This window comes from Paroedura picta, chromosome 4, assembly GCF_049243985.1.
Source record: "Paroedura picta isolate Pp20150507F chromosome 4, Ppicta_v3.0, whole genome shotgun sequence".
NCBI classification, from domain to species: Eukaryota; Metazoa; Chordata; class Lepidosauria; order Squamata; family Gekkonidae; genus Paroedura; species Paroedura picta.
Window position 1 is genome coordinate 86,436,648 of NC_135372.1, and position 288,358 is coordinate 86,725,005.

The 288,358-nt window shown below is 43.7% G+C and overlaps 8 protein-coding genes, 1 long non-coding RNA gene and 1 pseudogene across 13 annotated transcripts; 2 read left to right on the plus strand and 8 right to left on the minus strand.

Annotated features, from left to right (window-relative positions):
* Positions 1-15,411: 15,411 nt before the first annotated feature.
* Positions 15,412-44,647, minus strand: LOC143835737 (vitamin D3 hydroxylase-associated protein-like). Its single transcript, XM_077333877.1, has 16 exons — positions 44,550-44,647; positions 40,066-40,330; positions 39,495-39,608; positions 39,243-39,386; positions 38,371-38,504; positions 36,970-37,176; positions 35,847-35,887; positions 34,934-35,058; positions 33,758-33,883; positions 32,885-32,982; positions 28,596-28,695; positions 27,769-27,812; positions 27,153-27,192; positions 24,472-24,580; positions 21,704-21,849; positions 15,412-20,431 (listed from the first exon to the last, which is right to left on the minus strand). Exons 2-16 carry the CDS (start codon positions 40,288-40,290, stop codon positions 20,297-20,299), a joined length of 1,788 nt encoding a protein of 595 aa, XP_077189992.1. The 5' UTR covers positions 40,291-40,330; positions 44,550-44,647; the 3' UTR covers positions 15,412-20,296.
* A 1,781-nt stretch (positions 44,648-46,428) lies between these two features.
* LOC143835738 (vitamin D3 hydroxylase-associated protein-like) lies at positions 46,429-85,777 on the minus strand. Its single transcript, XM_077333879.1, has 15 exons — positions 85,489-85,777; positions 82,834-82,947; positions 78,275-78,415; positions 65,301-65,434; positions 63,104-63,310; positions 60,664-60,704; positions 60,039-60,163; positions 58,843-58,968; positions 56,631-56,728; positions 55,219-55,318; positions 51,947-51,990; positions 50,221-50,260; positions 48,918-49,026; positions 47,582-47,727; positions 46,429-46,627 (listed from the first exon to the last, which is right to left on the minus strand). The coding sequence occupies exons 1-15, from the start codon at positions 85,696-85,698 to the stop codon at positions 46,493-46,495; spliced, it is 1,770 nt and encodes a 589-aa protein (XP_077189994.1). The 5' UTR covers positions 85,699-85,777; the 3' UTR covers positions 46,429-46,492.
* A 436-nt stretch (positions 85,778-86,213) lies between these two features.
* Positions 86,214-100,031, minus strand: LOC143836664 (fatty-acid amide hydrolase 1-like; annotated as a pseudogene). Its single transcript, XR_013230661.1, has 11 exons — positions 99,646-100,031; positions 96,646-96,874; positions 93,658-93,822; positions 92,906-92,946; positions 92,199-92,323; positions 91,767-91,889; positions 91,576-91,673; positions 91,264-91,300; positions 90,963-91,071; positions 89,308-89,453; positions 86,214-89,221 (listed from the first exon to the last, which is right to left on the minus strand). The product of XR_013230661.1 is annotated as a fatty-acid amide hydrolase 1-like (transcript).
* A 90-nt stretch (positions 100,032-100,121) lies between these two features.
* Positions 100,122-115,367, minus strand: LOC143835739 (fatty-acid amide hydrolase 1-like). The gene is made up of 15 exons (XM_077333880.1): positions 115,045-115,367; positions 112,765-112,878; positions 112,203-112,346; positions 111,106-111,239; positions 110,329-110,535; positions 109,936-109,976; positions 108,877-109,001; positions 107,478-107,603; positions 107,140-107,237; positions 106,618-106,717; positions 105,678-105,718; positions 104,931-104,970; positions 104,223-104,331; positions 100,918-101,063; positions 100,122-100,822 (listed from the first exon to the last, which is right to left on the minus strand). The coding sequence occupies exons 1-15, from the start codon at positions 115,255-115,257 to the stop codon at positions 100,694-100,696; spliced, it is 1,767 nt and encodes a 588-aa protein (XP_077189995.1). The 5' UTR covers positions 115,258-115,367; the 3' UTR covers positions 100,122-100,693.
* Positions 115,368-116,349: 982 nt separating this feature from the next.
* Positions 116,350-124,475, minus strand: NSUN4 (NOP2/Sun RNA methyltransferase 4). 2 transcript variants are annotated; one of them, XM_077333884.1, is made up of 6 exons: positions 124,278-124,475; positions 122,558-122,961; positions 122,007-122,161; positions 120,308-120,462; positions 118,368-118,492; positions 116,350-118,197 (listed from the first exon to the last, which is right to left on the minus strand). In XM_077333884.1, exons 1-6 carry the CDS (start codon positions 124,386-124,388, stop codon positions 117,921-117,923), a joined length of 1,227 nt encoding a protein of 408 aa, XP_077189999.1. In that variant the 5' UTR covers positions 124,389-124,475; the 3' UTR covers positions 116,350-117,920. The 2 variants fall into 2 exon arrangements, with proteins under 2 accessions (XP_077189999.1, XP_077190000.1); XM_077333885.1 differs by having other exon boundaries at positions 122,558-122,957; positions 124,278-124,426.
* Positions 124,476-127,983: 3,508 nt separating this feature from the next.
* On the minus strand, positions 127,984-131,754 carry UQCRH (ubiquinol-cytochrome c reductase hinge protein). Its single transcript, XM_077333887.1, has 4 exons — positions 131,549-131,754; positions 130,270-130,296; positions 129,398-129,559; positions 127,984-128,295 (listed from the first exon to the last, which is right to left on the minus strand). The coding sequence occupies exons 1-4, from the start codon at positions 131,597-131,599 to the stop codon at positions 128,263-128,265; spliced, it is 273 nt and encodes a 90-aa protein (XP_077190002.1). The 5' UTR covers positions 131,600-131,754; the 3' UTR covers positions 127,984-128,262.
* A 105-nt stretch (positions 131,755-131,859) lies between these two features.
* Positions 131,860-143,742, plus strand: LRRC41 (leucine rich repeat containing 41). Of its 2 annotated transcripts, XM_077333881.1 has the most exons (10): positions 131,860-132,063; positions 136,454-136,540; positions 137,411-137,481; positions 138,105-139,263; positions 139,566-139,817; positions 141,133-141,297; positions 141,526-141,624; positions 141,960-142,082; positions 142,215-142,290; positions 143,460-143,742. In XM_077333881.1, exons 1-10 carry the CDS (start codon positions 131,952-131,954, stop codon positions 143,692-143,694), a joined length of 2,379 nt encoding a protein of 792 aa, XP_077189996.1. In that variant the 5' UTR covers positions 131,860-131,951; the 3' UTR covers positions 143,695-143,742. The 2 variants fall into 2 exon arrangements, with proteins under 2 accessions (XP_077189996.1, XP_077189997.1); XM_077333882.1 differs by lacking the exon at positions 131,860-132,063 and having other exon boundaries at positions 136,448-136,540; positions 138,088-139,263.
* An 811-nt stretch (positions 143,743-144,553) lies between these two features.
* RAD54L (RAD54 like) lies at positions 144,554-166,356 on the minus strand. Its single transcript, XM_077333883.1, has 18 exons — positions 165,876-166,356; positions 165,705-165,791; positions 164,655-164,774; positions 163,992-164,052; positions 163,066-163,201; positions 162,320-162,389; positions 160,008-160,296; positions 159,472-159,596; positions 157,236-157,386; positions 156,085-156,211; positions 155,697-155,771; positions 151,490-151,620; positions 149,506-149,616; positions 149,265-149,388; positions 148,493-148,571; positions 147,434-147,613; positions 146,397-146,560; positions 144,554-145,763 (listed from the first exon to the last, which is right to left on the minus strand). Exons 1-18 carry the CDS (start codon positions 165,876-165,878, stop codon positions 145,562-145,564), a joined length of 2,235 nt encoding a protein of 744 aa, XP_077189998.1. The 5' UTR covers positions 165,879-166,356; the 3' UTR covers positions 144,554-145,561.
* Positions 166,357-241,808: 75,452 nt separating this feature from the next.
* LOC143835744 (uncharacterized) lies at positions 241,809-270,633 on the plus strand. 2 transcript variants are annotated; one of them, XM_077333888.1, is made up of 3 exons: positions 241,809-242,180; positions 242,598-243,376; positions 269,502-270,633. In XM_077333888.1, exons 2-3 carry the CDS (start codon positions 242,986-242,988, stop codon positions 269,687-269,689), a joined length of 579 nt encoding a protein of 192 aa, XP_077190003.1. In that variant the 5' UTR covers positions 241,809-242,180; positions 242,598-242,985; the 3' UTR covers positions 269,690-270,633. The 2 variants fall into 2 exon arrangements, with proteins under 2 accessions (XP_077190003.1, XP_077190004.1); XM_077333889.1 differs by having other exon boundaries at positions 242,696-243,376.
* Positions 260,176-271,328, minus strand: LOC143835745 (uncharacterized). Its single transcript, XR_013230333.1, has 4 exons — positions 271,246-271,328; positions 268,780-268,870; positions 264,132-264,233; positions 260,176-260,489 (listed from the first exon to the last, which is right to left on the minus strand). It is a non-coding gene; the product is annotated as an uncharacterized LOC143835745 (long non-coding RNA).
* Positions 271,329-288,358: the final 17,030 nt, after the last annotated feature.

A 288,358-nucleotide genomic window follows, 5' to 3' on the forward strand; every position in this document is an offset into this window, starting at 1 on the left:
CTATGCTGACAGTTCCCTGTTGGAAAAGCACTGGGTAGCAGAGCTCTTGTGCAAGGCTTGTTTGAACATCAGCTTTGCACCAAAGCCTAACTCTTGCTCCCCACATCGCATCATGGTCCAGCTAGAGATGGGGGAGGGGGATGGTCAGCAAAACAGATTGGTGTGAACGTACTTCTGCCTTTATAAACCAAATTTAAACAGCTGTAGCTACATGGGCACACAGCTCCTGTTTCCAGGCTCCCCTTTCCATAATGGAACAACAGCAGCAGGAGATACAGACTGCCTCAGATAACCTCCTATAGCCAGTGACCAAAAGTCCTTGCTAGTGATTGGCCTGTCCTTCCTGAGGCTGCCAATAGGCTTATTAAGACTAGGAATGCCAGGTTCTAATTCATCTCTTTAATGTTGTCTGGTGGGAGGAAGGGAGCCCCCTGCTGCTGTGTAATTTCACGCCGAGGAGTCTGATGGGGTTCCCTGCAGCCTGATCCTTTATGGATCAGAAAACCCACTTTTTCGTTGTGTGAGAGAGAATGAAGATTATCGCCTTAACCCCTTTTGTGCCAGAACCAGACTGAACAATTGATGTTGTTTCCTTCTTTTGATGAGTCGCCTATCTAAAGTACTACATGGGAGCATCTGAGTCAAAATGTAAATTTCAAGGGAAGGGAGAGAGTTATCATTCTTAATTTGCAAAAATGAGGCTTCACATTTAATGACTTAAGTTATCCAATAAACAAAACAAATTATAAGCTATGTGGATCCCTTATAGCATGATAACAGAAACATGGAGGATTTTGTGGACACAGCTACTTGGCAAATAGGAAATTAAGGAAACTAAAGAAGGAAGTTTAGTGGTACCCATTGGGCTGGGAGGATGGCTAGAGCCTACCCTACTAGTCTATAATATAGAGAAATATTCCAGACAGCACTTAGAAGCTGTTTTCTTAAATGCCAATTCTCCATTTTGGGCTTCTTCTCATGCCAAATGCAGAAGCAGTCCCAAAAACTGTGGATTATCCACACAAGATTTCCCCAATGCTCTCCCCTCCCACCTGTCATTCCCTCCATTGCTTGCAAGGTACGGAGACTTTTTCCTATGTTTATCTAGATTCATACTGTTGATCTCAACAATCCAACACAAAATTGTTGTACATTAATTACGATTTCCCTATTTTCCCCTATTTTCCTATTTTTGCTGCTCTCCTACTCTCTTCCCTTGATGGAGTTACTGTCCCAGACATCCTGAATAGCTTCTCTGGCATACTGACCTCTAGTCAATGGGACATGCACTCAACAAAAATTATCGGGGGGGAGGGGGGAATCAAACTCCCAGCCTCATGGTCAGAGCTTCAGACAGCATGTCGGCTGCCTTACCACCCTGTGTCACAAGAGGCTCAAGTTCAAGGTTAAGTCCCCTCAATTTCAACACAACTTATTTCCATGTAAATATACTTAGCATTTTGGCATCAACCTGAAAAGAGAACCAGGGACAGGGTTCAACAGAGACTGCTACAGGTTTGACAGGCTATTTAAACACCCAGTAAACTATTAGTCTATCAGCTGGCTGGGCAGCAGAGTTGCTACTTGATTCCATGTCAACACATAGTGCTAATTTTGTTAGGGAGGGGCATCAAGATGCACAACCAAGTGTCCATTTACTGGAATGAAAAACAGAAAGGGGAAAGGTACAGAGATGACTGCTATGTCCTTTTCTCTGTTTTTCCACCCACCCACCGACCCTCCAATTCCAGATTCCATTATGCTTTTCTATTTTTGGAGTAAGACATGAATGATAGGCAAAGAAGAAAGGAAGATTAGGAAGACTATGCAAGTGATGGGCAGATACAGGTATTAGGAGATAAGAGACACTAGGCTTGTTAGGAGCCCTGCCCCAGGCTGTTATTAGCTGTCAAGAGACAACTCATTTGCAGAAATTTCATTTTTCCCATGGAGGCTTAAAAAACACTTCAAATCAGAAAAAAAGACGAAACATCCTTACCTGTCCTTAGACTTCTGCACTGCTTGATGCATAGGAATGCTCGTAACATTGGGGGGGGGGGGGTGGAGGGATGGGTTGCCAGACCCAAGTGTCAGGGTTCGAGGGGTCCACTCCTCTTCTTTGCTCTGCCACGGTGTTGGCAGATGGGAAGGCAGGTTGGAATAGCACTTGAGGCAGATAGTCGACGTCTCAGAATGGAGTCCACCGGGAAACCCGGGCTGAAACTCCCGGGTTCGTGATAGTTTCTTGCACTATCCCAAACCCCACCTCCTCACTGACGCTGACCTCTCCCATTAAGTAGCTTTCCTCCCTCGCATCCCCCGCCCACCAAACCCTTAAAGGAGAAGCTCCGGCGTCTTGCATCCGTCGTTTCAATCTTGGGCAGCTCCTTGCCCGGCCAAGACCGCTCCTCACTCCTCCCCGGTCCTCCAAGCGCAAACACTGCTCCTCGTTGAGGACTCCCCCAGACCCGACTCTGCAGGGTTGGATAAAGGTCCAAGTGATATGCCTCTCGTTGGTGTGTCCCCGGGTAGGAGTGGCGAAGTTGGAGAAACCCCGACACCAAGCTGGGAAATTCCTGGAGATTTGGAGGTGGAGCCTGGGGAGTACAGGGAGCTCAGTCCCATAGAATCCACCCTCTGGAACATCCATTTTCTCCAGGGAAACAGATCTGTGTTGTCTGGAGATGACCTGTAATCCCCAGGTCCCACTTGAAGATTGGCATCCATAGCTGTGATCAGTAGGAGATTATTTGGGAGGTGGAACATAGCAAGATATCCTTCAGTGCTCCCTTACTAACTAGAAAATGCAGAAGAGTTGGGCCCATTCCGCACAAGGACCAATGTTGCCAATTGGTTTCACAAAACAATAACGCTATTTTAAATAGTGGAATCTCTGCGTTTCGCATACCTTCATATGTATTGGAATCCAGTAGCGTTTCATTCATTCTTCAAAGGTTTCCGGTCTCGCAGGAATCGCTAGAAAGGAAGCAATTTTTTCTGTGCTTGTTCCCGTCCCTGGCCGTCAATCAAACAAACAGCCAATGGGCAGTTGTTATCATGCTCTCGAAAAGCCCCTTTCCCTTTAAGCACAGTTTAAAAAACACACACACACACATTTCAACGAATATGCCTTGATTCTTCCTAACATAGAGACCCATCTAGCTGGCGTGTGAGCTGGCGAGTCATTGTTACCATGCTCCCCCGAGTGTAAAAAAATCCCCCTCCCCCGCACAGGCATGATTTTTGGCCGAAATTAAAGGGAACTGGCGAACAGAGGGCTGTGTTGTGCTTGGGTACTTAGAGGAGCTTTAAAGCACTTCTGTGGAGAGACTGTAGCCGGAGAAGCCTCGCTGGGTGAATGAAGCCTCGCTGGTTCGTTGCTTTCCCCGCTCGCTCTGAGGAAAAAAAATGGCGATCGCTTCGCCGGAAGTTCGGAGGAGAGAGCCAGGGGGAGGGACTTTGTTGCAATCGTTACATTGAGAACGCACAGGTCTTTTTCGCAAGTGTTGCAGGTTGTTGGCAGGAGTGTAGCGATTTTCTGAGGGTGAATCCACTTTTCTGGATTCCCCGGAAATCGCTACAACGAAGCGATTTTTGCGCTAGTGTTGCAGGAGTGTTGCAGATTGCTCACGACGTCATGCGGAACGTAGTTTTAGTGGCGAAAACAAAATGCAAAACTAGTGCTATATTAAAGTCATGTGGAATGGACCTTGGTTTTTATACCCTACTTTTCATACCCGAAGGAGTCTCAAAATGGCTTACAATTGCCTTCCATTTCTCTCTCCACAACAGACACCCTGTGAGATAGGTGGGGCTGAGAGAGCTCTGAGAGAAACTGTTCTGTGAGAACAGCCCTAAGAGAACTATGGCTAGCCCAGGGTCACCCAAATGGCTGCATGTGGAGGAGTGGGGAACAAAACTCAGCTCACCAGATTAGAAGCCACCACACCAAGCTAGCTCTTCACTGCTTCCTCATTTGTGGATGCAGCCATACATACATACATACTCTGGAAAAGCAGCACAGCACATCTCACAGGGCTCAGAACAGTGAGGCTCTGCAGCCTTCTCATCTTCATTGGATGGACTGGGAAGCCTAATAGGAGAGGTTTGGTTTCCATTTCGTTTGCTTCTTTTTGGGCAAACCATAGAATTTGCTCAGCCTTGGTCTTAGAATAGTGCCAAGACTTCTTCAGGGAACATAACTAGGCCTCGGGAGAAAGAAGACCAGCACTTGTAATCAAAAGATCAATATTCAACAGAATTGCTTGTGTTTTCCACCCATTGTAAACTACATTTATTGAGCAGAGGCTAATGGTGATCCAGTCACAAAATTTAGTTCTAGGTAGCTCATAAGGGTAGATTTGTATGCATACATCTAATGTGGCCTGTACCCACTTGGCACTACCATAAAGCAGAACATATACACATCCCTAAAACCAGCCTCAGTTTGCTACTTTAATATTGATTTTTAATTTCAGTGGTATGTATCATCTGTAAACAGCCCGTGGCGCCACGGGCGCCACGGACTGTATAAAGGAGTAAGGGGTAGTGGGGAGGAGTTAGGGCGGGACCGGTCCGGGATAAAAACTCGGGGGGGGCCAATCAGGAGCCGCGAAGCGGCTCCTGATTGGCCCCTCCGAGTGTCAATCCCGCCCCAAGCAGACAATGGGGAGCCGCGCGAAGCGCGGCTCCCCATTGCCTGCTTCACTCGCTCGGAAAATGGCGGCCCGCCTGGTGAGAGCCTCGGCTGGGGGGTGGGCCGGGAAGCCTTCTCTCGGCCGGCGGAGCGGCCTCGCAGCGTTGTGGACGCTGCGAGCCCGCTCCGCCGGCCGAGAGAAGGCTCCAGAGAGCCTCGGGGGGGGGGGTGGATGGGTGGGGGGGGGGAAGGGAAGCCTTCTGCCGCTGCGGCCGGCGGCAGAAGGCTCCAGAGAGCCTCGGGGGGGGGGGATGGGTGGGGGGGGGAAGGGAAGCCTTCTGCCGCCCCAAGGAAGCCCCCGCCGCAAACACAACACAAGACTCCAGCCGCCGAGAAGCTGCAGAGAAAAAAGAAACACCCCCGGAGGAGCCTTTCGCCGCTAGCGCGACGAGAGGCAGCAGAAAAAAAAACCCCTGTAGGAGCTCCAAGCCGGCGCGCCGACGAGAGGCAGCAGAAAAAAAAACCCTGTAGGAGCCTTTCGCAGATCCAAGCAGCAGAAAAAAAAACCCTGAAGGAGCCTTTCCCAGCTCCAAGCAGCAGAAAAAAAAACCCCTGTAGGAGCTCCAAGCCGGCGCGCCGACGAAAGGCAGCAGAAAAAAATTAACTCTGTAGGAGCCTTTCGCAGATCCAAGCAGCAGAAAAAAAAACCCTGTAGGAGCTCCAAGCCGGCACGCCCACGAGAGGCAGCAGAAAAAAAAAACCCTGTAGGAGCCTTTCCCAGCTCCACGCAGCAGAAAAAAAAAACCCTGTAGGAGCCTTTCCCAGCTCCACGCAGCAGAAAAGAAAAACCCTGTAGGAGCCTTTCCCAGCTCCACGCAGCAGAAAAAAAAAACCCTGTAGGAGCCTTTCCCAGCTCCACGCAGCAGAAAAGAAAAACCCTGTAGGAGCCTTTCCCAGCTCCACGCAGCAGAAAAGAAAAACCCTGTAGGAGCCTTTCCCAGCTCCAAGCAGCAGAAAAAAAAACCCCTGTAGGAGCCTTTCCCAGCTCCACGCAGCAGAAAAAAAAAACCCTGTAGGAGCCTTTCCCAGCTCCAGGCAGCAGAAAAAAAAAACCCTGTAGGAGCCTTTCCCAGCTCCACGCAGCAGAAAAAAAAAACCCTGTAGGAGCCTTTCCCAGCTCCACGCAGCAGAAAAAAAAAACCCTGTAGGAGCCTTTCCCAGCTCCAAGCAGCAGAAAAAAAAAACCCTGTAGGAGCCTTTCCCAGCTCCACGCAGCAGAAAAAAAAAACCCTGTAGGAGCCTTTCCCAGCTCCACGCAGCAGAAAAAAAAACCCTGTAGGAGCCTTTCGCAGATCCAAGCAGCAGAAAAAAAACCCTGCAGGAGCCTTTCCCAGCTCCAAGCAGCAGAAAAAAAAAACCCTGTAGGAGCCTTTCACAGCTCCACGCAGCAGAAAAAAAAAGCACCTCCTGGTGTCCCCTGGGTCCTAGCGCCCATTGCATTCCTGGTTGCAATGGGCTTTCTTGCTAGTTTTTGATAATACTGGATGAATCCGAAGAAGAAGAAGAGTTGGTTCTTATATGCCACCTTTCTCCACCAGGAGTCTCAAAGCGGCTTCCATTTGCCCCGATGATTATGTTTGCACTTCTTTCTTTGGAATAAACTGGGAATTTCTATATGTCACAAACCAATCTTACATCAGACACTGACCTTAATGTACATACATAATACATACTGGCCTTTTAGATGTGAGAAACATCTTCTGGTATGCCTCGTCAAATGGAAATGAATATGGACGTGACGTACCTTAGTCTTGCCCATGAAGTTTGCCAAAAGAACTAGAGGGCCCATCCAGTGGCTGCACCGGCCCCAGGGGCCTAGCCAGCCGCTGTGTGCCCAGCAGGGGCTGGCGCTGTGGCTACCTCATTTCCGAGGCCTTGGCCGTGCCAACCCCAGGGGCCTAGTCAGCCACTGCATGTAGAGCAGGTGCAGAGGCAATAGCTGCCCTGACCCTGAGGCCTTGGCAGTGGCCACACCAGCCCCTAGAGCCTAGGCAGCCACTGCCTCAGCCCCCGCTGGTCATGCAGCAGCTGCCCCACTCCCAAGGCCTTGGCTGCAGCTGTCCTGGCACCAGGGGCCTGGGCAGCCACTGCATGACCAGCAGGGGCCAAGGCAGAGGTGGAGGCCAGAGGAGAAGGTAAGCAGAAAGAGGAAAGGGGAAGGGAAGGGAGTGTGTTTGTATGTGTTTGTTTGCCTGGGTAGGAGGGAGGTTAGGAAACCAACAGGTAAAGGTGGAAACGGGAGAGGGAAAGGGAGTCTCTGTGTGTGTTTGTGTTTGTGAGGGAGGGAGGGAGGGGTTGGGAAATCAACAGGTAAGAGGGGGAAACAGGGGGAAGGGAGTCTCTATGTCTATGTGTGTGTGTGTGTGTGTGTGTGTGTGTGTGTGTGTTTGTGAGGGAGAGGGGAGGAACCAAGGAGGGGGTTGGGGAACCAACAGGTAAACAGGGGAAATGGGGGGAAGGCTGTCTCTATGTTTGTGTGTGTGTGTGTGTGTGCATATTTGTAAGAGAGGGGGGGAGGAACCAAGGAGGAAGTTGGGAAACCAACAGGTAAGGGGGAAAATGGGGGGGGGGAGCATCTCTATATGTCTGATATGTGTGTGTTTGCAAGGGAGGGAGGGGTCCTGACCACGTAGTCCCGGAGCAGGTATGGGTCTCACATACCCTCTGAGAGACAGACTGTCCGTAAATTTTATGTTGTTATCACTGTTTTATGCACCCATGAAACATGACTCTCCAGCCTGGGAGAAATTATATCATGCATGCATGCATGCTTCAATTTATAATCCCCCCAAAACTGACAATGTCTTCTCATAGGAGAACTGTGGGGAAGGGATGAGGCTCCAAGGCAGAGCACGTGCTTTGCATGCAGGAGATGTACATTCTCTGGTTTCCAGTCCTTCTGGTATTATCTGGGACTGACTACAATCAGAGACAAAAATACCGAGCCAGGCAGTACAACTCAGCACAGGCACTCTTCTTCCAGACAAACATTAGCGTTATCAATTAATGCTTACAAAGCACTTTACAGCTTGCCCAAAGTTCTGAATAGCCCCATCTCCTTGGCAAAGGTAAGTCTGCTTGTTTGGGCCTATGTGGCTTAGCCAGCTTTGGCCCAGACTTTAGTCTCCCATTTTGATAGGCTCCTAAATGAAAATCCAATAAGATTTTAAGCAGAATGAGTTTCGATGAAAGACATTTAAAATCCCTTGGCTCATCATACCTGTCGAGGAAAGGCACAGGCAGAGAGGGAAAGGAGGGGGAGATGAAGCACTCTATTTTTCTTTTCCTCCGGGGGTAACTCTTCCACGAGCAGTTGCTTTACTCCTCCAAACAGAATACGGCCTCGTTTCCATCTCGCTGATTGAGGACAGCGGCTCTGCAGCCCCCTGAATAATGAACATGTAAATAGGACTCATGGGCTTTTGAGTGGCACAACCCTAAGTCAGGAAGTTCTCCAAAGCAGCTATAGACGGAATAAGACTTTATTCCCGGCAGTGAGAATAACTGATAGGGAACTGAATGAGAGCAGCTCATGCAAATGCTTCTGAATTAAGCTCCGTCTGAAGTGAGAAAGGATGGATGATAAACACTCTCGGCTTTAAAAATGGCAAAATATGCTTTGCAGGCATGAAGCTGCTGCAGTAACAAAACAATCTGACATACTATTAACAGGGAAGCATTTCTTATGTGCTGGGCTGCAGCTACCTAAAACTAAAGTCCATTAAAGAGCCCTAACTGTTATTTACACTTCTAAATCTTAAAACCATTAACAAAAGCCACTTAATTCAATTACTTTCCCAGAGCGCCACTGTTATTACATTATCAGAATGATGCTGGGCTATGCTTTGTGTGTGTGAGGGGAGTTCCCCCCTTCCACTCATCCCCCCCCCCCCAGCTCATTTTCCTTTCTCCGTTGCTGTTGCATCTAGCTAATGGGGTAAAGTGAAATGATGTTTGTCCCCATTGACAGGTTTATGAGAATTTAATAAAGCGTGTCATGGATAAAATGAGATATTACAAGGTCGCGCAAAGCTGATTGTCTCCAACACGTCAGCATTTTTACACCCAGGTATTGACAACTCGCAGCCTATTCACATTCCTTGACTGGAAAGACATTTTATTCTCCGAATGAAATGGGAATCTGGGCTTTGTCTATCCTGAGCCCAGAAAGCTGAATAAGGGACAACTGGAATCCCAGAGGCAATTGCCTCCTTTCATTCTTATGTATTCAGGGCATATCCCTTTCAGTTTAGAAGTTAGCTTACATGTTACTTCTGCCTGTGTTCATAATTTGTGAGAGTGGTATGCATTCATAAGCAGTGCAATGTGTGAACCAGGAGCTCCCCAAATTTCAGCCAGATTTCCAAATTGGGTAATCATACTTTGTGTATTATTAAAGGAGCAATGGCTAAAATCAGTGAACCCATACAGGCCTTTTTGCAATGAGATGCTAGACAGCAGCCTCTTTACGCCCAGTATAAATACCAGTGAAAAAGGTTTCTGTTGCTTGCCACAACTCATTCTTCTGCAGCACACTTATAGGCTCAAATATATATAACTGAAAATCCTAGTAATACAAATGCATTCCCAGACTTGCTATGAGCTTTCGAGTGCATGCACTCTTCCTCAGACTAAATGAACAACCATAATAAGTGTAGAGATATAAGGCAAAATAAATTGTGGCAAATTAGTAAACTGTGTCATAATATCCAAATTAAGCCATAAGCACTGGGCCAAATGCTCCCTCATGTGGGAGTAGGAAGGGACTCCAGGATGCAGCCTGGCATAAAGCCTCCAGTGTGGAAACGGTCTAAGCGGACCTTTCTGACCTGAGATAATATTTCAATCAAAGAACTGCAGAGGGAGATTCCAACATAAAATTGTTGGGATCAGGAAGTTTCATCTACTCCCCACCTTAAAAAGAACTTAGGACGTCTTACTCATTACCGGTGTTAAGGATCTTAGCAAAACTTCAGACATCTCATTTAGTACATTCTGGAGTATCTACCCATTACACTCTGCATTATTCATGCATTAGAAAGTACAGACATACTTTATTAGGCTCAGCTACTAGTGCCCTATCTGTCCTCTGAACATCCGGCCACAGTGATCCATGTGACGGTCACCTCCAGAATAGATTTCTGTAATATACTCTACATGGGCCTGCCCTTGGGCTCAATCCGGAAATGGCAGCTGGTGCAAAATGCAGCTGCTAGGGTCCTCACAGGAATATCTTGGAGGGCCCACATCCAGCTTGTGCTGAGGCAGCTGCATTGGTTACCAGTTGCTGCCCGGATCTGGTTTAAGGTTTTGGTATTGACCTTTAAGGCCCTGCGTGGCCTGGGACTCACATACTTGAAGGACTGCCTTTTACCCTATGCCCCCCGCAGGGCTTTATGCTCTGCAGGTTCAAACTTGTTGGTAATTCCCGGGCGGCGGGAAGTCAGTGGCACCGGTGGGAAAGCAAGTGGAGCAGGGGCTCAGGTGGCGATGACGTCCCTCTGAAAAATACTACCCCCCACCCGGCCTCAGTAAAATTGTCAAGCGTTGATCAGACCCCGGTGATAAAAAGGTTGGGGACCACTGTTCTAGAGGACATGTCCTCTTTTTAGTGTCTATCTTCTCTGAGGTTCTGCCATGCCCCCTGGTTGCCACTCCTGCTGAGCCCCTAGAGGGCGTGCCTGATCCTGCTGAGTTGCTAGTGGGAACACATGACCCTGCGCTCCTGGGAGAGCCTCCACCTCCAGATCCAGGTCCACTGCCTGGGCCCAGCAATCTCCAGGCAGTGCCTGGAGACCTGACAAAGGATGATACCCAGCCTGATGTTCTGGGGTATGTCAAGCCTCGGAACAAGACACCCTCCAGTCCCAATGACTCACCAGAGGAACAGCACCATCGGGTCCTGATTAAGACCCCAGCAACCCCTGGATGGCACCATTGGAGGAGTCAATCTACCCTGACAGCTGTCAGAAGGTTGGCATGCCTGTCAGCTCACTGTAGATGGGGCTCAGCTGTACCATAGTCCTCCAGTGAGGACTAGGACCAGCTGCAGGCCCTCTGGCTGAGGGCTACCCCACCCGGCTTGGTTGTACTTCAGGAGGACATTGAGGCAAGGTCCTTCATGGGTGCAACACATGCATTTACCTGCCTGTCTCTCCAGACGATGCCTTGTTTCAACTTGCTATGGCAAAGCCCTTCCTGCCTGACTCCTAATTTCCTGATCTCAGACTGACTCCTGATGACTACACCTCCCAGCAAACTGGTTTAGTGCGGAACACACAGACACACACACACATAGAGATATTATATATTTATAATATAATCAAAACAACTACCATGACTCCCCACTCTTGCCACACTCATTCAGGCAATCTGTTTTCTCCTTCTAAAAAGACCTATCACCCTCGATGTTGCTTTGGTACTGTCTGCTGCTCACTCCATACACATAAATATGAAACTTAAAACAAATATCTGGAAAGAGTCACTGAATGACTTAATATTTTGTGCCAGAAACTCAAGCTTGCCCCCTAGTGATCTAACTTCAAAAGGCCAGAAATATAGAATGCATTTCCTTGAGACCTTCAGACCATCTTTGATAACATCTGTAAGTACACCAGTGTTTTGCAAATGTACTGCAGCCTCTTTCAATACTCTACTGTACACTTGGTCCTTCCTCAGCATTGTTAACCTATCACTGGAGAATGTAACCTGTACACAACACTATATAAAAAGTGCTGGGGGTAGAAAAGACAATAGGATCACCAGAGGCACCTTGTGTGAGCACTGCACTACCAAAATACTGTGGCATTGGGTGGGGGATCAGGACTTAACAACTCTGCTTTTAACTTCTTGAATTTCCCTCCAACCCTTTAACCTGCACTTAGGGCACAAGAAGCTATTTCCATTCATGTTAAGGGTGATGCGTTCCAAACCAAGTAAAAGATTAATTCATTAATTGTGGATTAATTTGTTCACAGAATGCCATCCCACACATACACATACACTCAAATACTATTTAACACATTGAGCAACTACTATCAGTACATCAACTACTGTAACTACATCAACTACTATCAGTAGATGATAACCTGAATACATGAAGCTGCTGTTGTCAGTTACTATATGAAAACTGTGTGATCATCAGCTCTTATTAGATCAGATAATTACAAAACAATGTGATCTGGAAAGTGGCTGCTAATTTTCCTCTCTTATAAAAATAATAATCTAAGACCATGAGAAATCAGTAATCACAATATTTTCAAGTCACTCAAGAATTGTGCAAAGAAGCAAAACCAGGATAAAATATCTTAATGGAAATAGCTTCAAAACAGCCACAATTGTGTAAATATGTAAAGAACTGAAATTCATCTGGAAGCAAGAGATGTTGAGAACTTAGATATCAGGCTGTTTCTCTGCACAGGATTTGGGCTGGCAGACAAATTACAAGTCAGGCACCTCAAGACAATCTTTGGACATTGCAGCATGCTAACTGGACAACTTTGAAGACTTCGGTCCATTCAGCACAAGTTTAATATAGCAGGAGTGTGGTAAATTGTAATTGCTACTAAAATGCAGTTATGCACAACGTCGTACACAATCTGGCAGACTCCTGAAACAGTCCCACTAAAAGCGCTTCATTGTAGCGCTTTGAGGGAAATCCCAAAAAGTGGATTCACCCCCTGGAAAGTGCTACACTCTTGCAACCAATCTGAAACACTAGCGAAAAAGTTCTGTGCATTACCATTGTTGCGGTTTCAGCAAAGTCCCTCCCCCTGGCTCTCTCCTCTGATCTTCCGGCGAAGCGATCACCATTTCTTTTTCTCAGAGCGAGCGGAGAGCAACGAACCAGTGAGCCTTCATTCACCCAGCGAGGGTTCTCCGGCTGCAGTCCCTCCACAGAGCTGCTTCAAAGCTCGCCTCAAGTCACCAAGCACAACACAGCCCCGTTTGCAAGTTTATTTTCGGCCGAAAATCGTGCCGTGCACGGGGGGGGGGATTTTTTTTCACTCGGGGGACTGTGGCAACGATGAATCGGCAGCTCGCACGCTAGCTGCCAGCTAGATGGGTCTCTACATTAGGAGGAAGCAAGGAATCAAGGAATCAAGGCATATTCGTTGCAACGTGTGTTTTTCTTTTTTTAAAAAAAAAACATGTTCTTAAAGGCAAAGGGGCTTTTCCGGAGCATGGTAACAACCACCCATTGGCTGCTCGTTTGACTGACGGTCCGGGGCGGGACAAAGCACGGCAAATATCGCTTCCTTTCTAGCGATTTTTGCCAAGACCGGAAACCTGTGTGTAGTCAGCTAACACTCTTAGGGTCAGATAATTCTGGATAATATGTTGTTCGGATATCTATCAGGCCCCAACCTGGATAGCCCAGGCTGCCCTAATCTCAGATCCTGGAAGCTAAGCAGGGTTGCCACTGGTTAGTACTTGAATGGGAGACCACAAAGAAAGCCCAGGGTGACTACGGAGAGGGAGGCAATGGCAACCTACCGGTGAATGTCTCTTGCCTTGAAAACCCCAAGGGGTCACCATAAGTCAATTGCAACTAGATGGCACAGAGAGAGAGTCTCTAGAGCCCCAAATTAGAGGTTCCTTTCCCCTATATTTTGCTGATTTAGTATATAAATATATTTTGGGTATTCCCCAAAAGAAGCAGTGAAAATCTGTTTTAGACGGTTGAAAGGCAAGAGATGAGTGGTCTGCAATATAATCAGCCTTTTCTCATGTAAATGTATGTAAATCTTCGGCAATAAACCATCTCCACCCCTATCCCTTGCTCTCTTTTGAAGGAGGTTGGAGTAATCACAGAGCAGTGATGCTGGGCCAAGCATTTCTGCTGATGAATGCAGCCAATAACAACATAGTTTTATGTATCATTAATTCCTTTAGCATTCAAAACAATAACTTTCTCTGAGTGCAGATAATGCAGTAATCACTCACAATTGCCAATAGAGCTATCGGCATTCAGCTGTGTAAAACAACAGCCAGAATATGTTTTTAGCTACTTAAACATGCACCCGCTCTCTCTCTCTCTCATACTTCATGCTTTAACACTCATATTAAATGCAAAGCTGCACAGAAGCCTAACTCAGCTACTTACCAGCTGAACTTTAAATAGTGGCTATCAAGGCAAATCAGTTCAAATACTGCCACAATTTCACAAGGGGAACAAGAACTGGAAATAAACATTTCAGATTTATATCCCACTTTTCTCCCCTGGTGAAGGGCCTCCTTAAAAGTCGACACACACCATAAAGTGTTGCCTATTGGGCGCCAACTACACTTTTATTTTTACAGGTGCACAGTTCAGGCTGATACTCTTAATATGCTTTAAAAATGCTTACTTTTATTTTATTTTTTTCCATCAGTACATATTTTCTAAGAGCATCTCCATATTGTATGTTATCCTGAGCAATATTTAATCCCTGAGAATATGAAAATATATTCTAGAGATGGCATTTATACCTTTGCAATAGAACTTTTCAGATCTTGGAAGCTAAGAAGAATTGGTCCTGGGTCTCTGGTGAGAGACCACCAAGGAATACTAGGGTCACTACACAGTGGCAAGCAATGGCAAGCCACCTGTGAACATCTCTTGCATTGAATTTCCCAAAACGTCTATGATGGATCACTCTCTATACCTCTCCTGGATGAACCAGACTCACACTACTTTCTGAGGTGCCCTGTATTCTGCACACAATAGAAAATGCACTTTAGAAGTAGATTTTCCTGTTCTGCACAGGAAAATTCATCTGCTAAAGCACATTGAAAGTGCATTATCCTATGTCACTGATTTGCCTGCATTCCTGATACATGGCAGACACTTGGGGAAAAGCCTATGAGTGCCAGAGCACCCACAGATGCCATACTGGGAGACCCTTATTTAATGTGTCTTATTACAATACCTGTCTTGAGATTTCATAATCAAAGCTGGTGTGTGTGTGTAGAGAGAGATAATATATATTCAATATATTTTGAATATATATTCATGGCACCATTCTAAATTTAAAATCCAAATGAGAAATAGATGCCAAATATACTCTAATACGTCATCTGTGAACACTGAGTGGTCATGAAAAAACTCCATGTGTTTTATTTATGTTCAAGAATTCTCAATGGAGACATGAAAACATCAAATGCTTTAAAGCATACTCAGTGCCAGTGATGGCAGCAAAGAAACATCACTTTCCTGCCATCTGCACAGTATAGCCAGTGGAGCCTTTCTGGGTGGCCAGAGGACTGCACCTTGAATCCCCCTGACTAGGTGCTGGGCTAATAGCTGATAACCTATGACTGACAGTGTTGAATGTCCAGCTTTCTCCAGAGATTGTTTGTGAGGGTGATTAGAGTCATCTCTGCCCTGTGGCCACATTGGAAGCCACGCTGGAATGGATCAAGAGCAGATGTTTCATCCAGGATGTTCTGCAGATGTTCTGTGATTGCACACTCAACTACCTTTTCCAGAAATGGCAAATATGAAACTGGGTGGTAGGGGGCATGTGACCAGCTGAAGGATATCAAAGACCACATTGTTTTGAATAATTGTGCCAAGCAAGAATTAGCAGAGGCAATTGTTACTTGAATTGCTGGGGAATTATTAATTCAGAAGGGGAATTAGCTTGCAAGAGGAGGAGCAACCAGGGTCTTTTGATAATTTGTATACAGGAGATGGGAATTCCTTAGATAACTTGAATTAAAGTTCTCTGAAGCAGAGTTGATATTTTATTAAATAACAAACACATGTACAATATGGCTCACAGACTTCTAAAAGGGAAATGCTAGCAAGTGGGGGAAGGAAAGGAAATTATACTGAGCTGGGGGCTCAGAGTGTGACTCATGGCCAGGGGTTGTAAAAAAAAAAGCAATGCCCTTGATGAGCCATGCTGATGGGATTAATGTTTGTCTAATGTATAAACTCCAGGTGGGGATACAGTCAGGTTTTCACCTGGGCTGGGCACAATGGCTCACATTAATCAGCGGATAGGGAGATAAAGGTAAAGGTATCCCCTGTGCAAGCACCGAGTCATGTCTGACCCTTGGGGTGACGCCCTTTCATGGCAGCGTTTTCATGGCAGACTCAATACGGGGTGGTTTGCCAGTGCCTTCCCCAGTCATTACCGTTTACCCCTCAGCAAGCTAGGTCCTCATTTTACTGACCTCGGAAGGATGGAAGGCTGAGTCAACCTTGAGCCGGCTGCTGGGATTGAACTCCCAGCCTCATGGGCAGAGCTTTCAGATGGCTGCCTTACCACTCTGCGCCACAAGAGGCTCTGGATAGGGAAGAACAATAACGGGCATTGGTACAGGGGTGTGGCAGGAAGCTTCACTTGAGATAGACATAAGATTCAGTTCATTCAGGCTTCTCTAGAGACAATCTGATGGTCTGGCTAGGAGGAGCTCTAGTCCTATTGTACCTCCCATAACTGCCCATTTAGGCTTAAGTCAGTTGGACTGGCCTAGAGGAAATGGTGAAGGGAAGTTTTGCATCTTGTTCTAGCAGTCTTCAAGCAAAGGTTGGATACACACTTTTCTTGGATGCTTTAGGATGCTTTGGGCTAATCCTGTGTTGAGCAGGGGGTTGGACTAGATGGCCTGTATGGCCCCTTCCAATTCTATGATTCTATGAGTCCAGCCTGACTTCCTTGACCAAGAAATGTATCCAATGACTTTCCATATGGAGTATCTGTCAGTCTGGTCTCTGTGTGCCAGCCTGCACAGTGCCCAATATGTGTCAGGCATATGGAGGTGACTTTATAGGGGCACTTGCCAGGGTAACATAATAGGGACCAAAAGTAATCCATTTTTGTGACCTTGACTTCCATCTCATATGCATTCATTTAACATTGGTAAAGTGGGACCCCATTGATCGGGGGGGGGGGTTCTTGATTAAAAATTTGGTCTAAATGGAGCAACAAAAAGTTTCATAGAACGCATAGAGCACAAAAATAGTATTGTAATTTTTTTTTTTAATTTCAACATAAGTACAATTTGCCAGGTACCCCCAGATGTCCCTCCAAAAGTGGGTCAATCTGGTCACCTTAATAAGTGTCTTATAAGATGTTCTTGAGGCTTCATCACGAGTTCTCTGCCAAACTCACTCTAGCCATCTTAGTGCCTGTTTCCTTTCACAAAGCTCTGATGTATACCATGGGGCTGGCTTAGGATGGGAACAGAGAAAGCTTCAGAGAGCAATCTCATCAATGGCCTTGGAGAGATGGCTATGCCAGTCCTCCACAAATCATATAGGCTGAGTTGTCAGGGGGCATTGGATCCCACGGAGAACTACAGAAACCAGTCGGACCAATGAGTCTCCTTGGGTGAACATAAATCTGCTTTCTGCCTCCACAAGGAGGGATCAAGTTATTGATCTGCGCCTTAAGGGCAGAATGGTCTGACCATGGCACTCTAGCAGATTTCCTAGCTTCCCTAGGGAAGCACGCCTGGCCTCGACCAGGGCCAGGGCCTTCTCGGTCCTGGCCCCTGCCTGGTGGAATGAGCTCCCGGGAGAACTGCGGGCCCTGTGGGACCTTCCATCGTTCCGCAGGGCCTGCAAGACGGAGCTCTTCCGCCAGGTTTACGGTTGAGACCAGGCTTAACACCTACGCCCCCCCGGGACCTGAGGATTGGGATTAGACATGAGTACCATCAGTATCCCCTCTCCACTTGCTAAGGGGGAATGGGTAGTTGATTAGCCGCTCTTGCCAGGTAGTCATTAATATTGACATGTTAGTTGGTTTTAAGGTATTTTATGGGGTTTATACTGTTGTAACCCGCCACGAGCCGCAAGGGAGTGGCGGGAAATAAATTCAATAATAATAATAATAATAATAATAATAATAATAATAATAATAATAATAATAATAATAATAATAATAATAATTGTATCAGACCAGTATGTATCCCCATCCCAAAGATTAAATCCAGGGTGTGGGCTGCTTGATATATAGGACCAGTAACAAATTAGAAGAGTCCTAGTGTTGCCCTAGCAGATACTAGGTCCAATTTTTACATGAAGCCAGTCTTCTTTTCATGGAAACCGAAGTCCCCCATCACCTTGGAGAATTGTAAGGTCCACTCAGCCACTAGCTCTACAAAATTTGGCAGGGCATCTGCTGGTACACCAGACATATGGCCAAACATGCCACTACATCCCCCACCAGACCCCCACATTCAATTCCTGGGATCGCTGGGATGGGGAGTGTCTGAAAAGAAAGAGTTTCTTGGACCAGAATCACAACTCCCTCCCAGAGCATCTATACAAACTCCTAATTTGTTTCCAAGCACAATGTGCTGATTTTGACTTCCAAAGCCCTGTATAGTTTGGAACCAACATACCTGAAAGATTACTTACCTTATGAGTCTACCTGACAACTATGATAATCTTTGGAGGCCCTGCTTTGGGTGTCGCCTTCTCAGAGTAGGTGGCTGACAATTGGGAAAGGACTATTCCTGTTACGGCATCAAAACTCTGGATCTCTCTTTTTCTGTTGCCATCTTCTGCCAGTAGTTGAAGACATTTAAAAATGTGTTTCCTCAGCGAGTCCTGCTTCCTGACCAATGTTTTGATTGCTTTGTGGTTTTTGTAGGTATTTCAGCTCTGTTCTAAATTGTTTGTGTATTGTTGTGTGGTTTTGGGGGGGAGGTGATTTTATCATATATGTTTAAATTTGTTAGTTATCTAGGTGGCCCTTATGAGTAGAGAAAGGTGAGGCATACATTTATAAACCAAAATTAAAAAATGACAGAGAAATAAGTCAAATTGGTAGAGTTGTTCGAGGAGTACAGTAGCCACTGATCTTCATGGTACATGAACTTCTTTCTAGGGGTATGCAATTGGATATTGCTGATCTGATAAAATGACTGAGTTCTGGTACTGCATTGGCAACATGATATTGCAAAAGGTACTTCCAATATTTCTGCATTCTTATATTTCACTCTCAATAAATCAGAAATATTTGTAATTGGACTGGGAGGCCTTTCTGAAGTTATGCAGGCAACATATAGGCAGTTTAAATGTTAAAGATCCACTGTTTCATTGGGTAGCAGACCTACCCTCTAGAGTCTGGAAATCAAGTGTTGCACCGATTGAAAATAATGGCCCTTGAAAGTTTAAATGTTTTTCAACAGGACAATTCATCACCTACCAGCTGTCCCACCCCCTGGAAGCAGCAAGAGCAGTGAGGGAGGAAGGGGTGGGGGGATAACTCCTAGCTGGGATCTGGCAAACCACTTTCAATTTTATTGCAGCAGACCTTAGTCTCCAGAGTTAGGGCTGTGAAGGGATGATAATTCACATCACAGGCAGCAGGTGGCACTTGAAATCAGGAAATGCTCTAAAAACATGACCTAACAGCTCAAGCTAGGCCAATCTCCTAAGATCCTAGAAATCAAGCAGGATGTTTCCTACTTATTTGAAGAGAAGACCAGGAATACCAAGGTCCTTAGAGTCAGGCAATGGCAAACAACCTTTGAATGTTATGATAAAATTTCATGCCATAAAAATTCCAGGGTATGATCTTAAGGCACATGATAACAACAGCTTTGTGGAACCCAGGTATGCTTGGGTCAAGCAAATGTTTGGATGGGACATCTTCCTGGAACCCAATCTATGCTGTCTGGAGGTCCATGAAAGAAGAAAGGTAGGATACAAATTCATTTTTACAGTCAGCTAGATATGATTACAACAGAGTGTCACATCTTTCATCAAATCTCTGGTTTTCACATTCATTTTAAGGAGGGATGATAATTTGTAGAATTGGTTGCTACCAGTTTTTATGCTGGTCCAATTCAGCTTCTAACTGCAGACCCAACCTGCCTGATTTTTGTGACTATTCAAGGTCCAGAAGGACATACCAGCAGGAAAACTGGTAGGAACTGAGCTCTATTGAAGAAAAGTATTGGCCAAAACTCTTCAAAGTGAACCACATTTCTGTCCCTTTGATTTCAATGCCATAAAGTTAGTAATGGCCTTTTCTTTCTCCTGTGAAGCATTCACTCCAGTTTGTGTCTTTACTTTAAAAAGTCTTCTCTAAGCACTTTGCAATGTAAGCAATTATGTGATTAAGAAAGACTCCTGATGAAATAACATCCAAATGTATTGTTTCCTTAACTAAACCGTCAGAAGTGGTAGTCTTTGCCCTTAGCCAATGTTAGGAAAATGCAGCTAGAAGCACTGAAAATAAAAGGGATAAGATGCTGGCTGGGAAAGCGGAGGTTTCTGAAGGGGCTGGGGTGCCAACTTGAATGGAATGAGCTTCTGTTACCTGATTTGTTTCAGACTTTGGGAGGACGGGTGCTGGATCTCTCCTGGCCGATAGGAAATCAGATTAGGAAAATAACATAAATTGCCTTCTACTGATGTGGCATTTACCATTCCTCCTAGCCCCTGCTAATCTGAATAAATGCCCAAATATCAGATGAGCTGCAGAAGTTGGTAATTCAGGCAAACGTTACCTTCAGCAGTAACAGTGAAAAGCAAAAACTGCACTGGAGCTAAAGGGAGGTTTGTTTGTTTGGAAATCAAGACTGTATGACACTTCATATTGTTACTGTACAATTGTATCCATTCTAGACAAACTGCCTCCCTTGGCAAAGTCATGTGGCCTTCTTCCCTCTCCTCATGCAGGACAGTGTCTCCACCTCCTTCATGAACCGAAGGCATAATTCCTCTTGCCATGGTAAGGCCACACACTGCACGGCCACAGGAAGCCCCACTGTGCCTTCCACAGCCTGCAAGAGACATGCAAAGAGTTATCAAGAAGGCTCAGAGCCTGAGTCCCAAGCTTTGAAGACCACACTGCCTCATCATCTCCTTACTTGCTCTGAAGCAAACACCATGGTGATCAATGGGGTTTGCTCCCAAGCAAACACCAATAGGATCACAGTTTCAGGAACACAAGCTCCACCTTTATAGTAGCAAAAAGTTAGCTAAAGCAGAGAAAACTGCTGTACAAAATGTTGCTCCTAGAGCAAAAGGGGTTCTGTATACATAAACATGCTGTTCTCTTGAGATACGTGCTAAAAGACTGTGTAAAAATCTAAGTTAAAATAATAAATACCATATATTTTATACACATGGAGCAAACATATCATACTAATTGATCAGGATGGATAGTGACTGGAATAAATAAGGCTGTTATTTAAGTAATTCAGGCATGGCATCCCTTTTCTCTTATGGTCAAAGGTGAACTCAGACAGCAATAGCAGAGGGAGATTCAGGATCAACATGTGCTAAAATAAACTCAGTCCTTCATGAATTTCCCTATTAGGACAACAGCAGCCATCTCAAGTTACCTAGAAGCATGCAAAAATTCTTTCTTCACTACAAATAATAGTTTCCAGAACTTACCAACCATAGTATTCTACTTAGAAATTTGCTCCAAACGGAACTAACCTTTGCAAATGTTGACTGTATCCCAACTGTCCTCTGGGCAAATGTGTTCTATTTAGCATCTGAGTTTACCGTTCACTTGTCAGTACTTGACAGTCAATATGCAATACCACTCTACCTTTAACAGTATCAGGCGTGTCAGCATTTATGACGACTGAAGCTGACTTTCATGCTGACTTCCATCTCTTCCATGAATCTACAGGCATTACCATTTAGCTAAATGATCATGCACGACATTCTGTTTTTGTCACTGTTCTTGCCATTAGGAATTTAATGAGCATGATGACATCGCATCAAGCATCTGCTTCAACTAGACATTACTACTGAATAATCATAAGGAGAAGTGGTACAGTAAAGCCCTGACCTGCAGTCAGGGTTTGACAGAAGACGTGCAAATTTAATCAGGTTTAGATTAGTTGCTAAGCTTTATGTTAACTTCAGAACTTGAAACCTGCCTTTTTCAGTTAAATGAAAAGACAAATTTCACCTCTGAAAATCAAGTACCAACTTTGGGGGCTATACACTTTGACATCCACTTTCAAATAATGGAGCGTGAGAAATCATGGAATATTAAAATATCTCCTGCTAATGCCACCTCAATCCAGACAGACCTTTTTCAGTTTCTTGTCCCAGGGATCACCATGTTGTCCTTGGTGGTGTTGGAACTCTTCATCATCATCTGCTGTCACTGTGGTGACAGGCACAACTCCAGCAGGAAAGTTCAAGACGTTGTATAACATGGTAGATGAGACAGCAGCTGGCAAAGAGAACACACACAACAGAACTACGATGGAATCTAGGAACAAGCCACAATAAGGGTCATCTGACTGCAGTAAGATTGGCTGTCTTTCTCTGTGTCCTTCCAGAGCAGGTAGCAAATATGTGATGTTATAAATAGTTTAAAACCCATCAAGGTTTCAGCCTCAGCTCTGTTTCAATGCTATACACAAGCTTGTGGCTTCACCAGACAATTGTTAACAAAGGCTTAAGATCATGGGTAACAGCAGCTTCTTGTTTTTACATGTGTGAAATTCAGGACGACCAAAATAAAACCCCTCCTCAGCCATATTTGGGGCATTATTGTTCTTTCCTCACTGATTTTGTCTAGCAATGTTCCGTTTCCCTCCTTCAGTCATCTTCTCCTGCCTCTCCAACACTGAATCATTAATCTGCCCTGCTCAATCACAACTGCCCTTCCTGACTTTTCCACAACAGATCAGCTCAGCAGCTTTCCTAGTAAAAGTGCCCTCCCAACAGGAATTTCACTATCTAGATATAGCATTCTGCATAACATACATCAACTATCCTGACCATCCTCTCATATAAGGACCTAACTGAGAAAACATATTTCTCCATTATAACTGAGGTCCTGCAAGTGCAGGTTCAGAAGCATCTTTAACCGCTCCTGCGGTTAAATAAAAGGGTAAGGCCACCTGGGGAGGAGTTATGGCGGGCCCTGTCCAGGATAAAAACTCAGAGGGCCCAATAAGGAGCCGCAAAGTGGCTCCTGATTGGGCCCCCCGAGTATCCATCCAGGGCCAAGCAGCTAATGGGGAGGCGCGCAAAGCGCCTTCCTATTGGCCCCTCACCAGGACAGACCAAAATTCCATTCACCCAGCCCAGTCTGGCTGCCAGTCTGCTCCTGACCACTGCAGGGAGAGGAGGTCAGTAGGACTGCCAAGGGGGTTGAGAACAGAGGCTGTGCCAGCCCTTTTTGCCCCAAGGCTGCCCTAACTGTCATGTCCAACTGTAAATTGCCTCAGAACCCTGACAGAGCTGGCAGGAGGCAGCAGAGTGCTCCCCCTCCCCCCCCTGCAAAGGAGCCTCTGACAGGCCCTGGCTGAGGGGAGGGAGGCATTACCAAGAGCAACGCAGGGGAGCCTGAGGGCCTTCCTTTTGAGGGGGGGGGGTTCCCCTTCTGCCAAACAGTTGGCTGACAGGGAGGCCACAGAAAAGCCCCTTCTCACTTAAAATACTGCTCTGGCCAGGGGTTAGACACAGCCAAGCCATGTGTCTTTCTTCTTTGCAACTCTCTGCAGGTTTGAGGCCACTGCACAGCGTTATTCTGCAGATGAAACTGGTATTTTTGTCTCCTGTTTCATCTGCACAACAACTCTGTGCAGTAGGCCTCAACATTCAATCCCATGCCCTTACAGACTGGACAACTCCTCCCCTTCCTCTTGCCACTGCCAAGCTCTAGTGCCCGTTGTATTCTTGGAGACAACAGGCTTTGCCCCTAGTACTTAATATTCCTGGAGAATATTTGTTTCAAGGCCAACTAGTAGCTGAATCAGATAGATCTAGTGGCTGCAAGCCCAGAACTACTACTCTTGCAAGAAGAGAGATGCAAGCTAAGGGAAAAAACATAGTAGAGCAAAGGTACAAGAACAAGTAGAATAAGCACCAAAGCCATAGACACCCTCATGCTACTCATGGCAAAGAACGTGAGCCTGGAACCTGGTTATTTTTTGGGTTGAGCATTGAGAACATTTTTATTATAATTCCAAATCTAGGGTTTGGAAGGGAGATTTTTCCATGACTGTTTATTGTCAGGTCGGCTATTACCAAATCTGTGCTGTTTCAGAATTCAGGACAGGGGAGGGAGATGAGGGTCTCTGGGGCAACGGCTTATGGAGATAATGGTACCAAATTTACACAGCACTGTCCTCCATATAATTTACAGACATTCCAAGTTCAACGTGAACTGGACCCAGAGAGACAATTTTACCCCTGATTAGATGCCTCATAGCACGCTCTCCACGCTTTCCTAAAATGGTGATAGCAAAAAATCTCCTGGCCATGACATTTGAAAAAAAGGCCTGTATGTTTCTAATCTTACAGAGACAATAAAAATCTCTTATCTTTCTACTGAAAACTCTTCATTTGTCATCCTTCCTTATTGTGGCCTGTTTGTTTCCTTTCACAAAGTGACTCTGCCCCTCTTCCCTTTCTGTCCTTCTGCCATTAGGGGATGTATTAAAATTAATGACAAGAATGCCTACTGGTAAAAACTGAAGAAAATGAAAATTACATATCTGCATGTTTCCCTCTTTAAACATAAGGAAGGGGGTGAGACTGGGTAAATTGTGAGGGAGAAAAGGGTTAAAATGTCTCCCACTCTGTCCAGCAGCTGCTACTCACTCCTAAAAGCCCCCCAGGGGAGATTGCTCACAGGTGGATCAGTGTCAAGCCTAGCCATGAAAATCAGGCATGGGTCATGCCAATATACTCAGAGTTGAAAGCAGGAGCTGCTTTGTTCACAGCTATTTTCTCACTTGGCCTGGCAGAACAGGTTCAAGTAACATGGGATATGTCCAGATTTCAGTAACATGGAATATGTCCAGATTTTAGTGATATACCCTCAAAACATGACACTTACCCAGTAGTTTGCCAGGATATCTAAGAGTGAAGGCAGGACCCAGAACTGGACATAGGACAACATCTAACTTGCACTTTGTCCATTCATCAATAAACTTCTTACGATAAGCCTGATTGTGAAATGCAACAACAATTAAAGAGATCTGGAAGCATTTAAACTAGGTTCCTTAGACTTTGCAGTGGTTCGTATTTGAGAAGAACATTACTGGATCTCCTCCCACTAATGTAAAATTCCTATCAGTGCTATGGCATTGTTTTGCTTCTCTGTTGTTAAAAAGATACTCAGAATGGTTCCACTGAAAGTAAATCAATTATGCTCACTGTAAGAGCATACAAGTTGATTAATATTCATTCAAGGGAGCTTTTAAGGGCTCAGATCACTGAAGGCTACACAGACTCAACTTACAGCTGAAAGTGAGTCCAGAATCCATAACAATGATACTACAGATATTTAAGTAATTTATCCTTGACAGAAAGGAAGCTGCCCTGTTTGCCAAATTTACAGAACTATTATCAAGAGTTGACTATGCAAAGTCCATTCCAATAGTCTAGTGCTGAAATTAGGAAGAGCCAAATCATAAGGTTGCTTTGTATATTTCTGTCAGGTTCAAGGCTGATTTCTGTGTTCACAAACAGCTGTGAACTCAACACATCCCAAGGCTGTGAACCAGAGTGACCACAGGTAAGAGCCCCCTCAAAGATCGGAGTCCCAGCCCCATCCTCATTGAACAAGATCAACTAATCACAGTTTCAAGCTTGTCCAGATTCAGTTTCAATCACATCCCCACTTCTTATCTTCAACCACAGTCTGACAAAGGAAGTACCAAAGGAAGAGCACTGAGATTGACCAGCATGCCATTGGTTTGTTGAGCAGTGTCCTATCACTCTCTGGCAAAAGGTATTGTTCTTCTGTGTTCCTCCCCATTGCTGCAGCTGTTTCTGACCTTGAAAGGATCAGTTGTGGAAACTATATGGAGGAATATAATTGCTCTTCCTTCCTGTTCTGCCCATGCACTTCCTCTGGAAGGGATTTAATTCTCTTGTCCTTCTTTGTTCCAGTCCACCAACCATCATAGCTGTGCCTCTGTGTAGATCCTGAAATCTCAGGAGTAATCTTTCAGGAATGAGAGTGAATTGAAGTAATGGATGGAGATGTGGGAAAGCTCTGCCCAATTTTTTTGTTTTTAGTGTTCATGTGGAAATGCATCATCTCATTTCATCTCTATGCACTGAACATTAGATTACCTGCAGTTTCTGAGACCAGTAGCCACACAGTGCTGCTAACACTGCTACAGATTGCCACTAGTTTTCTGAGACATTTAATATATATGTTCATGTTTAGGATACATAAAACCAGTTCTACATCTCAGTACCTACTAAAACACAGCCCTGAGGCTTGGTTCTTTACTGTGGCGTGTGGTATAAGCCTAGCGACCATTGAAGAAAAAGGATGGCCCAGAGAGCCTCATGAATCTAGTCAATCAGTTGCTGTACTCCAGGTTTGCTTATAAAGAATGTTTCCAGTGAGGGCTGAACCACTATTATGCAACTTGAGTCCATTTTTCATTTGTCAAAGAACATGTATTTTCTTGCAGGTTTACAGTTTATGTGACTGAGTTTTGGATTTTTATGGTACAAAATTCATACAGACTGGGATGTCCTATGGCCATAAGTATAGCTCCAGCCATGAGCTGGGGCATCATTTATGCTTGAGTAAGGAGGCAGGGAACATGGATGATTTTGAGCAATTGTGCCCAGCACTGGCTGTCAGCCAATCAATGCTCAAGCAGCCCCCTGCAGCCTGCTCCAGAGGTCAGCCAATCACCTGATGGGTGAGACTTGCAGACCTGTGGGATGCAAGTTTCTTTCTGGTTCACAGCTCAGAATGAAAGCAGCAGGCTGAAGAGGCACTTGGCATTCAGCAGCTCTCTCAGCAAAGAGCCACCCTCCTACCTCTTGCTTGTCAGGTTTGTTTTCTGTGTTTTCATACTTTGCTATGACTGCAGTGGGCTGCTGGTTAACAGGGCCAGCAAGGAATTTTACCCAGAGCTAACTGGCTGATAGGCCCTAGAGTTTTCACTTTCTCCATAGCAACAAATGCATTTATTGTGTATACTTGTCTGCACTGTTAAAAAAAAGCATAACTTTTACAACTGGCTTCTGGCATTTAGGCATTGGCTGGGGAACATAATGCAGGTTGCTTAGGAGGGCTTCCTGCATGACCCAAAGGAGCAGAGCAGAGGACAGCCAACTGCCCCAAGGAGGACTGTGCTGGCTAGGAATAGCAGTTTTTGCCTCTTCTAGCCCTCTGCCCTGTTACCCCAATAAGCAGGTTGGAGAAAGTGCAGGCAGCATTTGGGATGTCAGCTGCAGCCACTGTCCCCGGCCTGTACTGCACCACCTGTATTTAATAGAGTTGTCATCAGTTCTTCCCAGCATATGTCTGTGTTATCCTCCCACTCCCCCCCCCCCACGGCCCATGGGCTGGTCCCCACTCCAGGGACAATTATTCCCAGCCAAGAAGAGAAGCAGACTTGCTCTTGTTGAACCTGGATGCACCTCCTTGAAGAAAAATGCACATATCTCATTTCCTTCATTGGTTTCTCAATACAAATTTTCTCTTTGCTTTCTCAGTACAAGTTAAGCTGTGGTTTCCCATTTGCATCCAATTAAAAAATTCACCTGCACTTTGCCATGCTGCTCCCACAGGGACTTCACAGACCTACAGTATACAACAAACATCAAATATATTAAAATGACAGAGGACTGCCATTCTGTTGAACAGGTAACAAAAGTATATGCATATCAAACATGCCAGATATATCTTATTTTAAAGATTGGTCAACACTTTAGAACTAGCGTGGTGGCCAGTTCTGGGATGCACAATTACTGAAGATTTGTGGGTGGATCCTGGGGAGGCTATGGTAAATTGCCATGGAAACTGTCCTTCAAAGTAACCATTTTCTCCAGGGGAACGGATCTATGCAGTTGCAATTCCAGGAGATCTCCAGGCCCAAACTGGAGGTTAGTGACTGACAGAACATAACAGATGGCTTTTATTATTTAACACCACATCCAAAATGTCCATTATTTCCAAAATTTTATCTGGTGCCTTCATGAAAACTACATTAATACATGAAGCATTATTTTTTTTAAAAAAACAGCTCACCATTGTTGATGGATTTTGAGCTAACTACAGGAAGTGGAGTATGGCTCAGTGAGCCTGAAAATGTCACTTAATATCATCCTGCAAGATTCTTGTTTCGGTAGATTTTTAGGAACAGACTGAGCCTCTTACCTCACTCCACACAATGCATTTAGATGGCTGGCCAGTCGTGGGAACTGAAACAAAAACAAAGTTGGGTAGAAATTTAGATTCTTGTCACATTATTAGTAAAGGAACATACACACAAATCATTAAAGGCGATCCAAAGCCTTAGAATTTCAGGTGTTGACCTTCCTCAGTAGGTTTTCATTGAACTCTGCCTGAGACTCTGAAAAGTGTGTGTTAGGATCCAAAGTAGTGGCTAATAGGTAATAGTCCGTTAATGCTTGAAGTATCAAAGAAAGTTGAAACAACTCCCTAAATTCATGAGCCTCAGCAAGGTTTCTGTTTTACCTATGCTGCTGATCTGTTTCTTGAACCCTTGGGAAGTCCACCTGCCTTATCCTGGGCCTTTTTGGGCCTGGCCCCGACCTGGTGGAATGAGATCCCAGGAGAGCTGAGGGCCCTGTTGGACCTTTTTCAGTTCCTCAGGGTCTGTAATATGAAGTTCTTCCACCAGGTCTTTGGTTGAGGCCAGGATGGTTAAGATCTGAGGCACCCTCCAAAGGGGCTAGAACAACTCCCCAGCCCCCTTCCAACTCTCCCCAGAAGCACAACACTTTTGGGAGTCCGCTAAGCAGGGGGAGGGTAGAAGATTTTTTGCTGCATATTCTACTTGTGTACCACAAAACTTACCTCACAGCAGTAAATCAAACATTTAAAACAATAAACACAATACACTATAACAGAACAAAGTAAAATTATACAGGTGTTCCACCATTTTACCAACCACCCAGTTCCTCGCTCAGTTTGGTAGAGACAGCCTGTCACAGACTAAGCTTAAATGATCACAGACTCACCCATGGTTTGATGATTTTAGCCAAAACCTTCTTCACCAAATTTGGGATTCTCAGGAAATTCACTTGGTGTTTCAAACTTGGATCTATTATGTCTTTTCCACTGTAAGGCCCAAGAGAGAAGGCAAGAAGCTTGTTTTGTATATAGCAAAATCTGATTATTCATTAGACTAACCAAGGATATTTTCTATGCTAAAAGACACAGTATTATGATAAACACAACACCCTCTCCAACAGCCCAGTTTAGATGGCCATGGTATGACAGTGTTAAGCAGTGTGCAATGGAAAAGTAGCCCATATGCCTTCCCCATCCAGCATGCACCTCAAACAAGCAGGTGTTGCACCTGAAGGCGCATATATATAACAACTTAATCTATATACAAATTCTCATGGTCAAAAGAATGTGGGAGAGGAGACAACTGAAAATGGCGCTGTGCTAGCCCGTTCTGTAACGAGCTCCCGAGCCAAGCAGAGGGCCAGGATCAGAAGCACCTGGTAGAACTGAGCGAGGTGAACAAACCTCGCTTGCTGGTCACCCGAGGAACCGGGAACGGCATCCTGAGGGTCCTACAGATCCGCGGAGACTAAGTTCTTCAGATTACCGCTGCTTGTGCTTGGGGCCATAATGGTGTCCTTGTCGAAAACAACTTTCTAATCCTGAAATGACCAGCTGCATAAAATCCTGCATTCTTCCCAGGCTATCTCTTCCCAGCTTTGAACAATTAAGACAAGAGTGGAAGCCTGACGCAAAGACTGTGAGTTCTCTGTATGCTTTCTTTTTCTTTAAAGCCAGGCACTAGCCCCCCTTCTTCCCCCCTAACCAATTCGCAAGGGAATTCTTTCTTCGAACGGGAGGCAAGCTAGATAAATACACTTGTTAAAATAAACAAAAGAAAGAGCTTAAGAATGTATTAAGGAGAGCCCAGCGGGAGATGTCGACAGAATACAGAGATTGACTAACTGATAATTCCTGATTGCCCAAACTCTCGCGAGACGCCCTGTCTGTGATTTGTGACTATATGGTGGTGTATGCATTCTGTGGAGTTGTTAAATACTGCAATGGAAAACCTAACCAATGCACAGATGTATCACCTAATATGCAAGGGCAATTCAGAGATATTGAAAGTAGTCAAAAAGATTGAAAAGGAGATTCAAGATACCAAGAAAGAGCTCTCAGACATAATCGATGGTTTGAAAAAAATAGCTAATGAAAACACAACTCAGCTGGCAACACACCAAACAAGAATCCAATGTCTGGAAGCTAATCAACAGGAGTGGGAGAGAGTGGCAGAAGACAAATCCGAAGTCCTGGAAGTAGAATCTAAAGTTAGGAACATAAAAATCAAAGGCGTATCGGAAGAATTTGGGAAAACAGACCTGAGGAAGGAAATCACCAAAAGCCTGGAAGACTACTTAGAAGAGGAAGAGATTTGGATTGACAAAGTATACAGAATCTATTCAAAGGCGGCCGCACACAAGAAACAACCATTAGACATCTAGGCTGCAAGAATCAATCCACTCAAAAAACATCAGGAGACGCCGCTGAATTTGGTGGATCAAGAAGCACAAATCTTTCAGGACCTACCAGTAGATACATCATGGAAAAGAGCACAATTTCATTTTTTGCGACCACCTGAAGAATGTGATGAACAGTGGAGCAATTACCTGGTCTTTCTTAAGAAAGACAGCAGTAACTTTTAGGTTAGGGCTAACATGCGATGGGAACTGACTATATACTACTTAAGATAATAACAGAGTATACTCTCATATGTATCAATAATTACTTTGCTAAGAAAGACAGCAGTAACTTTTAGGCTAGGACTAATATGCTATGGGAACTGATTATATACTTCTTAAGATAATAACAGACTATACTCTCATGTGAATCAATAATTGCTTTGCTAGCTGGTTGTTTTTCCTTTTTTCATATTTCTGTAAGCGCTTCATATACAATAATAATAATAATAAAAGAATGTGGGAGGGATGATCTGAATCTAACCGGCCATTTAGAAGAGGAGTCAGACATTTGCACGACTTGTTCACATGAAACCTATCACTGTCTGTTAAACATCTGAAGTCAGCTTGAAAATATCAACAAGTCCTAATCTTTATTCTTCTACATTCTCATGTAGGATCATATATGTCTTATGGACTCTGGATTCTGATATTATCCCAAAAAACTTCCTGTGGTTAGTAATCGATCTTGTACTCTTGTGTTTCAGATTTGCAAATTCACGTATCCTGACAGCAGCTTTCTGGAACTATTACAGTAATTCCCATTTTACTGCAAGGGAACAAAGGCTGAGAGACATACTTTGACAAACCAGAGTTATGGAGATAAGCCTAGGAAATGAGAATACCAATGGACAAGTCATGGGCTCCACTGAAATCCATTACAGCAACAAAAATTACATCAAAACATGCAGAATGGATTTAGAAATTCCTGCTCTTGGCCGGGAACATAGCCTTACAATAGCATCTGGATCCAGAGTGGAATGATTGCTCCTGGAACTGGAGGCAGCAGTCTGAAACTGGGACTGCCATTCAAATCCCAGAGCATTTTATCTGGGCCCTGGGACCACCATTGTCATCACAGTCACTTTACTCTAGAGGCTGCTGTTCCAGGCCCAGGGTAGATTTCTTGCAACCTGTTCCACATTCTCATTGCAACTTTTGTGTGCTGTAACATTTCAGTGGAGGCTATCTAAAAGTCCACTTGCATTCCTGACTCCCATTTTATTCAATGGGCCTTTGGGCCTCTCCCATTGTTTCCAATGGGCATTTCTGTCATTCATTCTAATAGACTGACATAATGGCTGACTGACAGAAAGGGAGGGGGGAGGGAGATTTGCAAAGGAAGCCACTTTTATTTTGTGAAAGGAAACAATCAGACCACAACTAGGAAGGGAGCAAATGGAAAGCAAGGAACATTTATTGTCAACCAGTCTCTAAAAGAGCAGGAAAAGCAGACAGGTTCCCTCCCCCCTTTAATTCCATGGTCTGCTGTAGCTCTCATGTTCAATGGCAGCTTGACTTCCATTTTAAGAATCAATGGAGAGGTTTGTGCAGACAGGCATCTAGGTCAGAGGTCCATAATGAAAGAAGTATGATATTACATGCAGTAAAATAAAATCCCAAGAAATATATTGCAAAAGTAAAACTTACACTTATTCATACAGACCCAGTTCACACTCAGGTTGCAGTTAAAAGTAGAGAAAGAAGCCTAAATTAAAAAATACTAATCCCTATCACAAATGGCCCACTAATTTCAGCATCACAAATCCAGGATTATAAGAATACAGCTTCTACAGGGGAGGCCTGTAGATACATCTGAGCCACATGTCAGGAGGAGTCAGAAGAGCAGCTCCCAGGTTAAAAACAGCGGGAAGCATCCTATTAAGAAAAGATTTATGCACTTTAAGCATTTGTGCAAGCATGCTAAGTTGCTAACTGTAACACTCATAGTGCTTCTCCTACACTGCAGCATTTGGGTTAGCCAGGGGTAACCTCCCTGCATATGTGGGAACCTGAGTATAATCCAGGTGACCCTGTTTCCTTTCTTCTCCTTCTCCAGGATGACTTGGACTAGCTGAGTATCCCTCACCCCACCCCAACATAATAATGCTTCTCATTTAAATTTTCATTTGGACCCAGTTATCCTATTATTTTGCAACAACATTAGAAGAAAGCACTGCTAACCATCTTACAAATAAGCAATAATTTGGTTCCCAAGTTTGACCCAAAATTACAAAAGCGTGTCTCTTAGTAAACTTAAATTTAGCTATTTCCTTGCCTCAAGAAAATTCCAGTTTGAATTTTTGTAATAATTACAGTTTTACATTTTGGCTATTTCATTTATCAGAACAAAACACCAAATAAAATATATAGAAATTAATTATGAAATAAATGCTAAAACATTATGTAGGAAGGATGAGAAGAAAATCTTGTACATCAACTTTAATGTTTTGAAAAACAATCCTGGCCACCATTAGAAGTCTGGGCATACAAAGCCAGAAAGTTTTCATGCATGCACTGCTTTCTGCTAGATCAATGGAAAAGTACATCAACCAATCAGATTGATTAAATGTTTGTTCTAGATCAGATAAACTTGGAGCATAGAGACTGGACAAATCAGACATAGTGATAACATCTTTCACTTCTTGGAGGCCAGTTTCCTGTTATGTCACAAAGTAGTATTGTTAATACAAAAGCAATTTTTATTAAATCAGAGTCTGTTTTAAACTGTTTTCACCCAAGGTTCTTGTTACCCATCAGGGCTCCTTTTTACTTACAACATGGCCAATAGAGTTGAGCCTCCATCAGCAAAAAGGCCTTTGATAAAAAGTTCATCCATGACATAGGGCACTGATGGTGGTGTGAAATGAACCAGCTGGAAAAAAGTAATATTCAGTAATATTATACTATTTATTTATTTGTTTGTTTGTTTGCTTGCTTATTATTTAATTTATATCCCACCCCTAACTGGCAAAAGTGTCAGACAATGACTACTTATAAAGTTCAAAGCAGAAAGTGTCAAAGCAGGATTACAGTTGAACATCAAGATGACTAAACTAATGACTCTTGAGGAATTAGAAGAAGAAGAAGAAGAGTTGGTTCTTATATGCTGCTTTTCCCTACCCAAAGGAGGCTCAAAGCGGCTTACAGTCGCCTTCCCATTCCTCTCCCCACAACAGACACCCTGTGAGGTGGGTGAGGCTGAGAGAGCCCTGATATCACTGCTCGGTCAGAACAGTTTTATCAGTGCCGTGGTGAGCCCAAGGTCACCCAGCTGGTTGCATGTGGGGGAGCGCAGAATCGAACCCGGCATGCCAGATTAGAAGTCCACACTCCTAACCACTACACCAAACTGGCTCTCACAACGATAACTTTGACAAGGAAGAAATTGACATTGTTCAGGATTTCCTATTCCTTGGCTCAAGTCCCAACATGAGATGGATTGAGTCTGTCAAGGAATCCACAGTCCTCAGCTTGTAAGGTCTGATAGACCTCTTTGGAGGTCAGTAATTCATAGGGTGGCCATAAGTCAGAAGTAACTTGACAGCACTTAACATACACACTATAGCAATATAACCATTCATATTGGAAACAATATTCCTACTTGATCCATGCAGAGGAATGTAAGCAGGAACACCAAATGTACATACCGTATGACCAGCTTCTTTGAGAAGATTCTTAGTCTCATGCACAGCCCGCCTCATGCAGGGAGGGAGCAAGAAATAGCCATCAGTATCATAATACCCAATCCGGAGTGGAGCAGTGCTACAGTATATCTAGAAAACAAAAGAGAACTTTCAGATGATACAGTCTGACCTTTTCTGCACCAGGAATTTGCCCTGACCCACCACTCATCCATTGGTGTGGACTCGTCCTACATTTCCAACAGCCAATGATGTGGCATGAGATGCTGACATCATGTCACGTGTTTGCATTATAACAGATGATGGCCAAAAAGTAAGGGAGCAAAGAGATGTCAGGTGACTAACAGTCCCATCTGCTTCACACTTACTTCTGACTGGTCTCTATACAATTCTATATTAGACTTGCTTCTCTCTACAGAAATCAAAATCTACTGGAAGTACAGTCAGTGAGGGGGTTGAATTAAAACGTTCTCAAAGCATAAGATAATGGGAGCACTCACACTTCTGCAATTTCCTTGTCAACTGCCCAAGCAAATCTAACTTTAAACACTGACCTTAGATGACATATGTAAATTACTCATGTGGTAAATCATTGTTTAAACTTTTTGAGATTAATGAAAGTTGTGTGGGGCCCTAATTCAGAATGAGGCTATGTGAGGAACAGAAAAAGGATTTCTACACATACAGTTGCACAAATTAAAACCAACGAGCCCACACACAAACACACAACTGAACAAGGGCTCCAAGCAGCTTTAAATGGGTTTGGACTGATTCCAGGAGATCAGTGATCTCTGTCAAATCTGATTCTAGAAATTCAAGCTAAAAGTGTCCAGCTGAGGCAGATACAAAAGTTGTCAGTCTTGAGGACATGGCTGAAGAGCACCCATAATTACAGCTAGTTTCCAAGTTGTGGTGATCTGTTTATCTAGAGTAAATGGCCACTTTGGAAAATGGACTCTATGGCATTATGCCCTGCTTAGGTTCCCTCTGCTAATCCCGCCCTCTCCATTCTCCACCTCCTAAATTTCCAGGCATTTCCCAACAAAGAGCTGACAACCCTGCTGGGAGCTCTTATAAAGTCTGCCAGATTCATAACCAAGGTCTGCCCCTTGAGGATCCTTGGGGACTGAGTGCACCCAGTATTCTCACAGAATATGCCTTGTAGCCTAACTGTTAATCTACCTCTTCATTAAAAAGCATAGGTGGCACAGTGGGGTCCAGCTGGAACATGTAATCACATAAGAGAGCCTTCATGCACAGAACCAGGCTGTCCACATCCCTTGCCATTGGTCCCACAGATTCTGTAACTAATTGAAAGGAGAAGATGGGCATGAAGACACATAGATCAACTGTCTCTGGTATTATGAAACATGTAGCACTGATATGCCCTCACACATTATGAGGAATTTATTTATCGTATGGTGTGTGTAGTGTAGCCAGGAGACCTTATGATTGTCTGGCAGCCAAGGAACATTTGGAAATGGTTTTCCATTGCCTGCCTCCATGTCATGACCCCTAAAGTCCCTTGGAGGAACACCATCCAAATCCTTGGAGGCCTCCTATCCAAATACTAATCATGACCATTCCCAGCTTAGGGTCCAAGATCTTATGGAATTGGGCTTGCCTGGGTTATCTGGGTCAGGGCATTATGAAGAATGACTAATTGACTCCTTAAAATGTATTCTCTAGATTGTTTCCCACATAATTCTGTAATATTTAAAACTAAAGGCTATATTTTCTGCCTAAAAACAAAACAGCCCACTTAAAGCAATGATAGAGGGAGAAGGACACACTGGCCTGCATTTGACTAGCTGGTATGTACATGCATATAGTAGGCAATTCTCTGAACCAATTCATGCCATGTATGGATAAGCTGCTGTTAAGTTCTATTTAAATTTTACCTCAGCTTTTGCCCTAAGTTTATATTACATGAAAGCTCACAAATTTCTTCTTGAAATCTGTATTTCAAACAACCACCCACACAATACCCATTCTGCCCCAACCCAGACTGATACTTACTATGCCCTTTCAAAAGTTAATCTTTCATACCTTCACCACATTGCAAAAAAAGGCAGGGGGAGAGAAAGTCATTTACCCGAGAGTATTCCATTGACAGGGTCTCTTACGCCTAAATGGCTGTAGAAAAAAGAGTGTAAAGCAAATCTGATAAGATGAGGGTCATCCATTCCCAAACAGATTCTGTAAGGATGCTGCCACTAGCATGTGAAGGCAATTGTGGAAAAGCTTTGATTTTTGGCCTGTTGCAAATAAGTGAAACATGCCTACCATGTTAGAGAGAAGCTTAACTCACCCTTTATTTTATGAATAGGAACTAACTCTGAAAAGACAGCCAATGTATAGTCTGAAATGCATCCCAAGTACTAGGTATAATGATGAGTTCATAACCCAGGGATCCTTCTCCAATCTTCAAGGGAATCCTAACCATTCTTGTCTAGTTTGGCTCTGAATGGATGGCAGAAGAACCATATTTTCTCTGCCAGACAGCCATTCTTAAACTGTAACTTCCTTACAACAAGATATGCATTTGTTGGACAAACGTTATCTGGGTCAGGTACAACTAATTCCCTGCACACAAGGTAGAAAGGCTCCTAAAAAACAATCAGTAATTGGATATCTTCATTGCTAGGGTTTTAAAGTTACCAGGAAAGACATTTCATTTCCTCCCCCAATTAAGTCACGGGTGTTTGTTTGGAACTGTGAGAGATTTTCTATGCTTAGCAAAGGATGTCAAGCACTTGTACAACTTTCAAAGGGTAGCCATGTTAGACTTCTACAGCCTAAAGAACACTTTTGTGGCCCCTTTAAGATTGGCATAAGTGTGGCCCCTTTATTATGGCATAAGTATTCATGAATCAGAGCCTGCATCATCGGATGCACCATAGATGAGAGTCTCAATACATAAAAGGTAAAGGTAAAGGTATCCCCTGTGCAAGCACTGAGTCATGTCTGACCCTTGGGGTGACGCCCTCCAGCGTTTTCATGGCAGACTCAATACGGGGTGGTTTGCCAGTGCCTTCCCCAGTCATTACCGTTTACCCCCCAGCAAGCTGGGTACTCATTTTACCGACCTCGGAAGGATGGAAGGCTGAGTCAACCTTGAGCCGGCTGCTGGGATTGAACTCCCAGCCTCATGGGCAAAGCTTTCAGACTGCTGCCTTACCACTCTGCGCCACAAGAGGCTCTTTCTCAATACATACCTCAGCCTATTTCCTGTTGGCTTCAGCCCACAAAGACCACAGAAACTGGAAGGCAAGCGGATACTTCCACCCACATCAGTCCCAAAGCCCAGGATGGACCCTCCTCCTGCTATCAGAGCCCCTTCCCCTCCAGAGGAGCCACCAGGGCTTTTCCTATGATTGAGAGGGTTCACTGTCTGGCCAAAAACCGAGTTGCTGCAATCATAGCTACAAGAAGGAAGAAATGTAGTTAATTATTTATCCAGTTTATATATAGCAAAAAGCAAACAATTCCTTTCTTAAGATGCAATCCTAAGCATGCTTAAGTAGAACTCAAAGCCCACTGAATACTAAGAGTAAAGATGCTTAAAATGGATTCTATCTACAAAGCTCACGAACCCAGTGTATGAGTCTACGGCATGTGGAGAGCCAATGTGGCAAAGTGATTAAAAGTGCTGAACTTGTATCTGGGAGATTCAGGTTCAAATCCACACTTGTATCATGGCTCTTTGCTGGGGGACCTTGGGCCAGACACGTTCTCTCAGATTCGAGTGGATGGCTTTGTTATTCTGAAGCAGTAGAATAAAGGTTGAGTCCAATGGCTCCTTTAAGACCAACAAAGTTTTATTCAGGGTATGAGCTTAAACTTCGTTGGACTTAAACTTTGTTCCTTTAAACTTTGTATCAACAGGGGCATCACATCAAAATCACAAGATGTCATAGTCCCATTGTATACGGCACTGGTCAGACCACACCTGAAGTACTGTGTTCAGTTCTGGAGGCCTCACTTCAAGAAGGACGTAGATAAAATTGAAAGGGTACAGAGGAGAGCGACGAAGATGATCTGGGGCCAAGGGACCAAGCCCTATGAAGATAGGTTGAGGGACTTGGGAATGTTCAGCCTGGAGAAAAGGAGGTTGAGAGGGGACATGATAGCCCTCTTTAAGTATTTGAAAGGTTGTCACTTGGAGGAGGGCAGGATGCTGTTTCTGCTGGCTGCAGAGGAGAGGACACGCAGTAATGGGTTTAAACTTCAAGTACAACTATATAGGCTAGATATCAGGAAAAAGTTTTTCACAGTCAGAATAGTTCAGCAGTGGAATAGGCTGCCTAAGGAGGTGGTGAGCTCCCCCTCACTGGAAGTCTTCAAGCAAAGGTTGGATACACACTTTTCTTGGATGCTTTAGGATGCTTAGGGCTAATCCTGCATTGAGCAGGGGGTTGGACTAGATGGCCTGTATGGCCCCTTCCAACTCTATGATTCTATGATTCTATCCTCATATCCATCAGTAAAGATTAAAAGTATGTTTCTGACATTCCATGGCCAATGCTAATCTGGTTAGTGAAAAACAAAGCCATAGTACATAAGGATGATTTTTACCAGTAAAAAAAAGGACCACAAGTAACATTATGGTAACTTACGTCATCAAGGATTGGGGGACATTGGTGATTACAAATGGATTGGCTCCCTGTTTCTTCAGCACCTTGACTAACACACTGTCCTCTTCTTCTAGAATACTAAGTAATGCAGTAAAGCCACATGTTGACAAATGGCCCTAGAAATCAAGACACTTGTTAGATGCTGGATATCCTGTTACTGAACTTTTAGAGAATCATTCAGGAAAAGCAAAAAGAACATTACAAACCAACACTGTACTTCTGCAGACATCCAATATCTCCTGCTGTGCTTCAAAAAGGTATTTTCTACCAGAATTACCTAAAATCAGAGCCAGTTTCAGGCAGACATCTGGGACGGCGTATAGGCAGGAAGCATTACCTGGAAGGTAGACTGTCATCACCTCCTGAATCAGGTCCAAGGGAATCTGCAGACCACCTTGGAGTAGCATGGAAGGAGACATTCATTCCCTCTCCACTGGTGCCACTGCCATCACTAATTTCTGATGGGATACACAGACTCTCCAAAACTACTGGTAGCTAGGGAGGCACAAGGGAGGGGAGGAATGATGGGTCACTTGGAAGCTGGGTAGAATCGCTATGGGAATCCTCCTTCTTTCTATGTTGTGCTCCTACTGCACAGGGTGCTAAAAAAAAGAGGTTAGCTGGCTGTTAACAAAATAGAGCCTGTTTGATTCTTAACCAATTGCATAATTCAACTATATATTCCATATCATAGAAGTCTAATGGGGTTTTTTTAAACTAATGGAATAAAGCCTATTTGCTTGTGTTCCTTTTTAATTAATTAGTTCACCTATATATTTCCATACTGTAGAAGTGTAGGTTTATGGGTTTGCGTTCAGTTCTGCAAGTTCTAATTATCACTGTCTTAGGATCACCTTGTAGCCAATATGGTCCTTGATGCTCACAGGTACACCATAGAGTAAGCCCTTTTCAGTCTGCTGTTTCAGTTGCTGAAGGTGCTGTTCACATTCTGGAATAAAATGGCGCACGCAGTTGATCTCCTGGTTTACTGTTAAAGCCTTTTCAAAGAAAGCCATATGAAAAAGACAGAATCAATTAGCAATAGGAATAGGACAAATTTGCCTTCTGGATAGACAGTTTAACTAATTAGATTCCTTTCTTCTCACCTTTCCCATGTAGGCATGAAGAACGCTTTCTGGAGACAGAGACTCTTCCCTCAGCTTCTCAGCCATTTCAACCAGAGGCAGAGAAAGAATGTGAGCGGCTTGTAGACTGGGGTTCTGTAAGGACAGCATGTGGCGTAATAGTTCTGCTGAGTTTAGATGGCGCCAGACATTTACAAAATATGGTACTGTCCTCAGCCTCAAACCACCACTTCATTTATAGTCCACCTGGATTATGAAGCTACCTCCAAGCAGTTTTGCACAGCTTGGTTAGGAGTAAGCAAAGCAGAAGAGGGTTTCATCTCTGTGGGGCTTCCATTGGCGTCCATCATTCCCAGGCCGTTTAATAATGATATGACGCCACTGGGAGAAGAAGGTTCTATGACGTTACCCACTTCTACCTTTGTATCCCTAAAGGTGCTATTGATGGTCTAGAGTTAGTAATGGGTCAGATGAGAGTGAACAACATTTATTTGTAGGGTGAAGGGATAGTTTATCTATCAGAAACAATATTGGAGTGTACAATAGCTCATAATAATATTTTTCATACATACACACATTTGAGAAAGTATACCTGTTGTTTAAACTTCTGAACAGCTTTTCCCATTTTTTCCAAGCCAAGTTCTCTTTTTTCCCGTGCATCCTGTATTTGTGTTTTGATCCTTTTCTGTCTTGCCCATTTGAGTGCCAAGAAGGCTGCAGCTGAGCCACAAGTCAAGGCCAGGACAACATCGATTTTGGTCTCAGTCCACAGCTGCTTCAGCCATTCAAGAGCCACAATGACAGCCTCTTGCTTCATTCTGGAACCAGATCAGCACTGCACAGAATGTTTTGGAACCCTGAAAGGTAACAAAAAAGCAAAGTGAAGTCTGACTAGTTTAATCCCTTCAAGGTAGTTTGTGTGTACCATACTCATGGTCTGATCCTTATTCTTGTTGGAATATGCAAGATCTGTAGATTGCATAATTCAGAAACATATGAAGAATGTCCTGCAAGGGACATTGGCGGAGATGTGCATTTAGCATAGTTAGCTTAGGAACTTCTTGATGTTTTTCAAGTAATCTCCTCCAGTCTCCTGATTGGCTTCCTTCTCCTTTGAGCATATTTCTGCCTTACTTGCCTCCACAACAAAAAGAATGGCTGTGGACAACAGACTATTAGTTAGGTCTCTCTTTCTCTCCTTTCTACACAAAGACCTTTTCCAGATGGAGGGCTAAAATGCGAGTGGCCTCCTGCTTGCAAACACAGGATGGTGAACCTTGCATTTGCAGCCCTCCTCATGGGGAGCCCCCCTCCGGCATTTTCCTTCTGCCCTGTCGCAGCTTTTTGCCTCCTGATGAGGATGCAAAGGAAAGCAAAACAAACTTCTCCCTCTACTCCTTGGCTTGTCAATGACAGTAAGCCACCAATCACAGCACAGCAGTTCTCTCATGGACTGAAACTTTCTTCCTCCCCCAAGCCCCCCATTTTTTTTAAAAAAAAAGGTATTTCCACATTGCTATACAGTAATGCCACAACACAGATGCATCTTTAATAAAAATCAACACTGCCGCTTTGCTATGGAGAAATGCCAGAACAATACAGCAACCCCCCCCCCTTTTGGGATTTGTGTTCTTTTGGACTTGATTTCTGTCTGGGTGGATTTCTGAGATGCTGAACATTGTCCCTAGAGCCCAAAAAGTCATTTTGTGTAAATGGTTGTCTTAAAAACATAGTGCTCAGACTCCTGTATGATTGGAAGAAGGATGCTTGATCACTCCCCCTCCCAGCTCATTCCCCACCTCCAGAAAACAAAAACGGGGCTGTTTTTGCTTGCCCAAGTTGTGAGAAGGTTGGACATGGTCCCTGGAGCCCAAAAAAAACATTTTGTGTTAATGGTTGGCTTAAAAACAAAGCACTCAGACCCCTGTGTGATCAGGAGAAAGCTGCTTGATCCCCTGCCTCTCCCCCTTCCCAGCTCATTTCCCACCTCCAGAAAAAACAAATGGAGCTGTTTTTGCCTGCCTGATCCCAAAAAGACCATGGACAGTTGGAAGAAGATTTTATTTTATTTTTATTTTTAGATTTTATTTTACCTTTGACAAAGTAGTGGACCACGTCATTTTTAAAAATTACTCTGAGCAAGAAATGGAAAGGGGAGGGCAGGTGCAAGGGCGGGTCAATGCTGCAGAGACTATCGCACCTTTCCCCCTCCATACTGACTTACACCTGGTTACTCACTGTTTGCTCACCGATGGTACGCATAATTTAGGGTGGTGAATCCAGTTTTGTTGATTCCCCTAACTGCAATTTTAAAATGCCCAAAATTCAATCTAGCTACTGGACAGCATCAGGATGCAAGCAATGTCATGTGGAGAGGGCTCTAAAAACCACCAACATTTGAAGGCTGTCCAGGGGCAGATTCCTCATGCGGAATTGGTTAAAGTTATTTCTCTTCACAATCAAACAATTTTATTCTTTTAAGCAGTGTGTTGCTTAGCTTCTTTCACCTCTTTAAACTCTGCCAATGATTCTGAAGTCTTGTCCATTTCTAGACAGCTCAGAAATTATTTTAAAAATCTGCATTCACAGTCAGAACAGTGCATTGCAACAAGGAATGTGTATTAATATGTTACAGAATAATTTTCTAGAGAACGGATAGAGACCATGACCCTAGTGCTTTGGCCTGAAACCCAGAGGAGAGGGAGGAAATGGCCAATGAAGCTGCACGTGTTCTGCTGCCAGCTTTTCTTATGAGGTAGTGCTATCCCTTCTCTCCGAAACAAAAAACAGTTGTGCAATTTTCTGATCTTTTCCTGTATTTTCTAGGTTTTTTCCTACTGACCAAAGCCCAGTCATTTTCAATCCTTGATGCTTCTATGTCTTCTAAGAAGCAAGTGCCTGCCTGCATCTCTTAGAAACAAGCATGGCTGTTAAATTCTTCCTACTGGACACTCTGACAGGTTGTAAGCCCCATCCCCACCCCACACACAGATTTCCTCATACTCTTAACAAGCCTAAGGATCTCTATATCTTTCGTGTTTGTTGATTGTTAGCATCAGGAAGGTGTAACTGGATGAAATATAGGTATTTTAAAGTTCAGAAGCTTTTAAACTTAAAAAACTTTAAAGTATTTTAAAGTTCAGGAGCAGGGGAAATACACTTGAGTGCAGAAAGTGTTCCTCTGTAAATAATGAGGAACATCCTTCGGTACCATCTTGGCTCACACTTTGTTACAGAGTAGTATTGCCAGCTCTGGTTTAGGAACTACTTGGAGATTTTTGGAGAGGAGCCAGGAGTGGGCAGGATTTGGCATGGGGAGGAATGTCACTGGTGTATAATGCTATGAAGTCCACCCTCCAAAGCAGCCATTTCCTCCAGGGGAACTGAACTCTTTAGTATGGATATCAGCTATAATTCCAGGGGATTCCCCAGTGCCACCTGGGGACTGGCATCCCTAGAGAACCCCGTTAAGTGCCTTGTGATGAAACTAAAATATTCATTTTAGCTACTTGAAAAGGAAAACTAGGCATATACGCAAATTACAGAATACAAATATCATATAAAGCTAACTATGTTTAGCAAAGAAAAGTTGAGTTCACCCATCTTAAAAATCTGTACGTAAGTAAAAGTTACTAAAATGGCTATTTTCTCTTCTACTTTATAACCAGAGAGCAGAATTGTCCCATAGCAATTGCTTTGCTTCTTCATTTGCCACCTTCTGTTCTGGATCTCAGGTAGCTAGTCAGGAGAAAGTCTGAAAGGATGGAGTAGAACTAGATTCTAAAAGAAACTGGCCACAATTTCCCTCCTTTCTGAGTGTTACATGGGCCTCTTGACACAGCTAGCAGTTACTTCAGTAGATGCTGACTTGGGCAGCATTGTCTACCATTTTTCGCAGGCACACACCATCCCCAGTGTTTATCCATGATAGCGCTGCTAATGTCTAACCAACCTTTTGAGGGCCAGACATGCAATGCCACAAACAATCATCAGATCCCTTCAAGTCACAGTAACTGGGGGTGGGGGTATTTCATAGAATCATAGAATCATAGAGTTGGAAGGGTCCATACAGGCCATCTAGTCCAACCCCCTGCTCAACGCAGAATTAGCCCTAAGCATCCTAAAGCATCCAAGAAAAGTGTGTATCCAACCTTTGCTTGAAGACTTCCAGTGAGGGGGAGTTCACCACCTCCCTAGGCAGCCTATTCCACTACTGAACTACTCTGACTGTGAAAAACTTTTTCCTGATATCTAGCCTATATCGTTGTACTTGAAGTTTAAACCCATTACTGTGTGTCCTCTCCTCTGCAGCCAGCAGAAACAGCATCCTGCCCTCCTCCAAGTGACAACCTTTCAAATACTTAAAGAGGGCTATCATGTCCCCTCTCAACCTCCTTTTCTCCAGGCTGAACATTCCCAAGTCCCTCAACCTATCTTCATAGGGCTTGGTCCCTTGGCCCCAGATCATCTTCGTCGCTCTCCTCTGTACCCTTTCAATTTTATCTACGTCCTTCTTGAAGTGAGGCCTCCAGAACTGCACACAGTACTCCAGGTGTGGTCTGACCAGTGCCGTATACAATGGGACTATGACATCTTGTGATTTTGATGTGATGCCTCTGTTGATACAGCCCAAAATGGCATTTGCCTTTTTTACCGCTGCATCACACTGCCTGCTCATGTTTAGTTTACAATCCACAAGTACCCCAAGGTCTCGTTCACACACAGTGCTACCTAGAAGCCTATCCCCCATCCAGTAGGCATGCTTTTCATTTTTCTGACCCAGATGCAGAACTTTACATTTATCTTTATTAAATTGCATCTTGTTCTCATTTCCTTGATCTCTTCAGCATTGTAGGCCTTGAAATATCTTTATTAAGTCAAGAAGTGGATAGAGCTAGGCAGGTGAGGTCATATTTTGAGCAAAAGTGGAGGTTCCCACCCACCAGAAATATTTAAAACAAAACAGAAATATTCCTGTTCTTAAAACCAAACTCCCATTCCCTAAATGAAAATGGTCATATCACAAAGTTGAAAGCCCCTTTTCAAAAACAAATTCTCAGCCTAAGTGAAGCAAACCTGAGTGTGCTGGTTCTGCTGCGTTCTGTTCAATGTGAGTCCAAAGACCAGCTCTGCACTCCAGGGCAAACTGTAAGAGTGTAACTACACACTTAACACAGTCACACTGCCTACATCACTGTAGTTAGTATTAACTCTGTGTTACTGATTACTGAAAGTGTGTTAATGCAACTGCAAGATTAACCCAGGTTAGATTGAGCAGAAGGGCATACAGAATGCCCTCCCACCTTCCTTGAAAGGTGAGAGGTATAGCCTATTACGATCCCAATAGTGAAAGAATGGTATGGAAATTGCTACATAGTATAAGGTGAAGAGGAAATGTTAGTAGTCCTAGTAGTATTCTGCAATAGGTACACTATCATGATATACCACCACGGGTCAGCTCCTGTCATGCTTGGAGGAAACTTCGGTGCTTGACTCATTCCAGTCTAGCTTCTGACCTGACCATGGGGTAGGGATAGTTCTGGTTGCCCTTATGGATGATTTCTGGCACCAGCTGGATAGGGGTGGGTTGGCATTCCTCACGATGTTAGCTCTGTCAGCAGCATTTGATGTCATTGATCATGAGTTGTTAGCCCACCGCCTCACTGGGGTCAGAATATGAGGGACAGCCATACAATGGCTCATCTCCTTCATCTGTAACCACACACAAAAGGTTGCAGTGGGACCCTCACCCAGTTACCAACCTTTGTGTCCCATAGGAGGCAGTCCCCTTATACACATTGTTCAACATCTATATGCACCCTCTGGCTCAGCTGGCCCAGAAATTCGGTCTGGGCTGTCATCAATATGCCAATAACACCCAGCTCTGTCTCCTAATGCGGTGGTTCCCAACCACCGGGCTGCAGCCCGGTGCCGGGCCGCGAAGGCCCTGGCACCGGGCCATGGCTCCCTCTCCCCGCTCCCCCCCCCCACAGTAAGAAACTTCCCAGGCTGCAAGCTTGTGGCCTGGCAAGCTTCTTACTGTGGGAGGAGGGGAGAGGGAAGCAGGGACGTGCACGCGCATATGCACCATGCGTGGCCGAAAACACGCATGCACTGCACTTTTGCGCATGCACACATGCGCGGAAGTGCTGCACATGCGTGTTTTTGGCCACACATGGTGCATGGAGCATGCACGGCCCTCCCTGCTGCCTCCGGTCCGCAGCCTGTAAAAGGTTGCAAACCACTGTCCTAATGGATGGAAACCAGGGGAGCTAAAAGGAAGTCAAAGAAAAACACAGAAACAAAAGCTTCTCATTATGAAAACTCAGAAACTAAGAAAAAACATCTATACCTATCTAATGCCTGTAATTAAGACCTATAAACTATACAACAACTGATTTTTACAACAAAGCTTTAGATCCTCATTCCATCTAATCCATTTTAGTAGAACCTTCACCATCCCTTGTTGTTCCAGTCCTGAGATAGACACCAAATTACCTGCCTGCTGGAGCCTGGGACAGCCAACTATTATTTTCTAACCAAGAAACTTGAGCAGCTCAATCAGTGAGGGAACCGAATTTTATTTTAGGAGGGAAAATTTACTTCAGAGTTGAGCAGTTTGAAGGAGACCTGTCATATATGCCATAGAAGAAATGGAAGCAATTAGTCTGTATCTATTCTCAGACTTCAACTCCTCTTGTATTTTATGATTCTTCTAGGCCAGGGGAACCAAAATCAGTGGTCTGGAGATCAGTGGTAATGGCTAGAGACTTCATTCTCCATCTGAAGACTGACAACCCTAGCTGCAGTGCTAGTCCTGGCGTATAATCCTCAATTATGCAGCACCATAACATTTTCACTACTCATTAAACATATTCTCTCCAAAAACATGTCAGTAGGAATATAACTGAGCAAACTTCAGCACTATTAAAACAAATCCAGACAGAAACCAAAGAAGCCAACAAAAAGCGTTTATTAGGTGATAAGTCAAGCACGTTGCAGGATCTTCTCCCTCAGGATCAGATTTTCCTTCTTCCTCTCCTCTCACAGGAGAGTGTCTCTACTTCCTTCATGAAACGAAGACACAGTTCCTCCTGCCATGGCAAGGCCACACACTGGACTGCTACAGGGAGCCCCACAGCATCTTGCACAGCCTATAGAAGAGGTACAAATGGTGCAATATTACCAAGGAGATTCCAGTGTGAAAAGGGGAGGACAGCATGAGTTTGTGGTTTTCAAAGCATTCATTAAAGAGGTTTCAGAACTGCATGTCATATTTTGAAGTGAATTAGTTGAGACTTTCTGTTCACTACCCACTGAGGAAATATGCAACTGAAGTAACAGAAAATGTTTGGAATACATTTCAACATGACTCATAACCACATGGCACCCCAAACAATCATAAGTTAATATTGAGAGGAGGTACTGAAAACACATGGCACAAAACTGTTCATAATTCTACGTGGAATGCATCTGTGGCAACAGAAGGCTAATGACTATGTGTTACTTTGTTCAAATATCATGTTCATGCTGGTAGAAGGAGCTCAGACTTCATCTTCCTGTAATGTGTACTGCACTTCAAGTAGTTCCACAACCTGATACACTTCTGGTATCAGATTTGCACTACAAGAAAAGTGCTTCAAATAAGGGAGTGCACTATAAATCAAAGAAAAATTTCACTCCCCTCACCTGCACAAATCTTTTCCTGTGAATCTCCAGCCCACCTGCAAATGCATGAACTGTCATAGTTATATATATTTGGACTTTTCTCTGTGTAAGGCTGCAATTTTAAGTAGGAAGTAGGAACTAAGAGTGAGAGTAAATATTAGTATTTCCTGTCAGGGTTTGTTAGTAGGGCCAAAAACAGCTGGGGTTAAATAATCCCTCTGCCTGGTAGCAGTCTTTCATTTAAACTTCAACCTCAGTGGCTGCAGTGCATAAGGAAAACATACGACTACCATGAAATCTGATATCCTAGGTGGCCCAGGGTCACTAGTTTTAGAGTAGGATGGAAGGGAGGATAACTTGCACCATTTTCCAAAATAAATGGAAAGTCCCAATTATGTGGTCTTCAGATACAGCAGTTGCCTTCATTGCTGATGACTGACCTCTTTCATTCTCTTATCCCAAGGATCTCCGTAGTATCCTTTATAATGCCTCAGCTCTTCCTCATCTGCTTCTGAAACTGTAGTGACTGGTACAACTCCAGCAGGAAAATTCAAGACATTGTATAGATGGGTGTAGGTAGTAGCAACTGGAAGAAACCACAAATAATATCAACATACAACATAATACAAATTCAAGCTTGCATTTTATGAAGCCTACATACAAATGTCATAAGACACAAATACACTTCTTTACACACCTTGTTACTCAAGCACAATCAAAATGATCCCTATTTGATGATCCACATAATATTTATTTAAATTCAATGTAATTTGTTTAGTTTCTACATTCTCAGCAGTAAAAATGCTCCCTGACCTGGATAGCACAGGCACGCCTAATCCTGTTAGATCTTGGAAGATAATTAGGGCCGAACTTGGCTATTATTTGGATGAGGGACTTTCATGGATACCAATGGTAATTCCCCCAAAGAACACATAGGGAATTTACAAACAGGACTTCACTTATTGCAATACATGCACTAAGAAGAGAAAACACCATTGAAATTTTTGGCAGCTTTTGTAAAAAGAGTTAATGGCTGATAAATAGACATCTTTGTTCATTGATTGGTACTTTACAGCTTTTACTTTGATGCTTTTATTGGCTGCTAAATATATTTCATGTTTAATGAAACCTCTAATGAGAAGGCTCTACACAGGCCAAAATGTGCTAGGTCTATTGATTCATATAGTACCTAGCACACTGTTTTGTGATAGCCTATAGGCTGTATATATGTTCTTAATTTTTTAGAAATAAATAAATTGTGCACAATAAAAGTTATATAATTCTAACATTTATACAGACCTTGAAAGGTCCAGACTGTTCTCAGCTGGGTTTTTATGGTTCCACAATTTACGAACAGACCAGAGAATTAATTTTTTTCTCTTCATAGGAAATAATGGAGGTCAGATGGAGTCACCCTCTTTGGATGCCCCTAAAATTGGGCCTCCTGGGCCAATCTTTTTGCAATTGGGGGTTCTTTTGAGGAGAGGCTCCTGCAGTTACACTGCAAGTTTCGTGCCTCTATCTCACCCACCCCAGGGCCTGGAAAAGACAAAAAGGGGGAAATTCCTATAGACTTTAATTGTGCAATCGGTTTCAATGGTGTTGAATCAATTCAGATTCAGCCAAATTGATTCAGCCAAATCTGGAAAAACTATGGGTGATTCAGATGAATCCAAAATGGTCTGAATTTTCTTGCACACCCCATGCTAGACTGATGACAATAAGTAAACTGAATTGCACAGTGCATTGCTACAGAGTGGGATGATCAGAAGGTACCAAATAGTTTGCCAGCATATCCCAGATTAAAGGCTGGTCCCAAAGCAGGACAAAGCACAACATCCAGCTTCAGCTTCCGCCACTCGGCAATGAATTCATCACAATACGCCTGGGGAAAAACAGAAAGACTGTGCTTAATACAATGGCTGTTACCAGCATCAGCTGGAAAGCAGAAATCTGCTTCTCTCTGACATTTAGAAACTAGTAGTTGCATCACAGAACCTCAGACATTCAGCAATTTTCTAGTCATCATAGCAATCAGCAAAATCTGGTACCTTTTCCACAGACTAGAACACCCCTGTGAGTCTCCAAGCACAGGGCTCGTCTTCCTGCTCTCTCTAGGTAACCAAGGCTCTTTCCTCCATTCTTAAATGCCTCTTTCTCAGTCAGAGGTGCCCTTTTGTTCTGCCCAACCCCCCCCCCCCCCCAAATAGCTCCCAAATATAAAAATTCACAAACAGTTTGAATAATTGGAATAGGATTAATAAATCAAGCACTTTTAGGGGATGAGTTCAAATCTTCAAGGGTCCAGTTTAATGTCTCAAATTGGGTCTGATCATGAAAACCACAAAAAAGGTGCCAATGTTTTAGAAAGTGGTCAAAATCATATGCAAAAATATTGTATTTTTCCATCTTGCTTGGGAAAGTCACTGGCAGAGAGGCTCTTGTTTACATTGGTGCTTTCAGGTTGCTGTCTATGGCACACTTCCCTGATAAATGCTAATTACTACAAACATCCCTTAACAACAATAATGACCCCCCCCCCAAATTTATTCAGAGCAAAATCCGCAGGTTGTGTTCTCTCCCCCTCCAAGAGACTAATATAGCTGCACTGGAGACCTTGTGCAGTATTTTAAAACTGTCTTGTGTGTAGTTTGTATGCTTATATGTAATTGGGCAACGCAACACAAACTACAGTGCAATACCATGGTACCCTCAATGATGTCTGGATGTACAACAGACCCGTGACATCTTTACTACAGGCTAAGCATAGCTGGCACAGCAACTGCAGTTCTGGGTCTACATAATTTTCCAAGTAATGTTAGTGCTGTATTGTCCCAAGCCGGACTCTGTGAGATCATGACATATAAAATATTTTAACTCTTCCTTGAACTTCCTGTTGGTCAGCAGTGAAAGATATGACTAAGCCAAATATATATGCAGGGTTCTCAAAGGTTATGCGCTGTCATGTTGACTTGACAGTACAAAAGGACAGCATTGCCCTTTGAAAACTGGCTATTGCCAGGTGAACTGCAACTAGAAGAGAACTGGAATCCTTATCTTGTCATGGGAATAAAATTACCATTCGGTCAACATTGTTCTTCCAGAGGTTCTTCACGGATCTAGGAGATTTGAGAATACATGCAAATTAGCTTTAATGAGAAGCAACAAGTATATCAATACAATTGCCAGATTTGTAGTTTGGGCTGCAACAACCTTCCTGAAAATTGTCATTAAATAATAGTGTTGCTGAAGAATTTGAAGCCTGGATTTATGATCTAGCCATTCTGAAAACTGAGACCTGTTAATCAACTAACACAGTGCAAAGCTTTCTCCCCAGCAGCTACAGTATCTTTTCTGTCTCTTGAAATTCATTTTCTTTCCTTTGTATATGTTCTTTTTAGAAATCACATTTCATTGCTTAAAGGCAATTGTTACAATTCAGTACTTATAAATATCAGATACCATTCATTATTGCATTTGTAGTTCCTCCTAACTTTGTTTCATGTGTATATATGGAAACCTTATGTTTGAAAGCTGACTTCAAAACATTTAATGGGTTTGTAAATAAACAGTGCAAATAAGAACATGAAGTAATGTCGTATTAGCAGATCATCATGCTATATTAGACTGAAGAGCACTTCATTAGTTATCTTTTTCTTATATGGTGACAATATCGATGCAAGAGGAAAAGCATACAGTATCAGCAAGGTAGCACAGCACAAATGGTTGTTTTGTTGTGTGTATGTTACAAGCATCTAAACACTGGCTATCCAAAACATCCAGTCACATCAATCAGTGTTTCCTCATAAAGCAACTTTCTGTAAATAAAAACATCTTTTGCACCTTCATTGTTCTGAACAATTCACATTAAAGGCATGCAGTACATTACACAAACTTTCCAAACTTTCTAGGGAGATTATTCTGTGCTGCATTTTATGCTGCCCCCTACTGGATAAAATATAGAAGTTTCTTTCAACAGATTTACAACAACATATGTCTTGTGACATCTTGAAGACATAGATTTATGGACATTCATGTAATGCGTTAACTTGGGGCTGGATCCCAAATCCATGGGGAACTCTATAGACAGAGGGGAGATTTCTGCCAATTCCCTCACAGTGGTGGATCTCTAACTGTTTTCTCATGCTGTTCCTGAAAGATTCCTCTGTCCCCCAGGAACAGCATTTCACTGAACATTTTGGGCTGCAGTGAAAGGAGGAGGGATGGAGTTGTGCTCCAAAGACAGGTATCCTTCCCATCCAGGAAAACTCCCAGTATACCCAAGTCATGGCTCCTCTCTGGGATTCGTCACACACAGGTGGATGGTAATGAGAAAGGTTAAGGCATCACCTGCCATCCCCACTACTCCAAGCACACCACACCATACCTTTGTGCTTGGCAAGGGAACCGCTGAACAAGAAGCAAGTGGAGGAGGGTAGAGAACTGGAAGATCCAAACCACCTCCTTGCTTCAGTTCACTTTGTCCACCAAGGACTCTGAACCATGATTATTAAGAGCAGTTGAAGTCCAGTAACTGTGAACTATCCCCCCCCCCACACACACACACACACACACACACCATGTACAAGTGGGAAGATTGAGATTGAATTTACATCATGTCAAATGGGGAAGTGATGGTACCTCACACTGTTATACTATTGTACTAAATTCAGTGCACCTGAATGGAAAGTTCACCTACTATGGAAATTATAACGCCATAGTTAGTCCATAAAAAGCATCCTAGCTATGTTTAGGGCTATGTAAGTACTCCATGAAAAATCATCACTCCAACAAATTATCTTTACCCTACTCCAATGAGGGCATTCAGATGTCGAGAGATTCGTGGAAACTGAAACAAAACAAAACAGGACTTCAGAAGTTCACAGCAAAACTCAAAACTCATCACGTTCTGCCACATGAACTAACAGCTAATTTCAGCCAAAAATCCTAGCATGGCAATCTTAAAAGAGAATGGTTATATCTTGTCTTTTAGCTTCAAGTGAAATATACTTTCAAGAGAGTATTCAAGATCACAGCACAGCACCTATTTACACATGGCTTAATACATTCTGAGCTTCCAGAAAATCTGAGCAGCTGAGACACCCAGTGCCAAGCCATTCATTCATTCATTCATTCATTCATTCATTCATTCATTCATTCATTCATTCATTCATTCATTCATTCATTCATTCATTCATTGCATCATATAGCTTGTTTTTCAGCTAACACAATGCAAAGCTTTTCCCTCAGCATCTACAGTACCATTTCTGTCTCTTAAAATTCATTTTCTTCCCTCTGTATAATAGTCTGTTCTTTTTAGAAATCACATTTCATTATTTAAAGGCAGTTGTTACAGTTCTGTATTTATAAATGTCAGATGCCATTCATTATTGCATTTGTAGTTCCTCTTAACTTCATTTCATGTGTAAATATGGAAATCTTATGTTCAAAAGATGACTTCAAAAAATGTAATGGATTTGTAAATAAATGATGCATTGAGTAACCCCTGAAATATTCTTCAGGCTTCAAGTAACCCCAGAATGATGTCAGCTGGCCATGGTCCTGGAAGTCACATGTTTACAGTGCACATGGCATAACTAACAAAATAAAATGTTTGTTAAATAAGAAGTTAGTTTCATGTTTATATGTACAATACTTTGCCATGTGCGTGGGAAAGTCCAAATTTTCCTGTCCATGCCATAGGTCTGTTCCTGCCATCCTGCCTGCTTTCTTGGACTGCCTTTGAAACATCACCCATTTTACCCAGTTTGCCTCTAAAACAAGGACTCTTTCCCTTGTATGAAATTTGGCAGGAAAGATCCCTTGAATACAAACTGAGAATTTTTTTCCCAAATGGAGGGGGGTTCCTGGTGTTTCTTACTGTGAGCAATGAAGTCGAGACAAAACAAAAACTGAATACAGAAAGCTTTAATAATGGGTATAATTAATGCAGGTCAAGGTTTTAAAAGAAGCATAAATTTAAAAATATATACGCACCTTTAATAAACAGCTTTAAAAAAATGTGCAGCCCAAACACAGTGAAAGAGATTTAGCCTCCTCTGCCTTCAGCTGCAGTTATGCTTCATCTGTATCTTTCCAGTGAAATCAGTGGAGCTTAAAAGCTTTCTGTTGTGCCAAAAGTTTACCTGCTTTTTATTCATGATCAAAGAATTTTCTGAAGAGGATACACTTCATAAAAATGAACATTTTGTGCCCTGGTATATTTGTGGTGGAATGAGAGGAAGGAGGCCAGGAAGAAAGAGCCAGACCTACTAAGTTGTTGCTGGCAAAGATCAAGATCTGTGGCAATTCTATTTTCGCTTTGCCTCCACTTTACTTTCAGTCCCATCATTTTGCTGAGAATGGGATCATCAAAAAGCAGATATGAAAACCTGAGACTGGCTGCATCAAGGTCATTATTCTTAGATTATGATTTTCCACCTTGGTTATTCCGCTTTATAAGGAAGGCAGCTAGAACTTGATTTCAGTTAACAAGATTGAGTGGGGCAAGTGCTAAATGAAACAGTCATTTTGAGAGAGCATATGAAGGAAACAATCAAATATATAAGTTTATATTATGATTCAGCTTCGGCTTGGAAAGAAAATGGAACACGGTCTGCTCCAGAGATCCAGAGCCACTTGCTGATTTAAATGTAACAATAGCAATCAATGCAAATAGGGAGTCAAATGATTCCTGTATGAACACATAGTTAGAGAACCTGTAAGCAATCTCATTTTCAGATCCATAACAAAGGCTTCAGCATATTTCCAAGGGCAGCAGAGCAGTGTTGCAGAATTATTCCTGACAACAAAATGTCTACATCAGATGCAAACCGGTGCCCACTTCTGTCTGCTGAATAGTGAACTTAAAGGTCATCAAGTGGGGACTTGATCTGGTTCCCTGTTCTTTAGAGGACATAGCTTATATCTCCCTAAAGACTTCATGTGCAAAGGATTAAATGTATATATGGTTTAGCAAATAGAAGTCCTGGGGCTAAATTCAAAGATGGCTCTTCTGCTGCTAACCCAAAGGCAACAGGTATGTTGAAGAAATGGACAACAGGCTAGCAACCTAATTTGAGGACAAGGATGAAGACCCCCACTTCTTCTCTCTATCTCATTCTCATAGAATCACAGAGTTGGAAGGGACCTTCAGGGTCATCTAGTCCAATCCCCTGCAGAATGCAGGAAATTCACAGATTTGGTACTCAAATAAAACTAGTTTCTGCCCGAGGAGACAGGAATTTGATTAATGGGTCACCTTAAAAGGAGTGATATTTTAAAGACGGTGTAGGGATCAATTTATTCATTAAGTTTCTTCTTGCTGTACTGTTACGGAGTGTGACTGAATTACAGGTGGGTGCTGAGCAATAATTTTAACTAGCAGGGAACCTGCAAGGATTTATGAGGGGCTATCTCATTTTCCTGTCTCCCACAATTTCCTCCTTTATTTCCCTGAAAGGTCCAAAGCCTCTCCTCTCTTTTCCTGCTTCCCTCTCTTCCTCCCACACACCATCCAACCAATCTTCATCTGCCCCATTGCTCTCCCTCCTTCACTCATACTAGTACCCTCTACCTGGCAAAAGCATGGCTCCATTGCATGGTGCTGGCTGCTGGGCCAGGTCCAGTAATGTGATGGGGAAACTAAAATGACTAGTGGGAGGCACCTCACTTCTTCCCATGTCCTCTTTCCAACACTATTTCCTCTTCCTGGCAATCCCCATATCCTCATTTTTTTTTCCTGCTCTCTCCTCTCCTCCTCACCTACCAAACATGGAAAAGGGGAAGGAATACAACAGAGAGAGAGAGAGAGAGAGAGAATTACCAGTCTTCTGGAAGAATGCTGTTGAATTCAGGAAGGGAAAGAGGAAATAAACAACAGAAAATCACTGGTGGCACTACAAGCCAAGCAAAAGTTGCCATCAATATGAAATTGCAAGAAGGAGAACTGAAAAGGTGACACTTTCTTATTCTGGTATTCAGCTTCCTTTCTTCAGGCATCCTTTGCCACCCAAGCAAAATTCCTAACAGGCTTTGGAAATACATGACATTCATAGAGTGCCAGCTAAAGACTCACCACAGGCATTAAAATGAGAGCCAGGAGCCTCTTCAGCAGATCTGGCATTTTGCAGCAACGGAGCTGGTTTGTCCAAGTAGCATCCACAAATTCTCCATTGCTGGAAAGGTGAAAAGAGATAGATTAAAAATCTGTGGAATTATCTATCTGGTAACATCTGGAAAATTCTATCTGCCCAGTAAAGTATACTGTGCCCAATGCTTCAGCTCTGCAGGGTAAATGTTAGGCCCTTTTATACAGGCTCTTAAAAACTCTCTTTGGCTTCAGAAGTCAAATGGATTTTTATTTCAGGTTTCACACACCTAAAGGATAAAAAGCAACCCCCCCCAAAAAAAAATAACCTGGATCAAAACAGGTTTTTGAATAACCTGGCTCATTAAGGTTTAATTAACTGCAGGAGGACCACGGGGGGAGGGGGGGACCAATTTGACTTCAGAAGCCAAAGGACCTTACACTGTAAATATATCTGAGAAGTTAATATGCTACAGAAAGGAAAATAATTTATATTAGAGAAGACTATTGATAACAAGGACCAATGTTGACCATGCAGTGCTGGAATTAAGCTAGAGGTTTCTTACCATCCTGCTTCTCTGATAGCAAACTATTTGACTGGTTATGAGATTTGATGAACTCTATTGCATTTGTTATAATTATGTGTTGTTTTCAATTTGCATCTTTTACTGTTAGTTAGGAGCCTCTTGTGGCGCAGGGTGGTAAGGCAGCTGACATGCTGTCCGAAGCTCTGACCATGAAGCTGGGAGTTTGATCCCAGCAGCCGGCTCAAGGTTGACTCAGCCTTCCATCCTTCCGAGGTAGGTAAAATGAGTACCCAGCTTGCTGGGGGGTAAACGGTAATGACTGGGGAAGGCACTGGCAAACCACCCCGTATGGAGTCTGCCATGAAAATGCTGTAGGGCGTCACCCCAAGGGTCAGACATGACTCGGTTTTTGCACAGGGGATACATTTACCTTTACTGTTAGTTTATCTTTTGGTTATTGCTTCAAGCAGATTCTAAGGAGGCAGGATACAAATAAAGATGTTTATTTGCTGCCTTGTTAAAGCTATACAACATGGAGAGCCTACTTAGAAGATACTGGACAAAATCATCTTGCAGGATTTATGCCTCCTGCATTAGCAGCATAGTCATCAGCTGGTCTAAGTGGATTTGGGCCTGGTGCTGTGAACCTGACTTCCAGTTTTAAAAGCCACTCAATTTTAAATTCAGTCAGCCTCAGACCAACCAGTTGGCTCATACTGGAGGGGGGTCTACAGTGGGAGAGACTGGTGAAAATTGCCATTCCTTCTACAAGTAGAAATGCTATTCTAATGGAGGAACTATGTGACTGGATACAGACCATTCACCCACTGCTTTTTGTTATACAATTGTGAGTTTTTGTTATGTCGTTCTTACAAGTTTTCCACCAAAGTGGAACATCCATCTGCAGAAACACCTTTGGTGAAGAGCTCTTCCACCAGGAAATTAATCCGTGGGGGCATGAAGGGTATAAGCTGAATGAAAAAACAAGATTGATATTTAATGGCAACACAAAGGAAACAAAGATATTCTTCTACCCTCGCGTATTCCTGTAGTGATTGAAATTTACAAGTCTGTGTGGTCTCAAATAAGTATTCCAATGAATTTCCTGAATCTGTTGGCCTCATTCTGCTTATTTAAAAGCAGCGATCTTTTGAAATGATATTTCTGCCTATTGTAGTGAAGATGTAGGGGAGGGAAACCAACTGTGCTGGATGGGGACTATTTTTGTAACAGGTTTGATCCAATACAAGGATTAAGAAAGAACTGTGAATTTTCCTCACTTTACCCTTCCTGTGGCAATCTTTTCCAAACCAAGGAAAAGTTATTTCCAAGGTCATGATGATACCTCCAGGGACTAATAGCCATACAGTATGCTGAAGAAAGAGTGATTTAGTCTTCTTCCTCCTCCCTTCAGCCTCCTAACCTGTGAGGCTATTAGTCCATGCTGGTCCCCCAAACTCAGGAAGAAACCTGATCTGTATTGGAAGGAGGGAAAAGCAGAGGAGATCCAGAACAGCTGGCTCTAACCTAAGATAGTCATAATGATCCATTTGTCTACAACCTTGCTCTGCAGACCAATCTTATAGTTGTGCATGCAAACTGCTTCTTAAATATCTTTGACATGGCAGAATTTGGCAGCTAAAGAAAGTTGCATACTGAAAAAGTAGAACTCTGAAGGATGTCTGAGCATAAGAAGAGCCAGGCTGGATCAGACCAGAGGCCCATCCTGTCCAGCATTCTGTTCACACATTTCAGTTCAATTTATTGTTGCTGCAGTCCTCAACAACATTCCACAATTTCAAGCATACCTGTTCAAACACTGGCTGACCACCTGCCTCTAGGAAACTCACAAATAAAATGACTTCAACAGCATCCTTCCACCCATGCTTCCCAGCACCTGATATAAAAGGAATACTGGCTATCCACTGCCACCTCAAGAACCCTTTCTCAGTCGGTCACTGTAAGATCTCATCAGTATATATGGGAAGATGGGATTTTTTTTGCCCCAATATGCACCACCAAACAATTGATCACACTGGATCAGGACCAGTAACCATTCTATTAAGATCTTGACTTGGTCCTCAGTTGGGACCAGTTGAGTTAGATTGGGAGAAACTGTTTTGCACCGCCATCTTTATGACTGCTGATTTTATGATGAATGTATTATGATTTAATGGGATTTTATGGGTTATGTTGTTTTATTTTGTAAGCCGCCTTGAGGTGACTTTGTCAAGAGAGGCAGGGTATAAATTCAAAAATAAATAAATAAAAATAAATATCATTTCCCATTTTAATACCCATATGTCCATTTTAATGCCCAATTGTTTTGGAGCACTTAATAATCAGTTTGTGTTTTAACCATCCTAAATAATTTGGTGTCATTCACAAGCTTGGCCACTTAACTACGCATCCCTAATTCCAAGTCATTTATGAACAATATCAGCATCTATATATCAGTATTCAGTTGATGACTGGTCAGGAGCCTGGCTACATTATTCTGTTCAACAACTGAAATGTCCTGAGGACATTTTTAGCAGTCTTTTCATTCTTGTTATATCCCTAATAGGTAAAGGTAACTTTACTAGCAGACTACACTTTTTAAAGAGTTGATAACTCTAGTGGATTGTTTGTGTGTATTGATTGTTTTGTATCATTATTCAGTGGTCCCCAACCTTTTTCATGCCGGGGACTGGAGTAGGGGGGGAGAGGGAGAGCAGCGCTTGCCGGCGGGTGCAAATGCGCAGGTGCAGATATGCCATGCCTGTGTGTTTGTGCTTGCACCTCCCCCCAGCAGCACGGCTAGGCTTGAGCAATTCGGCTGCCAAAGCAGCCGATCGCTCCCGGCGCAATGAGCGCCACTCCGCAGGGGGGAGGGAGGCATGCCCACTGGCTCACAGGCGCCCGTGCCTCCCATTCCCCCACCACGGCCTGATATCAAGGGCTCCACGGTCTGGCACCGGGCCATGGCCTGGGGTTGGGGAACACTGTCATTATTGATCTTTTTTATATGCTATGATGAAAATCACAATAGTAAAGCAATCTAAATACATTGGAAGTACTATTTGAAAACATCTCCGTGGCTTACAGTATGTCCAGCTTCCTGCAACAATTTTCTGGTTTCCTGAACAGCCCGCCTCATACTGGGAGATGGCTGGAAATAACCATCTTCTTCATAGTATCCAATCCTAAGGGGCCTAGAACTGGAATAGATCTGCAAAATGGAAAATTGTCATGGATCAGTGAGAAGCAAAATTCCTTTCTGTATAGCTTTTCAAAACTCTGTCATTCAATCAAAGATGAAGTGTCCAGAAAGCTGAATAAAATGAGGCAAACATGTTTTTGCCACATGCATGTAATATTTCTATATGAGAAATATTGTTCAGTGGTTAATTGAATCACTATCATGCATTCTGCATTGGGGTCCTGATAACCAATTTGGAATTGGTAAAATTAAACAATGACGATGAGGGAATTGACTTTTGAAGAGTGACATACAGACTAGTTCACCCAGCCTTAAAAGCCACAGCATACCTGTCCTAGCTTTCTTCTCTACGTATAATAGTTCAGTTGAACTCTAGATTCTGGACATACCTTGAAGATAAGATTTGAAAACAATATCTGAAATATTTGGTACTTCCTTGTGAGAGACTTCCCTTTTCAAACACATTTAACTTTGGACCTTGGTTCTGGCTCCATCCTCCTGATCTTGCAATCAGCCCTTAGCCCTCCTGGTAACAACTTGGGCCATGAGGATTTTGCACAACTGCAGTACAGTGCCAAACACCTATGGCACTAGCATAGGATAAGAGAACTGCTTAGGTTGTATTACATGTACAACAACTCTACAAAGATACAAACTGTGTCCCCCCCCCCCGCAAATATACTAATTTATCCACATTAATCATATAAGGCCCTATAATTTTCTCAGTCTTATACAAGAAGAAAATAAATCAATAATACTGTCAAGAACACTAATCAAATCAACAGCAAACACAACACTACAACATTAAAGAGCAACAGTTAAAATACAAACCCCCCACTAATTTTAGCAGCAGGTAAAAATGATAAAAGCAAACATAAAATTAACTGAACAGTAATGAAACCACAGAATCTAATTACTGAGAAATCCATTCATATAAACTAATCTGGGAAAGAAGAATTGCTTTTACATCAGCTCTTTATGTTGTCAAGAGCTTTCTGGCAAAATGAAGGGACTATAAAAAGTAAGAATCAAGATCTTTCCCCCATAGCGCAGTCCCTTTCTGAACCCAGTCTCCTTACCTCATCATTAAACGGAAGTGGAGGCACAGTTAGATCCAGGCGAAACAATTCATCACACAAGAGAGCCTTCATGCACAGAACCAGGCTGTCCATGTCTCTTGCCAGTGGACCTGTCACATTGATAGCTAAAACAAAGAGGAAGGCCTCTGACCATGGTGAAGGAAGAAGCAGCTGCAACAGCAGGGAAACTGAAGATATCAATTGAGACCATGGACTTCCCATCATCAAGCTCCCTATTACTGTGCCAGAACCTTGAGGACTGATACATACAACCATTTTCAATGTTGAAAATAATCACTCTGACGTGACTTTCCCCCTCACTTGTCACCCTTTGCTTTTTTAACCACCCACACCACATTCCTTGCCTTTCCCAGCTGTGAGAGTACTGAATGCAGTGACCCGATACTTAGTTTTTTTAAAATTAGAAATCTGATAGAGTCCTGAGGAAGCCAGTTGATATAAAGACATTAGAGATAACAGAATATTGAATCAAGTTTTCAACTGTTGATTCTTATAGGAAGAGTGCTGTATCTATCAATGGGTTTGGTTTGGTTTAAAATTTTCCTGTGAGCTGAGTAGCAGGTTCAAATCTAGTGTATATTTTATCATTGGCAGACTTGCTCACCTGAGTACATTCCATCTACAGGACTGGTAGTACCTTTGACGCTACACAAGAGCAAACGAGAAAAGTAAATTAATGATGGAGAAAAACCAAATGACAGAAAGAGCCAAAGAGACCAAGCCATGAAATGCAAGTGACATGTGTCAAAGTATGTTATTAATAGTTGAAAGTCATTGGAAAAACCATTGGAAATTCTTCAGATTACCTTCAGTTTTTTTCCTTGATAGAGAAGTATTATAGACACCTTTCATTATCCCTAATTAACCCCCATCCTCTGTAAATACATATCTATAAGGGAGCTATAGGACAAAAACCCTTTACTGAAGCAGATCAGGATATTTTAGCTATGCAGCTGGCATACACTGTGAATTCAAACAATTTCACTTCCCTTCTTAGAATCTAGACCAGAACTAACAACAATTTGCAGAGAGATTTGAGCTTTAAGTGAAAAGAGGCTCTGGACTTTCCTCATGTTTAATACTTTCAGTGGCACAGACCACTTTTTTTTACTCTAGAAGTTAAGAGTTATGCTGCTAATATGGCTTTCTTCCCTTTCCTTTGCCCCTGCCACGACATCTTCCACATATGCCAAGTTTCCCACAAGACCTGTATGTCCTTAAATTCAAAGAACTCAATTTTTCTTAGACAAAGAAGAGGAAACCCTGTTGGCGTTTTATAGTTTAAACTTCATCGAGTCAAAGTTAAGCACCAGATTAGGTTTTCACTGACATTCCTAAACCTTCCCATTCCTTCTGTTATAAGAAGCCACCCCATCCTCTGCAATAAACACATACAATTGGGACTTAGACAAGGGTCTCCTGGTCGGGCAAGGCTGAGCAGAGCTAACATCATGATTTGGGGGCTTTCATGGAAAGTGGGAAGGAATACAACAGAGAGGGAGAGGGAGAGGGAGAGGGAGAGGGAGAGGGAGAGGGAGAGGGAGAGGGAGAGGGAGAGGGAGAGGGAGAGGGAGAGGGAGAGGGAGAGGGAGAGGGAGAGGACATTTTAAGTTCTAGGAAGTGAACTCCATTCTCTTGTCCTCTCCTGGGCTTCCAACCTTCCTGGAGACACCACTAGAAGTGAGAAGGATGGTGCTTTTGATTCACTTTGATTCTTTACTGACCTCTGAGTTGTGGTTCATATCCAGGCATGCTAATGATTAATAAATGATAACATATTATATGAATTAAGGATTATGAGTTGGATTCACATTACTGCAAACAGAGAAAATTCATGCAACAGGACTTTTTTGCTGCTACTGAAACAAACCAGTGGTCCATCTCCTTCAGCATCCTGTCTCACACAATGGCCAATCTCTTTCTCTGGATGGTCAACAACAGGGCCTAGAGGCTGAGACTTTCCCCTAATGTTAACTCCTGGCACTGGATTCAGAAGTTGACTACCTCTGAATGTGGAGGTTCCCTTCATTTACCATGCCTAGTACTCATTGATGGACCTATCAACATTAAACCTGTCCAACCCCCTTGTTAAAACTTTCAGTATCTGTGGCCATCACCTGGCAGCTAATTCCACACTATAACCACTCACTTTATAAAGAAGTACTTCCTTTTTTCCATTCTGAATCTACTGCCCATCAGCTTCTTTGGATGCCCTCAAGTTCTAGTATTTTGGGAGGGGGAGAAAAATTTTCTTTATCAACTATCTCTACCTCATGCAAAATTTTATAAACCTCTATCATATCCCCACTTAGTTCTAACTCACTAAGCATTGATTGCTCCTTTGTCTCCCCCCCCCCCAGCTCTGTGATGTCCTTTTCGAGATACAGTGGTCAGAACTATATACAGTATTCCAAATGAGGCTGCACCATTGATCTATACAGCAGTACTATAATAATATGCCATATTATTTTCAATCCTCTTCCTAAAAATCCCTAACATAGAGTTTGCCTATTTTACTATTGCAGCACATTGGGTTCATAGAGCTTTCTACTACAGCCCCAAGATCTTTTTCCTTCTCAGCAAATTCAGCCCCAGTAGTCTATACTTGAAATTAGGAATTTGTTTGTCCCAATGTGTATCGCCTTACACTTAGCATCATTGAACTTCAGTTGGCACATTGTTTCCGACTCACCTAATTTGTGGAGATCCTCTTGAGCTCTTCACACTCAGCCTTGGTTTTCACCATCCTGAATAAATTTTTGTATCATCTGCAGACTCGGTCACTACACTACTCACCCCGAGTTCCAGATCACTTCTGAACAAATTAAATAGAATGGGCCCCCAACTACTGATCCCTGTGGGATTCTATCTGCATCAGCTCATTAAGCTCTCTATAAAAACTGAGGTAAAGTGGAAAGAGGAATCAACAACAACTCTCCCCACTTCTACTACTGGAAGCATAAGTGCCATTACAGCAGCAGAACGAATCTTTGGACTCCAACCATGGTTTCTTGCCCCAAGGACTCTGTACCTGTTAAACCTACCTCAGCCTATAACCAGTTGGTTTGAACCCGCAGATCCCACAAAAGCCACAAGGCACCCGAATACTTGCAGCCACATCAGTCCCAATCCCGATAACAGACCCTCCTCCTCCAACCAAAGCTGCTTCTCCTCCACTGGAGCCTCCAGAGGTTTTCTTATGGTTGAAAGGATTCAAGGTTTGTCCAAAGAGTGTGTTGCCGCAGTCAATGCTGAAGAAGATGGGAAAGTGCTTGTAAGTTAATGCTCTGCAATTCATGACACTACACCCTTCCCAACATAGTATACATCAGAATCAGGCATCTAGTTCATACTCACCATGATGCAACAACATTAATGTCAGCAAACCTTAGTGATCTTAAACCAACATAATAACAAAATGCTATAGTAGCTGAATGAACAGGATGCATTATTATGACCCTTCTTTTTACCACATTCTTGCTCCAGGACAGCTCAGGGCAGCATATGTGACTGTCCCCTCCCTATTTTATCCTTAAAACAACACCACAGGGTAGCTAAGGCTGAGATACATTGACTGGTAAAATTATTCAGTAAACGTCATGATAAAGTGAGAATTTGAACTCAGATCTCGACCATCACTTTACCACACTAGTAATATAGCTCTTTCTATCATTATAAAACTAGCTATTTATTATTTATTCATTTATACCCTGACTTTCTGTACTGGCCTTTAACGTGATATGCAGTTTTAAATTAAAGCTAATTATAATACAATAAAACATTAAGAAAATGCCTACAGGGCAAGCCCTATTAACCACGTGTTATAGTAGCCCAACCTGTGGGGTTACAAAAACCAGGTTGGCTGATTCGAAGAAAGCAGAGAGTTGGTGAACCAAATGCAGCCAATAGGAGGCATTCTTGGCCACCAAATGAATATACTTTTCAAACTGCAAGTCTGGGTCCATGAACATTCTTAGCCTGCTCTGAACATTCAGTACCAGTCCCATATTCCAAATAGTGGACAAAAACAGAGTGATCATCTGTGTCTAAGACTGTGGACAGACCTAAGAATATCCACAGTGATAATTGTCCCAATTAGCTTTAGATAAGATGATCTATCTGCACACTTAAATTTGTCTCAGGTCCAAATCAGGGCCTGAAGCCAGATTGTAATGGGTCAAGGGCAGATATGTCACCCAGGAACTCTTAGGGCTGTTCTGCAATCTCATGCTCTATCACCTTCCCCAGAAATAGAAAACTGGAGATTGGTCTATAATTGGTTACCCATTTTTTATCCAAAGCAAAGGTCTAGTGACTTTCTTCAGAGTCCTAGCAAAAATAGCCTCACTTGATGTGACATTAATGTTCACAAGCAAAGGGTCCAGTTCCTTTTCCTGACATGATTTTAAAAGCCAGGATGCAAATGGATAAAAAATGCAAGTAGTGGCTCTAATACTCCCAAGCAGCTTGCCAGCATCCATAATGCAAAATCAGTCTGAACCCGTCCATGGAAAAGATAGGAACAGGTACTTCAGACACCTCAGGCATCAGATCTTTTTCTCAAGTGGCCTCCACACAGTCATGGATGAGAGAGATTTTATCAAGAAAGAACCTCACAAAAACATCACAGCTACAGGCCATGTGCAGATTTTGTTTTGATCAAGTCACAACCACCTAACATTCCAAGTGAGATGATAAGAGGCATCTATTTAAAAGACAACATAGTGACCATTTTGTGTTGTTCAACCATATGGATTTGATTGTTCAACCATATGGAATAGATAAAGTTTTGACAGCAGCAACCAGAGAAAGTGAAAATTGGGTGCTGGGTAAAAAAGGAGGGGGTTTGTGTAGGCTGCACGAAATAGTGGGAAGACTGGCTTAGAAAAGCAGCCTCATGTGCTTTCAGATTACTGGGCTGGAGTCTGAACTGGTTCTGTCATGGACCAGTAAGGCTGCTTCCCACTCATTTCTTTTCTACTGTGACAGCCACAAAGTAAACTGACCCTACAAAGCTTGCCTTGCCGAATGGAATACAACTGCAGTCCCCCCCTTTTTTTTCATGGCACAGAGATAAAGTGATGGAGAAAGTTTCACATCCTAAATTTTTGGTTATCAGATTATCATTTAAGGCACCAAACACACAAAAGATGAGAAACCTACTAAGATGGATGCCGTTGCCCATGTGTTTATAAAAAATACTCAAAAGAAATTCTGTAAAGGAGAGAAAAAAACACCTACTTCAATATGCTTTGTGAAGTGTTGGTCCTTACAAATGGAATTGCCCCTTGTTTCTTCAAAACCTTGACTATTACAGAGTCCTCAGGCTCCGAACGGTCCAGGTATTTCACCAAACCCATTGTATTGGGGTGACCCTTAAAAGGAGGAGAAATAATGAAGGCACCCGTGATCTGTTGCTAGTTTCCCACAAAGAAGCCCGAGGCATTAAAATGGAAACTGAGGGAAGAATTTTGTTTTAAAGCCACACAATAGGAAGCCTTCACATTATTCAGTAATACAATGAAATGTTGTTTCCCTTAAGAATAACTTCAGAAATATAATTATGGGGGATTATTTTAAGCCATGGTAGAAATAGTGTTTGTACAGCACTGACTGTATATCCCCAAATATGCCCACTAGCACTTAATATCATTGAAAAATGTGTGAATTCAAAAGCTTGCTGTAACCTGAAATTCTTTGGTCTTTGTTAATATATGTAGAACAAATTCCTATGTTCCAGTGTTCTGTCTCTGTCTTCTCTTCCCTCTAACTCAATGGTCCCCAACCTTTTTATCACCGGGGACCACTCACCGGGGACCACTCAACGCCTTTTACTGAGGCCCGGTGGGGGGGTAGTTTACTCCTCTACTCTCAACCACTGCCCTAACGCTCTCTGATCGCTATGGTAATGTTTAAAGATCCCTTCAAAATAAGATACAGACATGCCACAACAATGAACATAAGGAACATTTTATTTTCATGGAAATTTTAACTCATGACAATGACAAATCAATGGGAACCTTGAGCTTGTTTCTCTGCAACGAGATAGTCCCATCTGGGAGTGATGGGAGACAATGACACACGAGGTGTGTTGTAAAGGGCCGGGGGGGATGAAGTAAAGGGCCGGGGGGGGGGGGTAGAAGGCGTCCTTCGGAGCCCACCTCCAATTAGTCGAAGGACCACATGTGGTCCGCGGGCCACAGGTTGGGGATCTGACCTACTTTATTTCATGTGGCACAACTTCACTAAAGATTCTGTGTATATCCAGATTAGTACAGTATATTCTATAAAACTATTATAGAATTATTAACATAAGGCAGCACAAAAATTAGGATCCTCAAAGGTAAAGTGACAAATAACAAGGGGGATATAGAGCAATAATGATCAAGAAGGATAGGTGTCATCACAGTGAATAAAGAAGAGGTGAAAGATTGTCCTGCAATGACTTATCTAATAATTTGATATGAATCAATATTGTTTTGGACTTCCAGGAGTATTTCTAAAAGCTCCAGACTTATCTCACTGTAGGTGTATTTATGCCAGGATAAAGACAATTTATTCTGCTTTGTATCAAGGAAGAAATCTACTCTGACATTCTTGAACACAACTGTATTCAACACCAACAGCAATGATCTTCAGCAACTGACAATGCAACGTTTCTCTACTGGCTATACATGGCCTCATTCCCACTCAAAACTTCCCAAGTGCGGGAACCAATACTTAACAATTAACCCCACACATATTACAGGACATTACACATTCCTCTATCCTCACCACCCCTATGGAGAGATCCAACTGACAGGGAGTCTGATATATTCATACTTCATTTGGGTTCTGATAACACCAAAATCAGCAAAGAATAAGGAGGCTTCTGCCAGCAAAGATTGGCCTTTCTACTTATATTTTTTTCTTTTCTTTTATCCTTTAAAAATAAATTTGTAATGGTTTGGCTTGTTTTTAAAGGTCAGCCTTGGGTTTATAATTTATCTTGGGAGACTGGCAGATTTCTAGCAACGTCTGACTTCACCAGTAAGAGAATCTCTGAAAATTTATAAACTATGAAGTACAAAGTACTAACAAGAGATGTATGACTTATAAACTGTGCCCAATTCAACTGTTTCAAGAAAATTTTAACCTTAAAACAGAGCAGAAATATTTGAAGCAGATGACATAATCAGTAGTCTTACTTTCTGGAAAAAAAATTCAGTGTGTTATCTTCTCTGCATATTATTTATTCTGTGGATTAACAATTGGTTTCTCTTCTCCCCCATCTTTTGCCTGATGTGGGGTGTTTATTTTAAGAGATTGGCACTCTGACTATGCTGTGACACAGCAAGAAAAGAGCAGCCGGGTAGATTTGACCAATGGCTAATGTTGTCAACTAGACTGCTATCTATGATAATTTCCTGCATATAAAAATAACATGAAGACTCAGGACTATTTATTTTCTTCAAATGATGGGAACCATAGAAGAATCATTATATTTGAAAATAAAGATACAGTGTAAGGCTGTATCTTCACTTTTTTGATGGGGAGGGATACTTTAGGTGAAGTATAACAAACTAATATATACTTTTAAGAGCCAACAAATCATATATGAAGATATAAGAAAGAAATAGGAAAGAATAACATATAATATATAAGAATAAGAAGTAAATATAATAATAATAAATATATGAAATAAAATTAAATAAAATTTTCAATAATATTTAATATAACATTTCCCCCCTTTTTTATTTCCCTTTTTTTCTACCTCTCTCTCCTAGCGCTTTTCATTATTCGTTATTTTATATCTGAACACCGCCCACGGCGCTGCAGGCACCGCGAACTAAATAATGCCGTAAGGGCTGGGGGGGAGGAGTTAGGGCGGTCTGTGTCCGGGATGACGAAGGGTGCCGATTGACCCCTCCTCTGGACTGACAATCGGAGGGACCTCTGATTGGCCCGCCGCCGCCGCCGCGGCAGCAATTGCGAGCCACGCGCAGTGCGGCTTGCAGTTGCTCCCTTGCCGCGGCCTGATGCATCGGGAGGCGTGAAGCACCTCCGACGTGTCAGGCCGCCAGCACACCAGCAATTGCCTCCCTTCCAGAGGCTCCCCCACAGCCGAGGTCCCGCCGCCAGCTGCGGCAGCACCGGCAGCAGCTTCGCCCGCCCCGCCTCAGGGGACGACACCTCGCCGCCGGCCCAGCCAGCCTCCAGCAGCTGCTGGCCGCCGCTGCGGCCCCACCAACAAGGGCACCCAACACCTTCAACAACACAGGTAGGGGCCGCGCAGGGGGGAAACCTCAAGGAGCCGCCAGCCAACTCCATAGGCCCGCTAGCACCCACTGTATTTTAACTACAGCAGGCTTAATAACTAGTAGGTATATATTATTTATCTGCCCCTACCTTCCTGGTTAAGAGCCTCTTGTGGCGCAGAGTGGTAAGGCAGCGATATGCTGTCTGAATCTGTCTGCCCATGAGGTTGGGAGTTCAATCCCAGCAGCCGGCTCGAGGTTGACTCAGCCTTCCATCCTTCCGAGGTCGGTAAAATGAGTACCCAGCTTGCTGGGGGGTAAACGGTGATGACTGGGGAAGGCACTGGCAAACCACCCCGTATTCAGTCTGCCAAGAAAACGCTAGAGGGCGTCACCCCAAGGGTCAGACATGACTCGGTGCTTGCACAGGGGATACCTTTACCTTTACCTTTACCTTCCTGGTTAAATCCAAACTTTAATAATAAACATGAAATGTTTTGCTGTTGATAGAATTATGAAATGTTTATTAGGAAATAAGTTACATTTTTCATTTCTTTTACTTGTATTTTTAAAATATTTATTATATATAGTTTTTATGTATAAAGATTCAAGACAACACCTCTCCCTGTTATAATAGATATTCATTATAATTTGGCTATTTTAACAGTATGAAATGTGATAATTGTAAACTCCTATATCTGCATGGAAAAAATATATTGAAAATTTGTACATTTTTTTAGAAACAGGAGGATAAAAAGTATAATGGCAACTGAAAAAAAAGATAAAAGGAAAATAGAAGAGACACAGAGGAACTGAAGAACAATATTTAAGCAACACAAATAATAAAAAAATTAGATAGACTATATCTTCACCATTTCTGCACAAGGAATCTGCCCCTGGACTGCCTCTGGTTGCTGGCAGGTTTTAGAGTCTACTCCACATGACGTCACCTGCATCCCAAGGCTGTCCAGGGGCTGGCTCAACTTTTGCCCAGATTTGCCTTGGGATGAGGGAAATAGCAAACAGTGGATTTAACACTTTTATCTCACATCCCATCAATAAAGTAACCAGGGAGCAACCAGAGGCAAGCCCATATGGAGGGGGAAAGGCACAATAGTCTCTGTAGAATTTTCCACCCTCGTACCCACCCTCCCCTCTCCATTTCCTGCTCCAAGCTTTTTTTTTAATGCCGTGATCTGCATTGACAGGAAAGCTACATTGCTAAAGGTAAAATAAAATCTTCTTTAAAGTGTCATTGGTCTTTTTGGGATCGGGCTGGCAAAACACAATCCCGTGGGTTTTTTTGAGCTGGATAATGAAAAGGGAAGGGTGATCAAGTAACTTTCTCCCAATCATTCAGGCATGCATGCCCCATGTTTTAAAGGCTTCTGTTTACCAAAAAAAAAAAAAAAGATTTTTTGAGCTCCAGTCTCCCATGTGCAGCCTCTCAAGAATCCACCCAGACATAAAGTCCCCCAAAATATGAATCCCCAAAAAGGGGGGGGGGAATACTGTATCGTTCTGCCATTTTTCCATAGCAACACCGAAGTGCTATTTTTTAAAAAAAATGCATCTGTGTTGTGGCATTACTGCATAGTAACACGCAAGTGCCTTTAAAAAAAATTTGGGAGTTAAGCTGTGTTGTGTTTGGTGGCTTGCTGTGATTGACAAGCCAAGGAGTGGGGGGGGAAGTGTTGCGTGTTTTCTCTTGCAGCCTCGTTGGGAAACAAAAAGCCGCAGCAGGGCAGAGGGATAATGCGAGGGGGGGGGTGTCTCCCCATGAGGAGGGCTGCAAATGCGAGGTTTACCATCCCGCATTTGCCAGCAGGAGGCCATTTGCATTTTGGCCCTTCATGCAGAAACGGTCCTTGTTTCAGCCCTAAAAAAAATAAGTAGCCATTTATATAAACAATTCACACTTAGAAATAATAGAAGAATTAAGAGATCCAGAGGGAAGGTATCTAATTCTAAAAATAAGATTTCCAGAAGCCATGATATGTGTGCTAATGTCGTGGTTCGGTCCTTGGTGGCTGGGGAACCGGACCGAACCCCGCCATCAGAGGCGCCCGCGATCACGGAGGTAGGGCATGGTGATCATAGGCAAGCCGGCAGCTGGGCGCCCCACCCGATCGTTGAGGTGGCAATGGCCGCTAAAGAACCTCAATGTCCCCCTCCACCTTTTGACAAGGGCCCGGAGATGGCCCTTTGTTCCAGGAAAATGGGCCATCAGGAACCCCGGAAAACCTCGCATATGTGCATGAGTCATGATTGTATCAGCATGTTCCCTCCGCAAGTACTGGGTGGGGCAATACAGCCTAAGGAGGTGGGTTTTGTATAAAAGGGAGCTTCCACCTGGAGTTCGGTGGAAGCTCTTACTCCATACCAGCGGACTCCACGTTGCTGAAATAAAGCTTGTTCCTGTTGTATCGTTCACCAGGCCTGGCGTGACGTTTTCTTCAAAGGGGCACCCTGGTTTTTCAGTTAGCAAGCGGGTCCCCGACATCGTAAGAGCTTCCCACCGAACTCCAGGGTCGGCATCGCATCCGAGCGCTTATCGGGACGGATCCAGAGATGGCGTTTTCAAGCAACGGGGCAGTCTCGACCCCCACGAACCCCGGGAACATGAGTTTAATGTCCCCGGGAGATTTCCTCCGAAAATCGGGGGGCCAGGAGCAGCTGTCCGGGACCCCGAGACCCTCGGCAGCGGCGGCCAAGGGAAGGCGCCGGGCCATGGGGTTCCCAAGCACGGCGGGGAGCGCGCCGAGGTCTGGGGGGTTGGCCCCAACCTGGGACACCCAGCTGAGGCAGGCGCTTCGCCCGGTAGGACCTGAGGAATCCCTAGAGGACCTGCGGCGGGCCATGGCGGACTTGGCCAGGCGCTTGCAGGCAGCTGAAGCCCGTGAGCAAGCTCGGGCCGGGCCCGGAGGGACTGGTAATACAACGGCGGAGGGGATCGCGTCGAGTGAGGACGTCTCCAGCGACGAGGACGAGCCCGGCACTGGTGAGCGGGCCCCGGACCCCGACCCGGAGCAGTTTTCAGTCCCGAGTAGGCGAGACGGCCAGCGGAGAGGCGAGACAGCAGAGGATCTCGGGGGAGCGGGTGAGCCGACGGGGCGGCGAGAGCCGGACCAACGCAGGAGCGACGTGCAAGGCAGGGAGCGGCACGGCGTCGTTGGGCAAGTTGGTAGCCGGTGGAGCGGAGCAGGACGAGACGGCGGACGCCGAGAATCCCGGATCCGGAGGGGGTCGGACTACTCTCCAAAACGTTCCCCCCCAGAGCTTAAGGCGCGTTTCGACGGGACGCCGGACGACCTCCCGCAGTTCCTCCTCCACGCGCTGACGCATGCCCGGAGGTATGGAGACCGGTATGAGGACTCCGAGGACTTGGTCTGGGGGGTGGCCTCGTGTCTCCAGGGCAAGGCGGGTCAGTGGTACCTAGGGTTGGCCGAGCGCGGCGACCCGGCAACTCGGGACCTGCAGGACTTCGTGGTCGCGCTCCGCCGACGATTCCAGGACCCCCAGGCTGAGGACAAGGCAAAGAGTCGGATCAAGGGACTTCGACAGGGTACTAGGGGGGTTATGGACTATATAGACATTTTCCGGAGGGAAGCAGGCAAGGTGTTCTCCTGGAACGAGGAGACCCAAATCGAGTACTTCCGGGAGGGCCTTAACCCGAAGCTTAGGGAATGGGCCGTGATCAAGGGGACGGAAGAAGATCTGTCTACACTGGAGGGGTGGTGTTTTGTGGTCGCCAAGCTGGAAGCCAGCCTGGGTTGGGCCGCCGCACCCCCCCGGGAGGCCAAAGGCGGGTCAGCCGAGGCGCCGAGACCGGGCCCCGACAACTCTCGCCCCAAACGACCCCCGAACCCCGAGCGGGAAAGGAGACGCCGGGAAGGTCTGTGCCTGAAATGCGGGGGGTCAGGACATTTCGCAGCAGCGTGCCAACGGCAAGGGGGGGAGGACCGCGGGCTCTCCCAGGGGGGAGGTGCGACACGCCCCCAGCAGGCACGCCGGGCGGAGGACCTCCGCAACGAACCGGGAAGCGCCCAGGCGACGGGAAACGGCCAGGACCTGCTGTAGACGGCGCCGGGCAGCAGGTCCCGCGGTGTGAGGGAAAACCCCTACAGCATGAGGCGCGACCTCCGAACGTGGTAATTTTAGAGCTCCGGAACCCGGAGAACGGACTAAGTTGGGTGGGGGAGGCTCTTTTGGACTCTGGATGCGACCACAGCATGGTCCACCCCCAGATAGCCCGGGCTTTGGGGCTACCGAAGCGCATTCGGAAGGTTCCCCTGGTTTTCGTCCAGATGGACGGCAGCCCGATTCAGGGGGGACCTTTCGGGGAGGAGGTGGGTCCTATCGCCATCCACATAGGGGACCACCAAGAGCTGCGGTGGCTGATCCAGGTCCCCGTAGCGGGATATCGGGCGGTGTTGGGCCTGGATTGGCTGAAGGAACACAACCCCGTGGTGGACTGGCGGGCGGGGACCCTGAAGTTCGACTTGACGGTGGGTGCACGGCATCGGGTCCCCCACGAGAATTCCAGCCACAAGAGGACGGCGGCGCGTCCCAGGGGAGCGGCGGCGGCGCAGCAGGAGATACCAGAGCCCGAGGTCCCGCCAGAGTACCGAGACCTCGCAGCCGTTTTCAGCGAGCGGGAAGCGGACGAGCTACCCCCACACCGCCGCACGGACTGCGCTATCAACATCCCAGAGGGGGCGGTACTACCCAAAGGGCGCATCTACAAGATGAGTGAGGGTGAGCTCAAGGACCTCCGGGAGTTTTTGGGTAAAAATCTGGCCCGAGGTTTCATCCGGCCCGCTTCCAGTCCCATGGGAGCTCCAGTCTTGTTCGTCCGGAAAAAGGATGGGTCCCGACGGCTGTGCCAGGACTACCGGGGCCTCAACGCCATCGCAGCGGGGAACGCTTACCCCCTCCCGCTGATCCCGGATTTGCTGGCCCGGCTGGGCAAAGGGACTCTGTTCACTAAGCTGGACCTAAGGGAGGCGTACTACCGGGTACGCATCCGGGAGGGGGATGAGTGGAAAACAGCGTTTAACTGTCAATTGGGACAATTCGAATTTAAAGTGATGCCGTTCGGTTTAAGCGGGGCACCTGGGGTTTTCATGAGTCTAATTAATGAGGTGTTGCAGGACCTTCTGTTTCAGGGGGTGGTTGTTTATTTGGATGACGTCCTGATCTACAGCCAAGATCCCCAAGAGCACGTGACCCTGGTGAGGGAGGTGTTAAAGCGCCTGCTGGCAAACCACCTATACGTGAAGCTGGCTAAGTGCGAATTCCACCGTCCCTCCCTGGACTATTTGGGCTACCGCATCTCAGCCCAGGGCATAGCTATGGACCCCGAGAAGGTGCAGGCGGTGCTGGCCTGGGAAAGGCCCCGCACCCGGAAACAGCTACAAAGCTTCCTGGGGTTTGCTAACTTTTTTAGAGGCTTCATCCCCAGATACTCCTCCGTAGTGGCTCCCCTCACGGACTTGCTAGGTACCAAGGGGAGAGGTCCTCGCGCCACGCGGCCCAGCGCAGCGCTCGGCTGGAATGAGAAATCGGAGGCAGCGTTCCTGGCCCTCAAGCAAGCTTTCGCGTCTGAGCCCACGCTACTGCACGTCGACCCAACCCAGCCGATGGTGGTACAAGTCGACGCCAGCGACGCAGCAGCCGGGGCGGTTCTCCTGCAGCGAGACAAGGCGGGACAGCTGAGGCCGGCGGCCTACCTCTCACGAAAATTCGCCGAAACGGAGCGGAACTGGTCTACCTGGGAGAAGGAGGCGTTTGCGATTAAGTTCTCCCTCACCGAATGGCGGCATTGGCTGGAGGAAACAGAGGAGCCGTTCGAGGTCTGGACAGATCACAAGAATCTGGAGGCGCTCCGGCAACCGCGATCCCTGAACGCCAAACAGATGAGGTGGGCGGAGTTCTTTTCGCGGTACAATTTCAAGCTTGGTCACATCCCCGGCAAAGAGAATTTCCTCGCGGACGCCCTCTCCCGTCTGCCGCATTATGGGGAGGGGTACGCTCCCTGCACCAGGTCCGTGTTTGGTGAGGAGCAGCTGGGACGGGGGGTCGTCACTAGGCGTCGGGCCAGGGAGGAATGGGAGCCCGACCCGGCGACCGCCCCGCTCCGAGACCGCCTAGTGGCAGCCTACGGGACAGACGAGGAGCTGGCTGAGCTCCGGGACTCTTTGATTTTGGACTCCGGTCTCTGGCGGAGGGGGGAGGCTGTCTACGTCCCGGAAGGGCTACGACGGGAAGCCCTCAGCCTCTGCCACGATGCTAAGACCGCCGGGCACTTCGGTTTCGTAAAATCCTGGAAGTTGGCCCGGCGGCGGTTTTGGTGGCCCAGTCTGCGGCGGGACACAAAAGCTTACGTCAGTGGTTGTCCTGTCTGCCTGACCTGCAAGCCGGGGGTTGGCAAGCCGAAAGGTCTGCTGCACCCGCTCGAGGTCCCGACCCGGCCGTGGTCAGTGATCTCCATGGACTTTATAACAGACTTGCCTCCCAGCAAGGGGAAAACGGTGATCTGGGTGGTGGTAGATCTATTTTCCAAACAGGCCCATTTCATTCCTTGCGCCAGTGTCCCCAGTGCCTCACAGTTGGCTCGGATGTTCCTGGATCACGTGTTCCGACTGCACGGGCTGCCGGACAAGGTGATTTCCGATCGGGGCTCACAATTCGTGTCCCGGTTTTGGCAAGCTTTCCTGCGCCTGTTAGACATCGAGCAAGGGCTGAGCTCCGCTTACCACCCCCAGACGGACGGGCAGACCGAGCGGGTTAATCAAGTACTGGAGCAGTACTTGCGGTGTTTCGGTTCCTATCATCAAGACACCTGGGTGCCCCTGCTCCCCCTGGCCGAGTTCGCGTACAACAACGCAGACCACAGCAGCACGGAGATGTCGCCTTTTGCCGTCGTCTACGGGACAGACCTGAGACACTTCCCGGAGCTTGGAGAGGTCCCCGCCCGGGAATCGGCCGACCTTCGCGAGTGGGGGAAGCGTGCCGGGAGCTGCTGGAAGTCGCTGCAGGAGCAGCTCCACAAAGTCAAGGCAGCGCAGAAAGAGGACGCCGACCGGAAGAGACGACCAGCTGAAGAGATCCGACCGGGGGATCGAGTTTACCTTTCCACCCGGAACCTACGGTTGAATTTGCCCAGCAAGAAGCTAGGCCCTCGGTTTTTGGGGCCTTTCGAGGTCTTGGCCCCGATCAACGAAGTTTCGGTCAAGCTCAAGCTCCCCAAGAACCTCCGGCACATCCATCCCATCTTTCACGTGAGCCTTCTAAAAAAAACTCCGGACGGTGACGTTTGGCACCCCGTGTTTTCCCCGCCAGCGCCCGAGGTCCTGCCGGGGGGGGAGCACCACGAGGTGGCGGATATCCTGGACTCTAGACTCCACAGGGGGAAGTTGCAGTACCTCGTGGAATGGAAGGACTTCGCTTTGGGGGACCGGGAATGGGTCTGGGCAGCGGACGTCCTTGCGCCCCGACTCACTGAACGTTTCCACAAGCGGTATCCTGGCCGTCCCGGGGGGTTGGAGAATGGACCTTTGGGGGGGCAGAATGTCGTGGTTCGGTCCTTGGTGGCTGGGGAACCGGACCGAACCCCGCCATCAGAGGCGCCCGCGATCACGGAGGTAGGGCATGGTGATCATAGGCAAGCCGGCAGCTGGGCGCCCCACCCGATCATTGAGGTGGCAATGGCCGCTAAAGAACCTCAATGTCCCCCTCCACCTTTTGACAAGGGCCCGGAGATGGCCCTTTGTTCCAGGAAAATGGGCCATCAGGAACCCCGGAAAACCTCGCATATGTGCATGAGTCATGATTGTATCAGCATGTTCCCTCCGCAAGTACTGGGTGGGGCAATACAGCCTAAGGAGGTGGGTTTTGTATAAAAGGGAGCTTCCACCTGGAGTTCGGTGGAAGCTCTTACTCCATACCAGCGGACTCCACGTTGCTGAAATAAAGCTTGTTCCTGTTGTATCGTTCACCAGGCCTGGCGTGACGTTTTCTTCAAAGGGGCACCCTGGTTTTTCAGTTAGCAAGCGGGTCCCCGACAGCTAACAACAATATATGCCCTAATAATATATTCCTAACAGTGCCCAAGTTAATTTTTGAGATCTTTTTCAAACTATGCTAGAATTTCAATCTGTAGACCTTGAAGAATGTTTAAACAAATATTTATGGATAAAGAAATCAACCAAAATGATCATACCACAAGAATAGACTCATATAATTAGAGCTGGATATCTGAGAATATGGTTCATATAGCATGGGGAGGAATGCCCAGTTTGATGGCAGCATGGCAGCAAGGCTAATCCCTGCTTATGCATGACATTGCAGCCATCCCGGCCCACTTCCTGCCCGAACCTGCTGTAGTGCCTCCGATGGCCTGTGGCAAGGGAACGTTGAAAAAACACTGATTTTTCAGTGTTCCCTTTTTTGCTGTGGCCACTATTGGAGACTTGGCCGGGGCAGGCCCATGCACACAGGAAGAGCTGGGCCTGGAAACCCCAGCTCCTCCCTGTGCTATGGTGGCCGGGAAGGGACCAAATATGCTCTAGTTGGCTCCATGGCATTCCACAGTGCCATGAGGTCGACTGGAGTTTTGTGCTCTATTTTGCAGGAAGGTGGGACTGCAGTCTCAAACATTCCTGTAAAATGGGGGAAAACCCGTTGCCACCCCCACAGCAGAAATGTTCTGCTGTGGCAGTGCTCCCTGGTGCATGGAATGCATCCCCTGTGAACCCCCCATAAACAGCAGAGCATGCTGCTTCACCACAATGCTCCAGCAGCAGCCTGGACCAGTTGCTGCTGTGCATAATCAGTCATGCTGGAACATATTCTCAGAATTCATTGCTTATGTCTCCTGTAGAAGCTTTCATGATGTATATGAAAAATAATAAAACAGCAATATGGTAAATGCTTAGGGAAAACTCACATCCTAGCAAGAGAGTAGAGATAAAGAAATAAACATTCAATGGCTACCAATAATTTTCAAGATATAAAAAAATCCATCAACACAGAAGGTGGGGCTCTAAGAGAAATGAATTCAAACAGCTGAATGCAAAACAAAACAGATCAATTACTACACTAGATAGTCAAGTTATTACTTCAGTTACTTCAGCTTGAAACAGAAGAAATGAAAAATGTATGGTTAAATGGATGCAGAATTTTAGAAAGCAAATACCTAGGCACCAACAGGAACAGTTATGTAAAAAAGCAAAAAGATACTGGAAAGAAATACAAGGGGGAAACAAAGAATGTATTAAATTTTAAATTCCCGATGAAAGCTAAGAAACTATTAGGAATATTGCCTAACATATTACCAGATATTTTGGAAGAGGTATGGGAAAGCATGGTGATAGTAGCTGGACTCATTTGTGCAGCAAAACAGAAAGCAGATGTCTGTCTAAGCTTAGAAGAATGGGAGAATGAGAGCCAGTTTGGTGTAGTGGTTAGGAGTGCAGACTTCTAATCTGGCAAACTGGGTTCGATTCTGCACTCCCAAACATGCAGCCAGCTGGGTGACTTTGGGCTCGCCACAGTGCTGATAAAGTGTTCTGACCAAGCAGTGATATCAGGGCTCTCTCAGCCTCACCCACCTCACAGGGTGTCTGTTGTAGGGAGAGGAAAGGAAGGCGAATGTAAGCCGCTTTGAGATTCTTTCATGTAGAGAAAAGTGGCATATAAGAACCAACTCTTCTTCGTCTTCAAAATCAATCAATTATGCAGTAATGACAAAATTAACTACCTATTTGAGAAACATCAATTTCAAAATTTGAGGAGAGAGAAAGTGTTTATTATGGAATCAGGACCCAAATTTAAAATGAGAAATTCTTTTAAAACTGTATAGAAATGTATTGTAATACATATAAACATATCACAGTGCAGAAGCAGAATCTTATCTTATTTAAAAATAAAAATAATTATTTTAAAATATGAAGTCTGGACTAATGGCCTCATTACCTTGCAGGCAATGTTTTCCTTGATACTGACAGGAACTCCATAAAGCAATCCTTTCTCCTGCTTTTTCACTTCCCGAAGCTGTTCTTCGCACTCTGGAAGGAAATCTGTCACACAGTTGATTTGCCGAGTTACCTCTAATGCCTTTGTGGGGGGGGGGGGCAAGGAGATAGAGAGGGGGAAGGCTGAGTTAGTCCAATAACATCTAAGGTCCTGGCAACAGGCTTGTTTTCTACTGAAGAGTAGACATTTCGAGGTCTCTTTCCCACACTATACAGACAGCCATAGGTTTGTTGTACATCTTAATATGTACTGGACTGTTATAGTTAAAAGATTCCAGATCTGAAGATAACTAAAAGTAGATTTGAACTCATTGTCCTGGGCTGGCAGAGCCCTCCTCACACTTACCTGCAGATCTGGGGCTGGCTAGGACACAGTAGCATCAGGACTAGAGAAGCCCCCACCCACCTACTGAGAGCAGCCAGTGTGTGTGTGTGGGGGGGGGGAGAAGTGAGAAGGCCAGCACATCCAGGGACAGCTGGCTGGATGACAAAGCCATCATAGGCCAAGTCAGGGGTAGGGACCACAAGAGAAGCCTGGAGTCAGGTAGAGGCAGGAAGATAATGACTGGAAATTTGGGGGATGGGGAGGGAGGAACTTCAGCAAGGATAATGCTATGTCTACCGTCCAAAGCCATCCTTTTCTCCAGGGGAACTGATCAGTGTATTTTCAAAATCCATTGCAATTCCAGGAGATCTCCACACCCCACCTGGAGAGTAGCATTATATATATACTAGCTGCAAAGCCCGTTCATAAGAACGGGCTTTGGAAGGGCTTCCCCTCTCCCGTCACCACGGCTGCGTCCCTGTGGCTCGGCAAGCATGCCCAAAATGATCCGCCGCCCCCCCCCCCCAGCGATTTTCCAGCGAGCCCCGGCAAGCACACTCTCTGCCTTAAAGAGGCGGTGGGTATGCTTGGTGGCACGTGGGGAAGCCCTACCGGCCCCCTCCCCCTGTTGACTTGGCGGCTTCTGCATGTGCCGCCAAGTACACTCGCTGTGTCTTTGAGGTGGTGGGTGTGCTTGGCGGTGCATGGGGAAGCCATCCCCTGCCCCCTGCCCTCCTCACCGGAGGGCCCATCATCCTTGTGGTGGCTGGGTGGTGCCGCGGCTGCTGCTGGCTCCAGGGGCCATCTCATTCTGGACTGGGCACGTCCGGATTGGCCCACTTGTTCAGCTCCTGGAGGTGGACACTCCAGGGGCTGGCCAATATGGATGCACACAGTTTTGCTGGGCGCCTACAGATTGGCTCGCAGGGCCGGACACCACGTGCACACCACCTGAATATGATGGCTGTTCAGGCCCGGACAGGACTGCCCACATGGCTCTTTTAGAAATATAAGAGCCACTTATGGTTAAGATACACACACACACATATATATATAACATCAAAACAACTTTCAATAAAACATCAAAAGATTACAAAACCATATTTATAATATAAATAGCAATTAACAGTAACATTGGGAGAGTTATGGGCAGGCGTCTGGGGAACCAGCAGGTGTTCTGAGTCAGTCAGCCTCAAGCGAATGCCTGGTGGAAGAGCTCCCTCTTGCAGCCCCTGCACAACTGTTCGGGCAGGGCTCTGATCTCCTCAGAGACCTCATTCCACTAGGTGGGGTCAGGACCGAGAAGGCTCTGGCCCTTGTTGAGGTCCAACACACTTCCCTGGGGCCAGGGATCCACAGCCAGTTGGAGGTAGTGGAGCATAAAACTCTTTTGGGGGGTATAGGCAGGGAGGTGGTCTCTCAAATACACTGGGCCCAAACTGTGTATGGCCTTAAAGGTGATTACCAGAACCTTAAGCTTAATCTGGAATTCAACTGGGAGCCAGCCAAGCTGTTGGAGTGCTGTCCGGATGTGGGATCTCCATGATGTTTTAGTGAGAATCCTGGCCGCAGCATTCTGCACCAGTTGTAGTTTCCGGATCAAGGATGAAGGTAGGCCTGCATAGAGCGAGTTGCAGAAGTCCAGCCTAGAGGTGACCGTTGCATGGATCACTGTGGCTAGGTGTTCTGGGTCCAGGTAGGATGCTAGTAGCTTGGCTTGGTGGAGGTGATAGAATGCCAGCCGCGTTACCTTTGTGACCTGGGCTTCCATTGTAAGGGAAGCATCCGGGATCATGCCCAGGTTCCTGGCGGAGTGCATTGGTGAGAGATGCACACTGTCCAGGGTGGGCAGATGTGCTTCCCCCCATGGTCCCTTCCTACCCAACCATAGGACCTCCATCTTTGTAGGGCTGAGCTTCAGACGACTCTGCTTGATCCATTTTATCACTGCTTCCAGACATCTGGCTAAGGATTCTGGGGGGGGGGGGGAGTCAGGGCGGTCATCCATCAGAAGGAAGAGCTGGGTGTCATCCGCATATTGGTGGCAACCCAGCCCAAACCTCCACATCAGCTGAGCCAGAGGGTGCATAAAGATGTTAAATAAGATAGGAGAGATGACTGCTCCTTGTGGAACTCCACATGTCAGCTGGTGTTGGTTAGATATTCTCTCTCCTATCAACTACCCTCTGTCCACAGCCCCAGTTTTTCACTACCCAAATGATTCCCAAAGTGGCTTACAATCACCTGATTCAGCAAAAGAGCCACTACTCTTGGGACCACCAAGACATCATTTTTCCTACTGAAGAACATAGGATGAGGTGGACCCAGGAGATAGGCAGCAATAAGAAGTGTTTTTGCTCTTGATTACATCCATCTGCCCAGGCTCTTTCAGATTTATTTTAGTGAATAAATTATTCCCTGTTCAGAACAGAGATTTGATTGTGAATCCTCTGGCCACAAAGCCCAAATTCGTCATCTATCTATCAGCATTACAGGTTATCCAATAGCTTGAGATTTGAACTAAAGAAAGAACTAAAACAAACTAAAGAAAGAACTAAAACAATCAATCCAAATTAAACAAAAACAGTACATTCAAAACACTGGGAACAACTTATTCAGGCAGCAGAAACAAATAAGACAATTCTGGACATTAGTGTCAGGAACATTTAAAAACAAATCTGCCCTAAAATCAATCATACCATCATACCCTTGTATGAATATTGTCTAAATGTATTTCATGAAGGAGGGGAGCATTTCCTGGACAGTCAAGATTTTATTCTTGATGATGTTTCTGAATGGACACCAGTATGCCAGAGACCTTTAAATGATCAGTTAAAATTTAAGAAAACAGCAAGTCAGGATGCATTTCCCCCTGAAATTTTAAGGCCAGAGCAGAAGAGTCTGAATTTTGATAATTTTCTGCCACAAGGAGAAGATAATGACTTCCATTAAAGATGACCTCCAAAGAAAAATAAAATTCTAGCAGAGGGTCCCTTTAGTGAAAACTTTGGACCCACTGCCTCTTTGCACAAGCCAGCCTGACACACACACAAATCTGCTGTTTATCCCCAGTGTAGACAAAGTCATAGGCAATTTCGTGCACTTCAGCCTGCACTGCCAACTGTTAAGCAGCCACTGCATTCACTTGGCAAAAGGCCTCCCTCCCCCACCCCCTCCATAGGTCTCAACCCAAGCCGCTCCAAAAAAGGAAATCCCTTGTAGCTTTGCTGTTAGGAGCCGTATCATCCCAAAAATAACTCTAAGGCTCAGACAGTGTATAAAAGGACTGAGTCTTTTTCATGCCTCAGACGTAGGGAGGAAGGGTAGACTCCAATTAACTTTTCAAGCATTATTTTATTCTTGATGATGTTTCTGAATGGACACCACTATTGCCAGAGACCTTTAACTGAGCTGTTAAAATTTAAGAAAGCAGAAAGTCTGGATGTGTTGCCCCCTGAAATCTTTAAGGCATTTCCAGATCGGGGGTCAACACCAATTCCTGGACTAATGCAATATGGGTTCCAATTTACAAAAAGGCAAAACATTCACTTCCAATCAACTATTGCCCCATTAATCTGCTTTCTTTACAAACATATCATACTTACTTCTTGGATGGTGGAACAAAAAATCTTAGGCTCTGAACAAGCTGGGGTTTGGAAAGGGAAATCTACCCTAGACCAGTGTGCTGTCCTCTCCCACCTTGTTAACAGTACATCTTGTTACCTCAGTGCTGAATTTGGCATTGTGTGTGCGTGTGTGTGTTGGGGATTTAATTTGGTTAAAGTTTTTAGCTCTTACAGCTGTGATAACAGACCTGAGACTTTTTGAGCTCTAGCTGGATGACAGCAGCAAGTGTAAGCTATCAATAATTCAATTGATTGGGAGGTATCACTTCAGTGTCCTCCACACCTTTTTCTCTCTACACATGTTTAGCAGACACAAAATAAAATAGATATATGGCAGCAAATGTTAATTGCATAATTTTGTAAGTCCATGTAATTTGTATAGGTAGCAGATTTGGGCTTTTCTTGGAATAATTTTTTGTTTGTGTAGTTAATAATTCAAATAGTGAGAGGCAGATAGTTAGATGTCTATTGGTATTATGTAAAGCACTTTGAGGTACATGGAGAGAAGTGCTGGCTTTCATACTGACATTTTATCAAAGTCAGTCTTACCTTTTCAACGTAGGTATACAAGACACTTTCTGGAGTCAAGGTACCATCTCTTAACTTTGCAGTTAGTTCCACAAGAGGAAGCGATAGAATTGCAGCAGCTTGTATTCCTGGGTTCTGCAGCAAGGAGCATATATTTTTTCACACTTTGAGGTACATGCAAAACAACATCAATACACTGTGTTACAACCAAAAATGTGCCTCCATATTTTCAAAGAATGGCTACTATTTGCCAGTCATTCCAAGACAAGAGTGACATGACAACATTGCCAGTGTCACATGGATGTTCAGTAACCCTTTGGCCAGTTGGTAGAAAGATGACAGCTTTCTGGTGAACAAGAGTGAAGCAATGACTTCAGGCTTGGCTTGTTGGTTGAAGCTAATCATGTCCTAATTTCAGATGAGTGAAATAACCTGAACCACACTCAGCCATGATGCATTAATCTTCCATTAATCTGTGGTGTACATTACATTATAACAAATGATATGCAAAGATATATCAACTGTGGAAAGTAATAAGGTGTTAATGGTTTCTGTTTTCTATTAGGAACTTTCCTTTGAGGGATTCAAAACATAAATTGGTTCTAAAAGGTAACCATCCACTCATGAATGGATTTTCCAGTCACAGGACATCTGAAAACTGAAATCCAACAGTTCTTGCTTGAATAAGGGGGCGGATTTTGACAAACCATGAGGCAAAAAAGATAATATTAAATAGTTAGTTTGGATTGAGACAACAGAATTCCAACAGGAAAAGGGGGGAAACACCCTGTGTGAGGAAAAGCTTGTCTTCAGAAGAGTAAACTACTCCAATGTGGTCCTGCTGGAATTTGATGTAGCATTCAAATTCTTGCCAGCTACAGATATACTGGATGAAGCTGGGCAGGTCACTATAGCTCAACTGAATGTTTTGTCTGTAAAATTAGAATGGACTATCAATTATTGTGAGGCATATTAAAATGATGAATTCCCTGTTGTTAGTTACTGAAAATCCTCTTCTGAGGTATGCCTGAGGTATCTATCATTTATCATGGCATGAGAACTGACACCCTATTCTGTGATCCAAAGTGTGACCTAACTTCTTGGCTAACATGTCTTGTGCAAAACTGGAAGCACAGGAAATATCTGGGGGTGGGGTAGGGTTGCCAGCTCTGAGTTGGGAAACACCTGGAGATTTGGGGGTGGAGAATAGACAGGGACCTCAGTAGGGTACAATGCCAATACAGTCCACCTTCAAAAGCAGTCATTTTCTCCAGGAGAACTGGAGAATTATAACCCATGGTAATTCTAGGAGATCAGCTACCACCTGGAGGCTGGGGCAGGGAGGATATCTGTTTTTTTCATGACAACCCTGATCCCAGCATGAGAAAACAGCCCTTCTTCATACTGTGTGGCCCTGTACTCCAACAGGAACCTGCAAAAACTAGAGCAAAAAGGCTAGAAGTAAAAGACAGCTTTGCTGCATGCATTCAGCAGATTTGGGGTATGTGATCTGAGTTCCAGACAATGGTGTTACCCACAGCCCTAGACAGCAGAGCCTCCAAGACACATGTTTGCATCCTCTCACTAGTGACCAGGATAAAAAAGATACTCCTGGGCAAAAGGCAAAATCAGCCCAGGACACATAGCCACATGGATTTCAACCTGAATTCCTCATCTACATTACTAAGAGGTAAAGGAAAGGAATGAAGGAATAACAAGATAAATAATAGGGAGTGGTATTAAGACCTTTAATAGTTTTGACTCCATTGAAAGGACACCCCTTTAATCTCGTTCTACTGAGTGCTTGTAAGTTCAGTGCACTTAACTCTGTTTAGGATTGCACTGTGACTACCCTCAGACTCTTGCCAGGCAAAAGAGACTGTTTCAATTCTCTCCTGAAGAGGGCTTTTGGGGTGCATTTGATAAGTAATATCATTGCAGCATTGTTTATTGAAACTATGTAAGGTGTTCGCCAGATAGCAATGCCAAACAAGGAGTGATTCCCCCCCCCCCCATTCGGAGCACACACTCAGTCGAGTGCAGGAAGGGGGGTGGGCAAGAGAAAAGTAGTTCCTCTTTGTATCCAGACAGATATTGACCTCTAGCCTTGCACTAACCTCATGCACCAGCCTCTGCCAAATAAATCTGTGCCCAGCTATCTTGTGCTGCATGATGAAGTGTTAACAGCTGGGCAGAGACAGGTGCATCCACATTGCCTGCTGGAAAGGAGAAGAAGGGAAAAGAGCAACTTCATACCATCTTTCCTTATAACATCATGCTTCAGTTAGCAGACTCCTAAAGTTAAACAGGCTGTATATATCAGGAGCTTTTCAAAAGAATCTAAGCTGAAGGAAGCAGAGAAGGCTATGAACACACTGCCTTATTACAAGGCAGTGTCTTCATAGGTAGCAAAAAGAATTACAACTCTAAAATAGACTTGGTGGAAGGGAAGGAGCTATGATTGCAACAAGGCTCCCTGGAATACATTGTCACATTTCATAATAGTACTTTTAAAGAATTACAAGAGTCACAGATCTCTATGGGAGTGTGTAATGCTGCATTACAAAGGCTACGGATTTCACCCAAACACACACAAACAAAAGAAAACAGAACCTGTCTGGTTTTTGGAAGCGGCATGCAATCCCGGTTCCATATACCTGAAGAGGGAAAAAATACCTGCTGTTTAAACTGTTTTGCTGCTTTCTCCATTCGCTGGAAGCCAAGCTCTCGTCTTCTCTTGGCCTCTTCAAGTTTCTTCTGGACCTTTCTCTGGTTCACCCATCTTGACACCAAGATGGCAGTGGCTGACCCACAAAGCACAGCCGAGACTAAGTACCTATCAACCTGCACCTCAGGGAAGAGCTCCTTTACTTTCTCTAGAGCCATATTCTTGCAGCTCTCAACCAGGGGAGCTACTCAAGCCCTGAGTTCCTGGGAGCTAAAAGGCAGAGAGAAAGGAATGGAAAGGGGTGGTGATTTGTAATCCTGCCCAGAAACTGTCAGTTCCAGGCAGCTGGAAAAGAGAAGCTGGAATGTCCAGAAGTTGGAGAACTTTTTGCAAGTTCAGTTACGGAGGCATCTGCAGAGAATCACAGGTTGTATGCTTTTAATCTGTCATCAGTGAATTCTTCTCAGCATTTCAGCATACTTTATAGCCAGCAGTTTGGCAGTAGAAAAGAGTCCACCTGTTCCTTTCTATTTTCAGTGCAAAGTATCTTCTTGGGATTCCAAGAGACAAGCAGGGTGTGATAACTTTGGAAACAACTGCAAATCAGTCAGCAGCCCCCCCCCCCCCAATTTCAAAAGCAAATCATGGTGACTTACTGGAATAAGATTCACCCTCACAAGCTTTCCACATTTGAGACAAATGCTGAGGACAATGTACCTGCCCCTAGGTCAAATTTGAATCCCATTTAAGTTTCATTCTTGAAGTCGTTTTCCTATGAAACTGTGATTTATGCACAAGTCAATAGGTGTAATTTTCCTAAAGTTTAGTTTGTGAATGTACATTTCTAAATTCCATTGGTGAGCAAAAAATTGAGCATCTGTGCAAAACTCACATTAATTTGAATGGATATTCATTAAGCACTTTATAGGGGATCAATTTCGCTGGAAGAGATTGAATTCTTTCCCACCAAAATCAGTGGAACATAAGTGTTTAGAATCACTGTTCTAATGTACCCAGCACTGCTCATAGAATGCTTATATTATTTTACTTCATGATGATTGTGGTGTTTTCCAGACAGGTAACATGCTGTAGAGATCAGAAACTACAGGATCCCATGGATGTATTTTGGGTGTATTCTGGATGTAAAGAAAACAGCATGGGAAGAAAATACATTGCAGCACCGCTAAAATGATAACAGAGAAGCCATGATGACTTGTCTGAAGTTCACTGAAGACTACGATGGTTTACTTTTCATCCACAGATAGTTCACTGTTCTGAGACACTATTCTGAAACACTGGCAGCTCATGGGGTGGGATTTTATTTAAATATTTCAAACATAGTGAGCTATTGGCATTAAAAATGTTCACATTAATGTTTCCACAACATATTTGCACACACAAGCATATTCACACAGCCTTCACTCATAGGCAGGACATACTAAAATGAACAGCAGACAATGTTTGTTTGAATCCACTGGTTTGTTCTGAATGACAATAGAAATACATTGAATTTCTGAATGGCACCCGATAGCATTAAAACAAGGATGATAGCATTTAAGGATTCTCTCCAAACAGAACATTATGCCATAATGCTTTAATAACCCCCAGTCTTCTGTAAACTACTTTGTTTTGTGGCTTCTGTCATTCACACAGGGACTAGCCTGTTCACTATAATAGCAGTCAGAAAGATATATTTTTGCCATAGTTGCATTAATTGTTATGATGAAGTTCTGTAATAATTATTGAGCCTGACTGGAAAGGGTAATCTATAAATTAAAAAATAATATTAATAATAATATTGTGTAAAATGATACATGCATGTGTAATACTTTTGGAGTTGTCATTAATATTAGGCAAAAATGTCATTAATGTTGAGCAAAAATATTGATGATCACCTTCACCCTTTGCTCTTTTTAAGATTACAGGTTTATTCCACTTAAGACATGAACTGCTCTGATCAGTAGGGGAAAAATTAAAGGTCCCTGGATTGGTCCCTGGATGACAAATACCTATGGCCAATACTCATGTTATGGGACACCCTTCATTAGATCTGTTTGCATCAGAAGACAGAAAATTGCATCAGAAAATGCCAATTTTTTTGCTTTTGAGCGAGGTTGGGAGTCAGATCCCTGGTGGATGCTTTCTGATTGCCATGTCATGGAACCCTTTTCTATTCCTTCCAACCCTCCCCCCTGCAATTAACCCTGATGGCTTAATAAAAATGGATCAGACCTCCTGTATTCACTCCCTTCTAGTCCAAGAGGATATGGTTTGCAAAACTGTGGTCCCGTGCAAAAGACCCATTCATGAAACTTCCCCCAGTCTGTCCCACATCAGTCCCCTACGCCAGCACAACATCAATTCATTGTACCCGACTACATGGCTGAGAATCTATTACAGCTATGGATAGAGTAGCAGAGGTCCTAGTGTCCACTAGAAAACCATACTCCTCTATTTGGCAGCTCTTCTCTATTTGGGCAAGATACAGGGGCATCAGTCCAGATCTGAGCTCTCTACCTGAGATCTTTTACCTTCTTTCCCTTAAGGATCAGGGCTTATATACATCCTCAGTTCAGTTACTCATGGCTGCAGTATTATCTTTCCATATAGGTTGGGATTCACAAACCATATTCTCACAACCCCATTTAAAGAGGTTATTGGAGACTTGATTAATCTTTTACTGCCTGTTGCCTCACCAGTCTCTAAATAGAGTCTATACCTGGCTTTGCAGTGACTGATTTATAAACTCTTTGAACCTCTAGCTTCTTGTGACCTCTCCTTTTTGTCTGACAAATTCGTGTTCTGGGTGATATTTACCTCAGCAACAGTGTGGTGTACCTGAGGCTGTTCTTGCCCTGAAGGGAAAAACAGCTCCTCAGCTCTTTCATCCCTAAGCTTTTGGGATTAGTACTTCAGCATCCAATCTTGGTCCCATCCTCTGCCTAAAAACACTTGGCAGATGCCAGAAAAGGTGTTGGTGCTGCCTTGACATGCATGAGAACCACACTGGGGAATCTTGCTGTAAGCATTAAAGAGAATTCAAACCACACTGAAGCCATAACTAGTTTAAACATAAAAGCCTCCTCAGGCTTCTCCTTTGACTGTCTGGATATTTCATTGTTGATCTGTTTTCTAAAACCAAGAACAGGCCTTAATAATCTTCCTTGAAACATCTTCATCCCCTCATCACTTTTTTACTTTGTAACATCCAGCCTGGGGAACCCAAAAGCTTGCACACTGCTGCCTGTGATTATGGTTGGGCCTAATAAAAGATATTACACAGATGTTGCTTTGTTTCGGGATCATGACTTTGGACCATCATGGCTGCAAATAACATTGGTACAGACTTCTGCTTCTGAAAATCTGCAGATTGTAGGAAGAGGCAGTCAACCTGCAGTCTCTGGACATGTAATAGGCAGAATTGGAAATCTAACCCTTTTGTGAGAACTAGACTTCTATCATAAATAGTTCCTTTTGAATATGAGGAAGTATATTTAATTAATCACTTTGTCTTATACTGCATATATTTTAGAAATGGAGAAATCTGAGATGCTCTAATCTTCCTAGTGCCCATCTGTTTTGTTCTGTAAGTGTGCATAGTTGGTATGTTTTGATGCAATAGATCATATTTTTGTTCTCCTCTCATGGACAACTGTCTCCAACTCCTTCATGAGCCGAAGGCACAACTCTTCTTGCCAAGACAAAGCCACACACTGGAAGCCCAACAGCACCTTCAACAGCCTACAGACCAACAGAAAGAGAAAGTATATAGGATATATACAAATAACAGGCCAAAGCATTTGAACATCTGTAGACTGTACACCAACCTTTTTGAATCTCTTATCCCAAGGATCTCCATAATGCCCCCGGTAGTATTTCAGTTCTTCATCATCAGCTGATGTAACCGTACTAACTGGTATGACCCCAGCAGGGAAGTTGAGGACATTGTACAAATTGGTGTATGATGTAGCAGCTGAAATCCAGATAAATTATTCAACATTGTGAGTATGATTCTGCTTCAGAAGGAACCTTTGTCACTGTTAACTCCAATAGTAACCACATGTGGAACGTTTTCATCAACTCCATACCAACAGATGCTCTTGCTTCATACCAAATTTGGCCAGTCCACCTGGCTCAGAATGGTCTACTCTGATTGGCAGCAACTCTCTATGGTCTCAGGCCTTTCTCAGCTACCTTTAATGAAAGATGCCAGATGCAAAGCATGTGGAACACCACTGAGCCATACCCTTTCCAAAATAAAACCAGAAATAATGAATCGGCAACAATGCAAGGCTGGGGGACTATATCCCCACTGACATTCCTATTGGAAGACTCTCTTACAACTACTATATTTTCTTCCAATGGAATCAGAGTGGAAACAATGCATTGTGGGAGGTCAGGGGGAAAGTTTCATGTTTGAGGAGCTTGTGTAATTTTTCTTGACTGTAGCCATTTGAAAATATTAATTCACATCATTTGGAGGCTCTTTTGAACTATGGGGATCACTGGCTTTGCCCACAGAAGATTGCAGGTCCCAACTCTGGCATCAGCAGTAAAAGTCCCTAGTAGTCCCAGTAGACAGCATTAAGCTAGACTGGGCATTTAGCCATAGCCAAATGACACACTAATAAAAGAATGAATTGCAGAAGTCATGAAAAAGACAGGTACATTCTGAAAATTGTCCAGGGGTCATGCATTTGAATTGTTCAACAACTTGCAAAATGTTCCCATTTAACTTTCTTTTTAAAAAAAAAAAATTGCTCCTACATATTATTGGATTCTTAATCTTCAGCCAGGCCTTTAACCCCCTGCAAGGCAATTACCATGGAGTGGACAGAAATACAACTTGCTTCTTGGAGGTGGCAGATATTTTACATTTACACATCTGTACACAAACATACTAGCTGAGAACTGCGACACTTGAGGTAGGGCAATCCCTTCCTTCACCCACTTGATCAGTCAACAATTTGTTGGTCTGTCTACAGTAGTCCCATACAAAAGTGTCGGCAGCATCAACTCCTGCTCCTTCCCATCCACTTGCAGGGCAATGGCAGGGCCTCTTCCACCCTGCTTAGCTAGCGGCCCATCTGCCAGGTGCATCAGTAGGTCCTGATCTTCCTCCCCTGCCTACCTAGCCAATGCTGTGGTGAATCCTCTAGTTCCACTTGCATCTCCTCCCTCTCTGCCTCCCCAGATAGTAGCGGTGACAGCTCTGGCTCCCTTGCCTGCCTATTTCCAGGCCACAGGGATGCTCTTATATGTTGACTGTGCAAATTGAGACTATGTATCCCTCTGTTTGGGGGGAGGGGTTTAACCACTCAGTTCTGCAGAAACATACAGTCTATCTGAACCTACCCCCATTCTCTGGGTCTATTATCAACATAGGGATTCGGTTCAAATTTATATATGCAGGATACACACACACACATACATACACACATACACACATACACAATACACATTACTAGGACACAGATAATACCAAATAATTTCCTAGGGTAGCCCTCATTAAAAGCTGGACCCACAGCAGGGCAGAGGATGACATCAAGTTTCAGTTTCCTCCATTCAGCAATAAATTCTGCTCGGTAAGTCTAGAGAGAGAGACAGCAAGAGAGGCTTTTACATGGTAGGACAGCTTGAGCTCTGCATTAGTGTGACTATATTGCCACCCAGTGACTGATTCTGAGACAAGCTGGGTGTAAAGGTCTTGTTTCACAAACTGACAGCCAAGTATGGGTTTCCAAATACAACAGCAAACATGCCCTCTACCCCTCTCATCTGACAGGCAATATCTTGGTACTCAGGGAAGCATCCTCAAGTCTTAAAAAAATAATCATACACATTTTATTTAAAGATACAACCTCTTCTTATTGCCATTTGTCTGTGAATTTCCCACAGATTTCTTAGTTTTCTTTATCAGTATTATATTATCAACCACTAGTTTCTCCGAGCTCAACGATAGGTGAACACCATTAATTCAGTAACAAGCAGTCCAGTGTCCCAGGTGTCCTGAACATTGCACTCTGTCATTCAAGACTGTAAAAGTAATTTCCTGGGTAGAGCAATCAAGTTCAGATTTCTGCAGGTCTACTTACAACTTATCCAATAAATTTGCAGCACCATCTGAAAACAGGCCTCTGGTGAAGAGTTCATCTACAACACAGTCAAGTCGTGGAGGAACAAAGGGAATAAGCTGTGTGTAAAAGATACCTGGTTTGAAATTCAACTGTTAGAGATGCAAAAAAACATCCAAGGTAGGCTAGGCGGACAGACAGAGAAAACACACCATGTGTCCTGCTGCCTGGAGGTGTTTTGTTTCCTGGACAGCTCTCCTCATGCTAGGAGATGGCTGGAAATATCCATCATCTTCATAGTATCCAATCCGAAGAGGGTTTGAATTGTTATAGAGCTGGAAGAAGAAAGTTGTATTTACTGCTGAAGGGCTTTCTATAATAGAAACCCTTGGCCTGCTATAGCATGACTGACTTTTCAGACAGGGCAATGCATTTTTACGTTAGCAGAGGTTAGATAAGAATTTAACCTCAAAGTTATATCCTTGGTTTATTTGAACAAGATAAGTAAACAAAGGAATGTCTTTCTGTAGATCTTTCAAATATTTCAAAATTAATGTTTAAGGCATAGGAAACTGACTAGCAAAGAGCAATGAGTTCCTTTAACTGTTATGGAAAACACGTCCCTTCCTTTTGAGTCCAATTACCTCTTCGTTGAGTGGTATGGGTGGCATGGATGGGTCCAGGTGGAACAGCTCATCACACAGAAGAGCCTTCATACACAACACCAAGCTGTCCACATTTCTTGCCATTGGGCCAATTGTTGCTGTAACTGAAAAATAAATGAAGACTTAGAGAGGGAGAATTTCCATGACCACTCTTGGGCAAGGAGAGTGTTATTCTGAAGACTTTCAAGATGACTTTAGTGATCTTAGGTCCTTAACAGTCATGCCAATTGATATAGTATGTAATTTAGGAGTGGGCAGGGATACAGCTATTAGTCATGCCTTTATCACCAGATACGCAGACATGATGACATGCCATCAGAGTCTTCATTTGAGAAGCTTGGGGCAACTCTGGGAGCTTCCAAGCATGCAAAATCTATTTATTATTTCCAATGTAAAGGGATTAATCTCTTTGGGATTAATCAGTTTGCCCCAGCACTGTTGACTGGTTAAGAAAGTCAGCATGGGTTTAAACGAAAACAAATAGCAAAGGCTGAAATGATTAAAGCTAATGATCTCAGGATGTATAAATAAACCTATTTATTAAAGTAAAAGTAAAAGTAAAACAAATTTTTATTTGTGAATTAACAAAGGGAACATTACCCTTATATTCTCCAAAGGCAACACATTTCTTTTCTAAAATGGAGCATAGATTTTCTTGACTATTTGGATTAAATAAAATTACTTACCCGACTTCATGCCACCTATTGAGCTTGCAAGGCCAAGGGTGCTACAAAATGTGCAAATAAGATATACATTTACTTTAAAAACCATCGAAACAGCCAGCTATGCTTCAGATGCAAATCTTAGACAGATATTTAAAGCAAGTACAGGCAGTGTGCAATGCCAGCAGTGGTTTCAATGTAGTCCTTGGGGGTGGGGGTGGGGGTCTGAGTTAAGGATTGTTATAGTTTCTTATAATTATTATTGTTTGATTGTATTTTATCTTAGATTTTGGACAGATCCATAACTTTACTCTGGTTATGGCTTTTATATTCATTCCAAAATATTAAGGGGTGGGGAAAATTAAAGGGAAAGCAAATAAACAACATTTATTTTCTAGACTCTTAATTCATTTAAACAGCACAGACTGCAAATATTTGTTTTAAAGTCAAAATTTTCATCATTTAATTCCTTTGGAGGTCATTAGCCATTTAACTGCAATTTGGAAACATTTTTGAGTGAATTGTGAAGATTTTTAATTTTTTGATTATCACATTCCCATTAAATACAATGATAAAAATAAAAAAACAAATATAAGTAATAACAAAAAAACTAGTAATGTGATGACAATAGCATTAGTTACAAGTTAAATGTCTGATCTTTGATTTCTGAATTTTCAAAACACTTCTTGTTTTTGCTGTAATTAAGTCTTGCTATTGTTAGAAAACCAGATTTATTAGTTCTCAGATGTTTGGCCAGTGAAGATTCCAGGACCTACCTCAGCCGATTTCCGGTTGGCTTTATTCCACAAATCCCACAGAAGCTGGATGGCAGGCGGATGCTCCCAGCAACATCAGTCCCAAAGCCTAGCATGGATCCTCCTCCAGTAATAAGGGCCCCTTCACCACCAGAGACCACAACAGACCACAACAACAAGTTGACTCTGGCCATGAAAGATTTCAACAACTCACTATCTTATCTGTTCATCTGTACAATGTCCTCCAGTTTTCAACAGAATGCTATTATAATATTCTGTTACCATAGCATATGGGACTTGCTTTGGGAAAACTGAAATATATGCAATACTTAGGCCCATTCCGCACAAGGACCAATGTTGCCAATTGGTTCCTGAAAGCGGAAACGCTATTTTTAAAAGTGCAATCTCAGTGTTACACATACCTGCCTTTATAGTGGAATCCAGTAGCGTTTCAATCGTTTCCCACAGGTTTTCGGTCTCGCCAAAAATTGCTAGAAAGGAAGCGATTTTTTCTGTGCTTTGTCCCGCCCCTGACCGTCAATCAAACAAACAGCCAATGGGTGGCCATTATCATGCTCCCGAAAAGCCCCTTTCCCTTTAAGCACAGTTTAAAAAAAGAAAAAGAAAAACACACGTTGCAATGAATATGCCTTGATTCCTTGCTTCTTCCTAACGTAGAGACCCATCTAGCTGGCAGCTGCCGTGTAAGCTGCCGTTTCATCGTTACCACGCTCCCCCGAGTGAAAAAAAATCCCCCCCCATGCACGGGTGCGATTTTTGGCCGAATATAAAGGGAACTTGCAAACGGGGCTGTGTTGTGCTTGGTGACTTGAGGGGAGCTTTAAAGCAGCTCTGTGGAGGGACTGTAGCCTGAGAAGCCTCGCTGGGTGAATGAAGGCTCACCAGTTCATTGCTTTCTGCTCGCTCCGAGAGAAAAAAAATGGCGATCGCTTTGCCGGAAGTTTGGAGAAGAGAGCCAGGGGGAGGGACTTGGCTGGAACCGCAACAATGGGAATGCACAGGTCTTTTTCGCTACTGTTGCAGATTGTTTGCAAGAGTGTAGCACTTTTCGGAGGGTGAATCCACTTTCCTGGATTTCCCTTTAAGCGCTACAACGAATCGCTTTTTGTGGATTGGTTTCAGGAGTGTGGCAGATTGTGTGCGATGTCATGCATAACTGCAAATTAGTAGCGTTTAAAATTTGGAAGCCTTTTGCAACATTGAAGTCATGCAGAATGGACCTTACTTTCATATCAAACTGCTTTTAGTCCACTGAAATACATAAAATGCATCATTTGTAATTTAGTTCATGCATGAAATTGCACTATTTGGCATATTTATGGAATTTTAAAGGATAAATATCTTCATTTTCTATAAGAAAAATAGCAAGTATAACCCATACTTGAGAAAGAGTTGCAAACGGCTGCATTCCTTGCTACTAAAACAAATGTATCTTTAATTTTTGCCATCTGAAAGGTAGGAAAAAGGTAGGAAGGTACAGTGAACACAGTAAACAAAAGTCCCATATATACTCATGTATAAGCCTAGTTTTTCAGAACCTTTTTTCACACTGAAAAGGCCCTCGACTTATACGCGGGTATATATGGTAATTGGAATAAAAGCCTTCTCCAGCCAGCCAATCGTTGCATTGCAAATGTGTACTGCAAGCTGAGCTTGCTCTGGCAGCTTGTAGGGCATCAAGAGTTTGACTGAGGGGCTCTGATCTTTTTTTCCATAAGCCTTCACTTCTTCTTCTTCGTAATCACTTCTTCCAAACTATTCTTTTGGTTTCTGTGGGTGGGGTGGGGTGGAATTTTGGGGTGCTTTGGAATTTACTGTTTCTTTCTCCTAGTGTTTCCTCTTATATCTGAGGGGCAGCATTGTTTGCCTTTTCTTCTTGGAGTTGTGTTTCTTTTATAAGTTGATTTTTACAGTGCTTTCTTTCAATGTTCAGTTTTACAGTTCTTTATTTCAGTGTTTTGTTCTGGGGGAGGGGCACTGCAGTTGTAGTTAGAGGTCAGTCTGGTAGCTGCTGTACTTGTTGTAGTAGGTTGCCAATTTCAGGTACTGTTGTTCTGCTCTGGTTTGCTGGCCTGGGGGGCACTGCTTGGTTTTCCTGCCAGAACCGTTGTCACAGAGCAGTTCTGTCAGAGCTCTCTCAGGGTGTCTGGCATGAAGAGAGGAAGGGAAGGTAATTATGAAGAGAGGAAGGGAAGGTAATTGTAAGCCGCTTTGAGACTCCTTTGGTTAGTGAAAAGTGGGGTACAAAAACCAGCAGCTAATCATCCTCTTGATTTTTCTGCATTTGTTGGAGGGAGGCTGGATGGGAGAGCCTGTGATGATTGAGCATTTCCCACCCTCAGCTTATATGTGAATCAATAAGTTTGCCCAAATATTGTGGTAAAATTAGGTGCCTTGGTTTATATGTGGGTCGGCTTATATGCGAGTATATGCGGTATATTACGTGGATGGAAACTCTCTGAAACTCACCATAGCATTACTACCAACAAGGCTGGATATTAAGTTAAATAATGTTGAAAATACTGAAATCTTTAATAATATATTATCATGAAAGATAGAATAGCAATTAATTGATTTCAAAATTTACATCAAAATTCCAGTCTATAGTATAAGAGCGCTCCCCCAAATTTCCATGGGAAGAAATGAGAAAGTCCTCAAAGTTTTAGTGCTGTACATCTGGAATGAGTATAATGCATTGTAAGACAAGGTCCAGGAGGACTTCTTTGTCTAAAACCCAGACAGATCTTTTGAGAAAGGCAGGCACCACTACTGAAAAAGCCCTGTCTCTGGTTTCCAAGTATATCACCTCTGAAGGGAGAGCACAGAGCAGGGCTTGAAAAAAGGATCTTAACTGGGTGGCCAGATGTTAACACAAATACAGTTTCATAGAATTTAAATATTTTAGGCAAATAAAAGATTTTAAAATATTGTATGATTTTTTTTTGTGAGCTGCCTCAGGCAGGTTTCTTAAACAGGCATCATAAAAACCCGATTAAATAAACATAAACAATTACACATGTTTTCATGTAGCAAGTGAAGTGGCAGTCCACACACTGAATAGCAACATGGGGGAGTAATGCAGCAACAATAGTCCTTATTGCACTCACTCGGCTTATGTATGCATACAGAACAGTCCCTGGAGAGTCTCTTCCTGCAGTTTCTCTGCCAGTTTCACCAGCAGGAGAGACAGAATACTTTCTGTTTGGACTCCAGGGTTCTGCAATGGGAAGCAGAAATGTTACAAGGGATAATGAGGCCTGGAAGTCTTGTCTCAGACATAGATATACAAGTGGGAACCCACAATAACTTACAGGGAACATCTGCCTCCTTCTTTCCCTGCCATGCACCAACTAACCTAACTCTTATCTTTCCTCCCTCATTTTCAGCTATTTTTGTCATTTACTCTCTATTCCAGTCTCCCCTGTCTTACATCGGGCCAGACACACCTTTATGTCATAGGGCTACCTCAGCCCCGGTGGTAGATGAAGACATCAGTCCCCTGAGAGGCACCCTAGTGCTCTTAATGTTCATTCTCACTGCCTGTGAGGTGAATTAGTTGGAGACTGAGTAACTGGGCCAAGGCCACTCAGTGAGCTTCCATGGCAAAATGGGGATACAAGTCCTAGTCAGTCTTTGACACTGTATCACACTGGCTTTTGTAGCATGGCTGCTGTTGTGTAGTAACAAGCTGCTAGAGCTGGTTTAGTGTGGAAGCTGTGTGGTACATTATTTCCCAGGAGTTGTTCCTAACCTGGCCCTCAAATCAGTCCTTTACCCAACTCCACGTGACATTATGCTACTTTTGAGCATGACTCATGGAACCTTGAAGGGCTTTCTCCTTGATCCAACTGAAAGGAAAAATGTCTGTGGATAGAGCAATCCATGCAGATGCTTCATTAGCAGCTGTATGGAAAAAACGCAGTGCTGAGTTCAGCCTTCAAAATGGTGGAATTCAGACCTGCATTTCTTCCTTGTATCCTTTGCCCTTCAACTGGCTTTTTCTCACTTTGCAACTGAGCCACAGTGCAGTTTTGTGCCATAGCTCGAGAGGGAGGGGGTCTCAGCATTACCATCAGAGGATCCTCAGGATAGGTTAGATCTGGCTCCCTGCTGCCACTGGAAGAGAACTTGGCCCTCAGGCTGAATGGGGGCGAGGGGTTGGGTGTTTAGAATTCTCTAGGGAAGTGATTGCCATCTGTTTTAATCGTGATATGGCATGGGCAGGGAGCTTCTCTTACTCTTGCACCATGGTCCAGATCTGAATTGTGCCCTGCAGCACTCGGAAAGTCAGGTTCTCTGCAGTTGCCATCTGGCTGCAAGACGTGTTGGGTTGGAAAAATCCCAACCAGACTTGTTGTCAAAGCAGCTGTGCAGCCTGGCACTATTCAGTCTGTGACATACTTAGCAGCTTCTGATCACCATAGCTCAGTCCATCCCAGGGTAATATGGCTATTCGGAAACTGGTTTTCATGCAGCCTATCAGGAAACATACCAATGTGAAAAGGAATGACAGCTTGAAACACTAAAGAACAGGGAGGAAGCAGGCTGCTTTGAGTTGGTTGAAGCACCTTGGGACAAGATCTCCCTCAGGATCTGATAAGGAGTATTGTCTTTGATGTCCTTATAAACGACCCCTGGCATCTTTGCTCTGGTATGGTGAAAATATCTGTATTCAGAACCCAAACCCTACGTCTCTAAGGGAACTCCTCTCCCAGTATGCTCCCAGAAGAACCATAAGATTGTCTAGTATTAACATACTGGAGGAAAGTGTGGCCTCAACCAAGGCCAGGGCATTTTCAACCATGGTCCCAGTCTGGTGGAATGAGAGACTCAGGACCTGATAGAACTACGGCACTCTTCCACCAAAATGGCTTGGTTGAGGCCAAAACTAGTACCAACAAAATCTACAGGCCTTCCACTCATCTTCATTATTCTCTCTAAAGAACTAGAATCAGAACAATACCCGTACCATTCACAAAATGGTTTAAAAAGCAGACCAACAGAATCATCCATAAATACAAGAGTGCTGAATTGGGTTTTTTTCTCAATTCAAATATTTTATTGTGATATCAAACAAAATATCCATACCATTGTTTTAATGGTATTTTAACTAAAAGTTTGTGATTTTATGTTATGTTGTGAAACACCACAAGCATGCTTGTGGGGAGGGGTGATATATGAAATAATAAATGAAAAAAATGTTTAAATGGTGGCATGAAGCTAGAAGCCTAGAGACATGCACAGCTGGGTAAATTCCCCAGGATAAAAAATAGGAATGCTATATGGTCCATCTCGCCACAGAGGCAATGAGCAGCTCTGGGGCAGCTGACTTATAGCAATGTTGTAGGTTTTTCCCGACAAGAGATATTCAAAGATGGGTTGCCTGCCTCACCATCATGACCTTGGTATTCCTTGGAAGTCTCTCACCCAAATACTGGTCAGGGCTGACCCTACTCAGCTTCCAAGATCTGACAAGACCTGTCTCCCAGCCACATTGTTTTCAAAAACCCTCTCCATAACATTCAGAAATAATCCCTTGGGTATATTTTGTTTCAAAACCAGGACTGATAAAAACCTGAGAAGATTCCAACAATCAGAGATATAAGAGCCACCAGATGTTCTTTCATAGAGGTCCTTGTTTCACTGTGATATTTCAGTTTACTTAAATCCTGCTTACAGTGCAGATGGATGCCACTGACTTACTACTAGTAACTTGAAGCCTCATTCTATATTCAAGCATAGAAAATCTCCTGAAAACCCTACCCTACCTCAAATCTTGAAAAACAAATTAAAAGGCTCCTTTTCAGGAGGAAGCATTAAAACAGAGACTAAATTGACCCAGCTGATTTGTTTTGAACATAGTTCATTTGAACTCTTCCTTTCAGAAACACTAAAAATAATCACCTCAGAGGATGTGATAAGAGCCTACTTTGAGAAGTGGCCTCCATGTCAATCCCAACCCACCAAGATGGGGAGGGGGGGAATCACCTTCTGCTTCACAACCACTCTTTCCATTTGCTCCAAGCTTCCGTCTCACCATTGCCTGGCCTCTTCCATCTTCCTCTGGACACCTCTGTGCAGCATCCATTTCCACACCACCACAGCTGCCACTGAGCCACAGGCAAGGGCTGCAGAGGCAGAAAGCACATCCATAGGCAGGATCTCCCTCAGCGTCTCCAGGTTCATGTTGAAAATTCTTGGTTACCTTTGCTCTGTTGACTCTCTCACACAAGTAGGCAGCATCTGGTGCTATCCGGTGATCCGCTGCAAAGTCAATCCAGATCTGGAGGAGGGTCTCAAGCTTCAGGCCAAGACTCCTCCCAAGATGTTTCAGAACCAGAGCTTTGTTTATTATATAGTTAAGCAGCTAAGGGATTTTTTTTCCTTGTTAAAGCAAAATCGCTCCATTCCCCGCCACAACCCCCCCATAAATCAGTTACATAAGAATAAATAAATACATGGGATAAATTTTAAACATATATTTGTGTTTTTAATGCCACACCAGTGCTTCACAGACAAAATTAAGTCCATTTCATAATTCTTTAAAGGGTTACAAATATATAAAATGATGACATGGTCCTTCATCACCTATATGGAAATAGGAATACAAATGTGTCTCAAAATCCAAGCCAGTTAGGTTATGGGAGCTACATTTAGGACTCTGGATTGTGGCCAAGAAGGGGGAGGAAAAGTCAGGACTAGAACAGACTCCTACCCAAACCGAAGGTCACTGGTATCCGTGGGAAGCTGCAATTCTAACTCTCTTCCATATTGCTGAGTGACTTATTAATGGCCCTTTGTACCCTCTGTCTGTTGCACACTAATGACTCTCATTTTGTAAATCCACCAGAGGAGGAGAAGGTCCTTGCATGTTCAGAATTTCACCCCCACCCCACCCCCGGTTTCCAGAACAGGCCAACACTTCCTACTTCACTATTTGGGGCTGTGTCAGCACATTACAGGGACCCTTGGCTGGACACATTCAAAGAGTGACAAGCACGCAGATCCCAGAGCCCGACTTTATGCCTCCTCACATTCAACCATCTCGTTGTTGTTCCTGGCTCAGCTTCTCCACCTCTTTCATGAACCGGAGGCAGAGCTCATCCTGCCAGGGCAAAGCCACACACTGGACAGCCACCGGGAGGCCTACAGCTCCTTCTACTGCCTGTAAGGAGAGGACAGGGGAGAGGAAGGTTTCATATCGAGCATCAAGGAGGGGTTGCCAGCAAGTGACATTGCCAAGAAGGCCGGGCTGTGTACCTTCATAAAGGTTCTGTCCCATATATCATTGTAGTGGCCTCTGAGAGTTTTCAGGTCTTCCTCATCCTTTTCTGTCACTGTTGTGACTGGCACCACTCCAGCAGGGCAGTCCAAGACATTATACAAGATGGTGAAACTTGATCCCACTGTGCAGATAGAAAAGAGAGATGGCACACACTGCCATCAGCAGCTCTAGCTACGAGAAATAACATTTGGAGACCCTTATGGTTCATGCAGTGCAATTACAGAAGGCAGCTATGCAATCGCACAAATCTTCATTACAAACCCTAGGAAACAGTTAGAAAAAGAGAGGAGGAGGAGGAGGAATATGAGTGTAGGTAAACAAAGAAATATAGTGCCACAGCAAACACAGCAAACACTGGTGTAGTCATTAAGAGCGACAGCTTCTAATCTGGTGAGCTGGGTTTGATTTCCCGCTCCTCTACATGCAGCCAGCTGGGTGACCTTGAGCTAGTCACAGTCCTGATAGTACTGTTCTCACAGAGCAGCCCTGTCAGAGCTCTCTCAGCTCACCTGTCTGTTGTGGGGAGAGGAAGGGAAGGTGACTGTAAGCCGCTTTGAGACTCCTTCTGGTAGTGTAAGCCGCTTTGAGACTCCTTCTCTTCTTCTACTAAGACTGAAAACTGAACAGAGAGATGAAAGCTACCTCATGAGGGGCACGTCATACATGGGACCATGTACATCTCCATGCCAGTGTTAGTGGCCTTCAACACAACACAGTGATGGGGTGAAAACTTTCCACCAGATCAGGATGAATTGAATGGAGGCCATTTAACAAATGTTGAGTCCCCCATCCTAATGAAGGAATTACCAGTAATGTCACACCACCTGCACTACAGAAGCAGCCACCAAGATAATTTATGAAAATTGAAAGTCTGAACTACTTATGCCCCAAGCACAAATCCACTCAGTTATTCCATCTCGGAGATCCCTTTGCTCTCCCAAGGAGGGTTAGAGAGTTATGAGCTCTTTAAAGCAAAAACTGGGATGGGATAGTTATTCTTCCAAACCAACCTGCACTATTCCCACTGACAATACAGTCTCCAAAATTCATTGATGAACTACATCTTATTAGCATGGCTGGCTAAGATCCAGCAAGAAGAGGACAGCAGGCTCCATCACACTGTCTGTGAGAGAGGGGAGCTGAGTCAGCTCAATTCATTGCTAGTCTAATGGAAAAATGCCCAAGAAATTCTGCTATCAGCTATCCAATGTTTAAACATCTCTGAATCAGCAGAGAAGGGGCCCCATTCCGGACCTTGAAGCATCCCACAGAAAAACAATGAAATTAGCTTTCCTTGGCCTGATTTTCTGAGGGATCTGATTGTTATGCTGATGACACCTTTAAACTCCTCTGGAGGCCACGTGCCTGAGGGACTTACCCTCCAGGGCAGGGATTCCCAACCAGGGGTCTCTAGAATTCCAGGGGTCTGTAGGAGCTCCATGGCATTTCCCCTCCTGCCTTAATGAAGGGGGCCACAAGCTAGAGATCCAGCCACCCTCCCAAGTGGGAATTCTCTTGTGTCTGCACCTGGGAGGGGGCAGAGACTGGATGCCAATTCCCCCTTAAACCACCTCCAGTGTCTCCCCCAGTCCTCCTGAAGCCGGCCTGTCAACATGGGTAGTGATGTCACTTCTGGGGGGCATGGCAGAGAGGCATGGCCAGCGGACATCACTTCCAGGGCACCTCAAAGCCTGAACAATTATTTCAAAGGGCTTCTCCATGGTTAAAAGGTTGAAAAAGGCTGCTCCAGGGGCTGAGAGGAACACCTGCTCAATACTGGCATCGTTCTGGCCATCTGGAGAGGGGCAGTCATTCTGACAAGGCATCTGTCTCCATCACCAGCATTCCATTTGGGGCAAAGTGCTTGAGAAGGTGGTGGCCGTGCAGCTTTAAGGAGGAGACGGGTAGTCTAAGACTCATTTAATTTTGGGATTCGGGCCTGGATTTAGGACAGAGGTGTCCTTGGTTGCCCTAACAGATCACTTTTGCTAGGAAATCGATGAGGAAATGCTTCCATGAGGAAATGCTTCTCCTGCACCTCCCTGCAGTGTTCAGTACCAGTTATCGCAGAATCCTTCTGGAGAAGCTGGCTGAGTCGGGAGTAGGTGTTACTATATTTTGGTGGTTCAACTCTTATTTAACCAATCAAGTCCAAAAAGTGGTTTGGGGGGGGGGGGCTGTTGTTCAGCCCCATGGTATTTATGCTAAGGGGCTTTGCAGTGTTCCATCTTGTCCCTATGCTGTTAAACATGTATATGAAACCTCTGGAAGAGATCATCAGGGGATTTAGAGTAAGGTGACACTCAATTCTATTTCTCTTTACCAGCTGAGTCAGTTTGGTCTGCCAAGAGATGGGATGGATGAGGGCCAATAAACTGAAGCTCAGTCCAGATAAGGCTGAGGTGCTTCTGGTCAATTACATAGCTGCTCAAGGACTGGGGAGCCAACTGATCCTGGAGGGGGCTGCACTTCCTTGAAGGAGAAGGTTGGTAACTTGGGTGTATTGCTGGATCCAGGCCTACCATTGGAGGCCCTATATCTCCTCTGTGGAATGTAGTGCTTTTAACAACTTTGGCTGATATACCAGCTATGTCTATTCCTTGAAAAGCATGCACTGGTCATGGTGATCCATGGTCTGATTACACCCAGGTTAGATTACTGTAAAGTGTTTTATTTGAGGCTGCCTTTGAAAACAGTCCAGAAATACCAGCTTATCCAAAATGCAGCAGGATACAAGGATCAGATTACCCCAGTGATAAAAGATCTGCACAGGCTGCCCAATTATCTCCAGGCAAAATTCAAAGTGCTAGTTCTCACCTTTAAGGTTCTAAAGCACTTAGGGCCAAGGTACTTGAAGGACTGTTTCCTCCTACCAAATTGGTAAGCCTGCCAGTTATGATCTGCCTCACAAGCTCTGTTCTTGGTGCCCTGCATTCAAAGGGGAGGTAGGGAGTAACCAGAACCTAGTCCCCTTGCTTGCTTTTAGGCATCAAAACAACACATTTTTGTTCACCTAAAGGGGTTGATTTTTTAAAAACATTATTTTAGTTTGGAAACTTATTATAAACTGTTTTTATGATCTATATTTTTATACTAGGCTGTTTTTCTCCCCATAATTCTGGCTTTTAATTAATATTTTTAATGTTTACTTTTATTACTTTTATTTCATAAGCTCCCATGGGCAGATTTCTGGAGAGGTGGAATGAAAATGTTCTGAATGTTGTGGAAGTATCCTAATGCACAACAGTGGCCTCTGAGAGTTTGATTTCCCATTAAGTACCTGAATATTTCCCTGGAAACCCGATCTTAAAAGCAGGACCCAGGGCAGGACAAAGCATCACATCCAGATTGAGCCTCTTCCACTCAGCAATGAATTCTTGGCGGTATTCCTAAAAGCCCAAGACAAACACTCTTCAGCATGTAAAGTACCAAACAAAAATATTAATGGGACAAGCAGCCAGGCTCCTCCCCAATGCTAACAAAGGAAATTAGATTTTCTAGATGCATCAAATTGAACACGGGCATAAAATAAAGACACCCTAAGAAGTCAAAATCTAGAAGGTGAAAGCCATTCACAAAACTGAAGTTATGGAGTTTAGCAGAGAGTGCATAGGGGGCTGTTCCTCTTTCAGTGGTATTTTGGGCTGGGTAGGGGAGAGGTATAGAAGCTGTCTCTGATGACAAAAATCCAGTAATTTTGGTGCAATCTACGTTAAAACTATATAGGAGAAGACAGCAGGTTTTAAAGCAGCGTCAGAACTAAATGTTATCTGAAGCATACCTAGAGGCACCAACCATATGGATGTTTTCCTATGACAGCTTTAAATCAAACACTGGGAAGGTTTGTGTTACAGCTTCAAAGAAATAGATAATGGTATTCTTGGTTGTGCCTGACTTATCTGTGGCCTGATGCTGGTACAGGTTATACTAGCATTTCTAGTACATTTTACTGGACATTACATAGCAAAGAAGACATTTAAAAAATCACCTCAATTTCAATGTGAAATTTCCAAAGCTGATAGACAGACCTGAAATGTCAAGGAACAACAACAAAAAAAGAATAAGATATTTCTGCAGAGAAGCTGCTTTCATGTTTGTCTTTATACTTGGAACGGAGTGACACAGGAACATGGGAAATGCATGGCCCCAAGCCAGCATTCGCAGAACTGTAGGAGCTGAGCTAACAAACAGGTGATGCTTAACTCTCCTGCTGGCAGATTCTGCCTGCAACTGTTCCTCCATCTTCCCCCCTAGGTGGTTGACCCCCCTCAAACTCCTTGATTCCAATTCTGTGGGGGGAGGGATAGGGAAAAAACAACTCAAAAGGTCCTAGGTGGGAACAGGTTTAAGACTGCCTCCACTAACTCCTTCAAGCAAGCAGTTTTCCCCACATGGTGGTTCTGTGGTGACAAAACTGCACAAAAGCTTCTGCCACTTGCCTACCTGCAGCTGGCTCAGGCATTAGTAGTAAGTGACTCTGCAAAAGAAAGGCAGCCACAGCTTCTCCAGTTCATCCACCCCCACACCTGGAAAATGGGTTTGTAGCACATTCTGAGATCAGCTCTCCAAAGCATGGAAGGGAGGGGAGGGGCAGCCAAGAGGGCCCTGGCAGGGAACTGGATGGAGGAGCTGTCTGCCTTCTGTCCTCCCACATTAGACTAAAAGACACATATCCAATGTAAGATGCAGAATTCTAGGAATTACGGCAATAGGTCTCTGGTACATCACTCCTTACTTCTCCTTCATGTTCCTCAGGGTTGTTGACATACGAGAACTCTAAGAAACAAAAGGAACTGATAAGCTTCCACATTCGATATTAAATAAGAACAAACATTTAAAATAGGATTGTACCTTGCTGGGACAGGCACTGCAATTCATGGCATTTCTGCCCTAAGTCCCCAGTCCCTGACCTGGTTCAATTATCCCAATACAGTTTACTGTATACTATTCAGGCCTAATTCATCAACATAACAATGTGTAGAACCTTGCCTTGAAATTGGCAAGAGCCAAAGATCCTCAGGAATCCATTGCCACAGAATCACATGTTTCTCAGCCTAGATTTAGCCTGAACCATGAATTAAAGGATTGGCCCCCACTCAAACCCTAGGGATATGACCCTGGAGTAAATGCTAGAGATCATCAGAATATAATCCACACATGGTAAAACTGTGACTTCTTCAAATAGTAGTTCTTCAAAACATTGCCTTAGAGAATAAGAATAGAAGTAGGTAAGTTAACAGTGGGAACTTTGACTGGGAAGTAATGCACAGATGCTTTAATATACTTGGAGCTTTTGGCAGAATGCAATGGTTAATCTAGTTCTCATTGATACCTATATAAAGGGATTCCAGCCTCCAGATGGGACCTAGTGATCCTCTGGAATTACAGTTCCACTCCAGACTACAGAGATCATTCCTCTGGGGAAAATGGATGCTTTGGAGAGTGGATTCTATGTCATTGTACCGCACTAAAGTCCCTGTCCTCCCCAATAACACAGGAAGGGTGTTATTGACATGTGTCTCTTGACAACGCCTATAATCCTTAAGGGAACTGCACCCTGAAACTGTTGCCAGTTTAACATCTCTTCTGTCTCAAAAAGAATGAGCATAACTTTGTAGTCATCACCACCACTGGTTGCGGTTATTCCAGAAAGAACACCAAGAGGCAAGTCTTACTATTGCTGTGATGATCCATGATGAGAGGCTTTTAAACCAACCAGGTAACTTTGTCAAAAGCAACAATTCCCTTAAGTTGGGATCCACAGACTCCCCTTGGCTGAAAGGTGAGAAGACAAGACCAGTAAGTTTCACAGTGCCTTTTATGTACTTAACCCTTCAACATTTCTCTCCTTGGCCATCAAACATCACCCTGCTGTTCCTCAGAAAGCTTTGTTCCTTACTATCATCCTATGCATCCAGGACTTACTACCAAATGGTGAATGGCCAGAAGCTTCCAAGTAACCAACAAGCAAGGTAGAAAGACAATTAATTCCATAATGTCATTGTGTTGTATGTATCCCATTTGCCAGAGGAACAATAGAAGCTTACAGATAAGAAGAAAATGACAAATTCTGTTTTGTGAGCAGCAGTACAGATCAACATTCTATCCTGCTGCTAAAATGTGATGGTCTTTCAGTACTGGGAGGTTATTCTTCTCTCCTATATACAGAGAGAGAGAGAGAGAGAGTAAAGACTTACAAGCTTTCTTGAAAGGTGGCACCACCATCAGCAAAGAGCCCTCCAGGAATAAGGGTGTTCATAAAGTGTTCCATCTGTAAAGGCTTGAAAGGCACCAGCTAAAAAAATAATAATAATTTCAGAATTCATCTCATTGTTATGCTTTATGAGCCACAAATAGCCACTGTTGATTCAAGGAGGCAAAAAGCACATACTAAGGAAAATCATTAAACCTCCTGAGGTGATACAGTACTCTCTTTTTTAGACTGGCAATTATGAAGAACATCTTTGTTACAGTGAATGTCTGGCCCTCTTGACAGCAACAGAGAAGCCACTGAAAGATGAAGAAGGAGACACACCACATGGCCAGCCTTCTCCAGTAGGTGCTTGGTTTCCAAAACAGCCCGCTTCATGGAAGGGCTTGACATGGTAAAGGAATCAGTGGTATAGTACCCTATTCGGAGGGGTTGAGAGCTGGAATACACCTGGAACAACAAAAGAAGGGAAAAGAACAATTTAGAAATCCTTTTCCCCCTAGAGTATTAATCACATTGGTCTTTTAAAAGGCAAAAACACAGCACAATCCTAAAACCTGTTTAGGATTGCTGGCTAAATCACAGTCTATTTATCCTTCCACTTATCTCTCTTTAGGGCAAAAGTGACTTTACAATGTGCTTTGAGCAGCTGTGGCTATGTAAGACCACCTGTAACTCTAGCAAATTAATCCTTAGGCATCCTTCTACCAACTTGATTTGCTGATGGAAAACCAGGATGGAACAGTGTAAAAGAGATTCTCAGTAACATCTGGAAGAGACAGTCTTGTCTTCTAAACTCAGCTGATGCAGCTATGCATATCCATGCTCCTGAAACCGCAAAACTTGACTTGTGTAACAGGGAGGAATATGGACCCTTCTTTTAAAAGGACCAGGCATTCCCACTTCTGTACTGCATGACAGAAGACAACCTCAGAGTGAGGCCGATCACCTGCTCTTTAGAAAGAACACTAAAGGCAACAGAAAAAACAAAAATAAATAAAATAATAAACTGCCATGAAGGGAGAGAAGCCAGTGTGGTCTGCTAAGAATCACAGTGGAGAGCTGCTGCACCCCAAGTCCATTCCAAGAAAGCACAAGTGTCCTGGTGATCTGTTTCCCACTCCCAATTTGATGTGATAATTTGGCAGTTGCAAAATTATGTAAAATCTTTGTTAGAGTTCATTTTTCAACAGCTACCACTTGCAGGGCCATGTGAACGCAAAGATGGTCCATCAGGGGACACACGGGAGGGAATGTGGGCAAAGCATCACCCACACATCTTCCTTTGTAGGTGTAGTCTGTCTGAGTTGGTGACCCGGGTATCAATGCTGTCCCAAAATACATCTTCTCAAGACCAAAACCTATGGATGCACCCTACCCTAATACTCCAGCTGTTATCTTAAATGTGCTGCTGCCGCTTGACAGTACTTAGAATTCAACACTGCTTGACTGCTGTTGCATTCCCAGTTCAATAAGCCTTTTGGTGGTAGTGTGATGGGAGGGGAGAGAATGCACCCAACTAGCTTCAACATATAAAAGGGGCTTAATCCAGAATAGTTCTTACAGAGCTATTGGGTACAGTTTGCTTTTGGCTCTGTAACCCAACTACAGTAATGGGAGACAGAGATTTCACTAACTGCTCCTAACTTCCACACCTCCCACTGGCAGGAAACAAATTTTGTTTACTCCCCAAAGCCATCCCCCCACCCCCCAAAACTCTCACCTCTTCACTGAAGGGAAGAGGAGCCACTGTGGGGTCCAACTGGAACATTTTGTCACACATGAGGGCTCTTAAGCACAGAACAAGACTCTCAACATCTCTGGCCATTGGTCCCACTCCCACACTAACTGGAATCAAGAAAGGGAAGAATGGAAGCCTTGAAAATATGGCTAGCCACCCCTCCCCCACCTCGTATATCTCAGGAAACAATGTGAGGAGGATATTTTATCACAATCCCAAAATGCAAAATATTAGCCTGTGTTAGCATGCATATATATAAAACATACAAGTATCAAAGCCTATTTTAAAAATGGGCTTTGAAAGGGGTGGCAGGCAGGAGGGCATGAGAGGGTGGTCACGGCTCCCTTTGGCCCGCAAAGCAGGCTAAAGGGAGTGGAAAGGTCCCCCCAGTGGCGGCAGCACTACCGCAGGAGGCCCCCTCTAGCCCGGCAAGTGCTCTCGTCACAGCAAGAGTGCTTCCCAGGCTAAAGGGAGTGGAAAGCCCCCCCCCCACCAGCAGCGACAGGACTTTGCAGCCCACAGGGAGGCTCCAAACTCCCCCCCCCCGGCTCCCTCCCAGCAGAAGCGTACCTGTGGTCCACAAAGCCCTGTCGCTGCCTCTCTCCTTTTGGGCAACAATGGAGGTCGCAGCCACAAGGCTTCTAGCAGGCAAGGAGGAAGGGTGGGAGCTGGAGGGGGAGGGCCAATCAGGGACGTACAGGGACGTACAGGGCCCTGGACAGTACAGGGCCCTGGACAGTACAGGGCCCTGGACAGTCTCCTCCCAGCAGGCTGTTTCCCAAATATAAGGGAGCGAAATAGTGTTAAGGATTTTAAAAAGATATTTTATAAGCTGTATCTTATAGATTTTGGCAAAATTGAAAGGTGGGATATAAATCTCATATGTACTATATTTTCCCCTTAAAAAGATGGCCCTGAATGTAAAACATTCCATTCTGGGCTCTTTGGACTGACATGGAATCATATTAGACCAAGAATGCCACCTTGCCTCATTCACTGTACATTGACCCCTACTCCATCTAGGTAAATAATATAACTCACCTGATTTTTGCCCACGAATGCTGGGTACAATTCCTTTTTTGCTGTGAAAAGACCGCAAAGAATCTTAACAAAGATTTCTGTGTTCCCAGTTCCCAACATCAGTTCTTGAACTGGGTCTCTACCCTCAGATGTTGTGTCATTAAGACTGGAAGAAACACCACTCTGCCTAAACAAATATAGGAAGCTCAAACCTAGGGCTCTTCTTGTCCATCTAACAATGCAACTTACTGAGTTCTGCTTCTTGGATTTCTAGAGCTACTTTTTGCACTGTTCATGAAGGTTCCTGTCTAAATATTTACCCATGAAGGCCCCATGCCATTCCCAGAAACAAGTTTTAACTGGTGTTGAATCCATGCATCTTTGCTTATGGTATGGTTTAATATGGTACAGTACCTGATTCTGTTGGCTGTGGTTTTGAAACCACAAATTCCACAGAAGGCAGCTGGAATGCGGATGCTTCCTCCTACATCTGTGCCAATGCCAAGGATAGAGCCTCCACTTTTAATAAGGGCACCTTCCCCTCCTGAAGAACCACCTGGGGTTTTTGTATGATCCACAGGATTCATTGTCTGCCCAAATATCAGATTGCTGCAGTCATAGCTGAAATGACAGCGGGAACACAACCAACAATCAGTCAGGCTATGCTTTAGCCCCCTAGATGGGAGTCTTGCCTACCTAACCATACCCATGCTACACTACAAGCTAGCTGTTGTCTTGAAGCCCCATGCTTCAATTCACTGTTTACCATCAGGGGTTGTGGAGGAATTAGGAAAAAAGCATGCCACCATTGCTAGAAAGCCACACAACATTTTCCAATCATCTTTTGGTCAACAGTGCTCAGACAGCTCTAGAACATGTGCAAAGTGCCACTTCCTTCATCACTCAATAATTAGATATCATCTCTCTCAATTTAAGGGCTTTCATGACAGCCATTAAGGAGCATAACACAAATTCGTCCATCTCCCTATGAAAAGGAAACTGCTAACCATTCAAAAATATTTCTCCTAAGTGGAGAAATTATTGCACTGTTATTCAGATGCTGTTTCAGCTTTGAGCAAGTTTTATGTTAGGAATAAAAGAGCTAAACTAAGCCCATCTCATAATGTTTGAAGACAGCTAATGAAGACAAATATTTAGATATGTAGCACAGCACAAAGCTTATAAGGTTACCTCAGCAAAGACTGAGAAACGTTGGTTTTGACAAATGGAATTGCTCCCTGCTCTTTTAACACCTGGACTACAACAGCATCTGCTGTTGCAGGCTTATGGAGACGCTTCACCAAACCCAGTGTAGAATCATGGTCCTGGAGAGGGACATTAAGAGAAATCCAATGTTCTTACAGACATTTAGTATCGGACAATAATACTAGTACACAGACCGCATCTCATAAGAATGTATAACAAAGCCAGCAGCAATAATACTGAAGATTAGGGAGACCTGGGTCCACCCAAGCTGAAATTTACATTAGTTGTAACTGGCATAGCTCAGTGCATTCACACAACTTGTGAATGCTTTGATACATTATAAGGTCATGACTTAGCATGTGCAGATCAATGTTCTTACAGCAAGGTGAAGCTGCAATAGTAAATCACAATCAATATACTGTCTGGGGGGATGTGAAATAAGCAAAGTCTTTTTTTTTAAATGTCTAACCTGCTGGGTGGGAGGGGGCCTAAGTGACTCTGGACCAAAGAAAGGGAGTAGATCAAACTCGCCAGGACAGGATTCCAAATTTCTGATCTATTTATTTTTACCCTGCCCTTCCTCTAAGGAACTCAGGGTTTTTATATCCCTATTTTATCCTCACAGAACCCTGTGAGGCAGATGAAACAGTGGGAATACCACAAAACCTGATCTCCTGATGTAAGCTGAAGGGATTCAATAGACGACCAAATTCGAACAGGATTATGAGCAACAATGCTTTCTGAGTGTCCTCAAGGCTTGTGGAAACAATGCCTTCAACTTTTATCAGACATGAAGAAAGATCTTACATTAAATATTGCTGAATTTGCCTGGCTAGCTACTGTAATCAGAAAGAAATGGGTTAAGTTGCAATCACTGAAACAAGAAATATCTGTAACGACTTAAAATTGATCCTTCTACCAATGTTATTGTCTTTAGCCTATGATAAGTAAGACTAAAAGATGTTATTTTATAAAATCTTACTCCTTTTAGTCACACTTATTATTAATACTATATAAATGTTCTCAACTACTGGTTTGCTACAGGAATGCCAAGCATTTTGTTCCATGAGGAACTGACTTACCTTGCAGTCAATAGAGTCCTTTAGGCTGATGGGAACCCCATAGAGCATGCCCTTCTTCTCCTGGCTTTTTGCATGCAGAAGCTGGGATGCGCTATCCCCTAGATAATCAGTCACACAGTTGAGCTCCCTGGTTACATCCAGGGCCTATGAAAAGCAGGAAAAGGCAAGATTCAGTTCAGAGACGTAATTCCCACCAGCATGACATATACACAAGGAGTGAGGTTTGCTTCACACCCCAAATAACTGTCGGGCTACTTCAAATCATCAATCCCAAGATTCTAAAGGCTGTCCTAGAGGGGTGCCCACTCCAAAGTTTGTAAAGTGTGCTTTGCCACAAACTAAAGAATGAGGGATCTGTTTTCAGGAAACAGTCTCCAGAGTATGGGGTGTATGATTTGGGCAAATCCAACCCTTAGTTTGGAACACAGACCTGTTTAAATATCATTTATACTTGCAGTTGGATTGGAGAACAAGGAACCCTAAACCGCACCCAGGGAACTGAGAACCATCTGCAGCTTTATTATTTTAACTCAGTTTTGCTGATGAAAAAAACAGTTCTCACCTTGTCTGCATAGGTATAGAAGACACTCTCAGGTGAGAGAGAGCCATCCCTGAGCTTCCCAAGCAGCTGAGGCAGGGTGAAAGATAGAACAGATGCTGATCGGTGGCCTGGATTCTGAACAAGAAATTCATAATGGTTTGCAGTGATACAATGTTGCTTGCACAACCTACTCCCACAAAAGTAAATGCACATGTTTCAACAGAGCAGGAAGAGAACACCACAGAACCTGATCTCCTCATGTAAGTTGAAGGGATTCAATAGACAGAGCACTTGCTTCAGGTCCAAATCACACTAACATTGTAGAACATGTGATTTAAATGAGGTTGTAAATATGACTGTCAAGTATTGCATTCAGAGCTGGTTTATTTTTTTTAATTATCTATATGGACACAACAGCAAAAAAATAAAAGGGCTGAAAAATACTTTTAAGTGGCACTTAAGAGTTTGGCCTTTGACGTGGAAGATCTTCAGGCCCTTACTTGGCACTGAGTTAACCATGTGGTCTTGGCAGCCCTCAGTTCTTCGTTTGTAAAATGGCAATAGGAGAAATTTGCTTTGCAAGGATTACTGGGTGGTCAAAATAAGATGAGAGGCAATAAATTACAGGGACTATAAACTGGAGCTCTTCCACCATGCCTTCCGTCGAGGCAAGTAAACAAATCCACCAACTAGAGCCCAGAGGTCCCTCCCATCATCAAGTTGCACTCACAGCGACTTGACAAAGAATAGAAACCACAGTGCTGAAAAATGGAGAACTGTCCTACTGTTAAATGTTGATTTTGTAAACCATTTCTATTTAACACAAGTTCCTATTATCAAAACTGTATATTCAAACCAGTATGCTTATTTACAATGTACTGTTTTCATGAAAGTTCCATTGTAAACCACCCTGAGCCACAAAAGACGGCGGTATATAAATATAATAACCGTAATGAGCCAGAATTTCTGAGAATGGTGGTATATAAATCAAATTATAAATAAATGAATAAAATAATAAAATAAAGACTTGTGTGCAGAGTATGCAGTCTTTGCACTGCAGTAAGTGCTGTATATGTGGCCCATCCTTTAATATATCACTTACCATACAAGAATACTCTTACAAACTAGAAACAGATAAATGGCTGCAGAGATAACCTAACATTCTAACCTATTCAAAGTGTCTGGGTAGTTGTTGCTCATGGTTCAAGAGTGGGCAGAACAAACCCTGGGCCAACTAGAGGCTTCAAATTCCCAGTGCCTCTCCCAGGAATGCAAAGCTTTACAAAACATGCTGGGCACGTAGGGGGCTGTTAAATCTGTGGGTTAAAAGGAAGCCATGCTAAGCATGGTACAAGAAAAGCCAACTGAACCGAACCAACCCCACCTCCCCCACCACCACCATCCCAATATATATACACAGTACAGGCAATGGATCCAGTGCGCACTATAGGTCAGTTCAGTTTCAGGTCAATCTGATTGTACCTGGCAGAGGGGATCTGGAGGTGCATTGGTCAATTACATGTCTGCTTGGATCCTACCTCAGACCTCAAGCTTAGGTCCTCAGCAGATCCACAAACACAACAGGGGCATCCAACGAAGAGGCACTGCAAGTAAGCATATGCGGTGTCTGCATTTACAGTCTCAAAATATTTTTTTGGAGTGCCTTTAACATGTCTCAATTTTTTGCGGTACTATTATATGCTTAATGTCCTTTCCACCATTTCCAGAGTATTCCAGAGACATTTTCTCTAGGAAGGGGTAATAAAGGTGCAGGAGCTCCACTTTTTCATGTCTAATATATTTACCTTGAGGGCCTGTAATGCATTCCCATGTTGTTTGTGCTACTCTTGTTTGTGTAATGCCCATTCCGAGGTGCTCCAGAGGCATTTTGGCCCCAAATGGGTTAATAGATGGGTGAGAGTTCTACTTCTCCATTTCTAAACTATTGTTCTCAAGTGCCTGTAATACATCCCACGAATATGCATAGGTATGAATGTGTATTTAATGCATAGACGAGAGACTTTCGTCCGCCTCTCCCATCCGTGCAAGGGGAGGCACTCGTGTCGAAATTCTCCTTTCCAAACTTACAAGAGCCGTCATTGGACTGCGACCTGTCTACTTTTATCACCGAATTCAGCTGCATTCCTCCCAGAGCGCGAAGAGGGCTCAGAGGCAAAGAGCAAATGCGATCGGCGTCCTTCAGGTTTTAAGGTTGGTCCAGAGCCTTGGGCTACGATCCCTGACACCTAGAGGCAGCCACCGGGGAGCAGCCGTTCCCACCCCCCCCCCCCCACTTCTTACCTGCTCCTTGAACGTGCGGGCAGCCTTGTCCATGCGCTCGAGCGTCCGCTCCCGCCTCCACTGCGCCTCTTTCATCTTCCTTCGGACGACCCTCCTCGAGCGCCAATTCAGCAGCAGGAACGCGGCAGCCCCGCAGCACAAGACAGCGGAGACCAGGCTGACGCTCATTCCGAGGTCGGGTAGCTGCCACCGGTCTCCCCTCGCCTGCTCCATCCGACGCCGCGCACGGCGTACTCACCCGGCAGGCAATGAGCCGCCCCTGGAAAACCCGGCTTGGATTTCTTCACGCGGATCTTCAATACATTTGCGCACCGGAAGTTGAGAAATTGCGTCTCTCCTATGACTGGGAGAACTTTGATCGCGTCCTTCCCCCGCAAAGACAGCCCGCTGTGACGAATTAATTCCAACCACTGTGGCTTTCTGGCTATAAAGCCAGCAGATTTACTGGCCAGAAGTTTAAACGCAATAATGTATGCGGATGTGACAATATGCATGCACGCTTTTGGGAAGGGGAAATAAAGTCCGGGAGACAAAGCCCAGATATGAGCAAAAGGACACATTGAGCTGAGTATCAAGTTTTTAACAAAAATAAAGCATAAGGCCCCCCCATGTTCAAAGTGTTTGGCTACATTTCACATTCTTTTGCAACATGATTTGGGTTTCTAGAGGTCATTGAGCCATTATCTGCATTTGCTTATTATATAAATATATGACATGAAAGCATAGGTGCTGCCTTTTTTCAGAGCCTTTAGAAAACATGTTAACATTAAAACTAGGTTCCTGACTCATGATTAGTATTCCAACCTTTGGAGCATGTCTGTACTTCAGTTAGCAGACATCCTGGCTGTTGTTGGCAACTTTGATGACTGTTTTGAAATTGGGTTGATATATTACTGCTATCCTGCCATTAAGTTTACTGATTGACCTTGGGCCTTCAGCACTTGCAGGCTAGCCTATCTCACAAAGTCCTGTTGAAGGTAAAAAGTACAGAAGGGTCCCTATACAACATCCCCCCCCCCAAAAAAAAACAGGCTAAATAAAGCAAAAATCCAGGGGCACATCATTTATGCAGAATTTTCATACACATAAAACAACTTGACACTAAGAGGCTTAGGATTTAGTATCTAAAGCAGCAGGCCAGCTATGATGACCTAGCCCTGTTCCTTCTTTTCTGAAGATCTATGGCTGTCCTACCATGTCATGTTGTTTATTATTATGCTGGCTCAGCCCAGGAACTTGAGAGAAGAGACAAGATCACCGTCTTTAGCTCAAACGTTTGAAAATACCACACAAGATGCTTTAGAATGTTCAAAAATAAACAAGACATTTTATTCAATGTAAAGGGGGAACGGTCGGGTGAATGGGGTAAAATATCTGATGTGAGTTGAATGTAACTTTAAGGTAACTTGGTATAATCACAAACTCCAGTCGAGAGTTCTTAAGCTTTTCACAGTCTTAGAATACGAGAGGCTTTAGTTTCTGTGTTTCCTAAACAATGCAGTATACTTCCTTGAGTTTGACTCTTCAGGTTTCAGAAGGCACTACAATACACTATAAAGTTCCCAAATAGACCAGCATTGCACATATTTGAACTTCCAATATTCAGCCGAAAACTACCACTAGCTATTACTATATATGAGTGCAAAGTGGTCTATCTACATACTGAAATCCTTTACAGTGGAAAATAACCGGTTGTATATTTCAGTTACTAACTTTGGTTTTCCCATGTCCCTCCCTACCTCTATTCAGTTACCTTCTATCTAGAACTTATTTACCAATAAAAACTTACTGTTGTATTTGATGTAAAGTCCTTTCCACTCAATGGATTTGCTCAAGGCCTAAAGATGTCACCCTAAAGAACTAGCTATTCTCTGATATCTGACCACACAGGTCAGATGCAAACAAGAACTGGGTGCCTAATGCACACTGAAAAGCTGGTGTCAGCCACATGGCAAATTAATGGAAGATATGAGGGGAGAGTTTCAAGGGCTGTAAAAATGTTGTAATTAAAACAGGGACCCTTGTGTTGCTGAAGTTTGAAAACCACTGGCCCTTTGCACTCTTTCAAAGGGAAACAAGGTAGAAATTGCCACTAGTCATGTTAGAAACATTCTAAAACCAGTAGTCAGACAATACCTATATTAGATATCTTGCAAAATAATGGAGCATGCTTTCACGTTCACCAAAATTTTTATCTGGCTAAAGTAAACAAGACACTGGAATGATAAAGACCCTGGAAATCCTAAGTCTGCAAATTTTAGCAAGAGGAAAAATATATTTTTCCTAAAACTTCTGCCAGAACCTCAGCTTTTGTTATATATTTAGCACAGATTAAAACAAATGTCTGTATTGTGCCATCTTAATACGGTCAGGAATCAGATGACTTTACAGCCTGCCAAACAACACGTTTTTCTTCTCCAACACCTCCCCCCTTTTAGTTTAATATTTAAAGGACAGCTTAATCCATGACAAAATATGAGGAAGAACACAAAAGCAGTTCACATTTTTTTTCATTTTTTATTCAGTGGTTCTTGATACGGCACTCTGTTTGGAAAATTTGAGGGGCAACTGACTGATACCTTTCCCATGCAGGTGATCCACATGACAAAAGCTATAAGGCAGCATTCACAGGTATGTGATATAGATGGATGTTCCAGGTAGAGGCACATCAATGTTGTTCCCCACCCACATGGACTGCATATGAAGGGGAAAGGGTTCTGGCAACAATCATGGGCTGAGAGTTACACACAGAACCCAAGATGCAGTCATGCAAGAAAGACATGTGTACTGTTTTGCAAATCCAATCACTACCACCTCATAAGCACCACCATGATGGATGTCAGATGCAAAGGGAGGTACATCATACTTTGTCTATTCTATCCCAATCTGTGCAATTTGCAAAAATACATGGGGCCAAAGTTGGACGAGAGGTGAGGGACAACAAGCTCTCCAAGACGGCAGTTTGGAAAGAAAGTAAATGTGTCCTGAAATAGTCTCCGAAAAATGCTCAAGTCCTCAACACGGACCTCAATGTTGTATTGGATGTTTAGTAACTCCACTGCTCTCTCGACCACATATTCATTTTGGAGCTGAGATAAGGAACAGGTCGAGTACACCACCTCTCCTCCTGGCTTGGCAGCAAGGACCCCAGAACTATAAACAGAAAAGAAGAGACTGTTTGTTAATGACCTAAGGATGAGGAGAGCTACTTGCTCATCAATGTAGCACAAGGACTTCTTTAGAAAGCTGTGAGCCCTGTTTTACAACACAGTTTAATTCTCTTCACAGCTCAGCACCCATTGCACAAGGTGTGGACCACTCACACAAGCAACTCCAGCTGGAGCATTGGCAACATCTGACGCTCCCCTTTCCTCATGCTTTTGAAAATGTTATCATCCTCTTCCATGACAGAATGCCGATCAGTTGTACATGGCACATCCACAAGCACCTGCGTGGGGGAAACATTCCTTCAACTTAAAATCACAAACTTTTTCTCCACTCTTCCCTCAAATCCATTGCTTCCCCCCCCCCAGCAATATATATCTAGTAAGGTTTCTTCTGGCCTCTTTCACTGGTAGGACTGCTTTTGCTATAACTGTGAGGACTAGAAATTGGTTGAGATTTACTTCTAAAAAATTTAAAACAAGGTTTCTCACATTTCTCTACAGTAGGTATTGGTAGACTGTAAAAACAATCCTAAAGAGGTTTATTAAGCTCCATTTATTCAATTTATTCAACGTTGGTAAAATGCAGTATATAGATCCTAATTCTGTCAGGTGGATTGATAACTGGTTGACAGTTTGTACCCAGAGGGTACTTGTTAATGGTTCAGCATCTTTCTGGAAAAGAGTGACAAGTGGGGTACCCCTGGGTAGCAAACACAACAGAAGACAGAATCAGAAGACAGGATGATCTTGATAGGCTCGAGAACTGGGCTAAACTGAATAAAATGAAATTCAATAGGCACAAGTATAAAGTCCTGCATTTAGATAGGGAAAACCTTATATACCAATATAGGATGGAGGAGGTTCATCTTGGCAGTAGCACGTGCGAAAAGGATCTAGGACTCTTAGTACATTGAACATGAGTCAGCAGTGTGACTTGGTGACTAAAAGGCAAATGGGATTTGGGGCTGTAACAAATGGAGTATCATGTCCAGATCACGGGAGGCGATGGTACCGCTTTATTCTGCTCTTGTTTGGCCTCACTTGGAGTACTGTATTTGGACACCCTAGTTGAAGAGGGATGTAGACAAACTGGAGCGTGTCTTGAGGAGGGCAATAAAGATGGTGAGGGGTTTGAAGATCAAGACGTATGAAGAAAGGTTGGGGGAGCTTGGTCTGTTTAGCCTGGAGAGGAGAGTGAGGATCTGATAACCATCTTCAAGTATTTAAAAGGCTGCCAATGTAGAGGATGGAGCAGAGTTTTTCTCTCTTGCTCTGGAGGGATGGACCAGATCCAATGGGATGAATTTAATTCAAAAGAAATCCTGTCTAAACATCCGGAAGAAGTTCCTGACATAGTAGTTTCTCAGTGGAACAGACTTCCTTGGGAGGTGGTGGGTTCTCCATCTTTGGAAATTTTTAAACAGAGGCTGGATAGCCATCTGACGGAGAGGCTGATTCTGTGAAGGTTCAAGGGGGTGGCAGGTTACAGTGGATGAATGATTGAGATGTGAGTGTCCTGCAAAGTGCAGGGGGTTGGACTAGATGACCCAGGAGATCCCTTCCAACTCTGATTCTCTGAACTATGCTTACTCCTAGAAATATGTTCTTAGGATTGTAGTCTATGTATTAGTATGCACATCATGCCAGCAACTATTCATAAACCTCTTGCACATAAAGAGAATGCTCACATAGCCATGTAAATCAAAATTAAATTCTCTCATCACCATGCATTTGGATAAATAGAAATGTTACCATCAACATGACTGAGCATTAGACTTGAAAGTTAAACAGGAAATATTTACAATTCAAGAAAAGCAAGTGATTCTCCCACACTGCATTCAAAGCCTGAAGCTATGCAAGGAGTATTCTGTCTATTTATTTAAGTATCAAAAGAATACTTGTGTCTTAATTCCAAAACAAAAAGTTGTTGGTCTTGTTTTTGTAGCTACCAGTAATACCACACAAAGAAAACGGAAACATTTTGTCTTGTCAGAAACAGAAAACACACACCATAAAAGCGCATTCAGCAGCACCAAGCATCAAATGACATTCTACCAGTGGCAGGGCAGTGGCCCCAGTCCCAGAACATTTCTTACCCTGTCATAAGTGTTTGCCTCCAGGTCTCCCCACTTCCTTCCATCCCCTGATGTAATCCGCACTATGTCATAGACATTTGGGGGAATGTAGCTATGGAGAACTCTGTTCAACCGGCCAGTGCGAGAAATAGAGACATCGTTGGCTGCTAATTCTCCTGTTGCAAGAGGAACAGCACCATAAACCAAGGTAGCCAAATACTGGGGACTGTTCAAACTCTGTGCATGACTAAGGATCAGTGGGCACGTTCCTGCATCCCATTTATGCATGGCATTTGCTCACTTGCTCTCATCATCAAAGCACTGTATCATGTTTGGCATGTCATCGATATAGCTTTCATACAGAGAGTAAAGACAATGTTCTTAACATGGAACTGAAGGCACCCAGGAGAGCATATTAAACTTCCTATCTCAAGGCAGCCACTGAAGATTCATCCACGTAACTCAAGTCACAGATGATGTGAGCGGAGAGAAGTCAGGTACATCTCACCAAAATACTAGAAGAACAGATGGCTCCAGACAATTCAAATTCACGTTCCACACTATGGCATCTCTAAGGCTGCATTCCTACACATATGTACCTACACATACAGGAGGAGATAGAATGGTGATGTACCATGTTCTGAACTGCTGGGAGGGAAGAGGGATCTCATGTGCAAACTCCCTGGATATTTTTTTAGAAAAACAACCGCCACCCAAGAAGTACAAAGGAAAAGAGGTGTCACAGAGGTCCTCTGTGCTGGTTTTCTATTTGCAGTAAGATTTTACATAGGCCGCATTCCAGAAGGTGATCAGCCCCCTGCCACACTCCATTCACCTTCCTTAGCACTCCACCACCTCATTCAGCTGCACATGTAGACCATTCCCTTCATTACAATTTTCTTTTCTGAGAGAGGAATAAGGAGCTGCTCAGGGAAAGGAAGACACTGCATTGAGCAAAGCATTTAACTTTTTTCATGCAGTTCACATGGGACAACTGAGCCTTGCACAAGATGGGCAAGAGAAATCAAACTGTGGTGCTGAGGGCCTTAATATTTTATGAATTTGATCAAAGTTTAATGCAGCATAGAACATACACACACAGAGGAACCTTTATGTGGGGCCTCCTGAACTGGAAAGACAGCTGGCAAATTTTAAAGATATGGCTACAATCCCAAGCCCACCTGTTTAGGAACAAGGTCTCGTTTTACTTAGTGAATCTCATTTCTGAACAACCATGCTTAGAAATATCCCACAATCCAGAAGAAGTTTTTTTTTTAATATCCTGCTTTTCATTACCTGAAAGACTCCCAAGGCAGCTTACAAACACCTTTTCCTTTCCCCGTTACAGACACCCTGTGAAGTAGGTGGGGCTGAGAGAGCTCTGCAAGAACTGCTCTAAGATACTTATGACTAGCCCAAGGTCAGCCAGCTGGCTGCATGTGGGGGAGTGGGGAATCAAACCTGATTCTCTAGATTAGAGTCCGCTGCTCTTAACCAATACACCATGCTGGCTAGCATACCTTCTAAAATGTCGGGAGAGGAAGACATTAAACAGAACTCTCCAGTCACAGCAGTGGCTATCCTCCAATTCACCCAATCCATGGAAGTTGCCCTTGGCAATCTAATTCAGGCAGAAGTCGGCAAACGGGTCTCCTAGTCTCACTTACACCAGGAAGAGACCGCCTATAAAGAAGCAAAGATAAGAAGAATGTTTACTTACGACAACATCCAGTCTGCAGAAGTGCTAGCGTCTTTCCCCCTGGTGCTGCACAAAGGTCAAGGATGAAGTCCCCAGGCTGCACATTGAGAGCCAATACAGGCAGGACTGAGGCTGCATCCAAGAGGTAGTAGCCCAGGATTCCTATTGTGTCGGGTCTTCAAAAGAAGGTAAAGCAGGACACCACATCAACTATATGTGCAAGGTCAACATACTGTACAACAGCTGCTATTGAAAAATGTCTAGCTGTCATTCATGTTTCAGCATCCACAAAGAGAGTGCAAGATCCTGCTAGGGACCTTGACACTAATCTGCTTCCCTTCCATCTACCTTGCCTTATCCTAGGAGGGAAGACAGTATCCATACTCCATGATATAAAGTGGAAAATCTTCTAAAGCAAAAACTAAATACATTCAAACAACAGCAGAAAAGGGATTAGTTGCCACTGTCAGCAGCCAGATATTTTAGAAGAACTTTATGAGAATAAAACTCATTTTAAAATTGACAATCAAATTGACCCCCCCCCTTCCCCCAAATAAAAATCTGCTATGTACCTGGCAGGAGGAAAGAGGCTGATATCTCCTTTGGGGAACGTGTAACATTTGATGTTGGGACTAATTAATGTAGAAAGAGAAGGAGGTGGCTGTGCCTGAGACTTAGCAGGTACAGCCAGAGGTCCTGTTGATACAGCTGATTCGCTATCCTGATGCCCAGCAGCGGGATTCAAATCCTGCACCACTTTCTGAGATTCCAAAATGAAATCCACAGCATTCAGACATTCCAGTTCCTGGGTGATCTGCTCTATATTGGAGAAATTGTTGAAAAGAGCTCCATATTTCTTCTCTGAGAGAAGGCTGACTCGGATCGAAGGCCAGAGGCTGCCAAACTGCATACTGTAGTTCATGTCGAAGTTCTGCAGAGCCAGTCTCTTAGCAGAGATTTTAGGACGGGTGGCTGCCTTGAAAAGGATTAAGAATAACAAAGATTACAAAAAAAAAAAGGCTTCCCAGTGATCGTAAAAAGAAAACAACCCCAGTCAGGGACACACTGGTGCTTCACACCCCACAACTAGTGGGCCTGACTGTATGAGAGTCAGCCAACATCTGCATTAGAACATCTGGAGTAGAAGGATAGGCTCAAGACAGCTAGCCAATAATCAGGTGAGACTTTGAGAGGCTGCTGCCTTCAGGATTGCCATGGCTGTGCTAACTGGTATTACTGGCTCTGATTCTATTCCATGGAGAAAGTACTAAATCTGCCCTTCAAGCAGAATGAACTGCACATGGTATGTTAAGTCAGAAAGCACAAACTGAAGAACATTGCTTTGCACCTTAAATTACTAGTGAGAAAAATTTAATAAGTGGCTATACCCAGAAACAGATGGATAACAGCTACAATCTGCCTTAAATAAAGTTAAGAATCAACAAGCCTGTCTGCCCAAAGCCTGCTCTCTGGAGACCTAAGATAACAGCTAAGAGGGGGATGGTCCACGTAGATTATAACCACCTTTCAAAATGGTACTAAACAGTTCTTCCTGTCCATCATGGCCCCAGTGGGAAGATAGGTTAGTGAAAACGAGCTCAGGATTTGCTACTGCAGCCTGTTCATATCCAGGAAGGGCAAGAGGCCACGTCACATTTCATTGACCGCATGTACGCCCGTTTGTAAGAAAAGAACCAACACAGATTTACTTTACAAATGCAACTAGGCACCACGGCCTGGATGAATGTCAAAAACATTTCTTCATCTATAAGTTAAAGGTATCCCCTGTGCAAGCACCGAGTCATGTCTGACCCTTGGGGTGATGCCCTCCAGCGTTTTCATGGCAGACTCAATACGGGGTGGTTTGCCAGTGCCTTCCCCAGTCATTACCGTTTACCCCCCAGCAAGCTGGGTACTCATTTTACGGACAGGAGAGAAGGCTGAGTCAACCTTGAGCCGGCTGCTGGGATCGAACTCAAAGCCTTATGGACAGACAGCATTTCTGCTGCTTACCACTCTGCGCCACAAGAGGCTCTTCATCTATACCTGTGTTGAATGTTACAAGAGAACTGCTCGACGCGGGTATAGACACAAATCAAGTGTCCAGGGGATGCGGAATGCCCGTGGACTCAGTGTAACTTGTGAATAGGGTAGAACTGGCTGGGAGGTGGACGGGGCTAGAAATCCCCCCGGCGAGGTGGCCGGGATGGGTTTTGGCCGGTAAGTCCTCCAGGCAGCTGCAGACCGAGGCGGCCCGGGTCGCCCAGGCCGCCCTCCCTCCCTGCCGCTCACCCATTTCTTCTTCTGCTTGTGGTGCCGGCAGGGGATGGAAAACGCCTTGGTCCACATCCGTCCCAAGAACTGCCTGCCGCCAACATGCGAAGCAGCAGCCACGGCCGCCATCGGCGACTCCAAGGCCGGCTCCGGCGCACGCTCCGCCCTTCCTCCTGCGTCGAGTGTCCCGCCCGCGAACCGCCCCGGAGGAGGAGGAGGAGGAGGCGGCGGCGGCGTCCCTTGCGCGACCTGGGTCCGCCGGAGCCCGGAAGCTTCGCTGACACGCAGCGCAGATCCCTTCCCACCCCCGCTTGGCTTAAAGGATGGGCGGAGAGAGCTCGTGCGGAGACGAGGCTCTTGCAAGCGAGTCTGCCTGAAGAGCGGCCAAGCACCTCGGGGAGGGCACCCCCTCCCCCTTTTCTCTGCGCTTTTACACGGATTTGAAGTCGATCCCAGCTCCGCTTTTCGAGGAAGCCATCCACAAAGCGGGCCGCAGAGATTTAAAAGCATACTTCCCCCCCCCCCCTTCCCCGCTTTGAAAATGCAACAAAAGAGCCAACAGTATTTTCTTCCGGAATAAAGATTTTGAAGAATCGCCAGAGAGGCCCTGCTTTGTCATAGCAGCTAATATAACTTCTGCTTAAAAGACGAGAGGCCAACTCCGGGGACATTAAGCAAATAAGAGTACCACAAAAACACTGGGATACTTTACAGACACTTGAGAACAATATTTCAGAAGTGAAGAAGTGGAACTCTCACCCCCTTATTCACCCATTCTGGGCCAAAATGCTTCTGGGACACCCCAGAACAGGAAAGGTGCTGTAGTTGGCTTAATGCCCATTACAGTCTATTCTGGAGGGACCTCAGCTCAAGAAGTACTCAATATGAGATCCAAAATTTTGTTCTGGGGTGCCTTTTATCAAGTCCCACTGTTTTTTTTTTTGCAGTACTGTTTAATGCCCCTTCCAGCGTGTTCCAGAGGCAGGTTAAAGCAGTGGGAATTCCACTTTTTCATTTCTGAAATATTGTTCTGGAGTATCTGTAATGCATCCTGCGGGGTTTGGTGGTATTGTTGTTTAATGCCATTCCAGCCTGTTCTGGAGTCTGGTAAGAGTTAATAAAGGTGTGGAATTTCCACCTTTCCATTTCTAAAATATTGTTCTCAGGTGTGTAATGCAGCCCAATGTTTTTGTGGTATTCTTGTTTTTTAATGCCCATTCCTGTCCCCAAAGTGAACTCTTCTTTATTATTAATTATATTTATTGATTAATCCAAAAGAATGGCACACAATTGTAGCATGATTTTAACTGTTAAATATAGGGAAAACTAACTCATGCACATGATAATTGCCAAAACCAATTCAATATGCTATGGAGCACCTGGAGGGAAAGAAGCAAGACAGCAATGGATGGATATTCCAGAATTCCTGTAGCTGTTCTGAGTTGGAAAAAAATTAAAGCTGGATCAACGTAGATCAGCCTTTCTCAACTTTTTTACCGTTAAGAAACTCCTTAAAAATTCTCCAGGCTTCTAGAAACCCCAGAAGTGGAAATATTGTGCAGAATATGGTTGGGAAACACAGCTGTGTACACGTCCACCTGGGGGCCCTCCCCTTTCCACCCCCTCCAGGCCCATCACTGGCCATGGGAGGGATGGACGTGACCATATATGGTCATATCACCTGCTCAACAAATTTTAAAACATATATAAAATTATAATTAACTCCCACTCATGAACTCATGAGTGGAAATTAATTAATTTACCTATTCCCACTCATAAAACATAGATCCTCATAAATCCTCTGGAGTTTTCACTGAAATCAAATGTCAGAGCCAGGATCACAGACTGAAATTTAAAAAACAAGGATGCAGCTTTGTGATGCAGCAATGGAACAAGAACATGGATCCAAGGCATGCATCCTCCTGAATTCATAGGATTTTTGCACTGCAACAAAATAAAACAACCTTCACATTGTAGATCCCGTTTTAGCCTATAGTAAGCACCACAAATATGCATCCAACATTTTGTGGTGCCAGGGTGACACAAAAACATAGTCCCATATAATAAATGTTCACTGATCGCCAAAATTTTTGCTTTGAATCACCCAAAACACACCATCAAATCATTAGTTTATGATACCACCAAAGTTCAAATGTGTCATTCCAAAGCACAAAACTTATGGATCCTCATTATTTGTATACTGGGCTTCCCCAAACTCACTATCCAATCACACATCATTTTCACGCCCACAGACAATACAATAAAAATCATGCATCCACTGCACTGTGGCACTGCCACAGTGCAAAAAAGTAGTTTCAAAACACAGATCCTCATGGATCCTCAGAATGTTTACTTCATAAACTAAAATTATTATCCAGTCACATATCATGTCCATCACAAAAATCACAAATCCATTGTTTCATGGTGCAGCCAGTGCTAAAACATTACCAACAAATTGCGTATCATATCCATGGTGACCCACTGCACTACAAAAAGCATAGGCACGCAGGTGAATGCACCATAGGGTGGCCATGTCTGTGAAGGCAAAGTGAAGAACTGAAAGGAATGACATGCTAGCTCTGACTTGGCCTCATGCAATATGACATAGGAGGGGGAGAAGTGGAAATATGAATGAGCCGTAGTGTTGATGGCCATGTAAAGAACTGAGGGGAATGTTTGACCCAGTAATCATCAGGAATGTTATCTGTATTTTGGGTTGAAGTCTCCAAATGTCTGCATCTCTTGCCTCATAGTTAAAAAAGGACAGGTGTTTGATTTAACACGTATCTTTTTTTAAAACTAGAACACTTAGCGGTTTGTGCTGCATTTGTAGCAAATGATAAAGTAGTATTCTTAAAAGTACATTACAAGTATAGATTGCTTTTCTGTTGGCTATAATTTGGTGCAATGGATGTTTAAGTTCTACAAGATCCTGATGTCTATTTGCCTGTATAAACTTATTCTCTCATTTTGCAAAGTTGTCAGTGCCTTGGAACTTTCTTAGGAACAGATGCTTTCCTGGATCATGAGCAATCAATACAGAATGGTCAATCACAATAATTCAGTGTTAGTAGTGATTTGAACCCCTTCTTTGAACCCAACTAAAACTTGCAGTTTCTCCATCAGCACCATGCAGCAAGCCCACCTCACCCACCCACTGACCAGAAAAAGATCCAACATAGAAAAGTTTGCAGTTACAGATCTGAAGTTAATGGAAGACTCCCAAGGTGTTCATTACAGAACAGCTTGACCAAGCCCTATTAAGCCTGTCTGAATTTGCAGAGAGCTTGGTAGCACGAGCAACAGAAACCTGTAGGAGTAAAACAGGAACAGCTCTCTTGTGCTAATCTTATACATAAATCCTCCATGCAATACAGTTGTCTCTCTTATGCGAAGAGGATCACCTATATTTGTGTGAGTCAGGCTACCATACATACACTGTAACATGTCTTCCTCATGCCTTTTCAGTTTGTTCAAACAGAACAGAAGCACGAACTGAAAAATAAATGTTTTCTGGCATATGCAAGAAATTGCTTACAAGGAATAAACATCGAAAGTTTATGATACGGGCTATAAGAGGCAGGTATGGTTGCTTCAGAAAGTGGAGAAAGGTACCTTCTTCCCCTCAACCCCGCTTTTAATGTGTTTCTTCAGTTAGGACAGGAAGTTAAAACCAGTGTATGATAAATTTAGAATGCAAAGAATATTGAATGCTTTGCAGTCCTTAATTCAGTATATTTTTAATTGCAGCAGATGCTGTAATATTTCAAACATTTTCACAAGAAATATGTTTAATATGGAACAGAAACATTGCTAACCATATATCTTCCACAGCACAGAGGAATCTGGGCCGCAACTCGTTATGTATTCAGTTATAACTGATGGTTGTGCTGGTCACAACTGCCAACTTCTACATTCTCAAGCCACAGATGCATGTTTACTCAGAAATGCTCAGGTTTTCATCAGGGATGCAGGAGGGGAGGAGTTAGGTTTGTATGAACATTTATTTCAACTTGCTGAAGAGTTTGTGAGCCACCTGGAAACAAGAGATGAGAAAACATTAAATGAAACTGAATTCAGTAGCTTCTTTAGTCCATTACTATCTTAGGGAACCAACAACATTTCACAGGATACACGTTGTTGTTGTTGTTTTTAATGAAGGACTGAGTTTTGACCCACAAAAGTGTACACTCTGAAAATATGTGTTGGTCCCTCAGGTGCTACTGGACTCGTTTTGGACTTCTGAAAGAGAAAAACACAGCCACTCACCCCCACCCCCTATTTCCAGCTTCAGCTGCATTCTTGCAATCTATTGTGTCTAACCCATTCATACTCTGGTAATATTATTACAGATATTTGTATTTTAAAGTGGAAAGTGAGAGAGGCCCCCTCCTTCAGAAAGTGCCAGGATGTTTTTTTTTTTTTGGGGGGGGGGGGTTAATAATAGGCATTTCAGGAGTTTGTTATTTTACTTTTGGGTTTTGGTTAGGGATGTTTTAACTATCATTGTAAGCTGCCTTGAACCAAGAAGAAAGGCAGGATATACCAATAAAGTTTAAATTCTATCCCCAGAATTCCTTCCACATGACCTGTAAATAATTATTTGATTATGAGATGCCTCAAGTGCAATGGTGAAGCTGTGATTTGGCAATTTGCGAATGAGTCCTGTGCTTGAGATTTTCCCCCTTCCCTTGAACATTTGAAGCCAGGTACAATCTACACTCTCCCATCAAACTAGTATTGCAAAACCAGGTTTAAAACAGCAAAACTACTGTACTAGAAATCACTAATACTCCAAGAGAAGTGAGAAGGCATAGGGGTCATTCACATAGTGCTGAATCATGGATTGGACTTTACTACGTGTTTAGAAAATCAGATATATTTGAGAAATAAAGGCTGATGCTTGGCAAATACAGAATTAATCTTGCATACTCAAAGTCTTGAGGTTTCAATTCTTCATTAAAAAAAACACAAAACTAGAATCCAGATTCAAGAGCTGCTTCCTACTCAGTGTATAGTAAAATCTGAAGAACATTCCAAGATGTGGCTCAAAAATGGAAAAATAGAGCTCCACTTCATTTACACAGAAGCCTCAAGTTAATTACAACTATTATTAATCACATGTGCAGCAAGCTTACACAGTGATCTCTTGCATGCAGGAAATCAAAGAGCTCCTCTGTACACTGCTCTGCTGTGCGGGACCGTGAGGACACTCGAGCATCACACTGCTCTAGAACTTCCCGAAACTTCACACATTTTTCTGTTTTCTCACATTGCTCTCTGATAGTAGTTAATGGATCCTGGAAGAGGAATAATGAATAATAGGAAAAAAAACAATTAATGACAGTGGGTTGTTACTAAGATTCACTCAAAGGCCTTCTGGCTAGAACACAGTACCTTGCTGTTTCTTATCCCAGATAAACAAAAATATCACAAAAAGATTAAAATCTTTCTCACTCCTTCACAATAATCTGCTAGTACAGTTTGAGCCTTTCTACCACAAGCAGGGTAATTTAGGAGTATTTTCCCAGAACTAAAATGATAAGCCCCTGGATTTAAACAATGAACCTGTAAGTCATGAAGTCTTAGGGAGGGGGGGACGTGTTAGTTTCAGACACAACTCACCTCTGCTATAGGCTGTTAAATTTTTTTTTAAATGAATAGTTGCCTACAGAACCAAGCTTTGGTGTTCCAGAGATACTTCTACAATGCAATAAAAGGTGGGGGGAACATATGAAGCTAGGACAGTACAGCCCTCCTGATTACTTGGTACTTTGAGATGCTACAAACAGATTTGAGAAAGACATAGCTTGTTAAAATTGACCCATGCACTTGTGTTTCAATTTATCATAATAACTCCTCCTTCAATAAACACCAACATTCTTGCACGAAATGCAAGATTTTCAATTCAATAAGAAATTTTATGGAACATGATTAAAGATCTCTGTTGCCCTCATGTAAACGTAATGTTCTTATTTTTCCGATACTATTTTAATTAAAAGTCACATACCACAAGTTCTTCCTCCTCCTCCTCCTCCTAGAGACAAAAATAAAGATGACTTATAAATTCCCTGACATATTTGGCTATAGCAAATTAATAATTTCAGTTTTTCCCTACAATGTAGTAGATAGCTGTTCCGCAATCTGTATTTTTGTACCATATGGTTTATGACAGTCCTAATTTTGGTTTATAATAATAATTTTCTCTCAAATCTAAAGTTTTATTATAGTAAGTTGGACTAGGAAGGGTAACCTCTCACAGTGTTTCTGAATAAGAAAAGGCAATTTTTTGGTGACAAGTAGTATGCAAAGTAGTATGCAAAGCCACTAAATCACTGACCGGTGGAGGTAAGTCCTCTCTGCATACCACAACACCAAAATCAAGAGGGATAGCCTCCATCGTACTTGCTTCTGGCAACAGCTTGAGAGACGGATATGTGAAAAAGAGCAATGGGAAAATAAGACTGAGCTGGAGTCTCTGGAAACAGAGAACAGACAATGCAGGCCTTGATGGAGAGAATCCAACCTGCATAATAAGTGAATATGCCTCAGCCAAAGGAAAGAATTAAATGGAAGGCAACATCAAGTCAATTTCACAGGGAATGGGATGACCAGCCTCAGCAAGCATGCAACTGCAGCCACTTGATGAATGCAAGGGAGGAAGATCAAAAGGAATGGGAGAAAGGGCAAATGAGCATCTGTTATCCACCCCAAGGCTTTCCAGCAGGAGAATTAAGTCCATACAACACGCGGCCTCACTTGCCTTTCCTCGTCTCTGCCGACGTCCTCCCCACTCCAGCAGCCCCTCCACTTTCCTTCTTTCCCACCCCCCTACCTTTTTCTGTCTCTCTCTTTTCCTAGTCTTCCAAAGTATTCAAAGAGAAATAAAATACGCTGAGAACAACGAGCACTGTGGGAAGCAGCCATCGCCTAACGGAAGCGCCCAAGGGCTCTTATACTCCATCCCTGGCAGGTCCGTCTAAATGGGGCCTCACATTGCAGCCGTTAAGGCCGGCCTTTCTCCGCTTGAGACAATGTTTGCAAGCCGACTGGGCAGCCCAATCAGCTGATTCCCGCTTCTCAGGCATCACTGCTCCTGAAGGTGGAGGCTCTCTTTCTCGGTCATGACAAAGCTATGACCAGAGCGGCAAAGACAGGCGAGCACGAGGGGGAAACTGGCGTGCTTGGCCTACCCGGGAGGGGGGGTGGGTGGAAAGGGAGTGCAGAGAAAGGCAAACACCGTCCGGGACAAGGCTCAGGGCCCTGCACCCTCTGCCGCAGTCGCGCACCTCAGGGTCCCCATCGCGGCCTTCCAAGGCTTTCTCGTCTCGCAGCCCCATCCCGGCTCGACTCAGCCGCCGCAGAAGGACGCGCAAGGGTCACCGGAAGCCCCGCCCGGGCCTCCGCGCTGACAAGACGCCGCGTTCCGATTGCCCTTCTTAAGATGGCCGCTATCGCCACGCTAGTTTCCGCGCGGATGAAGTCACCCAAGGCGTCCCCGGCCCTTGAAGGTTATGGGGCATTCCTCCACTCTACCAATAGGGCCGCCAGTCCCAGCTAAAGGAGGCCCGCCTCCGAGTCATTGCCCTACTCAGTATGGCCGTAGCGAACAGCCGCATCGCAATCAGCGACCTTCCCAAGATGGCGCTTCCCGTCGAAGGTTTCTGTCCATAGGAGTCTCGACCTATAAGGATGGAGGCGAAGCCTGAGGAGATGGTCACGGATCGGAAGCCTCTCAGCCTTTTTGACCTAAGTGCCGCGGTGGTCACCTCCGTTATGGGGCACGTGGAAAAAGAAGTGTGGGGTAAGCCTTCGGGACGAAATATTTCCTCGTCAAAGGCCTAATGAGCGTGCCCTAAATTTTCTGCATGCTCTGAAATGCCAAAATCTGACCAACTGTGCCTATTGGATTTAGGGTTTGTCAGTGGAGATCTCCAGGAATTATAACTGATCTCCAAACTATAAATAACAAGTTTTCCTAAAGAAAAATCTGCTTTACAGACTATACTGTAGCATTATACCCTGAGGTTCTTCTCCTCCCGAGATCCCAGTGTCACCAAGCTATGCCGACAAAAATACAGGAATTTCCAAACTCAGAGTTGCCAGCCCTACAGGAAACATTAGTGGTTTCTAGTCTACACAGATCGTTTCCCCTGGCATTACATCTCTTCCCACCCACCCAGGGCAGATCTTTCTCCAACACTCCCCTCCCTAGGCATTGCTCCTAAATCTTCAGTAATTTCCCCAGCTCTAGTGGGTAATGTGTGTGCGTGGGCATTTGTGTGTTAGTCACTCACAATATATGGTGACCCTTATGAATTAATATTCTTTAAAATGTCCTATCATTAGTAGTCATTCTCAGATCTTTCAGACTGAGTGCCGTGGATTCTTTTATTGACTTAATCCATCTCATCTGAGGTCTTCCACTTTTCTTGCCGAGTTCCACTTTTCCTCATGTTATTATCTTTTCCAGTGACTCTTTTTATAATGAAACCAAAATATGCCTCAGTTTAGTCATTTTAGTTTCTACCGTGAGTTCAGACAATTCAATTCCCTGCAAGCGCTAGCAAAAGGCCTGAAAAATGGAGCTCTTTCACCAAGTTTTTTGTTGGGGCCAATGAAATGTTAACCACTACTGGACCCCCCCAGAACATCCCCCCTATGAGACATGCCCACCAGTTACATCATGGGGCAATCCTCAGCCTAATGATCTGTTAAATTAAGTTATGATTAAATGTTCAAATAGTTAAATGGTCAACAGTTAATGTGATAAATGTTCTATTGAATTTAACTGTTGAAGAATGTTGTATCACATTTGTACACAGGAGCTATGTATATTGAGCCATGTTGTAAACTGCCCTGAGCTGCAAGGGAGGGCAGTATTTATTTATAAATGTATTTATTCAGTTTATAGTCCGCCTTCCTTCTTGGACTCAAGGCAGATTACAAAATAGTGCCTAAAAAAACCCATTAAATCTCCAACCTTTAAAACCACGGTCAAAGTCAAAAGATGGTAGAAAAGAGAAGAAATCGTCCAACCTCTCCCACAACCATCCACAGAGGCGGGGGATTGTCAGATAGAATGACGTAGCCTGAGAGGGGCCCATTGATCTTAACAGACCTGGCTTCAACCAAAGACCTGATGGAAGAGCTCCATTTTAGAGGCCCTGTGGGATACTGACAGCTCTGTCAGGGCCCTCAACTCTCCCGGGAGCACATTCCACCAGGTCGGGGCCAGGTCTCTGGGGCAAGGAAATGGCAAAAAAGAGATATGGCAGAGATATGGCAAAAAAGCCAGAGATATGGCAAAAAAGCCATATCTCTGGGGCAAGGAACCACTAACAAATTAGTATCAGCAGAGCGAAGAGCCCTGCGGGGGGGTAGCATAAGCAGACCCAGCCCACAAATGGCCTGGAAGGTCGAAAACAGAACCTTGACCTGGTCTGGGCCATGACCAGTAGCCAAGGCAGCTGCCTCAGCACAGGCTGGGCAGCTGCATTCTGCACCAGTTGGAGTTTCCGGGTCAAGGACAAGGGAAGGCTGGCATAGAGAGAGTTACAGAAGTCCAATCTAGAAGGACCATCACATGGATCACTGAAGCCAAACATTCCGGAGGGAGGTAGGGCGCCAGTAGCTGCACATGGCAAAGGTGATAAAACACTGTGCAAGCTACCCCTGTGATCTGAGCTTCCATGGATAGGGATGCATCCAGAACCTCCTTTAAATTCCTTGCCGTGAGATGGTGGAGAGAGACACTTCCCATCCTGCACTTTTCCTGCTCACCCACAGGACCTCCATCTTGGAGCAGTTGTGTTTCAGACTCTAACCCTCCAGCTACCACTTCCAAATATTTGGCAAATGTTTTTGGGCAAGAGTCCGGGTGGCCATCCATGAAGAGATAGAGCTGAGTGTCATCTGCATATTGATGGCAACCCAGGCCACAGCTCCGGACCAGGACTAGCTGTCTCGGAGGGCGCATAAAGGTGTTAAATAATGTGGGGGAGAGTATCACACCCTGGGGCACCCCACAAGGGAGTCCATACGGGTACAACAGTGTCTCCCCCACTGCTATCCTTTGTTCCAGAAAAAGGAGCACAGCCATTGGAGGGCTGCTCCCCGAATCCCTGCTCTGGCAAGGTGGTGGGCCAATAACAGATCCACCCTGATCCAGCTGGAGCTGGAGATCATCCACCAAGGCGACCAACACTGACTCCACCCTGTGGCCAGGACGAATGCCAAGTGATATGGATCGAGCACCAAAGTTTACTCCAAGTCAGCCAGGAGCTGGTCTGCCATGGCCTTTTCAACTACCTTTCCCAGGAACATAAGATGTGAAACCTGGTAGCTGGCTGGGTGCCACAGGTCCAGTGATGGTTTTGTGAGTAAGGGATGGATCACCATCTCCTTTAGCACATCTGGGAACTCCCCTGTAGACAGGGAGAGGTTGACAATCTCTTCCAGAGGGCTTCCTATCTGCTGGTCACTCGTTTTGAGTAACCAAGATGGACAGGGATCAAAGGGGCAAGTAGTTGCCCTCACTGACCACAGCAACTTGTCTTCTTCAATTTCTGAGAACCATCTGAAGCCATCATACACATCCTCCCTTGGCAGTCAATGGGCCTCCAGTTCCCTCTCTGTATTAAAGGTGGTGGGAAGGTTCCGGCAGAGCAACAGGACTATCTGCAAAAAAACCTCACTGATGCCTCACAGCCAATTGACTACTATTTTGGCGCCCTTCCTCGAGGGCGGTCAAAAGTCGAACTACCCTAAATAATTAGACCAGGCGAGAGCTCTTCTACGTGAAAGAGGTAGCATAAAATTCTTGTTTTGCCGCCCTAACCGCTACCTTGCTGCTTCAGCACGAGTTTTCTGCCACACTCGTTCTAGCCGTCTTACTTCGCTCTTTTTTCCCCTTAGCTCCCCAATACACCAGGGAGCCAGTTTGAGACAAGGGTGGAGAGGGAGCTTCAGCACAATCTCACCAATCGCAGTGGTTAAGCGGGACTGCCCGTGCTCCACTGGCATCGCCAATGGGCCGCCACAGAACATTCAGGAATCCAACCGGATCCAATCGGAAACCACTCTGTTTCTCTGCATACTGTCTTAACAATGGCCTCTTGTCTGGAATTTATGTTGTACATCAAAACAATCAAATGTGGTATACCCATTTCCTTTAAAAGCAACTATGTTTTTAATTAATCACACAGTCAAAAGCTTTACTGTAATCTATGAAACACAAGCTGATTTTCTCCAGTAACCAACATCAATTTGCAATATGATTTTAGTGCCTCTTCCTTTTCTGAATCGAACTTGAACATCTGACATTTCTTGTTCCATGTATGGCAACAGTTTTCCTTGTAACATTTTGAATATTAGAAATTATTGTGATGGTCCAATAATTGCTGTAGTCTTTGACATCTTTGCCAAAATTGGGATGTAAATTGATCATTTCCCATCTGTGGGCCATTTTTTGTTTTCCATATTTGTTGACAGAATCTTATTAATTTATACAAAATATAAATTTAGGTTTGTTATGTTGGTAACATTGAACTAACAAGTAGGAGATGGGAGTTGAAAAAATGAAATTCGTGTTTTCTCCATAATGGGAGTCTTTGTATCTTTCAAAAGCATTCATTTTTTAAAGGTGTCATCCTGCAGATTAGTGCTGCAAATGTAGAGTTTCAAACTATAAGAGGAAGGATGCATTGTATTGAATATAGTTGCTCACCACAAATAGCTCCTCCTCTCCTATTGCAGCTGGAAAAAACATTTGTGTAAAAGATCATGGAATACATGTCATGCATACCTTTCAAAAATACTTGCTGCTACTGCTGATTTAGTTCTCAGGATGACACCATTATCAACTGGTTTATTTTATATATAGGAGTTCTGCTGAGGTCCTTGTTTCCTCAGCCTTGTCGCAATATACATGTCACATCGGAGAACAATCCAGTGCCCACTTACTTGGAAGTAAAGTCTGTTATATTCATGGGACTTATTTCTAAGGAAAAATATTTGAAATTGATTTCAGGGTGAAGAGGTACCATTAGTTGACCTGCATGATAGGATAGAACAAAACTTTTTAGCTCACAGATGAAGCACTGTTTAAACATGCCCTATGTCACTCAGTTGCCTAAAACTGCTTTTTCTCTCTCTCTGAAATAATGTTACATATCCATTTCTCTCCACAAAAGCACTTCCAAGTCCTATACTCCGTGGTATCTTGCCTATGCTTAACATCTACTATCTGGACCGAATTGAGGAGACTGCTGTGAAAAAAGGTCAGTTACTTGGCAGGGAGGGAGGGAGGGAGAACAGCAGGGATACAAAAATGTTTAAAAGCAGTGTTTTCTGCTATTCTAGGATAACAAAGTACATTTTAAAACTGTCCCCCCCCTGTTTTGCATGATACAAGTTGTTTCTTTTAGGATCCAATACAAACTTCATTCTGCTATCCAGATTCTTTGATTTTGTCAAAAGATTAACACACTGGATTAAATGGTTTTTCATTCTGGCTAAGGAGCATGTGAGTGTATATTTTTAAACATTCCTTTCAGTGCAGCCCTGTGGCTGTAGGAACTCTGGTTCCAGTCAGAATCTGTAATCAGCAGCTGTTCCAGCTCAAGGCTTCTCTTCTGACCCAGTACTCTGTTACTACAGCAGCACACCAAACCCCACTCACTAGCACAACAATATAGATTCAGGTTGGAAATATAAAATTCAATATGAGATGGTTGCCGGATAGTACTAGCAGAGATTAAATTGATGAGATCATTGGAGAAACTTCAAACAAAAGCTGAGAGGTTAATAAAAATGTGTTTTCAAAGTAACGTTCTCAAACAATGAGACACTAAAGCAGTACGTAATAATTTTGATGCTGAGGGCCTGGATTAAAATCCCATTTTGGTTGTGGATTGCTTGAGGATCTGTTAGTGTCAGGTTTCCTGTATAGTAATATAATAAAATATTTTTTGAGATTAACTGTGATCAAAATTTCTTAAAAATAGCTGCATAGTCAAACTAAGCCAATATTTATCAGGTTGACTCTTCAATTTAAATTTAATGAAGAACTTTGAGAGTGAGAATATAGTTTTTTTTACTCCTTTTAAAATGGGATCCCTTTGCTTTAAACATTTTGCTCTTTCCTTCAGGATTGTCAACTCAACCTATATGGTTGAAGCTCTGGTGTGACATCATAAAAACAAGACCATTCAGATTTGAGGTGAGTTAAAGGATATGAACTTCCAAAGTGATCTGTATGAAGAAACTACATTTCCTATCATCATGGCTGATTTAGATTTTCAGTGGTAGTTGCTGTTTCACATAGAGAAATGGTGCTGTACAATGGTCACCATTTTAAGTGCAGAAACTTATCCTGATTGGCAGCTGCTTTAAAATAACAAAACTTTGTGCCTCCTGATCTACAGCAATATTGTTCCATTCTTTTCCTTAGTGCCGAGTGTCCCTAGGCAAGGAATTAAGTGAATGCCTATACCCCTCATTGGACATCCATTTTTGTTGTCATATGCACACATGCTTGGGAGTAAGTTCTATTGAATTAAGAGGGACTCTTTTTGAGGATATGTAAATAAAACCCAGGACAAAAACTTAAAAGGGGGAAAAAAACTGGAACTGGAACCATAAAAAGCCAGCTGATGACCATGAGGACCTTCAAAGGTTGAATGTCTGTATTAATGTTAAAATTAATTTAAAGTTATATAGTTTTAACATGAATACAAACATTCAACCTTTGAAGGTCCTCACTTTCATCAGTTGGCTTTTTATGGTTCCAATAATACCAGGGCACCAGGACAATGAGTTTGTCTAGGTTTTATTTCTCTGCAGAGCATTAAGTGCTGGAGAAAGAAGTTCCTTGAAGCTTTCTTCTCAAATGTGCTGCGTGGGATCTTGGACGTGTCTTCAGACCAGCGCCTGAGAGATCCGTGCTTTTTGCCCTTGCTATATACCTCACAACATGTTACCCAACTCACCATCTACAACATGCTTGAAGGAGTAGCAGAGCTGATGGCCAAACACAACCAGGGGGTTCTAGAAAACTTGGGGGTCTCTCTCAGATCCTTGACATTCCGTCATTTGCTGTCCTCCAGTCAGTCCATGAGACAACAACTGAGTTTGCTTCTCCATCACCTAATTCATCATGGGGCTGTGAACCACGTATCCATGAACTCCTGGCCTAATCCTGACTCGTCACTTTTAGTCCTCATTCTGAAAATGAGTGCTGGGGTTTGGCACCCAGGAAAAACACTTGGAAACCAAGCAAGCCTTTGCCATCTGTGCAGGGAGAGATCTGCTAGCCAGAGCCAAAAGCTAGACCAAGAGCCTGAACCTCATTTGGGCTCAAGCCTGCTCTTTCATGGATTAGCGACTGACCAGCGTAGTGACATCAATCTGAGAAATGAGAGACTGTTACCCAGCATGCCATCAGGCTTTGAAAATGTTGTTGAGCTGGCCACACCCAGCAGTGTGACTCTTAGTGGCTCAGTGGACTGTCACTTGAGTAGCTGTCCTTCGCAAAGCAAAACGCAAAGCACAAGTTCATCTGTCAGACTTTCTCCAGCCAAATCATCTCAAGGTGGGTCTCCTTTAAATGAATACCAGAAGAGAGGAAAGGGCATAATACAAAGGAAGCCTGGCTGCCATCAGAGGACCAGCAAAGCCACTACAGACTCAGAAGACCTCTATGACTTTGTTTTTTCCGTTGCAAAGGAAGAAGCAGGGAAAACATTACTCAGAAAAAGAAAGAACACTAGGGAGGGAAGGACTTCTGTTAACTACTCTGCTTACCCCCCAGAAGCCAGCACTACTGGTCTGGTTCATGCAGATAGACCACTGGGAATCACTTCCCTGAAAACAGCAAGCCATTTCCGAAGTGTGTCAATTCTGGAAATTCACTCCATCCGTCTAAACAGAAATACTTGCCAGATGCTGGGAAACTTGCTCAGCTCTTGGGTATCTTTAGAAAAGCTTGTCCTGTCTTTGAATGGTAAGTAATAAGCCAAACATTTGACTTCAGTCTCTATTTGTAATTTGTTTTACTCTAAAATTTTCAAAACATTGGTTGTATCTGAGCTTTAGATGGGCAAAATGTATATTCCAAGTAGGGTGCTTGCAAATAATCTTGAGGAGGCAGCTGTTAGTCACATCTCCTAAATAAAATTATGGGAAACTATACTGAACCCATACTTCAGCAGACAATCCTGAAATCATGTTTAATAAACCAGGTTATAAGCAAATCATTTACTTGTACTTTCCAAGTCTATTTCTTCCTTAACAATGTTGTTCCAGGCTTAGGTCCCAACATCTTCAGCATCCTTTCTGGGCTCCAGGCTCTTTCTCGCCACAGCGACTACCACCTCCATGTGGTGCACATAAGTGATATGCTCTCCCACATCCCTTGCGTGAATCTTGTCCACTCTATTTTGAGTGCTGTTCCATTGCTTCAAGTGCTTATGGTCAGCTTTGATCTCAAAACTCTGATGGAGTGGAGCAGGCCAGAAGAGAGCTCGAGCTCCTCATCTTTAGAAGAAAAAATTCCAGGTAAATAATAACACAGTTGAAAGTTAACATTTTAATGTGTGTTTTTCCTTTGAGTATGGAAGAGAATTTCCAAGTGTCGGTGTTAATTTAGAACCTTGTCTATATGCTTTCTCTTGACCTACTGGCCAGTTTATGAATGCTATCAAATGTTGCTCACATTACTGGTCATCTTTGGAAACAAAGCTACAAAAGGCTGTGTTAGAAATGGACCTCTGAGAAATCAGGTCTGGTTTTGTAAGTCATTATGTATAGAAAAGTTCAAAGAATCTTTTAAATTATAGTTTGCCAGTCAGCTTGAAACCCCTTGCTCTTACCGATGGAAACCTTGTTCACTTTCACAAGTTCATGTGTTTCTTTTTGAGACTCTTGGAAGAAGTACTTCATGTAATACTTCTAGTCTTTCAGTTTTTACTAATTAGAGTTCGCAAGTCAAATAGCTTGCTTTATTTATCTGTGCATACCCCAACAGGTCCACAGAAGTTGCAGAGGCCTCAGATTCAATTCCAAATGTAATCAGTTTTGTTCTTTATCTGTAAAATCCTTTCTAGCCATCCATTTGGACCTGCCTTAAACAGAAGTCAAGTACTTGACTTCTGCATTGTCTAATGTCCAGGAGTAAATTACTTCTGTTTTATTTTAATTTAGTTTATTTTAATGAAGTACTTTACTACTGGGCTAAACTATTGCTCTTTGAGACTATAGGTATTTGGAAACTGCCTCTGTTTACCAGATCAGTACTTTTGAGAGGCACACCAAGCTCACTTCTACCTCTGACCTGCTTACATGGCTAATCAGAGGTTTACAGAGATTTGGTTACAGTTCATCCTCTGGCACAACTTGACTGCCACAAGAAGCAATAATTAAACAAGAGGAGTTTTGTTAGGTCTGAGGGATGAAGTTGAAACACTCTGGAAAATCTTGTTTTAGACAGGAAGTGCTGGTACAGTGCCCTACAAATCACGACTGTATAAGCAAACTGTGTTGTTGTGACAGAGATCCATGCTAAGTTCTTTTGGTGACCCTTGAACCCCAGCAATAATAGCCTCTGTCTCACACAGATTATGAGTCGCAGAGCATTATTTGTGCAGCCCAACTCTTCCAGTGGGTTAACTGTTGCGAGGGGAATATGAGGTGGTTTGCATTTAGGAATCAAATTATAATTTTAGAATTGTACGATCTACTGGCCCATGCATTCATACAATCATGTGGTCTGTAGTTACAATACCTGAATATGCTATTCCTTGATATTTGAGTAAAGTGAAAGACTTTGGATAGTGAGTGGTTTTCTGCTTTTTCTTTCATAACTGTCAACTAGAGAGTCATCTGGAGCATCTTGAAGTCAGATTTCCCAGGGAGCCTCTTCAAACAAGCCTCTTGATACCTGTACTGAAAGCCTCAAGGTCTCTCCAGAGTCTCTCTTTAGACAGCGCTGCAATTTCTTGTCCCCAAGAGGTTGCACTTCTCCTTCATGCACTGAAAGGTATAACAGAAGCAAGTGTATAGAGCTGGTCCTGTTGTCAACATTGGTAGTTGTGTGGGGAGGTCCTGGCATCTTCTGATGCACCCAGCTTGGCCATACAGAATTGCTGTTCAGAGCTTCACGGAAACTGTGTATTTGTTTGCTATGTGTGCTGCCCAGCAGGAATACTTTACTCAATGGAGGGGGGAAGCTGCAAGCATTTTCTGTAAGATCTTATTTGTCTTGTAGAATATAGCCCAGTCCTGAAGAGACTAAGCTTTCATGACATCAATTTCTCTCACCACTCAAAAGATGTCCTTCTCCTCCTTCAGGACCCCATCCTTCAAGGTATGACAAATTCACAGCCCACTTATCAGTTCTTGTGTACTGTGGCTCTTCCTGCTGGGGGCTGTTGGGGCCAGAGAAGATGAGGCTCAGTGGATGGCAAGGGGAGGGTGGTTCCACACAAGAGCAGAAGTATTAGAAAAGAGCACAAAGCTTTGCATGGGGAAAAGGGAGTGCCCATAGATACCACCCTTTTTAAGCATGATCATGGTTAGGTTACCTGCTTAGGCAGCAGCTTGCATGTTTGTTCTTCAGGACATTCCACAAAACAGATTCATATGGCAAAACACAGAAAGGAAGAATGACTTATCAGTTTGGGGGTCTTTTCCTTGTAATAGAAATCACCTTTTCATTTTGTCGGCTGTTTGAAAACTGTACCATGGAGTTTCTGTCTGAAATCATAAGTGCTGTGAAGAGGAACTCCTCTTTGAAGATCCTCAGGCTCCCTGGAAATAGGCTTGGTATGTAAGGCAAAATGCAATAACTGTCCCTGAATGCTTTCTCTCTTCTCTGCATCTGTTCTGTCATAGTTTCTTCTCCATCTTGCTGATGTTCCTAAGTTTGTGCTTAAATTGTAATTATCCAATTGCTAGGAAATCACAGGCTGGTTGCACTGGCTGATATTTTTTCTGAAGATTCATCTACTTCCATTTCTCAGCTGGATGTCAGGTACGTTTTACCATATTTCACACAATTACTATTTAAAACTTGGATAGACAAACCATAAAAATTACTTCAGCCTCTGGGTTGCTTTCTCAGGACCAGGTACTGTGAGCTTCTTCTCCTGGATATGTCCCACAGGGCATACAGCCAGTAGCCCCAGGGGAGGAATGCCTCATTCGCTCTCCCTTAGACCCTTGCTAAAGCAAATATGAGACCACTTGGCTAGGGGCTGCCTTACGTCTCTTTAGTTGCCCAGGAACTGTAAGCTCATGCAGTGGGCCGGATATGTGTTCAGCTCTACCCTTAGCTTGACAAGTTCATTCCCTGCTGGTATTTTAAAGATGTGAGCTGGGGAAAGGGCTATTTGAAGCAGCTCACACCTAAAGAGCTAATTGCTTTAATGGCGTGACAGTAAGCTAGTCACAGCACAGTCTTACATAGAAATGCTCAAAGTCCACTGAAATTAGTGGGTTTAGAGTGGTTGTAACTGCATGGGATTGTCAGAAACCCTTGTTCCGATAGTGATGATAGCAGTTATTTACTTCAGTTTGTTTTCACCACAAGTTAACATTTTATAAACTAATTACAATAGGAACAGAAGCAAAAAACTTTCCATGTGAATATATGAACAACCCACTCACAACTGGTAATAACTGGTCTACTAAGCAGCTTTTGGAAGCAAAGATTGGATGCTTGTGGCAGTGATTTTCCACATTTGTAAGAACGTTTTTTGGGGAAAAACTCCAGTCATCTCAGGTATCTGTGCTGTAGAAGCATGTTATTTTATTTCATAAAGAAATCCAGCAGTATAATTTGCTGTGCTACAGTAGAGCAGTTTTCATGTACTCAGAGAACATGCATGTTCATTGCCTGTTGTGAACTTAGTCAGGAATAGGTTTTGACACCTATTCGTACCAGGTATGAAATTTTCTGGTGTCAGGGGAGATTAACTCCCCCCCCCCTCATAGTTCTCTTATTGATGGCTTCTTTATGATCCATTTAGTAAGAGGGCCAGTCATACCAGGTTTCAGGAGGGAGTTGCAGCATCTGATGTCCTTTTCATCCTTAAGTTCTAATCCTTCAGCACATTGTAGGCTGCACCTCCATGATAGTGGAGAAATGCATTGAACAAAATCTGCTTTAAGGAGCTATGGCCACATCTTCTTTTCCTACAGTTCCAACTGCATCAAACCTGATGGGCTCCTGGAGTTTGCCAAGAAGCTGGAGCATTACATAGCCCAACGCAGGGAACAGATCAAGTTCACCAAACTTTGTCTCTCTCAAAACTGGTTGGACCAAGATGCTGCAATGGCTCAAGAGGCTCTTTGGCGGCTCAAAGCCATATGCAGTGTGGTCAGTGATCCATGGGACTCCTCTCAAGCCTTTGCTGACTACGTCAGTGTAATGTAACAAGGACCCAGGGGACTCATTTATAATAAAGTTGAATTTTTGCCTGGATTCCACTCTTTTTTAGGCAGCGACATCAGTAACTGCTATTATTCAAGTAATAGTATAGGGAAGCAGTAAGACGGAACAGAATTCTAGTTACTGGATGGCCTATTTCAAAACATGTTTTAGACTTAAGATCTATAGTTGCTGCAGAATGAGGTGGTAGAATGGATAGTGGCTCTTAAGATCATCAGCATGGTAGTCTTGCAAATACAAAACCGAGAACAGCAAATCCCCGCCCCCCAATATACTAGAATTCTATTTACAGAACAGTGATTCTTTCCCTGGTCCTCTGGAATGAGAGCGGACATTCCCTCATTTTGTTGCAAGCTGGCTACCCCGGTAATTAATAGCTGTATATATTTAGCTCATACTGAATAGTTACATTTTCACTTAAACACAGTGGATCCTAACTTCAGTCCACAAAGGATTGTTAATGCATCAACTGGTGAATGGTGGATTTCTAATAAAATTCTGTATTTTGCTTGAGAAGGCATGGATTAAAATACAAAAGTTACCTTTATTTTTTTGCACCCCAAGATGCATTTTAAGTTTGATTTAAGGTGAACTGCATCTTGCAGAAAAGATAGCTTCTGAAGCATTTCTCTAAAATAAAGACCATTAATCTCTTCCCCACAAGTCATATATAGTACATAAGTGGGGAGGTGGTCAAGGACATCAGGAAATAAATTCATGATTTTTCTTATTAGCTTATCTCCTTATGAGTAAGTTTCTTTCACCTAATTTAATTCTAATTTTAAAGATATTTAAAAAAATAGATAACCAAAGGCAATGTCCCCCTGCACATAGCAAACGAAGCTTTTCCAAGTATGATGCATTTAATTGCAGCTGAGTGTAAAGAGATTCATTTACCTGCCTCATGCCTCCTTACAGAAAATATTCCACTGGCCTTGCATTTTTTCTTTACTGTATACAGCTGCATTCAGTCTTCATGTCACTATAGTAAGGAAAATTGAATGTGCCCATATCTGGCTTTGCCAGACCTGCATTGGCACTTTACTTTCTATTTTCCTGTTATACATAACCTCATGAAGCAAGCACCACAAATACAAAATGTGGCTTAATCAGAGTTAGTTCTCCAGCTGCATCCAGGACTGTAACCCTCAATTAAACCTTGGTTGAGAGTCCTGACTCGTGGAAGAAAAACGAGCTTCATTTACCCATACTCTTGCACTTAATATGGCACAGGTCAGTGATCTTAAGTTCTTAATGGAAGGAAAATAGGTTTGTGTACATTTTTCTAGAACCAATAACATGACATCTAAATGCAATCTAGGGGAAAATATTCTAGAAGTCTAATTGTAGGCTGTTACTTTGATCTACAAAGCCTATGATACATAATGAAGCAGAAAGCTGCTCAGCAAATACAGTGAAATACAAGGTCAAGGTATCAGAATGATTACTGAGATATTGCCAATGCAATCTGTTAAGGTTTGTCAACTCTAGTCTTCTTTGAAAGTTCTAGTCCAAGGACTTCCAGTTGGCTGATCAGAGGGAATCTTCATCTTTGCCATCTTCCTTCCCAAAAACTCTTAGGTAGGACACAAAATTCCTTTACCATCTTGCTTTTCACTGCTCTTTAGCTGTGTCATCCACTCCATCAGTAACTGATGTGGCCTCTAGTTTTTGCATGGATAGTATATGCAGTAGATAAAGTGGCAGAGAAACTTTCTAATATGGTAATAGAAGCGGGGGAGGGAGTTGCCTTAATACTATCAGTCAACTGCTGTAGAGGTATAAAATTTCTGCTTTCATAGAAAGAAGTGAAATAGCTTGAGCTTTCAAAAGGATCAGTCCAAACTAATGGTCATAGTATCCCTCGCTGCTCCTCATGGGAATGATGGTAGAAAGCAAAGGTGACAGCAGCATCCCAGGCAGTCTTCAGGACAGCATCCTGCAGCCCACGTTTTTCAGAACAATGGTTCCACTGGGAGAGATCAGAAGTGCAATCCGACCCCTCTGGGGGTGGCCTGACCTGATGGCCATTCACACAGCGACGACACTTGATCCTGTAACAAACAGCACATTTTTGTTTAGAAGAATCAGTTCCTTATACGGGTTTCCAATTTACCCAGACTAATTTACAACTTAAGAGTCCTTAAGTAAAGAGTAACTGATTAGAAGCAAAACTTTATTTCACATGTGAAACACACATGGGAAATGAATTCATATTTATTGGTGGAAAAGTGTCAAGGTCGACAAAAAAAGTTCAAGTCAAATTTTCAGCCAGCCAATCAATCCTGTAGGGATTCACTCTTTCTATGTAAGAAAGCTGCACGTAAAGGAAGTAAAATAAAGGCCAGACACAATATTTATGAGTGATTGGAGATTGATATTGGACTAGACGTAATATTTGCAAGGGATTTAAAAATGTCCACGGGGTCCCAGACAGGCTTCATCCATCTGAAGTTAGCATTTAGAAATTGGCCTGAGGGTGCTGAGCTCTGTGTGAATGTTCAGTCCAGTGTTTGAAGGTCAGGTTGGGCCCCGGGGGATAGAGTGGATTGACACCACTTCTGCATATACAGATCTAACAGCTCAAACAACAACTGAAAACTGTATAAGGATACATTTCAATTATGTCCCATAATCCTCAACACATGAAACTGCTACTCAGTGATCACGACCTTACATAGACTTACTTGTCATGGGTATCACTTTGAGTGGTCTCATTGAGAATGAAGAGCTCCTTCAGCTCTCCAAGAGAGAAATGCCTTTCTACATCTTGCTCCTCATCTACCACACAGCTGCTGAGGGCCTTCTTGTGGGTTTGTCGCTGGAAGATCTTTTCTTCAATCGTTCCTGTCTACAAGGATACAAAATTGCCAGGTGAAGCACTCTGGGAAAGCTATGAGGATACTTAAAAGGCCTGTGTATTTTTAGCTAGAATCTGATTTTCACAGTTCATTCAACTTTCTAGTGAGGTATTGCACTGTATGCCATCTGAGACTCCTGAGCCAAGGGGGGATGGTTTCACACGCTCCTCATCCTGCAAACTTATTTGGGGTCCTCCCTCCGAATACTAACCCAGTACAAACAGAATGTGAATATAAGGAAGACCTTAGATTCAACCAAGTTTGCCATCTGCAGAGAAAAGCTGTAATCCATCTAGTTGGGATGTTACTTGTTGGCCAGAGCTAGGCTACTAAAATATTAGGCTAAAAGATTTCTGCTTAAATCTGTGACTAAGCCTAAACTGATTCCTTAAGCAAAGGGCAGGATTTGATGAGTCCTGGCAGAAAAGCAGGAAACTGGGATAGAAGCCCAAAAATTGAACTCTTCCCCCTCCCTGATGTAATCAGCAGAAACCAGGCTTTAAATATCAAGTATGAGTAACTTTAACCATGCAGATCAGCCTCTCCTCTCTAAATGAGTTATGGTCTATTTTTCAAGATATTCAGAGACAATTACATGGTTGATCTGGGAAATCATCCTTCGATGAAGGTTTATCCAGTTCTACAGTCCAATATGTCTACTGTAGCACAAAAAGGAAAGAATCAGCCAGATTTGGGTGTCAAAGTAGAGCTGCCTAATGATTTCAGATGACATAGGTCCACATCCCTGTGCAGGCAGAATCAGACACCTGTACACTTTTTCTTCCCTTTAGCAGACATTATCTTCAGCAGCTGTAAATCATATATGTGAATGGCAGGGCTATAAAATGAAACTAAGCTCTTACCGAAAGCAACCGGTAGATATAGCAAGTCTTCTTCTGACCATCCCTCCACACGCGGGCCATGGCTTGTTCATCATTGGCAGGATTCCAGTCAGGGTCAAACATCACAAGTCTGTTTGCTCCTATAAGGTTTAAGCCACAGCCACCAGCTTTGCTACTTAGCATGAAAATGAATTCAGGGCTCTATGATACCAAGACAAATGGAGTTAAGTGCTACATATTGAGGAGAATGCCATAAAGGGGGGGGGGGGGAGAGACTGGAGTGCAGGATATCAAATACTTCTAATTGAAAGCCAAGCAAACACACACTTTGAAGTTGACAGAGATAAGGAAGATAACTAGCTAAGCAAGAGCTCCTCTCTGTCTGAAATCTACCTCTGTCTGAAATTACCAACGTTTCTTTGCTTTGTTATGGATCTCTACTCTAACTGGCAGCCCACTTATAACATTAACTTCTATTGACTGTTTATGGCTGATAACTAAAACATACCAAAGAACTATTAGCACTGATAGAAAACTGGAAGTTTAAACATTTCAGTTGAAAAGACACAAAAAGCAGACAGGGACCATTCTGCTCATCACTTCCCCCCATCCCTGTTCTATGGTGCACTGAGTCCCCTTGACCTGAGCAGTGAAGAGCATTTAGAACCTGAACACAGGCAAGGAGAAGGGGTACATTACTAGCTGGAACAGTCATTAGACAGAATTTGCCATAACTGATATTATACCTCTTTGACATTATTTATTTATTACATTTATATACCGCCACTCCCAGCGTGCTGGCTCATGGCAGTTTACGTCCAATAAAACAAGTAGGAACTTTGAACATTCTTTTGAAATGGTCCAGCTGAAAGAGCTTCTTGCTACTTTAAGGCAGCTTTAGAACCAACATCTCTGCTTCAGGCAATAGTGCAATAATTCTTGGTTATGCCCGAGTTCACTGATTGGAGGGCATGACAGTAAAATACATGAAACCAACAAAGAGGGCCTTTTGACTGAAGATTCATTACTGCTGCTCTGGATTGTATAATGGTAGAACATGTGCTTAGAAACTCAACTTACAGAGACAGCATTGAAACGTTCCACTATCTTGGCTCTCTTTTTAATGGACATGGTGCCATCCAGACGAACATACAGGTACCTGGCCAAACAAAAAGTGGGATAATATAGATACAGCTCTTACATAGTTGCAGCTTAATTCCAATTCACAAGACAGTTCTACAAATTAAGTCCATGGACTGACTGGCAGAATGCATGCTTGGCATGCAGAAAGCCCCAGTTTCAATCCCTGGCACAGTTAAGATCTGAAATACGAACATTTGAAAAGTTATTTCTCTATCAAGATCATTGAAAGCTGCTGCAACTCAGAATAGACTGATCATAACAGACCATGGTTTGAATCAGGCAGCTTCATGCATAGGGTGCATTTCTAAAGCCACTGTAGAAAACAAGAGTTTTGGTACACGTACAGTTATCAGACCTAGACCATTTACACACTGGGAGCTTCACTGCCCCAGCTTCTGTGCAGCACAAATCTGGGGCGGATGAGGTGCATCAGGCCAAATGCTCCCCCGTGTGGGTGCAGGAAGAGGTGGGGTAAGCTGCCATGACTAAAACTCCAGCCTGCAGACCGGCATGAAACCTCCAGTGCATAAATGGTCCGCTATTTAAAAGAATCCCCTGACTTTGAAGGACTGTCCCAGCAGCAACATGAATAACAATGAGCCAACAACCACAGTCCTCACCAACACTGTTAAGAATGTGTGTACACTCACTCAGAGAGTATGCTCAAATATAGTAAAACATACAACATGGAAATTAATCCCAATCATACCTTCTAGTTCTGCAGAGTTTCTCAAAGAGGTCCAGAGTCTGGGTGTAATTAGACACTAGGACTACCTTGTCATTGCTGGTGCTCCTGGTAACTGCCAATATATAGTCCAAAACCAGCATCTTTCCTGGATGAAAACACACATAGCACACATGTACCACAAACAATATGGAGGAATCGATCCCCAAAATAAATCCCTGTGTCAATATCATCAATATATACAATAACTTGCATCCAGGCTTACCAGACAGCTGCGGTTCTAGGGATTTAATGTTATAGCCAGGAGGGAACAACTCCAGAGCACCCACAAATCCTTCCTCCTCCTCCACACATTTCTCATAGATCAAAGCAGGGTCTGAAAAACACAGTTCAGGAGTCACTGCAGTGCACCAAAGTTAGTGAACTTACCATTAATAAGGCAGAAGGACTGGTTTTCATAGGGTGGATATAGTTACATTGCGATACGATCAGAAATAGTTAGCCAAATATGCCTCTATGCCTACTTCTCTGCACTATAGAGATGATTACTGTGTTAAAAGCATCTTCTAACTGTGGTAGTTATGACTGTACAACCCTTTTCGATTTCACAATCACTTTGAAAGGCAAAAAGGTTTGCATTCATTATGATCTTGTCTCTCACAAACTTTGTATGAATGATCAAAAGCATTTAACTACAGAAAATTAAAAGAAAATTTAAAGAAAACCATTTAACTGCAGAAAATTAGCCTTTAATAAGCAGAAACTTTACTTATCAGTACCAATCTTAGGCAAATTTAAGAGCCAATGAGCTTCCTAAGAAAGACCATGGAGCCAGCATGTTCTCTCAGCCATCTAATGTGCCCCCCCTTAAATCTCCCCCCCGAAACATGAATAGGAAATAGATCAACTGATGGAGATTGTGCTAGAAATAATAGTTACAACTGATGTTATTGCTAGATCCAGATGCTGGTTTTAAGTGGGATTTGGGTAGTTTTAAAATGTTACTATTTTTTTTAATTATGATACCGATCAGAATATTGTACACTGCCCTGAGCCAGCTTGCCAGGAGGACAGTCTATAAATCGAACAAACAAACCAATAAATCTTAGACTTGCACCCTCAGAGTTCCAATTTCATAAAATTCAAAAAGTGACCAACTCCAAATGATTACTTATCACCCCAAACAGAATTTACCTTTAGCCTCCTAGTTGTTTAAAGAGGCTTTATTTCTCATATAATTCCAAGCAATCTTTTCAATAAATTGGTAATACAGGTTAAGAAACATCAGATTCTCAAATATTAAAAAAGGTTTTTAAAGATGGCTGAAGAGAAAACAGGAAATATATCCATCTACTAGCATGGATTACAAGATTTTAAAAATCTATTTTTCCAAAGCCATATCCAGGGTCTAGAACATCCTTTCTCAACTTCTTTACTGTTGAGAAATGCCTGAAATATTCTTCAGACTTTGAGAAACCCCAAAAGTAGCAGCATTGTGCAGAATATGGTTGGGAAGCATAGCTGTGTACATGCCCACCCAGGGCCATTCCACTGCCCACCCCCTCCAGGCTCATCATTGGCCACTGGGGGGGGGCAGGAACATATGTGGCCATATCACCCAATAAATGTTTAACAAAATTTTAAAATCTATTAAAAATTATTACCTCCAACACATTCAGGAAACCCTTCAGGACCATCCTATACAATTTTTTTTTCTTTTCTAAATAAAACTATTTTATTATTTTAAGCATCCTGCACCTCTTTGCAAATTTAAATTCTGCCAACACCCTTCACCACAATCTGCTTCTGTTTTTCCTGCACAAGGGTCATTAAAGCAAGCAGTTTGAACAGCAGTATTCCTTTTTAATAACTAAATCAGAGATTATAATGTTATTCTCTGTTCCATCAAATTGAAAGGCCATGATTTAAAATTCTGGCTTGTCCTTGAGAACCTTTGTAGTAAAGTTCTTGCTATGGGGATATTTAAAAAACAGAATGTCATAACTGATTTTTTTATATAACAGATTTCAGTCACAAAACCTGCTTCTCAGAAAATGGTACAGCCACCTACAGCAATGTGTTCCAAGAACACAATCTTAAGTAGCACAGAATTTTCACCTTCAGACTGCAAGTGTTTCCAGGACAGATATTTTTCATGCTGCTAACCTCTTCCTGCATTCTGTAGATCCTTAAGTTAAGGCATGTTACCAGTAAATATAAATCATTGCAGTTGTGGACAAATTACTCACGATTGCAGAGCTTCTTCAGAGATGTGATTGAAGAGAGAGATGAAACACTGATCTTCCCATCTTTCAGATCTTCAGCTGGTTTTGCTTGTTTTAAGAAGTGTTTGTACAGTTCAGACTGAAGGGGAGTCAGCCTGATATCAAAAGACAACACTGATCAGGCCATGATTATCAAACAACTGACTAATAATATAAAGTTAGTTATATCACATCTATGATTCAGATCAAAAGATCGCTCAAGATTACTCAATTTTTAAAAAACTACTGAATTCTCTTGTTTCCAAGTAGCAGTAGCTTAAGTTTCCTTGTCTTAAGTGGAATCTGGAAGATGAATAATATGCTAGCCTGGAAAAATACTGAGCTGTTACCCATTTTGTCATTCTAGCTTCCATTACCTACCAACTGCCTCATTTCCTAGCATGCAAGTACAATTTCATAATGGCAGCTAGAACTGGGGTGTAAGCCCCACTCTGTCATGGAAACTTAATGTGTAATCTTGGCCCAGCCAAATCTTTCACGCCTATTTCACAGAGTTGTAAAGATAAAATGGGGAGAATTATGAAATGAACTGCCTTGGGTCCCCAATTAGGAAAAGCATGGAGTAATCATTTCTTTACTTCCTTGATCTTACTTTTCTCCCCAATGAGGACCCATAGTGTCTTACAATGTCCTCCCCTCCTCCGTTTTATATGCACAACTACCCTGTAAGGTAGGTAAGACTGAATGTATGTCTGGCCTGAGATCACTCAGCAGGGTTCAATGATAGAGTGGGGATTTGAACCTGAGTCTCTCAGATCACGCTCCAATACTCTAACCAGCACAATGCGTGAACCCATCATTAAGCAAACAAATGTTTCAGGTAAAAGCATCTGTTTTCTTTAGCTTGTAAATATTTTTACAAATGCACATAGGAGAAGAGATAGTTCTTATATGCCACTTTTCTCTACCCGAAGGAGTCTCAAAGTGGCTTGCCGTCACCTTCCCTTTCCTCCTCCGACAACAGACACCCTGTGAGGTGGGTGAGGCTGAGAGAGCCCTGATATTACTGCTGGGTCAGAACAGCTTTATCAGTGCTGTGGGGAGCCCAAGGCCACCCAGCTCAGTGGTAGTCAACCTGTGGTCCTCCAGATGTCCATGGACTACAATTCCAATGAGCCCCTGCCAGCAAACACTGGCAGGGGTTCATGGGAACTGTAGTCCATGGACATCTGGAGGACCACAGGTTGACTACCCCTGACCCAGCTGGCTGCATGTGAGGGAGGGGGAACCAAACCCAGCTCGCCAGATTAGAAGTCCGCGCTCCTAACCACTACACCAAGCTGGCCAGAATAATACTTGAGCAGAATGCAAGAGATGCTAATTCAAAACATGATCTATATTTTTACAATAAGGACAGTTCTTCTAACTACAATGAATTCGATTGATTTTATGGGAGAGGGGAATTTACATTTAGCAAGAACACTAGTTCAAAATCTTGTTAGAGAGTCTCAACCTTATAATAAATCCAGTAATTAGAGTTCCTAATTGCCACTGCTTACTTAGATAATTCAGTGGAAATTATTCAAAATATTTACATATTTATGTATTCATTCATATTTATATTCCGCCCTCCCCGAAGGCTCAGGTCGGTTTACATAGAACTGAACTGAAACTATACATAGAACCATAAATATAATAATTATAACATTCATATTATTAACTGATATAACCAGGTAACAGTATAACAAACAATTGTAATTCAAACCGGTCCAGGAGACTAGTGGGTTTCAGAGGGGGAGGGGGGCTGGGGCACTGCAGATGTTGGTTGATCATGCCTGGCCTCAGCAAAATGCCTGGTGGAAGAACTCCCTTTTGCAGGCCCTGCGGACCTGTTTTAGATCTGTCAGGGCCCTAATCTCCTCTTGGAGCTCATTCCACCAGGTGGGGGCCAGGACAGAGAAGGCTCTGGCCCTGGTTGAGGCCAGGCAAACTTCTTTAGGGCCAGGGACCATTAGCTGTTTGGTGGTGGCAGAGTGTAAAGCCCTTTTGGGGGCATAGGCAGGGAGGTGATCCCTCAGGTACACTGAGCCCTGACCGCGTATGGCCTTGAAGGTCATTACCAGAACCTTTAGCCTGATCCGGAATTCAAGTGGCAATCATTGCAACTAATGGAGGATGGGCCAGATATGAGCTCTCCACAGTGTCGCTATGAGAATCCTGGCTGCTGCATTTTGGACCAGCTGTAGTTTTCGGGTCAAGGCTAAGGGTAGGCCTGCATAGAGCGAGTTACAGAAATCCAGCCTGGAGGTGACCGTTGCATGGATCGCTGTGGCTAGGTGTTCCGGGGCCAGGTAGGGCGCTAGTAGCTTGGCGGAGATGGAAGAACGCTAGCTGTGTTACCTTTGTGACCTGGGCTTCCATTGTGAGGGAAGCATCCAGGATCACCCCCAGGTTCCTGGCGGAGTAAGCCGTAGTGAGCTCTACCCCATCCAGGGTGGGCAGGTGCGCTTCCTCACATGGGCCTTTCTTACCCAGCCACAGGACCTCTGTCTTTGAAGGATTGAGCTTCAGGTGACTCTGCTTGAGCCATCTCGTCACTGCTTCTAGGCAGCTGGCTAATGTTTCTGGGGGAGAGTCAGGGCGGCCATCCATCAGGAGGAAGAGCTGGGTGTCATCTGCATACTGACAGCCCAGCCCAAACTTCCGTACCAGTTGTGCAGGAGAGTGCATTAAAATGTTAAATAGGAGAGAGGACTGCCCCTTGTGGTACTCCACAAGTGAGTAGTCAGCGGTTTGATGTTTTCTCTATTGCGACCCTCTGTTCAGGACTCTGGAGGAAGGAGATCAGCCATTGAACGGCTGTCCCTCATATTCCGGCATCAATGAAGTGGCGAGCTAACAGCTCATGGTCGACTGTGTCAAACGCTGCTGAAAGGTCTAGCAGTATCAGCATCGCTGACCTACTTCAGTCTAACTGGCGACGGAGGTCATCCACCAGGGTGACTAGTGCTGTCTCTACCCCATGGCCAGGCTGGAAGCCTGACCGAGATGGGGCCAGGACTGAAGCTTCTTCCTGGAATGCTGCTAGTTGGGTTGCGACAGCCCTTTCCACCATCTTGCCCAGAAATGCTAAATGCGAGACGGGTCAGTAGTTGTCAGGCTCTCGCGGGTCTAAAGATGATTTTTTCAGCAATAGGCGTACCACTGCCTCTTTCAATCCCGCAGGGAATTCTCCCATTGTGAGAGATCAGTTGATTATTTCCCGGAGGGGACCCTTTATCCCAAGGGTCTAGTGGGCATGTGGTTGGCCTCACTGCTGCTAGCATCCTGTCCACTTTGGTCAGTATGAGTCGTCTGAAGTAATTCATTGTTTTCTCCGAAGACAGCCAAGGGGCCTCCAGTTCATTTTCTGTATCTAAAGTTGGAGGGAGGTTGCGGTGCAGTGTCGAGATTTTGTCTGCAAAGTGACTCGCAAATGCTTCGCAGCTGATGTCCAATTGGCTACTATTTTGTTGCCCTTCTACTAGGGCAGTAAGCGAACTATCCTAAATACTTGAGCCGGGTGTGACTCTGCAGACGCGATGGTAGCCGAGTAAAAATTACGCTTTGCTGACTTCACCGCCATCTCATAGGCCTTCATCTGCATTCTATAAGATGTTCTCGAGGCTTCGTCGTGAGTCTTCCTCCAAACTCGCTCTAGCCGTCTCAGTTCCCATTTCTTATTGCCAAGCTCCTCGGTGTGCCATGAAGCCTGATTGAGATGGGGGCGGAGAGGGTGTCGGGGAACTATCTCATCAATGGCAGTCAGCAACCTGTCATGCCAGTCACTGACCAGGCCATTGAGAGAAATGCCAGGAGGCATTGGTTCCTACAGAGCATTCAGGAATCCTATTGGATCCATAAGTCTCTGCGGGCAAGCTAAAATTTGCTCGGTGCCCAACTGAGGAGGAGGTGGTAGTCTTAGCCGAGCTTTCAAAGCATAGTGGTGTCTGACCATGGCATGGTGGTTGCACAATGCTATGTGATTTCCATACAAAACAACAGACAATTTGGAAAGTTAACTCAAGGGCAGTAGGAACATTTTGCTAGTACAGAAAAATGCACACTCAGAGATTTTTCTGATGAGTTTTGCTGAGGTTTGTGTTTGGTCTAAATCTGAATGCTCTGGTGCAACAATGAATTCAGGCACTTCAATACTTTATTTTGCAAACTGAAATTTGTTTCCTTATACCTGCAGCACACCACTTGCTCAATTTTCACCGGCAGATATTTTGAGAGAATATCAGAAGTCCTCCTTATAAGACACCTAGGAAGAGGCAAAACAAAGTTAATACTCCTAATATGAAGCTCTAATCTCATGTCTCATTTTCAGCAATGTTACTAAGAGAGGGTTTTCAGATTAAAAATCTATTATCCTCCATCAGTCAATGCATATAAAGGGTCGGTAGGCTGAGCCGTAAGGATGAATGGATCATTTTTTTAAGCTTCTGACAGAGACTATCAGGATCAGTTCTAAGAGAAGTAATGAGTCAGGGGGCTTCTATGGTGGTCTTTATTTCCACCCTGGGACAATTGGAGGGGCTGCCATAAGAGAAATAAGTCTCTAAGGAGGAGTTCACCTGTTGACAATGCTGATCAGTTCTTTTAGTCTCTCCTCTCCCTTCTGCCTATCTGCTTCCCTTGCATCTGCATCTCTCCCTTTCAAGATGGGAATTTCAAAGTGCTTTTTAAACTCCTGAGCTGTTCCTGTCCAGATAAAGGAGAAAAAACAGGAGTTAAAAGCAGCCCTATCCTTGTTATCAATATTTTACTGAAAATTGGCAGTGCTATTTCAAACAATTACATTGTCCATTTCATTATTGTCAACATCACTGTTGTCCCAAAGCCTTTCTCAACTCATGTGTTATAAACATGTTTCAGCTACATGAGGCACAATTTCCAATCCCGAGGCACAAAAGAAACTAGTGTCAAACATTGCAGAAAAGCCCATCACTTCCATTGCCATTCCATGCCCTTCTCAAGATCTACCTTCGCTGAATTAACCTATTTCTGATACAGAGTACCTGAAATACAGACAGGCTTTCCACCACTGAACTGCCTAGAATGACAGACACAGTACTAATTTCTGTGACAAAACGGAGGGGCAATGACATGATAGCCCTCTAAGTATTTGAAAGGTTGTCACTTGGAGGAGGGCAGGATGCTGTTTCTGTTGGCTGCAGAGGAAAGGACACGCAGTAATGGATTTATACTACAAGTACAACGATATAGGCTAGATATCAGGAAAAAATGTTTCACAGTCAGAGTAGTTCAGCAGTGGAATAGGCTGCCTAAGGAGGTGGTGAGCTCCCCCTCACTGGCAGTCTTCAAGCAAAGGTTGGATACACACTTTTCTTGGATGCTATGGGCTGAACCTGCGTTGAGCAAGGGGTTGGACTAGATGGCCTGTGTGGCCCCTTCCAACTCTATGATTCTATGATTAGTCAGCATGGTGAGAAAAATCGTCAATTCATTATGAAAATTTTCCTGATAAATTATCATGAAATCTTTCCTCCTTTTTTGAAATTCCAAAGGAAGTTGATTCCCCCAGATTTTCAAACAAAATGACAGGTCAATCTTCAGTAGAACAGGGTAATGCCATGTAGCTGTGTGCCTGTATGATATATAGAAGCTAGCACATATCCACATCCAGTCAACAGTGAGAAGCTGAGAGTTGGACTGCCTGTTGCCAATTCCTATTTTAGAAGATTATGCTGCTAAAGGTCCCAACCTAGAATCCCAGAGTTGACAAAATGTACTAGACTGAAGTATTCAAGGAGGTCATTCTGAATAGGAGTTCCTGAGATGAGCACCCGCCGTGCCGTGTTCAAGTTGTTGAGTGCCTGATATGTTTGGTTGTCTGAGTTCTTCAGCCTGTGGCCCTGAAAAACAAATTGTTGAACAAATTGTTGAACATGGCTCTCAGACAGAAAAGATTTTATTCATATACTGAACTGGAATAATGCATCTGTCTTACAATGGTAACTGGCAAGTATAAAAGCATGGTGATCTCCAATAACAAAACGGTAATGCACAATTATCTGGTGCTCTTCATAAACACATTAATCTGATTTCAGTATGTCCTTTATTAAAATGAGCTAAATCCACTGGGTGCCACTAATGCTCAGTGTAAGAAAGGCAAGAAGCAAATGCAGCTACAAAACAAGTATACAGAAAAGGGATTTTACTAGATTGTGTTGCTCCAAAAGGAAATTATGTTTCTTTCCTTAGGAAAATTAAAGCAGGAATTTGAAGATAATCTTTTATCCGCATTTGTGTTGTCAGAATCAAATGGCTAGCAATAGTTTCTTAAAGCAGAGAGAGAGAGTGCAAATTTTAATGATTTCCTTACAGTAGATGACCACTGCCCAAGTCACTGGAGAACTACAAGTTATCAGTGAATCGGTGAATATAAATAATTCCATTTGCTTCCTTTCATCAGTAAGCATGCCCATTCCAGAAGAATAGACACTACCTAGGGGCTGCCACCATACTGGCATACCTTAAACAGGGTGGGCTCCATTCTAAAGACACTGTGCCATTTGGCTTGAGCAGCCTTCTCTTTTCATCTCTGCAAGTGCCATCTTGAAAAGGGATTGAAAGAGGATGCCTACATGAATTCTCTTTTGGTCTCTGTCTTGCTAGGCAGGACTGGCTATCTACTTTCAAGGAAGCAGATAATAGAAGGTTTTGCTGTAGAAGCTTATGTTTCCACAGCAACATTAATAGGGCAGCCCACTCATCTAGTTTCTCCTTAGACTTAAGTCTGAGTCTATGAGAGTGAAAGGGAACAGTCATGAACAAGAGAAAAAGATTAACAGAAAAGAAAGTTGACTCAGTCCCACTCCATTTCTCATGTCTTTTAAGTGGCGAAGAGAGGGAAAAGAGTCCTAGGGGTGAAGAGAGGAGGATCTAGTGAGATCAGATGAGATGGCTGGAGAGATTCAAGAGTGGGTGACCAGTTCCCATAATTTGCAAGGCTGCTGGACAGTAGAGGCAGATACAGAAATATTTAAATAATATGCTGATATCTGTCAACTACATCCTGTGTAGGTACCACAGTTTCACTGTTTTGCACTCCCACTATACTATGACTGTGTGTAAATTCTATTCTGATCAAGAGCAAGAGCTTGAAATTCATAGTTTACCAGTAAAGCAGGCACACAATCATATTCACAATGGCCACCTTTTTCTTTGATCTGAGGCTGCCACTGTAGGTCTGCCTACTTCAACAGCTTATTTTCCAAGTCCTTCACGATGTTCTTTGCCTTTGTTGTCCCACAATACCATGCTTTGTCCATTTCAGTAGTGATAACAGCAGGCTAGCAGTGAGCTTTCTTTTAGGCAAGGGTATAGCAAACAACTGGGGAAGGCACTGGCAAACCATCCCGTATTGAGTCTGCCATGAAAACACTAGAGGGTATCACCCCACGGGTCAGACATGACCCGGTGCTTGCACAGGGGATACCTTTACCTTTATAGCAAACAACACCAAAATCACTCAGTGGTGAAAGAGTCCACTGTCTCAAGGCAGACTACCTGTTCCAAAAAGAAAGCTCTACAAATCTGTGGGATCCAACCCTCCCGTTAAGATCTCTGCTTGTCTGGCATCCAAGAAAACAATTATGACATCATAATGCAGCTTCACTTTGTGTGCTGTAAGCTTAGACAATACTTATCTGCATTGTGTAACTCTCAGGATATCTTCAGTGCAAATGTGTAATATAAAAATGGCCCACTAAAATAAATATAATTTAACAAGGAGCAACAGTAATTACTTATGACTACAATGGACAGTGAAACTGTTAGACAGGTGTAGGGAAGCAATGAAGTATTGTCTGTGCCTCAGCCTCACTTAATATAGAAGCAGCAACAAACCTTCCTGACCTCTATGGATCAAGGAGATGGGGGGAGAGAAGGGGGATATCAACCGTCATGCCTGAATATATCAGTCATCTTCCACATACCTCATCGCATATGACCAGCCCAACAGTCCCTTTCTGTAGAACTTCAGCATGAAGGCGAAAAGTCTCATATGAAATTATCAAGATTGGAGAAGGAACTCTAAGGCCTCTCTGATTCATAAAGCCAGCTATTGGGAAGAATAAAGATAGTAGAGGGAAAAGTGAATGCATGTGAGAGCCAGGCAGAAGCATTAAGCAGCTTTGGAAGGAATTTGGAATAGTGTACATCCCGTATAAAAGCCCACTCCAAGTAAATTAATTTACCCACTGGAAAGTGACAATCTCATCCAGGGCCAACAGTCCGCCCAACACACATCTCATAACAGAACTTTGTCATTATCTGCTCCTCCGCACAAGTAATCCTTTAACTCTGTTTCTGTTCTGTGCAGATCCATAAAGATATTCTTAATTAAATTACTCAAGATGAATCACAATCATCAACTGACTGAGACCTGTTCATAGTCTTAATTTAATGTGAAACTAGTCAGCAGTGGATGCAATACCCTTTTCCAACAGCACATCACATCCACCTTTCATACCTAGCTTCTTGTTTATCTCTTCCTTGGAGCCTCCATCAATAGCCAGCGGCTCAATCCTTCCTGAGAGCCACTTGCCTACTTCATTGTACCAGTTTTTCACCAGGCTGGAAGGGGAGACCACGATTGCCTTGTCAATTTCAGGCTTGCAATCCGGACTCTGGCGCAAGAGCGTCCACATCAGAGTGATACACTGCAAGGTCTTACCGAGACCCATCTCATCTGCCATAATGCAGCCATGACTTCCAGGAATCCGATGGCCTGTGACACAATCCCACAGGAACTTCACCCCCTGCACAAAATAATGTTTTTGTTCAATCCAATAGATGAGAAAAGCCTCTAGAATACTCTTACAGGATTTACTGCTGTGTGTTCACATGCACTTTGGTGCTAAATATCCTGAAGCAAAATATTATGAATAGTAGCAGCTCTTTGGAACATAAAGGGCAAAACAAGAATGAAAACACGCACATACTTCTGAAATTAAGCACATCTGTAAACCGCCCGTGGCGCCGCGGGCGCCACGGACTAAATAAAGCAGTAAGGGGTCCTGGGGCGGGATGAGTCCGGGATGAGGAAGGGTCCAGATTGGACCCTTCCTCATGACAGACAATCGGAGGGACCAATCGGCAGGCGCGAAGCGCCTGCCGATTGGTCCCTCCGATTCCCAGCCCCAGGAACTGCGAGCCGCGCGCAGCGCGGCTCGCAGTTGCTCCCGGCCTGACGCGGCGAGAGGCGCGAAGCGCCTCTTGCCGCGTCAGGCCACCGCCTGAGGGAGCCCCCGGCAGTCGCGCGGAGCGCGGCTGCCGGGGGCTCCCTGTCCGGCGGCCTGACGCGGCGAGAGGCGCGAAGCGCCTCCCGCCGCGTCAGGCCGCCGCCTGGGGGAACCCACCGATGCCTTGAAGAAAAAAAAAGACCTGCCGCTCGGACCGCGGCCTAGGGGAATCCCGCACTCAAATAAAAAAAAAACCGCGAGAACCGCCGCTCGGCCCGCCGCAGGGGGACTCCCAGACTCAAAAACAACAAAAAAACGGGGAGAGAACCGCCGCTCGGCCCGCCGCAGGGGGACTCCCGGACACCGAGAAAACCAAAAACAGAGACGCGCCGCTCCGACCGCCGCCTGGGGGAACTCCCGGACTCAAAGAGAAAAAAAACAGCGAGAACCGCCGCTCGGCCCGCCGCAGGGGGACTCCCAGACTAAAAAAAAACACAAAAAACCGGGGAGAGAACCGCCGCGAAAAAGACGCCCTGCACGCCGCAAAGGAGCCTCCGGAGCGCCCTCTCAAAGGTAAGCCATCCCCGCCTTTCCCACCCCCACCCCGCCCGTCCCTTTCCCCGGCCGAAACACACTCGCTCCGCACGTCCTTACCTTCCTCCTGCCCCTCCAACGCCCTTTTCTGCCTTCCCGATAGCGCTGTGGCTAGGCCGCGCGTCCTTCACGGCCGCCGCCACAGCACTAGACTGAACCAGGCATGCGCGGACTCCGGCGCATGCCTGGTTCCCTTCCCCAACACAGCCCTGCCCCACCCCTCTAACACGCACGCGCGCCATCCCGCTACCGCGCCGCCCTCCCCGTCGCCTCGCTGCCCACCACCCCTCAGCCTCGCTACTGCCTCCCCCAGGCCCGCCATGGACACCGGGCCACACCCGACGACGAGACTTGCCCGCCTGCAATCGCGACTAGCCCGCCTGCCGCGCCGGCCTCAGCACCCTGGGTCCCTGCAAGGTCAGACGCTGCCGCCTTTCGCCTACCCTTACTTACCAGGCCCGCCCAGACTACTCCCGCCAGGGTGCCTATCATTGATCGGGATGGGTGGCTTCCTGTGCCCGCCTGTCTCCCTTGCCCATACTCCCCTTTCAAAGCCCATTTTTACAAATGGGCTTTTTTTACTAGTAGTAGGTATAATGCCACTTTTATCCTGTCAGAGATATGCAAAAGCAGACAATACATGTTCAAGAAAAAGCACTCTCAGCAATGCACAGTGAATGTCTAATAGTGATTGTGAAAAAAAAGTCTCTGTATAATGTATTGTTCTAGCAGTAGCCAACAAGGTCAGGGGTAGTCAACCTCTGGTCCTCCAGATGTCCATGGACTACAATTCCCATGAGCCCCTGACAGCAAACGATGGCAGGGGCTCATGGGAATTGTAATCCATGGACATCTGGAGGACCAGGGATTGACTACCCCTGTACAAGGTGACTTACTGTAACTCAGATACATTCCCCAGGCAGTTTAAGACAACATGGTCTTCAGATTCATGACATTTGTTCAGTCACATGTATTGTTGTTGTAGTTAATTTCTCACAACACTCACCTCTCTCTGATGAGGTCGTAAAATGCGACTAAGAACAGGATCCACCACAACATGAACGGGCACTTTTTCCCTTCAGGAATCAAACAGATCTGAGTAAGTACACTTGTCTAAATGTTGGTCTGAGAAAGGGATACAAAAGCCATTGTTGCCAACATGCAAACTTGTTTGCAAGAGACACTCTTATGATACAAGCATTTCCGGATTCAGAATCTACTAGGCCCAGGTCCAGTTAAAGGGCTGAAATTCAAAAGAGACTGACTACATTCAGGAACAGCCACCAAGAAAGGCATTAACATGTTCCGTTAACTCATGCCTGATTAGCTTATTTTGCTAATCTGCTTTATGCCAATAAAGGTATTGTGTGGGGATAAGATTGATCCACACTCCCATAGGTTTATACAAACATGAATAAAGGTATAGGCAGACAGAAGCTTTCCACTCCAATCACCTCTTTGAGTAACCAATGCACTTTTATATGATCTTGGTGTCTTCTGAATTAAATCAGCCTCTACAAACTAGGAGGCTTTCAAGCAGGGTTTTTCCAAGTGTGTTGGCCATGGAGAATAACCCAGGGTTTGTAACACACCCGCTATGCCACCCCATCTTTGCATTTCCATTCTGAGAAGCAACACTTGAACCAGAGTTACAGAAGTGGTAAAGAATCATTCATAATGAAAAGTAAGCTGAAATGATTAAGGACAATTAAAAGCAGCAGGCAAGAAGAGGATAGAAACGGGACAACTCACTTGTCTATTTTCAATTGGTCATGAGCACTCAGAGGTGGAGGTTCATACAGCACCAGAGCTCCTTCTTCAAAAGGATCATGGAGAGCATGCCTTACTCCTGCACGTTTGATACCCAATGCCCGAAAGCCCAAAGAGCCTGAAACATCACACAAAGGTAATCTTTATGTTGACCTTTCCAGAGATTATGCAGGATCATCAAATAACATCTTTCTCTTGACTACATGCAGTGATTGGATTGCAGTGATCACACCACTCCTGTCTTATATACCTACATTGGCTTCCAATTTCCTTTTAGGCACAATTCAGCATGCTGGTATTGACCCCGAAAGCCCTGTTCAGTATGGCTCCAATATACCTTAAGGACCACCTTCTCTCATATAAACTTACCACCTCACTCTAGACCCATACCATCTAAGGCAGGGGTAGTCAACCTGTGGTCCTCCAGATGTTCATGGACTACAATTCCCATGAGCCCCTGTCAGCAAATGCTGGCAGGGGCTCATGGGAATTATAGTCTATGGGTATCTGGAGGACCACAGGCTGACTACCCCTAATCTAAGGCTAGGCAAGACAGGGCCTTCTTTTTCATGGCACCAAAACATGGGAATTCTTGCCTTAGGAAGGTGATTAGTTTACCTTCCTCCGTCAATGTCTTTTGCCAGGAAAGCTTGCTGGGTGACCTTGGGCCAGTCATACACAGACAGCCTAGCCTACCAACAGAGTTGTTGTGAGGATAAAATAGAGAATAAAATAATATATGCCACGTTGAATCCCATTGGAGAGGAAGGGTGATGTATAAATTAAGTGAATAAATAAAAAAAATTTAAAAGTCACTAAGTCATAAGTCAAAATCACTAAGTTATACACCCACATGCCACAACAAAGATAAAAATCTTATAGTAGAAAATAAAAGCTCCTGGTTTTACCTGTATAATTTGGAATGGGTACTTTGAAAGGTTTTGACAAAATGCTGCGGATAAAGGCTTCCTAAGGATTAAAAGTATGAAATGTTAATATCAGCCAACTCTTCCTCTATAAAACACAGGATATTGCAAGATATTACGCTAACAAAACAACCCATCAATCTTTTAGTGTCTTTGGACATTAGTAAAATGGATAGCAAAGAGATATTTATATACCGCCCTCCCCTGAGCCTCCGGGGAGGGCGATATATAAATATAATAAATAATTGAAATATCATTAGGAATGGAGGGAAACTCCACCCCCTCAATTTGTTCTTTTCCCCTTAGTTTTCAGTTAGTTAGTTGGAGTTGAGTTGCAATGAAGTTGTGTTCTGCAGCTCCTGTGAGTATATAAATTTATTCTCCTCCCCCCAGATTACAAAATACTTATACACTTCATTTTCTATGCTACTAAATTTAGGCAGAAGTTGATTCAACAAACATTTCTATCTTAATAATTTCAACATATGAAATGTACATGGAAAGGAAAAGTATCATGCCTATAGATACAGAACTTGGGTTTTCCAAAGCAGCTTGTGAGAAGTTTCAGTAATTAATACAATTGTACTATTTCTCCACAAGTCAACTACACCCAGCCTTCTGACAGTAATGCAGGAAACCACTTACATGTTCGCTACCATCTAGGCAGTGAGGTCTATTGGTTAACTGAGTCAAGGGCTTCCGAAAAGGTGACATATAACACTCTCTGGTCTCAGTTTTGCTGCCATGTTTCTGCCTCTTGGAAGTCTACAAAATAACAGCCACATTGAATGAATATACGGTGAACATAGGGCTGAGTGAACACATCAGACTAGCTAAAAAAGCAGATCATTTGACTACCCAAACACATTGCTTTTTTTAAAAGAAAGTTGATATTCACTATCTGTTCAGCATGCCTTAAATAAGCTTTGAAGGACACTGCTTAGCTTGATAACAGCAAAATGCAAAATATACTCCAAAGTACATGATCTCATATTCCTTTAGTAACAAGATAGAAACATTGTTAAGATAGGAAGCTATAGAATATGTACAAACAAAAACATAAGGCAATAATGGCAAGTAGAAAACTTACTATCACTGGCATGCCACACCGAATTCCACAGAAAAAGAAAGGAGACAAGTGATAGTTAAAGTTATTTCTGTTAGTCACAAAAAGAGACTAATCTGCAGAATACTAATGTAGCAATAAATTCTACTGAACATGACAGAGCTTACTTTTAAGGAAACAAACTCAAAACTGTGATTCTAAACATTTAAGAAGACTAAAGTTAGGTTTGATTAATCAACCACCACATAACAAAAGTAGCATGTTATACAGGCCCATGAACATGTTTTCAGATAAATACTAGGTGTCTGATCCTTTGAAGCTCACATTCCTTAACATACATTTAATATACTAGCCACCAATAAAATTCCAGTATCTAAGGACATTTTCCTCCCTACCAGCACCGCTTTACAAGGCTCCACAGGGTAAAAAGTATTTCATACAATGTATGAGAAGCAGGGAGAAAAAGAGTCAGAGCATGCTCATAGTTACTATCACCCCATTAACCACATGAAAGAGGAAAAATGGGTATAGGTGGCAGAACTTCTTGTATCTCAGTGCATTCGGAAATTGGGTTCGGTTTACAGGGCATGTTAAGACACTGCAGTTCAGGGAGAAGGGACAGTGCTCACTTCTTCTGGACGCCAGTCTTCATCATACCTACAGCCATCATCTCCCGGCTTCCTCTTTGCCAGCTGGCTGGGGGCCAGGCTTCTCCTCTGCAAGAAACCGAGACACAGGAGTTTCAGAACCGGCGCAGCTGCCAAGGGATCCTTCCCCCGCCCCCTATACAATAGCCTTACCATTTCCACCCAAGAGAGTCGACTCCCATCCGCGCACAGGTTCAAAGTTGTGCAAGAACAGCAGTGCCCAGCACCGGCCACAATTTGGGCAAAGAGGAAGATATTTACATCACTAGGGGCGAGGGGGGGGGGGGAATATAAGCGGAGAAAGGCGAAAAGGGCGCCCACTGGAATTACCCGAGTAAGACCCAAAGGCTGTCCGGGACTTATTGAAGCGGGAGAAACCGCAGGAAGAGCGGGGGGCCAGCAACTATTTCGGCGAGGAGAAAGGGCGGGTCGGTCAGGACAGGACAGGGGCGGTTAGCTGTCCAGCCACGCGCCGACACAGCACAGGGCGCTGCAGAAGGCGGCGGCGGGAGGTCGTCCCTTTGCTCGCTTTCTATTTCCCGCGCGGATTTGTCCCGCCCCTCCGCCAGGCAGTTTCCGTCGCGCCTCGACCGACGAGCCATCGATCCGCTCAGTGCTCTCGCCAGCCTGGGAGCGAGTGGCGGCACGGGCGCCGGCAAGAAACCGGAGCGGGGTCTTTGTGCGGGAGACAAGTGGCGGCTGTGGGCGCGGATCGCGCGTTGAAGCACCGGGTAAAATAAATCAATCAGTCTACTTTTTCAAACGAGTGTGCTTCTTTAATGTGAGTGCGCGTGTACCTATTCAGGTGTTCTTCCTTAGTGTGTGCATGGGTGATACACCCACACACCATAGGACGGAAACATGGTAAACAGTGGGATCAAGAGGTCGGAGTCTGACCTTTCCGTGCAAAACACAGATTAAAATAAGCGCTGTGGCTGAGACTACTAAAATTTTAGTTAAATTGTATTCCTGTATTGATAATTGACAGTGTAGTCTTAAACAGGGTTGCACCTGTCCACTGAAATCTGTAGAATGGGGACAGAGTAAAAGCTGGAACAGACATTAAACAAACTTGGACTTTGCTGGCCCCTTCTAGGGGCAAACATTCCTTCTCATGGTGGACTCTTTCCAAGTCACTTGAGGTGGTGCCGGTCTCCTCCATGACATCCAAGATGGTCATCAAGGCGTTACAGAAACCCTTTGCAACACGCTTTGGCTTCCGGCACAGGACCTCCACAGCACAGGGCCTGTATCATATGTAGTGCAAGCTTCTGGCGGCAAGACAATGTGCTGTGCCACCCTGAGGACCAAATGTGGGAACAAGTGCCCGCCAACGCAGAGGGTACACCACAGCCTGCTGGTTCGCCCATCTCAAAAGGAGGTGACTTCAGCCTGGATAGCTAGTCATCAGATAGTGATGCCATACCAGCAGCCTCTGCAGCCTTCTCTTCACTGTTGTTGCTGCCACCTCCAGCACTGACTCGGCTGCTGGCCGCCGTATGCACGCCATCTCTGGCCGTGGCATCAGCAGCTCCAGCGCCGATGCCTGCATCTTTGGCTTGTGTTTGAACTTGTGTTTGGCCGTGTTTGAACTCAGGCATTCCTGCCGGCAACGGAATGCACCCAAGTACCTGGAGGACTTTGTATGTAACTTGATAAGTGCTTATCTTTTGTTGCCAGTTACTGTTGTTGTGATTGCTATCTTTTGTTTCATTTCACTTATTCCAAAGGCGGGGGTTGGGTGGAATCATAGGAGGTTTTTTTGCACTCCATAATTTCCCATTTTCCATTTCATTGGAAAAAGGTAAAAGGCCTCCTTTTTATATTATACTAGTATCAAAGCTCATTTTAAAAATGGGCTTTGAAAGGGGCGGCAGGCAGGAGGAGGTGAGAGGGTGGCCACAGCTCCCTTTGGCCCACAAAGAGGGCTAAAGGGAGTGGAAAGTCCCCCCTCCCCACTGCTGGTGCTGCCGTGGGAGGCTCCCTTTGGCCTGGCAAGCACTCTCGCCGCAGTAACATTGCTTCCCAGGCTAAAGGGAGTGGAAAGCCCCCCTCCCCACTGGCAGCCCCCCCCCTCCGGCTCCCTACCAGCAGGAGTGTACCTGCAGGCCACAAAGCCCTGTCACTGCCTTTCTCCTCGTGGGTGACAATGGAGGCCGCAGCCACAAGGCTTCTAGCACGCAAGGAGGGAGGCTGGAAGCTGGAGGGGGAGGGCCAATTAGGGTGGACATGGACAGACAGGGCCCTGGACCGTCTCCTCCAAGGAGGCTGTTTCCCAAATATATAAGGGAGCAAAATAGTGTTAAGGATGTTTTGAGTGTGAGAAGCATTGTCTTAAGAAACATTTCAATCACTAAAAGAGCAAAGATGTTGTAGGAGATTTTTCTTCTCTAATGTTTCTCAAAATTTCTAATTTTCCCTTTAGAAAAGTTGAGGGGGAGTGCTTTAAAATATTTTTTTTTCAGGGCTTCACAGATATAAAACCCGCAGATAGTGATTAAGGAGCGGTGTCAAGGTAGCAGACGCAAAAGTGGAAAGCCTGTTCAAATGCAGAAAATGCAGATCACAAACTGTGACAAAACAAACGTATGCTAACAGTTGAGCAGGGGGAAATCAGAAAGTAGTACTAGAAATGTGTTCTTTAAATACATCAGAATCAGGAAACCAGCTGTTTCTTGTATTATTACAGGCTGATCAAATGCCACTGACAACTACATCATGCCTGCAACCAGAATAATTAAGTCACAGACCTATGCCTGCTCAATAGCAATATCAAAAGAGCCATAGAAGCAAAAGATAATGTAACAATACCGACAGCTGCCCCCATAGAATCTTGGGCGACTTTGCTGCCACCCACCAACCACAGCATGGCACACTGACTATGTATCCATGTGGATTATGGAATGCACCCAGCAAGCTACCTTGGCAGAGTGGGGATTCAAATCTAACTCTCTAAGATTCTATTCCATCTGCTACCCCACATTGACATTTCAGCGTAAGAAGGCAATTTTATTCTCCTTCTAAATAATTGAGATGCAAGGTACAGTGATGGGAAATGCAATCAATTCACTTCTCCAGACACTATTTTGAGGGGTTTGCCTAAACATCGGAAACTGCACACTTATTTCCCTTTAGCACCTGATTCCTAATATTGACAGCAACTCAGTGGGGCTTCATTAATTGTGTGTAATTATATCTGACAGCATATTGGGACCACTTTGTAGAAGCCACAGCTGTTGTTTCTAAGGAGGTGTATTTTCTGTTTTAACTGTTGTGCTTGTTGCCTGATAGGAGTCTCTCTGCAGTGCCCAAACAAACACCCATCTACAAATGACAAAGCAAACTATTTACTAACTGATTTTTGGAACATGATTTCCTAACTAAATTACAGTTTTGATAGTTGTGATGTTCTTTTCTGTCCTTGCTGGCTGTTTGAGTACTCTCAGAACATTATTTTCTCCATAACACTTCTCATGACATGAGTAGAAAGGAGATAGATGAAAAGTCTCATCCTGCAGTTGTTATGCTGGAACTAACAGCTTTGCCTGTTAGAATAGGACTAGGTCTAGTATTTTTTCTGTCATCAGATGATTATAAAAAGAAAGCTCTATATAAATGATAGTATAAGGAAAACATTGCATTAACAGAGTTTTACAGTAATGCTGCCAGCTGCCCCCTTCCTAAAGGCTCTGAAACTAGAATTCGGTGCCAGTGGCTTTGAGCAAAGATATTTTTAAAAGGAAGGATAGGTCCATCAAAGGCTACTAACCATGATGACTAAAGAAGAGCCCCATAGTCAGAGGCAGCAAACCTCTGAATACCAGTGCTAGAAGACAGCATCATGGAAAGGCCTTGGTCTCTATGCCCTGTTTGTTGGCTTTCTAAGACAACTGGTTGGTCGATGCGTGAAAAGTAGGTGGACTCAATGGACTACTTTCCTGATCTAGCAGGCTTTACTTATGTTAAGCATCTAAGTGCATCTCATTTTCTGGAAGCTGATTAGGTAAAGGAAGATATCATGATGCTAAGAAAGTGCTCTGTCATCTAAAGATAGCATCAGCTTTGTCATCATTGTGTTCCACAGATTCACTGATCATGTGCTTCTATATGCATGAGAGTAGCCCAGCTAGGGAATAGGGGCTTATCGCAGTTCTCCAAAAAAAGGCTCAGTGGTGGTAGGTCATGATTGAGAGTGCAGATGTCAGAAAGCCAATGCATGGTTAGATTTCTTCAGCTAATTTACCTTGCAGGGTTGTTGTGAGGATCAAATGCAATAAGAGAAAATCATGTACGCTGCATTTCACTTCTTACAGAAAAAGTGAGATTAGAAGGATAAAGATAACCTAGTTTGACCTCAATTTTTCAAGTAATTTTCAATTATGGTCTGCACTTTGAAGTGCAATGAATTATATAATGAATTATGTAAGCTTTCCTCCTGCAAGCTTGGTGGGCAGAGAGTGGTTGTTTAAAATAATTGGTTATTTTTTTTACTGTGTGAATAATTACTTCATGAATTGTTCATCTCTGCATGATATAAGGGTAATTTCTTGTCCACGTTGGTCAATGAACTGTGAGAAGTGGGAGCTGGATTAATGTCCTTCTATACACTGGTATGATCAGAATTAAAGTGATGGATCAGGTCTGGTGGAACCTCTGGATTAGTATGTATGCACATTTAGGTAACTGCAAAAGACATAAAATGGTGACTACAGACAAGGGGTTCTGTGTCTTTTGTGCCCTCTGAACTTTATTCCTATGATTTCCCTATTCTGCTATGTGGCTGACCTAGGGAGTCAATGTGAGCAGTACAATCACCATTCAAATTCCATATCTCTTAGTGTATTTGTTAAATGCTGAGAATTTTCTAGCCTGTTCCTTGAAGATACAAATAGGATTAAAAGAGTTAAGCAGGTCAACTAAGTGCTGCTTGCTCCCAGGGTACCATTCGGAACAGATGTGAGCATCTTGTGTTGTTCTGATGGTGTTTTGAAGGAGGATTAGCAATGTATACACTGTATACAAAGATTCATTAGAGTCTTGTAGTGCAGGAACTATGCACCTCCCTTGTTTGTGCAACCCTTTGATCTTAACCCCTGTCTAGAAATGAGGACGGGGAGGTGGGGAAGGGGTTAATGCTGTTTTATAGCTTCAGGAGCAGGATTTCATTGGGCACGTGGAGCAAGAGGGTGGAGCTGCAGAGGTCATGTTTTGCATATGGAAGACCATGTTCCTATGGAAATACTGCATTGGATCTAACCCAACTGATGTTTAAACAACAACAATAATTATTGAAAGGTAGGAAAATGGTTCAGAATTAGCAGTTTAGGCTGAAACATTGTAAAAACATAACACAGTAACATACTGACTAATTCTACAGTCTGTAGGGGTGGAAAATAAATCTTCATAGCATTATACACAATACTCTGTGTGTATATGGGCTGGTGAGAAAAGTCTAAGGTGACCAGATTGTCCCACTTTTGGAGGAACATCTGGGGGTACCTGGCAAATTGTACTTATGTTGAAATTAAAAATATATATATTACAATACTATTTTTGCATTCTATGCATTCTATGAAACTTTTTCTTGCCCCATATAGACCAAATTTTTAATCAAGAACCCCCCCCCCCCCGGGCAATGGTGTCCCGCTTTACCAATGTTAAAATCTGGTCACCTTAGAAAAGTCCTATGAAGGTGGGATGCATGTACAGGTGTCCTTTCTTGTAAATGTTCTGGAAACTAGACTTTCCTTACAGCAACAGAAGTACCATAAAAGGCCACATCAGAAAGTGGCCATTCTTCAGCCAGCCCACTTTACAGGTTGTCTTCTCTTCTGAAATGACATCTCTAGTAGAAATGCAGCACCTTGTTAGAAAACATCTTCCTCTCAACAGGGACAGTAAAGCCCTTTTGTTTCTGTTGCTGGGCAACCCGTCACAGAGGCTATCCAGAAATTATCTCCTAGCAATGCCCCTAAACCTAGACCCACTGTGTTGCGGTGGAGTGAAGCAGTCTACCAAAACTTTGTAATAAATAAAATATTTCTTAAAAGCTTTCACTTGCTGTCCGTGTGTTTTACTCCAAGCAATTATGCCTAGGATCATAGCCTCATAGTACAATTATACGTAGAATTATTACACTAGTGGGAGTTGCAGGATACAAATTGAATTATTAATTTTTTTTAAATAGTTGCATGGTTAGACAGGGATCCTAAGCCATTCTACTCAGGTATGTTCTATGGGTTCTAGTGCCAGGAAAGTGCTCTTAGGATTTCTCTGACAGTGTAGCATTTCAGCTGTGGTGGTACAGCAGTCACAGATGCAGAGAACACTTCACAGATTAGTTTGCAAGATCAAGGCCAGCTGTGTCACAAGCAAGCAAGGCTTGGGATATATTCAGGTGCTAAAACCATTACTTATATTTGCTTATCGGTTAATCCATTGCAACCGACAGCCGAGAAGGTAAGCCCAGTGCTGCTGTGCCCCTGTCACTTGGGATGGCGATGCTCTGTGGCCACTGCCGGAGACACCTGAAGTGCCCTTCCACTAAGCCTACTTGCAGGCAGAGAGAGATCGCTAGCTGTTGCTAAATATATAATGGAACTTGTCAACCTTTAAAGGAGAAAAAGTTATAATTAATCATCCAACTTTAGCAACCCAAGGTCCCTCATTTTCATTTTTAAGAATTGTATGGATCCCCAGGCTTAGTGATGTTTATTTATACTAGAAGAACAAAAAGAAACAATTTCTCTGAAGACAATGTGATCAGGTCCAACTTTTAAAGCAATCAGCTTTGAATATAATTACTTCCATATCCTGTGTTCAAAGGCAGGGTTGCTTAAATCCTCTTATTTTCTGCCAAGCTCTTATGCTTTAACCATTACACAAGGTAGTAATTCAGCAGGATTAGCTTTTCCTTCTATAGAAAGGCAGCAATGGGGAAACCTATACCTATTGAATCCCTGCCCATCATACAGGCAAGAATGTTGCCCAGCCTACAGCCCTTTTGTGGGTGAAGGCTACTATATGCAAACTGGATCCTTGCCTCCCTCATGGCTAGGTAACACCAGCTGATAATAGCTGGCCAGGATTAATAACCTCTTTCAGGAGGATAGGTAAGCTCCCTCCATTTTTAAGCATTGGCTGTATATCCTGTATTCATTTCCTTTTTTTTCAAACCAAACTTAAACCACACTTCAAACCAGGCAACATTGTGGACCTGTGCCTAATCTGCAGCTGCTGGCAGGGAGAGCGTCTCTAAGCATTCCCCAGTTCATTCATCTCTTGATGTATTTCAAGCGTGCTGCAGACCTGAATTTGGGAAACAGACTATATTAGCAGCAGCACTGGGGGATGGTCTGTAGACAAGGGGGGCACCTCCATGATAGTTCTGTTGGGTTAGTTACTCAGGTTTAGCCTGGCCATTTACTTTAAGGTATAAATCCTGGTGAGCCAGTGCTCTGGCCCAGAGCCAGCCTTCCCAAAGGCCTCCTCACCCCATTCCCCAATAGTTTCCATTTTTAATAGCTTAACAAAGTCTACTTTTTTCTCTTACTAAGTTCTCTTTATTTAAGTTTTCTCTTAATGACCTTAAAGGGAGGAACCCCGATTATATCTTACACTAAAAGTTTTGAGAACCCCCCAAATGTTGTTACTGTGTCTTTAAGGAAGAGATGCTTCTTAGCACTACATATAATTCTAACTACAAATTAGCGTAACAATCCAAGTGGAGAAACAGGCAGGATGTAAATGTAACAGGCAGGATGTAACAATGTAAATCCAAACTATTCATGCCCAGCAGAGATAAGGACTGTAATTTTAAAATATAGTATGCTTCCTGGTATCAATATGCTAGCACAAACTTGAGTCTATTCCAGGATAATTATGAGAAACTATGGACAGAGGTCAAAAAAGATTTTTAAAAATGGGAGACTCTCAATTTATCTTTTATGGGTAGAATATCCACCATAAAGATGAATATCTTGCCAAAAATTTTGTATTTGTTTCACAATATTCCAATTATTAAATCGGATAAGCCATTCAGAATCTGGCAGAGGGATTTGACAAGCTTTGTTTGGAGAGGGAGAAAACCTAGAATAAAAATGAAAATTCTTTGCGATGCTAAAAAGAGGGGAGGACAGGCATTACCAAATTTAAGGATGTATTTTGATGTATGTAGTCTGGTTTGGATAAAGGAATGGATAGTTTTGAGAGAACAGAGATTATTAACATTAGAAGGTGCAGGCTTGAGGTTTGGTTGGCACGCATATTTATGGTATGAAAAAGAGAAAGCAAATAAACAATTTTTGCATCATGTTATAAGATTTGCTTTATTTAAGGTTTGGAATAAGTATAAAAGAAAATTATATTCTAAAATTCCTTTATGGTTGTCACCACAGGAAGCTCTGTTCAGAGGGCAAGCAACATCAGAAACTAAATGGTTAAATTATAAGGATATAACTGAGACTTTTACTCAAGAAGGAATAATGCAGTTGAGAATTAAATCTCACGAGAAATTAGCGCAAGAATATAAATATGTAGACTGGTGGCTATATAGACAGATTAAGGACAGATATGAAAGGGATAAGAAGCTATGGGATTTGAAGTTGAAAAATCACAATTAGAGTTATATTTATGTAAAGATGATAATCATTTAATCAAGAAGATGTATGAATTATGTTTATTACTGTACACGGAAGATGAGGTGGTTAAAGATTTTATGATTGTTTGGGCAAGAAATCTTGGTCATAACATTCCATTGGAAACCTGGCAAAAAATGTGGAGTAAAGATCTGAAATTTACGAACAGTTATTATATTTAGGAAAACTATTATAAAATGCATTACTGTTGGTACATGACTCCGCACAAATTATCAAAAATGAATAAAAGTCTATCGGACAAATGTTGGAAATGCGGGGAAGTGAGAGGGACAATGTTCCATATGTGGTGGACATGCAAAAGAGCAAGACACTTTTGGCAGGATATCCACAAAGAAATTTCAAAAATCTTTAAGGACTCTAGCTCTAAATACTGAAGCTTATCTTTTAGGTTTTCTGGTAAATGAAAAAGATAAAAAATATGGAGAGTTATTTAGATATTTGACAACGGCGGCAAGGATAGTCTGGGCAAAAAAATGGATTGATTGGCAGTTGAAAACATTGGAAATTGCTCAGATGGCAAAATTGACAACCTATGTTGAAGATAAACTAATAACGGACTTTAAGACAAAATGAACTTATGGATAGAGTATATTAGAAAAAAGTATAGTTGTGGATTTATGACTATTGGTTATGATTTATAATTTATAAGGGGAAATGAGATTGGATTGAAATTTTGTACAGGAGAATTAATGTTTTTTTTTCTCGTATATTCTTTAACAAATACAGTTGGAAGTTATTATTTATAAATGTAATATAATCTATTAACATGTAATTTTGGAGATGGCTAAATGTATTTTTCTTGTATTGGATTATAAATAAAATTTGAAATTAAAAAAAAAGTTTTGAGAACCCCCCAAATGTTGTTACTGTGTCTTTAAGGAAGAGATGCTTCTTAGCACTACATATAATTCTAACTACAAATTAGCGTAACAATCCAAGTGGAGAAACAGGCAGGATGTAAATGTAACAGGCAGGATGTAACAATGTAAATCCAAACTATTCATGCCCAGCAGAGATAAGGACTGTAATTTTAAAATATAGTATGCTTCCTGGAAGGAAGGAAGCAGGAAGGTTGAAGCTGGCAAGCCTTGGCCAATGACAAAGCTGGGCTCTGCTGGGCTCTGCTGCTCTTCCTCCAGCAGCTGCTTTCATGCCCACTGACTGGAGCTGGCTAGAAGACCCATGGCATCACAGGGGCACTCTGGTTGCTTCCTGGGCTGAGCCTGGTTGCAGGCTAAGATGGCATCCCTTTGCTGTTTCCTGGGCTAAAGTATGCTTGCAGGTAATGGTAAGGGCAGAAGCACTTTAAGGTGACCAGATTTTAACACTGGTAAAGTGGGACACCATTGACGGGGGGGGGGAGGTTCTTGATTAAAAATTTGGTCTATATGGAGCAACAAAACGTTTCATAGAATGCATAGAATGCAAAAATAGTATTGTAATATATATATATATTTAATTTCAACATAAGTACAATTTGCCAGGTACCCCCAGATGTCCCTCCAAAAGTGGGACAATCTGGTCACCTTAACTTTGCATAAACAAGCCTCTCACTCCTTCAGCCAAGCACATCTGGAGTGATTGCCAGAGTGATGAATGCTGGCAATCCCTCCAACCAGCTGTTCAGCTGCCTCAGATGGGGGCCTTGCCCCCCCCCACTGATTCAGCCACTCAGTGGTTGCTCTGAAATGTTTCTCTCATTTTTGTCCAACAGGACATTGAGGGTAATTTCAGAGTTTCTGAATCATCCTGTAAGGAACGTGATAGCCTAAGTCCCAGATTTTAATGAGAGGTTTGGACCTTGGTTTAGATCTGTTACGTGCTGTTTAGATTCTGGCTTATTTAGAAGGGCTGGTTATTAACAGCTGTGAGCAGTTTTTGTTCCCAGAGATCTGACCTTAGGAGATGGTTCTGCCTTTCCTAGCTTTTTCCTCCTTTACAGCTGAAATGCAAAATAACTGTCTGGTTTCAATTGACTGGGAGTTTCAATTGGCTGGGAGGCATTGTGTGCTAGAAAAGATGACTTTAAATGTACATAGTTCCTTTCATTCTTCCACCTTGGTTTGCATTGTAATGCTCCAGTCGACTGTGGAGATGTCCGGTTTCATATGATGGGGGAGATGACTGTTTGAAGAATGTTGGAAAGATCCTGGGATATTGGAAGATAATAAGCTCTCTTAGATAGGCAGGTTTTTAGAAAGTCCCCATAAGGTGAAAAGGGGCCCAGGTGTCTCTTAACAGCTGGGCAGAAGGTATTCTTCCTAGATAGACAGCAGCCTTTACCAATGGAAAAGGAAAACATGCTAGCCCTTTGAAGTATTAAACTGTCTTAATTAGAAGGTCTAGGTTTGGCAGGCTTGAACCCCCCAAGACTTGGCATCCAGATTGGCTGAAAGCCACAGAGTATACATTAGGTGGGATCTATAAAGGACAGCTATTCCTTTGTTTGGAGAGCTCTGTTCAGCTCACTCTGCAAGTGCTTGTGGTACATGCATTTGGGATTTGTTTACCATGAAGGATGACAGAGGAGAATGATTTTAAGGATGTTCCAGATGCACCAGGGATGCGGGCATCCTGCAGCTACCATGGATCATAAGTACCTTAGTAACTATTATTTTGTTTATTTTGCTTAGTGTACCTAGATGATGTCCTTTTGTAATTTGTGTCTTGTAGAAATAAAGTTTGTTTAACTTTAGAGGGCCTACAAATATCCTTACCCAGGAGCTTGGTATGAGATGGTGTCATATCCCTGTGAGGCTTATTTATTTATATTTGTTTTTATAGGCTGCTCCTATTGCACCAGGAATCTTGGGGCAGCTTACAATGATGCATTAAAATCCACATTAACAATAAATTTCAGTAAAAAAAAAAAAACATTGAATGCATTAGAATACATTAAAAACTGGTAGAAGCATTGCATTCCAGTGTTATTAAATGTCAATAGAAGGTAGGAGTACCCAATCCTGGTAGGTTAACCATGGGGCTACATATATGTGAGAGTGGGGTTGGATTCTACGCTGAGGTGGTAGCAGCAACACCGGAAAGGGGGGCAAAACAGTGACTAGTCTTGCCCCACACTGTTGTTACCCAAATAGGCTTCTTTGCCTGGTGTGCCAATGCCCAATGAAGGACACAACCGGGAGATTCCAGAAGTAGACAGAGCCTTATTCAAATAAAGGAGAATCTAACCTCCAAAAGCCTGAATCCTGAAGCCCAAATAAAGGTACATGACTTTTATAACCAGACAAAAACAACCTTTGGACACATGCAGATGTCTCCTCTGACTTCAAATAGACCTAGTCATGCAGATGCATGCAAGCCGACTTAAGGGAGTTGATCATGCACGCCCATCATGGGTCACACATACCCATCAAACAGATATGCAGTTATCACTTTTGGGTGTTTGTTCTGCAAACGGGACTTTCCAAACTCTCCTTTGGCATAAACAACTTTATGATGCCAGACCTCTTGTTTGGACAGGGCCTTTTTGTCTAGCAGTTTCTACCACTTCCCTTTATGCTCGTTGACCAAAATAACTTGCTGTGCTAATACTTGTTGCTTTAACAATATATGATTATATATTTTCACTCTTTCACATTAATCTCTTCTTTGGCATCACTGATGTTTCCTTCATTATTTATATAGACCAACATCCCCCCCCCCTCATTGTACATGCTCCTCCTTGCTGAGCAGTTAGGGCATCGCACTCTGATCTTGCAAAACCATTTAGGAAAGTGAATTTATCTCTCTTTGTAAATCTGTTAAGGCTATCATGGTCTACAAATGAGTTTACATTTCTCTTTTCCCAGCTGTGTATATGCTCAAAACTTCCCAAATTTAGAGGCTGTTTAAATTTTGGATTTTTATCAGTGGTGGCACAAGATATCCAAAAGTACATTCCCCTCTCCCATCTGGGGGCATTGTTCACTTCTCCATATATCCAATGTATTCCACGTATCTGGAACAATATGGACATATCCAGTTGTGTATTATTCTGCATTATTTGTCCCATAAGTCCCATTGATTCTCATACCTGCTGGCAGTGGTTTGCTTCTTTCTGTTTCATTTTCCCCACACACATATTGAAATATTTTTCATGAACATTCATACTTCCTTGAAAGGTTAGTCTGAAAACATTATTTCCATATATTTCTGTAGTGTCCCCAAACCATTGGTCTTTTACATAGGTCAAAACATTCTGACAATATTCTGATGGTATACATCCCAACTATGATCCTGTTCCATTTTCTTTATAAGAGGATTTATAAGAGGATGGGAGGATTTATGTTGCACCTAATAAGTAGGCATCCCTCTTGCTTTTAAAATAACTGCTGGGAAATCATCATGGTTGGGAGAATACCCAAACCAAATTAATCTAGTAGAGGTTTTTGAATACCAGCAATGAGAAGTACATGGGGTTGCCCATGTCTCTAAGACAGAGCCAACAATAAATTAAATTAGCCTCTACTGCCATCTGTTGGATTGCTCCTGAAGAGGAATGTGTTGGTATACTTTGTATGCTCTGTATGAATCATTAATAAAGGAAATATTATGAGCATCCTGTTGGTGAGGGCAACTCCATGGTGAGGGCAACTCCATGGGAAAGATTATGTCATGATTGGCAATATATGCAAGATGTATATGGGGGCCACAGGAATGTACTTACTCAAGGGAGAGAGACCAAGACCTCCAAAATGGGATCCAACTCCCATGTGCCATGAAGAGTTGGAAGTTCTTGACTCCCAAGTACTTCACTTAGAAGGATTTGATCCCGGAGCTGGGAAATACTTTGGAACTCATAGTTAATACTGATGGCACTGTTGTTCTTACAAGTTATGGTTTCTTCTATGTTATAGTGCTTACAATCTTACATTTGAGATTTCCTTTGAGATTTCCTTTCCTGAGTCTCCCTTTGTAACTCCACTATCCTCTTAAGATATTTAGAACCAATAAGTGGATATGTTGCTGAAAAAAATCCAGTTAAAAATAAGGTTTATCTTGAGGAACAAATTGGTTCCCTTTCTTGTTCATTAAGGCTATATGTTTTATAATCCTTTCAGTCTGGGGCATTCTGTCTTCCAGTGGGCCTTCTGTCTGCAAAAGGCACACATATCTTTAGTGAGAGAGGGTCCCTTCTTTTCTCTTTCAATGGGAGGGGAGAACCTTCTTTGCCCTTCTTGGAAAAAGGAAAAAGTCTCAAGCCAACAATGGCAATTTGATTTACCTTGAGTAAGTACAATGGCAATTTGATTTGAGCTGTCAAAACAAGCTCCTAGGTACACACCCATTTTCACAATCTTCTTCAGTGATCCTATGTAACAATGAATCATAAATATAAATTATTATCATGAACATAATATCATAATTATATTAATAATAAATTAAATTTCTTAATGATACCTGTTTAATTATGATTGATTAACTGTTACACAGTATCATTGTGAAATGACGTTGCGGAAATGGAGCTTGTTTTGACACAACTCTAACAAACTGAATTGCCATCGTTGGCTTGAGACTTTTTTCTTTTGGCATTTGCAGCTGATGGGTCTTCTTTTTTCTACTGGATTTTCCCTTCTTCTTGCTGGGCAATCGCATAACAGCTGTAGTAGCAGTTGCCTGTCACTTCATATGATTTTCTTCCTTTTTATTTTCCCATCTTTCTTTCTCTCCCTGTTCACATACACTGTAATGCCATAACCCTTGGACTCAAATACCATAACCTTTGACCTGGTAGGAGGCTTATATTTGGCATACATTTCACTTTCACATTTACAACATTGCCTGCACTTGCTTGTCACAATTTCCACTATCTTTCAATGAATCAACATAATAAATAGATCAATAAATCAGTCTTCCAAAAATCAGCACAATCCATCATAAAAATAAAGAGGTTGAGATCTAGAGCCTTTCAGTACTACCTACCCCCTTCTAGAATCAGCTTCCAGAGAAAGTGAGGAAAACAGGACCTCTTTTCAATTTTTGCAGAAGAGATTAAACATTTTATTTTGGTTAATTGAAATCTTGCTTATATTGAGTTGTATTATATTTGCTGTGTTTTAAATGTTTGTTACTTTTGCTGTTTGACTGTTTTAAATCATACTGGTACACCACGTTCAACACTCCAAAAGGCATATTTCTACTTATTTTTAATAGATATTAAACAGAACATGATTCAGGAATAATACCTCTCTTGCTATGTATGCATGACAAAATAAACACCCATTGAACTTTGCAAACAGTGACATTGTTTTTTCTACTGGGAAAAATTTTTCATACAGTAAAATATCATGTGTGAAGCAGCTATTGAGTTCTGAGGCAACTGCTGCATCACAAGAATTACATAATTAGTCTGCTTCTCTTTCCATTTCCCTGTATAGAATCTTTTATGACCTTTGTTTACATGAATCTCTTTAGTAAATTATGACTCAGGAAGTAATTGTTAATTTCTTTTCCATATTTGTGTATTGCTGCTTCTGCTGTTTTGCTTAGTTTTCTGTTTCTGGTTTTTGGGTTTTTTTTGGGGGGGGGGATAAATTATTGTCCTATTTTTGTATTGAACTGCAGTTTTAAAAGTAAGATAAATAATATGTGTTAAGGAGGAGAGGGGACTTCTAATTTGTTTCTTTTTCTCCCCTTGTTCTTTGCTGAACCGATAGAAACTGACAAGTGTATACTGAAAAGGAAGTTTGGGCAAGCTGGGATTTCTCCACCTGGAGGCATACTGTCAGCCACGGTTGCTGTTAGAAGAAAATGTCAGAATCACAGTGAACAATTACAGGATGCCTGATTGACTGCTTCCTTTACTTCTTGTGCTTTCAACCAGAATCCAAAATGTCACTCAATGTCAAGTAGATAGACCTTAAACTTCCCCCTCTCTGTGTTTGTCTTTCTTCATATCTAATACAAATACCATTCTGAATTTCCATAACTCTTTATCTACATAACTGGACTCACCATGGGTTCAGTCTTCAAGTAAGAATATTTACTTAATTTTTATCTGAAAAGTCTGGCTGAGATCATATGCATGTTTGAAATTGGCTGTTATCAATATACTGTTTTCTTAAGTCTTCAGAAGCAACTATAATGGTTCTAAATCAGTGTCCTGAGGCTTTGGTCAAATGATTGAGGATTAATAAGCTGACACTGAATCCATTACTTTTACAGTCCATCATTTATTTTTCTGTTTCACACCCCCTAACAAACTTCAGAGAAGCTTATGCCATATAGATTTTATGATGCCACCTTCCCCCCTCCCTCCCCCAAAGGCAAGATTCTCCCTCTCTTTCCCTTTACTAAGTTGCCCTTGCAATGTGTTTTCTTCTTTGCTGAAGGACTCTGGCTGTCCCACCCTGTCACAGTACAATATTTTGACTGTTGGCTTAGCCCAGGAACCAGATGGAAGGATCAGGAGCCCCCTTGAACTTAAACAAAAATGGCACGGGAGGAATTTTGAAATTCAAAAATAACAAAATATTTTATTTAACACAGAAGGGAGAGGTCAGGTGAAATCAGGGGTAAAATTTCTGAGGCAACTCAATATAGATAGCTTTGAGGTAAAATAAGCACATGCATAGACTTTAGTTCTTATGTTTCAGGCTAATGAAAGTTTTTTATGCTATTCTGAGTTATTAATTTACCAGCTCAAGACAATTTACAATACCCCCCCCAATAAAACATTGATAAGACTAAATCCCCAGGTGGCATAACCCATCTAATACCCCGCATCCACTACCAATCTGACTCGGGAGAGGGAGGAACTATCTGCCCTAGATGTTCAGGGTAACCTAAGGAGGTAATTTCTAACCGCACCAGACCAGGGATATCTGCAGTCTTCAGAGCTAATTCTTTCATTGATTTGTAGGGAAATTCTCTCAATAGCAAATCTATCCCATTTCTTTGGACCAAATGGGAGTTTCCATCTAACTACCCACTTGTGCTTGTGAACTTTTCCCAGTTCTCCTGTCTGTGTTAAACTACTTTCAGTCAGGGCTGCATTCTAAAACTGTCAGTACTCAATTCTTCTCAGCTAGGGCTGAAATCAGACTGAATTTTCATCATTATCAAAGTCTTTCTCTGCTCAGCTGATGTTAACCAATCAGAACTCTTGGAACAGCTTGGGCCTCAAGATTTTTTGGCTCCTCACAGTCCTCTGTTTACATAGCACTTTAAATTTTTTTTAAAGGTACACATTGTCACAATAGAAATTCTTTATCCCTAGAAAGCGACATACAATGATTTCCTATTTTAAAAAACAGTACCTTACATTTCAAAAACTATTCTGAGACAAATTAGAGAGGCAGCTAAGTAGCTTCTACAGAGAAGCAAGTGCCCAGGTTTTTTTCCCCAAGGGGTAATCTTCTGCAGATCATGATACAGATTTGCAGTGAGACTGAATTAGGCAGGCTTACTAGAGCTTATTTTATGGAGTCCTGCAGTAAAAAAAGAAGGCAAGATTGCCAACACACATCAGCGGCACTAAGGGGATGATAGAAAGTGCTAGTTATTCAGGAGGACATTTCTTGTCAGTAAACAGGATCATTGCATGGGGGAAATCACATCTAATTTTTAAAAAATCCTGATTCTGGGATTGAATTCATTCTGCATGGAAAATAATTATGCAAATCAAGAATTTTCTTATATTTTATTATTAATCAGGATAGATGTTTCAGGATAAGCAAGGGGAATGGAAGGAAATAAACAAGACTGGACACTAAGCTTGTGCACTTTGGCATGCTTTGGTGGCCATTCAAGACTGAGGTGGTCAGTGCCACGGCACGGGGGAAGGGGCGGTATGCGACCCAGTGCCCGCATGCAGGTTCAGAGCTCTGCACTTGCAAGCATGTGCCTACTGGTGTGCCGTCATTGGTGCCACCCCTCCCCCCTATGCCATGCGCTGGCCGCCTTGGGCTTGAATGACCGCCAAAGCGCACCAAAGCTCACAGGCCTACTGGACACTTGTATAATGGCAGGAACAGGGAGACGGCCTGTGGCTCAGCAGTAAGCATTTGCTTTACATGCAGAAGGTCTGAAGTTCAAGCCCTGCATGTCCAGTAAGAAGGATCAGGTAGTAGGTCATGTGAAAGACTTCTGCTTTAAATTCTGGAGAGCTGTTTCCAGTCAGGGTCAACAATACTGACCTTGACAGACCAGTGGCCAGAAGAAGGCAGCTTCATGTGTTCATTCCTCGGTTCCTTCTTCATGTTCAAGCCATCTTTTAAAAGTTGACATTTTCAAGATGTCAACATCTACAACAGATAATAGGTTCCAAGCTTGGGTGATTTTGGTAAGAGTCAGTTATGCAAAGTTCACATAATTTTGGATCTAGGAAGGCATATGTCTGGAATGAAGCAAATAGATAAAAGGGATAAAAGACTATATTCCATAGATTTTAGCCATGCAAAACATTGATAGATAGCTTGATTGTATAAATTATATATATATTCCAAATTATGAAACTCTTCAAGGGACAGAGACGTCCTTATATTAGTGAGCCCTCATTCCAGGAACAGAATAGTGCCAGGTGTCCTGAGGTTCCTACTCATATCTATTCAGTGAGGCTTACTTCTAGATATGTATTCTGGAATAGTACTGTAAATTCCTAAGTGACCTGTGGCCCCAGTTAGATCCCCTGCCCCCACTACCCCAGCCTCACAATTTCCAGTGGGATAGCTAATTTACTGCAGCAAAGCAAACAACTCCCCCCCCACACACACAAAGTCCTATAGCACCCTAAGGACTATTAAACATATTGCAGTATAAACTTTCATGAACTTGACTTATCTGACCAAGTGGCTCAAGTCCACCAAAGCTTATGTTACATTCAGTGGTTTGGTATTTAAGGTACTATAGCACAATTATATGAAACATACAATGTATGTGGCACAGGAATATATACTCTGGTTCTCCTCTAGGAAGGCCTAACTTGGTTTATATGTGATGACTATCATTTAAAAAAATCTACAAGATTTTACAGGCAGAGGAACCCTAAAAGATGGTGATAGCTTTGAAAGGGATGTCACTGAATGAATTCTGTGGCATAATGTTCCTTCTCCTCTGAAACTCCCTCAAATTACAATGGGATGTGCCTCTTCCAGCAATTTATGTTCTCTTTTGTAAAGAAAGTTCTGTAAACATGGTATCTCAGCTCACTGGGCGTCTGTATGATAAGTGATCAAGGAAAGGTTGTTCAGATGCCAAGAAAGGCCATGTTGGATCACATAGTCTTTTGGCTAGTGACCCTCAGTGGTAATGGGATCTAGTCTGCTTTCCTACTTTAGCAATGCAATCCTGTGCAGAGTTCTTCCTACCTAAGCCCACCACCTGCATTGGTCTTAGATAGTTGTAACTCTGCAGAGATCTGCATTGTTAGTCTCACAAAATTTACAGGCTTCATTGATTCTCTACCAGTCCCAGCAGGCTCCATTAAGTTTGTGTAGAAGTCCATTCCATGGTCATATGGCAGTCAGCAAAGAGGCGGAGGAAAACTGCTGCATTGTGACAATTAGCACAGTCTAATTAAACTACTGGCTTCCGTTCAGGCTGTGCTGATGAGCTGGGCTTGTGTATTGTGATATTCCAATAAAGAAATGAATCTGTTAATTATGTAACAAATCAGCAAGGGGTGTGATAAAGCACGGTGTCTTTGAACACTATCAGCACAATAAGGCTCATAAAATTGCTCAAGTATACAAAGCCCTCATGAGGCTATTGGCACATGATAGTTCATTCAGGATTTGTCATAACAATTTTTAATTAAAAAATCTTGGGTTTGTGTCTAATTTTATGGCTCTGTCCAGACAGCATGACACTTGAAGCTGGATGTGGGCTCTCCACGGTTAAGGTGGCCAGATGTCCCACCTTTGATGGGACAGTCCTGCATTTGGGGCATTTGCCCCGCATCCTGCAGCATTTTCTAATTGTCCCGCAGCGTTCTCCAATTTTTTTTTAATTAAATTTTTAATATATTTTTTAATTTTTTTGGCCACACACTGTGTGGCAGCCCAGCAGGCAGCCCAGGCTCAGGAGGCCCCCCGTGCCTGGGCTCTGGGGCGGGGCTTCCTGGCCAGCTCTGCTGCTGCCTGCTTCGGCGGACTTTTCCTCCATGCCTTCCTGCCTCCTCCTGGACTCATCCGCCGGGCTCTTCCCGGGCTGCCACTGCACTGAGGCCTGTCAGGGAGGGAGGGGGGAGGAGGGGGGAGGGGAGGGGGAGGGGGAGGGAGGGCCCGCCTGCCACCGCCGCCACCACCTCTGCCACCACCATTGCCCCACCGCCACCCTTCTGAGGCCAGTCAGGTAGGGAGGGGGGAAGAGCCCGCCTCCTGCCATGTCCCACCTTGTGGCCCCAGATTTCTGGTCACTTTATCCACGGTGTCGCTGTGAGAATCCTGGCTGCTGCATTTTGGACCAGCTGTAGTTTCCATGTCAAGGCTAAGGGCAGGTCTGCATAGAGCGAGTTACAGAAATCTAGTCTGGAAGTGACCATTGTGTGGATCAATGTGGCTAGCTGTTCCAGGGCCAGGTAGGGCACCAGTAGCTTGGCAGAGATGGTAAAATACCAGCTGCTCTACCTTCATGACATGGGTTTCCATTGTGAGGGAGGCATCCAGGATCACACACAGGTTCCTGGTGGAGTGAGTCGTAAAGAGCTCTACACCATCCAGGGTGGGTAGGTGAGCTTCCTTACATGGACCCTTTTTACCTAGCCACAGAACCTCCGTCTTTGAAGGACTGAGCTTCAGGTGACTTTATTACCAGATTACCAGAACAAGCAAAAGGACAATGTGCTCTTGCTCCTCCTTGCATCTTTTCACATGCTGAAACAGCTATTTCCCCAGCTGTTTCAGCACTTGAGAAGTTACAAAGGGGAAGAGGGCTTGTTCCTGCCCTATTGGAGGTCCAATCAGGAGCAGGCCGTTGCAGCATTTTTAAATGGGCTACATTCCCCTTCAGAATTACAGTGGTTGCCTTGTGTCATCTGTCAGAGTCACACAAATGGGGGATGGTGCTATATGAAAGAGAAGAGTTCAAAGAAGCCAGCTGGAAGTTAATCACAAAGCCAAGGCTACTCCCCAGGAGGGTAGTAGGAAGCAATTATTACAAATAAGTTCTACCACTTCAAAACAAAAACTACCCAATTCATTCTTGTGCCTGGAGTGGAGGATCAGCTGAGACAGGAAGGAGAGAATGACAACAAAGGTACACCAGAGTGGGGAGGGGAATTAGGCCACAACTTTATTGATTATATATTCATGAAAACTTGGCGCTGTGTGGGTGAGAACAGCAGGTGCCACTGAGACCCCAATCAGCAGCTGGTAGTGAAATCCACTCCACACACCAGAGAAAGAAAGTTATAAGGCAAAAAGCAGCAGAAGCTGCTATTCAGGTTCTCCCATCGCGAGAGTATAACCTGCCATGAGATGGCTTTGCTCATAGTGGAGGGCAATAAATCCAATACTACTCTTGGGGAAATGGCTGGCACGTTGGTCCCAGAAGCAGCCAAATTACGTCTCATCCCCAGATTCCTTTTGTTACCCAACTATGTAGTTTCCTAATTTGTGGGAGAATTAGCAAAGGAGACAGACTGAGGCAGTTCACTAGGCTTCTCCACCAATGTATACCAGAATTTTTCTCCTTTAAGAGAAGAAGAAGAAGAGTTGGTTCTAATATGCTGCTTTTCCCTACCCGAAGGAGGCTCAAAGCGGCTTACAGTTGCCTTTCCATTCCTCTCCCCACAACAGACACCCTGTGAGGTGGGTGAGGCTGAAAGAGCCCTGATATTACTGCTTGGTCAGAACAGCTTTATCAGTGCTGTGGTGAGCCCAAGGTCACCCAGCTGGCTGCATGTGGGGGAGCGCAGAATCGAACCAGGCATGCCAGATTAGAAGTCCGCACTCCTAACCACTACACCAAACAGAACTCTCGGAATAAACCAGAAAAGGGATTTTTAATTAAAAAGAAAGAATAAAACAAAAACCCACACAATAAGCACACACACAAAAGCTAACTGAGAAAGGCAAGGAGGAAATGGGGAATCTTTTTACAGAAGGATGATATTTTCCAGTCTTGAAAGGGACCTGGAAGTAACAGAGCTAGAGAGGCATGAAGGAGAGAAAAAGGAGCCCACAAAGGGGGGGGGTGTATGTGGCTGTACAACACACACACACACACTGCTGGGGCAGTAGGGTGATCCAGTTACAGGACAAAATGTAGAGCTCAGGTGGGAAAGACACATTTGCCAGAAAACAGTAACTTGATGATTTAGACAGAAAGGTATGAGAGGCTTGATGGCTCCAGGAGTGCCAGAGGGGAAGGGCAAGTGGGAAAGGAGTAATAGGTGAGGGGAAGTGAGGCTGAGGTGTAGCTGGGGTTGTGCTGATTGCTCTAAAGTCATGTGTCTCCCCAGGGCAAAGAGGGGATTATAGCCAGCCAGCCACCCACTTTTGACTCTCATTTTTAAACTTTTTACCAGATATGTATGGAGAGGTGTTTCTGCTTCTAAAAGCTAATATAGAAGAGGAAGGGTCTGCTTGCTAACACCTAAGGGGACCCTTCATACTCCTATTCTGAATATTTTCCCCCTTGAAGATCTCAAAGCAGGAGGGAATCTTCTCTTCCCAACAAGCTATATAGCACAATAGTCCCTGCCACTGGGCAGCACAGACAGGGTCATTTGCTTTCTTTTGGTTGATCTTGTAATCTATTCATCCTCCTTGACTAAGAACAGGATGGTTTCTCCAATGGGCTATACTCCTTCCTTAGTGAACGGAGGCAGAAGTGATTCCAAAGAAGGAACAAAACCAATTTCCCTCTTCCAGCCATGCATCCAATTGCATTTGCTGTTAGCTGTCAGATTGGCTCAATCTACTCCCCTTTGGATTCTCAGCATCATGACAGAATGTGCTGCTGCCCAAGAGGGATTGTTCTGAAACTGTTGGCTCTGTTCTCAGTTGCATTAAGAAGTATATAGTTATTTCCTTAAGCAATTATATAGCCTAATTGTAGTTTTGGATATCCAGAAGAAAATTCTACTGGGTATTTACTCCCAAGTAAAGATATAAAATTTGCAGAACTTTTGAAGCCATGGGGCAAAACTGGGTAGGGGGGAGAATTGAAATATATTCTGTACTTTCCATTGTATCACGCCTAAACTAATTTTTACTGCTTTAACAACATAAAATGCATCCTTTGTAACTCACAGCATATAAAATTGGGATATCTGATATATTTTGGAATTTAAAAGTGATAACTGCCTTAGATTTGTACAAACAAAACTGCTAACATACCCAGTACTTGAGAGAAAACATCCAATTCTATCTTAGCCCATGTACCTTACTTTTTGCTGTGTGATTAGAGAGAGCTTAGTTCTCAATGAAAATTTCAATTTTCCTCTGAGGTTTTAGTGCAGTTTCTGATCCCCCCCCCTTCTGCAAGGCAGGGCAATAAACTACTTTTCACCCAGTCTGTGGGTAAATATTTTATAGTGGGTTGAGAGAGAAGTGATAAGGTCAACCACCAACAGAAGTCATGCCGTGGTTAAAAACCAATGAAAGCCCTGCATGCTCCAATCATGAAGAATGGGTATCCTTCTAGGTGCATCTTGGACTTAAGAGCTATATATGCCCATCTTGTCTTTATAAGTATTTTCACTAATTCTAAAAGAGAAAATATTTCATAGGACTTTTCCTTTACTCTCTCCCAAAAAATATATTGGGGGGGACATGATTTCCCCCCTGAATTCCCACTCTCTTGGCCTTCACGCCTCTACTCCCGTAGATAATGTTGTGAATTTTAACTTTAAATCACATTAGACCTACCTTTCTGCTTTTAGATTCAGGTGGGTAATCTTATTGGTCTTAAGTGTGCTTCTTCACATGAAAATTAATACCTTGAATAAAACTTTGTTGGTCTTAAACGTGCCCCTGGACTCAAACTTTGTTCAGGTTGCTTTTAGGTCCTTGTTGAGTCTGCTGTGAAAACGCTAGAGGGCGTCACCCCAAAGGTCAGACATGACCCGGTGCTTGCACAGGGGATACCTTTACCTTTCCTGTAAAGGCCAAAACAGCCCTGGAACAGCCAGTTTCTCCTTCCTCTTGCCTCTTACTGACAGAAACCAAGGCTGCAGCTGGCAATGCTGTTGTGGCTGCTTAGATACACAAGATATGAGTTTTTTCTTATGGGGGTGGAGTTTAATCCATAACAATTCTGTGGCATTGAGAGATCATGTAGTCATTTGCCTGCCTACATCTCTCCATTGGTCCCTTTACCCACTGTTCTCATCCATCTGGTGTAGCAAGCAGGGTCCTAAGTAACAGGCAGGAGTAGAGACAAAATAATAGAAGTTTTAACCCAGCAACAGTGTCATATAAACTTACTAGAAGAAGAGTTGGTTCTTATATGCCGCTTTTCCCTACCCAAAGGAGGCTCAAAGTGGCTTACAGTCGCCTTCCCATTCCTCTCCCCACAACAGACACCCTGTGAGGTGGGTGAGGCTGAGAGAGCCCTGATATTCCTGCTTTGTCAGAGCAGTTTTATCAGTGCTGTGGTGAGCCCAAGGTCACCCAGCTGGCTGCATGTGCGGGAGTGCAGAAGTAATAGTTTTGAGGGCAGGCATAGAGAGACCATGTTTTGTCTATAATTCACCTACCTATCTTGGGGCCTGTACTGAATACTAGAGGTTAAAATGTGTGCAGTAAGTAACTTTAGCTATACAGACTTCTTGAGAGCCTTTGTTAATTATTCATCTATGGCTCTGAATTATTGTATACTAGCTTCAAAGCCCATTCATAAGAATGGGCCTTGAAAGGGTCCCCTCCCCTGCTGCCCGGCCAGGCAACTTAAGGTGGCTTTGGGCCGCAGCTCGCAGCTGGATCAAGTGGGGCGGGCAGGGGCCCGGGACAGTCAGCAGGCCGTGGCCCTCGTTAGCAGGCCCTCCATCACAATCCTTTGTCCAGGGCCCTCTCCCCTTACCTGATGCTGGCTCCAGGCACTGAGGCGCATCTGAGAGCAAAGAGGCTAGAGTCCAGGGATGGAGGGCGGGAGCTGCAGGGGAGGGCCCATCAGTGTGCACCCTGATTGGCCCTATTCCAATCCAAGCTGGGCACATTCCACCCCCCCAGGCTGTTTCACAAATATACAGAGGAACCATGGATAAGGATGTGTTTAACACTGCTGTAGTATGTTGGGGATTAAGGGTATAAGATTCCATCAAATATCTTTATATGTTTTAGTCTGGTATTTTAAAGTAAATTGTATGTGAGCCTTCGGGGAGGGCGGTATATAAATCAAAATAAATAAAATAAATAAATGTTTCAATTATTATTAACATTTGTCCTTGAAAGGTAGCTATACTCTGGGATTAGTGTGTTTTTAGGTTTTGCTAACCTGCTGTGCTAGGAAAGGGAACTGTATTGAGAAAGGAGTGTTGTCATGTAAATGTTGTTAAACATATGTTAAGTGCCTTCATCTGTCAATAGAGGTTTGGTGAGAGAGCATAAAGATGCCTTAAGCTTTAAAACAATTGTTTTCCTGCCAGTCAATTATGTCTCACTGAGATTTCCTACTTATTAGGAATAATCTCCAGGCTATTCCTGGAGATCCATTTTTGGAGATTCCTGGAGACATCTGAATTTTACCTTAAATGTCATGGCCCTTGGCTAAGGATTTGGTAACCATATGCTTGATGTTGATTTCCATTGCTAAGGTTTAAATTGCCTGTTTGCACTCTGAAGTAATGTTTATGCTTCAACCCAGCTGCAAGGTTTGTTTTCAAACACAGTATATTGATCTGAAAAGCAAGCCATTAGTTTCCAGACTTATTTAGATCTGCTCTAATTGAATAACAAAATTATGGAATGTGCACCTGGTGTGAGCAAGGATGTTTATATGAATCGTGAAACATGCTTTAGCTAAAGACCTGTCTGTGAGATTGCACTTGTCAAATGATGCTTTGTAGAGGCATGGTCCTACATTAATGAAATTAACTCATTAATGCAATTTTTAAAATATTAAAATTGTCCCCAGTGATTTAAGTCGTACTAATCCTGACCTTCATGCCAAGTCTTAGGTAAATTGTCTAGCACCATGAAGTATCTAGAGCTGTTATTCAGACACTGGGCTAGATGGAGCATTGATCTGATCCATTATGGCTACTTTTATGTTCTTATGATGCTCAAGGCCATTTGCAACTTTCATTGTATAAATGAAGACCTCTACACTCTCCTCACATTGCATGGAAAAAGAGGAAAGAAATGGCCAAGTGTATTTTTATGCTGAAGCTTGAAGTGCAGAATTTAAACTCTAAAAATAGGAAGGGAAAGAGTTAAAAAAACAATGCTGCTTGCCAGAGGCAATCTGAAGCCTTTTATTAGTGCTTTTAAGGGGAAAATAGCCTAAATGTGCATCCTCTCATTTGACCTCACTAGAAGAAGTGATGACACAATTTCTTGTGACCTGCCCGACTTACCATTAAATTATCATATGGGCTAATGTTTCTCTTTCCCCACTTCTTGATCTAATTTAAACAGCCACTCTTTTCTGCTCCATTCCTCTTTTTTGCTACTTTGATACATCTTACTACATTTTATGAGGTTCAGCAGACCATGAAAATATAGTATCACATACAAAACTGACCTGGGGAAACAAGGGTTTTTTTTTTTTTTACTGCTCTGAGGGCACTGCATTGTTACTGCTCTCCATCATTATAATCTGAACTGGCACTTCTTCCAATCAAATTAACATAGCAAAATAGGCACTCATGTGACTTTTCCATAAGACAGTCTATTTCATTTATGCACACAATTCCTTTGTGATCAGTGGGAAATATTTTAAAAATGGGAAGCAACTATCTTTTCAATTAAATACTACAATTCTGTTATTTGCTCTGGTTTTTCAAACCCTTCCCATGCAAGAAAAAATGAGAACAAAAAGGAGATCTTGGTATGTAGATAGAGATGTTGCTCCTCTACATCCATGATGAAAACCTATCACGCCAGGCCATGGTTACACTATGGGGGGAGGGAGGAAGGGGGGGTGTTACTTCTCATCATCACACCAGCTTTCTGCATTGCAGAGTTTAGTGCATGGCCTGTACTGATCACAAGGAGAATCTCTACTCCACTGTCATGATGGTGAGAGAAATAGTTGGCCTACAGTTGAGTCATGCTGAAAAGATAACTATTTTCAAAAGTTGTATGTGAGAAAGAGTACTCACCTTAATGTTTGTCTCTCTTCAGATATGTATATTATTGACATGCTTACGTGGAACTCATTATAGAAGTTGACCAGCTAAGGATAGATGTGAGATTGTTATGTATCACCACTGTCTGGATCATCAAAAGAATGCCCTATCAGTATAATTTAGCATAGTCAGGGAAACCAGTCACTATGTCCATCATCCATATTTACCAGTAAAAAGACTCATGCTATTTTAAGTAAATATCCAGAAGAAATGCTGTCCTGTGGAATCTTGGCCTGATTTCATTTTATTTCTCAACACCATTCATTGTGTAATGATCTAGATGTGAACTGAACCTGGTCACAAAGGCTTATATCAGTTGCCTTTATAAAAAGCACACTTTTCAGCAGCCAGGTATTACTACTGTAGCAGAGTTCACTTGCAATTTAGTGGCCAACGCCATAATCTGAGGAACTCCTTAGATTTGTGAACATGTCTCCACAGTGGAAGTAGAATGCTTTGTTTTTCTTCCTTGTTGAAGGTCTTTAGATTATTTCTTAGGCTGTACTCAAATTGACCTGCCTTTTTGAAATCATATATTGGATGGCAAGGGGAGGAGGGATAATTTTGGAGGGTGGCTCCTAAAAGCCCATTGTGTATAAAGAGCTCAGAATATGGCTTCCTGTGACTCAGCCAGGGGGCTGAATTAACATTTGGGGAAAGAGAAATTACAGCACAGAAATAATTCCATCTTCCCAGTTAGTGTTTCCAGTCTCCATGTGGAGCTTGAATATCTTTTGAATTCCAGACTGCAGGGATCAGCTCCCTTGGAGACAAGAGCTGCACTGGAGGGTGAACATGATGGCATGATACCCCAACCTCCCTGGGTTCTACCCCCAAATCATATACAAGAATATAAGAAGGATGGTCTAATAATTAAACCCCCAAATCGCCAAGAATTTTCCAACCCCAAGTTGGCATCCCTACCTCTGACTTAGTTTGTTCTTTTTAAAAGGGAAATAATATGGGCAGGCTGCACAAAAGAATGTTACCCACATTTGGAACACCATGGGAGTGGGGGGGGGGAGAGGAACTGCCCTGGGATTGAAGTGGGAGGGGTGCTTAATGAACCACAGCTGCATCCCCAGAAGCGACTGTTTCTATGCAATAGGAGCCCTCTTGGTAATGGCACAGGAGCAGCTGAGTGTAATGTCTCTAGTCTGGTTTTCTACAAGCCCCTAAGCAAGAAGCTGATAGATATGCATTGAAAGTGTGGAGAAAGTCACTCATTTGGCAGGCAGGCAGGCAAGTGAGCTGCTGGAAAGAATCCCATTTCTCAAGAAGGTTTTAGCACAAATAGGACTGATTTTCTTTCTCGTGCTGGAGGAATGGAGCCCATGGGGGTTCAGGTGGCAGCAGAAATTTATATCTTATTAAAAAGAAAAAAGGAAGATGTTATGAAAAGAGAGAACAGTTTCTTCCGAGAACTGACCCTTTCAAGCCCTTCCATATTGGAAGGCCGTTGGCAATTATTTTGCTTCTGATGCAAGTGCATGCAATGACAAAACCTTTGCATCTCTCCTCAGCTTTCCATGGTACATGAGAAATTATTGCAACCTTCCAACCCCAGCAGCTGACTAAGTGGAGACTGCAATACACATTTAATTAAGTACTGCTGAACAGAGTGAAGTCAGTAAGGGATGCTTGCCTCAAAATGCCCTAAATTCTACCTTTCAAATATTAGAAATCTGGGAATTTCTAAATTAACCAGACCGTATGTTTAACCCTGTTGAGCCATGTACTTAGCCCTAAATAGATCCTATAAATCCATTTGAAGCTAAGCTATGAAATAGATGGGAAAGAGACAACATTGACAACAGCAAAGGATAAGATAATTCCTTTTACTGATTGATAGTCATTAATATTTGCATGCAGGAAAAGCCAACTGATAGAGACTCTTCAGGAAAACATCTAATAATCTTAAATGACCATTATATATATTGCAAGACAATTTGACCCTTAGCTATCCCATAGTTAAGTGCAATTTAACCCGCTTCATGCCTGTCATGGCAATATAGCAGTCAAAATAGATAGCTACAGGGTGTGAGTGAAGTCCCAATATCTTCAGGCTTGAAATGATGTACAGGGACATAGTATTGCAATATTACAAGTCTGGTCTGCACAACTGGGATGACTTAGAAAGACTGATTATGCACGGGGCAGGAACCCCAGGGTGGCACCAGCAGGGCAACCCCAATTATGCATGACGATGCCACACAGCACCATGGAAAACCCATGGCAAAGGAATGTGGAATTTTCCATATTCCCTGGGATGGCGTGGGTGTGAGTGGGGGCTGGGTTGGGCCTTTTGGCTCGGCCCTTCCCCTGACCTATGGTGTCTCTGCAGGGACACCGCACACCCTTGTCAGCTCCTCCCACCCTCATCTTGGTGGGAGAGCGGCATGCCACTCCCCACCACTCCCCACCATTGTGTGGTGGGCCCCCCATTCCCTCTGCTCCCTGCCTTGATGCTGCTGTCTTCAGACAGCATGCTGGGCTTTCCAGCCCTGGCGTTTTGCCCATGTGCGCATGCTATGGTGGGGCAGCCATATACGCCGGGGGATTCCCTCCCTATTGAATACATGGGAAGCACCAGGGCATGCCCTGGTGTGGCTGCTGCCATGCATAATGGGTCATAGAGAACAATCCTAAACTTGTCTATTCAAAATCTGACTTAGGTCTATTTTATTTATTAAAACGTTTATCTCACCTTTCCTTGTGATTCAAGGCAGTACACAACAATAATTAGAAACATTCTCAGTTAAAATTAAAAATAAAACAACAAATATTACAGCACAAGAAGAGCCCAGCTGGATCAGAACAGTAGAACTACCTCATTACAATAGAGCAGATGACTATATGATATCCTCTACCTATATTGTTGAAAAAAATATTAATCTTCAAATTAAGAATGAAGGAGAAATCATTGAGAAGGTTTTCAGAAAAATGGGCGAATCCAATACCTGGGACTCCATTCTGATTGCCCAAGATATTAATCATTTATTATTTGCTTAAGAAGTTCATGATTACATAAATAAACAAACATTTGAATGTATCTGAGAACATATATATACACAGCCTGTGGAATTCCTCATTTCAGTTTTGACTATTAGAGGAATCAGAACGAAGGCCCACCTAGTCCACCATTTTGTTCATACAATGGCCAACCACCCAGCATCATGGGAGGCTGCCTCCGTCTTATCCCAATGCTGGAAACGTATGGCAAATTACAGCCTGGAAAAGGAGAGGAGGAAAACCCAAATGTGGGAAGCAAAGCGTCAACTTGCAGCATCCAATCAAAATACAAAGCAAGGCTAAAGCAAGGTATGTCTCCTAATCCAGAAATGGTCTAGGATCTGGAAGACTCATAATGCAAAACTTAGTTCTTCCATTTTAAAGATGGCACTTACCTCTGCTTCCTATTCATGATAGTTATGAGGAGTATCTTGATGGACACTCCACCCACATTTACTTCAGAGGGGAAAAAATCTCTGGAGCAAAGGAGTGGGAGAATAAGCAGTGTTCAGTTTGAACATGATGCCATCTGGATGTTCTCCTTTACTGTAGTGGCATCCTACTGGTCATGTGGGAAAAATCCCTGTGTGGAAGCAGACAAAGTTAAGCTTAATTCTTTCAACTTGTCATCCTTTTGAAAAGAAACCCAATGCACATGGCATTCAGCTGTCTTTTATTCACACAAAGGGTGTGATGAGGCAGTCAAACCCGGATATAAACTTCCCTCAGCTTCCAAGTATTTCTTGATGGAAATGGAAAGGTGACTAGCAGTGTTTGGAAGGAGGCTCTCCGTGCTTTTCACGATGGAGCCTAAATCCTAGAGATAAGCTTCTCAGGTAAGAGATGGCAAATTTCTTATCAGCCCTTAGCCACATGCTTTCTTTTTTTCCTATTACATTCAATCAAGGTGCATTCAATTTGAGATTAGGTGGCTTCTCAGAGATAACTTTTCTCCTTTCTATGCCAAGGAATAAATTTAAGCACATCTGACCAGAATATACAGGCAGAGTTGCTCACGCACTACAAGGTCATGATTTAGTGTAGGATTGTGCAGATTTACTTCTTTCAGAAGTATCAGAAACCTAGGAGAGTTATTAGCAACACAGAATAGATGATCCATGCCTTCCATTTCCCAGAAAGAAATCTGCAGCCTGCAACTATCCATTTGTGTCTGTGTATGTCATCGAGATTTCATATAGGGTTTCCACAAGGGAAATGCATCCAGTACTTGCTTCTTTGGCACTTGTTGGGAGCTATTTCATTAGCATCTCATAACAGTCCTTGCCAGATTGTGTAAACTCTAAGGGGGTCTTAAAATTATTGGAGTTTGGAGGGCCATGCTGTTTACGGTAATCAACAGCTGTACTCGCTTTTTCTTAGCATCAATCAGGATAGATTTTAACTCATGTTCACACTCAGGTGGTCCCTCTAGGACTGCAGGTGCATCTGTGATGCAGGACAAGCAGGACGACTTCATCACATGGTCATTTATACTTTGTTCACTTTGCTGAGGAAGAATTATCTGGTAGGCTGCCAAGGCCTTACCTGCTGCCTCCAGGAGACTGACTTCTCAGTGAGGTTCACAGCAGTGAGTGACAGCCAAATGAGGGAAACTGGGTATTTCAGGCATTAAGATGGGAACAGGTCTCTAGTTGGTTTGCATCAACATTTCTCTAGCCTTCAATTGTCACCTGCCACGTAGGACAAGGACCTTTTAGTTAATATACTTCAAACTGATTAAACATGTCACTGCTGCACATTTTCTTAGCTAGTATACGAAGAGTGGCATTGTGTGTCCATTACCTGACTCAAACCTTTTTGATTAGGAGGGGGGGTTGCATGGATGTACTAACTAATGAAAAAAGAAAACTACTATTTCTTATTGTTATTAGTCCTCCCATTTGTTTTAATCATAACATTTTAAAATATTCATTGTTTTGGTGCCTTACTGTGGTGTCAAATGAGGTTGCCCTTCAGTCAAGTCTGTGGAAAGATGCTGAACATCCCCAAAGGTGGGCAGGCAAAAAATCTCCCCTACACAAGCTGTCACCAGCTGTGGAATGCTTCAATTAAAAGCTGCAGGTGCGGATGCTGTCGTTTTCAGGACCCTGGACAGTGGTCTGAGGGAGCTCGTGGCAGTTCCAAAGCCTCCCAAGGACTCTATTTTGTTAGTTAATTTGTAAGCATTTGTTTAAGCATCACACAAATATCTGGATTACAGATTAAATTTTAGGTAATTTCTTGAAGTAGCAAAATCAACACAGACTGACTGTTACTATGCAGTCAATCACATTTTAGAATATCTCTGGACTGTGACTCAGCACGTTCTCACTTATTCTTCTTCCAATGAGGATGATGCCAAAAAGGAATGTGGTATCTTCCTATTCTGAGCCGGATTATCCCTGGAGCAGCTGGTGCTGACTGCCTCAGCAGAGATCATAGCAAGAAGGTTATTAAAATGGAGACTCTGAAACTCAGTGCCTGTCTACTCCAAAATGTTTTTCACTCCTTTAATGAACTACATGAGATTGGAGATGTCCTTTCAGCAGAGAGCAGCTGAGGAAGCAGGGAAGACAGAGAAACTGTGGACAATACACCCTGGGTATTTCCTCTGGCATCCTGCCACGCCACATCATGTCTCCTAGATCTATTTTTAGCCATCTTCCATGCCTGCGGCAGAGATGCCTCTTTCAATGCAAGGTGTTTCAGAGATAAGCACATTCCAAATTCAAATCAATTTGCAAAAAGGCTGGCGGAATGGATGTGGGAGTGGAAAGACTGGAGATATTTCTTCCAGCAGCTGCATCAAATGCCCAGCTCCACCGGCAACCCTGGTCTTATGTTGCGTGGAAAATATGCATTGAGAAAGAAAAGGAACATTGTACAGTGAACTCTCAGAATGCAAATGCAATTGATGGGAATGTTTGGTTTTTTTCAGGGGGTGGGGGTGGGAATGATAGCAAATTCCCCAACCTTTGTGGGAATTAGGTGAATCAAAAATGTCATATGTAAATAAAACAGGTTTGCACAACTTGTGTTGCATCCAGCCAGATGAAGTACACCAGTCACTTATGATGGCTCAGTAAACCCATTTTTGTTACCTGTCTAGGAATGCTCAATTAGCTGGAGAGGCCCAATACAGGACTGAGAGGTTGCATTCAGCTTGATAAGCATTGGGTTATATAGAAGTGACATATTCATGCAATGAGTCAACAAGACTCCAGATTTCTTTGTGAATTCTCCATGTATACATGTATTTAAAAATAACACTTTAGTCACTTGAGAGCAATTTAACAAATGTGGTGAAGGAGCATTCACATGGATGGGAGAGGGAGGGTAACATTTTTGTTTCTATAAGAGACAGTTCACAGGAAAACCATAATACCGGGAGGTTTCCGGTTTGTGTCACCACAAACTGGTTCTGGCCAGGTGTTGTCCCTTTTGACACATTAAACCCCAACCACTTTCAAAGTATATCTTTTAAATGCTTTAAAGAACTCAGTAGCAAATGTGTACTTCACAGTACAGTCCTAAACAATTATCTGGGAGAAACCTCCTTTGAATACAGTGGGTCTTATTTCTAAGTAAGCCCTTATAAGATTACCTGGCTAGAGAAATTTTTGGTAATGGCATGGAAGAACAGGGCATCTCTGGAGTTTGAAAAATGGCACAAAACATTATTGATATAAGCACTACTTCACCGTTCTGCAATGCATATGTCCTATTTCAGCACTCCCCCATTTCCCAAAGGCCACCCTGCTCTGGGAAGGCCATAGGAGATAGGCTGTCTCCTTCCCTCCCACCCCTCCACCCACCCCCCTCTCCCAAAGGGCAGGCTGTGTGGGGATCTGCTTCCTTCCCACCCACCCCAAATCTCCCACATCTCTCAATGGATGGGCCAGGCAGGGAAGGCAGTGTGTGTGTGGGGGGGTGCCTCCTTCCTGCCCCTCCTCTTTATTTCTCAAATGCCAGGCTGGGCAGGGAAGGCCATGGGGGCTGCCTCCTTCACATTCCCCCATATGTTCCAAGGCCAGGCTGGGAAGGGAAGTGTCAAGTGCTGAAAAAACTCACAACAAAACTTCTATGAAAAGAAAGCTTTAATGGAAGTTAGCTCTAGCCACTATAACTCAAGAAGTCAAATCTGCCAACCGGCAGAACTACAGGCACTTATCTATACAATTCTCCTGCCCAAATCTTGAGGGTTCCCAAGGGAAGGGAGCCCCCTCTCCCAGGTGCCATCCCAGGCTTCCTGCCAGAGGTGTCGAAATTCGCACGGCCTTGAGCCAGCCGGCACCGAGTTGTTGATAAGCCTTTCACAGGCACCACAGGATCCTTGTTACAACGTTTCTCAAATAGGGAGGAAAATATGCAGAGTGAACAGGCACAGATCAAAGCAAAACAATTCAAAGCAGGCAACTACAAAGCATGGTTACATGGGAACAGAGAATAGACATGGGTTACAGGAATAAGGCACAATATGCACAGACAAGATGGAGTCATCTAGATCCAAGAACATGGCAGAGAACAGGTACTGATCCTGACAAGAAGGCTGCTGGAGTCCCCCAGCCCTCTAAGGAGGGGGGAAGCAAAGAGCACCCCAATGGTCAGGTGCAGGGCCATGGGGAAGTGATATGAGTCCATGTCCTGTTAGTGAGAAAAAACCCTTGCCAGGAGCTCCCAGCTTAACCTGAGTCTCAGCTGGATGATAGCCTAGCCCAGACAGATGTTCAGGAGGTAGAGAGCTCTGACCAGCAGGGGGGAATGGAGCTGCAGACAAACCAGGGCTTAGATGCCAGAATTCTTGCAAGAGCTCCTCCTTCCTCTGACCAGCCTCCTTCTGCAAGTCCCTGCCTTACCAATCCACCTGAGTCAATTAAGCAATGCCATTTATGTGCTGGAAGAGTGCTCCAGTAAGAGTGCCTCATGTAAGTCTGACAGTTGCTCACTGTGGAAGAATGTGAGTCAGTTTCTGACCTGCCTGGCTGACAATTTCATTTATCAAATGGTAGATGAACCCACATGAGGTTCAGCCATACTGGACTTAATACTGACCAACAGGCAAGAGTTGGTGGATGAGGTGAAGGAGGTGGGGACCCTAGGGGGAAGTGACCATGTCCTCATAGAATTCCTTTTGAGATGGGGAGCCAAGGAAGCTTGTAGCCAGACACGGATGTTGGATTTTCGTAGGGCAAACTTTAATAAACTCAGAGACATGATGAGTGTCATACCATGGACGAGAATGCTGGAAGGGAAGGGAGCATGTGAAGGGTGGGCGCTACTCAAACAGGAGCTATTGCATGCTCAATCAATGACTATCCCAGAAAGACGAAAACACTGCAGGAGCTCTAAGAAGCCTATTTGGATGAACAGAGAACTTCAAGAGGAACTAAGAAAGAAAAGGGAAATGTTCAGGAAATGGAGGGAAGGACAGAGCTCTAAAGAAGAGTACCTACAGGTTACTAGGCACTGTAGATCAATCATAAGAAAGGCCAAAGCTGAGAGTGAGCTAAGATTGGCCAGGGAAGCCCATGGTAACAAGAAAAGATTTTTCAGTCATGTGAGGAGCAAACGTAAAGTAAAGAAGGCAATAGGCCCACTGTTGGGTGCGGATGGACAAACTCTAACGGAAGATGCAGAGAAAGCAGAAAGGATTAGTGCCTATTTTACATCTGTTTTTTCCCACAGGTCAAAGTGTTTAGGCACATCTAGAGACGGCCATAGCCAAAGGACAGTGTCTTGGTGGCAGGTTAACATGGATAGAGAGGTTGTCAAGAGGCATTTAGCTGCACTGGATGAGTTCAAATCCCCTGGTCCGGATGAAATGCACCCGAGAGTACTGAAAGAACTTTCCAGAGAACTTGCACAGCCCTTGTCCATCATCTTCGGAACCTCTTTAAGGACTGGAGATGTCCTGGAGGACTGGAAGAGAGCAAATGTTATTCCGATCTCCAAAAAAGGGAGGAAGGATGACCCGGGAAACTACAGACCAGTGAGTCTGACCTCTGTTGTGGGGAAGATAATGGAGCAGATATTAAAGGGAGCGATCTGCAAACATCTGGAGGACAATTTGGTGATCCAAGGAAGTCAGCATGGATTTGTCTCCAACAGGTCCTGCCAGACCAACCTGGTTTCCTTTTTTGACCAAGTAACAGGTTTGCTGGATCGGGGAAATTCGGTTGATGTCATTTACTTGGATTTTAGTAAAGCTTTTGACAAGGTTCCCCATGATGTTCTGATGGATAAATTGAAGGACTGCAATCTGGATTTTCAGATAGTCAGGTGGATAGGGAATTGGTTAGAGAACCGCACTCAAAGAGTTGTTGTCAATGGTGTTTCATCAGACTGGAGAGAGGTGAGTAGTGGGGTACCTCAGGGCTCGGTGCTTGGCCCGGTACTTTTTAACAATATTTATTAATGATCTAGATGAGGGGGTGGAGGGACTACTCATCAAGTTTGCAGATGACACCAAATTGGGAGGACTGGCAAATACTCCGGAAGATAGAGACAGAGTTCAACGAGATCTGAACACAATGGAAAAATGGGCAAATGAGAACAAGATGCAATTTAATAAAGATAAGTGTAAAGTTCTGCATCTGGGTCAGAAAAATGAAAAGCATGCCTACTGGATGGGGGATACGCTTCTAGGTAACACTGTGTGTGAACGAGACCTTGGGGTACTTGTGGATTGTAAACTAAACATGAGCAGGCAGTGTGATGCAGCGGTAAAAAAGGCAAATGCCATTTTGGGCTGTATCAACAGAGGCATCACATCAAAATCACAAGATGTCATAGTCCCACTGTATACGGCACTGGTCAGACCACACTTGGAGTACTGTGTGCAGTTCTGGAGGCCTCACTTCAAGAAGGACGTAGATAAAATTGAAAGGGTACAGAGGAGAGCGACGAGGATGATCTGGGGCCAAGGGACCAAGCCCTATGAAGATAGGTTGAGGGACTTGGGAATGTTCAGCCTGGAGAAAAGGAGGTTGAGAGGGGACATGATAGCCCTCTTTAAGTATTTGAAAGGTTGTCACTTGGAGGAGGGCAGGATGCTGTTTCTGTTGGCTGCAGAGGAGAGGACAGGCAGTAATGGGTTTAAACTTCAAGTACAACGATATAGGCTAGATATCAGGAAAAAATTTTTCACAGTCAGAGTAGTTCAGCAGTGGAATAGGCTGCCTAAGGAGGTGGTGAGCTCCCCCTCACTGGCAGTCTTCAAGCAAAGGTTGGATACACACTTTTCTTGGATGCTTTAGGATGCTTCGGGCTAATCCTGCGTTGAGCAGGGGGTTGGACTAGATGGCCTGTATGGCCCCCTTCCAACTCTATGAATCTGTGATTCTATGATTATTGAATGAGGACTGAGAGTCTACTGACAGCCTATAATAACTTGAGGCTTGGAGACCTGGGTTGTGGACCTGCTCCTTCTGCTGATGGCTTTGGACTGCCTGAACAATCCCTTGACTCCCTGGATTGAGTTAAGCCATTCATTGAATTCTGCCTGTCCCTTAGGATTCTGTTTTTGAAATACTGATTCTCTCTGCCTTCCTGTGTTAGCTTGTCTGAGCTTCTTTCCAGCAGGGAGCTGAAACCTTAGACCAACACAGGAGGCAAAGGAAGCAGCTGGCTTATCTCCCCTGTTTGGGTGAGATGGAGGATGGGAAGAGGCTGGGGATCGGCCAATTTACCAGCAGCAGGGCTTTTCAGAGAGATTGTAATTTCTTTCAATCAGCAAGCAGCAGGAAGAGGAGGACAGACAAGCTCCATGATTGGCCATAATTGGGAGAGGACCAATCAGGTAGGAAGTAAGTTATCTGCATGCGATTTGAACTGATTGGCCCTCATTGGGACAATTCTCTCTCCTTATTGGCAGCACTCATTGGGACAGTGCTCTCTCCATATTGGCAGTACTCCCCCAGGGAGGGCCAATCAGGAAGAGAGTGAGTTGTCAACTTGACTTTTACTATGTTTAGAGATTAATGAAGTGATTGCACTGTGTATTAACTATTGTGAGCTGCCCTGAGCCTCTATGGAAGGGCAACAAACAAACAAACAAACAAATAAATAAATAATAAACCACCAGAGCTACTAAGCAGCAGTAAACCTGTTTAATTCCTCTTAAATACATATGTTCACTTAAAGTCTGATTGACTTCAGTATGATGTATTCCCCAGTAACTGTTCACAGGATTGAAGCCTTCAGTGTTTATTGTACAGATGTGCAGATGGAGAGATGTTTTTTTTTTTTTTGTTATAGATACAGAAGCAACTATGATCAAATGCCAATAGCTTTACAAGGCTAACAAAACTAGCTGGTGGTACAGATGGCAAATAACTTCTATTAGGTAGGCACTACAAAAAGAGACATAACAATTTTGACAAACTGGAACGTGTCCAGACGAGGGCAACAAAGATGGTGAGGGTTTGGAGACCAAGACATTTGAAGAAAGGTTGGGGGAGCTTGGTCTGTTTAGCCTAGAGAGGAGACGACTGAGAGGGGATCTGATAACCATCTTCAAGTATTTAAAAGGGTGCTATATGGAGGATGGAGCACAATTGTTCTCTCTTGCCCCAGAGGGACAGACCAGAACGAATAGAATGAAATTAATTCAAAAGAAATTCCATCTAAACATCTGAAAGAAGTTCCTGAAAGTTAGAGCGGTTTCTCAGTGGAACAAGCTTCCTCGGGGGGGGGGGGGGTCTCCATCTTTGGACATTTTCAAACAGAGGCTAGATAGCCATCTGATGGAGAGGCTGATTCTGTGAAGGCAAAGGGGTGGCAGGTTACAGTAGATGAGTGATAGGGAGGTGAGTGTCCTGCATAGTGCGGGGGGTTGGGCTAGATGACCCATAAGAAACTGATCTTTACCAATTATTCAAATTTGGGCCTGACCCAAAACTTAGCCAGGAGAAATGCCATGGCCTAGCATCAGCAAATCAAGGCAATAAAGAAAATGCTAATAAGATCTTGGAGTAACCTATGAGGAACCTCCCATCACTTACAGAGGATTATCATGCCAGAGTGCATGACTTTTAGGCATGCTTAAGTGCTAACTGATCTCATTTTCAAAATTAAGAATCTCTTAAACTAGCACAAGGAAAAGCATCTTGACCCTGAAGGACAGCATAAATGAAAATGATACCATTACTATTCTCTGATCCTTTCTGTTTCAGTTCCAGACTGTTGTCTTAAAAAATACCTAAGTAGACTACAGAACATCTCTCCCTGGTCTGTACCATTTCAGAAAGAAAGAAAGAAAGAAAGAAAGAAAGAAAGAAAGAAAGAAAGAAAGAAAGAAAGAAAGAAAGAAAGAAAGAAAGAAAGAACACATTTCAATGCTTCCCCCAGTTAAAAATTCCCATCATGCTTGTGTAAAGATAGCTTATCAATGGGAAGATTTTGAAAAAAAGACTCCCCTAATGTGACAGTTTACCATATGCTGGAAGATTTTTTTTTCTTACATGGGAGAATATTCAAATGTGTATTCTTGCACATGCAATCCAGGAAAAAGTCTTATCACAAGCTGTTTATATACGTTGGTAAACATTTATCATACCAATTTATGCTAATTAATATATATTTTTCCAGCATCAAGGTATTTTAGAGGAAGAAGGTATTCTGGAGTAAGAAGGTTGATCAATATGGGGGCACAAGATGCCCCCAAACCTATCTGTTTGGCTCATTTACTGTTTACCTATAAAGAGCAAGGAGCTGATTGTTTACAGGGAAGTTTGAGGCACTCACACACAGGTGAGCTTGTTGTACTAGTTAAGTTTCATGGGCACACAGTGTATATTAACATCCCCAGTGCCACTGCCTGACAAATGTATAAATGATGAATGAACAAAAATAGCTAGTCCTATATGAATACTGGGCAATTTTTAAAATAAGTATTACCATATGGTGTTTACGGTCTGTCTGATCAATATTCTTGGCTGCTGATCTTTTTCAGTATGTTTGAATTCACACATTTATGTTTTCCCACATTCCCAAGAAAGGCATAGCTTTCTGTCTCTTTCTCACATACATCCCCATTCTCATTTAATTACCTGACCAACCATAGATGACTCAGGGGAAAATGTAATTTCACATACTATACAGATGTAACATTTTAAGAACCAGCTTGGAGTAGTGCAGTCTTTCTCAACTTTTTTACCGTTCAGAAACCCCTGAAACATTCATCAGGCTTCGAGAAATCCTAGAAATGTTGCGATCATGCAGAATATGGTTGGGAAGCATAGCTGTGTGTGTGGCCACTGGGAGCGCCTCCCCCTTCCCACCCCTTCCATGCCCATCACTGGCTATTTTGGGAGGGGAGGGCGGGTTAACATGATTATATATGGTAATCTAATGTGATCAATGTTTAACACATTTAAAAATATATTAAAATTAAGTAACTTCTGCCCATTCTGGAAACCCTTCCAGGGCCATCAAGAAACCCCCAGGATTTCACAAAACCCTGGCTGAGAAAGCCTGATGTAGTGGTTCGGAGTGCGGACTTCTAATCTGGCAAGCCAGGTTTGATTCCCTGCCCCCCCACATGCAGCGACCTGGGCGACCTTGGGCTCACCACAGCACTGATAAAGCTGTTCTGACCAAGCAGTGATATCAAGGCTCTCTCAGACTCACCCACCTCACAGGGTGTCTGTTGTGGGGAGAGGAAAGGAAAGGTGATTGTAAGCTGCTTTGAGACTCCTCCTGGTAGAGAAAAGCAGCATATAAGAACCTTCTCTTCTCCTTCTTCTGTCACAAGACAGAAGGAAATTAAATTCCATCAGCACACCTCCAGCCAGCAGTTTAAGATAGTGCTTCAGTCCCACAGTGAGTGGCAAAGGTGTGATGGACGACTCTGTGGCTTGGCTCATGAGGGACTGTGGCTGTTGGAAATGGTAGGTTTGCCTGCTGAAGGTCTTTGGCAGACTTCTCAGTGATCCCTTCCTTAGGCGCAATGGGATTCCTAACATGTTACCGACATATGGGCTTGCTGTTTAATAGTGTTGTTGTAACTGGGCTGCTTAGAGTGCCTTTGATAAGTGAAACTGAGAAATCCCAACTGCTTTAGGCCATAGAAGCGGCATCATTTTCTGTGTTTTCCATTTCATTAAGGCCGAATTGTGGCATCAAAGCAGTTCATCTCTCAGTTTAGTTCTAGTCACTTGCACCACTTGATTATGATGGAATGGAGTAATAAAATGGTGTTGGAGGAGTTTTCTACCCACCAATACCAAAATACTGTAAACGAATACACCCAGAATACAAAGCGACTGAAATAAAGAGAGCATCAGAGCCAATTCAGACAGCTGGAGATCATAAAATGCATTTCACTTCTCCAGAGATCTGCTCAAGGCAGTTTACAGCTAAGATAAAAATACAAAACCATTAAAACATACCTATTAAAAACAAAGTGACTAAAACAGCCAAATAAACAGACCCATACTTCTAAAAGAGAGCCAGCTTCGTGTAGTGGTTAGGAGTACAGACTTCTAATCTAGAGAGCCGGGTTTGATTGCATGCTCCCCCACATGCAGCCAGCTGAATGACCGTGGGCCAGTCACAGCACTGATAAAGCTGTTCTGACCAAGCAGTGATATCAGGGCTCTCTCAGCCTCACCCACCTCACAGGGTGTCTGTTGTGGGGAGAGGAATGGAAAGGCAACTGTAAGCCGCTTTGAGCCTCCTTGGGGTAGGGAAAAGCGACATATAAGAACCAACTCTTCTTCTAAAACAGGCGAGAGCACAAGAACAGTATAAAATGCACACTGTGAAGTCTAAAGTGAGCCAAATAAAATTTGGGCCATAAGTAGACTATGAAACATTTAAAAGATTAAAAAAAACAATTAAAAAGATTAGGCAAAAGGAAGGTTTTTACCCTGGCACCTTAAAGTAGATGCCACCCAAACTTCATGAAGGGAGGGCATGCCACAGGTGAGACACCACCACTGAAAAAAACCTGACCCTGAAAAAAAACCCACCACTCTTTCAATGATAAGGACACACAGAGTAGCACTTCAGAAGAGATCTTAATTGGCTTGACCACAATACAAGTTGAGGGTGGTGCTCCAAGTACTCTGGTTCCTTCTAATTCCCCCCGCCTCCCCCCCATACACACTGGAGGGAGCAGTTCACATCCTGAGTGGAATACAACTACTGTAGTCCCATGTAGCCTCTACCCCCCCTTTCCCCCATGCCCTTGCAAAGAGCTTCTTTGAATCCTTTCATAGGTACCCAAGGACATGTAGCATTCTGAACAATTGTGTGTGTGCCATAAAAGCAAAGACTTAGCCCTGGCTTTTCTCTGACCAAAGCGGGAGGCAACTGCTGGCTATGCTTGGGCTGCCAGAGTGCTGATGCCATTGTCCAGAGTGAGCCTGGGAAGATGTGTTGCTGAGGAACAAACTAACTCCTCTGCTGGATGAGGCCTCTGACAGGGAAGGCACTGTCAAGTATTCTTGGCAGCTGGATTGCGCTGTGTGCAGGGGAAGAGGTGCAGACTGGGTCCTCCTCTCCCCATGCATTGATCAATCTCTCCCCTGCATGACTAGCAGAGGATGCACTTCATCAATGATCACTGACAACGGAGGCCAGTGACCTTGTGCAAGTGGCTCTCTTGCTTGCTACTTTACAGCTGGTTTCCATAGCTATCTTTCCCCGCATTCTACTTAGTTGCCTTAAGTGCGTACAATTGCAGCTGGGCCCTGATAAGTGTTAGTGCTGGCAAAGTGGCGGCTGGTTTAGCCCAACCACAGGATTGGTCTGCCTGTCAATAAGAATACAGTCCTCTGCTGAAAGCCTGCAAATTGCTCTGTCCTCCCCTTAATAGAGGAGAAATTAAAGTATCTTTGCTGTTAATTTAGGAAGGGACACATCCAGTGAGGATTCAGTGTGTGTGTGTGTAAGAAACAAGTACAGCATATGAAGTGAAAAGCTAATCTGTATGCAAAACAGGAAGCAAGAAGGATGACTCTCAGACTGGCAATGGAATGGTCACCTGCTATAGAAATAAAAGGTACAATGACACCTAGTCATGATAAAAGCACATTTAATCCCACTCTTTGCTCCTCCAAGGAGCTCTGGCCAGAGTACCTGGTATCACCTACCTCCATTTTATCCTCACAACAACTGGGTGAAGTTAACAAAGAAAGGTTGCCAACTTTGACTTAAATTCCTGGAGATTTGTGGATGGTGTTTGGAGAAGTCAGAATGTCAGGATAGGAGGGAGTTCAGCAGGAATGGAGGCCACCTCCAAAGTTGTGATAGCTTCCAGGGGAACTTGTCTTTGTAGTCTTGAGGTCAGATGCAATTCCAGGAGAAACTCAGGCTCTACTTGAAGGTTGGCAATGCTAGCCCCAAGTTTGTGGCTTTTTAGCCACTTGATGTAACCCAAATGGCAGCTTACACATTTGACAATGAAAGTGCTATGGTGAACACTTCAAATAAAGCTCTGTACACACAGTGTACCATGTCCATATAGCTCTTTGGGCTTGCAGTCATTCAACAGATCTTCAGAAGCCATTCTGGATTAGATGGTCATAAACTTCCCAGATCTGAGCATTCTAATGACTCTGTTTTCGAATGTAGAAGAAGTTGATTCTTATATGCCCATTTTCTCTGCCAGAAGAAGTCTTACAATTGCCTTTCTTTTCCTCTCCCCACAACTGACATCCTGTGAGGTGGGTGAGGCTGAGATTGCCCTGATATCACTGCTTGGTCAGAACAGCTTTATCAGTGCTGTGGCAAGCCTAAGGTCACCCAGGTGGCTGCATGTGGAGGAGCAGGAAATCAAGCCTGGTTCGCCAGGTTAGAAGTTGGCACTCCTAACCACTACACCAAGCTGGCTCTCTGTTATTTAGTTGTCATCAAAACATGAGTTCAAAAACATATTCTTAACCATTCATTGTTTCACAGTGATGAGCTGCAGGGCCTAGTCTTCTACTGTAGTCATCCCATGGGATGCCAACCTCCAGGTGGGACTTGGAGACCCCCACAGAATTACAGCTTATCTCCACACTACAGGAACCAGTTCTCCTAAAGAAAAAGCATGCTTTGGAGGGGGGGCCTCCCAAGACTCAATCCCAAAATCTCCAGCTGTTTCCTGTTCAGGAGCTGGCAACCCTGTCCCCGATCCCCCACTGGTGGCCAGGGAGTCCCTGGTAACCCTAGTTCTCCATGGCTCTCTCAAGTTCTCAAGTTATTTCTCCCAGGCTGATGAAGTGCTAAATCACTTATAATGACTTGCAATAAAAATTACTTTTCCATGACAACAAATTCCAGGCAGAGGCAACAACAGATGCATGAAATAGCTTTCTGAGATTGCAGAGTGGATGTAATAATGCAAGACAGATCAACAAACATTGCCAAGCTGAGGGACTGTCATCCTGCTCCCTTTAAAACTGCACTGGATACATTAGTCTCTGCCAATAATAAATTCATATGTTTGGATAATTAATTATCATTATTTTGATAATAAATTATTATTAGAAGGCTACAACTGGTCTCCAGAAGGATGAGTGAAAACCATATCCCATAGCAAGAGATTCCTTTTCTGCACTCTGGAGTAGGCTGAATAAAGAACTGTGTATAAATACGTTTGTGTATATTACATTGCTGCAAGCATAGAATCTTGGTCTTTTTTGAAACAGTGTTTTAAGACATGTGGTATATGGTAGTATGGGGAGCCTGAGCATTTGGCCACAGGGATTTTCTGTTTCCATACATACCCTTTTTCTGGTTCCTAAAACTTTACAGCAGTAGCCCCAGGAATGATTGTGTGGAAGCAGAGTCCTCCCTTCCTCTCCCTGACTCCGGCACTTTCCCTCTCAGTTGGTAGTGAGACCTAGGGCTAGCTGCAGCAAGAAGTGCCCTTCGGGAACTGGCAGCTAAGCCCAAGGGATCCCAGGGGAATGGCAAGGTTGAAGACAGGCTCCGTTAGAAGTGGTTGGTGGTGTGGTGGGTGGGGGTGGGGGGAGGGAATAGGATGTATTGAGTCTCAGGGAGGATTTCCATTGGCCCTGCTTCCTGCCAGTCTTCAGAGTCTAGCCGCTGGACTGTAGGGAAAAGGAGAAGCTGGGGATGTCCCTCTTTCAGGTGAGCCTTCAACATCCAGGAAGGGCCACACTACAAAGGGAGAGGATGTGAGTGGGCCAGAAAGAAAGGGAACTGGATAGAAATACTCAGTCCTCCCATCTGAGGCCCTTTTAAGACCCTGTTAAGAAAGAAAGGAACCCTGGAGGTTGCTATAGCTCCAGCCAACCTGAACATCTTGCAGGTGAGTCATGAGGCCTGGAGGAAGAGCTGGGGGGAAAGGGGGATTTGGGAGGCTTGATGGGAAGATCTTAGTGTAACACTGCAAATGGTCATGAAACACAGTCCACTGCTCAGTACTATTATATATATACTAGTAAAAAAGACCATTGTATCCTAAATACAATGGGCGCTAGGAGGCTGGGGCAGAGTAAAAGGTGGCTTACCGGTTGCGGTGTCTTCTGGCTGACGGCCATTTTCTTGATGGAGGCGGCGTATATTCCGATGCAGGGGGCTCCGTTGTGCTGCGGCTTGAGGCTCCTCTGTTGCCTCCTCCCAGCTCCTACAAGACTCAAAACAATCTGGCTCCACTTCTGAGAGCACTGGCACTGCTTCAGGGGCTGCCCAGGGCAGACCCAGCTGATAGCATGAAGGGAGGCAGTGATGGGTGAACCGGTGCCTGCAGCCATCATGGCCTGACTGCTCCCCGTGAGAGAAATGAGAAATGACAGGATGGAGACAAAGGCAGAACCAGAAGTTTCTTTCCAAGGCAGCTGAGAGGGATTGACAACTGATAACCAAGGTGAGAAACTGGGTGAAATGTCCATGCTGGGCAAAGTTTGGAATGATAAAAAAAAAATGATTTGAATGGTGATTCTTGAAGAACTGGGAATACTTTAAATGACATCTTTGATTTAGCCATAAAAGAAACCAAAAAGAAGATCACTGCAGAATGTTAATCCTCAGTAAGACAAGGTGAAAAAAGGTCTTTTCAAATCTGCTTTCTCTGGCAGCACCAAGACCATCAATCTGGAGAAATGTGTTGCCCTGTAAATAATAGTTCACAGAAGGCACAGCTGATATCCATAATTATTTTATTGCTATGTGTTTTGGTGTTGTCTGGTCAGGCAATAAATGAAAGTCAGCTGTTGTGTTCCATTATTGTGACCCTTAATGCTCATTCTGCAAGGCAGAACTTCCAAAATGTGGGTAGGTGTGTGTGTGGAAGGAGGGAGTGTTATGTTTAGGTTTCATTTTTTCAAATGGTTTAGGAAGGAAAGTCAAGTGTCTTATAAGGCAACAGCATCATGCAAAGTTGTTCAGTATTTATTTTTCCATTTCTATTCTCTTTGAGATCTCAGAAGTTACAATAGAAAATGTGGTGACTAACTAGGAAAAGTGATGGTCATTAATATTTTCTTTCAAGCGTGTTCTACAGACAAGCCCGTGCATTCCACTTTGGGGAGGCTTCATGACACAGAGGCAAGTAAAGCCACCCCGGCTATTCAAGTAGCAGTGAGCATAAAAGGTAGGTATCCCCTGTGCAAGCACCGAGTCATGTCTGACCCTTGGGGTGACGCCCTCCAGCGTTTTCATGGCAGACTCAATACGGGGTGGTTTGCCAGTGCCTTCCCCAGTCATTACCGTTTACCCCCCAGCAGCAAGCTGGGTACTCATTTTACCGACCTTGGAAGGATGGAAGGCTGAGTCAACCTTGAGCCGGCTGCTGGGATCGAACTCCCAACCTCATGGGCAAAGCTTTCAGGCAGCTGCCTTACCACTCTGCGCCACAAGAGGCTCTTGCAGTGAGCATAGTGAGAGCTAAGGATGCCATCCTCCAGGTAGGAACTGGAGATCCCCTGGAATTTTTACTTGTTTCCAGACTACAGGTATTAATTCTCCTGGAGAAAATGAATGCTTTGGAGGATGGGCTCTATGACATTGTACCTCATGAGATTCCTGTGCTCCCCAGGGACCACCCCCAAATCTCTAGGAGTTTCCCAACTTGGATTTCACAAAAGGCCTGGTCAAATAGCTCTGTCTTGCAGGCCCTGCAGAACTGGTTATGGTCCCACATGGCCTTGAGCTTTCTAGGTGTTGTTTTGTGTTGCATATGCGAGACAGCAGAGGGCTGAGCTTGAGGTCCAAGGCAGGCTTCAAGCAGCCCCAAGTAACAGCCAATGAGCTGCCAGGGTTCCGACCGCGGGAACCAATGAGTTTAAACTGCGAAAGCACCGCTGAGCCTATAGGGCTCAGCCGCGGGAAATTCCTTTGTTGTACATATGTATATAGGTTGGGCTTTGTCTGGGGGAAGTCAGTCTGGTTGGAGCTACCTGCACTCACTCCTGGAAACAATAAAGAGCCTTCTGCAACAAGACCGCATGGCGTTTCCTTCCTAACGAATCCACCCACACAACACTGGTGACGAAGGTGGGATTCTAAAGGAAACAAAGCCGCTACTGCAAGCCTCTGGAGCACAGCCCAGCTGTCTAAGAGGGGGAACCATCTGCCAGCTGAATCGCTTGAGTCCAGCGGCACCCGACCTGCGTTGCAAGCCACTGGAGCAGAGCCCAGCCCTCTGAAGGGGGGACCAGCCGCCAGCTGAATTGCTTGAGCCAGGCCGGCCACCAGAGAAGGGATAGTTGACTGCTGAATGCGTTACCGGCATGGCAACCCTGGTACAGATAGAGCCATTTGACTCCAGCCACCCGACCCGATGGCAAAGCTACGAGAGGCGCTTCCTTCACTTCCTCCAACGGCATCACCGATGCAGCGAGGAAACGGACAGTGTTCCTGAGCTCGTGTAGGATCATCACCTACAACCTGGCCCAAGACCTCTTCGCGCCCAACGACGTAGACCTGGGCAGAGTCTGCACTTACTTTGTTTATTCCATTGTCAATCCTGTTGAATTTAGATCGCTTTGAACTCAGGTCTTCCTCCCCCCCCCCCCAATGAAACAGGAAAGTGTTCTGCACGTGGTTAGGGTAGTTCAGAATGGGGGGGGGGAGCCAAGCCTCTTTCTTTCTTTCTTGAAGGGGGGGAGAGAAACCAAGCAGGGAGCCTCTTTTTTTTCTTGGAGGGAGGGGGGAGATGATAAAAAAAGGCAGAGAAGGGAGCAAAAATCCAGGACCAACAGAAGTTGAGAGAAATTAGGGGCTTCTCCTTTAAGACAAGTTTGTCACATGACCACCTGTGGCCAATCACAGGTCCTCTACTATGGAGGAGAGCCCAGATTCAAAACAGTCTTTAAATATTGAGCATTAGAAGCACTCTAAGATGTCGCACAATAAAGGTAGGGTCATTCCGGATCAATCCTTCTTGCTGCAGAAGGAAATTTTAAATTGCCCCAAATCCAAACGGAAATTGCATTCTGTGTAGAGGGCAGGGACTGAATTGATCTGGGGTTGGAATAAAAGCTCTGTGTAGTTTACAACCTGGAGGAAATCCTCCGCCACCTCCAGGAATATTGCAACCCACAACCAGGGGAGATTGCTTGCCGCCATGTCTTCTTCCAACGTGGCCAATGGGAAGGAGAATCTATTGCGGAGTTCTCTGAACTCTGCACTCCGAAACCTCACCCGAGACTGCCATTTCTCTAATCTCAAGGAGGCATTCTGGGATCGTTTTGTGTACTGTCTCATGGATGAAACCACCCAGCGCCAGCTGTTTGGAAAGAAGGGACTGACCTTCAAGGACACGCTGGAAGACGCCGCCAACACCGAAGCCGTCAACCGCAGCGCCAGGGCCATCCAAGGCCATGAGGCATCAGGGCACCCACAAACGGCGCAGCCCACGACCACCGACCACCATGAGGACCTGAGCGAGGTATCCGGGGAAGATGAAGCCAAGGTGGACCAGAACAAGGTACACCCAGCACCCCCAATGAGGCCATGCGCTGGCAGCGCAGGCCCATACATTTGCACTGAATGTTGCACTGAATTTTGGGGATTAAGGATCTGGATGCTGCAACCTTCATGTCTTGATCTACATAGAGTCAAATTGACCGAAGTATATACAGAGGTCTAGGGAAGGAGTGAAAAAGGTGATCCAAGAGATAAATCATGTTATCTATAACAGTGGTCCCCAACCTTTCTGAGGCTGGGGACCGGCAGGGCATCGGGCCGCGCCCCCGCGGGCCACGCCCGCGCATCAGGCCGCGCCCACGGGCCGCGCCCACGCATTAGGCCGCGCCACCTGCGGGTTGCGCCTGCACGGGCCACGCCCACGCATCGGGCCGCGCCCGCACGGCCGCGCGGCCCGGCCCTGATTCCCTCTCCCTGCTCTGCCGCAATAAGAAGCTTCCCGGGCCGCAAGCTTGCGGCCTGGGAAGTTTTTTACTGCGGGGGGGCGGGGAGAGGGAACCGCGGCTCGGCGCCATGGCCTTCGCGGCCCGGCACCGGGCTGCGGCCCGCAGGTTGGGGACCACTGATCTATAAGATTTGGATATATATATCCAAATCAATTTTGGCTTAGATAGACGAGGCAAGCCTGATCCCAACAGATCTCAGAAACTAAGCAGGGCTGACCTTGGCTAGCATTTGGATGGGAGTCTTCCAAGGATATGGTTGGTAATTCCTCCAAGGACCCCTAGGGGTCAAGATGTGGAAGCAGGCAATGGCAAATCACCTTCAAACATCCCTCGCCTGGCTGACAGGCAATCCTCATATCTCCTGGCTACCCTACACATGCCATACAATAAATAAATCTATACGATTCAGAGAGTGAAGGGAACAACAAAGCAGAAAACATATTGTGAACGAAATTATTTTTACATAACAAAATATCTGAAAAGGCATTGATGTATAAACATGTGGAGAGATACTTCACAAGGTTGAGATCACGTTGCTAAATGATGCAGCAAAGACAGTAATACAACTGTTACAGCAAGGAGATTAGAAATGACATTAGGGGAGCTCTCAGCAATCAATCTGTTGGAATATAGATAATCAGGTAGATAATAAAAATAATGAAAGGCTGGTGTAGGCATGGCTGATTAAGGGCACGATGGTGAAGCCTGTCTTTTTCGTTTCTGCAAAACTGCACATGGAAGAATAAAAAGGAATTTTTCATAAAATGTTGTAACTCTGAGAATTTGGATCCATTTGATCAACAATTAGGGAATGATATGTGGATCATTCAGCCTGCAAAAAATTCTAAGAAGCCTTTGAGAGAAAGAGAATTATCTTCTCCTGTGGAGAAAAGTGCTGGGCTGGAAGCAAAGAGCTCTACCCTTCCATCCTCCCACCCCCAGTTTATGATCTTGTATTTTCTGCCCAGATTTTAAGCGTAATTATCCATTTATGTCCTGTAAATCAGCTTTTAAAGTGACTGCCTAACCTTCCCCATGCTTCTCTATGTAGTGAAAATGCTCACTCTTGCACATTTTGGTATGTGTTGATTAACTTTCATCTCCACCTATAGAGGCTCACTAATTAATGCAAATTATAGGACCCATATAGAATATTGTAATTCCTAAGAAATGTGTGCTTCAAAGATCCTTTCCCCAAAATTATTTAGTATGAAGATAGCTTCATTGAGAGGCTGGTCAACTGTTAAAGAACCACTTTTGGATGAAACATTTACCAATATTAGTGGTCCATCTGTTCCTTTATAATGTCAAAGTTTTCAAGCCTAAATCTTTAGTCATATCCATAATCACAGCTGGGGAATCACATTAAGTGAAGGTCAGCAAAGTATTCTCTATAACCATCTGGTGATGGAACTGGACCTGGAGCCTAGGAATGGCCACTGAAGTATAAAAAGGCCCAGAAAACTGGGAACCTATGCAAGGAACTGTCCAGTCTGCTTGTTTTGGAATATGGGAACCATCACAGCTGTAATGCCAACTTCAAGAGAAACTGCTAGCCCCACCCCTCCCTCTAGGTAGAAGTGCATCCCTGATTGTACCAAGAATGTAGTGTTCTTCTCCTCTGTGACCTTGAAATAGGGCATGCCTCAAGCTGTCAGGTTTGTGCTCTTCTGTTTAGCTCAGCCTTTGACTCTTGCTGTTTCTGGGGTCCCAGGAAACTGTCTGGAGAGCTAGAGGTAATCATTCAGGAGGTTTCTAGTCTACTTTTTCCATAGGCTCCTGAACAGGAAGCTGCTGGGCATTTCCCCCTGGAGTTTCCAAAGGGCATGATTTGTTGGGTGTAGTGTACTCACTGTGGAAATGGGTAAATGATCTTCCCTAAGGTTAGAGGGAGGCAGCAAGCAGGATGTCTTCAAAGCTTTCTTTATTATGTAGAACCACAAGGCAAGGAACAACACAAACCTAACAACAATGGCGTTCTAAGTACAAACAACCCAGTTCTAACTAGTATATTCCAGAAGACACACTCATTCACGTGTACGATAAATTCAGAGTCCAGGAGCACCTTTATGACCAACAAAGATTTATTCAGTGCATGAGCTTTTGAGTGCAAGCACTCTTCATCAGACTATGATCTTCTATGAAGAGTGCTTGCACTCGAAAGCACACACCCTGAATAAATCTTCGTTGGTCTTAAAGGTGCTACTAGACTCTGATTTTATTGTGCTACTTCAGACCACATGGATATCCATTTGAATCTATCACTCAGGTGTAGAAAAGGAGTTCTATTTAAGAAATAAGGTTTCATATACTACATTGGAGAGTCTCTTGTGGTGCAGGGTGGTAAGGCAGCAGACATGCGGTCTGAAGCTCTGCCCATGAGGCTGGGAGTTCAATCCAGCAGCTGGCTCAAAGTTGACTCAGCCTTCCATCCTTCTGAGGTCGGTAAAATGAGTACCCAGCTTGCTGGGGGGTAAACGGTAATGACTGGGGAAGGCACTGGCAAACCACCCTGTATTGAGTCTGCCATGAAAACACTAGAGGGCGTCACCCCAAGGGTCAGACATGACCCGGTGCTTGCACAGGGGATACCTTTACCTTTATATTACATTGGGTGTAGTGGAGACTATGAGGGGTTTTTCATCTCTTAAGTCCCCCCTTTGTGAGAAATATCCTCCCTTCTCAACCTGGGTGAGGAAGGACCTACATGTTTCTAGCCAGTGTCATTCTTCTATGACTTCCTTATCTTTTGTCACTTAGGTCTGGTCACAGTTTTAAAATCACATTTGTTTATGTTATAATTCATTTTTCAACTACAGGATTAGTTGACACAGAAAGTCACTGATTTCTACATTGTTAAGGGTCTTCTCTGGAAAATCACTGAGTTGAGACAAGTCTCCATTACCTCCATTTGTCCTGGAGGGACAGCTGTGATGAAGCTGATGACAACCTGCCTGGTGGCCAATTTGTATCTGGCTAACTGTTGGCTCTTAAGAATAAGGGGAGTCACACAGATTATTACAAAAGCACTGGTTCCTCATGAATTCATTCATACTGCAAGGGAGGGTTGGGTGAAAACTTTGAACATCAGCTTCATCATCACTATTGAGGACCACTTACTTTCTGGACCACTTTTCTTTTGGCTTTACTGCTCAAATTACATTCTTTCATTTTGTTCAAAGTTAAAATGTATCTAGGGAGTAAAAAGGTAGTACACAACTATAAATACTAAAGACAAATATTAAAATAATTTTGTATAAAGTGTCCATATAATATCCAGGAGCTTTTTGTTCTGGTACATTAAAGGCATCTGCCATTTGCCCAAAACTTTAACCTCACTTTATTCTTTGTTTTTCCCAACCTCTACTGTAAGTAAGTGGTGGTGACAAGCTGTGCATGGGTAGCGGTGCCATGGTACAGGCCATGGTGGCAGTCTTGTGGCCAGGCTGGGGGTGGGGGAGGTGGCACCAGTAGGGAAAGAGTCTGCTCCAGCCTGGGGCCACATGAGTTGGGTATCTCCCACACCTGCCCTACTTCCTGCTGGACCCTGCTGTGCTGCTGTTTGCAGAAGTCACCCAACCCACATGTTCCCCAAACTGGAGCGGCCTCCTTCCTTCCAGATAATAATAGATAATATAGACATAAATATCTTCCATTGTGCTAGAACTCAAAGGAATCCAATTTAATTATGGGCAAAAGAATTATAACAGGAAAAACGAAGCACCTTTTCATACATACGTTGTATAATTTATAGTAGCGATCCCCAAGCTGTGGGCCAGGGACCACATGTGGTCCTTCGACTAATTGGAGGTGGGCCCCGAAGGACGCCTACTCCCCCCCCCCCCCCGGCTCTTTACTTCATCCCCCCCAGCCCTTTACAACACACTTCATTGTTGTGGCATGTCTGTATCTTATTTTGAAGGGATGTTTAAACATTACAATAGTGATCAGAGAGCGCTAGGGCAGTGGTTGAGAGTAGATGAGTAAACTACCCCGCCCCCACCGGGCCTCAGTAAAAGGCGTTGAGTGGTCCCCGGTGATAAAAAGGTTGGGGACCACTGATTTATAGTATTAATTACCATAAGATGTAGCGATAGTTGCTATCATAGATTAGGGTCATATAGTCTGTGTGGGAACAGATTAGCGTGGATGGAGCCCAACAATTGTGCTAGGTTAGCCTGTTGTAAACCAGAAAGTAACTGTGTCTGTGTTACTGCCAGGGAAAACTGCAGGCCTATAATTATATCATTATTACTTCAGGTATTTAGTTGATGCCTAAAATGTGTTACTTTGACTAGAATCCCGAGACTCATAGTATTCACCCCATAGACTTTCAAGTGCTCAATAAAGGAAGATTTTAAGTGTTCAAAAAAGAGAAATATATTTTCAGCTATCAACGCACTAGGTTTCTGCCTATCCTCACCTCATCTCATTTCCTATCATGCTGGATTTTTATCAGATTTGCAAATTCAGTCTGACGAAATGTTCAGAGAACTTGCAGTGGTGCTTCCAAGTGACCCGGACTTGTGTACTGTTTGGATTACCCCAGTGCCTTGCTCCTTGTGTATTTTAATGCAGCCTTTGGGAGTTTGAGAAGCAGCATGCCTGTCATACAGAGAGATTATCCTGGCTCATTGCCACAACCTTGCATGCATCTTAATGGGCTGTGTTTCTGAGGTAACATCCAGGCAGAGCAGACCCCCCCCCCCAAGACACGCAAGCAAAACTGTGAGAAGCATAGTCCATTATACTTTTCAATGCTAGACAACCTTATCAGTTGCTAGGCTTTTGTCTGTTACTATGAACAACCCCATTATAACACATATACTATACTCAGGGAGAGTCAACCATTCCTGCCAGGAGAGGGGAGCAGAAAAGACATTATTATCATACTACAGTTCACTATCAAGCAAGATTCTCTAAGGAACACTAGGCAGTTATCAAGGGGAGAGGACAACAGTTATTCCCTCTCCCTCCCTTGATTTTACCAGAAGATGGTACAAATCACATTCACTTTCCGGTAATTTAAGTACAACAAGGTTTATGAGCCCAGCATACAAATGCTGATGGAAAGAACTACATTTACAGGTAATTTTATAATCCCCAAGACTTCTTAGGCTGTCCAACTTCAGTGGCTGACTAGATGTTACATGTGTCACCAAACCCCTGGTGGCATTAAAAAAAACAGTTCCAGGAGGAGGGGGATTGGAGCAATGAAGCAGCAGAGGACTCATGATTCATTCCTTTTGAGTTTGCCTCTTTTCCCTGGCCAAACACATGTTTTTGTCCCCACATCCATTCTGATGCTGTCCTTTTGGAGTGCAAATTTTAAAATGAGTCATGGAAAGCAGCAGGTAGGAGTGCTTATTTCTGAGGCCTACCTATTAGACTTCAGATCCCTTTGGAGCTGCCTTTTTGCTGATGTTGGAAGGATTTGATGCTAGTGCATGCATGTAGAGAGCAAGGGACCCACATTTCCTACCACTGTGCACATGCTGACGTGAAAAGCAGTACAGCATGGTTATCACCCTTGGCTTGTTGCTAACTATGGCATAGCTCCTAGTGCTCAGTTTATATCTTTGACATATAATGCTACCCCTCCTCCCTTCCTTATTTGGCTGTTCATTTTAAACAAGTTGTACCACTCAAACCTGAAATTCTGTTTTCTTTTCTGTTCCTACCTGCAATTTAATTGCCTGTGTGCCCCTCCCTGTACATCTTTAGTGTTATTATTTCCAGTTATTTGCATCATAGTGGGCTTTGAATATACGTCTCATTGAAGACTTTCTCATTAAGAAGTCTTTTAACTGAACAGTCAAGAAAAAAACTATTTATCTGCACAGCTACTTAAGTTTCTTCCGGTTTTGCTTTCCTGGGTAGATATGAATGCATAACTAGAGGCACTTCTGCTCATAGTGACCATGTGAGAAAGTGGCGTGTCTAAGTTCCATGGAGTGCCTGAATGACACTTTGTATTTAGAAATGTTGGTAGAGTTTGAATACACAAAGGAGCAGAGCACCAGGCGTCTTAAAGAATAAAATAGCATCTATTCCGAAGAGAAACAACTTTGTACAGAAAAGGATAGAGACCAGCTAACTATTCTGTTGTTTGCAGTCATTCCTCTGTTCAACTCCTGTTCTAGAAGCAAGCAGGAAAGAAGTATAATCAAAAAGCAGGAAGTCTCATGCTGAGCCCATCAGGACACTGGAGGAAATCACTAGGAAATTCCTATCGGATCTATGCTAAATCCTTTGATGCCTCCTTTGTATTCTACTAAATTATGCACACTGCATATCTTGCATACCCCAACAAGAAAGGAGGCATGCACAGATATTTTTGGAGATTCATGTAAAGTTTGGTCATCCTTAATTAAATTAACTCATTGTTGAGAATGGGAATAAAATAATTTTATATACTTTTGCACTATTTTATCTTGAATTGGAGTATTAATTGTATTAATGCTTAAATTGAAATGAAAGGCTAATTAGTTGTATGGAAAGTTAGCATTGGTGCCTTCTGAATAATTATGTTACATATATATAATTTATTACCTGAAGTTTCTGTAATTATTAAAACTTTTTAAAAAGAACAAAGTTTAGTAGAAGGGTTTAGTAGAAGAAGAGGAGTTGTTTTTATATCCTGCTTTTTACTACCAGAAGGAGTCTCAAAGCCTTCCCTTTCCTCTCCCCACAACAGACACCCTGTGAGGTGGGTGAGGCTGAGAGAGCCCTGATATCACTGCTTGGTCAGAAGAGCTCTAACAGGGCTGTGACTAGCCCAAGGTCACCCAGCTGGCTACATGTGGAAGAGTGGGGAATCATACTCGACTTTCCAGATTAGAGGCTGCTGCTCTTAACCACTACACTGCACTGGTTCTCAATATTTGGGTGGTCTTCCAGCTGAATACTATCAGAAATTTGCTAAAATATTAAACTCTGATTTTCTACAAGTTATAGATGATATCCCAAAATTTCAAAAAATTAAAGCAAGCCTTGACAGAAAGTATTTTTTTTATTTTTTAAAATTTGATTTGGAAATGAATTGGTTTTCTAAAATTAGGCAAGAATAAACTTTTGCCAGTTCAAACAGACTGAATAGCCTTCTAAATTATGGCTATAAAATATTTGCCTCTATTTGAGTCTCAAGATTATTTTAAAATGTATTTCTAAGTGTATCAATCTTGATCAAGCAAGCTTTACTGCTAGCTTATAAAAATGGCTTTGCAGAAAAATTCTTAATTTGTTAAAATATGTTCAAACATATAGCATTTCCTGAACTTGTTTTTTTGATGGCAGAAGGTCTTCAAATCAGTTAGAAATCCAAACACTTTAAGAGATGGAAATAGACCCTGTAGGCATTTGGATTGGTTCACAGTTTCGGTGGCTGGTTGACATGTAAAGGCCAAACCTGTAAAGACCAGCCTGGAAATATGTGGAATTCTATATGATAAAATTGGAATTGGAAGAGGAGCAAGACATGGTTGTCCCTTTTCAGCTCCAATGACAGTTATAACCCATGTGCACTCCCAGTCCATAGTTAGAGAATCACTACTACCTTTAGTCCATCTTTCTTCCTTTTGGATTATTCTGTCATCAGGGCTACTCATAAATTGGGACACATCTTTGCATTTCCAGACTGGTTCTTTGGGTATGACATTTAATAGTTTTGCAAGTTGGTTATCAATTCTGAGAAGTTTTAAAACAATTTCCTTTCCTCCTGACAAACTGCAGTATAGGTAAGGTTCACACACCTTAAACACAAACACAAAAGGATTCTTCTCAGTCCTATCACCATTCTACTCTCTCTGTTGCTCTTCATCCCATCAATTTAAAACTATGCTTTATTCCCCTGGGTCAACATGTTTCACCTCCTCCTATTGAGAGCTGAGGGGCCACCTTGCTGATACATATGGCACTTCGTCTTTCCCCTCCATTTATTTTCTTAATGTAAACCTCCAAGAACTGTGTCATAAAGTTAAATATATGTACCCAAGAGATTCACATTATCCATGACATGTTCAAGGACATTTTTGGAATGCCAAAAAATCCACAAAAGTAAGAAAATACAATGCATGTTTTAAGAGAATATCCATTCTTACCAATCATCCAAGTTCCCTAAAATACTTTGTTTTGGAATACTCCTGCTGCCTTTAGAAAAGGCAACATCAGAACACTAGTTTTTTTTTGAAGTTGTAATCTGGAGGCCTAGAGGAGCAATTTAAGAATAATTTCCTGGGAGTAAGCCCCAAAGGAGAGATCCAAGTAGGATTTGGATTAGACCAGTTTAAAATGGCATTTATAGATTTTGTTTAAAAAAGGGGAAGCATCAATCATCTTTAAGAGCTATCCCCAAATACTTTTCATAGTTATACATAATCTTAATTTTATTTAATAAGATAACAACTGTACCACTACATCTTTATGTACATGTATCAATTTCCCTCCCTGGTTGAGGTCGACCAGAATCAGCAACATCTGCAGGGCCCCTGAACCTCCTCCCAGGAGTCCATGCACCTGATCTGAACCATGGACCTGCTTGATTGTTATCCTGCTTAAACTGTTATTTTTGGTTGTTGTTGTTGTTTTTGTTACCATTGTTGTACTCCATCTTAAATGTGACACAGAAACAAAGTTCGTTGTACTGTTTATGTTCCATGTGAACTGCCCTGAGCCTCAGAGGAAGGTAGTGTACAAATGTAACAAATAAATACATAGACCCCACTGCTATTCATCATTACAAAATGCATAAATCCAGAGTAACCAAATGTTATGTGACCAGCTGGTCTGTATATTCAGACATTGACTAATGGAAAACAATGAAGCAAATATAGCCCATCCTATAATACTGTTGTTTTGACTACTCTGAACTGGTTTCTGTTTGAATGCCTTATTTTCTCTACTGTTTCAGTCCAATGGAGACAGTAAGAGGAACAGAGAGAGAGAGTAAGTCAACAGATAATATAAGTGATAGACTGGCATGTTGACCAACCAGTAAAATATATATTGATCTTGCATCTCCAAACAGGATTGTGGTGATGGATTTCTGCCAATTACTTCACTTTCAGGAAATGCTTGTTGGTCTGTATAAAGCCAGAGCAGTATTACCATTTCTCTGCAAATGTGGAATACTTTCTTGTAGAGACTACATTTATAGGTTCCCTGAAACATGGCTTGCATTGCAGTTGCTTTGTCATTACTAACTGTGTGAGATGAGCAGTGCAATCCTGAATGAAAACCCCACTAAATCCTGTAAGACTTCCTTATCTGTCTAAGACTAGGCTGTTAGCACCTGAGTTCTTGGAGGCCCAAATCCCTGTTTGTGGTGGCTCCGGGTTGCCAAATGCAAGTGAAAATCATTGTTGCCCATAACATTGGGATCTTTTCTCCCAGAATGGCCAGGCTTCTTTGTCACCATCCTGGGTAGAATTCTTTGCTGACTTCACCTTTAAGACCTTTACCTTTTTTCCCCAATGGAAACAATTTAAAGTATCAAACCGTTTGAGAGGGCTAACCAGAGTACAAGCAGGCAAGCAGGCAAAGAGTGGGAGAACTCCATCCCAGAGAGCTGAGCCTGTGCAGAAGGCAGATCACCAAATCCCAAACATGGCCTGCTGAGAGTGCTCTTAGGTGCTACTTAGGTGCTACTGGATTTAAATCTAGCTATTAAAGGGATGGAAGACTTTTTCTCTAGGCTGTTGGCAACACTATATGTAATCCAAGTTTCTCAAAGGCTAGTTATGTAAAGAGTTATGTAAAGAGGCCCATCATGTATCTCCTACAAATGCCATCTCACACTCCTAAATTTGCATTATGCTGATAAATGTGGGCTTGGGAATATGCACTTGCCAAGATAATGTGCAGTAGTTACCGTAACATTCTATACATCAAAGAATACTTAGAGAGCCTCCATCTTCAAATGAAAGGAATTTTGCATTGTTGCCTGTGACAGTTCTTTACTAAAAAGAATGGCCATTTTATTTTTGAAGTGCCATTTTCTCTGATCATGTATTTCTCCAAGCAATTGGATCAAAATTCGAGTTTCTGTTGTAATCAGTGCTTCTGTCTATGCCTAGAATTATCTCTGATTAGTCTTGATTTGGTCCTGGCTGCTTAGTACAGCTTGATTAAGAGATCTGTTTCCTGCTTCAAGTTTCTCAGCGCATTCCTCAAAGCCTTCTCAGAGTCCTGCCTGAATTGGAGGTTGCGGTGCTTTCTCTGATGGATAGCTAGACACTTTCCCTGCAGTCTCCATTTCTCTTGAAGAGCAGTACCTGGCCATTAAGTCTTGCAGATCTGCCTCTTGATCTCTTAACTTCTAAGCAAGCTTCTTTACTAGTCTTCTATTTCCTTTGTGATAAGGGATTCTTATTGCCCCCCAAGGAAACCTAACTAACCTATCCAAGGGCTTTCTGCCTGCTGTCTTATTTACTTACCACCTCTTTGGTCAGTGTACATCAGTGTTCCTTCCTCCATTTCACCCTCCCAACAAACCTATAAGAGAGCACTCATCCATCAAGCGTCATGACAGAGTAGAGACCTGAACCTGAGCTTCCCAGATCCCAGTCCACTATCTTAACCATTACGCCAGTCTGGATTTCTCAGAAGTGTACTGAATGAAATGAACCAAAATCTTCTGTATTTTTCTGTAGTTACTTCTTTTAGACTCACTCTTCCCTTCCCACACCAATAAGCATAAAATTCCAAATTCTGTACAAAGTGTGTGTGTGTGTGTGTGAATATTTTTTACAGAATTTATAATTGTGTGTTTCTGTAATATGGATTTTTTAAAGTTACAAGTTGGATCCAGATTTTTTTTAAAAGAGCAGAGCCACATAACCCAGGAGAAGAAGAGATGGCTATCTTGGACTAGTTGTTGTATTGCGGCAGTGAGGTTAATCTTCTGTTTGAACATGCACTGCTTTCAAATAAAAGCCACAATTCACCTTCAGTGCTTATGGAAACATATTTCATCGGGGATGTGGATTGTTTTAAATTAGCTGGCCTGCTGAGGAAACCCCTGAGGTTCAGCTTGGTAATAATGATGCTCTGTGTGGCAGGGAGGGCTGTCCTTCAGCATTAAACATCAACTGCTGTGCTGAAGAGGGAGCTTCAACAGGTCCCACTGGTCTTGTCACAAGACTGCAGGACTCGCTGCTCCTGCCAACCCTGTGCCTGAAACTTGACTCGTTGGGCAGATTTGTGGTTGCTGTAGCCAGACCACCCCCCTTCCTGTCAATGCAGCACAGTGACCCTCAGGGAACGTGTTTTTGCTCCGTATAGTAGACATCCTTGGGAACCTGAAACTGTTCCTAGTCCCATCACACCTGAGCTCTTCACGTTACTGGACCTTGGGCAAGAATTCATGCTGCCCACTTATGGGCTTCATGCATGTATTTGCTGGGTATTCTTACTTCGTTGCCTTGCTAAATGCTTCCTTATACTTGCTTTATAAGAGATAATTTAATTTGCTTATTTGTGTCTTTCCCGCCTTTTATCTGACATTTGACTGGGAAGTTCTCTTGGAAAAGAGATACAAGCCCCGAGAATTTCATTCTAATTGGAATGAAAGGGGGAATAATAATCATGATAAAACCTATCCATAACAGTATTCAACAATATTTTAAAACCCAAATAATTGAAACTAACACGAAACTGTGTGTGTGTGTGTGTGTAATGAGATGGGGGGGCAGTGGTGATGGCTGTACTGTTTGGGACTGTATTGATTAAAATTGGCACTTTGACATTTTCTTGGAAACAGGAAAGTGGTTTCCATGAAGCTACTGAAGTGCCAGTGAAATGTGCTCATTTCTAGATGTGCTGTTAACAGCCACGGACGGAACCAGCAAAGGCCAGTCTACATAAGCAGCCCCACACAGACCTATTACAACAAATAATCGAATCTGGCTATTACCAGGGCATGGATTGCTGTTCTCTGGCCAGGCTACATTTTTCTAAGAAAGGCCACAGCAGGTACACCAAGCAAAGATGGCAAAAGTCTCTTAGTACCACCAGAGGATGGCTGAGCCATGCATCTGCAAGTTGGAGCAAATAGTAACCCAAGTGGCAGACTCCAGGCTGCGATCTTTGAGGGGCCCTGCAGCCTTGTAAAATCTCCCACACATAGCTATTGGGCAGGGTGCCAGAAGGCAGATTATCAGTTTTGCTCCCTCCCTTCTTTCCCTCTCGTCTGCTTTAATTAATTTGTCACATTTCCATTTGTGCCTGCACTGTTTGAACCGTTAATAGAACACCCTTTGTGCGTTAGTGTATCAAACGCTGCTGTTCTCCTGCCTCATAGTGCTCAGGCTGTGCTTTGTGGCTTTTAAGTGCGTGCAGCTTCATCAAAGTTGCCTTCCTGCATGTCCTTCTCACAGTGAGACTATGCAGCTACAAATGACAGTGTTCTGCAGACCGATAATTTGTCCTTTTCTTTCCACACATCAATAATTTGCTTAATCTTTCTCCTGCTGTTTTTTTAAATGTTTGAACAGTAGCTTGATAATGGGAAGTGGGCACTTCCAGCTGTTCCTCTCTTATTTCTCTCCCCCTCCCCCCATGGGCAATGGGGCTGAGTTCCACCTTTGGCTGGAGGAATGGGTCAGCTGTGCCCTGAGCAACTTTGGCCAGCCCTCTGCCCTGTTGCCATTGGCCTCATGCAGAAATGGCTGCGAGGCATCCTTTGTATCAGGAGAATAACTCTAAGACTCAGCAGAGGACTAGGCAAGCATGTCTCAGCATGGGTTAGAATTAAAGTTCAAAGGAGACATGATGTGCATTGGCAGTGTACATATATTCAACAATAATGCCAGCTGGGTAGCCATGGGAAGGCTCTTCTGCAAAGACTTTTTGCTGCAGTTCTGTTTCTTAACTGCATCAGCCCCCCCCCCGTCATTGTTTCATGAGTTCCCCCCTCCCCCCAAACACGAATGCACGCACACACATTTTTCCTGTGCTTTTCCAGCTTACTGCAAAGCTGGCTTGAAAAAGGGGGGGGGGAATTAAAGAAAAATTGGGAGAGTGAGGACCAGCAAATGGTGTGTCTGTGTGTGGCAGGAATAAATACAATTTAAAAGCTTGGTGTGGAAAAGCCCTCTGTCAGTAGCAGCAGAGTAAAGCAGGAGGCCAGTGGCACCTTCAAGCCTAACAACATTTGTTCTAGCATAAGCTTTCACCAGTCAGAGTTCTTCTTCAAATTTGATCAAGTATGACTTGAGGCAAGAAAGCTTATGCTACACCAGCATTGTTGTTAATCTTTAGGGTGCCACAGGACTCCTGTTTCAGCCTTCCCAGAAAGTGACCTCACTTTGTGGAATACCTTACCAGAGGATGTGGATAGAGCCCCTTCTCTGAAGAGGTTCAGCTGAGATGACATAGACCTTTGGCATATCACATTGGCAGGATGGGTGTAATGCATCTTATGCTGATTTGCTTTCCGTAGTTTGATGATATGAATGGAGGTGTTTTGGTACACTGTGAAGTTCTTCAGATTTGTGAGGCCAAGAAAGAAGTAAATTAGTGAGCTTGACTTTTGGGATAACTTTTGGTCTGTGTTTGTTTGTTTAGCTGTATTGTTGTTGTTGTTTTTTAGTTCTGTATATTTTAATCATGCTTTTATTGGATGAAGATACATTTTGTTAATACATAGGCTACACCATGTTGCAAAGTAGCAGGGGATTGATAGACAAGATGATCCAAGTCAGTGAAAGCTTGAGAAAAAGAAAAAAGTTGCCTTCTTAGTAAATAATACATGACACAATATGTAGACAAGTTACCAGTTGTGGAACTATCACAATAATCAGAACTGGGCTTGAATTTCAGTGCCCCGTGGTCTGGATCCAGTGACCTGATAAGATCTGACTCCTCCTCTACACATGGCTGCTTCCAAAGAGCCAGCCTGGTGCAGGGATTAAGAGCAGCAGTTTCTAATTTGGAGAGCTAGGTTTGATTCCCTGCTCTTCCACATATAGCCAGCTGGGTGACCTTGGGCTATTCACAGTGCTCTCAGAGCTGTTCTCTTAGAGCTCTCAGTCCCACCTATCTGAAAGGGGGAAGAGGAAAGGAAAGGTGTCTGTAAGAACCTTTTGGGTAGTGAAAAGCAGGGCATAAAAAGCAACTCTTCTTCTTTCTACTGATGCCAACCTGACTAGAACCATCTTGGACAGGATAAAGAAGAGTGAGGGCAGGAGAAGTTAACTGGACATAATAACCAGACCAATAGGAGTGATGGAAAACAATCAGGAGAATTGTTAAGCCATTGCATTCAAACATTGTATAAGAGTGGTGGTTGTCCATCATTGCTTATGTGATGCACAATCTTTGGTACAATAACTTGGTGACTACACACATGTGCTAACACTGGGACTGTGGAGTTGCAAATAGTTTTGATGGAGCAAAATGAGAAAAAGAAACTTTCTACTGACATCCAAATAAAGTGGTGAATTTCTTCCAAATAACATTTCCAGCAAGCTTCTCTACTAATTAGATATTACAAAATGCATTTGCTACTGACTCAGTTAAAATCCACTCACACCTAATTCCTTCCTTTTCATATCTTCATTTATTAATTCTAGTGAGAAGCCAAGATGTTGGTAGGTTCTCCAGAAGTTATTTGATGTTTCAAACAAATCCCACTTCACTCATTAACACAGGCTGGGTCCCAGGAGAATGCAGAGCTGATTGGGATCTAATTTATGGCATTCATCAACATATAATTTTTGTACTGCAGGAAGAGAGGGAGATGGAGAGCACAAACCCTTTCCCCTGGCAGCTCTGTCAGCGTGCCCAGACACAGAAAGAGTGGCATTCTCCTCATAATTTCCACCCTGCAGCCCATGCAGATAAAGCTTTTGCCTACCATTAGAGGACCACTCCAGCATGGGCTATGGTGACCATGAAGCAAGAGACCACAAATTGGCTCTTTTGATTTTTAAAAGCTCTCTTTAAAGCAGCCCTGGGGTGCTCCAATTTGTATGAGAGAAATACGAGGAGGGGAGTTAATGTTTTCCCAATAACACCACTTTCCTAGTCTGTATTGCCCCATGCAGCAGCTGTCACCAGCCCAGTCACCAGAATGTTAGGGACACAGTTCTCGCACTTCACCAAGCAGCTTCAAGGTAACAAGTGAAGCACTTTGTATGTATGCTTTATTTTTTCTCTTGGGTGGGATGGGTATACAATGGGGGGTGAAGGGGGGACATGGCAAACAGCCAGAGAATACACCTGCAGAAAACATTTGCAATACAATTCAGGGCATGCAATAAAAAGCGACACTTTCCCCTTCCCAGTGTATAAGGGTGCTGCTTGCAAGTAGCCATTCAATTGCACTTTTAAGCATAGGACATTTTGCATAGGACTAGCTGTAGAAATTTAGACAGGACAGGCTGCTCTGTTTTTGCTCTGCTCTGTGATTTCTTTCCCCATTAAGTGGCATGCAGAATGACAGCAGAGTATCTGCATGACAGCAGCTTTTGCACCAGTGAAATCATTCTGCTCCTGGTTCTGCTCTGCCCCCTCCCAACATTTGCCATCTCAACAGAAGTTTCCCACCACAGCCTCCATTTTTGAAAAAAGATGCTTTGATTTATGCACCTGCTTCATGGCACCATGCAAGTCACTATTCCTTTGCCCTTGTACTGCTTTTAAGTAGCAGATCCTCTCGCCCTGGCATCTGATCCTCAGGGAGCAATTTGTGCAGCCCCCCCCCCCCCCCAGCAATGCTGCACTCATTTTCAGTGAAAAGACCCAGGCTCCTGCTTCCAGATTCCAATTCTATACTCGGAAGCCATGCAATGAGATAAAGTGCTAATTCTTAAAAGCATCACACCAATAAACATTTTCTAAATGGTGAGGGAAGCAGCTGTTATTGTACTGCCTGAAGGTTGCAACTGAGGTGAGAAATTGCACCGATTACAAGAGAATAGCACAAAAATAATTAACCAACCACAGACTGTGCTTCATTTTTTTACACAAGCAGAAGGGAGGTAGGGAGGTCAAACAAACAGGCTTCTGGTGAAAGAATGGGAAAATAGCAGATGTATGACAACAACTTCTGTTAGAACTATAAATTATTGGAGTTGTGTGCCAAATCTGACTAGTGTGGAATCATCCTGGGTACACATGAATTCCATATTTGCAAAAATATTAGTTAGTTAGTTAGTTATGGTGGATCAAGTCCCCCAGATCAATTTAGCATCAGCTTATCAATTCCTAGAGATTTATTTCCTCCAAGAGTTCTTTGGGTTTTGTTTTGTTTTAATACAATCATGGGCCTACCCTATAAAATCATAGAGTTGGAAGGTACATCCAAGGTCATCTAGTCCAACCTCCTGCACAATACAGGAGCTCGCGGTAACCTGCCTACCCATAGTGACCCTGGTTTCATGCCCAAGTGGTTCCCCCACCACCAAAAATCTCCAGAATACAGCCACAGCATTCCCCCAATAGAGCAAGGCAGTAACTTTTTTTTTTAAAGAGAGTCTGACATGACTTGTTCTTGAGAAAGCCATGCTGACTCTTAGTACACTCTTGGACTCCTTCTGTCCAGCATGGCAAATCTGTCTGTGACAGCTGCTCCTGGAGGCCAGGAGGAGACAGGGTGAGTATTCCTCAGTGCAGCATGTTCTGAGGGAGGCAGGGAGGCAGTGATGGATGTGGTTGCTGTGGACTATGGCATGCTTGCGATGCCATTTTTTCTGGGGGAGGGTGAGGAAGAGGGGCACTGTGCTTGGTCATTGTTTCCCCTTGGGGAATGCCCATAAGGAGCAGGCTAGTGGTAACACGATTAAATCCGCCCCCCCCCCCAGTTGGCAAACTTCCTGATAACAGGAAATGGCTTTATATGAAGCTGTCCACATTCTGGCATCTCCATTCCAAGAGGGAAAAGTGGAAATGGTTAAATTTCCGCCCATCGTGCAGAGTTGCTGCCAAACAAGCAAAAAACTATCCTTCAGATGTTTAAGAATTCTGGGGCAAAGTAGAGGACACAGGAAGACTCTTAGCATTGCTGGGACTGGGTTCTCCCTTTAAACACTAACTGGGTTAAGCAGTTACTTGGGAGGGATTAAGCACTTTCAGAACTAACACTTATTGGCTGGGAGCCAACCATACCTATTTTTATTCCTATTTACTTTTACTGCCTTTTGTGTGATCAGAATACTTTATCTCACAAACACGGTAACCAGTTATCTGGAATGTCAGGAGACCAAGGTATATATTACCTCATGGTAAACTGGTCTATGTTAGACTAAATCACCAAATGAATCCCCGATCCCTTCTTCTCCCCATCCTCCATGCAGAAGAGTCATAAGTAAATAAGCGGAAAAGGTTAAATTGGACTGGAACGGTATACTTGGAGCTCAAATGTCTGTGCCCCTGTTCTTGTGGATTCACTTCTGCCTTTATGTTTACAGGCAGTTTAGTAAGTGGATATTTTCACAGCTTCCCTAATGAATAGGTACTATTAACATAATGCATTAAAATGGATTTGAAATCCTGTGAGACAATACACTAAATAAAAAAAAATACTGCCCATCATGAAGCTGTTAAAGACCTAGGAGCCCTGTCCTTAAAAGGTAGCAAACTCCCCCCTCCCCCCAAATCTGGTGTTTGCTGTGTGGAGGCAATGCTGTTCTCAGTTCATTTTGTCAGGAGCCCGCCTCTCTCAATTAAAATCAAAGCAACAACAATGAGGTCTCCAATACCAATTTCACCTTGGCCAGTCCTACAGCTTATCTCATCCCAGAATACAATCGTATGATACAAGAGGCAAAGGAAACATGTTCAGATGGAGATGGTCAGAGCCCATGGAATTGAAAACATCCAAGTACCAACAGAAAAAAATCCCTCCTGTTGAAAGGACAGCTTTTCCCTGTGTGGGCAGATATCTATCTCAAAATAAAATTGCATGTGTAAGGGAACTGAAGCTCATACCTCAGGTTCAAGGGGCCTTGGAATTTGAGACCTATATACACAGAGATAGGTAGAATTTGCATAGCATGGAATAATAGTCTCTGCCAATCGTGATTTATGAGGATAAATTTCTTCATCAAATGTTATGGTGTATTGTAAGGATGCTCCATGGTTCTAAATGGATCTAAATGGATCCCTCTCCTTTGCCTGCCATGAAGTTACTACTAATGCCTCTATACGTGCATGCTAAAAACAATTATTATAATAATGAATGTCCAGGACAAAGGAATAGGGGACATAGAAGAAGACTGAAGTTGTTTTCTCAGTCAGAGAAAAAGAGCTGTTTTTTGTACCCTGAATGAATTTCAAAGACTGATTATCCACAGCGGCAGCCTCACCAGACCGCCACTGGTTTCAGGGTTGGGAGGGGGCATGCTGCCCTGCTGCTTCCCATGTACTAATGGGGGAAGAAATACCGCAGTGCACACGGTTTGCAACAGAGTTGTGCATGTGCATGTACAACTCTGGGGCAGAAAGGGTCCGCCGCACCTGATTGTAGTGGGGTGGGGACAGGGGGTCGGGGGGGGGTGTTCCATGGATGAAGGTGGGGGCACAATGTTATCCCACCATCATTGGGGTAAAGAAAATGCACTATTTGGTGATGCACCACTGCAAAATGCCATGGAGTTGAATGAGGCATTTTGTGTCCCTTCTAGGACACCATAAGCGGGGAGAGGAGGCCCCCCACCTGGAAGGCTCAACTCTTCCCAGTATGCATGGGCCCATCCCAGCATAACTGCTGATGGCACCCATATTACAAAGGGAAGTGCTGAAAAATCAGTGTTAACTTAATACGGGGCATTGTGGGCCAGGACTGGAAGCAAGGATCTGCCTTGTTGTCATGCAGGCACCAGCCTGGCCTTTTCCCCCATGCATAATCAGGCAAAGTGGCTTACAATCACCTTCCCTTCCTCTCCCCACAACAGACACCCTGTGATGTTGGTGAGGCTGAGAGAGTTCTGAGAGAACTGTGACCAGGCCTATGTCACCCAGAAGGCTGCATGTGGAGGACATGCTTTTCACAGGGATTGACATCCCACAAAAATTCTGTGTAAATTTCGAGTGCCTAAAGCAGAATTCTAAGTGAGTCCAGAGCAGGGGTCCCCAAGATGGTACCCAGTGGTTCCAAGGCACCTGGCAAACATTTTTTAAAAATGGAAGGGGCCTGAGAGTGCTTTTGTCCAGCAGGGCTTCTGACTGGCGATGGAGATGTGATTGGCTGTGCAGACCTTTAGAAGAAATTGCCTTGACAGTAGCCAGCACCACAACTCAACAGGATCTTCACTGTGTGGCAGAAGGTAAGCTGTGTGTATGCAAGAAAATAGGTTTTTTTAAAAAAAAACGTTTTATTTTAAAAGAAGATATCCTGTTAAACCAAGCTTCTGCTACAACTCTGTGGCTCAGACAACTGAGAGCACGTGGAGAGAGCTACTGGGGAGAGTTGCTGCTGACCAGGTGAGGCTGTTGTGCTGCATGGGTGAGGTGATTGCTGGGTAATTGTTGGGAGGCTTAAAAAGGGCTGCTCCTCGCCAGAGGCAGAGCTCAGACAACTGAGAGCACATGGAGAGAGCTACTGGGGAGAGTTGCTGCTGACCAGGTGAGGCTATTGTGCTGCCTGGGTGAGGTGATTGCTGGGTAATTGTTGGGAGGCTTAAAAAGGGCTGCTCCTCGCCAGAGGCGCGAGCCGAAGGGCGAGAGACAAAGGGCTCTTGGCCTGTGGCTCTTAGCCTGGGGTTCTTGGCCAAACAATTAGAATCAATAGATCATATCAGTAGATTATATTTCCCTAGTGCCTAGACATTACAATGGACCTCCAGGACACTCATCCCATCATCTGCAGTGAGTGTGACATGATTGCCTTCCTCCCAGAAGACAAGATGGACTACAGCTGCCCCAAGTGTAAGCTGGTAAGACTTTTGGAGGAAAAGATTAGGGGATTAGAAAAAAGAATTATTACTCTGACCCAAAGTAAGAAAGGGGAGGAGTTCATAGACCAGAGCCCTGCAACTCGGAATAAATACAATACAACTAGTCCTGAAGAGGATAAGGAGATTGACCACAATAGGGAGTCTCTGCAGAAAGTTCGGAAAAAGACTCAACGGCGAAGAGCAAGACAGTTCTCGGGGCCTTTGGAGCTCCAGAATAGATTTCAAGCCCTTGCAGAGGAGGTGCAAGGGTCAACAAGGGAAGAGGTCCCAAAACAAACTCCAAGACAAAGGGAAGAGGCCACAGGGACAGAAGGAAATGGAGTTGGGAAGAAAAAAAAAGGAGATTACTGGTAATTGGAGACTCCCTGCTAAGAGAGCCCCCTAACCCGAGAGGTGTGTTGCTTGCCAGGAGTGAAAATTAAAGATGTTTCAGAACGGCTGCCCAAACTCCTCAAATCTACGGATCGCTACCCATTTGTGATGGTCCATGTGGGAACGAATGACATGTCCCTGAATACCATCGCTCCTATTAAAAAAGACTATCAAGATCTGGGGAGGAAGCTCAAGCAAATGGGGGCACAAGTGGTATTCTCTTCAATCTTGCCTGTCAAGGGAAGAGGAATGTGTTGGGAGAGGAAGATAATGGAGGTGAATCACTGGCTGCGTAGTTGGTGCCGGCAGGAGAGATTTGGTTTCTGGGACCATGGGATAGGCTTTCTTGAGGAAGGCCTACTAGCACCTGATGGACTTCACTTATCGAAACTGGGGAAGAATGTGTTTGGCAGGAACCTGGGGAGATTCATCAGGAGGGCTTTAAACTAAAGCCACAAGGGGAAGGAGACGATCAACATAGGGAGTGTATGGAAGGAAACGATCGGAGGCAGCCCAACCGGCAAGGCCAGCTCATAGGGAACCAAAAGTAAAAGGATTCAGATGTCTTTATACTAACGCCCGAAGCATGGGCAATAAAAAGGAAGAGCTGGAACTTCTCATGCTGATGGAAAGGTATGATCTAGTAGGCATCACAGAAACTTGGTGGAATGATTCTCATGACTGGAATGTAATGGTGGATGGATATGAACTGTTCAGAAAAAACAGAATAGATCGAAGAGGTGGAGGAGTGGCACTGTATGTGAGGAAAGGGCTTACCTGTCAGGAAATTCTAGTGAAGGAGAGCATATCTACAGTGGAAAGCATCTGGGTGAAAATAAGCGAGGGGAAAACAAACAGTGTGGTGGTTGGTGTCTGCTACCGACCGCCTGACCAACGAGAGGATGTGGATGCTGCACTTTGTGAGCAGCTTGAGAAAATATCCAAGCGGCAGGACCTTGTCATCATGGGTGACTTCAATTTCCCAGATGTGTGCTGGGAAAGAAACTCTGCGAAGCGTCCTCAGTCATGCAAGTTTCTGACCTGCCTGGCTGACAATTTCATTTATCAAATGGTAGATGAACCCACAAGAGGTTCAGCCATACTGGACTTAATACTGACCAACAGGCAAGAGTTGGTGGATGAGGTGAAGGAGGTGGGGACCCTAGGGGGAAGTGACCATGTCCTCATAGAATTCCTTTTGAGATGGGGAGCCAAGGAAGCTTGTAGCCAGACATGGATGTTGGATTTTCGCAGGGCAAACTTTAATAAACTCAGAGACATGATGAGTGTCATACCATGGATGAGAATGCTGGAAAGGAAGGGAGCATGTGAAGGGTGGGCGCTACTCAAACAGGAGCTATTGCATGCTCAATCAATTACTATCCCAGAAAGACGAAAATGCTGCAGGAGCTCTAAGAAGCCTATTTGGATGAACAGAGAACTTCAAGAGGAACTAAGAAAGAAAAGGAAAATGTTCAGGAAATGGAGGGAAGGACAGAGCTCTAAAGAAGAGTACCTACAGGCACTGTAGATCAATCATCAGAAAGGCCAAAGCTGAGAGTGAGCTAAAATTGGCCAGGGAAGCCCATGGTAACAAGAAAAGATTTTTCAGTTATGTGAGGAGCAAACGTAAAGCAAAGAAGGCAATAGGCCCACTGTTGGGTGCGGATGGACAAACTCTAATGGAAGATGCAGAGAAAACAGAAAGGCTTAGTGCCTATTTTACATCTGTTTTTTCCCACAGGTCAAAGTGTTTAGGCACATCTAGAGATGGCCATAGCCAAAGGACAGTGTCTTGGTGGCAGGTTAACATGGATAGAGAGGTTGTCGAGAGGCATTTAGCTGCACTGGATGAGTTAAAATCCCCTGGTCTGGATGAAATGCACCCGAGAGTACTCAAAGAACTTTCCAGAGAACTTGCACAGCCCTTGTCCATCATCTTCATAACCTCTTTAAGGACTGGAGATGTCCCGGAGGACTGGAAGAGAGCAAATGTTATTCCGATCTTCAAAAAAGGGAGGAAGGATGACCTGGGAAACTACAGACCAGTGAGTCTGACCTCTGTTATGGGGAAGATAATGGAGCAGATATTAAAGGGAGCGATCTGCAAACATCTGGAGGACAATTTGGTGATCCAAGGAAGTCAGCATGGATTTGTCTCCAACAGGTCCTGCCAGACCAACCTGGTTTCCTTTTTTGACCAAGTAACAGGTTTGCTGGATCGGGGAAATTCGGTTGATGTCATTTACTTGGATCTTAGTAAAGCTTTTGACAAGGTTCCCCATGATGTTCTGATGGATAAATTGAAGGACTGCAATCTGGATTTTCAGATAGTCAGGTGGATAGGGAATTGGTTAGAGAACCGCACTCAAAGAGTTGTTGTCAATGGTGTTTCATCAGACTGGAGAGAGGTGAGTAGCGGGGTACCTCAGGGCTCGGTGCTTGGCCCAGTACTTTTTAACATATTTATTAATGATCTAGATGAGGGGGTGGAGGGACTACTCATCAAGTTTGCAGATGACACCAAATTGGGAGGACTGGCAAATACTCCGGAAGATAGAGACAGAGTTCAACGAGATCTGAACACAATGGAAAAATGGGCAAATGAGAACAAGATGGAATTTAATAAAGATAAGTGTAAAGTTCTGCATCTGGGTCAGAAAAATGAAAAGCATGCCTACTGGATGGGGGATACGCTTCTAGGTAACACTGTGTGTGAACGAGACCTTGGGGTACTTGTGGATTGTAAACTAAATATGAGCAGGCAGTGTGATGCAGCGGTAAAAAAGGCAAATGCCATTTTGGGCTGTATCAACAGAGGCATCACATCAAAATCACAAGATGTCATAGTCCCATTGTATACGGCACTGGTCAGACCACACTTGGAGTACTGTGTGCAGTTCTGGAGGCCTCACTTCAAGAAGGACATCGATAAAATTGATAAAACTGAAGAGAGCGATGAAGATGATCTGGGGCCAAGGGACCAAGCCCTATGAAGATAGGTTGAGGGACTTGGGAATGTTCAGCCTGGAGAAAAGGAGGTTGAGAGGGGACATGATAGCCCTCTTTAAGTATTTGAAAGGTTGTCACTTGGAGGAGGGCAGGATGCTGTTTCTGTTGGCTGCAGAGGAGAGGACACGCAGTAATGGGTTTAAACTTCAAGTACAACGATATAGGCTAGATATCAGGAAAAAAAATTTCACAGTCAGAGTAGTTCAGCAGTGGAATAGGCTGCCTAAGGAGGTGGTGAGCTCCCCCTCACTGGCAGTCTTCAAGCAAAGGTTGGATACACACTTTTCTTGGATGCTTTAGGATGCTTAGGGCCGATCCTGCGTTGAGCAGGGGGTTGGACTAGATGGCCTGTATGGCCCCTTCCAACTCTATGATTCTATGACTATCAAGCAAGATTCTCTAAGGAACACTAGGCAGTTATCAAGGGGAGAGGGCAACAGTTATTCCCTCTCCCTCCCTTGATTTTACCAGAAGATGGTGAGGCACACTTTTCTTGGATGCTTTAGGATGCTTAGGGCTGATCCTGCGTTGAGCAGGGGGTTGGACTAGATGGCCTGTATGGCCCCTTCCAACTCTATGACTCTAAGATTCTATGATTCTATGATTCTATGAATACTGAAGACTTACTATCAGATTTATGACCAATCCTCAGGTAGGGAATGCAAGGTAAAAAAAAACAGTTCTTCTTTTATACTACTCCACTTGCCTCATTTCATGGGCTGAAACATATAACAACAGACAGCTTTTCTGCTTGGCACAGAAGATGGAGAAAAGTACATATAAAGGACATTGAGATCCATTTGTCATTTATCTGATAAACATTGAATTAGACTAACTTGCAGCAATTCTACATAAAATCAGTATTTTTCCATTTTGGAGCTAAATAGTAAACCCAAGCTACTTATTATTCTGAGAGCCAGAGTAGTGTAGAGATTAAAAGTGTTGGACTAGAATCCTCAGTCATGCCAAGGAAGCTCCATGGGTGACCTTGGGCCGGTTACACTCTTTCAGCATAACCTACCTCACAGGGGTGTTGTGAGGATAAAATAGAGAAGATGAAAATGATGTGAACTGCTCTGGGTTCAAGTTGGGGAAGAAGAAAAAGAGCTGTTTTTTATATGCTGCTTTCCTCTACCAGACATCTCAAAACGGCTTACAATCACCACTTTCTTCTCCCCACAAAAGACATCCTTTTAGATAGGTGAGGCAGAGAGCCCTGATATTACTGCTCCGTCAGAATAGTACTATCAAGGGTTGTGACTAGCCCAAGGTCACCCAGCTGATTGCATGTGGGGGAGCGGGTAATCAAACATGGCTCACCAAGTTAGAAGCAAATCAAGGGGTCCTCGGAAGGCAAAGAGGACCATAGCCACTCTTTTTGGTAACTTGTAAAGGTAAAGGAATCCCCTGTGCAAGCACCGAGTCATGTCTGACCCTTGGGGTGACGCCCTCTAGCGTTTTCATGGCAGACTCAATATGGGGTGGTTTGCCATTCCCTTCCCCAGTCATTACCGTTTACCCCCCCCCCCCCAGCAAGCTGGTACTCATTTTACTCGGAAGGATGGAAGGCTGAGTCAACCTTGAGCCGGTTGCTGGGATCGAACTCCCAGCCTCATGGGCAGAGCTTTCAGACTGCATGTCGGCTGCCTTACCCCTCTGCGCCACAAGAGGCTCTTTGATAACTCATACATAGCAGTATTTCCTTTGGGAATGACTTTGTATCATCAGCTTCATACCCTCAGTAGGAATTTAGAGCACAGTCCTAAACAGACTCACACCCTTCTAAGTCAGTTGAAGCTTGATGGTCTAGAATGATGCGTGTGCTTTAGAGTGGCACAGTTCATTACCTTTCTCAGTCCTTTCCTATTGATTGATTCAGCGTCATCCGACAACACATTGTGGAAAAATAGCTGGATGAAACACTAGCTTAATGCTCTTTAATTACCGAAAAATAATGGGGATTTGATCTCAAACAAACATATTTATCTCAGAAGCTATTATAGAGAAGAAATGGATTAATGGGTCTAAGACTGTCAAAGGGCATATTTTCAAAAAGGAGAGTTGAGGATGCAACTGGGATTGTATTGGATTCTGTGGATTGGAAATGGTTCCAACAATAATGCTTTCACTCTTGAAAGATATGGGCATCCCTTCACAGACGGATTATGTATGGTGGCCACTGCACCGGGCCACTGCCAGTTCCCAAGTTTGCATGGGGGACGAACTCCCCTGGAGCACATGGACTGCCCCAGAGTTTTGTGTGCACATGCACAACTCCAAGGGTGGGAAAGGTTTACTGTGGGAATGGGGGGGATCTCACTTCTCAACAGCATTGAACCCAGGCAAATGATCTGCGTGGAAATAGTTCCGTTTCATGACTCACCTCTAGAGATTTACTTTGTGAGAATCCCTGCAGTGTTTTTCTATTATTCTATTCCATATAGTGATAAAAGAGATTCTGGCAATGAATGAGAGGTGGTTGTACTACTTTTTTACCAGAAAGGACTGCCATTTTGTTGTTCCAATCAATGCAGTGACCCTAATATGTTGAGCTTATGCAGTTCTGAACTAGGCAAAGTCTCCAGTCATTCAGTTTGGATGACTTGAAATACATCATTCTTTGGAAATGCATCCAAATTCAGGGAAGTAAAATTATGCTATAGATGTCCATCTTGGGAAATCATGCTGTGAGCTTCTGACCAGCTGATTTCCAGTGTGGCTTATTATTAAATACCCATTTAACAATAAATACAAATGTGACCATTGACCAGTAATGAAGTTTAGAGTGCTCTTCACCTTTTAGGCCCAGGCAACTCAGCCACAGCTGCTATGTCCGAACTAGTTTAGACTACAGTGTTTAGTATATAGAGCAAAGACCAGAAAGTCCCTTGTACACCTTTTGCCTCAGCCATGAACTCAATAGGTAGTCTTAGGAAATATAATGTCTTTGTCCCAGCATATATGCACCATTTGTAATGTAGATATAATATAGACCTCACTCACAGAGAAGTTGTGGATGGATGCATAAAATAATGTTAAGCATTTGACCATTCTAAAGCAGAATATAAATGCTAAGTAATTTTAATTATTGCTACTTATGTTTTAGTTATTGGAACTATTAAAAAGCCACATTGAGCTTAATGGATTTACTTGCAAGTAAATGTTTGTTTGCTATACTTATTATCCATCCTTCTCACTGAAACTTAAAGATTACAGAGTTATAAAGGCCACGAAAATGGACACACTAAACAACGCAGTAAAATATATATTTATTCACAGGAGGAATATATACTTACAAATGTGAGGTCCATTGGTGAAGATTATGGGATTGGAAATGTCATTTTCCTTTCAATAAAGAGACGGGTTCTCCTCTTCTGGGAGCCAATCTCTGGTCCCAGGTATGTGTTTTCTCGCACTCCCCCCCCCAAAAAAAACACCTTTGTTTACAGTCAGCTGATATTCTAGGTAAGCTCCAACTTCCAGTTGCATTTGCATATCTGTCTTGGCATGGAAAGAGTTTGTGCAGGGAGCAGAGGAAAGGGGAGGGAACAGCACCAGCACGGAGAGGAGGAGGAAGCTGATCATATGTCACTGGCTTTAACGGCGGGGTTTAAATCTGTCGACAACATCAAATCTGCCTATGCGCTCTGCTAATCTCGGGAAATCATTCAGCACCTTGGACAGCTCCACCAGTCGTAGGAAAGAACCGCCTGGCGTTCGTAGGCATCAGGCAACAAGAGAAACTACAAGACTTGTGGGGAGACGGACGGACGCGTTCAGACGCTCTCTAGACAGCTCCGCTAGATCGATTGGTCTTGAAGCAGTCTGGGAGTGGAGGCAAAAGAAATAAAAGCAGCAGGAAAGCAGAGCGTCAAGTTTATGTCCTCCCCCAAGCAAACCTCAAGTTATATGTGGAAGAGAGGAGTCTTTTCTTCAACCCTCGGGTAGGTTTGTTAATTTTATATGCCATTGTCCTATGTCTGAATTTTGTAAGGGCAGAGGAGGGGGGATTCCCAGATCTCAAGAAGTTATTGAAGGGCTTCCTTGAATAAAAACAAGATTAGGGTCACAGAAAGGATTGGGTTTTGGTGTGGTATCGTAGCAAACTAGTGATTTAGCTTTGTGATTTAGTTTCTGCTGCTTTTGTGAATAGGCTGTGTGCAGAATGTCTGTGACCAGACCTCAGTCTTTGTTTTGTACGACAGCTTACACACTGAGGCTGCAATCCTAAGAAAGCTTTCCTGAGAATAAGATCCAATGAGTAAAATGAGACTAGGGTTGTTAACGAAGAAGCAAGCAATTGAAAGATAATCCCAATTTAATAGCTCCCTTTATTTGTGTCCCCCTCCCCTCTCTTGAAGGATTACGCACGGAAACTGGGGAAAGAAGGATCCCTGTCTCAGGACCACATGATTGGAGCCATCAGCCAACTTTTCTCTATTTATCTTTTCCCATTTAGCATCAGCAAGGGAAAGCTGGAAAATACCAATGACAAGTGGAAAGGGCAAATTGGTTCCTTTCCCAGGAACTGCTCCTTATTTTAGAATCTGGCTTTATACATTTCACACTTAAAGAATAAAGAACACACAACCATGTGAAATTTGAATAGCAAATCTGCCTTGGATAGACTCTTCTCAGTTTGAATTGATACTATCTGAATGGATGGTACATAGAAAGTGGGGAAAGTACATCAATGCTCTATTTTAAATCTCACGGAATTGTGGAGAGTCCCTGTTCTCCTTTGCCATTATGATAATTTGCAACATCAGTGCAATTAAAGATTGGAGCACGTTCCTCTCCCAGTTCCTTCCCAGTGTCAACAAGACTCTCAACTTGGTGCAGCAAGTGGAAGCCACCACCAGCTCTGTGGTGAGTGTTTTGCAGGATCCCAAGCAAGACAGCTACTTGTCCGACAGCCAGTCCATGAATTCCAGTAACTTTACCACTGGCCTGGACCACCTGTTTCAGTATTCATATTCAGACAACGACCAACTTTACAAGGAGTACAAACCCCCTCCTCGGGATGCCATCCCTTTGCCCAAGGCGGTGCTCTACCTACTCATGGCTGCACTTGTGGTGGTGGCAGTGGCCTATGCCATTGTTGGGCATCTCATCAAGGACCTTTTTCATGATTTGATAGGTGAGTGATAGAGTCATACACATTCTTCTCACATCCATGTTAACTAAATATGGCCATTTCCACAATTAATGCTGCAATTGGGGGTTGCATTTTTACTGTAACTGTCTATCCATTGAGTTTTATGGCTTTCACAGTTGTTTACCCAGCGTCATCCAAGTATTTAGTACTTTCATGTGTGATATAATAAAAATGACAGATCCTTCCAAAATACATTATAATTTTAAACCATTCTGCCCATCTTGATAGTAGTCACATATGTGAATTAGTGTTATGAAAGATACCCAAAGTTAAGTGTGGAAGCACTAGGAAAGTATCAGAACAGGGCTCTGTTTCTTCATTGGTCTGTTTAGCCTTGGATCAGGACTTCATACAAGGCAATCTGAAGTTTATGGGATGCATGGTTTTCTAATAATCTACAAATAGTATTTCCAGAAGAATCTTCAGTTATCCAAACTATGGTTGTCCTAAACTTCTGCTGTTATGAATCCTCATGCCACATATTATTATATCTTATTATAGTTATCCCATTTACTGGAATTTCTTCCTTTATTATTTTTACTATTGATGCTACAGTTGTTATTACATTGAATTTAGGCTCAACTGTTCTTACAATCATACACATACTAGAGCATACAATTCTGGATTATGCAGGTGTTCTGCATGTCCTGAAGAACAGATACAAATAGAAACATACACATTTTTAACAACAAGGAAAGTAAATTGTTGCAACAACATTTGTAGAAGCATGAAGGATCCTCGGTTATTTGCAGAGAGATGAGACACAAATTTGTATCTTAATGTAGGTTTGACCAAGTCAAATTCTGCTGCCTTCATGTTAGGACTGACTTTCCACAGCAGATCAAGCATGATTCTCAGTTATTTTAATATCTGTTGCTATAATATTTTAGGCTGAAAGTACCACAAAGAGGAATTTGTGCTTCTCTGTCTAATTGCTAAATGTAGGATTGTGGTCTTCTTTAGTGTATTTTGGTATTATTAAATGTTTTTAAGCTAGAGAGAAGCTAATATTCGTATGAACATGCCAGTAACCTTCAATTTTCTCTAGTCATCAAGTGCAGTCCTTAAGCACAGTTACACCCTTCAAAGTCTACTGAAGTCAATGGTCTAAGAAGGTTATAACTGCTTAGGATTGCTCTGTAAGCACCGGCAAGGATTATGAACATTACTGCTATAGGTATGGAGGCAGGTGGCTTAAAAAAAAACAATGCACATCTCTTTTTCAATGAAAATAAGTGGTTTTTTAAATAAGTCTGTTGGTGCTGCCCCCCTTCTAAGCTCCTTGAGTATCTCAGGCCACTTATCTTGTACATCTTTTTAGTTTACCTGGTGGTGAATAAAGGAACAAATTTTCTTTTAACATATGAGGATCCTTAGCAAAATATGACTGTGCTAAATCAGGAGAAAGGATGGGCTCCAAACAGTTATAACTATGCCATGCCAAATTACTATGCATTATCTCTCTTTAAAAAAAAACAAATTTAATTTTAGATGGGTATTATACTCTGCATATACAATCTGGTCAACTCACATTGTAAGACTGATTAAGAATAAGCATCTGCTAGAATGGAGACAATGCAAGGGACTTTTATTCTGTTGAAGACTCAGGAGGGCTATTGACATTGTCTGACCTTGATAAAAAGCTCTCTGATCTGTATATACTTCCTTTTCAATTAAATGGGAAGATTATTCTTCATAATATTCTTTGAGATTCAGGACTATACCAAAGCTCTGTATCAATATTAACATAGCTCAGGCCAAATATCCAGCATGTGTATTTAACAACATATGATCTGTATCCCTTTAAAGGAAAAATCCCTACAGATTTGTCTAGTTTACCAGTTGACCTATCAAATATTCACATTTCTTTTCTTTTTTTCTCATAAAATCTATCAGGTCAGGTTACATACAGTGGTTCCTCTGGTATCCTCTAGTTCTCCCTAAGTTCTGGGAGATGACATTCTCCAAATCTGCTTTGTTTCACAGATCTCTCAGTGTACTATCTTTAATCTTGTCAGAAATAATAGCAGTGCTAAACTGTGGGATTTGGAACTAGCAATCTTTTATTTATGATCAGACCAAAAATATGTATGTGTTTTCACTTAATGCAAATGGAAATGGAAATGAGTTTTAGGGGCACCTCAAGTCTGCCAAAGGGGAGTGAAACCTTCAGCTCTCGCCTCCTTAGCAGGCTGCACATGTCTTACGTATATTTATACACTTCAAATCATTGAATTCTCCAAGGAGAGCAACTGAGATTCTGTTTGTTAACATTGTCAGGTGAGTCATCTTAAGAAGAGTTGGTTTATTTGAATGAGTTTGCATAAAATGACTTCTGGGATGAAACGTACGTGGAAAAGGAAGGAGCAAATGACCCACAGTTCTCTCTGAATGCCTTTCAGTATCCTTATTAGCTGTGACCTTCCCCATCTGTAGCTCTTCTCACTAATGTTGTTTATAAATTGTATGCAAAAACATGTTGCAATATCTACAGGGCAATGGCCTGCTTTTGAGAATCAAATGTGAATAGTATCACAAATTAAAATATGCAACATTAGATTTATTCAGTTTGCATGCTTTCCAAAAACACACGCACACACATGCATCCACATGTACATAAATATCAAAGTGATTTCTTAAGGCTCCAAGGAAATCTAAATTGTTAATCTAAATTTGTAGGTTAGCACACATTGTTCTCCCCTCCCACCACCACCACCAAAAAGAAAAAAGAAAAGAAAAGAAATTAATGTCTGGGTTGAATTTTCTAAGTGCATACACTCAGTTTGTTCACCTTGAAAATCTAAGGGGAACCAAAGAGCTTTTTCCACAGAAAAATAACTTTGGAGTGAAGGTTCACTTACAGATAAATTCATTTATCTCAAATATATATATATGGGGGAAAAGCCCAGCAAATGTTCAAAGTTGCCAGAAAGCTCTGATATACCGGATCTGGACAGTCCACTTCTTTGTGTGTTTGGAATGAACCTGGATTGATCGCCAGAGCAGTACTCTCCCAGCACACAGGCTTCTTGGTCCTGGCATAGGACAAGCAAGTTACTGCTTTGGTGACCGCTCCCATAAACTGCCTATGGATATGGCAGAATGACTGATCTCACTTCCCAAACAAATAACATCTCTTGTCCTGTGTCCATTCTGGCCAGGTTTAAAAAACAACAGGTGGCATACAACATCAGCTACAATCTCTGGACAGCCTTCTCTTCATTGAGAGCCAGCATGGTGTAGGGGTCAAGAATGGCAGCCTCTACTCTGGAGAGCTGGGTTTGATTTCCCAGTCCTTCACATGCAGTCAGCTGGGTGACCTTAGGCCAGTCACAGTTCTCACTCAGAGCTCTCTCAGCCTCATCTTCCTCTCAGGGTGTCTGTTGTGGGGAGAGGGAGGATAGACAATTGTAAGCTGCTTTGAGACATCCTCAGGTAGGAAAAAGCAGGGTACAAAACTAGCTCTTCTTCTTCGTTGTCAAGAGCAGCCTGTCTCAGGATACAGCATGGCTTCTGCACTACCCTTTCAGAGTTTTTGAAATGGTTAGTATGCACAAGAGTAACAATGGTCTATACCAGATGAGGTGTGCATGCACACAAAAGCTTATACCCAGAATTAATGTTTGTTGGTCTTGAAGGTGCCATTGGTCTGGTAGACATTAAAAACTTGGACTTCCAACAAACTTCTCACAGGATCCTCCTCACCAAGGACTCTTGAGTAAACTTAGCCATCATATGACAAGATAAAACCAGAGTAGAAATGCTCTACTTGGCCATTGGATGGGACAAGATGCTGGACTAGGTGTTCTTACAATAAAACACATCATGCCACAAGTAAGACTGGTAGGTACTGTGATAAGTCCAGGAGCACTTCAAACTTATAAACCCAAGTAACCACAGGGGGGTATTCATACCCATTGTTGGGACTCCACACAAACTGTTATTACATCTGTCATTTCAAAAACAGTTTGGAACTGCTAGTAAATTTCTTAAGGGGTGAGAGAATTAGAGAGGGTTGCTTCTATTTTTCTTTGAATTAATTAACGTCAACTGAAAGGATTCATCCCAGATAGATGGGTTTTATCTATGTTTAAGAAAGCCAGGCAATGGCTTATCTATTAAACTTTATTCTAGCACTTTTGGAAACAAATAAGAGAGTTTTTCAGAACAGTTTTCACCTTTAACACATGACAGAGCTTTAGGGTATCTCTGCTCCAGCAGATTAGAAAAGTTTGATTTGGAAGAGTGGATTTCAATAACAATAGATCTGCTCTGGGGGATATGTGTATCAAAGAAAGAGCCTGGGGGCAGGAAATTATGTCTAGTTGAATTAAACACAAAGGATGCGTAATAAGCAAAGGGGCAGTACTTCCTGAAGAGCTAACTGGTCTCAGAAATTCCCCTCTGCATTCAGCTTTTAGCCAATATGCACCTTTTGTATGTGATATACTAGTTTAGCTTCTGAAATTAGAAGAAATCTAAGATCCAAACAACCCATCATAATAAAACCCTATTTCTCTTTGCCTTCCTGACTTGCTTATTGAATTTTTCTTCTTTTTTGCCTTATCTTTACTCTCCAGATTTCAGGTTTCTTTTTCATAAGAAACTTTGGCTTTAAATGACTGAAATTGGGAGTGAATGGAGAACTTCTGAAAGCGGCTGATAACTCTCCATTTAACTGGGATCTGAATAAATGTCCTTTATTTGGGCCCTTAAAACCATTATAGTCATTGAAATCTGGATTTCCTTGAACAGTGGCACAAGGTTAGGCAGAGAGAGAGGTCCTCTTCTATTCACACTGAAATACACAATGAAACCGCACCAGCACTCCATTGCATCCAAATGGAATAATTGGAATAATCAATTTGGGTTATTCCAAATGGCATAATCAGAAGGTGGAGGGAAGTTCCAATTAGATATTTACAGGTTTCCAAGGCTGCCATCAGGTGTCTGCATGCCTTAGTCAGCCTTTAAGTCTGATACTCCTTCCTTTTGTAAACATAGACAGATGGCTTCAGTTATGTGATAAGAGAGAAATATATTCTGTTTACACTCAGACTGTTTCCATACTAATGATATTGTTTAGATTTGCATTTTTAAAGGGCCAACCTTTCTGTCCATTTCTGTATTAAAATCCACCTTTCCAGGTGTAGACCTTAATTGCCCTCTGACTTACCATGCATTTAGAAATCCACAGTTACTGTGATTTCCCCAGTCAGGTAGGATCTAATTTGGGGCTGACCAATGTGGAAATGTATGCACATGTTTTTTTTTTTCTCCACCCATCATTTTGAGTCATTAGGCCATGCCCCTTTTCTCATTGCCATTCTACCTCCCCTCTTCCTTCCTATCCCATGGGAAATGTGCCCAAGTGGTACCCTCTTCTATCTGCTGTATAACTCATTCACCCCCCCCAAAAAAAAAGCCTTCTCAGGAGCTTTGCCAAATTCACAGATGGCCAAAACAAATGGTGCCTATTTGCACCTTTCTTTTAATTATGCCCCTTGGTTTCAGCGTTCTGTGCCGTTAATCACCTCCCCTCCCCCCTCCCGACAGGTATTCCGGATGTTGTTGTTTTTTAAATCAAGGTTATAGTGTTGCACTGCTGCTGCGTTGTAACCCACAAGACTGCTTTTTACAATAACATTTGGAAACATTGAAAGTGGTGGGGACTGTCTGGGTGATGGTTGCTGCTGGAGGCATGATGGTGTGCTCCTGAGTGGCCAGCCAATTGTCCTGGGCAATCAGCAATGGTCCTGAGGTGAAGGTGGGTGCCAGCACTGAAACCTCTAGCCTCTGATAGGCCTCTGGGGTACTCAAGAAGCCGTGGCAACCAGGAGAGGAGAGCCGCAGTGAGGAAGAAGAGCTGTCGCAGGGCTGGCAGGGGGAGTGGGGGAGGAGGCTGGATTGACTGACTGGCCACCCTCCTCCTCCTCTCAGTGTGCACAGGTCCTAGACACCATGGCTGTGCTGCTGGCTGGTTGGCTGATGGCCAGGGCTGAAAATTACCCATAAGGCAGACCCAAGAGGTGGGCCCCAGGGGCCAGCCAAGGTAGGTGCAGCACATCTGCCTCCTGGAACACAGTGCTGTGACCAGAAGCCAAGCTGGCAAGGCACCCCTCTCCAGTGGTTTCCCACTTTAGAGCCTGGCTTGGGTGTTGCTGAGGCTCATGTTGCCTTCACTCCCCCGAGGGTTGCTTGCTGCACAGGCTTAAGCTCAGTTGTAAGCATGATCAGGGGCTTGAGTGGAATTCAGTCATTTTCACTGTTTCTAATGAAAAAAGCAGTCTTTTCATGTTACAATACAGCAGCATTGTAATATGGTCACCTTTTATATTCAGAACACCTGTGGGGGAAGGGAGGACACAACTGAGGGTACAGAATGGTGAAATGAAAGGATGTAATTAAAAGAAAGGTGGGCACTCCTGAGAAGGCTTTGAGGGGAGGGAGGAGAGTGAGATGCACAGCAGATGGAAGAGGGGGAGCACTTGGGTGCCTTTCCCATGGGAGATGGAGGAAGGGAGGGGGGGGAAGGATGGTGATGAAGAAAGGATGGCAATGAGGAAAATATAACATCCAGTATACCTGTGGGAGAGGGGAGGTAATTGAGGGCTCAGAATTGTGGAACGACAGGGTGCAACAATAAGAAACATCCAAGCAGGCACCATTTTGTAAAAATGGGAGCAAACTATCATGGGAGACTGCCTCCATTCGATTCTCAGTATGGAAAACATATGGAAAATTTCAGCCTGGGAAATAAGGGGAAGAAAGCCCAAATGCAGAAATCAAATATCAACTTGCAGCATCCAACTGAAATCCAAAGTGAGGCTAAAACAAGGTATGTCTCCTAATGCAGAAATGGTCCCAGCAGTTCTCTTCACATTGCAGAGCTGAACATAAGAATTAAAATAGGTCCCATGATGATACGCTTGCATGGACCAAGTATTCCATTGCTTCATGTTGCCCTTGGCCTTATGCTAGAACATTGACTGGGACCAAGAGATGAGCTACGAATCATAGGGTTCCTAATTCAAATTTTGCCTCTACCATAAATTCACTTGATGAGCTTAGTTATATAAGTCCCTCTACACTGCGGAAAAAGACAGGGGGGGCATTATATGGTGGGGGTCAAAGAAAGAGAGAGAGTAAGGGAGAAAGTGGGAAGAAAGCATGGGGGAGAGAGAAGGAGAAACAGAGAAAGAGAGCAAGTGAGAGAAGGGCTGAGCTGGGGGAAGGAGGGAAGCAAAGGCGGGGCAGGGGGGGGGAGAATAGGATGGCCACTCCTAGAAGTGTTTTGCAGGCCCCTACTTGTTCTGCATAGTTTCAGAGTGAGACTAGAACTGCCAGGACGCATTGGGAAGGAGTTACAATTAACTTGATGTTACTCATCCTGAGCATACTGGGGAAGGACAATATAAGAGTGAAATTGTTGTCATTGCTATTGACTTTATCAATACATGCAACAGACTGAGATTGCAGAACTCTAAGGTTGTCACGTGAGCTGCATCACATCAAGCTGCACTTCTGAATACTCGTCATACCTGATGAAATTCCCAAGCCCCCTGCAAAGGTCCTCCTTTGCACCTGATTACCTGTCACCTTGGATGCATCAGACATAGACGACTCCTCTACTAAATCTCCATTTTCAAATTTCCAATAAAGATGCAGCATTCCAGGTAAGGATATATAAACTTCTCCCATGTTTTGCAAGGCCCTTTCCTGGCAGTTCCCCTGGCACCCCCTGATCTCCTTATCTGTCACTTGGCTAAAGTTGTTTCTTAAGCAATTGCAAAGCTCTTGGCATTACTCCTCAGCAGGACTTTTCCCAGGCAAGCTGTGGCAGCTAATTGAAAGGACTCCGTCTTCCAGATGATAAGGGGCAACTGCCTTCATTTTCAAGTTATTAATGAAAGCACTGATGGTCTAAATGAGATGAAGGACTGCAAGCGGTTTTCACATTATGGAATTTTGAGGAATAATTACAGCTTGCCTTGGATTTCAGCCAACCATCTAAGCCATCCATTGCTGCACAATCCTATACAGAGTTACTCCCGTTAAATCCCACTGATTTCAGTAGAGTTGGACTGGAGTCATTTTGAATAGAACTGCATGCTAAATTTGTGCAAAATCTATCCAGGCCTTACTCCAATGAAGTACTTTTCCACACCAGCGCTCAGCTCAGGGAAAAATGCCTTCAAGGATGTGCAGGAAATTGTCCCCTCACAGCAGTCTTTCAGTGAACTTGTGAGACTAAACAAGTATTATTTTCATGTGGGACCTCTTCGATTGACCTAGCTTTGGGCTTCATCCTTTTCAACCCTGTTCAGATCAGATGGCACAACAGCCAGACAAACTATGCCCATGACAGGTACACTTTCGCTCTACAAGGACTCAGTCCACAGCAAACAAACAGGATGTTGCATAAATTCTCTAGCTGAGATCTCACAAATTATCAATTATTTCCTAAAGGATCATTATTGATTTCAAAATAGCAAGTGTAAAAACTGCATCAGGATTTTTTTCCAGTGCTGAGTAGCAGGATTCTTTGGGCTGAACTCCGTGCAATTTCCTAGCTGTGGTTCCAGCTCTTTGCAATATGTAATAGTAATTCCTCTCCCCCCACACACACACTCACAAACATCCTCTTCAGTCACACACATTCTGCTTGACAGGAAGCATTTGATTATGCAAAGTAGAAGCAAATCACCATCTTGTTTTCATGTGGTGTTATGCACCCATGCTGTGATATGTACATACTCAGATACTGCATTTGCCAGGTGCAATACAACCATGCATGATGTTTTCTCAGAATATGAGGGGCAAGGCAAATTGTCAGGTCTGCCATTTTTACCAGAAATGGAGGAACTGAAATAGAGGGCAATAAATATGTTGCTGATTTCTATTTGATCTAAATCAGTCTGGCCTTTAGTCCTGTAGTGAGCTCAGTGTCGAGTCTTGGTGTGTTGCCTGTTGAAGAAAGGAAGGTTTCTTCTTTACAGGACAGCCAAAAGATTTAAGGGTCTGAAGGCATATCACTACTGCCATCATATTACATTGGTTTCTATCATATTCGAAATGGGGTCTTCTTCAGGATTTTAGACATTACCATGTAACAATTTCACCTACTATTTACTCCCTTTAAACTTCCCAGTGCTTTTTTCTGGGAGTGTAAAATCATGGAGTCCAAGGCTACACAGTCTTTCAATTGGCTTGAAAAGATCACACAAACAGTCTGTTTTTAATTAAATAGGAGGCAACCATGGAGCATTATGGCTGCGTACATTCTGACTTCCCTAGCTCATACGGTCCTTTTCAGGAAAGCATGCAACCAAGCAATCTTAAATAAAATGGCAGTGCAAATGTATTTCCTTGCTAGAAACACATTTATAATACAGGGGGATATCATCAGAAAACACAGCATTAAAAGAATCAAAATAAGAATTCCTCAAATTGCTAGTTTAAAGTGGGATTACCTAGTAGCACTCAAAGCAATTACAAGATCCTGAAAATTCTTTGCTGTGGCCATTTCACAGAATCACCCACTAATTCAGTCACATAATCAGACCTGGAGTAATCCAACTGTTTCTATGGTTACCAACCACAAGATAGGGCCTGGAGTTCTGCCAAAATTATGGTTGATCTTCAGATGACTGAGATCAATTTCTCTTGAATAAATGACAGGTTTGGAGGCAAAATCCATGGCACACCGTAGAATCTAGGCAGAAAAAAAAGCCCTACAGTGACAGCAACACCCCCAAATATCCCGGAATTTTCCAAGCCAATGTTGACAACTATAGTTACTGCTTGTTGACATTAACAGATCTGTTCCTCATAAAGCAGTTCAATCTTTTAAAAATATATACTATATATTTGTTGCAATGAATTCCACAGGTTCATTGTAATATCCTTTCATGATGCAGCAATAGTAGCTCCTAGGAATGTGAAGAAAATTATGTCTGAAACATTTCATCTATTTAAGTGGATGGTGAAAGTTCTAAAATTGAATGTCGTTCTGAAAGAGCACTTTATTTAACTTCTCCATATTTCCTTGCTTGTAAACATGTATTCTTCAACCCACCATATAATACCAGCCCACCGCTTTTTAAAAAACTAACAAGCACCAACACTTTTAGCCTTTCCCAATGGAAAAGTACTTCAACTCCCTGATCATTTTGCTTAGTCATATACACTGGATACCTCAGTGTTTGAAATAATCAAATATTTTATACTTTTAAAAAAGCAAATTTGGAAAGGTTGGAATTTGAAAGAAAATACAAGCATCAATTTCTATGCTTCCTTGAAGTACCTTTCATGCTTCAAAGCCAACAAATCAATTTTGTATTCACCTCATCCATAGTCTGGGGAATAAAAATAGCCAGCAAAGATCCAGGACAAAATATGAGCAACACTTTATGATGTTCATAGGGTGGCTTCCCTTGTCCACATGAGCCTGCATTCCTAGGAGTTACTGTCACTGAATCACAAAAGTCTCCAGAAATAGAAGAAGAAAAAGAAGAAGAGTTGGTTCTTATATGCTTCATTTCTCTACTCGAAGGAGTCTTAAAGCAGCTTATAATCACCTTCCCTTTCCTCTCCCCACAACAGACATCCTGTGAGGTGAGTGAGGCTGAGAGAGACCTGATATCACTGCTCGGTCAGAACAGCTTTATCAGTGCTGTGGCAAGCCCAAGGTCACCCAGCTGGCTGCATGTGGGGGAGTGGGGAATTAAACCCAGCTCACCAGATTAGAAGTCTGCACTCCTAACCACTACACCAAGCTGGCTCCTGAATAGCACATTCAAGAGACATTCATTTTGATTTGCTGGAGACTTCACTCCTTGCATCTCCTTCACCCTTAATCCTCTGTCCTTCTCCAGTGAATACACTGCTCAATTTATCTGTACTGCTCTGAACCTGATACTGTTTTGCTGAGAGTTGTCAGGTTTTTCACACCCAGCAGTCAATATAGGTCATTGGTTCCATTCAGTGCTTCCCAGTTTGTCATTCATTTGACACAGAGATCTGTCAAGGGGGGGGGGGAGAGAGAGAGAGAGAGAATACATATCTCTTTCTTATGTATCTGTTTCTTCTCGTTTGTGAAAAGCTCTGCAGGGTTGTTGCTGTTTGGCATGACTGGGCACAGATATATATTTTAGGTGGGAACAGCCTACTCTATATATAACATCATAGCCCTCTCAAAGGCATAATTGAGGACTACTTCCTATACTTCTCTATCATACCACCAAGTGCAGTGGAGACAGAGGCCCAAGGAATATTTATTTATTGGCCAGTCAGTACTTGGTACTATTGACAGATAGGCATCGCTAAGTTAAATGAGAACTTCTCAGTGACGTATGCTGCCCTTTCCTTGCTAAACCCCCTAGGGCAGGCAACATTACTAGTTTTCCCAAGAAGGAAAACAGAATTTTAAAACAACAGCAAACAGATTTATTTTACTGGGAGGTGAAAGTAACCTGTGGCTCAATGTAATACAAGTGTTAACTTCATGAGAAAGTGACACAGGGAGATACGGTTCCTTTACAAATTATATATATTGTTTCCAAATGGAGAGAATACCACTCTCAACTGTAAAAGCTGTTCAATTTTTCCCTCAGGTTTCCTAACCTTTTAGAATTCCACTCAAGCCTTTGAAGTGCAGCCTTCAGTCTGCTCTGTAGTTTTCAAATATTCAAGAAAGACAGCATCAAATCAGTGTGGGTCACTCCAGGCTACTACATCAAACATTACTCTTCTTCTTGAAGAGACTGGAAAAATAGTTAGCTCCATAACATGCCTAAAAGATCACTATATCTGACCAAAAATTGGTTTCCCCCACCTCTCTATCCAGTCCCCCTCCTTTTCCCCTAAGTGTGTGTGTATTACTGAGGGCCTTCATTGGCCGTTGCTGTCTTTCTCTACGAGAAAACCAGGGTGCAAAGAGGACTGGGAGATGTGGAAAAGGGGGATGAACTTGGGTCTGTCCCTCACACCCATGTTTTATGGAAGGTTGTGAATTAATCAGTTATATCCAAGTTCCTTGAAGTACAATTGGTGTTTTGCAGAATACTTATACAGCCAAGGCTGCAATCTTACACATACTGATTAGGTAGTAAGTGGGCCTTACATCTGAGTACATATGAACAGGCTTGCCCTGTGAATCACTCAGGTAAGAAAACATACATTAATTTGCATGAGATAATGCAGCAAAGCTGCCATTAGCCCTGATGATGTGACTGTAGCTCCCCCACTCCTTTTAGCTGTGCTCAGGATTCATAGTCCCCAGGACCCCACCTATCAAAAATGCCATTATCCCCATGAGACAGTATAGATGTAGGACTCCAGTATTCTTGGTGCCATGAATAAGATACAACACTTCCTGTCGAACCATGTACCTTTCCTTTCAGCCTACATCTTCCTATCATATTTCCCTAGCAAAACAGGGAATAGTTTCCCTCTGTATCCAAACTTCAGTGAATACATGATCGTTTTCATATCTCAGCATTAAATTTTGTGACTTTGAAAGTTACTTTTGGAGTGATAGCTTAATACAAATTGAACCTCTCTTAGTTTAGTAAGCTCTTGTCAGCTATGGTTCAGTTGAAATTTTAATAATGTGTAACAAAGGAGAGGTGAGTCAGGAATTCAAAAGTGGCAACAACCAAACAATAGCAATTAAAATAACCACTTTCTCCCTCCGAATAATAGCTTTTCCTGTTCTCTAAGTAAGACCTTAGTACTCTGTCCATTCCAATAACTCAATTACTCCTCTCTTTTCTCATATAAATACTGTAGATAGATATTTACAACATCCTAATTACTCACCCTGCAAGATAACTAGCTTATTAAATCCAGAAGGTCCCAAAATAATCCTCACGGAAACCATTGTGGATTAGCCTCCAAAGGAATAAGCCATCCTGTTATTTGCTTCAGAATTAGACCAGGTTTCTGTTGTATAACTTCCTTCCATGCCATTATGATGCCGTGTTTACCTGAAATCAGATCCAAAAGTTGAGCTGAACTATGAGCATGAACAAATATTGAAGCCTGGGTGATGTCTTTCTTTGGATGATGGATGCACAGAGCAGTCGAGCAAAATAACAGGCACCCAAACATTTTCTTTTCTAAGGCACTTTCATACGTTTTTTCACTTGTGAACAGTTTCAGAATTCCCATCGTCTGCCAACTACTTTATTGCACAGATGTCATGCAGTCATTTGATTACCTTTGACAACGTTAAGCAATGTTTCTGATCTCCAGACCATAATACACTTCTGTCATGAACACTTTTGAGATCCTAAAGTTGTGCATATGACCTCAGGAAAAAAAAATCAATTTGAATTAAAACAACAAATCCAACTGGGACATTTAATTTTTTTTTCACAATCCCGCCTTCATGATTATTTTTTTTACAAAAAGAACAACTAAAAAGCATGGCAGAACCTCATGCAAGATGCTAGTGTTTCTATGTTAAGGATTTTCCTCTTGTCCCAAGGTGTTCTTCACTTATTACACTCCTTTAAGCTTCATCTTCTGAGGTCATGAATGGTCTGTCACTTTATATCTCACCAGCTTCCACTGATCTCTCACCACTGACGTCAACAAGTGTTAACAGTATCTATAATCTCGTTATGGTTACCCGGCCTATCACCTTACTTCCTGTTCCTATTGGAAGCATGAAAGAGGGAAGCACAAGGGGTCAGAAAAAAACACAAGGAGAAAAATATGCTAAAGACAATATAGATTTCACGTGCATCAAATACCAGGTGATGTTATTCACCTCCCTGCCGTGAAAAATATCAACAGCCCATTCTACACATTAAGCCTTTTTTAAAGGAATGGGGTATTTTCCCCCCCTCTTGGCTAGTTCTAATGTGTAAAATGCTACAGTTTAGCACATGTTACCTTTCTACAGTGCATTTACAACTAACCATCATTCTTCAACTTGCCTTACAAACAACAGAAACCCTGCTTGTACAGCAGGCTCCCACGCAAGATTATGGCTTTAATGAGTTCAGTGAGACTTCCTACCATGGAATAATGCTTAAAAATGGAGTTTCAGGGCTTTACAAGTTGTCAATGCTGAAAGAATCCCACAAAAATATTTATTTATTATTTCATATAAGTATATACTGCCCTCCCCTTGTGGCTCAGGGCTGTTATGTTATGATATTATAAAATTAGAGTCCAGTAGCACCTTTAAGACCACCAAAGATTTATTCAGGGTGTGAGCTCATGCCCTGAATAAATCTTTGTTGGTCTTAAAGGTGCTACTGGACTCTGATTTTATTGTGCTACTTCAGACCAACCCATTTGTATCTACGTTATGACATGTTGCTCAAATCACTAGCTGAATACCATAGCAATCTCTTTTGAAGTGTGCTGGAAACAACAGACAAAGCAGTCACACCCCATGCTCCATCCTGGAGCCTTTCCAGACTCAAGAAGCTTTTAATCCTGTGCAGTAAGCAGAATGAGGTCAGTCAAGTTACAGGCACTAAGAGAGCCATTCTAATTTGCATCAGATCCAAGGGCTCATTCTGCAGATCACACTTGGCTACCAAGATTAATTCTTCCTCAAATAATTTCCAGTTCCATTCATCCTACACTCATCCTCTCTCTCCCTCAGATAAGAATCATTCTGCACACAGCAGGAATTGAAAGAGCAGAGGGAAATAGAAATACAGGATGTTTGAAGAGTGAGGAAGAATGATGAAATTGGGAGCCAGACATTTGGCACATCATGCAACAGATGATTTCCCTTCCCTTTAGTAGATGTTGCCAGCCAGTGGACATGAGACTACAAAGAATACTGCTCCATTGAGCTTAATATGATCTGCTCATGTCAGGTCCTTTCCAGTTTTGCTTCTAAGAACATTCCAAACAAAGATTCCAGAAACTGGATTTAAGACTTTGGGAAATCTGAGATGTGATGCTTCTCAGACGTTCAAGGCAGACACATGGCTTCAGGATCCCCTTGCTACAATATTTCAGCAACCAGCCATCAATGTAAGTTATGATGAAGCACAATATTTCTTCTAATGAGTGAGGCTCCCTTCCCTAGCTTGATACAATTGGCTTGTGGCAGCAACGTAAATCCTTGAGCCACTGCAGCTAAATCAGATTTCGGAATTTATTCTGTTTCCAAAATGTAGGGGAAAACTACTGTTGCTCGTCCGCTTTGATGGTTGAAAAATAAAAAATAATCCAGTGATCTCGTTTAAAAGCAAATCTTCTGTTCAGCTTTGGGAAATAGAAGTCAGTGGGAAATGAGTTATTCATAGTACTTCATCATAGGACTGCTGTGTTTTAAATAGTAGCATTAGAGGCAAGAATTTACTTAACAAAGTATTTGTTATAACTTCATCTTCATGCTGGAAAAGTTTCAGATATACAGTTTCTGATGGGCTCTTTTCCATTAAAAGCATGGGAGCCCTGACACAAATATGTTGACAGCTCTGTCCTATCCACCACTATAGTGTAGATAGCATGAGTGCTAAGAAATTGTCTGGCAACACTATCTTTCTAAAACAGGTATGGGCAGCACAGGAATAATCTCACTTTTGTTTCATTAACTGTGATTTTGCTTACCTGCCACTACCATTCCTTTTCATCTCCAAAAGATACCATGGGGCTGTTAAACATGTGCACGGGTAATTGGGACTGTAAATCCATCTGAAGATGTTTTAATGAATGCTCATTGTAAAACTGCCTTACCCACCCCGCTCTTTCACAAACAGCCTACTAGGCAGAATATGGCTAAAGTTTTCCTGGGGCTCCTGCAAGGTGAAGTTTTGAATTGTAACAATTCAGTGAACTGAGTACGAGAAAGCTCTGATATTCCTGCAGTGTTACATGGCTCTGATTCCTCACAGTAGAACTCTCTTTGTCCTGGCTGTCACTGCTGCATTCGAAGCTGTCTTTGTTCCTTATCTGTTTCCATCCATTAAAGAGTTTTAGGCTTTGTACAGAGATGACAGCACATTTATAATGCTTCAGTTCTCTACAGATTGTACTCCTTTGCTAAGACCTCAACATTCATGCTGCAACTGAGTGGTGGGGCAATGTAGTTGTACGGCTGATGCGAGCACTAATTGGATAGTGCCAATGGTTCCATCACTGGTGACCCAAGGGAACTTCCCATTTCTATGGGGTTCCTGGCCTCTGGGAAATGGCTTCATGTGGCTTTAATTACTGCAAACAAGCTCCCCAGCTCCACCACTTTAAAGAAAAATCAACACTTTCTTTTAAAATAAAAAATAAAATACAAATAACATTGGGAAATGCCAGTAAGGCAGTGATTCTATACTTTTTCTGAAGCACAGCATAATTCTAGCATTTGTTTACTTACTTGTTTGTTAACCTACCAAGTGATTTTTGCTTTTAACTAAGATGGAGGCCAGGCCACTTCCCATCCTCTGCCACAGAACCTCCCACCCAGATGTCAATAGTTATGTAATTTGGGGGCATTGCAATGGCAGTACTATTAAGGCCCTTGGCCTTAAAATGTTAATTTCTGTTCAACTCCTCAGGCAGTAGTATAGGGTTGCCAAATGGCCTTGGGGGAAATTATGACATCTTTTAAAATGAATCTTAATGTTTGGAAATGAGGAGCTGAAACTTTTCATGGCAAAGAGGGTAATAAAATCACCCAGGAAATAGTATCCCATTAAGCCTCTGTTAGAGGGACAGGCCACCCCCCCCCCCAGTTAGAGACACTAGTACCCTACAATGGCAGGATACAATCTTCAATTACCATTCATTATTGTGGGAGAAAAGCCCTTTATTGGTGCTGGACATGGTGTAGTCCATACCCCATAAACATAGTTGAATAGGAGCTGTGGTGGGGGGGGGGAGCTCTAAATGGATGCCTCTCTCCCTTCTGATCATCTTCAAGTCTTCATCTTTCATTCTGGATTGATGAAAACATTCTTGACGTATGAGTTTGCTTTAGTTTGTGTGGAGCCAGTATTTCATTTCTTAACAGCACATCACAAATGCCCGTGGGTATCCTATTAATCATGACTCCATTTCCATCAAATAGAAGAAGAATATTCCTTGTTAGAATATATCCAGTTGGCCTCGTTTGAACACATTTCTACAAAACCAAAGAACATTGAAAAAGACAACATTTAAAACTGTAGCAACTTTAACATATGTGATTAGGGCTGGAATTATTTGTAAAGCATTTGCCAGTTAAGTATCACCATTGCAAGGCCACAAATGAGTCCTACATATGTAGCAAATATCATTAGGGCTGAATACTTTGTGCATTGTCTTGGGTGGGATGTCCGTTTCTGAAGCTTCCTCTCAAGTGTCAAACCAGTTTCATCAAGTGTCAAACCAGTTTCATATGGTAGCCGTGGAAGGCACAGAATAGAACCATCACAATATGTATTGTAATGAGTCCACAGCACCACCTAGGGAAATATAGTGAACCTTCAACCACAGCTTACAGGATGGATTTCACTGGACAATTTGTTCTGTCACTAACCGCTATGCTGGGAAATTCTGACTTACTGTATTATCACCAAATTGATCTTCCCTCCTCTTGCCATGGGGAGGTATAAATATGGCATGGCTCAGTTCTCATGGATCACACTGAATTCCATGGGGCAAATTAAAAGATACTACAGCACTGTAGACATTGGTCAACTATCCCCCAGTCTCTCAGATGATAGAGAAGGGTAGCTGAACAACTCTGAATGGCCCTGAGTCTTCCCAGATTACTCATCTGGTCAGGAAAGCTTCCCTACTTCTGTTAATCCTCAGAACAAGCAAAAACAGGAATGTTCTAGAGGGCGTTTTTAAAAAAGGAGTTAGAACCGTAGCATAATAGAACAGTTCAAGAAGGTGATTTTATACGGGAACAGAATTGTCGTCTCCTTCAGTGTTTGTTATAGGTATCACCTTGCTTTTGTTGCATTGTGGATTTTTGTAACCCACTTTCCTCATTGTTTATGTTATGGTCTCTCTTCTTTTAGAATATTTGTTATTTCCATTGTTTCCTCATTTTGTAACCCTAATCTCATTGCATTGTTCATTGGATGTTTTATACTGCTTGATTGCATTTTTTAAAATATTCTGTAATCTGCCTAAATCTCAGCCCAAAGGGTTGGCTAGAAATAAAGTGAATAAATTGCCATTCTGGATCTTGTGATCCCCAGAGCACAGAAGAGGTTTAGATGCTGCCCTACTTTTGTCCTTTATGTTTTCCCCAGATCACAGTTTCTCATTGAAACCAGTGGAAGTATGTAATGGATTAAAAATGCAGTGGAAAACAAAATAAAGAAATGAGCAAACAAAATAAATAATAAAACTACCAGAAAACAAGCACAATTGTCTGCACACCCCTATTATGATATGCCTACCATTTATGGCCCAGGAATACCTAGAAAAGCATATAGTTTGAGATCAAAGTTCTTCATTAAGAACAAGGGCCATGATGGTGTTGTACTGCCTATTCTTTATAAATTATACATCAGTAATATATAAGCTATGCTTGTGCACTTAGACAGGCTGTTTCCTGGTATCTGCCCCTGGAAAGATATTGTCCATATTCTGCTTTTGGGAGAAACTTATAGGATGACTCTTGATAGTGCTGCTTTGTGCACATGCCTCTGGGTATAGGCTGGCATTCTTCAGATTCCACTCCATCTCTGGAAACAAATATGATACCTAAAGTAGAATCCTAGACTGGCCAAAGGAATTAATCTTATGGGACTAGGGCTACTCTTTTTCCCCCCTTATAGCATTAATTCCATTTGACCTGGTTGAAGGCATGCTTTTCATAGGACGTATCGTTGTTTCTCTTGACTCTATGCCAATAAAGGTCTTACTGTACTGTTTCCCTTGACAAATTAAAATCCTGTCCCTTTTCCTGTTGTTGTATTGTATTCTGAGCAAAATAACAGAAGCAGGGATTAACTGATCAAGAAACAAGTGGGATACCATTTTCTTACATTTTAAAATTTTCTATCTTTTATTTTGGCATTTCTCTTCCCACTGGGCAGCCCACAGAGATCAGGACGCTCTCGATCACCTGAAATAGGGGGGGCAGGCTCTCACCAGCTAAGGCGTCACTTTGCGGCTTCTGTGGCTCTCCTCCAACAGTGCCAGCCGTGGCTCTTGCTCCTTTGGCATGATGCTCCCCTTGCCACTGTCCTGCTTTGCCTCTGGCAACATCACCAGAAATGTCCTTCATTCATCAGGCAGTTTTCATGTATGTATTTTCCTTGGGAATGTTAGCATCTGAGCTGATAATTCCAAGGTAATAGTCAGCAGCCTGGACATTAATAAGCCATGTTGGGGGTATCTCATGGACTGCCTAAAAGCCACATTGCAAATGTGAAAGATCTATCTCTGAAGGCCAGGCTGCCCCTAGCTCTAGCTGTTTACAGGCTTTCTGGTCAGCTTCTTGATTTGTGTATAGCATGCCCAGCTTTAAAGAAGCCTGTCCCTCAGTTTATTGCTCACAACCTAGCACAAAGTGGGAGTCATGTTTAAGGATCCTGTCCTCAAATTTTGTGGAATGGTAGGAAAGTACCATCTCCATGATTTTGTTGATTCAAGCTTCCTCTTCTTACATGGAAATGTATGGTGCATAATCACTTATTTATTTAGATAATTGTGGGAGGGGATGTTACCCAAATTGCTGGGGAATCATGAATATAGCAAGAGGCAGGGTAACACAGGATCTTTTACTACCAATTTTTACGGGGTCCTTTCCCTGGAAGAAACCCTTCTTAAATGAAGAAGACAATTAAGCTTACACTCAGGGGATTTATTTGGGGAAAATATCAGGGTACATTCAAAACACACAGAAGCAAACACATACATACACTAAGTTCTCCAGGGGGACAAGTTCAAGATACTGCACCTTTCTTGGATCCAAGCAGCCCAGACACAGGGTTGATGACATCAGGGGATGGACAGGATGCCGGGTGTGGACAACACAACACACACACACACACACACAGCGTGTGTGCAAGGCTTGATATAGTGTTTGAAATTCCCGGGCCAGCCCCAGAGACTGCCCACTGGGAGGTCCGTGATTGTTGATTGGTCTCTGATATTATGAGTACCTGATAGGTGGGTTTGAACTGTGAGGTCACTAGAGTGGGAGGTGTGGAGTAATCTCATCAAGTAGAACAATACCTTGGCTAGGTGTAATGTGTCGCTAATGGCCCTGTCTTTGTTTTATCAGGAAGGACTGGGGAAGACGTTTGGGGATAAGAGATGCTGCTAGACAGAAATTGCACTGGGCAAGAGAGACAAAAGAAATGTCAGTTAGTACCTTGAAGGGATATTCTTTTCCTGTAGATAGTCTAATGGTCTTTGGCTGGGGGGGGGGGGTGATTTAGATAATGTGCACATTTAGCTCAGTCAGTTGGGCAAGGAGGAAATGTAAGAAATCTAGTGAAGCCCAAACAAGATGGAGACCTGGCCTGGCTTCCTAGGTTTGTTGAGAGGCCCTACTGACTCCATAGTCAGTCTCTGCCAGGCTGGTTTCTGTGTGTGCCACCTGCTCAGAGTCCAGTCATGGGCTTCTGTGCATGAGGGTGTAACAGGGAGGCAGCAGGATGTGGCTCAATTTCATCAGATCTCATAAACCAAGCAGACTCAGTACATGGAAGGATAGAGGAAGGCAATGACAAACCGCCTCAGCTTCTCACTTGCCTCAAAAACTCCTTAGAGTCACCATACATTGGCTGTGACTTGGCAGCATTTGCATACATACCCCACTTTTCTCCTCGATGGGCCCAAAAGCAGGTGACATTATCATTTTCCCCTCACTGCAATATTCTTGTGAGGTAGGTTCAGCAGAATAGTCCAAAGTGACCTTTCATGGCAAAACAGAGAGTCAAACCTGGGTCTCCCGGCGTTGGTCTCTGACTACTTTTATGAAGAAAGAGGTAAGTGGTAAAAGCACTGAGATGGGAGCCATACTTTCCACCTCTCACCCTTTTTTCCATGATTGCTCTACTGATTCTCACACTGCCAGCAAGCCTTTGTTGTTGTCCTGTGCAATTTCAGATCTCTTTCTCCCACAATGTTTTATAAGAAGACCTTACAAGAAGAGTAACCCAAGCAAGTCTGTGTTCTGGGCAGCAAATGGAGAGCAGAAGGCTCTCACTTGTGTCCTCTAAAACAGGGGTAGTCAACCTGTGGTCCTCCAGATGTTCATGGACTACAATCCCCACGAGCCCCTGCCAGCGTTTGCTGGCAGGGGCTCATGGGAATTGTAGTCCATGAACATCTGGAGGACCACAGGTTGACTACCCCTGCTCTAAAATTCCAAGGAGATCTAAGAAACTGCCTTTCTTTGCTTCCTCACAAAATAAAGGCACTGACCCTCTAAAACAGGCTTTCTGGGGTTTATTGACATCTCTGGAAGGGTTTCCCAAATGGGTGGGAGTTCATATTGACCCCTCCTTCCCAAAATGGCCAATGATGGGCCTGGAGGGGGTGGGAAGGGGAGGGGTCTTGGGTGGGCATAGTTATGCTTCCCAAGCGTATCCTGCACGATCACACCACTTCTGAGGTTTCACAATGCCTGAAGAATGTTTCTGGGGTCTCTCAATGGTAACAAAGTTGAGAAAGGCTGCTCTAAAAGCCATAAAACTGAGGCAGGTGCCCTGGAATGCTGGTAATCCAGATGGTTGCCTAATTTTGCCTGCCTGCCAGACAGACACCTAGCAAGTTAAATTCAAAACACATGCCCACAACTCCTGCTTACAGCATGAGTTATGTTTGCCTGTGGCAGAACTAGCCACATGCACATTCTCTGGAAAGCTTTATCACTCTGTGGCCACAAAGAAGAACAGCTGTTGCTTTCTAGCACTGCTAAAATATTAGGCTACTTCCTGGCCAAAAAATACTTGGAGTGGCAGCAAGTCTCTTTTGACAGGCTTAATTTGGTTTATATGTCTCAAGGGAATTTACAGTTCAATTTAATTTGTATTCTACAGTCAGTTCTTTAGAGACTGAAGAGTAGTTTTTTTCTCTTCTTTGCAAAGCTGAGAAGTGTTTCTGGGCTTGCAGACTGAGTAAGTGCCAAGTGACGGAAGGTGTGAAGGCAACCACTGCATTCCAGTGTGATTTCTGTGAGTAAAAGGCAGGGGAGGGCAGGGTCCTTTTCAGGACTGGTTTGGACTTTGAGGGAAGACTCATCAGGGACAGGCCTGGCTCTGGCAGCATAGGGCCAAAATTTAGTTTTCCTGATCTTTCCATTTGCTTTGGAAGGAGGGAAAGTTGAAGACAACAGGGTAGATAAATGTAGGTTGGTTTTAGGGTGGGAAGGAGAGAAGGAAGCAGGAAAAGGAGAGAGGCTATATGAGGGTTTTCTGCAAAGGGAAATAGTGGCGGAAGGAGAAATGAGCTGCCCCCTGCAAGTCCTTGGAGGTTCCAGCTATAATGCTGTTGCAGTGTAGCAATTCCATGGTGTAAAAAAGTTCTTCAGTGGATGAGGGGAAAGGTGGACATGAGGAGCTAAGACACATGCAGGGGAAGCTGCTGTGCAGATGCTCCATTGTTTGTTTGTTTGTTTGTTTATTCTTGGATTTTTATTCCGCTGCTCTCTGAAGGTCTCGTGGCGGTTTACAATTATAAATAACTAGAAATAGAGCCCGCTGTGACTAAGACAGCAGGCTCTAGGGAGGCCACATGATTGTGGCGGTGCAGCAGGGAGGGCGCGGAGGGCGGGCGGGGCGCAGGCGGCGATGTGCCGGGAGCGGTCGCGGCCTACCTGAGGTGGGTCCGTGCGGGGGCAGACGAGGCGGGCTGTACGGAGGCGTCATGGGAGGGCAGGAGGCAGGCAGCAGGCTCGGCGGATGTGCTCCGGGGCTAGCGGCGGAGGTTCGGGTGGAGTGTGGGCGGGTTGGGCGTCTTAGGCGGCGGAGGGCTGGTTGGCGGTGGGCTTCCTCTCGCGGGGTGGCATGCAGAGGCGGGGGCATGTTGGTGGTGCGGCAGCGGGTGCTGGCAGGTGTGGGCCGGCTGTGGCAGGCGTTGTCAAGTGTGGGGCGGCAGCAGGGGGCCGCGGGGTGACGGGCGCGGGCGATGGATGGCCAGGCTTTGGTGGGCGGTGGGGAGCTCACTGTTGGGTGGCGGGCGGCAGAATGGCGGTGGAGTGGCTGCGGCGAGCACAGCTGAGGGGGGGCGGATCGTCAGTCCGGCAGCAAGGGATCAATCGCGAGCTGCGCTGGGCACTGCTGGAAACTGGTCCCTTGCCGCCAGACTGACACTCGGAAGGCCCAATCGGCAGGTGCTTTGCACCTGCCGATTGGGCCCTGCAATTGTCAGTCATGAGGAAGGGGTCAATCGGCACCCTTCCTCATCACGGACAAGGCCCTCCTTACGTGCCCTTAACCGATTATTTAATCCGCTCCGCAGGAGCGGTTTAAAGATAATTTCCATAAAAACCCATAAAACACCTCTTATCACAATTAAAACAGATGAGATCACTTCCCTAGAGAATTCTAAACACCCAACCCCCCTCCCCCATTCAGCCTGTACTTCCAAAAGCCCCAGCACACAGTAAATCATCTTCATGCAGAAGCAGCTGTTGTTGTAAGAGGCGGTGCTTGTGAAGATTTTCCCTCAGACTGCATAGTAAATTGAAGGCAGTAGTATGTAGTAGCCATGACACACTAGCGTTTTAGCATTGCCTGCATACAGTTATCGGTGCTGTTCAGTCAGAAATATATTCCTAATAGACATTACCAGAGCAACTAATACAAGATGCTTTGCCATCTTCAGTATTCTGTGCTCCATGAACTGCACCAAAGATTTCAGTTTTTTGTTGTTGTTATGAAGAGAAACTAAGTATTCACATCTTACTTGCTCATGGAGGCAGAATTTAGAGAGGGGTGCAAAGGGGAAATAAAGAAACACATTTTCTATTTGTTTGTGCATTTATTTACTTAAGGGACTGATGTTCCACTTTTCCAATATATGTCCAAAGCACCTTAGAATACATTCATATTAATAAATGTAGTGTTAGTGACACTAAAATATTTCTCAGGAAACTAGTCTATATTCAGTGAGCCTTAGAATTTTTTTTAGGGGGAGGGGGGATTTCCGTAGTATTCCCAGTCCATCCCATCTTAGCATCATATCTATCTAACCAATAGTAACATATGCCCCCCCCCCCGTCTGCAAATACCTAAAATATGTGGATTGGGACCACACCAGTGCTAAACAGAATTTTCTGCAAATTTGGAGTACTCCCCGGGTTTGCAACATTTTTTGAGAAGTTTTAAAATACACTGGGTGGGTTAAATCCCCCCCACACACACACATGAAAAAGGTGTTAAGTGTCCATGTACTGGAGGATGCTAGGAGTGGCTCCAGGCTCAGCTGCCATGGCCACGGATGAAGCGAGGACCTGTCAGCAGCCATAGTGGATGTCAGGAAAGGCTCCAATCCAGCCATCACAGCAGAACACTCTGGGAGCCACTCCAGGTCCAGCCACTGCGGCAGAGGATGCCAGAAGATGCTCTGGACCTGGCCATGGTGGCAGAAGGTGCTGTGACCTGGGGGCAGGAAATGGCAGAACACTTGTGGATGTCCTTTGACTTGAAAACCCCACAGGGTCACCATATCTCCTGGGACTTGATGGCACTTTCCACCACCCACAATAACAACTTGCATGGCTGCTTGCTACTTTTCAACAGCAACCACCCTATGAAAGGCGGAGTAAAACAGTGGTCAGAGCTCTAGAGGAGGGCCTGTGTCCCCTTGCTGGATGATTTTGGACCAGTAGCATACTTTTAGCCTAACAAATATCACAAGGTTGTTGTGAGGATGAAAAGGAGGACAGGATAATAATGTGAGCTGCTTTGGTGCCCGTTATGGATAAAACTGAGGTATAAATTAAGTAAATTAAATATAGGTGAGAAGCAAATAAAAGGCAGTCTATATGACTGAGAAGGAAAGACTGGGGTAAGAGAAGGGAAGATGAAATGGGGATTCCCAGGAGGAGGAACAGAGGAAATACTGCAGGGAGGGGAGATTGGGGGAGGGGGAGTGTGGTGCCATTCCACAAATCCTTGAATATTCCTTTCCATGCATGTCATGACCCTGACATTTCTTGGAGGTCTCCCATCCAAATATTAGCTAGGACCAACCCTGCTTAGCTTCTTTTCCCCCAATAATATTTTATCTGAAATTTTAGAATGCAATAAAAAGAAGTAAAGAAGGAAAAATGGAGGGGAAATAGAAATAAAGAGGCTTCTGATCTTATCTGTGATGATTATAAATCAAACTGATATCCGTTATGCTATGTTAGTGCATGAAGAATTATTATACCCGACTGAGGTGACTTCCCTCTCCAAACCTCACCCTCCCAAGGTTCTACCCCCAGATTTCCAGGAATGTTCCAACCTGACCTGCCAATCCTGATGGGGGACTGATGTCTGTAGTTGGCAGACCTGCTGTGTTCCCAGGAGATCATCAGACCCCACCTGGAGGTTGGCAACCCTAGAAAGAGATAAGGAAGCAAGAAAAGGCAAGAGCACTCAGGAATAAATCCCATTTTATTCAATGAGATTAATTCCAAGGAAAGTAAGGACTGAAGCCATAGTCTCTTTCTCACACATAACTCTTCACAGCTTCTCCCTTCCCAGTTCACAACTCTAATAAAAATGAATAAAAATGTAAACAGAAAATCAACCAAATGACATATCTGAGCACATAATTATGCAGTAGACTGTGTCAAACTTGGGCCGAGAGACTGGGGCCCATATCCTTGATCAGCTTTCAACTTCACTCACTAATCTCAGACTGGAATACTATCTTTCTACTTAAATGATCTCACACTACCTTAGAGGGAAAGCAAGATACAAAGGTAATAAATGTGCACATATATAACCGTCCATGAATATAATTAGTGGTGGTTTTGTTGTTGTTGTCGTTGTCAGATGCTTCTGAAAGGGAAATGTATATAAACTTGCTGCTATACACAGAATAGATTCTCTGGATCATTGTCTGATCTCTTGATCGAAAAGCAGGCCTTGAATAAGCCCTATGTGATCGTGCTCCAGGGACCAACCAATTGCTCCTTTTTCCATGTCAGTGTAATGCACACGTCTCTGTTTTGTTATGCTTGCAGACTGGATGTTTGGCCCCAACCCTGATAACAACAGCAGCAAGAGTGACGTGAACTGCATTAGCAATAACATCAATGAGATGGGCGAGGTTCATGAGATGCGGCACCACCAAGAGCACCACCCTCAAGATATAGTTATTTCCATCCATGAAACTTCTTGCCATCTACCCCAGCAGACATGTTCAAGTTGATCCTTGCTTATTGAGAAAGCACTCTGGGAGGGTGGAAAGCAGAGGGACTATGGACTCTCTTCCTTTGGAAGATTTTTTTTTCTCTCATGTGTCTTTGTGGAGGGCTACTTTCTAGATGGTCGGGAACCTTGAATTAATACTGGCATGCCAAATGACCTTCCTTTGAGTCCATCCTCCCAGCTGTGCAACCAGCTACTGCTAAGCAACCACCTTCTCCAAATTCTGTCCACCTTAATACCATTGTGACTTATGAAATGCCAGCAGGTTGCAGCTCCAAGAGTCTGTCCACACATATCATTCCTGGGGAAGACCTAAATAGAAGTGAATCCCCAAGGCAACCCCCAGGTTCTTGGGTTCTGTAATATCACATAAGCAGTTGTCTTTTTCTGAATGGCATTTTATCTACTGGATGTCATGTGGATTTAGCAGAAAGGTGTTCGACAAATGTAGCTTCTCCTGCAAGACTGTGATGGGGAATCCCGCTGCATGGGCAAAACTTTTTGGCTGCTTCATTGCTCTTAAAGGCACAGAGACCTACTTTGGGCCTGGAGTATACACCAAGAGGCTTGGAAGGAAATAAGCACAGTTCCTTTAAAATGTGGACTCTGTTTCCTGGCAGAAGATGGATTTAGCAGAAAGGTGTTCGACAAATGTAGCTTCTCCTGCAAGACTGTGATGGGGAATCCCGTTTAGGAGGCATGCTTAGGAGGCACTGCCAATTTCAAGTGGGGCATCCCAAAATGCAAGAGAACATTGGCTGCCCCACACTTCTAATTTCTGCTGTAAGTTCTCCTTCTGGTTAGTTTAATGTCTTTTCTGCGAAATAGTCTCTCTGTGAACGCGTGCACTTGGACACACATTCCCACAGTTTTTTATGTGAAATAACATGTTGTTCCTGATGATTTGCTGTCTGTTCATCTTCTTTTTTGAGTGCAATAGTAAATACAAGATTTTTAAAAGAGCTTGCTTTCAGAAATGGCTGGTTCTTTGTTGTTGTTATTGTTGTTCTTGTTTTAAAGCATTCTTTCATTCTAAGAGTTTGCTGTTTTCCTTTGCTGTTTGTGTTTTCTGAAGCATGAAAATGGGAGGACACCCCAGGGTTGCCTGTGCAGGGACAGGGCATCTTTTCCCAATGCTTCCCCCAAGAGTCCCTTCGTGGTTGAGAAGATATCATGGCCATTGGCAGTTTTTCTTGATTCTCCTTTACTTCCAGGAATTGCAATTTCACTTCATGCTGATCTCAGACCTTTCTTACTCACCAGGAGGCTAGAAGTATTCAATAGGATCAGGGCTCCCAACAGCCCCCAAGGGCCCCTGGGCAAAGATTCCACCTGAGCCACTCTGAGTGACATTGATTCCAACCCAGTATTAGCACTTCCCTTCCAGATACAGTGAACAGAATTATTCTCATTCCTTGGGTAAGAAACAGCAAAGTAAAAAGGACATGACTAATAAAGAATACGTTTCCTTAATTTATGGGGCCATAGTGTAAAATAGTGTTATGCCAGCGCAAAGGTGTAATGCTATAAAAAATTGTGCCTCCAGCCATTCCTTACCTCCTGGCTCTCTCCCTCTCCTCTGCTGCCTTCTCTCGCTTCTTGGCACTCTGCACGCCTGCCTGAAATGGCAAAGAAGAGGAATACACTGTATACGCGACTCTCCTCTGCCTGAAATATCAGGCCAGGCAGCCAATCACTTTTCTCCCTGTTTTAAAGGGACTGTGATGCAAGCTAATTTATTTTTAAAAAGTAAAACTTCTCCATTGGTATGCCTATTCCATCTAAACACCAGGAAGAAGTTTCTGACAGTTAGAGCAGTTTCTCAGTGGAACAGGCTTCCTTGGGAGGTGGTGGGTTCTCCATCTTTGGACATTTTTAAATAGAGGCTGGATAGCCATCTGATGGAGAGGCTGATTCTGTGAAGGCTTAAGGGGGTGGCAGGTTACAGTGAATAAGCGATAGGGTTGTGAGTGTCCTACGTAGTGCAGGGGGTTGGACTAGATGACCCATGAGGTCCCTTCCAACTCTATTATTCTATGAGTCTATGCATCTAATCATAGATGCACAGTGCTCACTTTACTGCCATCCCTTTTGAAATTATGAGCCTTGAAGCTTTAAAAAAGTAACCTTTTTTTGGGTTTTTTTTAAAAAGTAACCTCCTGGTTTTTTTTGGGGGGGGAGGGTTAGGGAGGCATGCTCTTTGTATCTTAACTGGTGGGGAATTTTGTTTTTTGCTCTGCCTGGATGATTTAATGTGTATTTGCTTAAAAAACAAACAAAAAAACCCTTAAAAGACCTGGGAGAAGGAAGAGGGAGGCAGATGTGAGCACAGATGCTAGAGGCAGAGATAGCTCTACTTCACCTCCACACCTTTCCTTAGTATGTGTTTACTGGTTGCTCTCCTCTTGCTCACAGTACACGGCTCATGCTACATTCACTTTTGTGGATTCCCCAACTAGCACTTTAAAATGGAGGATGTAACTGCTGGATTGCTGCTGGGATGCTGATGATGTCATGTAAATGCCAAAAAAATGGTATCAGCAAAAGGTAAGCCTTTCACTATATTTTCTGGGTGCGGAATGGCCCATGGTTTACACTTTTCAGATGGCAATGAGATACAGTACAAAAAAAGAGCAAGCAGAGTCAAAAAGACTCCCCAGCCAATGGCCCTAGCCAAAATACTAAAGTGCACTGTAAATATAGATAATAAATAAATGTAAATATAGGTGTGCATATGAAGAATACCGGCAAATAAGCCCCATTAAAAGAAGTGAAACATCAGTCTCTCTCTCTCTCAAAAACAGTACTCAGCTGAAAAAATACTTTAAAATATTTTTGCTTACCCAGAACAAAAAGCAAAGACACAGCATTGTAAAGATGCTTAATGAGAAGCTTGTACGTTTTAAAACTAGTACTAGAATATCATTATATTGACACATAACAAATTTGCTTGCCAGATTCTCAAAATTCCCAGCTTTTATTTTAAAATAAAAGTCTGTAGCTTCTTCTGTTATAGATATATAGGGGGAAAGCCAGATCTCGGCAACAAAAGGGTTAATGCTGGGAATTGGGAGAATCTGACACAGACAGGCCCCTGGAATTTTGTCTCTCCCACCACCCATGTTGGACCTGAACAGGATTATTCCACATGGGTGAGTAGACACACATGAAAAAGTATCATGGCCTTGTGCTGACCCACATGCTGGTGCTCCAAGAGTTACACTTGTAGAAAAAGTGCCTGCCAGTCTTGATGAGATCTTCTACTGCTCAACTTCCCTGCAGCATTATGGAGAATTCTAGACTACCATCTTCTGCTTTTGCTCCATTGAAAGCCATCAGACACAACTTGGCAGGTGAAGTTTTCCTGGCACAGAGGTAAAACTTGATTTCTTTAATTTCTCCCAGAGACTTGTTTTAAAGGCCCAAGAGCAAGGGAAGTGGTTTTTAGTGTCATTTCAGTCCTAGTAATAAAGAAAATTGCTCACAATTCCTTTACTTGTAAATGATGCGACAGCGGGTCTGGTGTTTACTCTAATCGTTTATTTCCTTCAGCAAAAGAAAGCTCCCCTCAGCCTTCAGGCAGCAGCAGGACAAACACTTGTGAGGGAGAGTGATCCTGCATAGATCAGGAGATGGACTAGATCAGTGGTCCCCAACCTTTTTATCACCTGCAACCAGTCAATGATTGACAATTTTACTGAGGCCCGTGGGGGGGGTAGTCTTTTGCCGAGGGACGTCGCTGCTGCATCTGAGCCCCTGCTCCTGAGCCCCTGCTCCACTCGCTTTCCCACGGCACCCTGTCTTCCCGCCGCCCGCTGGTGGGCGCTGCCAGCAGCAGCTGCGCAGTGCCATGCCGAGGGGGAGCCCCAGTCATGGCAGCTGCTGGAGAGCACCAAAGGTAAGCCGACAGCAAAGTGGCAGGGCAGCCCCCGAGGAGGAGCCGTGGCCCAGTACCAACTGGGGTTGGGGACCACTGGACTAGATGGTCTGTATGACCCCTTCTATGAAATTTTGGAATGCTCCAAATAACAGGAGAAGGCAAGCATGGTCTGTTTGTGAGCTTTCAGGGGCAACTGGCTAATCATTACCAAAAACAGTGCCAGACTAGCAAGGCTTTGATCAAAACAGAATAATATTTGTACTATTAGAGAGATTAATATCATCCCTGTCAAGACCAAAATTCACTGCAAGGACATTCTGTATAGACTGAATCAAATATGTTCACCTGATGGTGTCATTCAGATAAATGATTCTGTCACTTAGATTCAATGAAGACATTGCATTGCCTCCACTCTATGCTGGTGAGGGGAGTGAAGTGTCCCTGTTGCCAAGTAATTGGGTCACTGTTCCTTTTCTTTTTCTTTCCTTCTTTTTTGAATTTATTTTTTATTTCATAGAAAACAAGAAATACAGAAGAAAGAAAGCAATTTCTATTTTTTACATAGATTACTATTCCTTTTCTTAAAAGACTGCCACCTCCAGTTGGGCGCTTCAGTGCCCGAAGCAGCTGTTTGAGCTGGGGGGGGGCGGAGGGGGAGGCGCGGCCATGCCTGGGAAGGATAGAGGTTAGGGAGGGGTAGAAAGCTCAGAGAAGATGTGATTGAGTCCATTCTCTGAAGCTGCCATTTTCTCCAAGAAAACTGCTCTTTGTAGTCTGGAGATGATCTATAATTTTGGAGAAACTTCAGGCCTATTGTTGCCAGCTGGGGCTGGGGTGGAAGAATATATGGGGATTGGTTGATGGAAGACTGCGCGACATCCCTCTAGGAATTTGCAAAAAAAAAAAAAAGCCATTTTAAATTTTATTTCTCTCCCACCAATGCTCACAGCAATAGTGGAAAATATTAACTGAGGTGGAGAAAATCCCTCCTCCACTGGGGGTGGCAACCCTATCCAAAGCCTAGCTGGAGGATGGTAACACTACTTTCTTAATGCACTGTCTCTGTATTGGTTTCACTGCCATCATCACTGTCATTGTGGCAAGGCCAAGAATGCCCTTGACCAAACTCCCTATCCCACCTATCATACCACTAGAGAGAAAGAAGGATTTTAGCAACCTATGAAAGTGGTCCCATAGCAATTGATGGAGAGCATATGCAATTTGCAGATACTTGTGTAGCTGCATGTACCTGGCTGATAGACAGGCAAACAGCCAACCCAAGCTCCACGGAGCCCACTCTGAGAAAGAGCCAGATTTCCTGTATCAAAGCAGGATTGTGACTCAAAACAAGAAAATGCAGGTGGGAAGTATTTCTGAGCAGCCCTTTCATCAGAGCCAACAGATTGAGAACCTGGGTTCACATCAAGAGCTCAGAGAATACAAATCTGCTATTGCTCCTGTTCCATGATTATTAGGACATCATTCCCCAGCTTCTTCAGTTGGCAAGCACTCTTTCTCCCCACAGACAAATGCAAAGCAAAAGTAAATCAAAAGATTCCCATTCAAGGAGTTCTGCCAGGTCCACTATCTTTCACATTATATTAAACTCAATTGGGGCAATCAAATCTGTTCAGATAAAAATGGAATCAGATTTAGGACTCCTTATGAGTTAGAATCATTTCTCTGGATGAAAATTATTCTTTTCATGTTGTAAGTCACCTCATGAGACTTTACAAGATATAAAATAAATATTGATATGCATATTCACAGCCTTTTCAGAAAACTCTCCACTGTAAATTGGTTAATGAAATGTGTCTTTATTTTAATCTGAATCTAATCTACCCTCTGAGAAAGTAAGATGACTAAAAGTATGATCAAGACAACAATATCACAATGGCAAAAGCAACTCCCAAAATGTCTGTGTTAAGTGCTCTCAAGTCACTTCTGACTTATGATGACCCTATGAAGTTATGACCTCCAAAATATCATGTCATTAACAGCCTTGCTCAGGTCATGCATACTGAGGGTCATGGTTTCCTTGATGGAGCCAATCCATCTCATATTAGGTCTTCCGCTTTCCCTGCTGCCTTTTCCAGTGACTCTTGTCTTCTTGTAATATGACTGAATTTTCAACAATTTCAAGATTTTCTATTGCTTAGCTCAGGGGTAGTCAAACTGCGGCCCTCCATATGTCCACGGACTACAATTCCCATGAGCCCCTGCCAGCATTCACTGGCAGGGGCTCATGGGAATTGTAGTTCATGGACATCTGGAGGGCTGCAGTCTGACTACCCCTGGCTTAGCTCCATCATCCTTAAAGTTGTATCATTCCTCACTAAAACCTGCCAAATCCCAACATCCTTCAAAAACATTCATGACAGTTAAAGAAAACCTGCATCACTAAGCATCAGTAAAATTATCCTGCACTCCACCAAAGACCTTTTGAAAACAAATCTTCTATAGACCTTCATAAAAGAAAGCAAAGACAAAGTTTGCCTCAAGACCTTGGGTGTTTGTTCCAAGGACTGAGGCAACCCAAGAAAAGGTACAATTTCTGGTTGACACCAAGTGACTACATGTGAGGATGGAACTGACTGTAAAGAATGTGGGGCTACACAAGTTCATCCCAGGAGCAATGGTTCTTCCAGTGAGTCCTAGATTGTAAAGGGATTTGAAAGTTAGAGCCAACACCTTCAGTGGAGAAATTAAGTTGTCTGTGCAAGTATTTTAGCATAGGCATTATGAGTTCAGAGCAAAGCCCTCCCACAAGCAAGCAGATACTTCTTATAGCAATGGAAACCAAGTTCTCTTCAAGAAAAGCCATAGACAGAGTACATCACAGCAAGCCAGCCTTGAATTTTCAGAAGCAAGGAACAGCATGCATGTGCTCATTCTACAAAAGCCTTCTTTGGTTTAGCTTTTCCATTGGCCAAGTTCATTAAGGCAGGAGGGGAGAGGCTGTGGACCCACTCTGGAGCTCCTGCAGACCCCTGGTTGGGAATCCCTGATCTAGTTGATAAAAGTGGTGTGATAGCAGGCTGGTGTGATAGTGGGGACAAGAAGAGGGCTTCTGGGTTGAACAAAGCATTTCTAAGAAGTCTGCTGGTTATCACTTTAGCAATACAATGGTTGGGATGGGGAGGAATGTAAAGGAGGACAGTGCTCTTTGTCTTGATTGAAGTTCCTAGCCAGTCCAGGGATGCAGAGTTCATGAGCAAGGTCAGTTGTCATAACATGGCCACTGCTGCTCTCTTTAGAGTTCCTTGTGCTGGTGGCCTGACTTGCCTTTGCCTAGGCCAAAGTGGGTACAAAGAGTGACCTGATTGTAGAGGTATGAGGGTGTCATTCCAGGCCAGCAGTAAGGAATCTTGAAAGGTTATATTTTTTACAAGACAAAAAAACCCCAAACATTTATTCCCCTTTGGAATTAGAAGCTCTATTCTAAACGTATGTTTCATTCTGAGGGCCATTTCGCACGGCTTCAAAGTAGCAGGATGGTTGCAAATTGGAAACGCTACAAATTTGCCATAACCCACGACGTCGTACACAATCTGCAACAGTCCTGCAACCGACCCGCAAAAAGCGCTTCGTTGTAGCGCTTCTAGGGGAATCCAGAAAACTGGATTCACCCTCCGGATAGCGATACACTCCTGCAACCAATCTGCAACAGTAGCGCCACAGACTTGTGCGTTACCATTGTTGCGGTTTCTTCAAAGTCCCTCCTCCCGAGCCTTTCCTCCTAACTTCCGGCGAACTGTCCGCCATCTTTTTTCTCCGAGCGAGTGGGGATCTACGAGGCAACGAGACAGCGACTAGCTTTCAAGCAAGATCACTTTCTGAAATTCTGCCCGGACACCACAATAGTTTTCCAAAAGCACAGTGGCACACACCGTCACGTTCCAAACATTTGCCCATAGCTTAAAACCCCGTCTACCTTAGGCCAGTACTAGCGGAGTCAACGTACGGGGATCATTTTTAAAAACTTTCCTCTGAGCGTGCCAACGAACGTTCGCCGCTCGCAGTCTCCTGTTTAGATTACTGGGGTTCAATAGATATGCTTCGAGGTGATTTCATGAGGGGCGGTTTATGTGTAGTGGGTCTTTGTGTGGTTCCGGGTGCGTGGTTGTGCTTGGGTGCGGACAACCCCTTCCATCGGCGGCTAGACCTCCGGCAAGCGGAGTCGCCGTCCGTCGTTCATTTTAAAAAAACTTTCAGCTGAGCGTGCCAACGAACGTTCACCGCTCGCAGTCTCCAGTTTAGCTTAGAGGGGTTCAATAGAAATGATTCTAGCATGAGGGGCGGTTTATGTGTAGTGGGTCTTTGTGTGGTTCCGGGTGCGTGGTTGTGCTTGGGTGTGGACAACCCCTTCCATCGGCGGCTAGACCTCCGGCAAGCGGAGTCGCCGTCCGCCGTTCATTTTAAAAAACTGTCCGCTGAGCGTGACAACGAACGTTCGCCAGTTACATGTCATTGATTTATGCTTTGGTTGGTGAATATTATTGGGGAACTGTCGCGTACCACTGCAATTGCTCTCGGTTTTACACCGGCATGCGTTTTTGTAATGGCGGACATCTCACTAAAATGGCTCCCGCTGCATGTTCAAACTGCTCTTCCCGCGTGTGGACGAATCAGCGCATGCGAGAAGTCAAACAAAAGGCGCTAATCTGGCCATTAGGAGCAGATCCTGTTCCCGCGCGAGGAGTTTTGAACGTGACATGTGACCTAATGTGGCCAATGCGCGTGTCCCCTACTGCCCTCTACCAATCAGGAGCCGGCTAGTCCCTTTGTCTTTGTGTGCGGGAAGGTATATGATCCGTTGCACCCTGCACCTCGCACCACCATTTTGCTCAGCTACTAGCGAAAGCACCATGGAATCCTCTTCTCAAGCCTCGTCCGTCCCTGCAACCGGCCGTGGCCCAACTTGGAGGGACGCGGAGATCAGGGACCTGATCGCGATTTTCTCGGAGGAGAAAATCCAGGACGCGTTCCAGTCCTCTCACAGAAATAGGGAGGTCTTCGAACAAGTGGCCATAAAGATGCGTGCCCTGGGCCACAACAGGACCGGCCTTGAATGCCGGTCGAAGACCAAAACTATGCGGGCGGAGTACATGAGAGCCGTGAACCATAACAAGGGTTCCGGCAACGAAAAGGTTACCTGCCCCTACTTCGAGGAGCAGCGCCAGCTGTACGGAGACGGGGAAGGAGCCGGCAGGCCGAAGCGCGTCGGGAGGAGCCTTAAGGTGGTTCGGAAGCCGGCTGCCCCGGTCGAGGAACCACCCGCTGAGGAGGATCCCGGCGAGGGCACCTCGTCCAGCTTTCGGCCTCCACCCCCCGTCCAGCAACGACCAGCGGAATTGGTCACGGTGGACCTGATGGCCATCGCTCCTGGGGAGCCGGAGGAGGTTCCTGAGCAAACGCCCCTTGCCTCCGGTAAGTAATTTTCTTTTTATTTTATATTTTATTGTTTTTATATTGAGCAAATGTGTGTTCTGACATTTGGGGATCGTTTTCTCGTGTGTTCGTTGCTACGCATAATATGATAGGATGTTTGTGGATTGCTTTGGGTGGCTTTTTTAAACGGTTGTGTTTAAACAACAACCCAAACAGTTTTGCAGCATGCCTCAGCCATAGGCCTTCTGCAGCGCTCTAGCCACTACTTTGGGACCTTGATGTGTGGTTCAGGTTGTGTGCTTGCTCCTTTTTCACTATTGTATGCCTTGTGTTCGTTGCAACGCATGCTATGCTTGGATGTTTGTGGATTGCTTTGGGTGGCTTTTTAAAACGGTTGTGTTTAAACAACTACCCAAACAGTTTTGCTGCATGCCTCAGCCATAGGCCTTCTGCAGTGCTCTAGCCACTTCTTTGGGAGCTTGCTGTGTGGTTCAGGTTGTATGCTTGCTCCTTTTTCACTATTTTCTGCTCTTGTCCACAGAGACACAGATGCCTGGGACGGTGGTCCTAGAGTCCCCTGCAGCAGTAGCAGAGGACAGTGATTCTGGGGCGTCCACAAATGTTGGTAAGTATCAGTTGCAATAAGGGGGGGGGGGGTTAACTGCTTTGTGCTTTTCTGTTTGTGCAGGGCAGCAGCACTGCCAAGAGACAGAAGATAGTCCCTCAACGTTGCTGCTTTAGGGTTTGAAGCTTGCTTTGCCACACTTTGGTCCTAAATCATGTTCTTTGTTCCCTTTTTTCAGATTTCATACCCGGGACACAGGAGGAGGAGGAGCGTGGGGTGGCTGGACCTCCTGCCCTGCGCAGGCGGATACAGATACAAGATGGTGAGCGTGCATGAACTGTTCCTTTCGAGCCATGGCTGCAGGACAATGTCTGTGTGCAATAACTGTGTGCTTCCTTTTCATTTTTGTGCTCCCCTGGCATTGTTCTGAGTCTTGGTTTAACATGTAACCAAGAAAGGCCACCATGGGCAAACAAACAATAACCGTGTGCTCCCCTGGCATTGTTCTGAGTCTTGGTTTAACAATATGTGACCAAGAAAGGCCACCATGTGCACCAGGGTGGGTTTTGACTGTCTCGTTGTTACTAACAGTTCTTTTTCTCTTTTTTTGCCAACAGAGGTCCTTTCTGAAGACGACGAGCCAGCTGGCTCACCACCCAGGGGCGCTCTCCCGGCTGAGGAGAGGCTGGCCAGGGAACGCGGCAGGCTGCGGCGCGTCTCCGTCCTCACTAGTGTGGGAGAAAGGATCCTGGAGCACTGCCAGGAGGAGTCCAGGCGTGCAGCTGCTGCAGACCAGGCGATGCTCTCCCTCGTGGCCCAGGAGGGCAAAAAATTCCGTGCCATCCTTAGAGATTCGAACAACTCACTACGCGAAAGCGTGGAGGAAGTTCGAATGATAAGGAGGCTGATGGAGAGGGCGGTCGCGGTTATGGAGGCGGCCCCCCCTCCTCAGATTACAGTGAATGTCCCCCCCCCCAACCCACACCCCCCCCACCACCTCCAGCACCCACCCCACCCCCCCCCACCACCTCCAGCACCCACCCCACCCATCCCCTCTCAGAATGCCGCGACCCAAACGAGAAGGAGGACTGTTCTCGGGAAGAGAGTTGTTAAACCCGCGGACAAGTTCTCCCCCTCCTAGTTTGGGCCATTTTGTCTGTTTATCTGTGTTTGCTGTTGTCTGTTCAATAAAGTTTATGTTTTTGACTCTGTCTCTGTGTACCCTCTCTAGTGATTGTGCCTATTCTGGCACCGTTGTGTGGGTTGGAGGTTGGAGGGTGTTTTAAAGGTTAAAGGTGTTTTAGGAGTTTGGTGTGAAAGGTGTGCGAGTGTAAGGAGTCACACTGGAGTCTTTTTAAGGAAATTTACAACAACATTTTATTTTCAGAAACAGTTCAACAGGGGAAAAAAACAAGGGAATGTAACTTGGACCCCCCCACCACCACCCCCACCCTCCAAGAAAGCCAACTTTTTTTTAACAAATTCAAATATTTAACAGGGATAGAAAAATGGGCAAAGTAACTGGGAACCCCCCCAACACCCCCCACCCCAAAACACAAAAAGAAAACAAAACTTAGGTCCCACCGCTCCCCTCCCCAGCCCCTTCCAGCTCCCTCACTCTCCTGCACAACCGTCCCATGGTCCCCCGCACTTTGCGGCGGAAGAGGTCTTCGTCCTCCTTCTTCTTAACTGTGTGGGGAGGGAGAAAAAGTACACATTAGTGCCAGACATATTTTCCAATTTTTTTAGTTTACATGCATACACTTTTTGGTGGCCGTAGCCACAGTGTGAGAAGAGTTGGGCAGTGGGGAACATAACCTACGTTCTTCCGCCTCCCTCTGCTGCCTTTGCTGCTGTAACTCTCCTTTGAGGTCTGCCACTTCAGCCTCTAAGGCAGCCACCCTGGCCTCCATGGCACGCAGCCTTGCCTCCATAGTTTCTGCTATAGAAATCAAACAAAGAATTTAATAGCACTTAAAATGGAGGCATCACAGCAGGCTCCCATATTGCTCCATGGGGGAACACACACATGGGTCTCCCGCACAGACATAAAACTCTCACCTGCAGCCTGTCCCGAGGTGGAAGGTCCCTCTTCCTCCCCCTCCTCAAGCTCAGGTGCTTTTGCCATCTTGGATGGTGATTGTGTGGCTGGGCAAAGAAAAAGAGAAATCATAATTAAAAGCACACAAACCAGAGATGAAACACAGCTGGTAGACACACCACAGTTAGAGTCAAAGCGCATAACCAAAGTGGTTCTACACAGTACTGGCGGGCTAAGTCAGAGGGGGTTGACAGCATCTAAGTACTTTCTCGAATTTCATTGGGGACAGTAGGGGAAAGAGGCAGCTAGTCATGCCATGCATGTTTAAGGGCAAAACACAACGAGGGCAGCACTTACCCATATGCCTCCTCATTTCCAGGGGGGGCTTCCCAGCCTTCTCCCATATTTTCACCATCTGGTCGTGGAAGACCGTCCTCCCGCTTGGCTGCGGGACCCCCCCCCACTGCTCCAGACTGTTGAGGAAGTCCAGCTTCACTCGCTTAAATTTTGTCCGGACCTGCTCCCAGGTCCGGACATAGCCCCTCTCCCTCAGCTTTGATGCCAACACCAGGTAAGCACCCTTGGTGTGGCAGTGGGTGCTGGCCATAAGGCGGCCAACACTTTTAGATTGGAGCACTAGCTCCAGAAGTGCCTCAGCCTCGGCGCGCTGCCAGAAGGAGCCCTTCCGTGGCTTCGGCATCTTCGGAATGACGGTTAGGGAACGAACGTGCGTTGCTCCGATCGACCACCCCTATTTTAAATGTATCAAAGCTGCCCACCAATAAAATTATTCCTTGGAACATAAGTGGATTGATCCTCCGGTTTGACAGGGGTCGCCAATACTTCCTGGCTACCCGCCTCCCCGAACTTTCCCCGTTCAGCGCTTCCGTATTGTGTGTGTCAATTTCAGTGGGGAGTTAGCATTTAGGGCTGTCAAAGTGCTTTTCGACCAGAGAATCCCCGTTTTTTTGCAGGCAAAGTACACAAACCGCACAAGACAAGGTTAAGCAAAGAACACCAAACTTTATTCAACAACAGAGTGGGAAAAACAATTAAACACGCCTCCTGTTTCTGTAGATGTGGGTGGCTATGGCGTCCCGAACCTTGCACCCCTCAGCATAGATCCTTTTTCTCCTTGCTTCAGGGATGTCTTGAGTGTCCTCAAGGACCACAGGATCAGGTTCATCCACAGGGAAGGGGATGTTATGTCCCTTGTCCTCGCATATGTTGTGCAAAATGACACACGCGATGATCAGCGGAGTCACATTGTCTATATGCACATGGAGTCGGGACATCAGGCAACGGAACCGGGACTTCAGACGTCCAAAGGCACGCTCCACTACATTCCTTGCCCGGGAGTGACTGAGGTTGTAGTGGCTCTGCACGTCTGTCCTTGGCCGCTTGTAGGGAGTCATGAGCCAGCGTCGTAATGGGTAGGCTCCGTCACCGAGCACCAACGCCGGCACACGCACGCCCTCAATGGTGGCGGTGGGGTTTCCTGGAACAAAGACCCCTTCGTCCATGGCTTTCCTGAGGTTGGATTCCCTGAAAACAAGGGCATCATGCCTCCTGCCACTCCACCCCACCTCGGCATCGATAAACCGGCCGGAGAAGTCCACAGTTCCTTGCAGGAGAACAGAACAAAAGTCCTTCCTGTTACCGTACTCCTTTATGCTTCCCCCGGGGGCACGGATAGGGATGTGGCTTCCATCGACGGCCGCAAAACAATGCGGGAATCCAAGCCTGGCAAACCCGTCCATACTCTGGAATAAGGGAAAGAAAAGAATATAAGCCATGGCATGTCAGCGTGGGGTGTATCGCGTCTTCGTTGCTGACCTGTCAAACAAGAAAAAAAATTTAAAGGGCAAAGGGGATCGAATGACACTCACCGCTCCAAGCCGGTCTCCGAGGCACACGACTTTGCTGAACAATTCCGCCTCCATGGCGAGGCAGAACTCCTTAAGGATATCGCCAACCGTAGTGACTCCGAGTCCGAATTGCTGGGCTACTGTCCGGAAGTACTGAGGGGTTGCCAAGTACCACAATGCGACCGCCACCCTTTTTTCCACTGGCACGGGGCGCCGCATGCCAGTGACTTGCCTCTCCATGCGTCCACGTAGAGCCTCCACGAGTTCAAAAAATGTCCCCCTAGACATTCTAAAGTTGGCAATCCAGTGGTCATCATCCCAGCGAGCCCACACAAAATTTTCCCACCAGTCAGAGGATCTTTCGTCCGCCCAGAACCGGGGGGGGAACCGGACCTCTGCCAGAGCTTGCCAGTGCCTCTTTGCCGCCATGGTTGCCCGTTGAGAACGTCTTGTGCTGCTGGTCATCGCTCTGGCAATACGTTCTCGGTATTCCTCTGAAGCAGCCCTCCTATGCTGCACAGTGGTGCGGATACGCTGGACCAACGCAATCATCCGAGCCAACAATTGAACAATAATCCTCTCCATTTCAACGTTAACCTGTGCTGCGGGCAGTAGGCTACGCAAACAAAGAGAGGCCGACCGCGTGTCTGCCCAGGTGCATATAAGCAGGTAACCTGTGGGCGTGTACTGTGGGCGGGGATTAACCTTTCAAACATATCAATGCATCAACCTCTGGTTCATAGAAAACAATAGAAAACACGTTCCAAGGGCGCCAATGATTTGACGATAACGCGTTGCTACGGGTTTCCCTAGGTTTTTTTAAAAAAAAGGGGACCCCGACAAGTCCGCCTTTAGGGTCGAGGTCAAAGGTGTGCCCGCAGTTTGATTGACGGGCACGGGAGGCCAGAAGCGCTAAAAAGGGACCTCCTTTGTAGCGAAAAGACGGAGAACCGGAAGCCTGTGGATTACGAAAGTGACGAGAAGTGAAAGTGCTAAATTCCGCAAAAACCGCAGCTGTGCGTTACGGGCACAGCTAGTTACATTTCGCTAGTTGAAGTAGCGATTTCGCTAACAGCAACCAAATAGCAACTTTGAGCTCTGTGCGAAATGGCCCTGAGTAATTAACAAGTGCATATTTTAATATTTGTTGACTGAATTCTGACATAATCTCTAATATAAAGTTATGAGGACTATTAATTGGAATGTACATCACATGCAACCAAATCCCAAATGTATTCCCGCATAGTTTGGTCACAGCTGCCACAAGGAAAGATGTTGGATGTGGCTGTCCTTAAAACTGATCCTCTCATAATTACAGCAAGATGAGATGCAAAACCCTGAGGATGCTGGGTAATAATATGTAAATCAGGTTAGCCTGCTGCAGCGGAACCAAGCCTCAAGTCTTGGAATTACCTTCAAACATGACTGGGAAACGCTATTATTGATGCTTAAGCATGACTCATCAATCACTGTCCCACAAAGCAGCTGGAGTCTGATAGGTAAAAATCAGGTAGCTGTGCTTAAGCCTCAGGCAGCTCAGAGCAGAGACACATTACAGGCTTTAGGACTGCAACAAATGAATAGGTCCTTTTCATTTCAGTAACCTTGGGGGATATGTTTTTAGCTTCATAGCTCTAAAGGCCATTGAGAAACGAACCCCCCTTATAAACTGGGTGACAACATTGACATTGCTGCTGTTGTTATCAGGGTTGGGGCCAAACATCTTACATCAATCCTTTGGTGTTAAGGCCTCCTTCAACCTTTTCGACTAGTTAAAGCAGAGTCACCTGAACCCTTCAAAGATGGAAGTCCTGTGGCTGGGTAGGAAGGGACCAGTGGAGGAAGTGTGCTTACCCAGCCTGGATGGTATGCAGCTTAATGTTGCACAAATAGTAAGGAATCTGGTGATAATACTTGATGCCTCCCTGGAGGCTCAAGTCACCCAAGTAGCTCAGAAGAGTCAGCTCAGTGTAGTGGTTAGGAGTGTTGAATTCTAATCTGGCAAGCCAGGTTTGTTTCCCCGCTCCTCCTCCACATGCAGCCAGCTGGATGACCTTGGGCTCGCCATGGCACTGATAAAACTGTTCTGACCGGGCAGTAATATCAGGGCTCTCTCAGACTCACCCACCTCACAGGGCATCTGTTGTGGGGAGAGGAAAGGGAAGGCGAATATAAGCCACGTTGAGACTCCTTTGGGGAGAGAAAAGCGGCATATAAGAACCAACTCTTCTTCTTCCAAGACATTTCCCCATCATTTAGCCACAGTTATCCACACAACAGTCACCTCCAGATTAGATTTCTGTAGCTCACTATATGTGGGCCTTTCCTTGAGACTACTCAGGAAGCAATAGCTGTTTCAAACTACAGCTGTCTCACCAGAACACCGTGGAGGGCACACATATGTCCTGTGCTCAAACAGGACATGTACATTGGCTTCCGGTGGAATACTGGATTAGGTTTAAGGTGTTGGTTCTGACCTTTAAGGTTATTCACAGTTGAGGCCTGGCAAAACTGAGGGACTACCTCTCTGAATATGTCCCCTAAAGAACACTATGCCCTGCCAGTTACGACAAGCTGGTGGTCCCTGTTCCAAGGGAGGTGGAATGAATTCCCAGTGGAGATGCTGGCCCCGTTGGAGTTCATCAAGTTCTGCAGGGCCTGAAAAACAGGCATTTGGTTGAGGCCAGGCCACCAGAAACATCTATGAGTCCCCCCACTCCCCACCAATAACATTCTCCCTTATAATACCCTGAATGGATGTGATGAGGAATGTGGGGGAGATTATGGTGAATAATTCAATGAAGCCTGGGAGCAAGGATGCCAATCACTGTTTTAGATTTTTTAACTGATTAATGTGTTTTATCATATGTTTTTTTATGGCTGTACACTGCCCCGAGACAGCGGGGCTGAAAGGATGGTCTTATAAACCTAATTAATAGATAATAAATAAAGATTTAAACTGCTGGTGCCCAGTCTAGGATTTCCATGAGAATGCTACTTCCTGCCTGCTCAGTAGAGTGCAGCTCTGATAAATTGTCCAATCTAGGAATTCAATGAGGCTGGGACTGGATGATTAAATTTAGACACGGACACTGCACACTTCACTTGATGCTTCACTGTGATCCTGAACTATGGCACCTTCAGCGATGGGAGACAAAGATTAAGATAAATCACTTGTGTCTGATAGGATTGCCATAGGGTTGCCAGTCCCCCGTTGGGGGTCTCGAGATCTCTGGTTTGGAGCCTCCCCCCATTTTTGAGCTCTCAGAAACTGGGGGAACTCACCAGGCACTGAGAGGGAAGAAGCAGGAAATAAATACGATGTGCTGATGTCACCCGGAAGTGATTCAGACACATTGGTGACATCAGAGGTCAATTTGGTTTGGGGCAAAACTGTAGTAAGAAGCTAATTCCACCCTTAGATTTTTTGCCCCAAAGCCAGAGTATCACCCCAGATTTCCAAAATGCTAACATCACTTCCAGGTGATGTTAGCACATCATGTTAATTTCCAGCGCTCTTCCCCACTCCTGAAATGTGCACTCCTCATCCCCCTCCAACAGCTATGAGGGACCTGGCAGCCCTATAAAGAGAGGAAGGAATCATTGACTAAAATATGGCAAGGGGATCTGTACTTAGGGACAGAAGAGACAGAGCAGGAGTTCACATGTTCTTGCATGACTTACTAGAGCGTGTTCTCTTCTGGACTTAACTGCATGGCAACCACTGGCTGCAAAGACCTGATGCAGAGCAAGGTCCTTTCCCTTCTCTGCATTGTAAATCTACATTGGGTGCACATAGAACTGCATGGAAGGGCTGCTTAGAGGGGTCTTCTCATATGGATGGCTTCCTTGGGATTTTGTTGACAGGCTGCATTGTAGGGAGGGTTGCCAGTCTCCAAGTGGTGGCTGGAGATCTCTTAGAATTGCAACAGGCTTAAGGCTCTGGTAATCACCTTTAAGGCCATATGTGGTCTGGGCCCTGAGTATTTGAGAAACCACTTCTCCACCTATGTCCCCCAAAGAGCTTTACGCTCCTCTAACACCAACAAACTGGAGAAGAAGAAGAGTTGGTTCTCATATGCCACTTTTCTCTACCCGAAGGAGTCTCAAAGCGGCTTACAATCTCCTTTCCCTTTCCTCTCCCCACAACAGACACTCTGTGAGGGAGAGAAGGCTGAGAAAGCCCTTACATTACTGAAGAAAAGCTGGTTCTCATATGCCACTTTTCTCTACCCGAAGGAGTCTCAAAGTGGTTTACAATCCCTTTTCCCTTTCCTCTCCCCACAACAGATACCCTGTGAGGTAGGTGAGGCTGGAAGAGACCTGATATCACTGCTTGGTCAGAACAGTTTCATCAGTGCCATGGCGATCCCAAGGTCACCCAGCTGGCTGCATGTGGGAGAGTGCAGAATCAAACCCGGCATGCCAGATTAGAAGTCCACACTCCTAACCACTACACCAAACTAGCTCTCAAACTAGCGATCCCTGGTCCAAGGGGAGCTTGTCTGTCAACGACTAGAGCCAGGGTTTTCCCAGTCTTGGCTCGCACCTGGTGGAATGAGCTCCCAGAGGACATCAGGACCCTGCTGGAACTAAAACAATTCCACAGGGCCTGCAAAAAGGAGCTCTTCTACCAGGCATTTGGTCAAGTGAACAAGCCACTAACCACCAACCAGAAGCCCCATAATCTGCACTAACAGAAAGTGGAACCACAGTGCAGATAGACCAAGGTGTTGTTTATTGGGTACTGTTGATTATATTACACTGTTTGATACAAGTTTTCACTGTTAAATAAGTTTTAATTTGAATGTTCATTGTACTGTGTTGCATATGAGAGTTACAATGTAAGCTGCTCTGAGCCAAAAGGGAGGACGGTATATCAATATAATAATTAATAAATAAATAAAAATAAAACAGGTCTTCAT

Excerpts from the sequence above, each read along its gene's own strand:
- UQCRH (XM_077333887.1), bottom strand. The coding sequence starts at position 131,599 with ATGGGGCTGCGAGACGAGAAAGCCTTGGAAGGCCGCGATGGGGACCCT. Across the intron at positions 130,297-131,548 it reads GCCGCGATGGGGACCCTGAG|GAGGAGGAGGAGGAGGAAGA; the intron begins GTGCGCGACTGC and ends TTTTGTCTCTAG. Across the intron at positions 128,296-129,397 it reads TGCATGCAAGAGATCACTGT|GTGGCTCACAAACTCTTCAG; the intron begins GTAAGCTTGCTG and ends TCTTGTTTCCAG.
- LOC143835744 (XM_077333888.1), top strand. The coding sequence starts at position 242,986 with ATGATAATTTGCAACATCAGTGCAATTAAAGATTGGAGCACGTTCCTC. Across the intron at positions 243,377-269,501 it reads CCTTTTTCATGATTTGATAG|ACTGGATGTTTGGCCCCAAC; the intron begins GTGAGTGATAGA and ends TTATGCTTGCAG.
- LOC143835739 (XM_077333880.1), bottom strand. The coding sequence starts at position 115,257 with ATGGAGCAGGCGAGGGGAGACCGGTGGCAGCTACCCGACCTCGGAATG. Across the intron at positions 107,238-107,477 it reads TGGAGAAGGCTGGCCATGTG|CTGGTGCCTTTCAAGCCTTT; the intron begins GTGTGTCTCCTT and ends TTATTTTTTTAG. Across the intron at positions 105,719-106,617 it reads CATGGATCATCACAGCAATA|AGTTCTCGTATGTCAACAAC; the intron begins GTAAGACTTGCC and ends TTTGTTTCTTAG.
- LRRC41 (XM_077333881.1), top strand. The coding sequence starts at position 131,952 with ATGGAGGCGAAGCCTGAGGAGATGGTCACGGATCGGAAGCCTCTCAGC. Across the intron at positions 141,298-141,525 it reads TCTCCTTCATGCACTGAAAG|AATATAGCCCAGTCCTGAAG; the intron begins GTATAACAGAAG and ends TTTGTCTTGTAG. Across the intron at positions 142,291-143,459 it reads ATTTCTCAGCTGGATGTCAG|TTCCAACTGCATCAAACCTG; the intron begins GTACGTTTTACC and ends CTTTTCCTACAG.
- LOC143835737 (XM_077333877.1), bottom strand. The coding sequence starts at position 40,290 with ATGAAGCAAGAGGCTGTCATTGTGGCTCTTGAATGGCTGAAGCAGCTG. Across the intron at positions 37,177-38,370 it reads GTCCCCCAATCCTTGATGAC|CTATGATTGCAGCAACTCGG; the intron begins GTAAGTTACCAT and ends TCCTTCTTGTAG. Across the intron at positions 27,813-28,595 it reads CTAAAATCATCAAACCATGG|TTCCCACGACTGGCCAGCCA; the intron begins GTGAGTCTGTGA and ends TTTTTGTTTCAG.
- LOC143835738 (XM_077333879.1), bottom strand. The coding sequence starts at position 85,698 with ATGGCTCTAGAGAAAGTAAAGGAGCTCTTCCCTGAGGTGCAGGTTGAT. Across the intron at positions 65,435-78,274 it reads AGGAAAACATTGCCTGCAAG|GGTCACCCCAATACAATGGG; the intron begins GTAATGAGGCCA and ends CCTCCTTTTAAG. Across the intron at positions 56,729-58,842 it reads TGCAGGAAGCTGGACATACT|CTTATACCCTTCATGCCCCC; the intron begins GTAAGCCACGGA and ends TTTTTCATTCAG.
- NSUN4 (XM_077333884.1), bottom strand. The coding sequence starts at position 124,388 with ATGGCGGCCGTGGCTGCTGCTTCGCATGTTGGCGGCAGGCAGTTCTTG. Across the intron at positions 120,463-122,006 it reads TCTGCAGACTGGATGTTGTC|GAGAATTAGCAGCCAACGAT; the intron begins GTAAGTAAACAT and ends CTCTTGCAACAG. Across the intron at positions 118,198-118,367 it reads CTCCAGCTGGAGTTGCTTGT|TTCTGGGGTCCTTGCTGCCA; the intron begins GTGAGTGGTCCA and ends TTCTGTTTATAG.
- RAD54L (XM_077333883.1), bottom strand. Across the intron at positions 149,389-149,505 it reads CCTAGAACCGCAGCTGTCTG|GAAAGATGCTGGTTTTGGAC; the intron begins GTAAGCCTGGAT and ends GTTTTCATCCAG. Across the intron at positions 146,561-147,433 it reads ATATCTACCGGTTGCTTTCG|ACAGGAACGATTGAAGAAAA; the intron begins GTAAGAGCTTAG and ends GTATCCTTGTAG.